The sequence below is a fragment of the Manis javanica genome, chromosome 1 (genome assembly GCF_040802235.1).
Source record: "Manis javanica isolate MJ-LG chromosome 1, MJ_LKY, whole genome shotgun sequence".
Lineage (NCBI taxonomy): Eukaryota > Metazoa > Chordata > Mammalia > Pholidota > Manidae > Manis > Manis javanica.
Window position 1 is genome coordinate 10,882,191 of NC_133156.1, and position 263,044 is coordinate 11,145,234.

Here is a 263,044-nt window from a genome sequence, read left to right on the forward strand (position 1 = left end):
CCCAGGCACCCGCTCACCAGTCCCGCCGCCCTGCCTCCCTAGCACCGGGGTCCCTGTCCCTTTTAGGCTTCCAAAAAGCACTCGCAAAAAAGAGAAAAAAAAAAAGGGGGGAAAAACGCGCGATTTCCTCTGTCCTCAAGTGCCGGTCTCAGGCACCCGCCCCCCGGTCCCGCAGGGAAAAACGCGGGATATTCTTTGTCCTCAGGCGCCGGTCCCAGGCACCTGCTCACCAGTCCTGCCACCCTGCCTCCCTAGCACCGGGGTCCCTGTCCCTTTAAGGCTTCCAAAAAGCGCTCGCCAAAAAGAGAAAAAAAAAAAAAAGGGGAAAAACGCGCGATTTCCTCCGTCCTCAAGCGCCGGTCTCAGGCACCCGCCCGCCGGTCCCGCAGGGAGAAACGCGGGATATTCTTTGTCCTCAGGCGCCGGTCCCAGGCACCTGCTCACCGGTCCCGCCACCCTGCCTCCCTAGCAACGGGGGCCCGTCCCTTTAAGGCTTCCAAAAAGCACTTGCCAAAAAAAACTGCTCAGGTTTCTTTCCACCCGCTGGGAGCCGGGGGGAGGGGCGCTCGGGTCCCGCCGGGCCGGGGCTTGTATCTTAACCCCTTCGCAAGGCGCTGGGTTCTTGCAGGTGTGGATGTGGTCTGGATGTTGTCCTGTGTCCTGTGGTCTCTATTTTAGGAAGATTTTTCTTTGGTATATTTTCATAGCTCTATGTGTTTTTGGGAGGAGATTTCCACTGCTCTACTCACGCCGCCATCCTGGCTCCGCCCCACAATTTAGTTTTAAATGGAGTTTGTTTCCAATTCATCTCCGTAGGGAGAAAAAGCCCACTGACAACGATGATAAGCAACAACTAAAATTTAGTTAGGACAAGTGTCATAGTGTACCTATGCAATTCTTTACATCTTGACTATAAATCCTCTGTTTCATTGTGGATATACGGTGAGTTGTGCTTCCATTTTTACTGATCTTTTAATCAAGATTTAAAAGTGCTCGGTGTCTTGCGTCTCAGAGAGTTTGGCATAGTTAGACTTTTAACAACGTCAGTCCAGACTCACAGACAACCAGTGAAAATAATTCCAAGTGGCAGATTAGACACCCCCAATCGCCACCATTTCACTTTAACTTTCGAAGTCCTTTAAAACATGTTTACATCTCATCCTCTATGTCTGCCCCACACAAAAGAAGAATTTTGTAAGGACTTGTATCGTATGTCCTGGTTGTAAATTGTGCCCTTTTTTCTCTATGCCTCTCTCAGCCTATAAAGTTGTGTTCCTAAAGAGGAGGGAGTTAACACTGGTATTCCCCCTATTCGGTCCTGAACAAAACCAGACGTTGCACTGCGGAAAAACAGCTGGACTGACACAGTTCAAAACGGCCACAGAAGCCAAAGAATAAAGGAAGACACTCAAGGCTCAGTAAATAGGAATTCTGTAGCTGAGGGGAATTAGAGCAGCAAGTGGAGCAGCCGGGGTGCAGAACTGCTGGAGGGGCTCGCTCTCACCCCAGGCATGCAGTGAGCACTTCCTGCAACTGGACGCCCTGGGTGCCTCACTTGCTGCACCCTCGTCCTGGCTCTGTTCTGGAAGAAACGTAAATTAAGTAAAGGCAATAAAATGCCTATGAACAGAAATTATTTCTGTATGTTTCTACAATTTTCCATACCACAAAGTAACTTTTCAATATTTCTTCGCCAGCAGCGTTGCCTGCCTGTAACGATAATGCAGAGAAATCCCATTTTTCCAGGGAATGAAGGTATCACAACCGTGTTGACTCAACGGGAGTATGGATAGAATGGTTTGTTGTACGTCCCAATTTCAGGGGGCACTGTGAGACAACACGTCCAGGCTGTGGTTTGGAAAATGCTGCAGCCTGAATATGCACTAAGTGTGTGTCCTTTGGCTTCATTATTAATTGCTCTCCACTAGTAGGAAAGTACATCAAATCAACAGAGACATAAGTAATATGCCCAGAATTTCAGAGGAGGATTGGGACCATACAGAGTGATTCAGTTCAACCACTGTTGCACAATAAGAGACCAGGTGGGACACAGGATACGTAACGCACCCAACTCAAATTCCTTCGTCATAACTGGAACAGCAACACGTCTCAATTCTCCCTCTTGGGCTTTTTCTACTATAATCAAGCCGACCCTCTCCTTGGACCCTAGACCATTTAAGATTCTTGTAAACAAAAGCAATAGTAGCAACAATGATAACAAAGACTTGCACCAGACCTGTTTAAGGCACCAGTATCTGTTGGCTCACACAGGGGTATCTCTGCCTTCAGGTGCAGCTGGATTTAAGGGCCCAAACAATGTCATCAGTTCCTGTTATCTCCAGCTCTGTTTGGCTTTGCTGTCAGTCTCTACGGATGAGCGAGAGAGCTGCCAGCTGGAAAAGTTCTTGCCTTTTTTTCAATAGGCCTTCCACAGCGGTAGGCGGAGTCTCGTTGGCTCTGGTCGGATCCAATACCGTCTTGGAAGTAGTGACCAGGACCAGAAGGAGGCACTCTTCCAGTCAGCCAGGCCTGAATCCCATGCCCACCCAGAGTACAGAGTCCACAGCACGTGAAAGACTGCCTGAGTGGCACTGGGACACTTTTCCTGAGAGATCGGGCAGCGGGTGGTACTTTCTGAGCGAGAAGTGCCCACGTGGCCTGAGGGCAGGTTTCCCTTCTACCCCACTGACATGATAAATTCATCCCCCTCCTCTCCTTCCAGCTCTGACTCTGGTGTCTCCGTCCAATAGCCGTTTTCTTTTGCATCGCTCATTTTAAATGTTACGAGGTAAACAGTGAAAAAGAATCGAATGGGCTTGACCCTGCTGGGTGTGGGCTTGTTTGGAACCCTGATCTTTTCCTCTTCCCGCCTCTGCCTTTGTGACTCTGCCCCATGCCTTGCCCACCCTGGCCTCACAGGTTCACGGATGAAGAATTTTGCCCTGGATGACCCACACCGTAGGTCTCTCACTGACTTAAATCATTTAGATGATGAGACTGGGACACTGAGTTGATATTTAGATGAGATTGTTAGAGCTGATGCTGAAATCGTTAAGCCCTTGGGGGATCTTGGGATGGGGTGAAGGTATTTTGCACCTGGAAGGACATGAATCTGGGGGAGGGCAGGCTGTTATGGATTGAATTGTGTCTTCCAGAAAGACATGTTGAAGCCCTAACTCTTGGTATCTGCGCACGTGGCCTTATTTGGAAACAGTCTTTGCAGATGTGATCAGGTTACAGGGAGGTCATACTGGGTTAGGGTTCGCCTAACCCCAATATGACCAGAGGCCTTATAAGGGGGAAATTCATACATGGACAGACACAGAGGCAGTAACAGAGATAGAGCTTGGCCTGATGCTTCCTCAAGCCACAGGGCATCTGGGCTCACTGAAAGCTAGAGGCAGCAAGGAGGGATTCTTTCTTCGGGGCTTTGGAGAGAGCCCGGCTCTGCCAATGCCTTGATTTCAGTTTCTGTGGCCTCCAGAGCTGAGAGAGTGAAGGTCTCTTGTTTGAAGCCCCACAGTTTGTGTTATTTCATTATTGGCAGCCCTTGGGGACTAGTACCGATTCTAGCCTGGCAATCGGTTTACTAAACGAACTATCTGTTGGATTGATGGCCATCAAAGCCTAAGTTAGAAAATGTGCAGACTGTCTGCAGCTCCTGGGACATGTCACCATCGCCAGCTTAAAACTTCCATTAGTCACTACGTGGAATATAAACATTTTCATTTTCCTTCTCCCTAATGTCCTCAGAAATTCAGATGTGAGAAAAATCATGATACGGCTCCTTCAAGCACTAAAATGATACCAAAACACTTCCCACACACAAAAAAAAACACACCCAAAGGATTCTTCAGATAACAGGAATGATGAAAAACATTACATACATTATAATAAACACTGCTAAGTATTATTTTAAACTGTATTCTTGGAGAGATGTAAGGCACATGGTATCAGTTTCAGGAGTAACTATGCTATTTCACCTTTTTGTGATTATTATAATGAGAGCGATTAAGAGAGCAGTCGTCTAATAGCGGCTTCACCAAGCTGATTGACAGATGAGAAGGCAGATGCACAAATGTGCCTCCGGCATCAGCTGCTGAACAAAAGGAAGCCTGTGAAGGTGGTGTCGTCATCCTCGTCGGCAAACAGGCCGTTAAACCTCTCCCCGCCCGCCGCCTGCAGCCACACCTCGTCCCCCAACTTCAGCTGCAGCACGATGCCCCCAGAGGCCTGGTCCTCCGAGCTCATGTACCCGTCCTTGGTGTGCAGTAGCTTTACCCCATTTTTGACCAAAGATACCCACACATTCCTGGAGAAAACAGTGATGTGGTAGGTGAAGTAATAGACCCCGGCAATGTGGCAAGTGAATTTCCCTGTGGCTACGTCAAAATGGTTGAATTCGTTATACAGGATTCTGTCAAATCTCACGGGTGCGTCTGAAGGAGGAAACTTGCTCAGCACCGTGAGCCCCACAGTGAAAGCACTTTTTGGCAAGACTGGCGTCTCGCCGATTTTCCCTTTTTCTCCTCGATCCCCTTTCCAGCCTCTCATTCCCCGGACACCCGGCTCACCCTGGGGCCCCCAGGGTCCCACTTCTCCCTTGGGACCAGGCTTTCCAATAGGGCCTGTGGGGCCAGGCAAACCCATTGGGCCCGAAGGTCCGATGCTGCCCTGCGGCCCTTCTGGACCAAGGGGCCCCACATCACCTTTATTCCCCTTTTGCCCTTGGAGGCCAGCCTCTCCTCGGAGGCCCTTCTCTCCCATGGGACCAACGACTCCCTTCGGCCCATGTTTCCCGGGGGGTCCTCTGGAGCCTGGGTCACCTTTGATGCCTTTGGCGTCAACTCTGCCATCTGCTCCTGCGAGAGAATGAAGGAGGAGATGGTCTGTGAAGCACTACCTTGTGACAAGCAACTGTGGTTTTTCTATTACTGGGCCTACAAATGAGATAAAGCGGTGTACATGCTCAGTATATGCTCAGGGTTTGAAAATTAATTCATGCCTGAATTGTTCACATACACACACATGAAAAACACCTTTTGACTCCTGTCTACTAAGTTAGTGCCAGGTTTCACACTAGGAAATACAAGTCTTTACCACCTGAGTCTACTCTTCGGCCACTGAACACTGCCAGTCCTGGACAGGACACATCTTTTAGAACAGGGATCTGCAAAAGGCAGATGAGCTCAGGCTACTTGGAGGGAACTGACACGCAGCCTCTACGACATGTGATGTTCCCTAAAAAGTCCTCACTGAAGTGAACACTATGCAACATAAAGCCTTCAGCTCTGCACGTAGGTGGCGCTTCCCTGTTCCTTCCACCCTGACTGGAGAGAGGTGGTAACAAGCACGGATTCTGGAGTTAAACACCAGGATTCTATCCTGTCTCCACCACTTATGCACAATGGAACATGAGGCCGGCTGGTTAGCCACCCACCCTCTGTTCCTCGTCTGTGAGGCTGGGCTAATAATGCTACCTCGTTATAGGCAGTGCACGTAGAACAGCGCAGCCCTAAGGGAACGTTATACGTGTTTGCCACTTCTGCTCCCCACAGTGACAGCTGCCAGAGTCCCCTGCCCTTCAAGGGCCACCCTCTCCCTGCAGCATTGCCAGATGCCCTGAACCAGAATTCAGTGTCTCTCCTCAAAGCTCATCCACTGAATCAGGCTTCAGCAGCCAGTGGCCATGGGCCAGACCCAGCCTCCCGCCTGTCTGCAGAGCCCACAAACTAAGAATGATTCACATTTTTACATGGTCACAGATAATATTCCCCAATACATGAAAGTTATATAAAAATCGAATTTCCGTTTTCATAAATAGAATTTTGCTGGAATACAGCCCCACTGATTCATGCAGCACCTGTGACTGCTTTTTGTTGCAATGACAGGTTGAGTAATAGAGGCAGAGACCATGTGAGCCTAATCTGGTCCTTTATAGGAAAAGTTTGCCCATCTCTGCACTGAACCGTGAGTTCTGGAAAGCAAGAACTGTGTCCCTTTACCACCGGGTCAGCCTCAGAGCCTGGTGAAGACTTGTCCTCGGTGAGCACTAAATAATTATGGTGAAATCACTGATAGTTCAGAATCAGAGCTTGATAAAATGGAACAATTTCTGACCCCGCTCTCCTTTCTCTCCATTCATTCCATCCTTCCCTGGACCACCAGGCTGTCCGGGTTCTCCTAGGTGGAAAAGAAGAAAATAGACAAGAGTTAAAATTCCATCTGTGATTTTCTTAGACGTTGGTCTCAGTCAGCAGTGTAGACTGCAGAGTCCTGGGGTGACCCCAGTGCTGACACACTCTGCTTAGAGCCATGCAGGGGAATGAGCAGCAGGGTGCTGAGCAGTGTGAAAGAAGGGAGTTAGGAAAGGAACTGGGTGGGCTCCCCACACCCAGCCCCAGGGAATGTGCGGGCAAAGGACACAATCCGTTTTCCTCGGGGTGCCGGATGTTGAAGCGCAGGGTGGCTTCCTCACGTCTCCTCTGCTGTCACTCTTGCGGAGAGAGGTGGAGGGTTTACTACAGAGGAGCCGGCAAGGGCGCAGTTCCCCCCAGACTCCGGCTTCCCCCACAACAGCAGACACCCTGTGCTGCAGCCCCATAGACCCTGCTGAGGGTGACAGGGGCAGGCCGGGCCAGGTTCCAGGTCCACAAAGGACTGACACGGGCAGACTTGTGTCAGCGATAATGCCTGGTTCCCGGGGATGCCAGGCAGGGCGGGGCGCCTGCGCCCCCAAGCAGATGCTGGTGCCGTGGGGCTTCTGAGCCCCAGCGACCCCTACGTTCACCTCCTCCTCTCCATCCCTCTCACCCCCCTCACTGTCCTGCTCCAGGGTATAAGCCTTCCTTCCCTTCCTTCTTTCTGGTTTCCTTGCTTAATTCTCAGCTCTCCATTCTCTACAACAGGGGACCCCAGACTTTCATGACCATGCACCTCTAAGTAGCCAAGGGAGCATATGCTCCGATCCGTGTTCATTTGTGTACTTACAAATAATGTGCAGGTGATGTTCTAAAAATGTGTTTTATATAAAACACACTCATGAATACATTTGAAGAGGGTAAGATAAAGATGAAGTTAATTTTTAGTATGAGAAATGTGGCTGAATATGCTTCTAAGAAACATGTTATATATAATATATATAAATTCTATACCAAACACATACGCTGTGAAGAAATACGTATAACTTGAAAGAACGGATACTAATGTGGAAGAAGGAGAGAGGATCAAAAGGAGGGAAAACAGAGAGATTTGGTGTTGGATATATGAGCATTTGTCTCTATTTTTTGTCTATCTTTTATGTCCTTTTGTGTATATAAATTATTTTATACTAAAACTTTTTATATTAAAATTTCATCTATTTGGAAATAAATCACACAAACACCGCGACTCTTGAGTCAGAGAGAAAGAAGGACACCAGAAGGTGAGACTCGATCACCTCATCCCACCCAGCTCGGCTGGCTGGAAGTGTGCTGAGCTGCAGAAACGCTGCCTGGGGACTGCAGCTAAGCATGCCCAGAGATTTGTAGAGACAGCTAGACTGTGACTCCGGGGGCCTGAGGCCATGACTCTTGCCCGACTCTCAGTGGGCAGAGTGTAAATCAGAAGCTCTGAAGCTGCGTGAATGATGAGCACAGAGGACGGCTGCCCTGGGGACGCCGCTGCTTCCTGCGTCTGGAGGGCAAAGGCTTTGAGTTTTGTGCAGACTGGGTGGGGGCCTCCAGAGCCAGGCCAGCTGCCAAGGAGAGCATTTGTGAAGAAATGGGAGGCATTCAGATGCAGCTGGACAATGACTGCATTGTCCACTCCAAGGAATGGTGCAGAAGCAGGTCCACCAAAAAGCCACAAAGAAACCTACAGGAAAAAAGCCAGCATCGGGCCATCTTCCTCAGAGGGCACCAAGGTCAGGTTTGAATGGTGCCAGCCAAGTGGTATCTTCTGCACCTCTTCTCCCTGCCCAGCCCTGTCTCTGGGCTGTCCTTGCACTGAGGAAGGAGAGTGGAAGAGAAAGGTGGAGGAAGTGTGAAGACACGTACACATCCTGTACACATGCACACACACTGTGGTCCCCAAGGTTGGGTAGAAGAATGGATTTCATTACGATTGAGGTTTTGCCATTCGCTTGAACTGGCCTTTTCACAACAGAAATGAGATAGGTCTAGTGCCTAAAAGGGACAGGGACGAACTGGTGATGCCATGAAGCAGATGCCATGAAGCAGACTTGTAGGGCGATGGTTGGAGAGAAATGACATTGCTGCTTCCTAGTGACCCTCTGCCTCAAGCACCTATCCAATAATCCTGCTAGGCCACCAAATGCCACGAGCAGAGAAACACCTAGAAACATCCAGACTTCCATTCATCTCAGGCAGACCTCCCACACTAAGTCATGTGTTCTAATACTTCTTTCTCCCAATCTTAATAAAGGCTTTTTAAACACCCATATCCCACAGTGTTTTTGGACAAACCATTAATTTTGGTCCATTCTGAAATTGCTGTGTATTATTTCAACCATTTTTAATACAACCAGAGGAATATCTACTCTTCTGATACGATTAAGTAGTCTCAAAAGAGGCTTCCGAAGGTTTATCCATCCTTAAGGCATGGGGCTGTTTTTATACTACTTAGTGTACTGCTGAAAAAAGTATGACAGTTAGTATTCATGTTCCACAGAGTCCTGATGCCTGATTAATTGGGGTGCTTTTTTCTATTAGTAACTGATATGTCCTGGTACAATTTACAGTTAGGATGAAGTTCATTTTAATGAATGCAAGTGTAAATTCATATTTACACTTTAAGACCCAAAGTCTTAATAAGGTTTTTGCTCTGCTATAGTCACGTGGTGCTTGAAGGCCTGCATTATCTGGCCCACCTTCAGTTCTCTGCTTCTTTGCAGTTTCTTAGGCACCCACCTGTTTGTGGTGGTTCCACATTATAATCTGAAAACTCCCCCAGCCAGGGCCCAGACACCTGCAACGTGCCAGAGCTCACTGAATATCTGAACACGTGAGGGCTCCCGGCCTGGTGTGCACACCGTGGGGCTCCCGTCCTTCCCACGGGACCCACTGCATGCCTCCCAGGACACGTGCCCATCTGCAGATGGACGAAGTGAGGCCACCCATGCCAATTCATATGTGAAATATTTTTAAAGCTCAATTTTATCTTTTAAAATATCAATAGAGGCTTTGATGTTTTCTTCCTGTGCCAGACAGACCAGGCTGCTCATGTCTTAGGTATGTGACCTTACAGTCAGACCAGGGTTCAAGAACCCTGTTCGAAAAGTAAGCCTCTCTAATTAAGCTGGTGTCACGGAAACCATGCACACATCCTGCCTTTTGCAAGATCTTCTTCCCGGGGGCTGGATCCTGTCCCCAAATCCCCAAGCCCTGGGGCAGGTCCCAACATACGGCATAGACACTTAGTCAGTCACTGCGTGGCCTCAGTTTATCACCCGTTTTTCTGTTCTCTGTTGCTCTGCATCATCTGCTCTACAACACGGCAAGTCGTCACCTCTCACCTGCGCTGTTGCTGAGTGCAACCAGGTCCTCCCACAGGCCCGTGTGCGGGGATCCATCATGCCTATCATCTGAAGCAGAAAGACCTGAACTCCTGACAAGGGTCCAGTATCAGAGATGCTGGCTGACAACCAGCCAGCCCCACTGGAGGAGGAAGCCCGTGAGGCCGGGGCTGCTGGGCCCCCGGCGCCTCGCTCTGAGCCTGGCATGGAGCAGGCTCTCAGTGTTTCCTGGGTATGGGTGGGTGAATGGAGGAGGGGTGAGCAGGTAGGTGATGACTGAGTGAGGAAGGCCAAAGGGGTGCACGGACAAAGGAAAGGGCAGCTGGAAGCCGCCGTGGGCGAGTACCTGCTTCCCCTTTGTCTCCCTTCGCTCCGTCTCGCCCATCTCTTCCAGGCAAACCGTTGTGACCAGGATTCCCAGGGATGCCAGAGTGCCCTTGCCTGCACGTGTCCTGGGACGCCACGCTCCCTGAGCAGACTCCCACAGCAAGCAGGAGCCACCAGGCCCTCATGGTGACGACAGAGCTGAACTGAAAAGGGGAACACACATTGGATGGAGAAGCCCTTGTTGCTGGGGCTGCAGGCACAGCCTGTGCCCTTGGCAGTGGGGAACGGACCCGCCCCTGGTCAGGCTTGGACAGAACGGCCGGGCCAGGCAAGGGCGGAAGCTGGTAGCGGGCAAAGCCACTCACAGTCGGAAGGAACACGTGTGATCGGGACACCGTCAATGGTGAGTGAGCAAGGGGAAAGCCGATTCCAAGCCAGGGGACATTTCACTGTGGGCAGAGCATTTGTTTGCAGCCAGAGAAGAGTAAGACTTCACTCACAGGACTGCTGTAAAAAACAAATTTGATTACAATTTTGCACGACGGTCCATTTTGAATAGTAAAACAAACAGAATGAGCATTTGATTCAGCGATCCCAGCTCTGGGTGTGCACGCAGAAGAACTGGAAGCGGGGACTCCAGGAGACACCTGGACACCCATGTTCACAGCATAACTACTCACAACAGCCAAAAGGTGGAAGCAACCCGCCTGTCCCGACACAGGAATGAGTGGACAAAATGTGGTATTATCCATACAGTGGAATATTATTAAGTCTTTAAAAGGAAGGAGATTGTGACACATGCTACGACCTAGAGGAAGCTTGAGAACAGTATGTTCAGTGAAATAAGCCAGACACAAAAGGAAAGATACTGTATATAATTCCATTCCTGTGGTCTATCTTGAAGAGGCAAATTTACCGAGACGGAATGTGGAGTGGCGGCCGCCAGGGGGCAGGGGAGGGACGGACGGGGAGTCGGTGGTTAGTTGGGACAGAGCTTCGGTTTGGGAAGATGATGCTGTGGAGACAGACAACGGAGAGAGCTGCACACAATGCGAATGTGCTTAGTGCCCCTGAGCTGGACACTTACAAGTGGTGAATGTGGTAAATTTTATGTTATGCATAGTTTACCATCATAAAAAATAAAATTAAACTTAGAAAAACAGTGTAGTGTGTTGCAAGTGGTCCTTCGATGACTGGCTGCACTCTTCGGGTTAAGGTTTTATTTTTACAGGAGGCCACTGGGAGAAAGGGCATGCAGTTGGAAAAGGGCACTTCCAGCGCCCCCCTCAAGTTATTGATTTGCTTTCTAACCTCATCAAGAGCCAAGACAACACTGGGGAGGAGGTGGGGGCAGGTCTGAAGGAGAGGAGTTAACTAGATAAAGCGTACTAGACAAAAAAACCTCCCAGGCACACCGGGCAGCAGTATGAAAACACACATCTGCAAGGAGCCCCATGGCCAGGCACATCCCCCCATGGTGGGGCACCCAGCCCCTCGCTTTCATGGCACCAGTCAGAGTATCAAGGGTATGTTCATTTACATGATTGTGTAACTAAAAATCTGGCTTCCCATCTAACTGTATTGTCCTCAGTATTGAACCTAGCCCTTAATATAAAGTCTGGAACGGCAGGTTGAATAAATGTGTTGAATGAAATGAATGTTACCACGGCAGATACCTCAGGACTTACAAAGAAATAATGACAGAAGGCTAGTGCACTTGCTCAGAATCCAGACCCTCACACAGGGCTGAAGGCCATGCACATCTGTGCGGCCCTTTGGAAACTTTGAGAGAAAAAAAGTCCATGTCTTTGACCCAGTAATCCCTAAAATTCTTAATAATGCAAAATTTGAGTGCCAGAGATAATAACCACAGCCTTACACGTAATAGGAAAAAAGTGTATACTACAGAATGTGCAATGATAAGTAGTTCAGTAAGCAAAATATTATGTAATTAGTAATTATGAAAGTCATGTAGAAACATGCAAGTGTAATTTTTTAAAAGTTGACTTAAATGCCATGCACATTATGACTGTACCTATGTAATTACATATGCATACAGCCAAAAACTAGAAGCAAATATATCCAAATAAGCATGGCTGCTTTAGAATGCTGGGGTCATGGGAGTGTTTCCATTTGAAAAGATGCTTTTTTACAGTGTCTATAAAGATATTTCTAGATACATGTATTTTTAAAACCAGCTGGATTCTGTCATCTATACAATTATATATCCATCTAATGGAGCCTCTAACACATCACAGGGTCCAGTCTGATGCAAACAGAATATTTTTGGAAAAGGAAATACAGATGTTTCCCTTTTAAGTCACAAACTTATGCCACTTCAGGAAATTGAGTTGAACTTTCCTAGAGCTGAATTCCGTAAGTAATGTACACCAGCCTCTTTTGTTTAACTCAGAAGTGGCTGGTAGTCGTCAAATCTAAACTGCAGAGATCACCTCTGTTAGGGGGGCTATGTTTTTCCTTTTCAAATATTTTCAAAATGTGTGCTACAATTATTCCAATACTAAAATGATCACAAAATCAGGAAGGTGTCAAATTGGAATAAACTCCGTAACTCTTTCCCTAGTTGTGCCCACTTCACATAGGCAGGGATTTTGTTCAGCTTGCTCATCCCTCATGCCCAGCATGTAGACAAGCTCCAAATGACTTTGAATAATTGAAAATGCTTTGCTTCCAAATAAGTGGTGAAAAGAGTTGTAGCATTATCTCTAATAAGGAAAGCTAGAAGAGGGACATGAGGAATTGGACAAGGAAAATACAAATTATATTAATATGTCATCTAAAAAAATGAATTACATGTGTGCTGCTCACAAACCCATAGGTTGGATCCTCAGGCACATGAGTTCAGCCACAGTTAATATGCTCAACTTTTAATTCCTATCTGGTGTTTCTCCAGAATGTACTAGAACTAGGACCCACATTCAGCTCCCATCCTTCCCAGCCACCCTCCCTTCCCCACTCCCTCTTCTCTTATCCGGATTGCTGCTCCCACCTGCACCTGTTCTCCTCCAGCACCTACACTGGGGATCACATATTAGGCACCAGCCTAGGTTATCATTTTTTGAAGATAGCAGCTGCATCTCTCCACTTTCTTGTTTTCAACATCACAGTAAAATACTTGTTGAATGATTGAATGAATGAAAGAAAAAGGAAAGGAGGGAAGGGAAAGGAAAGGAAAGGAAAAGAAGGAAAACGAAAAAGAAAAAGTATTATCCTAGTTCTCACTGTGTGCACATCACCCCACAGGAAGGTGACTGGGTATTAATCGAATCCTGTCAGTGCTTCTGGTGGAGAACCCTGGTTTCCCCAGCACCTCTTCTCACCTTCCTTCAGGGAACAGAAATTCTAGCTAGCATGTGGCTGCCCACAACAGACTACATTCCCCAGCCTCCCCTGCAGCCCAGCTACCACCATGAAACTAGAGTCTAGCCAGCAGGAAGGGAGCAAAAAGGATATGGGCATCTTGGGGACTGTGACCTTAAAGGGAAGGGGTGTGACCCTCTTCCTGTGACTGAGGTGTGCACGGTGGCTCACCACCGTGCACACCTACGTTAGACTCTCCAAGGGACTGCACTTGGGGGATAGAAAAATCCTGGTCTCTGGGGACTGCACAGACCAGCCCCGCCCTATCAGCCCAGTTCTGACATGAGGAAGAAACGCATGACTAACTTGCTTAACACACAGTTTGGGGTGTCTTGTACATACAGCTAAGCCTGTATCTTGATGAAGTCAGGACTTCTACTGTCAAAGATGTAGGCACACATCCAGTGAGGAAGGTTTATGGGCATCTATAATCAGTTAGCCCCATAGCAGAGCTGCTGAGAACTCACTGGGAATACAAACCAACAACATATTTAAAAGCCAACAGTAGTCACTGCCTTAGATAGATCAAAATAATCAATGTGAATGGATGTAGTCCTTCTGCTGAGTGTTGAGTTCAGCCGAACTGCTGGCATCTTGTAAAACTGACCTGCTGACATGGTTAGGGGCACCAGGACACAGTCTACAAATGACTTTGGAGACCCAAATAAAATATTTCTGGGTTGTCTCTCCTAAACTTAACTTATATTTCTCCTTCACTGTTGGATTTCTTCTGATTTTCTACAAGGACGTCATAACCAAGATGAATGGTTTCTGCACTTCAAGATTCTTAACTTCTCCCCACTATGATTTAATGAAGACCTGCCTGAGCCCAGCTGGGTAATCTTTACTGGGTGTCCAAATCCCCTCTGGGCCTCTGCTTCCCTGTGCATAGAGAGCAAGGGATGAACTGATCCCCGATATCCCTCCTAGATTTGAGTTTAAAAATCTAAAAATCTCAAAGCTTTTTTCATTGACTACATTTTCTTCCATGTGCTCTATACATTGTGCACTTTATGCATTTCTTCTTCAACATATGTTAAGGGCTTGTTTTTAAACTATGCAATGTAAATAAGTATAAAATAAATATAAAATATACACATTAACATTTGTGCAAAATGTGAGCTTCTCTAGAAATTTCTCTAGAAAGGTCTGCTCTTCCTGTGATTTATTCCAACCCTCCTCCCAACCTGTTTGCAGAATCCTGGCAGAAGAATCTCAAAATCTGCTTTTATCTCTTTAGTCCCTTGCTCAAAAGTGAATTTTGGAACTGGCTAACTCTTTTCCTACCCCAAACTCTATAGACATCTGCCTACTTTGCAAACAACTAAGCAGGATTATCACACATTGATAATAGAACAGTTTGTTGTAGACCTCAAAAGCCTTGAGTTGAGTTTAAAGGAATTGTTTCCTAATGCACTTACCTGAATCCCAGGGCTGCAGGCTGCACTCAGGTGCTGCGCAAACCAGGAATCAAGGGCGAACTAAATAAAATCGCACCTTCCTGCCACACAATTCCCTTGTGGATATATCAGCAAAACAGCAGGAAGGGGAGGGAACAGAGCAAAGCACAAGATGTGTCTTGGAAGAACTTCAAGAATGGCAGCAACACTGGAATCAGGTAGCATCTTCCACTTGTTCAGAAAACTTAGCTCCTTTTTTTCCCGTCCTTTTAAATAGTGAGAGAGATCAAGGTACACCTTGACGTGGAGCCTGGAGGAAGGAATCCCCACTGCGGGTTTCCTTCCTGGAAGTACCATCTGTGCCCTTTCCTCGCTCAGCCCCTCGGCGGACCTTGGGTCAGTTACGGGCCAACAGGACAAATCTGCAGGCGAACAGGTATTCGGACTCAGCCATTAGGACCGACATCACTAACTAGGATCTTTCAAACCTCTGTATGCTTCCTTTCATTGGGGCATTTGTGCACACGAAATCTAATGCCCATCTCTTCACGCACACACATGCCTACCTGCCACTGAGAAGAACATGGTGAGGCTACGTTTCCAATGCCATATCATCACTGATTTTTAAATTTTCCTGATCAGTGTCCATGAACACTGACTTCTAACTTAAAGATAGCCTCAAGAGGACAGGTGCGCCCAACACGGTGCCTCGCAGGCACCCAGCCCTGAGCAGATTGCAGAGGCCACTTGACAGTGGTGTACATGGGGCAATCCCATTTAAAAGAGGTACCTCCCCCACCCACTGCCTCAGTTTCCTCATCCATAGCAGGGCAGAGGCAAGGGTCAATAGTGTGCGAAAGTCAGGCTGGTTTCTCCCGGTTCTGACCTCCAGTCCTCCCTTCTTGGGACCCTGGCCCCCAGTGGCCGTCCATGCTGTCCCCACCGGGTTTACCAGCTGGCCCTTCCCCCTGCTTTGCCCGCCTCTCCCACCCAGCTCACCCCCACCCCAGGCTCTGCCCCCATTCCCTTCCTCCAGGCTGTCCTCCGTGGGGTTCCCAAGCCCGTCCTTTCCAGCTGCCCCCTGGCTCACTCCATCCTGCAGTCTGGCCTCCATTGCTCCTGAGGTGTGCAGTGCACTGCACTAATGACTGGACAGAGCTGCCCAGCACTCTCAACACTGAGTTCCCACCTGCTGCCCGCCACACTGTCCCAGGATGGTACTGGGCCCACCCGCCGCCCGTGGCAGACCCTGGGAACCGCCATCTCCTCTGGACACCCGGGTGCTGGCTCAGAATCCCACACACCAGCCTCGCTGTCCCCCTGGGCGCCGTCTCCCACATCGTCTCCCTGCCTTGCATTGCACCTGTCCTTTCCTCTGCCACCGCAGTGAGCTGATCTGGCAGCAGCTTTCCTGCCCTTAACTGCCTACAAGCCCACCCCCACCCTCAGGACCCTCCTTCCTGGGCCACCTCTTGCGGGACAGTCACCAGAGACGCTGGGTCTCCGAAGCCCTTTCGTAACGCCTGCACCCTGCTGTCGCACAATTCGCGTGGGGTCTTGATTACACACGTGTCTTCCCTCTCTGACCACGTGCTCCACGGTGTAGGGCAGGCGGTACATCTCTGGGGGGGCATCTGCACCACGGCTCTTCTGAGAAATCACACTGCTCTCCAGATTCACTCGGAACCATGTGTTGGCCGTGGAAGTTACCTTGTGAGAGGCAGACTTTTGGGTTCCTTGTGCTTTCACCCTCCTCCAGGCCCCTGAGATAAGCCCTCTCTTTCAGTCCAGGGTGCCAGATCAGCTTGAGAAGAAGGTGGATGTTAAGAGTAAACAAAAAATGAGGACTAGCTGCTTGGCAACCTTTATAGGAACTGACTACAGTCACAGCAAACAATGGGCTATTTACTTTTCTTCTGAGCTGTTAGAGAAGGAAATTCTTATCTACCCCACCCCCCAAGGATAAGTAAGCCAGCCTAGGGCCACCAGCAGATCTGAGTGGGGGGCCTGATTTCCTGGGGCCAGCTGCTGTGGAGTGACAGGTGTATGAAGGCATGTCCTATGTTCTGTTCATTTCCCTTCCACTGTGAGCAGCTAGAGCAGCTGCTACAAAAGAGGACTTCTCATCTCCAGTTTGGGTTTTATCTGTCTTAATCCAAGTGTTCCTGACATTTTCCAAGTCAAGCGGCACCTCTCAGTCCCCTCAGAGTCGTCTGTCTTTCTTTGTCCCACCAGCTAGCCAACCTAGCTAGAGGTTTGATCCAGCTCAGTGACGGATGAGTCTTTACTGAAAAGAAGTCTACTGCTGTCCAGCATTTATAGCAGGCAATGAGCTACGAATTCCATAAACCCTCCTAGGACTCATTCTCCATTAAAAAAAAAAAATCTATCTTACTTTACTATTCAAATGTATTCCTAAAACCAATTTGGCAAATTAATTTTAATATACAGATACAAAACAACAAATATAGATTCACATCATTTACAATAAATCATTCAAATAACATTGTAGATACTTTTTTTTTTTTTTTTTTTTTTTTACAAAAACTTCATTCAACAAAAATACACATCAGGTTCAAGTGGTCCTGTACAACACACTTCAGCTGTCAGCAGCTGGTTCATCAGTTTGGAAGCTGTCACTTGACATCTACAGATAACATTGTCTTGTTGCTGATCAGTTCAATTTAAAGGAAAAGGTCACCAAAAGCTTTGCAGAGGAGGTAAGTCAAGCACAATTGATACTAATATTTATAAAAAGGACCAATTATTAAAGTATAGAACCAGTTAAAGTATTTTCTAATTACAAATGTCAGTTCCCATGAAATAACTAATGGAAAGAATAAAGCTAACTGTTGTAGCTAAGTACATTTGCATCAGATATTTAAGCTTGTGGTTTTTGGTTTGTTTTGTTTCAAGATCAGATTTTGTTTTTCAAAATCTTTTGAACTCCACTTTCACTGCATCCATCCTGAGAACATCAGTCAAGTAAAATTTTAATAAGGGGAACAACTCGTAGGTTGAGCTTATTATAGGAAAAACTGTTTTTGCAGTTTGACGCAGCTGATCTGTGTCCGGCATATCCCTGGCCTGCAAGCCCCTGAAAGGACGTTTATCCACACCTGTTAGCACTGTGTGCTGAGGGACATAGCTGTTTTATCTTTTCCTCAACAAAATAGTACAGCAATTTTCTCCCTAACTCCAGGTATCAGGCTGTTTCTCTTGTGGTAGGTAACTTAAGTTGATTGGCATTGAGATCAACAATTTGGGCATGTGGAGATTTCCAATTGGTAAAATGCTGGGTGATCATGTCGTGGCTTTTACAAACGATTTCTGTTATGAAACAAACTGTGATACACGCACTTAGGCTTTGTGTCTAGACAACGGCAATGTTGTATGGAAGGGATTTTCTGGACAACAGGAAGTGTTGGGATTAGGTATAAAAAGGCCTAACGATATTCAGAAATAGTGTGGAGATGGGAGTGAAATGTTTTCAACGACAAAGTCAGATTTAGCAGGGGAAAAACTATGCAGATGGTTTATGCAAAACTACCTCAGGAAAGCTCTGGCAAATTGCTGTCACTCTTTTTCTAGCTTGCAGATCAAAGATAAAGTGTGCTGTGTCCCCAGGGTTTTATAAACATTCTATCTCATGACTGTTTAAATCTACTGCAAGGTCGTTGTAGAGTTTAGGTGTGATCAAAATTTAAAAGGTTGCTTTTGACTCCAGGCCATTTCAGCTGTTTTCAACAGAGCTGGCCAATTCTGAACCATGAACGATGAAGTAGGTGGGATTCATCAAAACGTTACGCCATCTCTGTCTTTCTCTATTTTTTGGTCCACCCATTATTATGCAATGTAGGGTTATAAAGAGAGAAAGCCAGATTCCCATTGAAATTCACACATAATCCATAGAGTTGGTTCTTTGTTCTTTTTCTTTCCAAGTGGAACATTTGACCTGAATCAAGAAGAAAGGTTGGCAAACTTAAAGTTAGAATACTTGAGTCAACTATTCTTTATAGAACTCAGGCCTTTGGCAATAAAACTCAAGCTAGACGTAGATATTTAAAGAAGTCAAAGGATATTCTATCCTTTTATAAATATTTAGCAGTTTTCAAGATACCCGAAAATCCAAGCAGGCTCCATTCAGGATGGGTGTCTCATCAAGTGGCCCACACACTGTACAGAGCTGATGGGGGCGGGGTGGGGGGGCAGCCCTGGACTCGGACGTGCCCCAGCGTCCGTGCTTCCTGCTTCTGTGAAGGAGCCCACAAGGGACAGGTGGGGACCAGAAGTTGGGACTCGGCCAGGAAGTACATCAGGACTGGTCACAGGAGGTAAAGCGCTTCTTCACTGCCCATCAGCAAGTATTAAACCAGGGAAGCCCTCTGAGTGCGGCTTTACTTGAATTTGAATGGATCCTCACTGAAAATGTAACATCAGCCAATGTTTCTCTTTTCTTCCCTAATTTTCTTATACTGTATTTTAAAAAAACCTCTTTAAACTTGCTGTATACACAAACAACTCTGTTTAGCACAGAGACCCCTGCAGTTATTGCTGAGGGGTCTAGGAAAGCATATTAAGTGTAGTTTTCAAAATATATAACTGTATTTTGTTAGTAAAAAAGTCAGTTATATAAATGCAACTAAAATGTAGATGTCTGTTCAAAAAGGAAACACGTACGCACACGCATGCACTTACACACACGTGGAGCCGCAGCACCTCCTGAGAAGCCTCCTCACAGAAGCAGCCTCCGTCCCCCACACACTGGGTCAAGGTTGACAGAAGCTGATGAGGGCTCTTGGCCACAGAGCAGTACAACCTCCCAGCAGCACTGCCTCTAAGTGAACATGTCGAGGTGGCAGAGCAGGGTCCCGAACAGTGAGAGTTCCTGACAACTTGTCACTTAAGGTCCACCTGACAGATACAGGCTCATGTCTCCTTGATATGCGATGTCACCTCCTTCGGGGCCAGGTCTGGGTACGGGGAAGGTGGAGGAGAATAGAGGCTTAGGTCACACCTCTGCCTGTGATATTACAGGTTAGTTCATTCCCAAGCGTGGGCCTGTTAGAACTTTCCAAGAGCAGCACACAAAGAGATTCTCAAATAGAAAACCACAGACTGTGTAATATACCACCACGCCTCCCGTGCACTAGGTGCATTTAAATAGCATCTCTCTCACAGATCCTGTCTTCTCCATACATATTTATCAAAATTCACACAAAGATGAGATTAGTATTTACAGATGTCAGCCCATGTAGCCTTTGTTAGAAAAGACAGAGTCTAGATGTTTTTTGTAAAGGTCTCTTTTATAAAGAATGAATCTTAGAAACCTGTTGACATGCTAATAGTGGCATGGTTAACACCCCTGGTTTGGGTTTATGCAACAGTCAGCTTCAAAGCCAGAGGAAGCTGAGCTGCTCTGACCCTCATGCCTTCCCAGCGGAATGGAATTATCATTGTAGTTGACCCAGTCAGGGCACCAGAAACAACCAATGGCGAGAGCACATCACTGTCTTTAAGAGTGCCTTTCAACTGGAGCAACTGCAGGTTTGTGTTACCATAAAATTAAAGAAAATGGGTTTTACACTGCAAATGGGTCTGAACAGACTTCCTCAGGACATGCGAGCAGTCATTATTTCTGCTCCTGGAGTCAGATGCCACACTCCGGCAGGGGAGCACCCGACTTGAGAAGCACAAACCCACCTGGTGGTGGGACTTTGCACTCCCTGCCTTGAAAGTAGCTGAATCTTCAGAATGCTCAAGTCACTCCCCAGGGTGCACTGCACAGGCGAGTGCACCTGCTTCCCCGGACCCTGGTGGTGGTGGTGGGGGATCCTTGCAGGAGGAAGCCTGTAGACCACGCGCTGACGGCAGTGTAAGGCCCCTGGCACCACGGCCCCCGCGTGTCAGCGAGAGGCAGCAGCGCCGGCCCACTGCTGTTCCCATCAAAGTCAAATGCAACAGCAGCCTTGAGTCCAGGCCTCCCTCGGGAACGGACACTCCCAGCTCCCCAGGCTTGTGCTGCGGTGCACTCAACGGCACTGCCTGCTGGGGTCACTCACTCGAGAGCATGTCACTGGCTCCCAAGCCTCAGCCACCACAGTGCAGGCCACAGAGGGCTCCGTGTGCCTTGGAGCTCGGCGCCATGACTTCCGGCCACTGTCCCAGGAGGCAGCTGGGTCCCTGAAGATATAAGGTGAGTCCAAATCCTGCTTTGGTTATTGACCTCTGTAAGAAGTTTTCAGCCCTGGGCCCAACATGCTTCTTTCCTTTGATTTAGTCACATGGAACAGAAACGGTTCTGCTCTCCGCAGCCAGGTCAGTGGGAGGGCGGCCGTGTGGTTTCACTTCTTGAAAGGTGTGAGCTTATTGAAAGTGTGCCAGAACAGCGAGGGCTTCCTCTTGGGCTCTGCCAGGGCAAAGACCTGCTGCTGTGGGACGCTGGTGGGCACAGTGATGTGGCGCTGGTGAAGGGGGTGGAAGCTCTGGGGCGGCGGGGCCGCGGGGCATCCGCTGTAGCCTGACTCGAGAGAGGAGGAGGAGACATGGATGGGGGTCAAGTTAACCGAAATGGAAAAATAGTGCCAAGACTCAGGAGTTCCCAGCTGCTTCTCAATTCATATTAACCAGAAGTACATCTAAGAGCTATGAACGCTTCTCATGTTCAGATCCGGCGTGTGGAGCCGAGCCTCGGATGACCTCTTTGAATCCCCCCAGAAACCCTCCAGGGAGGGTACCATTACCGCAGAGTGACCCCTAAGGAGACCGCAGCCCAGAGAGGCCGGGTAAACCAGCCCTGGTCACAAGGTAGCAGTGGCAGAAGATGGCAGGGATGCTACTTAGGATGAGCAGCAAGAAAAGGCTTCCAACGGCAGCGAGGAGCGCACACCGCCTCGGCCCCGGCCCGACCCTGCCACCTGCTGGCTGTGATTCCCGGGCCGGCTCCTTGACTTCTCCCTCTGAGCCTGGTCATCTACATGGCGGGTAACAGCACCGCCCAGCTGCTGGGAGGATTAGAATTAATAGTAACGTGCTTGGAAGAGTCCTCCAGACACCGATTCACTTTGATCAAGGTGTTTCATTAGAGCGGCACTTTAAATCTGTGCCGAGATAATCAAAAAGGCTCATGGACACCAGGCCCAAGGTCACGAGCTCACTGTGAAAGTGAGCATTGAGATGAGGAGGAGTGAGGGTTTGGAAGGGACCAGGACTCCGGTCAGAACGCAGCCTTGCCCTTGACGGGCCACAAGGCTTTCCTGCTCCTGCAGGGGCAGATGGAGGATGAGAAGGCAGCGCCTGGCCAGTGCCCGGCAGGTGAGTGCCCACAGACCTTAGTGTCCCTTCCTTTCCGTTCCTCAGGGGCCAGGGGCTGAGCCAGTGACTCTTGGAAGATACAGACAGAAACTAACGAACTAAAGAAACTGGTATTCACTACTGACCTGCCATGAAAAGGAGATGCATAAAAGAAAATGGATTTTCCTGCCTTCAAGATATTTTTAACGTAGTGGGGGAAAATAATGCATTTGGGGGAAGGAAGCAGGGGAACGCTCGGTGTGCTTTTGGTGATGAATTCTTTTGGGTCCACCAGCTAACGGCGCATCACAGTCCTGGGCTTAACACGTCCTCGGTGGTGCATTTTCAGTCAGAAAAATACTGAGTGGGAACTAATGTCATAGGATGAATACTTCTTAGAATAGAAAGTCAATCTGAATAAAGTTTCTAAGAATATCACACATATTTTTGGATTAAAAGTCATTATTTCATTCCCATTGGCCTAGATCCTTTGTTACCCACCCCGCGGAAAGTGTTTGGACATCAGGACCCTGGTGTGGGTGACCTTGGCACTGACATTTTTAAATAGCTGCCCAGGTAATTCTAACGGGCATGAAGGGCAGAGAACCCTGCTGTAAATAAATAAGCTAGTGGGTCTTCTTTTTACTCACCGCTTGACATCCTGAACTCTAGACCCCTTTTTCTACCTCACTGGAATGTAGCCTGTACTGAGTTCTGAGGAGCCATTCAGGACTGGAACTTCCTCGTCACGTGTCAAAGCAGCAAAAGGGGTTTGCTGGTCTGCCTCTGACCAGCCAGGTGGCCTGGTGGGTGACACCAGCACTTCCTCAGAAGGAGGAGCTGGAGAGGGGTGTGGGCAGGAGGAGAAGGGCTGGACGCTCTTTGGACCAATTCAAACCACATTTATACACTCATATTCAAATGTGAGCAAATACCAGAGCCGACTCAAAGGCAAATGCAGTCACTCTACACCGCCCATTAGTCGGCTCTATCATTTTGAGTTTCACCCATTCGTCTCTCCATCATTTGGAGTTGGTCATAGACTAACAACTTTGTGCATTTCTCCTGATTTTAATTACAAAACTGATCTGTATTGAGACAGACTTCTCCAAAACTTACCTTTTGACTTTCCATGTCCTGCTTTTTGGGCATTTAACATGGCAAGTTTCTTTTGATTTTCTGAAATTTCCATTCCTGGATTTTGAAACAAATGTGACATACAGTCAAAACAAGTGACGTTTGAGAATAACACTGCCCCACACCCACATTAGCTCTCAGGTATTCCCCATAACCCACAGCGAGGAACCCTAATCTTCAAGGAACTATGAGAGGCTGAAAAGGAGGAGTAGCAAGAATTGTCACTAGGGTGCTGGCACAGTTACCCTCCCGAGCAGGACACTGTGATAGAGAGTGAAATGGGTGCTGCTGGTAACGACATACAAACTACAGATGTTCCTATAGGGAAGGATGAGGCCCTGGGATGAGGGGACAAATCAAAGGGTTCCCAGGCTCAGCTCACCTTCCTGCTGTGGGTGAGCCTGAGGAATGGGCACTGGAGAGTGTGCCCCCACCAGAGACAGTGTGTGCCTTAACCCCCCTTACACCGTGAGGTCCTGCAGTGGCAAGGTCTGCATGCTGTGAGCCGCATGGAGACAGGTGGCAGGACACAGGACAAGCCATGGCCCGATGGGGACAGCAGAGGACCAAGCACTGAGTGCCGGGGTGACTCCCCACCCTCACAGAAGGAGACCCGCTTTGCCCTACAGCTGCTCCACTGCCTGGGGCCACGTACCAGGGCTCACCCTCCCCCTTCTCACCTTCTGCCACCAACGGGTCCTGTGGCCCCCTGGCTCTCCTGCCCTCGGCACAGCCCGGCCTCCTGCCCCATTCCCATGCTTGAACCCAGCCCAGTTCATGGCTGAGCTCCAGGATCCATGTGCACGAGGAGTTCCATGCACCTGGACACACAAGACATGCCTGGCAAGGGCCTGCCTGGTCCTGCTTTGTTCCACGCTCACCCACTGCCCAGACCCCAAGGCCCCAGGAGTGCCACACCAGCACCACCCATTCATTCACGCACCCTCCGAAGACCAGCGAGGGGGAAGCGCTGTGCTGCAGAGGTGTGAATCAGGCCGGGTGGCGGCTGAGGAGTGTTTAGAATGTCCCCTGTATTTCTCAGGGAAACTGAAACACTCCAACTTAAAAATGACTTCAGCGCCTGCGCCAGACACTGTTTTGCCTGCCAGTTCAGAGCGTTTCAGAGGGGATTTCTGCCCTGACTGACTGGTAAATCCCGTCCTACGCCAACACTGGACCCCATGAAACCTCCCGGAGCGGACCCATATCCGCCGCGAAGCATGGGGCAGGTGCCACACAGCCTGGGGGAGCGGGGACCACCCCCTCCGGTTTCATCCTCACTCCTCACAGCATTGGGTGGGCACGGGGAGGGCTGGGCCTCCTCCATGCAGCACCACGCGGCCTCCGAGCTCTGGGCTCCTATGAGGGCCATCTCCCACTCCACCCCGCCTTGAGGTCTGGGCTCCCGTGAGGGCCATCTCCCACTCCACCCCGCCTTTAAGGGGCCCTGTGGCATCCCGATTTCCACTCAATAGTTTGTGCTCAAAACTCAAATGCCTGGGAGGCTGCGACCTTGGGCTCGCACAGCACAAGTGCCATCTTCATAAATACTCGGCAGTTCCGGGGCCAGAGGGTCAGTCAACACCAGGAGGGGAGCAGGAACTGGGAGACCAGAGCGACGCTAAGCCTATGGGCTCCCGAGCTGCAGAACGGGACGCACAGCCCTGAGCACCCTGGGTGAGTGGGACAGGGCAATACGCAGGCAGAGGGGCTGGCTGTGAAAAGGACGGCGGCAGCAAGGCCCGTTTACAGTGCTTTCAAGGCACTGCTGAGAAGCCCCAAGGACCAGCTACTTCTCGTGGCCTGGGCGACAGTCACCTGAGTGTGTCTCAGTCTCGGGCTCACGCGGAGCTGCCGTGAGATGCTACTTGGCTGTGTTGTAAGAGTGCGTGAGTGCCTTAAGCCTCAATTTCCTTGTCTGTAGAACAGGTATAACAGCAGTGTCCCCATCGTGGGATTCAGTGGGACAATCTCTATAAATGTGTGGCAGAGCACCTGGCACTAAGGGCACACTGAGTACATGCTGTCTGCAGTAGCTGTACCTGTCATGGCCTGTCTGGTAGGCAAGTGCTTGAATGTGCAAAGCCCATCTCTTTACTTAACAGGGGGCTGCACCCCATGGGAGGGGCTGGGCAAGGGCCAAAGAGTAGGGGCAGCGGCCCCAGGTGCAGTACTGCTCACCCATTTCTTGGTCTTCCTGTACCCTTCGCCTCTCAGCCCCACACGCCTGCAGCCACCTCGCCTTGTCTTCCTGCTTTTTGGCACAAAACAGATGAACCTCGTCGGTGGTCCTGCTGACGAGCTTGAAGGCATTTTTCACGTGCAGGTTCCAGTCCTTGTCGCGCCCGTCCTCCAGGTCCCGGAGCTCCATGTCGTCCATGTCCATGCGGCCTCTGTAGTAGAGCATGTCCCGGCGCAGCAGGTCCTTCTTGCAGGACACGAGCTGGTGGTCAAACAGGAAGAACGTCCGCTGCTGGCTCCTGCCTTGCCTGGTGACTCTGGTCAGTTCCCCGGAATGGATCAGTTCTGAACTTCGGTCCAAAATATCCAGCCCCTGGAAGGATGGAAACACATCCTTAAGACCTTCCAATCCGGACTCCTTCAGACCTCAGGGCTACAGAGGAGGCCCTGACACAGACTCGTCCTTGGGCTTCCCCATCATGAAGCCCATTCACAGGTGCGAAGGGCCGTGGTGGCTGTTGAAACCTTGGGTTATTAGTCTCCTTGGGTGTCAAGTTTCTTTTCTTTATTCCCTACTCAATAGGAAAGTTATATTGTCTCTGTGTTACCTGAGGTATCTTCCTTATGAGGAAGGTCTGGTGAAAAGCGCGCTGGACTAATGGAATCTAGTCCATCTGACACGGCCGCTGGCTAAGACTGATCCTGGGAGGAGGAGGACACTGAGGCAGCTTTCTACCTACGTATGGGAACAAAGTCCTGTGGACCCTGGCTTTTGGGTCAGGTATGTGGCAGCTCTGGGAATAATAACTGGCTTAGGATCTTGGAACCAAAAGGCTAGAGAGCAAATTGCCAGCATGAAATTGGTACACTTCTGACAATAAATTATCCCCAAAATGTCAGAGTCCAAGAACAAAAAGAAAAACATACTTTTACAGTATTAGGTTGGGTCTAATCCAGTGTAACTTCACGGTATTCGGTAGCACGTTGGCCTCTGACTTCTAAGATTGTATTCCCCCTTTAATCCCAGCCAGACACAGTATTTGTTGGAGGCAAAAGACCTTGACTACAAAACAGTTCTTCTGTTTACCTGCCTAGAGCAATTCTGTGCCCTAGATTCTTCACTTACAAAATAAGACTTAGACTCGGTGATGTCTGAGGTCCCAACCTAGGCCCCTGACACAGAAGTATTTCTTCCTAGCTCTCACTGCTAAAACCGTCTCTAGTTAAAAATCTAATTTACCAATCCAAACTTTCTTAATCCTTTGGGATTAAGAGGAATTCTGACCAATTAATCTGATATAGGATGAATTTTGCTTGGTCTAAAAACAATCTGAACAGAGTCAGCTAATTGTTCTTAATAACAGCCACAGAGCATAGTGGTTACCGGCATGGACACTGAAGCCAGGCTGCTTGCTCATGATTGAATCTGGCCTGGCCACTCCCTAGCTGTGTGGTCTTGAGCAAGCTACTTAACCTCTCTCTGGGCTTCAGTTCCCCTATTTGTTAAATGAAGGTTAATAATAGTTCCTACTTCATGGGACTGTTGACAGGATTACATGAATTCATACATACAAATGGCTTGGACAGTGCCGGGCATAGGAGAAATGCAATACAGGTTCTAGCTCTTGTCACTGCTGGTTTTATATTTATGTTATTTATTCATAAACAAATTGTGCATAAATTTATTTGTTATATATATGTGTGTATATCTGGGATATTTCCTTCCCATCTTATATATGAAAATAGTAATCTCATTCAGATCATACCAATTCAAATGCAGGCAGTAGGACTCCGGGAGCCCACGCTCCTACCACAGTGGTATTTGCATTTTAATTGTTCTCTAGCTGCTCTCCCGGAGAAGATTCTAGCAGAAGAGACAGAGGAGAAGCAATAGATAAACTACAGACACTCTTCAGAGTTTATTTCTTGGTGGCGCTGAGGGGTAAAGTAGCTGACAGTCAGAGGCACCAATATGCCTAAAACACACACCATCAAAGCCAAGAATATAAAAGTATCAATCACAGGACACTAAGGGATGTTACCCAACTAGACAGCAGGTTGGGGAGGGCGTGAGCAGAGCTGGACAAAGCAGAAGGTGGGAGGGGTACCCCACTCACCTCCCAGCCTACGATGGACACCTGCCACCGTGCTATCTTGTCTATGCTCTCCAGCTTGCGTTTGCGCTCATTGATCAAACAGGCTACGTTCTTCATGGCTTCATATGCTGCCTTTATATTGTTGTAGTCACTGCAAAGCAGGGGGTTAATTGTAAAGATGTGACAGCCACTTGCAAACTGCTATTGGACAAAATAATACAAATCTCTGATTTGTAAACTGATTGTCTAGACAATGTGACATTTCAATAATAGCCACTGTTTCCTTTTTCTTCTTCCTCATGAATAGACTACAGTCTGCATAGGTTAAGGGAGCTGACCGAATGCAATCCATAATTCTTTGGAAAAAGGATGTTTTTATTCATTTCCCAGAAATCACAATGAATGAAAGTAAATGTCACAAGAGTAAGTTTTAGCCAGAGTGACAATGGATTATTTTCATTAAGAAAGGACAGTCTTTATTGTTGCTTTGGTTTTTGATATAGCCAGTTTCACTATATAAAATACTTTGATAATCACTAACCATTTTCAAGAGGAATTATTTTCTCGGAATCTTATGTTGATCAGGAAGGGGCTCAAGAGGCCGCAAGCCAAGGGAGGCTTTCCGTAGTGAGTTACCCAAGCGCTAACAGCAGATCCACCTCATCAACAGACCTTCATCTCTCACGCTTTCCACACGCTACAGTCATTTCAAATTAAAGTGTTCCCCCAGCAGGCTCTTATCCCAAGGTCTCTCAAACCACAGGTACCAGGAAAACCAACCACAGTTCTAATGTGCACACAGGCTGGAGCAGAGGCTGTCTGGTATTTGGGAAGTTTTATGGGACATCGAAACCAATCACCCAGCGAGGAACTGAATTTTTTACTTTCCAGCACTTTCCTGTGTCTGAGGAACAGACAGAGCCTTTGGGTCTCAGATGGACTGACTTAAGAGTCCTCCAGCCCAGCCAGGAACAGAGCCTTGGAAGCGGATTCTGTTGTCTATTTATGATACACAGTTAAATTCAGCTCCTGGGAGTCCCTGGGCATTTCGCCCACAGGCAGACCCTGCTGTCTTCAGACAGGCCTGTTCCCACACGGGAGCAGAGCACAGAGGAAGGACAAAATGATACAAGGGGCTGCCGAAATAATGGGAGCAAAGCCCCCCAGAGACGCCTCCAGCAATAATGAAAGTGTGCAAAGTAATCACACTTTTTTCTACAAGTTTTTCTGTACATTTCCAGAAAAGAAGCAGAGTGTGATAGTTTTTTTTTCCTAATTTATTTGTTTTACTAACAACAAGGAAATGGGCTTTTTTGTCATTTCCTTTAAAATGATTAAAGAAAAAAAATAGCCAAAAATCTGCAAATGCCTCCTAGTGAAAAAATGCCCTTCAAAGAGAAAAACTAACTGTTGGAGGATGACGGGCAGACTTCTGGCCACAGCTTTCCCATCAGGAAGGTACTACTTTGCTGGCCCGTGTCTTTTCAAGATGTATCTGCTTCATTTAATTCTCATATTATTTTCTGTGGTTTCCCACCATGATGTGTTTTTATTCTTTTTTTAAACATTTTCTTAAACTTGTGACTCTCTTGACTTCACTATTTTTCTTTCCACCCAACTTTTCAGCTTTCTGCAGCAGAAACAGAAATATTTACAGCTCTCTTTCTTCTTATCTATTTCCATGAACTCCTTTCTCTTACTCTTTAATCCCAGTTCTTTAAAAGTAACATGCATTGTCTAGGGTCTGTGGTTCAGTGACCTAGCTTTTCTCTTTCTATCTTCCAATCTAACTGTAGAAAGGTTCCTTTCTTCAAGCCCACAGGGGTCCAGTGGCAGAGAGAGCAAAGGAGTGACCCGTTTTCCACCTGACAGGGCCGGGCACCACCATGAATAATTTGACTGGTCTTGGGGCAACAGTTGTTAAAAACCCAAAATTGTTGTGGTTTGCTACAGCAATTTTGACTGGTGTAAATCCTTTCCTTCTCCCTCTTCAGGCCAGAGGCCTTCAAGGCTGTCCTTCCTTCCAGGGCTGCAGGGGCGGTGAGAGCTTTGGGCCACATGTGGGCGTCAGACACAGGGTCTGAGTCTCATGGGAACAGTCAGCTTTACCCCCAAACCCTCCCGTGGTCACGTCCTCACTGGCATTCCAGTTGTGGCCTGGTGAGAACATGAGCAACAAACCGAACACTGCTACCTAAAGCCACCTGGCAACTGGGTCTGGCTGTGCTGACATTTTCCCGCATCTTGGAAAACGGGCATGTCCGCTCAGATACCGGCTGGGTGGCATCTTACCAATCATCACAGGAAGATTACACATTAAACTGCACATGCAGGAAAATGATGAGGTGCCAGTAAGTAACAGATCGTTTTTTGGCTCCCCAGAACTTAGTTAGGCACAGAGTTAGCCCCAAAGGGAAGCGGAGCATTCAGCTAACCGTGACCAGAAAGAAGCCCTGTGCTCAAAGCGAGAGGGAAGGGGCGGAAAGGACTGCGGAGACCCAGCGGGCGCCAGGGCTGGTGGGCAAGGGCTTAGAAACCAACACGAAGAATCAACATTTGAAACCAACATAAGATTGTATTATTAATGATACTTTAATAAATAGTAAAAAAACAAAAAGAAAAAAGAAAGGGCTTAGAGCCCAACAAGGTCTCAGCAAGATGCCTCTTCCAAGTTGACCCCCCACACCCTTGAATTCCGGTCCCTTTACAGGCCAACTCCTGTGCATCCTCACCCCTTCTACGAAGCCTCTTCCTGCTGCACAACATGAGGGGCATTTGCCAGGACACAGTTTAAGGAGTCCAGGACAGGAGAGGAAGGAAAATATGTCTGTAACTGTACTCACAACCGTCTATTTCTTTCAACAATGTTTGAAATTAACTACTGAGTAGCTACAGGAGACTTATGATAAAATACACATCAATTATAAGGACTGATGATACAATAAAAATCCCATGTGCTCAGAACACTGTTTAAGAATTACCCTTATTGTTCATTATTGTGGGGAATGGATATTCCAGAGCCTCTTTCTTGACCCTATTTCAACACTCAACAACCTTAGCTAGTCTAGAAAATCTGAAAACTCCTTCCGTATAGGTAACTGGAAGTGTCAAGCCTGCCCCGTCAGCCCAGCTGTCACTGCTGCTCTGCAGAGCCCAGAGCACCTGCTGGAAGGACCCTGCAGGGTGGGCAGCGCTGGTGTTACTCCCGGCGTGCCCAGGAGGCCTGCGTGGCTCCTGCGGGCGGCTGTGCCCTCACCTGTGCTCCTGCGTGGTGTACTTGAGCAGCTCAGCCAGCTGCAGCGGGTATTTGCAGATCTTCTGCACCGGCGTGAGGAGGAAGCCGTCGATAGCGATGTCGATCATCTGCTGCAGCAGGCGGCAGGCCTCGAAGAAGTGTCTGTACCGGCCCTGCTTCATCAGGCTGGACAGCTCCGCGCAGGCGCCCGGGTGGTTGTTGCAGTACTCGGAGTAGATGGCGAAGCCCTCTTGCTGGCAAGGGGAGAGCACAGCTTCATCAGCGTAAGGCCAGGCCAAGGCACCTCCTAGCCCTACCTGAGTGGGCATTTCTGGGAGCAGGGAGGTACACCACAGCCCCAAGTGGTCCTGCACTGTTTCTCATGCCTGTGCAGTAAGCCTGTACTTCTCAGTGGGAAGGGGCCGTTTCCAGGGGGTGTCAGCTGTCCTGGCACTCAGCATCCTGGTCCCACTCCAGGCCCCCTGAGAGGGTGGGTCACAGGTACACGTGGCTTCCCAGGGCAGTGGTGCCCTCTGCTGTCACCCTCCTCACCCCTGCTCCCCTCTGAGAAAGAAGGAGGTGCTGTCCCCCATCTCTCCCTCCTGGGCCTCTTCATTGTCACTGATTAACTGGTTGACTATGATCAGGAGAGGGGACTCAAGTGCGCCCTCCTCCCCCTCACACCTCTCCTCCTTCACATGCTGCCACCCGGTGTCCACATGCACGGCACCCTACGGCCTCCGACGGAAGCCCTGCGCCACTTCCTTCCTCCCCGACAGTCCACTCCACAGCGACCGCCTCCCTGCCAGCTCTTTCCAGACACCCCGCTTCTCCTGGACCTGGCACTACACTCCCTTCCCCTCCCTGTGTCCTGGGCCGCCCCCACGGCCTCCACACCCCAGGGCCTCTGCTCCTCAGCCCACATATCCCTGAACATCCCCTCACCCTGAGCATCCCAGCCCCAAACCTCTCACCTCCCAAATGTTCCCTCACCCCCGACCCCAACCATATAAATCAGTCAACTTAATTTTTAAGTGACCTCTCCATTCTATAGGAAATTAATCTAACAAGAACAAAACTAAAAGGACTCCTCTTTGTAGTGAAGAAACGTTTCAAAATTATGTAACTGGGTATTATTAATAGAAGTAACAGGTGACATACATGTTGAAGAAAGCAGGGTCCTATTTCACTTAAATGTGGTTCCTCTTTATTGTACTGTTTCTCAAGGTCTTTTAGGAATTGTCTTTGGAATTTGTAAATATCTTCAATGTTTCCAAAAATGGTGGCTAGTTGTGCAACAGTGAACATTCCTGTGTGCTTGCGACACTGTCGGATATAGCCCTACAAAACAGAGAAGTAAACTTTGTTAAATTAATTGGGACACTCAGAGAAATTATTCATTTGAATTATACAGCTGTTTAGGTCTGAAGCCATGGTCTTGGAGTGGATTTTAGAGAAAATTATTTTATCCTTTGGGTCCCTGATGAAATTATCATAGTTCCCTGACTACCATGTGCCATTAATATTTTAAAAACATAAGGAAAGAGAAAAGGTATGTGTGGATGAATTTATAATTCAACAAACCTTATAAAGATTCTAGATTATACTCATGAAACAAGCTGCTTGGGTTCAGATACGAGAGCTCACAAATTGGCATAGTCACACTCTTTAAGGCAGTCACTCTCCCGTTCCTGATCCCATTTCACAGCCGAGAGCGCTTGTCAAATCCAGAATGCCACTGCTTGCTGAAGAGCCCAAGCAGATCTGCTCACTGTCATGGCCAAGAGCCAAGACCATCTTACCCAAGGACGCCACCATCACCTACTTCTGTGTACACATGGCATCAATCTGTAGGCCTTTAATCCAAGGCCTGTACTAACTGAAGCACTACTAATTCTCTGGTGTGCCCTGGCTGTACTGTGGCTCGGGTAGCAGTTAGTGCAGTAGGAAGGAGAAGCCATAAATACATGTAATAATTATCCCCAAATTAGCATTATGTAATCACACAGACTAAACTGACTACATGGTAAAATACACACTACTGACCACTTGGTATGAATTTTAACAGAAAGACTACAAAAAGGCTTAGAGCACAGGCTCTAAGGCAGACTGTCTGGTTTAAATCCCAACCACACACTATGTAACTTCTCTGTGCCTCAGTTTCCTCATCCATAAAGGGGGCTGGTAGGTGAGAGTGCTGTATGAGTTCCTCCAGGTAAAGGGATGGCACATAGTCAATGCTCAACAGTTATTAGCAATGAGTTTTATTTTCCTAAAATGACACTTTAAAGAAACCCCCATAACCATGTATTTATGCAGAACAGGACGGTTGGCACAAATAAGCTAAACACTGGTGTATCTTTGGCCAGTTAATCTAATCACAGAACTGGCAGCTGTCCCATTTCAGCAGGTCTCCAGGGCTGAACTTTCACGGCTGAACTGAGAGCGCAGAGATGAGCGTTCCCAGCCAGGCGGCCGGAACGATCAAGGGGCAAGAGCAGTTAGTGTGATGCGGACAGGATCCAGGAAATGAAAAATACCATGGAGGAAATACAAGTCACTGCCGAGCAGAACACCACGGCTGTGGACATCACCAAACAAAACCGATCTTTTTTTGGTCTACATCCTAATGACGAGCATCTGCCAGTGATCAGGTGCAGCCACATGGAGGACAGTGACAAACCTTTGATTCTTTGTAAAGTCAAGTGGGTTTTGCTTAAGGGGGGCTGCCTTCTCTGCAAGTCATTCAGTCGTGAGCTGAGCAGCTGCGTCCTGAGAGGATGGCTGCCTGGCACCCGGAGAGGAGGACTGACTATGACGGCAGGTCCGAGAGGCACCGGTGCTCCCCGAGGTAGAGGAGTATTTAATGAGGGAGTGAGGGGCGAGGAGGAGAGGGCCAAGAATAACATGCAAACCCGAGGGCCTGCCCGGAGACAGAAGGACACTGTGCGGGCGCGCCGTGCTGCCACACGACCGCCTCAGGGGGCCACAGGCCAGACGTCTTACCTCGCAGATGTCCTTGAGGTGCTTGATGTACACCCGCTCGGTGTTCATGATCTCCTGGATGACGTTAGCCCTCATCTGGCGCTTGCTCTCGGGGTGCGGGTGGCGGCTCCTGCCGGCGTCCTCCTGCTCCTCGTCCTGGGAGCTGCTGGAATTCTCTGACAGCTCTTCCTGGTTGACACGCAACTGCAGCCCACACACAAGCAGCGGGTGACTTGGGGGGACATGGCACCAGAACCAGGAAGGGCGCCGCCCCCACACCCCCTTCTCCTGACCAGCTGGGAAGGCGGCCTGGCCCTGGCCTGTCTCCACCTGCCTGGCTGCTCAAGCACAGCAGCAAAAGGCCCATCAACTAGTTCACATAAGTTGAAACTTTTCCTTCAACTGCAGCTAATTTCTAAAAGGTTTGATTAAAATGATATAAAGAGCGAGTCTGGACCTTAAACAATTCCACTGTTCCCCTGAAGACAGCTGTGAAAGTGCCACACACTTACTCTGACAAAGCTCGCGGGGAACCAGGCTTCCTTATCCTCATTCCGGCCCCACCACCAGTCCTTGTTAGAAGCTTCCAGCACCTGGATGACATCTCCTGCCTTGAAGCCCAGTTCCTGATCATCCATGGTCACGTGGTCCCACAGGGCTTCTGCACAGACCACGCTGCCATCGCTGATCAGCTGCAAAGGAGACACATGGAGTGCTTAGTGCAGAAACGAGGCAGGCAGAACAGCAAGCAAGATGCCGTGAGCTTTCTCAGGGTGGCACGGACATCTTCCAGCTCTCGTTGGAGTGGACAAAAGGTTTTCAGTCCAAACTTACTGTTTGATTGTTACACAAAGTAAACAGAGAAAAACATACGAGAGCAAACAAAATCAGGTGGGTATCTCCTACATGCTCTTAAAGGAAACTCCAAATCCACTGTTTTGGAAAAATGTAAAAATGACACACTTATCTGTACACCAGTTACCTAACCAATTTGAAAATCTGGAATATTCACCATGAAGTGGTTTCTGAATAGTCAAACTAGATGTCACAAAGCCAAGCCTCCAGCGGTTATGCACATACTTTACCACCAGACAGACCCTCACAGCCTCTGTCAGAACTTAACTCTTTACACTGTATTCACAATTTGAAAAAACTCTGTACCTAACTTTATAGTTTACTGCAATTAAAGAGAACACAGCATGCCTCTGGATTATTAGCAGTTAAGCTGAAAGAATAAAGAATGGCCAGAGGTCCCTGTCAGTTAGCCGAGGGGCAGATGACTGCACAGTCACCCTGTTCTAGAGGGGTGCCATCACATCCTATAGCAAAAGGGATGATACGGCCAGGATGCTGGTGGCATTGATGGGGATGGCAACTCACTGAGAAGTCATCTCCACATGCTCTGTTCAAGAACTCCAAAAGCTAAAAGTACTTTCTAAAAAGATTTCTGTAAAAATGGCTAAAGATGCAGTGGCAGAAAGAACACCAGTTTGTAGTGAGAAATAAGTAATTTCAGCTCTGCCATTTGTTAGCAAGTAATTTAGCCTCTTAGCCTCAGAGCGTTTATTAAAATATGGATAATCACTACCTCTTAGACTGGTTGTGAGACCTTGGTGAGATACATAAGGGAGTACAGTTCATAAAATGAAAAGCACCACTCAAAACACTAATGATTACTGCTCTTGTTACGTAGAGGGATGAGCTACAGTTATCTGGAAAATTCTACCACATACATTGTCCTTGAAAATGCCAGAAAATCATAGCATTTTTTTCTAATCAAAGAGTTCTAGGTTTTAGAACGTATTAGTAGGAAATCATCAGAGAGGAAAGTCTGAAGTGACATTGGACCCTGAAAATCGGGTACCCAACGTTTGCCATTGTTGCGTGGAGTCTTACCTCGTTGATGGCCAGCTGTTCCCCGCCTGGCTGCAGGTATCCGGGGCTGGCCTGGCACAGGGCTTCATAACTGCAGTCTTCCTCGCTGCCGTTGTCATCCACTAAGGCGGAAGACTCAATACCTCCATCTGAAGACACTGAAAAAAAAAAGAGGGAAGGGAGGGGGATGCAGCACAGTTTAAAAGAGTCAGGCAACAAAATTTTAAGTGACAGAATAAGAACATAGCCCTAAGGAAAAATTATCACTTGTATGTTATCCAGAATAAGAAATCACTAGAAAATTTCTACTGCTCTATTAAGCCAAAGGTGGTAGTTACGCTGATAACAGCTGGGGTCACGCACACCGGTGGGTGGGGAGGGGAACACTTCGGAGTACTGCCAACACTAACACAGTGTTATTTTGTGAATTAGGATAGTGAGTGAATTATGTGTGACTTAGGTGGAAAGTGGTGCTCTAAAGTGGACATAAAAAATATACATAACAGTGTTTCTAAGCAATGTGCTGCTAAGTTTGAAGAGGAAAAGAAAAATACCATTATTTTAAAAGCTGTATCTTTTACCCACAAGGCATTGGTAGTGCTATAATAAAAAGGTGCTGACAGCATCCTAAGTAAAAACAGGCAGCCATTCTTCCTAGTTGTCCATATACGAAAAGGCTGGAACTCACAACACCAGAATTTAACCAAAAAAAAAAAAAAAGAGATCTTTTAAGGATGGATGTAGCATTTGGGTTGATCTTGGCAATTCTTGGAACAGGAGGCTGCACTTACCGAGGCTTATCTGTCCCTGAGCAGAGGGAATTTTAATGAGAAACAGAACATTATTCCCTGTGAAGAAGACAGGGAAGGTTTCATAGAAGAGGTAGCTGGCTCTTCAAGATACTTGAGGACAAAATGTGGCTCAATTTGAAGAACAGGATACATGGACATCGGTACATCTAATGAGATGAGACTGGAAAAGTGAGGTGGGGGCATACTGCGCGGGCCTCAGGGGCTGGGATAAGCAATGAATGGCTCTTCTAGAGCTTTGAGTAAGGGGACAAGTTTTGACTGGAGGCTCCCTCCGGAAGGAGGACGGGTTTTAGAGTCACATGACCTGGTCTGAGTTCTAGTCCTACACACACGGGACCCTAGCCAAGCAACTTAATCTCTCTGAGCTTCACATCCTAATGCAAAAACAATGTTCCTTCCTTTTGTTGATAAAAGATAATGTGTGTCAAGTTCCCACAGCCCTGATTCAGAGTAAGAATAACTCACTGAAAGAGTTACTGTGGTGGTGGCAGTGAGCCTGGTGGCAGCTGGGCTGGACACTGGCTTTGCTCGGGCATGGAGTGGGCGGCCGGAGGGCAGCACAGGCCCAGGGCGCCCGGGAGGGGCGGCGGCTGGAGCGAGCGGCACTGAGGCGCTGCACCGGGGGACCGGCACGGGACCCAACTTTCCGGGCATTGGGCAAGCCAAGCTGATGCAGGTGCGACAAATATGACAAAGTCAAGGATGATTCAGAAAAACCTCAAGTTACCGGGGCAAATAACAAGAAAGGGAAGTCAGGGAAGCCAGGCTGCGGAAGGATGGTGGTGGCTCTGAGCCTGCAGAGCAGAGGGCTGTCCGCCCTTCCTTTGCTCAAGGACTTGGGAGGCTGAATTTCTACAAACTCTACCCTCAGGGGACAGGTCCACTTTTTAAGCTGAAGAACTTTTCTTTTTAAGTGAGTGAGATATTTTTGATTCTTTATTTTTGTACTAAGTCTTCAAAATCCGAGGTGCATTTCTGTTCACTGGTCATGCCAGGCCAGAGAGCAGGTGCTCCCCAGATGCACGTCCGGCCCCAGGCCAGCTCCATGCTCTGTGCACCAGGCCCTGTGCTGTTCCTGCTTCCCCAGCACTTGCGAACTTTTTTAAAGCAACACATTTTGTAAATAAAGTACAGAATCCTTACATTAAAACAGTAAAAACGACTGAAAAAGATTTGCGAGTTTAAAACTGAGTCTATAATAGGCAGAGTCAGGGCCACGGTCACGAGGAGCTCAAACCAGGGAAGGTGGGTGGTACTGGAGCATGTGGGGATGTGGCAGCAGAGGGCAGGCGCGCGTCACAGCCACCCGCCTTCCCCGGGAGCCCGTCCTCCCGGCCCGCGCTCCGGACAGAGCACTGATCAGCAGTGCCTGACAAGCTGGGTCTCCTCACGGACCCACACTTGGGATGTGCTTTCCTGCAGCCCGGGGTGCCCCTCTGCACCTGGGAACCCCCCAGCCAAGCCACTGCCATCATTCCTTCACGTCTACGACGGCACGGGCACGTGTAACCATAAGCTGTCTCTCGTGGCTTTGTCCAGCCAGGCTCACAGGAGGTGGGGGGCTCCCCATGCCTAGGATGGTGCACTGGACATGAGGACAGTGACCCTGGGATGAGCTGACAGCTCTGCAGGAAGGTCAGAAGGGCCCTGGTTCTGACCCCATGGTGCCCGGTACCCTCTCCCACCTCCCTTCTCCTCCCTGTTCCCACGGCCAGTCTCATTCAGGAAGGATCCCAGCCTGTGGAGGGAAAAGTGAAAGTCGCCTCAGGGAGGAAGGCAATGCAGCAGAGGAATGTTCTGGACCTGATGCAAAGTCAAGGAGCAGAAGAAAGTCTTCCAGGCCCTGGTGCTGCGTCTGAGGCCCCCACCTTGCTTTCCAACTCACCACAGAAGAGAGGTGGCACCTGGCCCAGGGCACCTGGGGCAGTCTGTGTAAGGGGAGTGCAGCAGGTGGGCAGCAGAGAACGAGCAGTGTGTGTGGGTGTCGTCACAGAGGGCAGCTGGCGACACTACATACCAGGACCCTCTCTCTGGGCGGAGGGGAGAAGGGCTTCCCTCTGGAGCGCAACGCCGGCAGCGCTTCTGTTGCCAAGTGCCAGGGGCAGGGGTGCGGTGGGGTGAGCGGGGAGCGGTCTGGAGAAAGTCAGGCAGCCGTGTCTGAGAAGAGTGCACGAGCCACTCTGAAAGCCTGGGTGATGCATGCTGACCTCTCCCCCCCGCGCCCTCAGAGTGCCTGCTGCAGAGAACAGGAGGTCCCCGGTGCGGCGCGCTTCCCTGGTCTGTGCTTTCGGAGGAGCAGAGAAGGTCTTACAGAAGCAAACACATTTTTCCTACTTGCATGAGTCTTTCCTAACTAGAAAGGAAATAGCACGAAAGCTGCAAATCTTCTCCAACCGGAGTCCTTAGGGCAGCTGCCCAGACCACCAGGCCCACTGGCGAGCGGCTGAAACCTTCTATTTTCAGTGTCCTGGGTGAGGGGGATACATACAACACACCTGGGCAAATGTCCCAGCTGCACTAACTTTCTTTGGTCTATAAGGGGCCCCGAAGAGGTAGGATTCTTCAAATTTCAGCAAACACGGACCTGCACAGCCTGGCACCAAGAGCATTTCTCCTTATCGCATTTCAGCCATGGTTGCTGAGCCAAAAGACATGATGCTCAGTAAAATAAAGATGCCTGGGCCGCCCACTCACAGCAAAACCCTGAAAATGACACTTCTCCCCTCAAAGACCCACTGAGTAATGTTTTCCCTGGGAGAATTCTTTACCATCTCATCTGGCTCTTGCTATGAAAATCAGTAAAGGGGGAAAAAAAAGCCAGTGGTGATAATGTACGAATCAACAATTTACAGGAATCTAGTGAGAAAAGGATTCCACTGAAAAAAACTGAACTTTTACAGGAGGCACTGGAATAAAGCTATCTGGAAATAGATATGGACTTCACATATTGAATGATCTTTGAGTTGCTCTCATAAAAACTTAGAAAAATAGCTCTAGTTGAGGTGCAACAGAGAAAGATTTCAATCGTGAATATTCGTATTTGCTGAGCACTGCAGAATCAAGGTGGTCCTCTGTGCTTGGGTCAGCCGACGCAGTCTTCCAGGGGGTCCTGAGGGGGCCAGGGGGCCTGGGTTGGGAGACATGCAATGTGTACACGGCAAAGCCTAAGGAATGTGGAGCAACACACCTGGGCAAATGTCCCAGCTGCACTAACTTTCTCTCTAGATGACCTTGGAGCAAGTCACCTGCCGTCTGCCAACCTTACTTTTCCCATCTGTAAAATGGGAGCAGGTTACATGTTTTATCTACTCAGAGGTTATTCTTTTTCTTTTGCTTCTCCCAACCTATGTCCAACTCATCAGCAGATCCTGACTCACCCTTCAGGATACGTCCATAATCTGGCCACTTCTCACGCCCCTGAACACTCAAGCCTCGGTCCCCTCAAGCTGGGTCACTCCGGCAGCCCCTCACTCATCTCCCTGCCCCTGCCACGCCCCTCTCCCAGCGATGATCATCACAGCAGCCAGAGGGACCCCTGAAGACCACCCTCCGCAAAGTAAACTCTCTGCATCTCCCACCCTCACTCGGCTCCGGTACTGAGGGTGTTTCCCACACCAGGCACCCCTGCCCTGGGCCAGAGGCTCCCTGTGCCTGACCGCCCCCACCCCTCCAAGCACACAAACCCTCAGCAGGTGCTTCCTGACCATCCCACTGCCAACGGCCCCCTCCTACCCCGCCCAGTCTTTCCTTATTTATTTTCCTCCATAGCATTTCTCACCATTCATCGATTTTGCTCATTGTCTTCTCTCTCCCAACTAAAATGTAAGCTACATAAAGGTAGTGATTTTGTCCACTTTGTTCTTAACTATATTCCTAGGACCCAGACCACTGCCTGGCACACACAGGTGCTCAGGAAGTATTGGATGGATGGATGGATGGATGGATGGATGGATGGATGGATGGACGGACGGATGGAAACACAGCACACAGACTAAGGGCAGGACTTTGGGGTCAGACACACCTGACTTCAAGTAACAGTGCTGCATGTATTTTTTTTTTTTAAGAGTCCTTGATCAAGTTACTTCCTCAATTTTTCACTTGTCGAATAATGGTAATACTCATCCTATGGATTGTTAATAAATTCTCAACAAGTAACTGTTATTAGTTTGCTGTGAGCCTCACGTGAAAGCAATGAAAACTGAGAAATGGTACCGAGGCACAGGGTGATGGTGGTGGGCACGTGCAATGAGCCAGGCGTGGTTTTCAGCCTTTTTGCCCAGACATCCCTCATGATAATGCTACATGGTGGAACTACTGGTTTTCCCAGTTCACAGATCAGCAAACCCCAGCTCCTACACCACACACTGCTGGGGGAAGCAGGGCCCTGTGCCAAGGTTGCCCCCCCTACCCACTGGGTGCCACTGTCCCCCCAGCACCACCTTCATTCTCAGTGGTAATGTGCCACCCATGCCCCAGGGCTCGTACATCCCACTCACTGCTCCTCCGCTCCTTTGGTGCACCTCTCCTCCCTGCTCCCACTCCCTGGTCCAAACTGGGCCTGCCAGGGCCTGGCTGGGCTTTCTGTCCTATCCTCGTCCCTTCATGACCTTAACTACTTTCATGATTTTCAAGTTCCTTTGAAGTTGATGACTCCCTGTGTTTTGGTTCTCTGATGTACATGCACCTTTTGGAGGTGGATTTTTCAACATCGAGGTCTGATGTCACGATGTGACGCTATACTTTGAGGCTGCACCTGTGCACAGCGCTGTTGTCTAGTAGTCCCCCCATTCACTGTCTATTCATACATGCTTCCCGTCCAAGACTGTAACTTTAGGGAAGGGCTGGAGTCTGTTTTTGTATCCCCAGTGCCTAGCACACCTGACATACAGAAGACACTCTGTGAACACTTTTCAATGGAACCGCAAATCACTGATTAGGAAACCAACGTTCCAAGACATTCAGCTCTTTGACTGGGCTGGGCCAGAAGCCAAAAGCACCCTCGGCGCCCCGACCCCTGCCACCATATTCTATGGGTTACTTCCAAGGGAAACTCTAAAACAGTGGTTTCATAATTTTCACAAGGAATTACATAGCAAGTATTTATTGCAGAATTACAATATTCTTCTGTAGCATTTCAAGGCCCTCTGCAATCTGACCCCACCCTACTTAAACAATCATATCTCCCATTGTGTGCCCAAACACTGGGCACCCCCTGCACCTTGGCCCAGACAACAAACCACCACGGGTGGCTGGGTCCCGTCCATGCAAAGCCTGCTGTCCACACTCTGCCTGGTCACTTCCTCCCCAGACGACTGCAGGGTCACTTCACTTCAGTGGCTGTGGAATCTTCAACTACAGATCAGTAATGGTGACTTTATTTAGGGGAACTTTGCATGATGTAGAACTACTATAAATTCTCAAACCGTACTTTAGCAAAATTGGAAGTGAATGTATTCTAATCATAAGAGAGTGAATTGGATTCCTTCTTTTCACAGTAACAACATACAACTGAAATCAACCATCCTCACCATTTGAGTGTGCAGCCCAGCGGCGTTAAGGACCTCCACCCTGGTGTCTGGCTCACCTCCCGAACTCCTTTCATCTTGCAAAACTGCAACTTCATGCCCATTAAACACGGATTCTCCCGCCTTCCTCCATTTCCTGGCAACCATCTTTCCACTTTTGGTTTCTATGAGTTTGACTCCTTTAGATACTTCACAGCAGTGGAATCATCTAGTATGTGTCCTTTTGTAACTGGCTTATTTCACCTAGTAATGTCCCTAAGGTTCATCTACATAGTTGCATGTATCAGTTTCCTTCCTTTTTTAAGAGGGAATAACATTCCATTGTATGGGTGGACCCTGTTTTCTTTATCCGTTCATCTGCTGGTGTCCATATGGACTGCCTCCACCTACTGGCAATTATGGACAATGATGCCAACATTGTATGAAAGATAATGCAATGAACATGGGTGTGCAAATCTCTGACGCCCTGTTGTGAATTGTGTGGGGCTGCCAGATCATGGGGTGGTTCTACTTTAACTTCTTGAGGAACTGCAGACTGTTTCTACATGGCTGCACACAATTCCAGGTTCTCACCAACAGTGCAGAGGATTCCAATTTCTCCACATCCTCATGAACTGTTATTATTTCTTTGGTTGAAAAAACAGGTGTGGAAAACGCTTTTGAAAAAATCCTTCAAATATGAGGCAAATACTGTTGCAAACTGAAATTGCTTTTAGAGCCTCAAATTCCTGGCTATAGCAATGCCAGGGCAGGTAAGGTGTGTTCTCTTCCCACAGTTCTTAAAGCTGTAAAGCTGTAGTCAAGCCCAGTGAGGACATCCTTTATCATCTCAAAGTACTGCATACTGACTCTAAGCACATGCCTCTGGCTGGGGATGATTCTTAGACAAAACCACATCTTTTCCATATGGTAAATATGTACAAATATGCTACATTTGTATAAAATGAGCTTGTAACTTTGTTTAATCGTCACAGAGGCTGTCATCCTGGGTCTCACGGATGTTGTACTGGACCACCTTCTCCCTGGGGTACCATCTGACCCCTAACCATCCCTGTCCTGTAGATAGCTGTACCTTAAGATTCAGCCTCTGAATTCTCCTTTCCTCCGAATCATGGCCTACTTCCTGGATGATCAACTCTCCTGGCTGCAGGTGCCATCTGAGGAAAAGTCCCTGTCCACATTTCCAGTCCTGGCCACAAGCAGCTTGAACAACAGCTGGACAGAACCACATATCCATGGATGATAGCCGTTTTTTAAGTCAGGGGAACTTGCTGCAAATACAATTAGAGATGATACAAGTTTTCTAAAAAGGTCAACAATCAACAGCTTTCACATTCCTCAGGAAAGTAGCAGACATTTTTCTGTCTGAACTTGATCTTACATTTATGAAGAGACCTGACAACTGCTTCTAAAGGTGAATTTTTATCACAGGAAGTATCAAACATCACCAACAATGGAAAACTGTTTTATAACATATGCTAAAGGATAAGGACTTCCTTTAGGAGTATGATTTACACACAAGAGAAAACAGGCCACAGCCCATGTCTCAGGACATGCAAGATGTCTGTTCCCCATCTGGCTTGTTTTTACACAATTAAGGGCTTAGGATCAGAGTGAAGGAATTTCAAAAGCACTGAAAGAGAAGTCCAAAGACTTTGGTTTGGGTCCCAGTAGCTCACCATAAAAAAGGCCCCGGGCTTTCTGCATCTCTGCTATCTCATCTGTAACTGAGAAAACTCCACCTCTCTGACCTGTCTCTCAGGGCTTGTGGGGAGGGAGAGTGGACAGAGTTTTGTCACAGGCTGACAGGTATCCAAGTGTTTTGTTAAATAAGGTAAGTAAGAACTAGCACAGTAGGCTTCTTCATCAGGCACTCGGCAAGCAGGCAGCATGGACGGTGGCTCTTTCCCTGGTGGGCCCAGGCAGCTGCCACTGGCACCTGAGGAGCAGCACGCCTCCCAGCCGCCGTAGCTCCTCTGCGGGGATTTCCCCCATGAAAACAGGAGTGACTGCAGGGAAACTCCCGCACTGAGAATCATCTGTTAAAAACATGCATTTTAAAAAACCTCTTGCTGATCACGCAGACTTCCTCAGGTTTGAGATAAGCCATTCTCGCTTCCCATCTTCAAAACGGAAATGGCAAACGCAGGTGGGCGGGCAAGCAGCTTGTGTTCAGAGCCCCGAGCAGCTTTCAAAGGGCCGCTGCTGAAACTGTGGGCCAAAACTCTCATCACCACAAGCAGCTCCCTAGCCACCAAGATACACAGGGGAACGGACCAGGTCACAGAGGGTTGACCTTCAAGGTCAAAACACGCTATACTACTTCCAGACCATTCCTCTTCAGTGGTTCCCAAACACACGGGGTTGATGGCATCCAATCACATGGGGAATGTTTATAAAAATAAAGAGTCCTGTCCTGTGCTGGACCACAGAACCACATTCTTGAGGGGCGTGGGGAGGAGAGGTGGGGATGTTTGCCAAGAATCTTCTTTCAAAAGTGATTCTGATGCCTGGCTACATTGGGAACTGTGGGAACTTAACACCAAGCTTACTTAACCCCCGGGCAGTTCTGTCCCAGGACATAGGAGCTCTGCAGCCTATCCAGGCAGCAAGCCACAGCTGGAGGGCACCAAGTTCTATCTCACTGGCTGGCAACTCGGTACTCACTGGTTAGCCACTTAAGACACGGAATGTCCCCAGCGTTCACCAGAAGAACAAAATCCTTCTGGCCATGCTGACCTCTCCGCCTGGAGCAACCCCCTCCCCCACCACACTGCCAATCAAATGCTGGCTCATCCTTCAAGGCAGCTTTCGCTCTGACTTCTGGGTGATGAGTCAGTTCCATGACTTTCTGGCTTCCCCCCTATTACTCCCTGACCCTCTGTGGTAATAATCTGCCTCTGAGGTTCTAGAAGCATGTTAGGGTTACCTCTTTTAAAATAGTGGTCAAACTTACACTGTTTTTATTTGTGAGCTGCTTAGCTGGTAATGTGCTTGGTTCCTGATATCTGCCCCCTCTCCTACACCAGCCATGACTTTTCTCAGGGGTAAGAAATTTGCTTATTAGTCAGTGTCAGCTGATAGAATTAAAGCATGAAACCTTTCATATCGAGAACTTTAAAATGTTACTGTCAGGAAAGTCACTATTATGCCTAAACTATGCTTTTAAACCATTTTCCATAAATAGTAGTTTTGAATCTTTGAAACGTACTGACAATAAGAAAATCAGAAAGGGTCCTAAGAAATGGACATGCTAACCTTCATTGGTAACCTTTTATAATGTCCTGTTGAAAATAACTGCACAGCGAACAGCTTTACATCTATGTTCAACTTAGGGCCGCTGTTGACCTCTGCTGCCCAGAACCACTGCATGAGTGAGTCACGCTGTAACTGAGCTGAGTTTACATCAAACCGCTGCGAGTGGACTTTGTTTCTACAAATGGTTTTATATGTTTTGTTTTAAACTATCTATGAATAATTTTCCCTCAATTTAGAGCCAAAACTTGCCCTAGAGTTGCATCATAAACAAGCTACCTCATTTAAAAAAAGGGTGTGCCCGTGTTCACCTGTAAAATGGGTATTCAGAGCCCTAAGACATGAGGGTCTGGGCCAGGAGCCCATGCACGCAAGGCCCTGGTCTCCCTTTCACTCTCTCCTAGGAGCACCATCGCTGCGGAGTCCTCAGCCTGCAGCCCCAGGTCCTCCTCCTGGAAGCTCGCCCTCTGTCCAGCTCCAGCTAGGGCCTGCAGTTTTTGGGTCTGGGTATCTCTGTGTCTCGCCACGAGCCTCATGTTTGAAAGTCAGCTTGTCCTTCCGAGTCTGTTTTCCCTTCTTAGTAAGCTGGGGCTCCTCATGGGGTTTCTGGCTCTGACCATGGCTCCCGGATCTGTCACACAGCCCCTGCCTGTGTGCCGGCTCTGGGCCCTCCCTCTGTGCGGCTGCTCCTATACGGATCTCTAGGCTGGGTCTCACCCCACCCCCACTTCCAGGTCCTGACAGCTACATCTCGGGTGGTTGCACAAGCCCTGAGCAAGCCTGTCTGGTTTCACCGCATCCCTGGAATAACTCGGTGTGTACCAGGCACTGAGCTAAACACTTAATATAAATCATATCATTCAAGCCTCATAAGCATCCCGGAATTATTACAGTCCATTTAGAGAGGAGGAAATTGTGGCTCAAAGATGTGAAGTAAATGCTCCCAAGTTGTAGGGCTGTCTGGCTCCAAAGTGATCCTGCCCATGCGCCTGCCCCTGGCCTGGCCTCAGCTCCCGCGGACAGGACCTTGGCCTGCTGGCTACCCACCCCAGGGCCCCCCTTCCCTGGCCTGCTCCCCAGAGAAGCAGCCTGAGCACTGCCAGGCTGTCACTCAGAGCCCAACAGCACCCCCCTCCCTCCGCCCCCTGCCCACTCAGGGCTCTCAAATAAAATAGAACCCATTTAGGAAGCTCTATATTTTATGCTGACATATCATTTAAAGTTGGTTAAATACTGTGTTTGCTGTCACTTCCGTTATATGTATGCTTACCAGAGCGGGTATGTGAAAGGTAGTCTTTGGAGCACTGAACCAGCAAATGTTTAGAGCAGGAAAAGAAAAGATTCCTACAGAATGGACCTTCCCAGTCAGACAGGCAGAGCTCCTTCTTCCTCCTTAGAGCCAGGCGCGTCAAAGGCCCAGAGCCACCTGTGATGCCAGGGCTGGAGCCGGCAGCCCCCGTGGCGCAAGGGGGAGCGGGGAGGAGCAGGGCCTCCAGCAGACCTTTCTGACATGCTTTGTCTCTTTAGCTCCATCCAGAGCATTCCACTGAGAGCCAGGGGCCGGGTCAGGCCTCCCTTGGCCTTCGCCCGAGTGTGGGAAGGACTGGGAACCATGCCTGCGGCGTGGAGGAATGCGGGAGGCAGGAGCAGCAGGCTTGCCCGGCTGGAGTGAACACAGACCCCCCCCCACGGGCGCTCAGGATGAGCAGGGCAGCTGGCCCCTCTCGGCCCCCGTCCGGACCCCCGAGGACCATGCCAGCCACCTGGGCCATCGTACACAGTTACTCAAGGCAACACGCAGAGTCACTTCTGGGCACATCTATGTTCTGAGGGCAACCTTTGTTTTTTTCCTGTATTTTCATTAGGGAAATGGAGTACGTGCTGGTCTTGTTTGTTTGTTTTTTTTTAATCAGCCAGACACAGAAGCCATAACCACATCCCTGTCTGCTCTCAGCCAGCACAGAAAACGAATCAAACCAAGGAGGAAGCACGAACTACACACAGCAGTGCTCAGGCGAGGCCCGGGTCCGCCTTCAGGCCGCCATCTGCCATTCCCGTTCCTGTCAGTTTGAGTTACTGGCATTGACTTAAGGCAAAAACAGAGACAAGACTTTTTAAAGCACCCTATTGTATCCATGTGTATCCATCAGCTAAAATTCTTTCTGTGAGTATTTTTTCTCTTACTCCCTTTTAAGAACACCTGGATTACAATCTGTGACTTCCTAGTGTGACAGTATCCCATTCCTTTCATTTAAAAAGGAACTAGTTTAGCTGACAATCTTGCAAAAATATTGAAAAGGATGAGATAAGAAGCCATACAACAACAGGAGACGGGCAATCTCACTTTTGAAGAGAGTAAACAGCTACTTTTCAAAAATCAATTCACAGCCTCCACACCCTAGATGAGCAAGAACAATTTTTATATATCCAAACAGTGACGCCTGTATAAAGGAATTTCATATAATAGAAGCAAAATCCAGCAAATCAAAGTCAGATCTATATAACTCACAGAGGGTCATTCATGCTTGATTCTTACTCTTTTCTATTTCATATGAACTGCTATGCCACAAACAAAACCAATCTCTGGTTTACTTTGTCCACAGATAAAAATCCCCAGGACAGAGGACCAGGACGAGTGAGCTTTCACACGCACACTTGCATCTGACAGGCAGCAGAGAAGAGCCAAGCACCGCAACTTGAAAGCGAAGAGCTGAATCAGTAACATTGCCATGAGATAAGAATTCATTCTCTGCACACATACCCATGTGAAGGCTTTCCAGACTCCAAAATCTTGCTATTTCCCCTCTAGCTACCATCCTTCTGTTTGAAAACCAGCCACATTCAGAGCAGGACTGGGCTGTGACTGAGCATCACGAAGATTCACACAGGCTCTGAGATACGGAAACTGCAGAAATTGCTTATTCACTGCTTTGACGCTGTGCACACTCCCGGCCAGAGCCGGCTTAGGAACTGACAGTTTGCTCTGTGCAGCTGGGGTTAGTGGCTCCAGACATCTCAGGGAAGTGTGGGAGGAAATTCAAAACCAAGGCAAAACCTACACACACCAAACCCAAGCACACAGCGAGCGCATCAGGTGTGGTCACGAGCCTTCAGTGGAGGTGGAATAAATGCATTTGCTGCCTTTATTACAGTCCCAAAGTCTGAGTTACACTTCCAGAGAGCTTTTAAAAAGTATCTTATTATATAGGAGGAAAAGTGGAGGTTGCTGACTTCAAAAATGTACTTGGGATTTCACACTATGGCATGATAAAAATGTACATTATGTTAGCTAAATTTATGAAGTGACTTTAAGAGTTTGAATATATATGTACATTTATACATACATACATTCTACTATGTTAAAGAAATAGGCATATCTTCTGCTATGTAAGTATATACCCTCTATAATGAAGAAAATCATTGCTTTTTTTTTAAAAGAGGGTTTCTCTGGATGACATATGGGTTACTTATTTCATCTGTGCTTTTTGTTATTTCCCAAATTATCTAGAATGAGCAAGTCTTTCTTTTATATTGTGAAATAACAATTGTTAACAAACACTGTGCTTCCTTCAATTTCTCCATGACAGGAAGACGTTGCGCCTTTTTAACTTTATGAACTCTTTAACTTTATGAAGTGGTGATCACAAGGTCAACCTCCATTAATTGATGGTTAAAAAATGATAGTGCCAAATTAGTAAATGCATGCTTTACAGTGATGGGCTTCAGAGTCAGACTGTCTGGGTTCAAAATCTGCTCTACTGTAACTCTAGGAAGGGAAGTTTCCAAGTCTCTAGGAAGCTCAGTTTCTGGCCCATGGAATGGGCATAATTGGGCACCAGTAATCCTCTAAGGGTTACTGAGAACATACTACAACCTGTTTAGAACAATATTGGCACTTTGTTAGGAATTAATAAACATTACAATCATGCTGCTGTTACTCCCTGAAACCCGAGGACCATAATAACATGCTAACTGCTCCCAGAGAATTCACAGCACGAATTCAATAGGCAACTGAATGATTTTTAACACCCATGGTGACTATGTGCTATACCGTAGGCTGTTCTTAACTTCAGTATTTGTGGCTCTTTCTGTTGACTTGGTGCACCTTAAATTCAACTGAAGAATGTTTTCTGGAAACTCGTGGCTTTAATAATCCACAACAAAGGTGAAATGCACGTACCCGAGCACAACATGCAGAAAATCACACTCACAAAACCAGATTTGCTTCAGATCTTTCCTTTGCAAGTATTTTTAAAAAATAATTTACAAGTCAGAACATTTTAAATAGATAGATCATTCAATAGGGACATATCTATTCTTAACAAAGGCAGTACTTAAAATATGGACTCAAAAGACTTGAAATTGTTTTTCAAAGCAGACTACTCCCTATTAGGTGAAGTCTCTTAGGTACCACAGGAAATACTAGTTGCACACATGGTCTATGTTAAAAGTTTGAAAACTACAGTATGCTGTATCTACCTCTTGGAAATCCACAGGATACGTCAGTAACCACAGTCTTGAGAAAGTCCAAATAATGACATCAGTGTAACCTTATTTAACAAAGAACTTCTGAACTTATTTGGCCTACAAAACTCTCCTTTCACCACAGCACACATTACTGCCCTCAGAGACGTGCGCTTGTCTTGCTGCCCAGTGTGGCTCCTGAACCAGCAGCAGTGGGGGGCTGGTTAGCCGCGAAGGTTCTCGGGCCTCACCCAGCTCTGTATGATCAGAACCTGCATTTCAACAAGATCTAAGGCGTTCAAACGCCCCTTCCGGTGTGAGAAGTGATGTTCCAGGCAATTCAAGCAGCCCTTTGCCCTGAGGCAGCATCTTGACCACTCGTGTGCTTTCCTTCAACAATTCAGATGTGAATGAAGTCCATGCAATGAACCAGGCAGACCTGGTTTAGTTACAATGAAGAAGTGAAATGCTGAATATTGGGATACAAAGCAGGGAAAAGGGGAATTAATTTCTGATGGTTGTCCTTTTTAACAAAGCTTAAACTCCAGCAAAAGACAAATAACACCCAGTGTTTTCTTCTTCCCTTTTTTTAAAATTTTGGTTAAAACTGCAAGTTTTCAAAAAGAAAGAGATCCTTTCTCCACGTTCCCTTAATACTGTTTTTGCCCACTTGCTTTTCATTGGCAGCTGGTTCAGAAGGTAGCTTCTGTTTTCCCAAGGACTTTTTCTAAATGTAGAGATGGGGTCAGGGCACTAGCTGAGATCCTTGGGATTTTAGGTCCTTAAATCAAAGGTATTCATGAAGGAAACTTACTTTATTGCACACTCAAAACAAAGATAAAAAGAAAAAAAGTAAATAAAAATTGCATTTAAATGAGGCATCTTCTCAAAGGACTTCAACCCAACAACCCTTCTAAGATATTTTGGAAGAAGCTACAGAGGAGGTTTGATTTTTGGCTTTAAAATATTTTTTTAGTGATGAGAGCCTGTATTTACCAGGTCAGTAAGAACACTGCAACAAACACCTTAAGCATAGTTGAGAGAAGTCTTAAACTCCACCCTATCCCACAACAAACACATTAACCTATTCTCATTGGGTAAGATACCACCTACACTACATGGTCAGGAAGGGAAGTTACAAACAGTGGTAACCGGCAACCCTGAAAAGATTAAGCAAAGATCAGTCCTATAGGGGAGTAGAGAAATCCAAATTATATGTTAATATCAAATATTTAGAAATCAGAGAAGATAAAAGTGGAAAACACATGAGATGTTATGATCATTTTTATACTATACAGTAAAATTAAAGTTATTTTTGGCAAAGTGGTGTAAGGCCCATATTTACATACATACATATGGAAAAGAAATGCCACAAAATGATTAGAGAGTTAAATTAGCAGTGATACCCTCAAACTAAAACCGGTGGTCACTGCTTTGCCTCTCCAGGACCATTTCTTGAGACTGAACAGGTTGTGGTTAAGGTTCCATGTAGGTCTGAATTTCCCACACCTTTTTTCTTGTATGACCACCTTCTGATTTTGTGTAAAAACCTGACTAGCACTGGTCACCCACTCAGCAACGAGTTCCCCAGCCACAGCTGCTTCATCAAAGCAGCAATCTCCCTACATGGTACAGAGATATCCTTAACCTAGGGATATCCTAGGAACTTGACATCCTCACTAGGACAGGACCCATTACAAAGGACTACAGAATAGGTACAGGAGGGTACCTGGCCCTGGAGGGTATTCTTTGGCATGGCACTCTTGTCAACTTTAGAAAAGTGGCTCAGGGATGGGTGCCACACCAGCCAAGAACCAAGGAAGGCCCTCCCCCTGGCTGGACAGAGCCGTGGTCCAAATTCCCATATGAGCAATGACTACCCAGAATCAAGCTAACATAGCAAAAGTTTTTGGAATACTCATTTCCTGGCCCCATTGCTGAGAGGGGGCTGCAATTCCTACAGCTGGGATGCAGGATTCCTTAATAGGAAGTAATTGCTGCATTTGCTATCAGTTATTCAGACCAAACGCTCCCTTCTCCATTAGCATAAATAATTGAGTATCCAGACTGATCCCTTTACTCTGAATGTATTAAAGACAACCATTATCATTAATGTACAGGTCACAGTATTCGACAGATACTCAACATTTAACCTAACATTTTCTAGCACACAGTGATGTCCAACTACAGACACTGTTTCAGTGTGCTACCTGCTCACGCATGCCCAACGGAGACGCAATGTAAGTCTTACTGAAACATCCTTCAGCAGCCAGACTCCTTACCACAGAAGGGCAGGAAGCAATCACACAGAGCACACAGGAAATGGAGCCCAAGCTGCAAGAACATGCTGGGTGAGAACTACCCACTGCACAACTGAAGACAGCGATGATGAAAAAGGGCCTCTTTTCATATCTTCAAAGCCATTGCCTTTCAACTTCAGGTAATGTAGAACTGAACACACAAAATGATGGAAATGTCTTCTCCATGGCTTGAACAAACCCTTCCATTTACCCTATTCCATACCCCAACCTCTCCAAAAATGGCTCCAAAGAGAGAGACACTATTCACAGGCACAGACTAGAATGCATACGCATTCAGAAACTAACATAAAATTGCCCTTTTAAAGATGGAGCATCCCTGCTTTTTCTGGCTTCTGTAAGCAACATGTTAGTTTTTTAATCCTTCCAAGCCTAGTACCTATTTCATCTGTTTCCTATATTTACCTGTTTGTGTTTGGACCCTTAAGACCAAGCATGTTTCAAACACGACAAGAGCAAAATAGGTACTGGATGAATTTTTATTTTTTCTTTCTTTTAATAAAGGGCTATTATTAGGGTGTGGTCTTACAACAGACAGGTAGACTTCTGTGCTTATTAGTGAAGTGACTGTGTGCTTGTGATGGAAAAACACAACACCTGGGAGATAGTGGAAAAAAAGCAATCTGGATTTCCAAGTGAATCTGAGCTGGTTTGAACACCAGCTCCACCACCTATGACATCCATCCTGCTTAGCTGAGTAAGGAAAAGTAGCCGAATTATTTGTAAGCCTTGCACTCCTCTTCTGCAAGATCAGTAACATCTACACATTACAGGCACTTGGTAGTGCTTGCTACATATTTAGATCTCTTGCTTTCCTTCCTCTGACTTGTAATATTTTTCCTTCTAACACCCTATCTTAGTATTAGATACGTATTTTGAAAATTTTTTTACTTTTGAATTCTAGTAGCATAGAAAGATTTGAACAAATAAAATTTTGGAACTGAGAATGTTTTTACATGTTCGATGATAAATTCAAGAGTCTGCTGGGAAGATAGTAAAAATTTTATTATGTTTTTCTGAGACAGGGACTAGGACAATTTTGTTCCTTTTATGAAATCTTCATTACACGCAATAATGAGGCATGAAATACCACTGAGATAATCTCTAAGAGCTGCAGGCACTGCACCAATGTCTCCATTTGCAAGTATACGGCACCCTTTCCTAGTTTCTAAATTCCTCTGGCTGCTGAATCCATACTGTCTCACAGCACGCTCAGAAGGGAGTGATCTTAATGCATAGTGTTAGCAGGCAGGAAGAGATTTCCACTGCAAGTACTTGTCTAAAGAAACGGAATCACCTTGTTTCACAAATAAATACAACCACTTCCCAGTGTCCTGGTATTAGAGCAGAGCAGGATGGGGAAGGAAGATGGAGTCCAGACCAGACACGTGGCATCCACACTTAACAAGACAAGCTTTATGTTGCCAATACTTCAACCAGCTTTCCCGAGAACTCTGCTCTCCATCACTCTCAGTAAGTGCTAAACAAGTAAGGTCTGACCTCCTCTTTTTTCTCTGATTCATTACCGTTTAAAAGGAAACTTTTAAACGGCAGACATGGGGGACTCTCTTGTCCCCTCCTGGCGTGAGCTGGGAGCTCTGTCCTCTTGATTTATCTAAATAAAAGCCTCTCACTTACTCTCCTACCTTGAGTGTTTGTGAAGTTCATTCTTTGATTCCACGAGCAAGAACCCCAGCATAATTTTGGGGGGCTCGTCCCGGATAATTTCAGAGATGGAAGCATCCTCTTCAAGTTTAAAGCCAGACATGCCTCTGGCATGCATTCTGAAGAACTGGGAACAATTTGATCCCCAAACCCTTAAAAAGAAGTGCCTTATCTTCTTCTGCACACAAGCCTGGCCTCAATACAAACTCTCTGATGGAGAGAGAAGTATACAATAGAATAAGGTTATGCAGCTAAATTTATTTTGCCACAAGGAAGGAAAATGGTCAAAAGTCCTGTGGACTACTACAATATAAAACTGTTTTTCTAAATCCTTTTATTAGAAATCTATTCTACTTATTTGGTTCATAATTATCCTCAAAAACTGGGAGTTTTTTAAACTAGACTCTCTGAGACAGAAATTTATCTTCTGCAATACAGCCTGGTTCAAATCTTTCAAAAGAAAAAACGCTTAAAGAGAAGCCTGGCTTTGTCATATTTAGTGAAGGTTTTGTAAATAATTTAACATGGTTGTTAAGAATGAGTGAACTGAATAAGTGTAGTGACTGAACTTCTTCTTGGCTGCAAGGATGTTGGGTAAGAACATCCCACACCCTGCAAACTTTCCAAGCCTCCAACATCGATGGACTAGGAAGGAGTGTTTTTCATTGGTATGATCACCTAGCCTCCATTTTTATACCATCTCTTGGTTTAGAAGATGTAATTTGGCATATCAAATCCTTAACCAATTTTACTGAAAAGGCCTTTTTACTAAAGTAAAACTAATGCGCCAAGCAATTACACAAAATAGAACGACACTAGAAATCTTAACAGCAGCACAGGCGGAACCTGTGCCATAATTAAAGTTTGAGTATTGTGTGAACATTCCAAATTATTCACAAAATGTCTCTGATACACTCCAGGACCTCAGAAAGCAAGTCCAAGCTCTGTCAGGCCCAGAAGTCCCATGGACTACTACACTATGAAGCTGGGTTTCTAAATCCTTTTGGTGGAAATGTATTTATTCTACTTACCGGGCTAATCATTCTCATATTAATATTTGGCCCATTTACTTAACCTAATAACATGATTTATTCTATTTTGCCTAGAAGCCATAAAACTGCAAATGGTGATAGAAATGGAACCCAAGGTGGAAGTGCCCATCTCCCGAGGCCCTCCCAACTGACCAGTGATGGGGACCTAACTGCACCCTTTACTGGGCCCTTTCTCAGCAGGAAGCAGCCACAGTGGTGGTTGACCTCCCCCCCTAGCAGCAGCTAAGGTCTTCATCTGTAGAGGGGGGAGTGAGACAGGGGCTGTGGGCTTAGACAGAGCAGGTGAGGGCCTCTGGAAAAAACAAAGCAAGATAATCCACTGTGAGATTTGCTTTGGCTGCTGGGGGGCCCTATTTTTCTGACTTTACCCAGGTGCTGCTTTTCTTCCTCCAGCCCTAGTGAAGTGATTTGCAACCTGGGCAATTAACAAGCAAGCCCAAAACAACTAGTAAAAACAGGAAGGATCCCATCTTGAAAATAAGATTGCATTTTGAAACCCAATTAGTTAAAAAGTAAGTTTCTTAACATACTCCTTAACAAACAGACAATAACTCAGTCCACCTTGGGAGTAAAAGAGTCTTGAGTGATATGCTTCCAGACCAGGAAGCTGCTATTCTGGGAGAAAATCAGAGCAGTCAGTTTGTTGTAAATAACCAGGAAGACTAATTAGAAACTTAATGTCTCTTCAAAGATAAACATTTTGGGACCACTTAGCAGGTGTACATCCCCCGCCCTTTGTCTCTCAACTGCTTATAAAACTCCTAGACAAACCACCCAGGGCTCCCCTCCCTGTGTGAGCCCCGAGCTCTGCCCTCTTACTTTATCTCTAAATAAAAGCCTCTCACTTGCTCTCCTACAAAAGATAAAACGAAAGGCAGACAGGGCAAGAGATAATCCAAACAGTAAGAGATACAACAAAACGGTTTTACAAAGTAGTTAAAATAATTTCAAGGTATCACACCTCAACACCTACTATTGTTTTTCTTTGTTTCCCTTTAACAAGAATTTATTGGAGTCTCTGGGTAATACTCTAGAAAATTCTTAAGAGAATGCCTAGAATTTTAGGTCGAGAGAATCAGCTGGGTCTCTTGTTTCTAATAACCTAAGGATATGCGTTTTAAATTTAACCTACATTTGGATAACAAACAGAATATTGGTCCATATAGACTACTGGTGTTGCAGGGTTTTACTCATAAGATGAAGTGACCTGTCTGAGGTGAAACTGCTGGTTAGTGCAGTTAAACAAGGAACTCAGAACTCTGGCTGCAAACACACCTCACTGCTCACTACTACTCCGGTCCCGTGTGTAGTGAGCACTTCCCTTTAGTTCTGTGTAGTAACGATGGCTAATATCCACTGCATGCTGTGAACCAGGTCGTTCTCAAACAGCCATGAGATGGTGAACGTTAACGCGACCCCTAACTGGCCTTTGAAATTACTAAGGTTTAAAGATAGTGTCAGTGTCCCAGTACTGTTTTTCCCTCTACATTAATCAACCTTAAATCTGCGTGGGAAACCTTTACGAGCTAAAGGCAGGTGAGGCAGGGGGCCATTTCAGTCTGAGCTATGCCGGGCCACATGGTGGCCCCTACTCCCGTGAGTCCGGGGTGGGGTTCAGGGTGCACAGCCCGGGGCCACAGACAGCACAGCGCTGGCTTCGGGCAGGCAGGGCCCCTGAGGGCTCCAAAGACGCTGCGCACCGTTTCTGCTGGGCCTTCTGCGTTGTCACCGATTCAGCACCCCCTGTGTTCCTGTGGGTTCAACGTGGCCGCTGCCCCAGCCCGCAGCCCTCACTGCCGCTGCGAGGACCAGCGCCCTCCTTGGCACGGGGAAGGCCTAGGCAGGCAGGCCTAGGACACCGGGGAGCCGCCACCCCTCTGCGCTGCTGGCAGACGGTTATCACAATTACGGCAGGGCAGTAAAGGCCAGTGGGCCCACCCCCGATGTCAACCGAGCTTACAATGAGCTGCCTTTCACCTCCTGGGGCCTGGGAACAGCTCCGGACAAGCCTCCCCACGTGGATCTGATCTGTGTAGCCGCAGGGCAGCACAGTGGCGGGGGCCCAGGACGTCACTGAGTGGGAAACGCTGCTGCCATCCCGCTTTCTATAATTCGGGAACGTTTCTCCTAGAGTCCTCAACTTTAATCCTCCTCAAAAGGCAAAAGAGGCAATGCAGTATGTTGGATTTCTTATCATCAAGTAATTTATTTTGTAAGTTTCTAAATTATCTTATTCCCCACCCTTATTTCTGACTTTGTATTCTAGAGGTAGGCTCTGGTAAATCAATTACCAGTTGGAGAGCTGTCTGTGATGTCTTTTATTAGCTTTCTTATTCTTAGCCAAACCAGGAATTTTTAAAACCTCAGAGTAGGTTTTCAAAATAGGTCCTCCCTCCACCAATCACTGGTCAGCTCTGATGTGCTTCACAGACAGGCTAGCCAGTTACAATTTGGGTCATTCTGTCCTTTATAGACCATGTTGTTGTTTATGTATATCAGGCCTTTAAGAGACTGGATTTTTTATTGTTTCCTAATGAAAAAGAGGTAGATTGGTAGTTACGATTTAGAGTTTTAAAACCCCGTTGTTAGCAACTTAAATTATACTGTTCCTCTGAAGACAGAGATTCTTGCCTAGGTCATGGGAGGGCTAGACCAGCTCAATTTGATTCTCTTTCCTAGCTTGCAAAAAGTGATTATATTCTTATGAAATCAAGGTATAAAAACATGAAAAACATCAAGTGAAGCAATAACTGAAATAACTTAGATTTTTTTTAAAGCCATAAAAAGTCTAATCAAGTCAATCATCATGTTTGTATCTTCTCAGAGAACTTTTCTCCACTTTCTCCATTTTTTATGTTTAGTTATTACTGTACCTAATCCTGTTATTTTTCTTGGTCTGCCATTATACAAAATACTCGAATACAGTACTTATTGGTTAACTGAAAGGTTTTTTTAAAAATGTAACAAATACACTTTATAAAAATGTCATACCAAAATCTACTGACTTCAGTTGGGCTTTAGTCCTTTGCTTGTGAACCACAAAGATTCCACTCAAGTGTAATAGCTCAGGAAACACGATGTTCTCCTTTCTGAGAGACAATCAAGATAACGCTTCGTTTATATCACAGGAGCAAACCAATCTGAACTCCATGGGGGGGACGGGTTGAAAAAGGACAAATAGAGACACGAGAATAAGAATTTTGAAAAGCAACTAGGAATTCAGTATGAGAAAATCAGGAGCATCTGTCCAAAATAGACTAGGAATTAAGCATGGGAAAATCAGGCTGTGATGATGTAATTTGCTTCGGATGTAAGAGAAGAGCCTCATAAATGAAGAAAGGAAACGGCAGTAAAGACAATCCCCTAAGATAAAGTTATCACAGTGCAGGCACGCTAGCTAAGACCTAGAGAAAAAGAATGGCCCTCGATACCATCACCAATAAATCAACAGGGTCTTTACAGGCAGGCTAGCATGGATTTCATAAAGGCACTTAGAAGGGCCACAGTGATTCATGACCTGCAGTCTGTTATTTCACTATCACACCCACGCAGTCATAAGCATTACTGCGGACTGCTCCACGTGACCTTTCTTTCCAGACTGTACGGGCTAGTACGCAAAGGCCAGTGCTCTAAATAAAGTACCAGAGAAGTAGCAAGGGGCTAGAAATGGGTGCAGCACAGCGCTGCACCAGATCTGAAACGGGAGAGCTCGCTTTCACTTACAAGGAGTAGGTCTTCATTACGCAAAAGAAATTAAATCACTGTGTTCAAATTTCTACATTTTGAGAAAAATTTAGTCATGGGTATTTCTTGATGTGGAGATTTCGAGAACACCTGACCAGGGAGGAGGAAACCCATTTTATTTTTAAAAGCCTTTATTACAGAAAAAACAAATACAAAAGAGAAATTATATGATGAACCCATGATTGTCAATGTTACCAGTTTTTCCTATTTCACAGTAACTTTTAAGAGTAATCTCACATATTTTTTCCTGCACAAAACAGTTTAGTTTGTACTCATGGCAAAGAATGCCTTTAATGTAACTACACTGTCATTATTCTAACAAAATTAACAATTCCTTCAATGAATACTCACTCAGTCCACGTGAAAATTTCTCCACTTATCTCAAAATGATATTTGTAGAGCTGATTTGTTGGTATCAGAATCCAAACAAGATTCACACATTGCATTTACCAAACATAATTTAGATTAAACCAAATGTATCCATTTGAGTGGCATCTACCTGAGATTTTGCATTCAACACGTGGCTCATGAAGCTGGGCGTTCCTGCAGCACTGGGACAGGAGGGAAACCTGGACCGAGCCCTGGCCCACTCCTAAGGTGGTGGTGAGACCAGCTCCCGGTCTGAAGAAAGGAAGGAATACAAACAGCAGGCGCTAGAAGTGCTGGAGCTGGGCCAGACGGACTCACCCTCCCCGGGGCTGTAGCTCCTAAACCAGATGACGGCCCTTGTAAGCAATGCACTCCCACTTTCCCGTGGCAAGGGAAGTTGCTGAGAGAAGTTCTGGGCACTGAAGTCCAAGACCTTCATGGAGGCAGGACACATCACAGGAAAAGCAGGCACAGTGTGTGCTAGGCCACAGGGCTGGCTCGGTCACTGAGATGGTCTGACCCACATGACTTCAGGTTGTGCTTAACTTATCACAGGGTCCCTAGGAACAAAACTGATAACTCCACCGAGGTATTACTTGATATGTGTAGTAGGAAATCTCCAAACATGGTGAGCAGAGGCCTGACTTGCACCACCACAACAGAGAATCAAGGGCCATCCATCGCTCAGCTCCCGGATCTAAGCTGGTTCCCAGATCCAGGGCCTCTTTATGAAACACAAGCCATAAACTTGGGGAAGGTGTCCCACTAGTGCAGTTCTATGTTCTAGCCTTCCGCAACGGGATCTTCCACCATTTACTTGGTAACTGTGTGTCCAGGAAGGGAAATCCCCCAGCAGTAACATCTGAGCAACACTCTCCCTTCTCCTTTGAAAGGAGAGATCACCTCAGCAGGGATTTAGATTCTGTGGTTCATGGTTAGGAGTCAATGGCCTGGCTGATGGCTTGGAGGAATTTGGAAAGAATAAAGTAGGTAACAGACTGGTTTGGGGAAGGAGTATAATTAGGTCTATCAGAATACAGCCAAAGCATTAAAAAATGCCTATCTTATGTGAATGCCCAGTCGTATCCCATGTGAATCCTATTGCAAAAGAGGTTGTTTAATAATCGTGTGGACATTATGTCCCACTCTGTAAATATTAATCTTTGTTCCTAGTCATCTTGATGCTTACTCAGTGGATAAAAAAGAAAGAAAGACGTGGCCAGGGTGGCAGAAATGGATGCCAGGCCTGGCCTGAACCACAGGGTCCCCCTCAACAAAGTTAATGACAGGGTTCCTTGAAGGAACCAGACAGCTACTTGTGGAGAGTTGATTACAATGGACCCTTTTCATAATAGAGGGGTAGCTGATTTGTCCTTACTGGAAAAGACACTTATTCTAGATCTGGAATTGTTTTCCTTACCTGTCAGGCCTCTGCTGGAATCTCTTGAAGGCTTCATATGCTGTTAGAACATCTCACACAACACTGCTTCCACCTAAGGACACCCCAGTGACAAAACTTTGGTGACAGGCCAGTGCCCAGGAGTGTCACTAGCTTCATACAGTTTGTCACCGTCCAGAGCATGGGATCATACCAAACAGAGTAATCGTGTGATGGAAACAAAGTCATGGCAGCAGCTTAGGAACAGGTCCTGAGGGTGCAATGCTGTCCTGGGTGCAGTGTGCGTACTGACAGACTAAGACGGTGAAGTTTGCTCATAGCCAGAACAGATGGTTTCGGAAACAAAGGGTAAACATAGGGGTGGCTTCTTATGATGACTTAATGACAGATTTGCAAAATACTTTCTTCCTATCCAGTAACTCTGCTGTCCAAACTGAATTTATTCACCCCAAGAAAAGTATTTCCACCAGAAGTCACAGCCCTGGCCCCACTGAATTAAAACCATGACTAGCCACTTTAGCTTCCTTGTGTGCTAGGAAAATGAGCACCCGAGGATGAATGTCCCTTGTGGTCACTGCCACCATTGTTTCTCCACTGGACCTTGTGCAATAACCTTCAAATCAGCCTTCCTTCTTCTGCCTTTTCTCCCCCAAACTGTCCTGCTTCTCTAAGGCATAAGTCAGAGCACGTCATTTCCCAGCTGGCAGCTCCTTCCCCCGTTTGCTAAGGGTAAAACAACCCAGACTCCTTGCTGAGGTGGCCATGCCCTTCCTGTCTAGCCACAGCCCGCACCCTGGGCTGCAGCGCCCTCTCTCCGCCCTTGCCCCTGGGCGCCAGTCCTCTGGCTCCACTGCACCCAGACACAGCAAGTTTCTGCCCAGTGCTGGGCACCTGACATTCCTTCCCCTGGGACAGGACCTCACCTCCCTCTGATCTTCACCTCCTGCTCATCTATCAAGTCTCGACTCCAGCGTCACCTCCGTAGGGAGAGCAGGTCACCCCTGCTATGCTGTTCCTACTCACTCTCCATATTACCCCCGTGAATCTTCTCCAGAGAATCATTACTGCACTGCCTGAGACAATCCTACCTGTTGACTCACTGAATCTGTGTAAGTGGCAGAATGTAAGCTTTCTGCGATGCTTTCTTCTCTGCTGTATTCCAGATGGTAAAAATAGTACCTGCCTCATAATTGATGCTCCACACATTTTTGTAGATTGGTTTTTGAGTAACTAAGCAAGGGGAATCAAGGACATTAGGGCATCTCTAAGCAGGCAGGACCACTCACAGCTCACAGCTCAGAAACCTGCAGAGTTAAGGTTTGGACCAGCTCAGCTAGTAAAGTCACTACCAGGCAAGATGCTGTTTGGGGGCGAGGGGTGCATGCATGGCAACTAGATGAGCCGAGACAAAAACAGCACATACGGGCTTGTGACCAGTGGCAGAGAAAAGCAGCATTCTTCTGTGGTGTCACATAGGCACACATAGTACTTATTTTTATTTCTTTCTCTCCCCCACCTCCTTCCACTATGATAAGGGTGTGTTGCTTAAATCCCCCTCTGGGTATCAGAACTGAAAAGGCACTGCAGTGGAGCCAGAGAAGGAAGCACGTCACTCAGAGGCCCTAGGCTGGAAGATGCTGCCAGTGACTGATGAGCCTCTCGCTTGCCTCCCTCTGGAGAAGGAGCGAGAGGGTTTTTAATTACACATGGAATAGGTGCATCATGTTAGAATGATGCTCCTTTAAAAACGTGTACTTCCTACTCTGCTTAATTTTTCTCCACAGTACTACCTGCTGTGCTCTGGAGACACTCACTGATTTATTATCCCCTCACTGGAACGTACGTGGTTTAAGGGGCTGCGTTTGGTTCGCTGCTGTCACCTGGCACATGGCCGGCACTCAGCGGTCTGAGTACATGAATGAATGAACAGATGGAGGAACTGTCCAGAATCTATTTCTATTTCTGACTCCACTTGGATTTCCTTTGATGGAATGACTTCCCTTCCACTGTGTTCGGCCCATTTGCTACCTGCTAATATGGAAGGCAAGGGGTCTCAGGGGAAACCGAGTCCTCATTCCTGTTCCAGTGTCACCTAAGCTTCGAGAGCCAAATCCCTTACCTGAGAGCTTTGATTCCCAAGTGAGTGGCTGAAGGAGGGGAGCCTCCCATGGGTGGAGGCTCTGTGCTGTCCTGGGACAAGCCCTCTGTGGCTCCTCCCATGTGGTCCCTCGGGCCCAGGAACACCCCTGACCACCGTCCATGTCCCAGACTGGCTCCCCAGTCAGTGCACCAACTCTGGGAATACTCGGTCCCTTCAATCACTTCTCTTTTCGCTTAAGCTAGTCTGAGTTAGTTTTTGTTGCTTCAAAATACTGGTTAGAAAAGAAATCATCTACATTCCTACCACCCTGTCCAAGCTATTTTTATTTTTGCACCTTGTTAAATCTTTGACCACATGTGCACATGTTGCATATGGCTACAATGATGGTATATATTATGAGTTGAACTGTGTGTCCCCCAAAAAGGTGCGGAAATCCTACCCCCAAGTACCAGCAAATAAGACCTTATTTGGAATAAAGGTCTTAATACATGACCAAATTAAGATGAGATCATTATTGTGGGACCTAATTCCTCATGACACGGAGATGCCATGTAAAGGTGCAGGCTGGGACGGGTACCCACTAAGACACAAGGTCCCTGAGGATACCAGAAGCTCGGAGAGAGGCCAGCAGGGCCTGCACAGGCCTGCACAGCCCTCAAAAGGAACCGACCCCGCCAACACTTGATCTGACTTTCAACCCCCTGAACCGAGATAATAAATGTCTGTTGTTTCAGCCACCCAGTTTGTGATACTTTGTTACAGCCGCCTTGGCAAATTAATCCAATATACATATGATTTTATTTCCTTTTTATTTTTTTCTCACTTTAGAATTACAGCAGCCATTTCTCATGTTTGTTACATGGTTTTCGTTATTATATTTACTTTTTTGAAGTAGTGGCCCATATGACACTCCAACTCACTACTGCACTGTAACTGGACACTCACACTGCTTCAGCCACTGTGCCATCACAGGTAATGCTGTAAAGGACATCCTGTGAGTGTAGCTTTGCTCTCCTTTGGGTAACTTTCTCAAAATACATCCCCAGCAGGCAAGGACTGGACTGGAGAGAATGAACGTGAGAGCCGGGCCCAGCTGTTCTGCAGAAGGGTGACTGTGAAGGTACTTTGTCACCAAGGGTACAGAGGGAAGGAGTTTTGAATTCTGATGGAAAGAATGCTGACACAGGGTAAAGGGAAGGAAGGCAATTCTAGGCATGGGGCCAAAGGGAGTAGAGCATGGGGATTGGGATGGAGGGCTGGAGGGACGGAGGGACGGAGGGACGGAGGGCTGGAGAGACAGAGGGACAGAGGGCTGGAGGGACAGAGGGACAGAGGGCTGGAGGGACAGAGGGTCAGAGGGCTGGAGGGACAGAGGGCTGGAGGGACAGAGGGACAGAGGGCTGGAGGGACAGAGGGACAGAGGGCTGGAGGGCTGGGGGGCTGGAGGGACAGAGGGACGGAGGGCTGGAGGGACAGAGGGATAGAGTGCTGGAGGGCTGGGGGGCTGGAGGGACGGAGGGATGGAGGGCTGGAGGGACAGAGGGACAAAGCGCTGGAGGGCGGGGGGGCTGGAGGGACAGAGGGACGGAGGGCTGGAGGGCTGGAGAGACAGAGGCACAAAGCGCTGGAGGGCTGGGGGGCTGGAGGGATGGAGGGACGGAGGGCTGGAGGGACAGAGGGACAGAGCGTTCGAAGGCTGGGGGGCTGGAGGGACGGAGGGATGGAGGGACGGAATGCTGGAGGGATTGGGATGGAGGGACAGAGGGATGGAGGGATGGAGAGACAGAGGGCTGGAGGGACAGAGGGTCGGAGGGCTGGAGGGACAGAGGCTGGAGGGACAGAGGGACAGAGGGACAGAGTGCAAGCCCTGGCAAGAGAAGAGAGAGACACAGATGGAGGTTAGCCTGGGCTTGCAGAAAACCTGTAAACTTGTTAAGGAACTGGAACTTATTTCAGTAATTATGATGAAGTTTTCAGGGAAAGTAACAAAGAGTTGAACATGAGCGGCAACTCTGACCAGTGCCTGGAAGCCTGGCCAGAGGAAGGGACGGGCAGCTGTGAGGGTGACAGGTACAGGGTGAAGGAGCCTGAGCAGCAGGGCGGCCCTGCAGAGGAGACTCCGCGGGTGAGGGGGACAGTGACTCCAGGGTGTCCTGTCTGTGCCTCCGAGATGATGACAGGCATGAAGGGCTGCCAACGCCCCCTACCTCTGGCTGCCACCTGATTTCCCTCTCCCTTGCCCTCCTCTCTGATGAAAGTCTAAGCTTGACCCCTCCTGACGTAAGTGACAGGAGTGGGGGTGGCAACACCCCCTCACTACTGCAGCTCTCTGGCCTCTCACTGCCACGTCTGGCCCCCCTCAGGATGCTCTCCAGCACAATCTCTGTGACAGAATCCATTAGTGACCTTGCCACCTCTGATCCCCAGCCATCACCCTCTTCAGCCTGCCTCTGAGCACCTCCGGTGGCCCGCAGGCACACCTCCTGGCCTCCTCCTCCTCCCCAGCCCTCCTCGGCTCCTCTGCTCCCCCTGAGATTTAATTCTCTCCAAATGACATCCCCCACCACCTCCAAGTCCCCTGAATGAAAGACGCTATGTAAATCTCAGCCCCCGCCATCACCAGGAGACCGTGACCCCATGGCCAGGGAGGGGCGGTGCTGGAACTGGGCTGGGGCCTCCCAAGCCCAGCTCACCACTCTCTGCTCCCCACATGACATCCACTTTTAAAAGATGGTAAACCCAGCTCTTCAAGCGGTCATCGTTACTCATCTGCTGTTTCTTTAAAAAGTCAGTATAGTTCAATGGTTAAAGGTGGGCCTTCGTATTGAAAATTCTGTTTGAAGATTCAAATCCCATTTCTGCCCCTCCCTGGGTGACTTAGGGCAGTTTACCTACTTACCTGGGTTTTCTTATCTTTAAAATGAAGCTAATAATAGTACTCACCACGGCATGTAAGATGAAATGAGTGAATCTCCCTTAGCACCAGGACAACAGCTGAGTCGTGGTAAGTGCTCGGTATCAGCTCTTACTGTTCTCGCCCAGCCCACGCTGGCCTGCCATTGTCCAGCCCACTGACTGGCACTGACATGACCACACGTGTAGGGGAAGATTTTGAGGAACTTAAAAATCATCCCCCAAACATGGGGTATTAATGCAAACCAACAGGTATTTACTGGGTAAGTGCTATGATAGCATACTAACTAATAAAAGCTTTTCTTTGGTAGTCACAACAGTATTGCTGCAATTCAAGCACCCAGAAAGAGCTTTGAAAAGGTTAAGGCAGATCCGTGGGACCCCTTCTGAGTCGGATCTGCACTTGCAGACCCTCAGGTACACAGATAGGCAAGAGACGCAAACTGCTCAAACCAGAGTCACTGTGAAGGCACAGGGCACCCACCCCAAACAGCTGACAACCACCCAACGCCTGCAGGAGCAGCTCCTGCGACAGGCCTTCCAACCACCAGGCCCTGCTCCAGGGACAGGCGGAGAGGCGTGCAGGCCGCCGGCCCCAAGTGTAACCGCACAGACCACGGATTCCATGCCAGTTTCAGAAAGGGGAGACCCCCTGCAGGCCGGGCCTGTCCACTCACCATTGGACGCTCTCATCTGCCGCCGGCGCCCCACACGGTCCAGCCCAATGGGGGTGCTCCGGGAGAATGTGAACGGCCGGAACCGGGCCGAGACTGCTCTGTAGGGCGGCACCTGGTGAGCTGGCACGGGAGGCCTGGCTGCCGGCTACAAAAGGAAAGCAAAAGGCTGTGAGAAGTTGCCAGGAAGTGGCAGCCCCTGCGAGCAACTCACACCATAACTGAGAGAACCTGGTTGGCATTTACTCCTCGAGGCCACTCAGAAATGTGAAATGGTTTCTCCAAATCATGTCAAAAGCTTCAGGCTGCACTGAGGCTCAACTGCAATTAGTTATTCTACTTTAAAAATCCGTATGAACCCAATGGCCTTTACCTCAGAGCAGCACATTTCATCTTACTTGTCAGTAACATGCCGATAGGTAACACTCAGGAAAAGGCAAAGGTCTAAGAAGAGGAAAAGCAGTTTAGGAAGTGGCGGTTTTCTCACACAGATGCAGGGTCAGGAGGTTAAGAAGATGTGTTCCCAGCAGCAGCCCGCAGAAGCAAAGGCGGCGGCGAAGCCCAAGGCCGACGGAGGCCAGGTGGGTCATGCTTCCCTCAGATTTCCTCAGTATTTTCCTCCCGATTCCCTCAGCGGGCTTATGATACAGAGAATTAGCTTACTACGCTACACTTGATGCTCTAAAGGGAAGTAACGACTAAGTCTTTAGTTTTCCCTATACTGTGTTTCAAGTTAGAACAGATGAGTTTGTTTTAGCTGAGAACTATTTCCCAGCACACAGAGGATCTGAACAACAGAAGTTTGCAATACTCTTCAACTTAATTTTTCACCTTAAGAATTCAATTCAACAAAAGGTTTTTGAGTGCTCCCTACAGACGAGGCATTTGTGTTGGACTTTCCAGAGAGAACGTAATAAAATCCGATACCGATGCAGAATTTCCCTTTTCAGAGAATTTTATGGGTGATTTATGATATCAGCTAGCAAGTTTAAAAAATGAAATTGGGCACTTACTCATATACTGTTAAATGAACCTTTAGACCTTGGCTGGGGTATTAGTCTCACCAAATAATATTAACTCCTCCTGGACACTTTAAATGTGTAAAATGTTTTGTATCCTCCAAGTTCTCTTTGGGTAACTTGATAAAATTTGTTGAATTACTAACCCATACTAAGGGAATAATAGGATTTTCATCTATTGTCAAAGCAGCTGCAAAGCTGGAACTAGAATGTAAAGCAAAAATGGTAAAAATAATTATTTCCTTATCTCCTAAAAAAATCGATTGCTTCTTTGTTTTCTTATCTTTACATTTTAACAATAGACAACACTTTCTCTTTCAAGAATTTCTTCTTTCAGGAAACTCACTAAATATGCATTGCTACTTTCCTGTCATTAAAATCTCAGGTGATTTGGAACAGTAAACTAGTTTCACGTATTATTTAAGATCCAAGGAAACAGAAGATTAGTAAACGGCATCCCAGTGTCAGATGGTTAGTTTAAATTCATGCATGTTTTCAAAGTCAGGAAGAAAGGTGGGGAGCAGCTACCCCATCCTGGAGGCATAGAGAAGAAAGGAAAGCGACGTCCTGTTTGGTTTGCAGCGGGACAACAAAGGCCAGGAAGCCGGAGGAGGGCCCTGCTGCCTTTGGCGGGAGCACACCAGATCTTACTTGGGTTAGAAGATTCTCTATGTCCTCTGGTTGGCTGTTCCCATAGAGGCTAACCCCGCCTATCACAGAGATGGGGCGTCTTCTCCGGCCTCCTCTGGGGCAGCCCACGGCAGGGTTCTGGTTTGAAGGGTCCGTGGAGGCCATGACTGGCTGGTGGTCACCATCCGCAATGTCCTCTTTCTGGGGATCTACCGCAATTGAGTCTTCAGGAATAGACAAACTTCGGCTAGCCAGCTGGCCATAGTCAGACAGTGGTCGCGGCCGGGACCTGCTCCCAGTGCCCCATCTCCTGCAGGTGATCCTCTGAGCCTCTGTCCTTTCTTCATCTTGCGATGCGCTCCGCCTCCAGGATTCCTCAGTAACAACCTTTTCAAATGCGAACAAGTTAGGTGAGGGCCAATATCCAGGAAGGTATTGAAAAAGAGGAGCGATACATTCCCTCCCAACCTCCTCTGCGGTGCCTCAAGGCTTATTTGCTGGTTTATTATTTTTTTAAGTTGTTTGTGTAACAGAAGGGCATAATGTAATGTGGGTTAAAATAAGCAAATCTATCTTTAATTGGAGGCTGAACTGAAACCATAATTTAGTTACGTTTGGTAATCAGTGATGAGCTATAGTAAAAGACATTTAGAAAACCAGCACAACTGTGAGCTCATAAAAAGAACCTGGTGTCAACCCAAATATACATAACAATAGCACTGGGGAGATACAGGTCAGCTAGAAGTGAATGTGTAATTCTATACTTTGTTACTCCAAGGTATTTTTTTCAATAATGTTTAAAAATAGAAGGTGCTTTGTAGATTCACAGAACCCAAGAATGGACTGTTACCAAAGGGAAAGGGACTGGGGAGGATGGGTGGGAAGGGAGGGATAATGAAGCAGGTGTTGGGAGGGGGGCGGGACACAGGGAAGTCAGTATAGCAGAGAAGACAAGTAGTGACTCTATAGCATCTTACTACGCTGATGGACAGTGACTAATGGGGTATGTGGGGGAGACTTGTGATGGGAAAGTCTAGTAAACATAATGTTCCTCATGTAATTGTAGATTAATGATACCAAAATTGAAAAATTAAGAAAAAAAAAAGAAGGTGCTTTTAGAAGATTAATCTGGGCTGTTGGAGCCTGACAGTCAATGACTCACGTGTGATGGGGAGAGCACTGAACTGGGAGTCACGAAAACGAGACCAGGCTGTTAACTAGCCGTGAGCTTGGACAACTAAGCTTTTAGGATCTCAGACTAGACAGTCCCACAGCTGGACAGCCTATGATCCGAAATTAGGCAATACTTTATAATTTTTCAAATGACTTTATGAGAGGCAATTCAATGCACTAGGGGGGAAAAAAGGCTAAGAGGTCCTCCGTAAGTCCTGCCGGGTCACCAGCCAGCTTTGTATCCTCAGGCAAATAACTAAACTTCTGCAGATTTGGTTCTGCAGTTGTTCTCTGGGAAATAATGGGTCCTTGTGAGGATGAAAAGCTGTGATAATGCTAAGTAAGATAGCCCTTATCAGCCATTGCTCATTATTGCTCTTAAAAAACAGCGCTATAAAATAACAATCCCCAGGGTCAGGTCTGCCTAGAGATAACCTCTATCTCAGCACACCCCTCAAAGTCTGGGCTCAGAGGGGGCGATGCAGAGTTCTACGGAAAGAAGCAAAGAGAACGGTTTACCGAAAGTATGCGGCAGGCACCAGTGAGCCCTTCAGTTCTTCCATACCTGTACATCATTTTCAAATGAAGTAAAAACAGAAACGGGCACAGGAAGAGCACCAGAATAGCCAGAGAAGTCATGTGACTGCAGGGCAGGCCCCCCCCTTGGTCAGGAGACAGAACTGACAGCTAGCCCCACGTCCTGCCTCTTGCTAATCAGGGGTAACAGGCCTGAAAGGCAGCCTCCGCCATATCCAGTCTGGTGTGCCTAAGCATTCCCTAAGATCCTATACTATAAAAAACGTGATGAAGAGCGAAGGAAGCAGGAAGGGACTTAAAGATATTCTACTCCACCCCATCATGTTTCAAATTAGAAAAACTGAGACCTAGGGAAGTGAAGGGACTTCCCAGGCACAGAGCCAATGAGTAGCAACAGAAGACACTGAAATGTGGGCCTCCTAATATCCGTTCCCACCACACGACAAAATTTTCCCACTTTACCAAGTTACTTCTGCTCAAAAGAAAATGGGTCCGAGGAGTCACCACTTACCTTGCTGTCGACTGACTCTTACTGCCTGGAATGCTATCTGCAGTTCAAGTCACCACTGAAGGGATCTAGAATATACTGCTCTGGCATAAAAACTGTTTTGAGCTGAAGATTTTTTAAGAATAGGGTTTTTTCCTGAACTTCCTTATCTGCCTGAAAGTGGAGCCTCCCATAAAGAACTGTGTCTTAAATCCCTCTCCTTGGGATGGGGTTTTCTTTCTTCCAACCAGGGAAGACTGGCTCTTTTCAGTGAGAAAAGCCCCCACCTACACAGATATTGTCACAAAACTACCCTGTCCCCCATCTGTTCTTCTTCAGGCCCATTTATCCTTCCTAAAAGTCACTTGCTCTTTCTAAGTGCCCTTCTCCACCGCTGTTTCCCCTATGGAGATGGGATATAAGCCCCTCATTCTAACTTCTTTCTCAAGCTTTTTTTATGTGAACTGTTTCTCTTGCTAACCTGTCTTTTGAAGTTTAATTCGTACACCCCCAAACCTGAGAGGATGGCAGAAGTTTTTCCTCTCTGACAGCACCATGGGAAAATATGAGAGAAATCACGGAAAAGTCAGTATTATATTTTGCACTACATGTGAAAAACAGGTTATTCTGGACAGCTTAACGAAATCACTAAATTGGGTGGCACAATTTAGGCACACAGTGAGAATAAACCCATTTATCCTATCACCCTGTGATTAAAAAGACTCAGTGTGGCAGAAAAACAGAAGTACTACATAATTATGGGCAAAATTACAAAATTACAATAGTCTAACTGGTCACAAATCTATGTGCAGTTTTTGTTTTGCTTTAAACTTATGCAACACGCAGCCTGCCTCACTGAGGCCTCACTGATGACAAGAAGAAAATAAGGAAATGGGTTAGGAAAAAAGAACATGTAACAAATCCTTAGTTGTTCAGGTGACAAATCCTTCAGAGGCCAAAACATGCCAGGAAGTGATGGAGGCTGGGTGAAGGCAGGTGTGTGCAAAGCAGAAAATGAGAGGGCAGGGGCCGGGAGGACAATCCCGTTAGCACAGCATGCTCCAAGTGTCCCCGCTGCTCCCACACAGGGGCACCATAAGAAACAACTCTATTGCTATTTGCAGGATTCAAACAGTCTTGGTGAAGATATAAAAGGAGAAAATACCCGCCTCTAACTGGCACAAATGTTCTAGGAATTGCAAAATTAGTTAACAGAATAATATATAAAATGGTAATATCCATTTTACTCCTTGCAAAAGGTCAGAGGGAGAGAAGGATAGGGGGGTAAAGTCCCTCAGATTTAAGCTTGCAGTCAAACAGTGGCCTCAGCCAGAGGAGACTTGTATTCCTTGTAAAAATAAAACAAACCTGAATTTTGGTGCATATTCTATAGCTGAATCTTCTTTTACCAAAGTTTTCACACTTCTGAAATACCACCTCAGCTAATACCCAGGGAAAGAGGTTTGACCATGACGATACCTGGAACTCCAAACACCCAGCACCCACAAACACTCTCCAACAGGTCACGACCTACCCCGGACTCTGCAACAAGCAGTGGTGGCCCACAGACACACTGTCGGAACAAGCACTTGGCCACATCCGTGCTGAAATTTTTTTTCTGGCCTTTAAAACAAGACAAGGGCACAAGCAGCTGTGTCAGAGCTCTGCCTAGACCAGCTTCTCACAATCCAGCAGTCGGAGCTTCAGATCAAGCCAGGGCTCTCTCGGCTTGAATGGCCAATTCACACCCAAGTCATAAACTTCTGTAAACAAACTGTTCACTGGAGTGGCTGTCTTTTTAACTCTTGACTCTCAGGATACTTTTAAAGTATGTTCCTCACTCAAGGATCCGACATTTTTTCTACCTATACAAGATTGCTTACCTTCCTTCATTAAAGTAAAAAGCCAAGACAGACCTTATTGCCTCCAGTTAGACAAGACATTTCAAAACATTTTCTGAAACCACAGTGAATGTAAATCATTAACTTGAGGAGAAGTGACTCGCACAAAACACCCTGACACATATATCCACTCTGAAGCCTGGTCTAATGCAAGTACACAGGGTTTTTACAGACAATGATACTGAAATCCTTACCCCCAGTACCCGTGAATGTGGTCTTATTTGGAAATAGTCTTTGTAGATGTAATTTAATTAAGATGAAGTCATACTAGACTGGGAAGTGAAGGGGTGAGGAGGCTCTAATCCAATGGCTGGTGTCCTTGAAGAAGAAGAAATTCGGACACAAGGACAGAAGGAAACAAAGTCATGTGAGGACAGACGTAGAGTTCGGAGTGATGCACCTATAAACCAAGGCACCCCAAGAATTGCCGGCAACCACAGAGGCAGAAGAGGCCAGAACACGTTCTCCCCAGGGCCTTAGAGGGAGCACGGAGATTTCAGACTTCCGGCGCCTACAATAAGAATATATGGCTGTTGTTTTGAGTCACCCAGTTAGTGGTAATTTGTTAGAATAGCCATAGGAAACTAATAAAGCATGGTAATTCAGAAGAAAATATTACAGGCGAGGAAATTAAGATGCTTTATGAAGACTGAAAGAAAAAAAAAACTAAAGCAAAGAAACTTTACTGTAGGAGAGCCAAAAAGAATTCTCAAGATGTGCACTAATACAATAAGCAGGCTTCCTGTGTTTTCCCAGGTTATCGGGGTTCTGAACCACAGGGAGTTCAGGTGCAGTCACAGAGCTGGAGGTGAGAAGGGGAAACATCCTGGCGATTAGTGTGTAGTGGTCTGTACTAATGATAGCAATGGAAGCTATGATTTTTGAATGCCTACAACATGCCAGAGCTCTACCAGGCATGTTACCTTAATCTACACAACCACCCCAAGACATAGGTAGCTATTTGCCACATTTTACTGATTAAGACACTGAGGCTACAATAAATAAAATCTTGCTCTGGTTAATAAAGCCAAGGAGGGGAGGGGTCCATTTTACAACCCAGTCTATCTGATTTCAAAATCTGTCTTTTCTGCTCTGCAGCCCTGCACCCTGAGCACATACTTTTATAGAAGGAAAACAGAACTTTGAGGTTTTCCTGCCCTTAGCTATAGAGCTGCTTGGAGGGAGGGGGGAGACAATGGGAGTTATGAGAAGCTCTGATAATGGTGCCCTGGGCAATCTGGGGAAAGCTATAGACCCTTCTCAGAATCATAATTTTAAATGTAGAAAATAAGATAGGAAAGATTATAAAGTCAGCTGATTTGCAATTATCAAAAAGTAAAAAGAATTGTGATATAATAATACATGTAACACATGAATGAAAGACTAGTGATAGGTCTAAAACCTGCCAAGTACTGACAAGGATTAGAGGTTTTAAATTATCAAAAAAAATTGTTGTATGATGAGAAAAAGATCTGTGATTTCTATTGGTGACAATATCACAGGTGTTGATAAAATTGCTCTGGCTCGATGTCTACATTCATAATTGACGGAAATGCTCCATTTTAGGAACAGGCTAGTACAAGTCCCCACTCCTTGATTTCTGCCACTAGTGTCCTTGGATGAACTGAGATTAAAACATCCCATCTTAGATAATATTACTTAAGAGTAACATATAACACCAGCCTTGTGCTCCAGAAAACATGCAATCGTAGGCCTTACATATTATAAAATCAAAATACTGGTATCTCACTATTTCGAGCAATGCATCATTACCTAAGTTCCCTTACATGAAAATTAAGGTCATACTCAAAAAGCCTCTACATAGTCCTTCTTTTTTAAGCATGGTAGTTGGGTTACAGAGTGCTGGGAACTGGACAGTTTGTACATATGTGTCCTAGGATTTTAAGCGAGGGAGGTGTTAGGAAAGAGTATAGAACCTAAATGTGATTTATTCCCACTAGGATGTTTAAACATTTTAACAGTAAAGTATTAACAAAGGGCCACGTGGTGGAAGCTGCTCAGGCTGAGAGTGGGGGTGGGGAAATTGATAAGGGCCTGGCTCTACCTGTTTGAGTTTTTTAAACCTACCAGTAAGACTAAGACATGTAAAGGAAAGATATAACGGGCTTAGGTGACATCCGGGGAAGACTGTGAACCCTGTAGTACTCAGCCAATGAGGAACCAGGGGAGGGACTGGCGCACTAGGAGATTAAATTATTGGCGCCAAACTCCCCGGGTGTGCCTGCCCACCAGACACCCGATCTTGCAAGACCTTCATTAAAGCCTCGCTCCGCTGTTCTCTTTGTCTCCGTGTCCACTTACTGAATTTGGACCAGTGAGTGTGTTTCTCACAGGAGGGAACTCAAAAGATCCCAGATCAACTACTATATTTTGAGGCACTGAAAGGAAGAAGAAAGAGATCTTTACATATTTAGCTAAAAGTTGGAGCCCTAATGACATTTTTTCTGTTACTTTTAACACTAAAGGGATGTCTTACACTTAGAAATCTTACACTTTTATCAACTTGCTTTAGTATTTATCTAAAATTATATTTTCAGGTAAGTAAAAAGACATGATTACACCCATATAGATGAGAAGCTAGCTATAGAGAAGGCAGTAGATTTAATGCAAGAAAGAAGGAATGAGTGTGTTCAGGCACCACATTTATTGCCATCTTTGTGAGGCCAGCACTAGACATGACACCACCCTTTGTAGCTGTGGTAAGAAAAACACAAGATGAAAACCTTTAGTAGCAACTTCAAAAGTACTAGGCCTTGTGATTTTGCTCCACGAAAGTCTGCATGCCCATCCCCTTCACAGGGCCTCACTTCCGGTGGTGCCCGGTGCATGCGCCTCTCCTGTTTCTCCCGGCTATTTGCTGGTCCTCACTCTCCAGTGGATGCGTAGGTGCAGTTTTTCCTGGACGTTCCCCCCACCCCCAACATCCTACATCTCTCTTTTCTTGTTGTCTGTTCTGTTCCCTTCTCTCTCCTCATTGCCCAGAACTTTTCTCTTAAACTGATCACAGATGGAACTCAACCAGAGTTGGTTTTGTTTCATTTACTGAATCATACTTGGTTTCTTGTCTGTAATTATAACAAGTACGTGGAATAGTCTCTCTGGCTCCAAAGCGGCCTTTTCTTTTACAGACCGTATGCTGTGTTTGCGTGTGGTAGGGTTACTCCAGTATAAAGCGAGGCTACCAGAAATGGCCTTCCTATTACCCAGGTTTTCCAGTTCTCCCCCTAACTCCTTCCAGGGGTTCGTGTATCTTTTCCTACCACACTTAGGCTGATTAAGGAGTAAACAATGTGGTGGGTGTGGGCCTGGAAGACAATAATCAATGATTTATGATTTAACTGTTTTAAAAGAGTTTTCTGTAACTCTTGATGCTCGTCTCCATGCTGTGACTGCTTTGACATTGTGCCAAGGTTTCTGAGAGCGTAATGTTCCGTGAGACTGGAGGCTGTCCAGCAGCAAGTTATGGTTAGTTATCCATTATGTATTAAGTCACCCCTTAGATCAATGTTGTGTACAATTCTTTGATCAATAAATATGAGGGGTGTCCTCTCAGCACCACTCTTGCGCTGTTACGCCTCAAGTGCCCTGGCTGGTCCTTCGAGGTCTTCGATATCTCATCGCATCTCCTCCCTTATCTGCGGGTCAGAAGCAGCAGGGGGACCGACAAGTGGCGCCTGAACAGGGACCCTGAAACTCAGAGCGGGGAAGCTCTGAATATCATTGGTCCAGTAAGACTCCCAGGAAAGCCTACGTAGGAACAGGGTTGAGACATCAGGGACACTATAATGGGCCAAAACGAATCTAAAGCTGTTAAATGGGAGGAACATTTAAAACTACTCCGTGCCCTCCTAAAAACATGAGGAGTGAGAACTTCTAAAAGGGATTTTGCTCAACTTCATAAATATCCTAGGAAACACTGTTATTGGTTGCCGCCACAGGGGACCCTTAAACAGGCTGATTGGAATAATGTTATGAGAGACTTTAGAAAGGCTCACAGACGGGGGACGTTATTCCTGTGCCTGTCTGGTCTTTATGTAATCTGATTACAACCTCTACAGACTCCCCCGCTTTCTGACACTAAATCAGACACACACGACCGAGAGAGAGAAGGGCTGCGCGGCGTGGTGAAATCAAGTGAACGCTCCTCGTCTCCACATTCGCTTGACTCCTCTTCATCCTCTTCTTCTTCAGAAAGTGATGATGAGCGTCCTGTTTGTCTCTCTCATCATAAAAACTCCTCAGCCCCTGTCCCTGTTGCGTCTGCTTTGGCTGCAGGAATATGCGAAGCCCAGAGAGAGGGTGATATAGATGCTTATTTGACACCCTTAGTGGCACTGGTGAACTTAACTCCTTTTGGGCCAGTGAGGATCCTGACTTTCCACAAGGTGGAGTCAGAGCACTTTACACACCTATTCCTTATAAAACATTAAAGGGTTTTAAAAAAGCCATCTCTACTTCCGGCACTAATTCGCCGTTATATTGCGGGTCTCTTGAGGGGGTTGGCAGAACAAGAAAGGATGCTTCCTCATGACTGGGATTTATTGGCTTGTACCTGTTTAGACTCTTCTGAGTTTTTAAAATTCAAAACGTGGTGATATGAGGAAGCAAAAGTACAAGCTTTGCGAAATCAGCATCCAGTCCTCCAATCGTTTTAACTGCTGAACAGCTGGCAGGACAAGATCGGCTGCAGTTAGAAAGGCAAGCTGGGTACGAGGACACAGCGGTAACACACGTACGTCTGTGTGTTCCCTGAAAGCTTGGGAAAAAATACAGTCGGCTGGAAAGCCCGCCTTACCATTCAGTAAACTTAAACAGGGACTCAATGAACTGTATGTTGATTTTGTTGCGAGGCTGCAAGATAACTTAAGACGAACAGTAGTACATCCAGATTTAAGAGAAATGTTGCAAATGTTAGCCTATGATAATGCAAATACAGAGTGCCGAAGAGTTCTTAGAACTTTCAAAGCTGCGGGAGCTAGAATGGAGGATTATATCAAGGCTTTTGCCGATGCAGGTTCCCCTACATACCAAGCAAATTTACTAGCAACCACTATGAAGGGAAAATTAAGGGGAAATTCAAAAAATTTGAAATGTTTTGGTAGTGGCAAACAAGGGCAAATGAAAGAGGCCTGCAGATCGCAAAAAAGGACAAAGGAGCCAAATTTAAAAAATAAAAATAAACCGCCGTCTGTTTGCCCAAAATGTAAAAAAAGGGTCTAATGAATGTTGTTCAAAATTTGATAATGATGATAATCCTATCAATGGGTCTCAGCCTTCAATCCTTCAACCGCGCCAACCTCTGCGGCCCTAGAAAAGACTGGAGGCATCTTCTCCAGTTAAAAAGAACATGGCATGATTTAAGCAGCAAGAAAAGAAGTGCTGCTGTAGATCTTGCCTCTTTCTCAATCTGTATTATTTACACCCATCACAAGGAGTCCACTTACTTAGTACAGGAATTTTTGGCCCTTTACCACCCAATTCTGCAGGATTACTTTTAGGTCGCAGTAGTTGGACACTAAAAGGATTAATAGTTAAGACCTGGGGTTATTGATCAGGATTATATGGGTGAGATTAAAATAATGGTATCATCTGACAAAGAATTATATATATACCTCAAGGAGAAAGAATTGCTCAGTTACTTTTACTTCCCTATCTCCCAGCTTCAACAACACCTTATGGAAGGGGACAAGGTGGATTTGGAAGTACAAATAAACAAATATGGCTTGATACAAAAATCATATTTGACAGACCTCAATGCAAAATCTGTATTCAAGGCAAGTCCTTCACAGGATTGCTAGACACAGGAGCTGATGTATCTGTAATTGCCCTTAAACACTGGCCAAAAAATTGGCCCAAACAAGAGAAGCATATTCAAGTTTCAGGCATTGGTACAGCCTCTCAAGTATGGCAAAGTTCAGCTACCTTACATTGTCTAGGCGCTGAAAAACAACTGGCTTTATTGAAACCTTTAATTGTTCATGTAGCAATTAATCTCTGGGGACAAGACTTGATGCAACAATGGCACACTACACTGTCTTTCGATGAACCTTTATCAGTTCAATCTTTTTCTTAGGGGCCATTGATACATGGCTGCCAGCTCCTATACCACTACAGTGAACCACTCAGATGCCTGTTTGGGTGGATCAATGGCCCCTCAGTAAAGAAAAACTGGCAGCTTTACACACATTAGTTCAAGAACAGCATAGATTGGAATTCTCCATGAGTCCGTGGAATTCTCCTGTATTTGTTGTAAAAAAGAAATCAGGAAATTTGGGACTATTACATGACTTAAGACAAATTAATGCAGTTCTTAGACCTATGGGACCTTTACAACAAGGTCTCCCTTCTCTGGCTATGAATCCAAAAGACTGGAACATGGCTATCCATTGATCTTAAAGATTGTTTTTTTTTTTTTACAATTCCTTTAGCCATAGCAGACAGGGAAAAGTTTGCTGCCCCTTCCTTAAACTTGTAGGCCCCTTGAGAAAGATTCCAGTGGAAAGTACTTCCTCAAGGAATGTTAAACAGCCCTACAATTTGTCAAAATTATCTGCATAGAGCTCTTCAGCCTATATGTGAAAAATGGCCCTCAGCTTATATCATTCATTATATGGATGATACTCTCATAGCCCTACCTAAACATCTGTCTCTTACTATTATTCTCAATAAGACCAAAGCTGAATTAAAACAATGGGGCTTAACTATTTACAATAGCCAAGATATGGAAGCAACCTAAATGTCCATCAGTAGATGAATGGATAAAGACAATGTGGTACATATACACAATGGAATATTACTCAGCCATAAGAAAAAAACAGATCCTACCATTCGCAACAACATGGATGAAGCTAGAGGGTATTATGCTCAGTGAAATAAGTCAGGTGGAGAAAGACAAGTACCAAATGATTTCACTCATATGGGGAGTATAAGAACAAAGGAAAACTGAAGGAACAAAACAGCAGCAGAATCACAGAACCCAAGAATGGACTAACAATTACCAAAGGGAAAGGGACTGGGAAGGATGGGTGGGAAGGGAGGGATAAGGGTGGAAAAAAAGAAAGAGGGCATTACGATTAGCATGTATAGTGTGTGTGGGGCACGGGGAGGGCTGCGCAACACAGAGAAGACAAGTAGTGATTTTACAGCATCTTACTACGCAGATGGACAGTGACTGTGAAGGGGCATGTGGGGGGGACTCGGTGAAGGGGGGAGCCTAGTAAACATAATGTTCTTCATGTAATTGTAGATTAATGATACCAAAAAAAACAAAAACAAAAACAATGGGGTTTACAAATAGCCCCTGATAAAATACAAATACAATACCCAATGAATTAAACAGGGAATAAAATTTAAGAAAATTCAACAATCCCTCAGAAAATTCAGATAAAGAGAGATAATCTTAAAACTTTAAATGATTTTCAAAAGCTTTTAGGAGATATTAATTGGATCCGACCATTATTAGGTATTCCTACTTATAAATTACAACATCTTTTCAACATCTTAAAAGGACCCCCAGATCTTAATAGTCCTAGAGACTTAACCTCAAAGGCTGAGGAAGAACTCAAGTGGATAGAACAACACATTCAAAAGGCTCAATTATCAAAAATTGACTTACACAAACCCTTACTTTTATTAGTTTACTTTACTCTCCATTCTCCCACAGGAGTGTTCTATCAATGTGATGGTTGGTTAGAATGGATATTTTTGCAGTATCAAACTAAACCCTCCTTACAACCTAACATTGACAAAGTAGCCTCCATTATCCTTAAAGGATGACAGAGACTAAGATAGATGATTGGCCAAGATCCTCACTCCATTATTCTTCCATTACCTAAACAAAATATCATACAAGTATTTCAAGAAAATACTCATTGGCAAATTGCACTTTCTGATCTTTTAGAAAATATTGACTGTCATTACGCTAAGAATAAATTATTTTCCTTTTTTCAGCACCATCAATGGATCCTTCCTCAGAAAACTTCTCCTAACCCATTATTAGATGCTGTTAACCTGTTTTACAGACGGTACAAAATCTTTTTAAGCAGCCTATACAACTTGTTCTGGTTTATCAAAAACTTTTCACGTCTTTCCCTTTTGCACAACAAAATGAGTTATATGCTATATTGCAAGCCCTGCAAGATTTTCCAGGTCCTCTCAATATTGTTACTGACTCTGCTTATGCTGCTTTTTCCATTCCTTTATTAGAAACTGTGACGTTGGGCACCATACAATCTCCTATTAACACTTTATTTTCTCAATTACAGGTGTGTATCTGTCAGCGTCTACCCCAGTTCTTTATCACTCATATACGATCACATTCTAATCTACTCGGTCCTTTATCATACTATAATGATAAAGTAGATAAACTTGTCTCTTTAGTTAATTACTCACCAGCTCAACGCTATCACCTGACTCATGCTCCCTCCTTTACTTTACAAAAGGGTTTTTCTCTTTCTGTCTCTGAAGCTCAAAATATCCTGAACTCTTGTCCAACCTGTTCTCAAATTAATTCTTCTACCTTACAAACTGGAACCGTTCCCAGAGGAACACATCCTAACGCCCTATGGCAAATGGATGTTACTATTGTTCCCAAATTTGGAACTCTCAAACATGTTCATGTTTCCATAGATACGTATTCTTCTGCTTCATGGGCCACAGTTTTGACAGGAGAACGATCTCATCATGTTATCACTCATCTTTTACAAGCGTTTGCAGTACCAGATGTTCCAGCCACCATAAAACCTGACAACGCTCCAGTCTACCTCTCCACTATGCTGGAAAAACTTTTTCAGCTATACAATATTACTCATAAAACAGGTATTCCTTATAATTCTACAGGTCAAGCTTTAATTGAACGTCGTCATCTTAAACATTACTTATTAAAACAAAAAGGGGGATTACTCCCCGATATGATAAAATTAACTGCAAATCAATGATTAATGCATGCTTTACATATTCTCAATTTTGATCTCTTAAAACGTGACGGATGATCAGCTATGGAAATGCATTTTTCTGACAATATTTCTTTTTCCAAAACAACAGCAGTTCCTGTATGGTGGTCTCCAGTAGGTTCTTCACAATGGTATAAAGGTCATATTAAAGTGTGGGGCAAAGGGTTTGTTTGTGTCATTACAGAGAATCAACACCTGATTTGGCTACCCAGAAAAAGAATTAAGTTACGATATGAAGAACTCCCAATATCAGCACCTTCAGAGAAGCCCACTCCAAGAGATAATCATCAACAGACCTCACCAACAGTCTGTACAGAGCTCCCGGACAGTTGAGACCCACCGGATAATGAGATTTTTATTCTTGTTTCCGGCAATGGTATTTTTACATACACACACTGCACAGCTTGCACTATTACAGCTAGTGTGAGCAGTCCTCCATATTTAGACCGAGGAGTAGTCCTTCGTTGTATATCCACCTGTTCTACTCCTATAGGTCCTGTAGTATGGAAAAAGAATGGCGAAGAAACATATCGACAAAAGTCTGGAGGAAGACTTGGATGGTATAATGCTACTGATCTATCTAGAAAGGAAAATAATCGGTATGATATTTATAAAAGTTTTGACTCGAGAAGATATTGGAAATTATACCTGTGAGAAATTTCAAAAAGGATCTCCTGACATATTATATAAGAGTAGTTATGTGTATTTAAACATATCACTTGTTCCAGAACATAAGTTCTCCTCACCTAACCTGTGGCTGCAACTTGCAAGCCAAGGATTAAATAAACCATCTTTTTTTGTAGCAGGAGATTCTTCCATTAGTGGATTGTTAACAAAGAATTTAATAGGAATAGGACTTCCTCCCCCAGTGTTTACCAACATATCAGGTATAAACATTACCCATTCTCCTAGAACTCTTGTGTGTGATATTCAGTTAAATTTACCTGGTAGTACTACTATAATCACTGATTGTACATGTATTAATTGTACTCATACACCTTCTTATTGTAACTCCACTATTCATGTAAAATGGCCATATGGATATAGACTTCCAAATGGTTGGGTGTTTCTGTGCAATATAAGACCTATCAAGCTTTTTCTTCACATTACCAAGGTGTTTGTGGCGTAAGACATATTCTTCCTGCTCTCATAGATCACCCTGGATATAAGCATAGAAGATCTCTTCGAGCCTTACTGTCTGGCTGTGATGACAACTTGAAGTTGTTAAATCCTGCTGCTGTTGCAGTCACTGCTGCATTCCTTCTGCCAGTCCCCGGACTTGCTACTGGGATGCAAAACGAGATATCCAAGCTGGCCTGTAGACAACAAATCTGAGTGCTTCTATATTGTCTAAAATTAACCAAAAACTAGGAGAAGTACGAGTTGCCGTACTTCAAAATTGTGCTATTATAGACTATCTATTGTTAAAAGAACATATGGGATGTGAACAGTTTCCAAGAATGTGTTGTTTTAATTTGTCTGATTTTTCTCAAACTATTCAAAATCAATTAGATGACATTCATTATGTCATGGATAAGTTTTCACAAAAGCCTGGGTTGCTTAATTGGTTTTCTTGGTTCCATTGGATATGGCCTTTTGTTGCTATGTGTATGTATCCCTGTCCTGCTAACCTGTGTGCATAATTCAATTGTTGATTTACTGAAGCCAATACACGCTTATGCTACTTTCCAAGAGATAACAGCTAAAAAGTGATAATTTCTTATCTGATTTACCTCTTCCTCATATGCAAGTTTGTTTTCTACAGAAGCTCATATATGACACTAAATCTCTGTATATTTTAAACACAGGCTGGGTTTATGAGCATGAAGGATGTGTCTACATGCTGACAACAAATTATATTTTTGCCTCCCTTTCAGTTCTCTATCATTTCCCTGTACGGCCCCGGAAGATGGCTGGTTAGCCAGGGTCGGGTCAGATTCCTCACGGGAGGAACAACCTAAGACAGGCACAGTCGCAGGGGACCATCAGGTGGGAAAATGGGGGCCAACTGAGGTGAGGCTTAGAACCTCACCCCCCAACTACATGAGGCCATCTGTCACCTGGACACCTCACTGTGTTCACCCAGCCGCTGCTGTTTTACATGCCTGCTAGAGTAATAATCTGTTTTCAAAAAGAAAGGAGGAAATGTGGGCCTGGAAGGCAATAATCAACGATGACTTATGATTTAACTGTTTTAACTGGGTTTTCTGTAACTCTTGATGTATGTACAAAAAGAAGTAATAACTGAGTTTTCTGTAACTCTTGATGCTCGTCTCTGTGACGCGACTGCTTTGACACTGTGCCAAGGTTTTGGGGTTAGTTATCCATTATGTATTAAGTCACCCCTTAGATCACTGTCATGTACAATTCTTTGATAATAAACATGAGAAGTGCCCTCTCAGCACCACTCTTGCACTGTTAAGCCTCAAGTCCCCAAGCTGGTCCTTCCAGGTCTTCGATATCTCATTGAGTCTCCTCCCTTATCTGCGGGTCAGAAGCATGGGGGGACCGACAGTGGGAGGGACTTCTGAAATTGTCCAAGCAAGCAGGAGAGGAGAGGGTTAGCCTCTGACCTAACTCTGAAACAAGTAAATGGCCAAACACCCTCCACTTAACAACCACCCCAAAACTGTGCATGGTTAGGCTGGCTCAGCTCTAACTTTCAAGGTTTCCTATAGCTCGTGGACCATCTCAGGAAGGGACAGGCACCGTTGTTAACTTGTCCCTCTCCTTCTCAGGCCCCAGGTTTGGATTTAGACTGGGTGTGGAGAAGCCCGAGGAAAGTAGAGCTTTCCTCTACAGGAAACAGACAGGAAAGTAGAAACAGTTTTCTGGGTCATTCCTTCCTCGGGCAAAAGTAAATATTAACAATAGGTTACCTTCTTTCTAATGTGCTGTGTCTTTGATTTAAAATGTAAGGACCTTTAGTGTCTGCTGGAATTCTGACAGCAATGAAACCCATATGACTAACTGAAAACAACTGTTCTGATCATTATGAAATGGGATTACATGCACATCAGTCATTTTGACATAATTGTTAAAAAGTACAAAAAAGATGAAAAAAAAAAACTATTGTAACCTGGAAAGCTGTGGTTTTGTCCCTTGGGTTCAGGTAACAGGCCATTTGCTAAAGATATTTGATGAAATACATAATGCTCTTTATAAGTGAATTAGTAATAAATAAATAAATATTGCTTCTTATCTCCTTGGAAGAAAAAAGCAGAGTATAGTGGTGATATTAGACACTTAAATTATCTTTGTAACTGTGTATAAAGTATGTAAAATTGATGATAAATAAAAGCTTAAAACATTTTAGTGAGCCTATGGCCTTAGTAACTTGCTACACAGGCAGAATAGGTGATTTATTAAAAATGCAAATATTCAAGTTCAGGGACAACAGAATTTAATACTATTAAGCCCAGCTGCATGGGAATAAAAAGATCATTAACTATGAAAAATTTAAACACTACTGAAGAAAGCAGCCCAACTCAGCTCATCCTCCCTTTATTTAAAATAAAGAAAACTTCATGACTGTGGTAACCCCTTCCTGACCCTTCTTACCACACCCCATTGTCTCCCTTCCAACAGGGCAGGGCTCACCCCCCGAGAACCCATATCTGTGGCTGATGGGGTTTCCTCCTCTAGCCTTCATAATCATCATTCCAGGGAGTTCCGTTTTCTGGGCTTAACTTAAAAACCCAGACCACCCCACCATCTCAAAACCAACAGCAACACAATGCTGAGTTTGACACTCAGGTAGAAAAAAAATAGTAGAATTGTAGGTGTTTATTTTATGCCTGGGCTCATTAAGAGTAAAGGGAGTTTAAAACCATCATATTATAAAATAAGTGTTCATAATGATTCCATCTTGAAACATATTTTATGTCCGAATCACATGCTGAAAAATACAGAGCTCTACTCAAACTTTTATCGGCTAACTAAAAAGCATGACTTTATAAAAAAAAGAACTTACTTCCTTCTTGAAATTATTGATTGAAGACAACTAAATACTTGGAAAACCACATGTTAGTTCTGAGTATGTCAGAAACCCATTATTTTTTTAAACCCTTTTGAACATCAGAGGTTTTTTTCTTAATGCTGTTTTGGCTTTCATTGCACAGAGAGGGTAAAAGGAACCAGGAAGGAGAGGGGAAAGCAGAATGGGGGCAGGGGAAGAGGTCCCAGCTTATTCTCTCGCAGAAGATGGAGAAAGGTGTCTGTATTCACATCACCAGTCATTCCAAATCATGGATGACAGCACACAAATTCTCAAATCAACAGCCTTACGGGCCTTTAGAACCATGAAAACAAAGGGTTCCTGGATAAGAATGCAGAATAGCATCTTCAGGAATCATCTCTCCATAAACCGCCTTTTTCTCTTAGGTAAGGACATGCAATACCCAGTCACCCACACCAGGTATTCTGAATTCCTCCCTGGTCCTCCCGAGCCACAGCTGCCCAGTCACCCCAGGATGCCAGTTACTCAGTCTCAGGAGGAATCTATTCCATCTGCTCCGACAGTCCTCCAACCTTCTGCCGTCCCCAGTCCACTCTCTACCCTACTACCAGAACACACACCAGACCAGGGCCAGCCATTACCTAGAACAAATCTGGGGCCACTCAAAGTCTTGTCCAAAATGTCTTTCCAGCTCTGTCTCCAGACGCAATTATTCTCCAGCCACACCAAACAACCCACCATTTGTCAAATATTTACCTTAAGCAATTGTAAATGACCTAAACGCTGTTCCTCTAGTATATCTTTTAGCCCTGTGTCAACTTATAAAATGTATACTTCCAGATTCAGTTGAAATTCACTTCCTAAACTTCATAAACTCCCCTGGGCTCTGAGTTCTTTGCTCCTTTTGGGGTCTCTACTAAAGCCACTACAATATTTGCATAGCATTTATTTATTTATCTGAATATTGTTTGAAAGCAGCTACTTGCATTTTTCCCAAACTATCCAATACTGTGGTAATGCCTTCAGAGTCTACGCTAGAACCTGAGAAATGGGCAATTTAAAATGCTTCATGAATGTGTAAAGGGCTGAATGGGTAAGTTAGAGGATACATAAATGAATAAATAAACGGACAGTTGTGGATGGAAAGGAAGCTGTCTACAGATACCTGCATTCACATAAAATTTTACAAAAATGAACTTACTTTGTTATTGCTTAGTTATTATAATTAAGTATTTCAAAATCAATAACCATGTTTTAGGGCAGGAACTCAACCCTGCCAGTCCTGTCTCCCTCAAAACCTACTTAAGTTCTGGGCCACCCCACAAACAGACTGCAGTTCCCTCTCCCACTTTATCACCAACCCTGCTCCTGGTTTCCTAGTCTCCGATGTGTGAGCACCAAGGTAAGGGAATCCTTCCCAACAAGCAAGTTTCCGCAGGTGGCAAGAGAATGTAAGAGGAAAGATTTAAGACTGAAAAAGTCTGTGTTCTATGTTTTATAGTCTGAGGTTGAAGCACTACTATACTGGGAGGAGAGAGTAGCTTAGGATGAGAAGCAAAGGCAGGGGATGGCGAGGGCATGGTGAGCACAGAGGAGTCACAGACGATCACCACTTCACTCCGATTCTGCCTTCCAGCAACACTCATTTGAGGATAAAGAGATCGTACCACCCCTTCCATTAAACTTGGAAGGGTCCACGAGGAACCCACGGAGGTAAACACCGACCCGCTCTCCCCCATGAACACCTCCACTAGGAGTCACTCAGGTGGTCTGTATAGGCCAGCTTCGATATCTCGTTTTGCATCCCAGTAGCAAGTCCGGGGACAAATACACTATAATGTTGGTTCACAGCATTTTCATTTAAGAATTTCATATCCTATAGAAAGCTTAACACGTGATGCATTAATGATACTGTATATCACTTATATTTTATTATAAGTGGTTATTATGGTAATTTCTATAAATCTAGGCTCTTACTCGGGTACAGATACGTAATTCCATCTCCCTCTCCCTGCCTTGGTTTTCATGGGAATATCCTATTTGATGACATTTCACAAGAGAGGAACTGGTCTAGAAATAATCCACTGCAAAGTTCAAGAATTACATGATTACATGTATATTATATTTTCATCAGAGATTTCGCATTTTTAGAAATAATTTTAGAAGTGGCTTTTTTAATTTTATAAAGTTCCACAGCCTGTCAAATGTTGAGCACCCATTTAGAAATACTTTGAAATTTTCCACTGCAAAAGAAGTATTTTATGTAATGATGAGCATAAACCTTTTCAGAGCAGATAGAAATTTCTTTAAAAAACACTGAGTTAGACACTTACCAACTTTACATTTCCCTGTATGGCCCCAGAAGATGACTGGTTAGCCAGAGACGGGTAAGATTCCTCAAGGGAGGAACAACCTAAGACAGGCACAGTCGCAGGGGGGCCATCAGGTGAGAATTTGGGGATCAACAGAGGTGAGGCTCAGAACCTCACCCCCCCTGCTTTGAGAGAAATCTTCTGCATCCGTGGATGTCTTGCTGCCCTTGTCTAGCCTGGATTAATACTTAGTCCATAGGCACACACCTGATCATCTGATCATCTACATTTGCCTTCTTACAGCACTAAACTATGTTTTCTACCTTTATCTTGCATCTACCTACCACTTCAGCATTTTATTAAAAATAAAAATAATAATAATAATAGGAGAAATGTGGGATCAACATATAAATCAAGTACAAAAATCAAATGAATATTCATATTTGACCTGATGGTTTATAGGTCATATTGCATGATCAAAACCGAAAGTTTCTGTGATGAATGCCCTTGTACTGTTCACCATGTAAGAATTTATTCACTCTGTAAGAATTCGTTCACCATGTAAGAACTTGTTCGTTATGCTTCAGAAGATTGGAGACTGACGAGAATTAGGCTTGAGATGGATTAATGATTGTACATTGAGCATTGACCCCCCTATACTGAATTTTATTGTTGTTAACAACCATTTGATCAATAAATATGAGAGATGCCCTCTCAAAAAAAAAAAAAAAAAAAAACACTGAGTTAGAAAATGTTCACTCCATTGTTAAAGTGAAATGCTACTTTTACATTTGGACTCATGACCTACATTTTATGATTTAATAATATTTATGTAAGAAATATTCTCTTTAGGAATTCTTCTGCAAAAAACGAAGATCAACAAAAACACCACAGGAGAAACTAAACATAAGCTAGCACAAAGACAACTAATAGAAAGCACATTAATTCTCTTCACCACACACGAAAAAGCACCCCATGGGAGACACATTATCTGTGAAACGAATGTCTCCTGCCCCCGGGTTGTTACTTAGGGAGTAATATAAAACACTGACAGTAAAGATGTCCACGCAATAAAATGCTAACTTCCTGGGAAGAATATTTTTTAAAAGCACAAACTGTACCATATTTTCAGGTGATCTTTCCAACTCTAATTGTAATTTTTGTGTTGGGCTTCTTTGTCAGAGAAAATTGAGAAGCCACTGGAGTGTGAAACTTAACATTATCTGTAGCATAAAACAGTGGGCTGCTCAATGAATGGAGGTGAGATAATTGAATGTCCACATGCAAAAAAAGTGAGCCTAGACCTTTACCTCACATTATACACAAAAATCAACTAAATATATGAAGCACATACCTAACAGTAAGAGCTGAAACTATGACACCTCCAGAAGATGAGATAGGAGAAAATCTTTGTGACGGGGCTAAGACATCTTAGATCAAATACCAAAAGCACAACCCCTACAAGACAAAACTGGTAAATGGATTCTTATCAAAACTAGAAATTCTCTTCAAAAGACACCATTAACAAAATAAAAAGACAACCCAGAGACTGTGAGAAAATATTTGCAAGTCATGTATTTGATAAAGGACTTATACCCAGCATAAATATAGAAATCATACTGCTCAATAAGACAGAAAATGCAGTAGAATTATAAGCAAAAGATGTGGAAAAAAACACTTCACCAGGTAAGATAAATGAATGGTTAATAAGCACAGGAAAAGATGCTCAACATCATGAGTCATTAGGGAAATGCTCATTAACAGCAAGAGGGGCCAGCATCGCACACCCGCCGCTGGGGCCGCACCCAGAGCACACGAGCTGCAGAGCAGCTGGGATGTTCAGAGCTTCTCGCAATGCGAGGGACTCTCGCTGCTGGTGGGAACCTACTGCAACCGTTCAGTTTCTCAAGTGGTTAAACATACAATTACCAAATGACCCAGAGAAATTCAACTCCTAGTCATCTACCCACGAGAAGGGAAACATATGTCCACAAGAGAGACTCGGCCATAAATGTTCACAGGAGCATTATTCATAATAGCCCTAACGTGGAAACCACTCAAACTTTTACCAACTGACGAATGGATAAACAAAATACTGGAGATCCACACAGCTGAATTTCTCAACCATAAAAAGGAATGAAGTACTGATACATGCTACAACATGGATGAGCCTTGAAAAGAACATGTTACATGGAAGAAGCTGAACACAAAAGACCACAAATGACATGATCCTATGTCTATGAAATATCCAGAAACGTATAATCTATAGACACGAGAGCAGAGAAGGTACTGGGGATAGAAGAGGAAATGGCTGTCAAAGGGTATGACGTTTCTTTCAGGGTGATGGCAATGTTTTACTATTAGATAGTGGTGATGGTTGCACACTGCCTTAAGTTTACTAAAAATTATCTAATTGCTCAAAAAGAAAGTACTGAGCATGAAAACACAGCATGCAAAAAAGAGAGGGCAAAGAGCATGGGGTAACTTTTTTTGGGTGATGGAAATATTCTATAACTTGACCTGTGGTGGTGGCCGCACAACTGTACATTTTCTCAAAATCATCAAACTGCTCTACTTAGAATTGGTAAATTTTATGTTACACAAATTACACCTCAATGAAACTTCTTAAGTCTCAGGCAGACTTTCTCAGGTCACATTTACTTCTGTATATGCAACCTCATCTTTCTAGTTCTACGAATGGCTCGGTGAAATAGCTGTGCATGATTTCTACCCTCCAGGAGAACTCGTAAATCTCCCAGGTAGCTATTTGAGTAGCCCAAAGAGTAACATCTAAGTAATCTAGAAAGACTCTAAATTATGTCATGTATTTGTATCTCTGATTAAATCATACCAGAAACTTGGAGCTATCATTATGTATGAAGTATCCATAAGTGTCATAAAACTCCACATTTCGTAGTTCACAAAAAATGTCTGAATTTAGCCCCTGCTCACCTACTGGGTTACTCCAGTACTAGAAGCTGGAGGGAGGCTTTATTTTAGTGACATTGTACCTTGTGCAGCCACAAATATCTCCTTGTTTCTTCTTTAAGGCAGGAACAAAAATGTAGGTAGTGGTTCTGAGATGGGGGCCAGTGGGGTAGTGGGCAAGCTAAAGTAACAAGTGTCAGAGCCTGGAGGGCACCATGAGTGAGTGGTGTGCCACGGCAGGTTGAATCCCTACATGGCAACAACAATCTGTATTTTACAGAACTAAAACCCTCCCCGTCAAAAACTCAAATCATTTCAACCTTTTATAAGACTGTGTGGTACAATGGCTTCCATTGATTTTGAAGGTATAAATCCCTGAGGGATATTCGTAAATGACATATATGATAAGGGGTTGACATCCAAATTATATAAAGAGCTCATGCACCTCAACAAAAAAAAGAAAATAAGCCAATTAAAAAAATAGGCAGAGGAGCTGAACAGACACTTCTCCAAAGAAGAAATTCAGATGGCCAACAGGCACATGAAAAGATGCTCCACATCGCTAATCATCAGAGAAATGCAAATTAAAACCACAATGAGATATCACCTCATACCAGTTAGGATGGCTAACATCCAAAAGACAAACAACAAATGTTGGTGAGGTTGTGGAGAAAGGGGAACCCTCCTACACTGCTGGTGGGAATGTAAACTAGTTCAACCATTGTGGAAAGCAGTATGGAGGTTTCTCAAAAAACTCCATAGAAATACCATTTGACCCAGGAATTCTACTTCTAGGAATTTACCCTAAGAATGCAGCAGCCCAGTTTGAAAAAGACAGATGCACCCCTATGTGTATCACAGCAGTATTTACAATAGCCAAGATATGGAAGCAACCTAAATGTCCATCAGTAGATGAATGGATAAAGAAGATGTGGTACATATACAGAATGGAATATTATTCAGCCATAAGAAGAAAACAAATCCTACCATTTGCAACAACGTGGATGGAGCTAGAGGATATTATGCTCAGTGAAATAAGCCAGGCAGAGAAAGACAAGTACCAAATGATTTCACTCATCTGTGGAGCATAAGAACAAAGCAAAAACTGAAGGAACTAAACAGCAGCAGACTCACAGAACCCAAGAATGGACTAAGAGTTACCAAAGGGAAAGGAACTGGGGAAGTTGGGTGGGAAGGGAGGGATAAGGGAGAAAAAGGGGTATTACAATTAGCATACATAATGTAGTGGGGGGCGAGAGGGAATACAGGGAAGGCAGTATAGCACAAAGACAAGTAGTGATTCTATAGCATCTTACTAGGCTAATGGACAGTGACTGTAATGGGGTATGTAGTGGGGACTTGATAATAGGGGGAGTCTAGTAACTATAACATTGCTCATGTAATTGTACATTAATAATAGCAAAAACAAAAAAATCCCTGAGGGAAGAAAAATATAAAATCCTAAAACATTTGAGCGTTCAAGTAAACAGAGGCTCACAAAAGAAAGGATTTCCCACAATGTGCCACCATGGTAGCAGGACAGTTGGGACAATAACCTAATTGAGCTCCAGTCCATTGCTTCTCTGGCTTCTTTGATTACTGATCCCCACCTAGAGTTCCCTCCCAATCATTTTCTCATCTATGACCCCTCTCTTCCCCAAAACATTCAAATGCTAATTGAAAATACAAAGTACAAAATCGTTTTGGAATCCATCCTTTCCTCCCCATTTCCATGGCCTCAGCACAGATCTCATCGTTTCTGGACTGAGGAGCACTGTGTTTCCCCAGGGCCACCCCCACCCCAATCCTCTCTGGTCCCGGGTTACACACCTCTCTGGCTTCCTACTGCCTGCAGGCTAAAGTCCAAGCACGGCCCTTCCCTGTATCTCCAATCCTGTCTCCCACTTCCCCACCCAACCGCCCTGTGCACATGAGCAACACACGGTACCCAGCACCACAGACCAGGCTGCGCTGGACCCCGACAGGCAAGGCTCCCGGCTGAGTACTGAGTACGCTGCGTGCACCACCTCATCCAGTCTTCACAACGAGATGCGGTGGGTAGGGCCACTTGCTATCCCCGATCACAGGGGAGGAAAATGAAGCCTAGAAGCCACTCTGGGGGGCCGTCCCCTAGGTCAGCAGCGCCTGCCCTGCTCCCACGCTCCCTGTCGCCTGGAGCCCAGCAGCTACTACAGCACCCTGCATACCCCGCGGTCTCCTTCCAGCTCCGCCCCGGTTGTCCTTCCCTGGTTAGGCCGCTCTTCACCCCAAGTGATAACTCAGTCTCTGGTGTCCCCGTGACACTTCATACATTCCTCATTAGAAAGGTACCACACTACATCACGTTCCAACCAACCAATTAGAGTGTGAACCCTCGAAAATAACAGATTTTTTAAAAACTCTTTTCCCTCTAACCATATATAGCAGGTAGGTAGTAAACCAAGAACAGGTGTGTCAGTATTCACTGTGCGCGGTTGCCTCCCCTCCTGTTCTTGCATATTTGACTCCCACCCCACGTTTCAAAGCCTAATGACAGCTTTCCCTCTGGTCACTTTTCTTTCCAATCCTCTTCCTAACCAGTGGTGGACTCACTTCTCCAAAACACAGCTCTGAGCCTGGCTCTTCTCTGCTCAAAAATATCCCTGCCCCCTTGGTGCTTTCCAAGCAGTGCATAGGTTCTTTACTCCGGAACTGACATGACCATGACCTGGCCTTGGTGATTTCACCTTAACTTGGGTCATTCCCCTACAGCAAACCAAATGATGCCACTTTCTGTTCTCTCAAAGCACATAACGTTCTGTACGCCTCACCCCCGAAATGCTCCACCCGCCTCTTCAAAACTACCTGAACAAATCTCACCTTCTTCAAACGGATTCAGTCACCCTTAGGAAACCGTCCTTGATTGGGCACATGGCGAGAACTACAGCTCTTCTGAATCCCACGGCATAGTGCTTTTACCTCTTTTGTGGGCTTTAATCTGCTCTGCATAGTTGTCCTATGATTTAGATACTTAGCTCATTCATAATCTCCTTGACATCATCACTATTCCTTACAGAACTGTACCTAACCTGAGTGTCTCATACCTGGCAGTGCCCAATAAATTTGGTTTGGCATATTTTTTATTAATATAAAAATGGTAGGTTATACTCAAAAATGGTAGGTTTATGTTTTTTTTTAAATTAATGTGAAGTCAAATTGTTTGAATAACCTCGCTATCTTCCATTAAGACTCTAACACTGTGGCACGTCAAAAAACAGTTTTGGAAAAATACTGATGTTAACTGGCCTCCGTCTTTTAAGAAGTCAGATCAAAGGGTGGAAAAATCACCTATGTGGATAGTAATCACACAGTGACAGCCAGTGTCAAACACGGGGCTAAGCATTTAATGTGCATCATTTCCTCGATTCTTACAAACCGCCAAGGTGAATTAAGCTATTTAACACCCTGTGCTTGAGAAGGCCCAGGCCCAGGGAAGGTCAGCAGTTTGCACAGAGGGAGGTATCTTTTGAATGGCAGAGACACGATCCCAACCAAGCTAGAAACATTTACAGAAAGACTGAAGTTCCCTGTAAAGCAGTTTCAATGGATGCTCACCAATCATCTACGGCATATTTCAACATTATCACAAACTACTGAATCCATACTGCACAACTGGGGACAGGTCCCTTTCCTAGTGACCTGATTCAGCCACAGGAGATTTCGGAGGAGCCACAGACTTAGCAGGAAGACCAGCAGTAACACTCTAAATTCTGCACCTTTACAGGGGAACAGGCAGTACTACCCACAAGTATAAATACTAAACTGCATTTTTAAACCAAGGAACATTTTTAGGACGCATTCACTTTTAGAGTGGTATGTTCCAAATAAATGATTCTAAGAAAACTATTCTCCCTTACTGAAAATTGCATTACTTAAATGTAATATACAGACTTCAATAATAACCACAGCTTAAACTAGCTTTAAACATAAGTACAGCCATACTGTCAATGAATTCAATAAAAAATAATGTGCTGCACATTCCTACAGAATAAATACTAAAATTTAACTTTGAGTAATGCTATTTAAGACAAACTGCTTTTAACCCAGGAAGGGTGGAATTCCTGCATTTTACAAGGTGTTTTTTGTTTGTTTCATCTTGTTTGTATTTTGTTTCTAAATGTCAGAATAAAAGAAGATTAACTGTCAGTAACAACGAGGATCACCAATATACAAAATGCAAATTGGGCAAAAGCATCATTATATTTTTATCTTTTTGACATTTAAAAGTACAAGAAGAAGCTTGATTTGCTACACAAGAATTCTGAGGAAAGAAAGGCTACCTAAAAATGTGATAAACAGGAGGTAAGAATGTGATAAGTAACTGAAGGGGGGAAAATTAATGAGAATGTTTGATATCTTGATTTGGGTGGTGGTTATGTGAGTGTATACACGTCATAATGCATCAAGCTACACATTAAGATTTGTGCATTTTATTATATGTTCCTTAATAAAAAAAATTTAAAACAATAAACTGATCATCCAAAAAAAACCCAAAAAACTGGAAAACCGCCTTGAAGCAAATTTGCAGGATTATCTAGCAGTGTCCACTTTTAGTAACTTGTGTCCTGCTCTCTATTTTTGGTGACATCTGGTGGGCAGAAATTAAATTACACCTTAAAGTTATATCTTATATAATACGTAAATCAATTATATATTAAAATTGTATAATTACATTAGAGTGTGCAAACATACACGTAAAACTTTATAATCGTCAAAAATCTCTCTCAGAAGCTACTAAGAAACTAACTCTATGTTCACTTAATATGCACTCAGGAATAAAATACTTTAATGATTATTTTTGTTAAACAGAAAATAGTAACCCCACCTTTAACATAAAGAACCTGCTAGACCTATGCAAATCCTTTTTTGGGGTTTGGAATGGGGGTTTCAAACCATCAATGGGGCAGATCGTGGGGCTTGGTGGGAGGAATTGTGGCTTCCTCTCACCATCTGGGAGGAGTGGAGCCCAGACTGGTTCAGGCATTGGCCAATTACATAAAGCAGAGCTAGCAGAAACTGAAGCTCCTTCCCAAGGCGGGCAACTAGTCCTGCACCCTTACAACTGTTCCACAGGCTTCTTGGGAAGAGCCAATGAGTGAATTGTCATGAAGACACAAAACCTCCGGAAGACTACTGGCCCTGAGGTCTCCATACAGTCGTAGGGCCACAAAATCAAGGCAGCCTCACTTTCCTGACTCACTTCAGGTTGATTTAGATCTGAAAGTGATCTGCAATAGGATTTACTTTCTAGGTCTCTCTGAAAAGTGAAGGTAAAAAATGGACGGTCCAGGGGGTGTCATGGTTTCTGAGTTCCCAAGGGCTGCTGTGTAATCACTCATCTGCAGGCATCAAGTCAAACTGAGGTCCTCTCCAGGATCAATGGAAAGGAACAGTTGACTAGGGAATTATTTTCTATGGTTAAGTACCAATTTATACCTGCAAAATAGTGTAGGAATGTATATGAAGAATAACTTGCAATATATACACATGGGTGCATTCCCTTCTATTTCTTCTTTTTTTAATTTTTTATTAAGGTATGATTGATATACACTCTTATGAAGGTTTCACATGAGAAAACCAGGTGGTTACTACATTTACCCACATTATCAAGTCCCCACCCATACCCCAATGCAGTCACTGTCCATCAGTGCAGCAAGATGCCACAGATCCACTATGTGCCTTCTCTGTGCTACACTGTTCTCCCTGTGATCCCCCACACCATGTGTACTAAATACAATGCCCCTCAGTCCCCTTCTCCCTCCCTTTTCACCTGCCCTCCCACACCCCTCCCCTTTGGTAACCTCTAGTTCATTTGTGGAGTCTCTGAGTCTGCCATTTTGTTCCTTCAGTTTTGCTTCATTGTTATACTCCACAAATGAGGGAAATCATTTCGCATTTGTCTTTCTCTGCCTGGCTTATTTCACTGAGCATAATGTCCTCCAGGTCCATCCATGTTGCAAATGGTAGGATTTGTTTCTTTCTTATGGCTGAATAGTATTCCTTTGTGTATATGTACCACATCTTCTTTATCCATTCATCTACTGATGGACACTTAGGTTGCTTCCATATCTTGGCTATTGTAAAAAGTGCTGCGATAAACATAGGGGTGCATCTGTCTTTTTGAATCTGAGAACTTGCATTCTTTGGATAAACTCCAAGGAGTGGGATTCCCAGGGCAGAAGGTATTTCTATTTTTAGTTTTTTGAGGAACCTCCATATTGCTTTCCACAATGGTTGAACTAGCTTACATTCCCACCAGCATGTAGAAGGGTTCCCCTTTCTCCACATCCTCACCACCATTTGTTGTTCTTAGTCTTTTTGATGCTGGCCATCCTTCCTGGTGTGAGGTGCTATCTCATTGTGGTTTTAATTTGCATTTCTCTGATGATTAGTGATGTGGAGCATCTTTTCATGTGTCTGTTGGCCATCTGGATTTCTTCTTTGGAGAACTGTCTCTTCCTATCCTCTGCCCATTTGTTAATCGGGTTATTTGCTTTTTGGGTGTTGAGGTGTGTAAGTTCTTTATATATTTTGGATGTTAACCCCTTGTCAGATATGTAATTTATGAATATTATTCTCCCATACTGAAGGATGCCTTTTTGTTCTGTTGATGGTGTCCTTTGCTGTACAAAAACTTTTTAGTTTGATGTAGTGTCATGAGTTTATTTTTGGTTTTGTTTCCCTTTCTTGAAGAGATGGGTTCAGGAAGAAGTTGCTCATGCTTATATTCAGGAAATGTTTGCCTATGTTGTCTTCTAAGAGTTTTACGGTTTCATGACTTACATTCAAGTCTTTAATCCATTTCGAATTCACTTTTGTGTATGGTGTTATACAATAATCCAGTTTCATTCTCTTGCATGTAGCTGTCCAGTTTTGCCAACACCAGCTGTTGAAGAGGCTGTCATTTCCCCATTGTATGTCCATGGCTCCTTTATCATATATTAATTGACCATATATGGTTGGGTTTATATCAGAGCTCTCTAGTCTGTTCCATTGGTCTATGCATCTGTTCTTGTGCCAGTACCAAATTGTCTTGATTACTGTGGCTTTGTAGTAGAGCTTGAAGTTGGGGAGGGTCATGCTCCAAGCTTTATTCTTCCTTCTCAGAATTGCTTTGGCTATTCAGGGTCTTTTGTCGTTCTGTATGAATTTTAGGATGATTTTCTCTAGTTTGTTGAAGAATGCTGTTGGTATTTTCATAGGAACTGCATTGAATCTATAGATTGCTTTAGGCAGGATGGTCATTTTCACAATATTAATTCTTCCTATCCATGAGCACGGGATATATTTCCTTTTATTGGTATCTTCTTTAATTTCTCTCATGAGTGTCTTGTAGTTTTCAAAGTTAGGTCTTTTCACTTTCTTGGTTAGGTTTATTCCTAGGTATTTTATTCTTTTTGATGTAATTGTGAATGGAATTATTTCCTGATTTGTCTCTTGCTAGTTTATTGTTAGTGTCTAGGAATGCAACAGATTTCTGTGTATTAATTTTGTATCGTACAACTTTGCTGAATTCAGATATTAGATCTAGTAGTTTTTGAGTGGATTCTTTAGGGTTTTTTTAAGTACAATATCATGTAATCTACAAACAGGGACAGTTTGACTTCTTCCTTGCCAATCTGGATGCCTTTTGTTTCTTTGTGTTGTCTGATTGCCATGGCTAGGACCTCCAGCACTATGCTGAATAGAAGTGGGGAAAGTGAGCATCCTTGTCTTGTTCCTGATCTTAAAGGAAAAGCTTTCAGCTTCTTGCTGTTAAGTATAATGATGGCTGTGGGTTTGTCATATATGGCCTTTATTATGTTGAGGTACTTGCCCTCTGTACCCATTTTGTTGAGAGTTTTTATCAGGAATGGATGTTGAATTTTGTCAAATGCTTTTTCAGCATCTATGGAGATGATCACGTGGTTTTTGTCCTTTTTGTTGATGTGGTGGATGATGTTGATGGATTTTTGAATGTTGTAACATCCTTGCATCCCTGGCATAAATCCTACTTGATCATGGTGGATGATCTTTTTGATGTATTTTTTAATTTGGTTTGCTAATATTTTGTTGAGTATTTTTGCATCTATGTTCATCAGGGATATTGGTCTGTAATTTTCTTTTTGTGTGGTGTCTTTCCTGGTTTTGGTATTAGAGTTACGCTGGCCTCATACAATGAGTTTGGAAGTATTCCCTCCTCTTCTATTTTTTGGAAAACTTTAAGGAGAATGGGTATTATATCTTCACTAAATGTTTGATAAAATTCAGCGGTGAAGCCATCTGGTCCAGGGGTTTTGTTCTTAGGTAGTTTTTTGATTACCAGTTCAATTTCGTTGCTGATAATTGGTCTGTTTAGATTTTCTGTTTCTTCCTTGGTCAGCCTTGGAAGGTTGTATTTTTCTAGAAAGTTGTTCATTTCTGCTAGGTTATCCAGTCTGTTAGCATATAATTTTTCATAGTATTCTCTAATAATTCTTTGTATTTCTGTGGTATCCGTAGTGATTTTTCCTTTCTCATTTCTGATTCTGTTTATGTGTGTAGACTCTCTTCTTTTCTTGATAAGTCTGGCTAGGGGTTTATCTATTTTGTTTATTTTCTTGAAGGACCAGCTCTTGCTTTCATTGATTCTATCTATTGTTTTATTCTTCTCAATTTTATTTATTTCTGCTCTAATCTTTATTATGCCCCTCCTTCTACTGACTTTGGGCCTCAATTGTTCTTCTTTTTCTAGTTTCATTAATTGTGAGTTTAGACTGCTTATATGGGATTGTTCTTCTTTCTTGAGGTAGGCCTGTATTGCAATATACTTACCTCCTAGCACAGCCTTTGTGTCCCACAGATTTTATGGTGTTGAATTGTCATTTGTCTCCATATATTTCTTGATCTGTTTTTATTTGGTCATTGATCCATTGGTTATTTAGGAGCATGTTGTGAAGCCTCCGTGTGTTTGTGGGATTTTTCATTTTCTTTGCATAATTTATTTCTAGTTTCATACCTTTGTGGTCTGAGAAACTGGTTGGGACAATTTCAATCTTTTTGAATTACTGAGGCTCTTTTTGTGACCTAGTATATGATCTATTCTTGAAAACGTTCCATGTGTACTTGAGAAGAATGTGTATTCTGTTGCTTTTGGGTGTAGAGTTCTGCAGATGTCTGTTAGGTCCATCTCTTCTAATGTGTTGTTCAGGGCCTCTCTACTTGTCTTCTGTCTGGTGGATCTGTCCTTCAGAGTGAGTGCAGTGTTGAAGTCTCCTAGAATGAATGCATTGCATTCTATTTCCCCTTTTAATTCTGTTAGTATTTGTTTCACATATGTGGGTGCTCCTGTGTTGGGAGCATAGATATTTATAATGGTTATATGTTCTTGTTGGATTGACCCCTTTATCATTATGTAATATCCTTCTTTGTCTCTTGTGACTTTCTTTGTTTTGAAGTCTATTTTGTCTGATACAAGTACTGCAGCTCCTGCTTTTTTCTCTCTGCTAGTTGCATGAAATATCTTTTTCTATCCCTTCACTTTTAGTCTGTGTATGTCTTTGGGTTTAAAGTGAGTCTCTTATCGGCAGCATACAGATGGGTCTTGTTTTTTATCCATTCAGTGACTCTATGTCTTTTGATTGGTGCATTCAGTCCATTTACATTTAGGGTGATTATCAATAGGTATGTACTTATTGCCATTGCAGGCTTTAGATTCATGGTTACCAAAGGTTCAAGGTTAACTTCCTTACTAAGAGTCTAACTTATCTCATTTAATATGCTATTACAAACACAATCTAAGGGTACTTTTCTTTTTCTCCTCCTTTTTCTTCCTCCTCCATTCTTTATATATTAGGTATCATATTCTGTACTCTTTGTCTATCCCTTGATTGACTGTGGGGTTAGTTAATTTAATTTTGCATTTGCTTAGTAATTAGCTGTTCTACTTTCTTTACTGTGGTTTTATTACCTCTGGTGACAGCTATTAAACCCTAGGAACACTTCTACCTATAGCAGTCCCTCCAAAATAGACTGTAGAGATGGTTTATGGGAGGTCAATTCTCTCAGCTTTTGCTTATCTGGAATTTGTTTAATCCGTCCTTCAAATTTAAATGATAATCTTGCTGGGTAAAGTAATCTTGGTTCCAGGCCCTTCTGCTTCATTGCATTAAATATATCATGCCATCCCTTCTGGCCTGTAAGGTTTCTGCTGAGAAATCTGATGATAGCCTGATGGGCTTTCCTTTGTATGTGATCTTATTTCTCTCTCTGGCTGCTTTTAACAGTCTGTCCTTATCCTTGATCTTTGCCAATTTAATTACTATATGTCTTGGTGTTGTCTTCCTTGGGTCCCTTGCACTGGGAGATCTGTGGATCTCCATGGCCTGAGAGACTATCTCCTTCCCCAGATTGGGGAAGTTTTCAGCAATTACCTCCTAAAAGACACTTTCTATCCCTTTCTCTCTCTTCTTCTTCTGGTATCCCTATAATGTGAATATTGTTCCATTTGGATTGGTGACACAGTTCTCTCAATATTCTTTCATTCTTAGAGATCCTTTTTTTCTCTCTGTGCCTCAGCTTCTTTGTATTCCTCTTCTCTAGTTTCTATTTCATTTATCATCTTCTCCACTGTATCCAGTCTGCTTTTAATACCCTCCATCGTGCTCTTCAATGATTGGATCTCCGACCTGAATTCATTCCTGAGTTCTTGGATATCTTCCTGTACCTCCATAAGCATGTTGATGATTTTTATTTTGAACTCCCTTTCAGGAAGAGTCATAAGGTCCATGTCATTTAAATCTTTCTCTAGAGTTATATTAATTTTACTCTCGACCAGGTTTCTTTCACATTTCGTATTTGTATATGGTGCCCTCTAGTGTCCAGAAGCTCTACTCTTTGGAGCTGTTCAGCCCCTGAAGCAATGTCAAGGGTTGCAGGGGAGTCGGTATTGGTGCCTGGAGAGAGGAAAGAGCTGTTTCCTGCTTCCCAGCTGCTGTGCCTGTCTCCACTGCCTGAACCAGTGGGCCAAGCACACAGGTATAAGCTTTTGTCCCAGAGCAGCCGGATATGGATCCCTGCTTTCCAAAAGCGGCTGGGATCTCAGTCTCTCCAGGTATTCTGCCTGTCTTAGATGGCCAACCCCATAATCACACAAGTATCATGAAAGCACCATGAAATGTAGGTTTGTGTTCCCAGAGCAGATCTCCAGAGTTAGGTATTCAGCAGTCCCAGGCCTCCAGTCCCTCCCTGCTCAGTTTCTCTTTCTCCCGCTGGTGAGCTGGGGTGGGGGAAGGGCTTGGGTCCTGCCGGGCCACAGCTTTGGTATGTTACCCTGTTCCACGAGGTCTACTCTTTTCTCTGGGTGTATGCTGTCTGGCACAGTCCTCTTTCCTATTGCTCTCTCAGGATTTGTTGTATTAATTATATTTTCATATTATATGTGGTTTTAGGAGGAAACCTCTGTCTCACCTCTCATGCTGCCATCTTTAATTCCACCTCCCTCCTCTTTCTGCTATGTACAGTCATATTACTGAATGTCTTTATAAAGTGAAAACTATACAATGAGGTAAACTAGTCTGGGTGCTTGAAAGGGTATGAGAACATTGCTCTTGTAGTCTTGTAGTTATTAGCTGATTCAATTCATGAAATGGTTGTGTTCTACTCTAAAAATAGGCCCAATAACCATCATAAACACTTCTTTGAACTGCCATCACTCAGGGGTTGACAGGTATCAAACTGTACGTTTCTAACTCATCCTGAGAAATACATCAGATCAGAACATGTAATGGTCTCTTAACATAAAGAATTTCATTTGTATGTACTCTGTTGGAAAGGTTGAAAAAACAGTTGAAAAACAATTCGAATTACAGAGAGAGCTATGGGTAATAAATAACATTTCAGAAATCAAAATTTCTGAGAACCCCTATTACCTGCATGGAGTGGAAGAGGGGTTTTTATTGACTCTCCCGCACCCCTTGCCCCGAATTTAGCATATGGTTGGAGCTCAATAAATAGCTTTCAATAAGTGGTGTGCTAAGTGCCACCTCAAGGAATTTCACCCATTCCTTAGCAATTCACTTCAAAAGAGATAAAGATGACTTCTGCCCTTGGTAAGCAGAAACTTGAGGAGAGTAACTGAAGGCAGCACAATCCGCATGTGGCGCCGGGTCCTGTGGCAACAGATGGAGAAGGAGCAGATGCTGAGGGAAACCCCTGTGCACCCGGCCATGTCCAGGGGAGACAAGCACCATCCAGCGGCAAGTTACTCGCAAGAGGCCCCCGCTCTGCACTTACCTCCTGCCTCTTTTCTTCTGGACCTGAAACCCCACAGGGGCTCTGCTGAGGGTGGCTGCTGGCTCCGCTGTCCTCACCACCTTCGCCACAGGTGGCTTGCTCTGAATCCTGCAGGGACACAGGCCCCTGCCCCCTCCGAGCAAGACCCTCTGCCCTTTCCTCACTGTCCCCTGAACACAGGGACTGTGCACTGAGACGGCTCCCAGCGCCTGGGCTCTGGGGGCCGGAAGGCTTCGGTGTGGTGGGCCTCAGGGGAGTGGAGGGTTGCTCCAGGTCAAATGAGAACTGGCTCCCAGGGGGTGCTGCACCCCAGGCTTTGCTCGACACTTGGCAGGCAATCGGGCCCGATACGGCGCTGCTGGCGCACAGACAGGTGCTTGCCGCCGCCCCGGAGCTGCTACCTTCCAGGGGCACAAGGGCTGCTTCCACGGCTGCCCGGGACACTGGCAGCAGGGCAGCCCCGAGGCCCGGGGACCCCGCGCACCTGCTTCGCACGCGATCCAGCTCAGCGCCCGAGGACGCCCGGCGCGAGTAGTCATCGTGCAGCAGGCTGTGCAGCTGCAGCCGCCTGCCCACCTCGGGCGACCCACCACAGGTGCGCTCTCCCCCCTGGGCCAGGTCGGTGGCACTGCCCAGGAGCCTCCGGACTCGGCCCAAGCCCTTGGCCTGGAGCGGGCTCCTCCAGCGCCGCGGCCTCCGTGTGGGCCCACTGAGCCTCTCCGCGTCAGCCACCGAGCTGCTGGACGTCCTGCGCAGTGCCAGCCTCGCCTGCGTACCCCTGGGCTCCAGGGGGTCCAAGGCGGCCTTGCGTGGGAAGGGGCCTCTGCTTAGGAGGCTCAGGGTGTCGGTGCTCCTGCTCCTCCCAAGGGTGCTGCTGCTGCTCTCAGGCTCCATCACCAGAAGCCCACACCCCGGGGGACCCCGGCAGCCCGGGCACAGCTCCTGGCCGCGGCCCTGCAGGCTGAGGCGGCCCGGGCCGTAGGCGCGGCGGAGGCTGCGGGAGCGGTGCGTGCTCCTCTGGAAGGCATCATCTGCATCCTCGGGGTCCGAGCAGTCAGATGTGGCCCCTGGCCCCGGCCCGTGTATGGCGCCATTCGGGGCAGTCCTGCCCAGGTTGGGCTCTGAGGCATCTCCCTTGGATGCACCTGCTGCCGCTCGGTTCTGAATTCCCTGAAGGACTGAAGACTTCAATTTTTTAAAAGATCCCATTTTCCGAAAGGAGGCGAGGGCGTTCCACGTGGAGGTCTGTCCCACCACGACCCCGGAGCGCGGCCTCTCAGGGAGGGCGCCTGTCCTCTTCCTGCTCACTGAGAAGAGGCGAAGGAGCTTGGCGGGGCTGAGCCTGGCGTCCGGCGCTTGCACCTCGGGGCCGTGACTGCCGCTGCACCCCCCATTCTGGCACGCTGGGTAGGTCACCATTTTGGGGTCTTTCGGATCTGAGACTGAACAGGAAATTGCAGCAAGTCGCCCATGCCCATTCTGGGCTGTTGTCATGTTCTCTGGGCCGGGAACCCGTGGCCACAGGGCAGTGTGGTTCAAACCCACAGGTGCACCTGTGTCCAGTGGCCCCGGGTGCAGACCTGCATCTCCTGGGAGGCTGCTGGCCTGGCGTTCCCACCTGCTGTGCACATCAGGCTCCTCAGCTGTGTCCACCGCCTGCAGTGGAAAACAAAGCAGGGGTTAGCCATTTTCCCCCACAGAAGAGCCTCTGTAAGCAGAGGCTAGTTATTGTTTACTAATTGCTTACAAAAAAAACCACAAATCTCCCCATGACAGGGCTGATCAAAGAAAACTATTTCAAATTAAGTTACAATTTTACCTTGTTTTCCAATTCATTTCACATTAAAGGGAAGAATGCAAATACATTCTTTTAAAAAAATACTCATGGGGGAGGTGGAGCCAAGATGGCAGTGTGAGTAGAGCAGTGGAAATCTCCTCCCAAAAACATATATTTTTGAAAATACAACAAATACAACTATTCCAAAAAGAGAGACCAGAAGACACAGGACAACAGCCAGACTATATCACATCCACACCTACAAGAACCCAGCGCCTCGCGAAGGGGGTAAGATTCACATCCACACCTGCGAGAACCCAGCACCTTGCAAAGGGGGTAAGATACAAGCCGTGGCCCGGCGGGACCCGAGTGACCCTCACCCCAGCTCCTGGCAGGAGGAGAGGAGTCAGAGGGAGAGGGGTCCCAGGACTGCTGAACACCCAGCCCTAGCCACCCGCACTGGAGCGCAGACACACAGTCCATGGGGTGCTGGGTACTGGGGAAACGGGACAGAAAAACCTGTGAGTGGGTACCCACAGCCAGTGCTGCTGGGACAAAGAAAAGCGAGTGCTTTTTGAAAGTCTTAAAGGGACAGGGACCCCACAACTGGACAGAGGCATCCCAGGACACTTAGCCCAGCAGCTGGGAATCCCAGGGAACTCCGGGCGCCCCAACCCCCTGGGCGGCAATGCAGCTCCGAGGCCCCTCATGGAGATAAACAGCCTCTGGCCCAATTCCCCTCCTGCGCGACTCCGCCATAGAGGCAGTGGCCACGCCCACAGCAACCAAGCATGGAGCTTCCTTCACAGCGGCCAGGCAAGAATCAGACACTCCATCTGCACGCAGCTGCCCAGCACAGGTCACTAGAAGTCACTGTTGTCCCAGGAGAGGAAGGCCACAAACTAGCAAGAAGGAACATTCTCCCAGCCAACACACGCATCAGCTCCCCGCAACTACCTCTATCACAATGAAAAGGCAGAAGAACTTGATACAGACGATTTTAACCCAGACAGTCTCCCCTTAAGAGGAATCTGGGAGATAGACCTAAACAATCTTCCTGAAAAAGAATTTAAAAGTAAGGTCATAACCATGCTGATGGACTTGCAAACAAATATGCAAGAGCTAAGGAAAGAGAATATAGAAATAAAACAATCTCTAGAAGGATTTAAAATCAGAATGGATGAGATGTAAGAGGCCATTGATGGATTAGAAACCAGAGAACAGGAACACATAGAAGCCTACGCAGAGAGAGATAAAAGGATCTCCAGGATTGAAACAACATTAAAAAAACTGTGTGACCAATCCAAATGGAACAATATCCACATTATAGGGGTACCAAAAGGAGAGAGAAAAAGGGATAGAAAGTGTATTTGAAGAAATAATTGCTGAAAACTTCCCCAAACTGGGGGAGAAATGGTCACTCAGACCACAGAAATACACAGAACCCCCAACAGAAGGGACCCAAAGAGGACAACACCAAGACACATAATAATTAGAATAGCAAAGCTCAAGGACAAGGACAGAATTTTAAAGGCAGCCAGAGAGAAGAAAAAGGTCACCTACAAAGGAAAACCCATCAGGCTATCATCAGACTTCTCAAAAGAAACCTTACAGGCCAGAAGGGAATGGCATGAGATATTTAATGCAATGAAACAGAAGGGCCTTGAACCAAGAATACTATATCCAGCACGATTATCATTTAAATATGAAGGAGGGATTAAACAATTCCCAGACAAGCAAAAGTTGAGGGAATTTGCCTCCCACAAACCACCTCTACAGGGTATTTTAGAGGGACTGCTCTAGATGGGAGCACTCTTAAGGCTAAATAGATGTCACCAGAGAAAATAAAATCACAGCAAAGAAAGCAGACTAACCAAATACTAACTAAAGGCTAAAAATAAAATCAACTACTCACAAAGCAGTCAAAGAAAACACAGAAGAGCACAGAATAAAACACCCAACATATAAAGAATGGAGGAGGAGGAATAAAAAGGGAGAGAAATAAAGAATCATCAGACAGTGTTTATAATAGCTCAATAAGCAAGTTAAGTTAGACAGGAAGATATTAAAGAAGCTAACCTTGAACCTTTCGTAGCCATGAATCTAAAGCCTGTAATGGCAATAAGTACATATCTTTCAATAATCACCCTAAATGTAAATGGACTGAATGCACCAATCAAAAGACACAGAGTAAAAGAATGGATAAAAAAACAAGACCCATCTATGCTGCTTACAAGGGACTCACCTCAAACCCAAAGACATGCATAGGCTAAAAGTCAAGGGTTGGAAGAAGATATTTCATGCAAACAACAAGGAGAAAAAAGCAGGTGTTGCAGTACTAGTATCAGACAAAATAGACTTCAAAACAAAGAAAGTAACAAGAGATAAAGAAGGACATTACATAATGATTAGGGTGTCAGTCCAAAAGAGGATAAATCCATTATAAATATATATGCACCCAACACAAGAGCACCAGCGTCTGTGAAACAAATACTAACAGAACTAAAGGAGGAAATAGAATGCGATGCACTCATTTTAGGAGACTTCAACACACCACTCACTCCAAAGGATAGATCCACCGGTCAGAAAATGAGTAAGGACACAGAGGCACTGAACAACACACTAGAACAGAAGGACCTAATAGACATCTATAGAACTCTATACCCAAAAGCAACAGGATACACATTCTTCTCAAGTGCACATGGAACATTCTCCAGAATAGACCACACAATAGACCACAAAAAGAGCCTCAGTAAATTCCAAAAGACTGAAATCCTACCAACCAACTTTTCAGACTACAAAGGTATAAAACTAGAAATAAATTGTACAAAGTAAGCAAAAAGGCTCACAAACACATGGAGGCTTAACAACATGCTCCTAAATAATCAATGTATCAATGACCAAATTAAAATAGAGATCCAACAATATATGGAAAACAAATGACAACAACAACCCAAAGCCCCACTTCGGTGGGACACAGCAAAAGCAGTCTTAAGAGCAAAGTATATAGCAATCCAGGCATATTTAAAGAAGGAAGAACAATCCCAAATGAATAGTCTAACATCACAATTATCAAAATTGGAGAAAGAACAAATGAGGCATAAAGTCAGCAGAAAGAGGGACATCATAAAGATCAGAGAATAAATAAATAAAATTGAGAAGAATAAAAAAATAGAAAAAAAATCAATGAAACCAAGGGTTGGTTCTTTGAGAAAATAAACAAAATAGATAAGCCTCTAGCCAGACTTATTAAGAGAAAAAGAGAATCAACACACATCAACAGAATCAGAAACGAGAAAGGAAACCTCACGACGGACGCCACAGAAAGACAAAGAATTATTAGAGAATACTATGAAAACCTGTATGCTAACAAGCTGGAAAACCTAAAAGAAATGGACAACTTTCTAGAAAAATACAACCTTCCAAGACTAACCAAGGAAGAAACACAAAATTCAAACAAACTAATAACCAACAAAGAAATTGAATCAGTAATTAAAAAACTACCCAAGAACAAAACCCCCTGGACCAGATGGATTTACCTCAGAATTTTATCAGACATACAGAGAACACATAATACCCATTCTTCTTAAAGTTCTCCAAAAAACAGAAGAGGAGGGAATATTCCCAAACTCATTCTATGAAGCCAACATCACCCTAATACCAAAACCAGGCAAAGACCCCATCAAAAAAGAAAATTACAGACCAATATCCCTGATGAACGTAGATGCAAAAATACTCAACAAAATATTAGCAAACCGAATTCAAAAATACATCAAAAGGATCATACACCACGACCAAGTGGGATTCATCCCAGGGATGCAAGCATGGTACAACATTAGAAAATCCATCAACATCATCCACCACATAAATAAAAAGAACAAAACCACATGATCATCTCAATAGATGCTGAAAAAGCATTCGACAAAATTCAACATCCATTCATGATAAAAACTCTCAACAAAATGGGCATAGAGGGCAAGTACCTCAACATAATAAAGGCCATATATGACAAACCCACAGCCAACATCATACTGAAAGGCAAGAAGCTGAAAGCTTTTCCTCTGAGAGCGGGAATAAGATAGGGATGCCCACTCTCCCCACTATTATTCAATATAGTACTGAAGGTCCTAGCCATGGCAATGAGACAAAACAAAGAAATACAAGGAATCCAGATTGGTAAAGAAGAAGTTAAACTGTCACTATTTGCAGATGACATGATACTGTACATAAAAAACCCTAAAGAATCCACTCAAAAACTATTAGATCTAATGTCGGAATTCAGCAAAGTTGCAGGATACAAAATTAACACACAGAAATCCGTGGCTTTCCTATACACTAACAATGAGCTAATAGAGAAATCAGGAAAACAATTCCATTCACAAAAGCATCAAAAAGAATAAAATACCTAGGAATAAACCTAACCAAGGAAGTGAAAGATCTATACCCTGAAAACTACAAGACACTCTTAAGAGAAATTAAAGAGGACACTAACAAATGGAAACTCATCCCATGCTCCTGGCTAGGAAGAATTAATATCATCAAACTGGCCATCCTGCCCAAAGCAATATACAGATTCGATGCAATCCCTATCAAATTACCAACAGCATTCTTCAACGAACAGGAACAAATAGTTCTAAAATTCATATGGAACCACCAAAGACCCCGAATAGCCAAAGCAATCCTGAGAAGGAAGAATAAAGTAGGGGGGATCTCACTCCCCAACTTCAAGCTCTACTACAAAGCCACAGTAATCAAGACAATTTGGTACTGGCACAAGAACAGAGCCACAGACCAGTAGAACAGAATAGAGACTCCAAACATTAACCCAAACATATATGGTCAATTAATATTCAATAAAGGAGCCATGGACACACAATGCGGGAATGACAGTCTCTTCAACAGATGGTGCTGGCAAAACTGGACAGCTACATGTAAGAGAATGAAACTGGATCACTGTCTAACCCCATACACAAAAGTAAATTTGAAATGGGTCAAAGACCTGAATATAAGTCATGAAACCATAAAACTCTAAGAAAAAAACATAGGCAAAAATCTCTTGGACATAAACATGAGCAACTTCTTCATGAACATATCTCCCCAGGCAAGGGAAACAAAAGCAAAAATGAACAAGTGGGACTATATCAAGCTGAAAAGCTTCTGTACAGCAAAAGACACCATCAACAGAACAAAAAGGTATCCTACAGTATGGGAGAATATATTCATGAATGACAGATCCAATAAAGGGCTGACATCCAAAATATATAAAGAGCTCACACAGCTCAACAAACAAAAAAGCAAATAATCCAACTGAAAAATGGGCAGAGGAGCTTAACAGACAGTTCTCCAAAGAAGAAATTCAGATGGCCAACAGACACATAGAAAGATGAAAAGATGCTCCACATCGCTAATCATCAGAGAAATGCAAATTAAAACCACAATGAGATATCACCTCACACCAGGAAGGACTGTCACCATCCAAAAGACAAACAACAACAAATGTTGGCGAGGTTGTGGAGAAAGGGGAACCCTCCTACACTGCTGGTGGGAATGTAAACTAGTTCAACCATTGTGGAAAGCAGTATGGAGGTTCCTCAAAATGCTCAAAATAGAAATACCATTTGACCCAGGAATTCCACTTTTAGGAATTTACTCTAAGAATGCAGAAGCCCAGTTTGAAAAAGACAGATGCACCCATATGTTTATCGCAGCACTATTTACAATAGCCAAGAAATGGAAGCAACCTAAATGTCCATCAGTAGATGAATGGATAAAGAAGATGTGGTACATATACACATGGAATATTATTCAGCCATAAGAAGAAAACAAATCCTACCATTTACAACAACATGGATGGAGCTAGAGGGTATTATGCTCAGTGAAATTAGCCAGGTGTAGAGACAACTATCAAATGATTTCACTCATATGTGGAGTATAAGAACAAAGAAAAACTTAAGGAACAAAACAGCGGCAGAATCACAGAATCCACGAATGGACTAACAGTTACCAAAGGGAAAGAGACTGGGGAGGATGGGTGGGAAGGGAGGGATAAGGGCGGGGAAAATGAAAGGGGGCATTATGATTAGCATGTGTAATGTGGGGGGATGCACGGGGGAGCACTGTGCAACACAGAAGACAAGTAGGGATTCTGCAGCATCTTAGTGCACTGATGGACAGTGACTGTAATGGGGTTTGTGGGGGGAATTTGGTGAAGGGGGGAGCCTAGTAAACATAATGTTCTTCATGTAATTGTAGATTAATGATACTAAAATAAACAAAAAAAAATACTCTTGGGTTGTACATTCAATATGACAGTAAATTCTTGAATCCATTGAAACTTTAGGCTACACTTTTGGGAAAACTGCTGGAATACAAAAGCCAAGACATCATTCAAGACTCTGTCTTCTGTTTCTCTGAAACAGAAATTTTAATAAGCAAAAAAAAAAAAAACTTTTTCAAAATGTGTCACAGTGAAATGCCAGCCTACACTAAGTTAACACAGCTCACACCGAGTGCTTAGTGTGTGAGGACTAGTTAGTGCACGACAGTGCAACGGGCTGTGATGCAGACCAAGATGCCCTTGGCTGCCTCTCATCTACAGAATAGCCCAAAACTCTACTGAGACAGCTGCCAAGTGCTACAGGGACACATGAACCGGAGCGACCCAGCTGAGGTCACATGATGCTGGGCTTCCTGAAGGAGATGGCATTAGTGAGCAGCCTCTACCAACAGGTTCTAACTGGCCAGGGAAGAGAGATGAGGGTAGTTCTGAAACACCAGAAATGCAGATAGAAAACCTCAAACCAACAGTACACCTTCCTCTGTCCCCAGGCCCTGAGGCCCGCCCCCTACCTGTGTCCGTGCTCTCTCCCCCAAGGGAAAATGCTGCTGTCCTTTGCTGATCAAGCCAAGGCCTGCTTAGCCTTCCAGGGCCAGCAGAAACGTCACAGCCCCCTGTTCTCAAAAAGCAATTAATGATGGAAGGAAGGATTATGATAATAACTGTAAAAGGCTGCCATGTATTAAATGCTGACTATATGCCAGGTCCCTGTATGAAGTGCCTTAAAAAGCAGTGAGCACTCATACAAACCTACACAGTCAACAGAATCATTTCCATTCTAGAGATAATCAAATGCATGCTTGGGCAGGTGAGGTAACTCATTTCGGGGTTCTGCAGCTGCCCCCAAAATTGATGCTCTTTTCTACTGCTTCAGACCAACAGAGGCAGAGCTGGGGTGTGAACCCCAGGCATCTGACTCCAAGCTCAGTGCCTCATGACATAACCCTGACTAAGTCAAATCCTAGAAGTCCTTACAACGCCAGTCAAGGCCATTGTTCCAAAGAGAATATATAAAAGCAGAAGAGAAGGAGATAGTTATATGAAGACCTTGAGTCCCAATTTAGCTAAACCCTCTCAAGAGGAGAAGAAAATCCAGCCATGCAAAGAGGTCTCATCTGATTCCACTCTCCAAATTCTCTTTTGGGTTCATTTTTATTTGCCTGTACATCATGCCCACTGAGGAAGGATTCCCAGAAAGGGCTGATTCCATTTGGGATGAGGAAGGCTACACAGACGCAGACCCTGGAGCCTTTCTGATGTCCGGTCACCCCATTCCATTAGCCAGAAGACTTATGAAGCCACGCCCTTTACTGTTTAATGTTCTAATAGGGAAATTAGGTGACCTGAGAGCTGAGTTGCAGCTGAATGAGCCATATAAGCAGAATTGTCCTAGCACTAAGGCTGGATGTGACGTGTATAACAAGTTGCAAAATGAATCCAACATTCAGAATCACCTGTCCACCCTCACCTGCTCTGGGAGGGACGGGATGGTGGTGGTTCCAGCTTCTCCCCATCTTCAACTGAAGCAGATAGTTTATGTAAACTGCCAAGTCCACTCACAGGCAATGAATGACCGCACATTACACAATAATAATTGTCTTGTTATGACTTGCACTGGATACAGAAGAGCGGACGTGATTCCTACACTGTAATCTGACTGGACAGACAATTTATTGACACCACAACTAGAGGGCACTATGACCTTTTGTAACCAAGATGAAACCACGGTCAGCTGAGCCTCAGGGCTGAGGGGGTGCAGGTAAGTGCTTGACCAGGCCCAGGTTCTAAACTCAGTATTGTCACATGAATCTTGAATAAAGTCATTTCAGTAATGTGTGCTTCAGTGCCATCTATAAAATAAGAGGTGTCAGCATGTGTATATACACATCAACCAACAGAAACAATCGTGAATCCCTGTTGGGTACAAGGATCTGTACGGGCCCTAGGATAAATCCAACACAGTGGCAGAATGGCCCATGCTAGATGGGAAACTGGCATGAGCAAAGAAGAGTCAGGGACGCAAGAATGATTGGGAGGCAGTAAATTAGGTTGACCCACTGTCCCAGGTGGTACGGGGGCGAGGTATTTTCTGGGATGTGGGACGCTCAGGGCTGACTCCTGTAAAATTCCTGGTAGACTGGGATGACTGGGTCACCCTACATTAAGTAGAGCAATATAGTTGGACAGATAGCTCGATACAATGAGGCAGCAGAAATTAAGGTGAAAACAGGTTCAGAAAAGCCTGAATCCCTTAGTCTAACACTTTGAGAATACCTGCAGGTGTCACCATCTTTGGGAATCCCTTCCCTATCCCCCTAAAATGAATTAGACCCCTTACTCTGTGGGTACAGTCATGTTACCAAATTGCTTAGCCAAAACATATTGTAATGATAGGTTATATGGCTGCCTTCAGAACAAGAGTGAACTCTGAGAGTAAGAACTGTGTATTTTGCACACTTAGATTACTTATCTTGATATAACATTTATCAATATCTGTACCAGGGTAACAATTCATCATTATATATCCCCATATTTTTCCAAAGTGAAGATGTTCAAATTTTTACAACACTAAAAAGTCTGTTTACTTAAAACATAAATTTAAGTTTTAGGACCTAGATCTAGTAAAATACATGCAGATCTGAGTTTCTAAATGGAGCAATATGCTTTTAAAAAGACCAGTGACTTACTAATTCGTTCACACAGCTGAACAACATGATTGTTGTGTGCTGTTTGGAATGAAACTAAAAATTGCGGAAAAAGCTTTTCCTGGAATTTCCAAGTAACATACCAAGTTGCACTATTTAGAACTAATACTTTGACCTCTATTAACTAACAAGGGTTGTGATTCAATCAGTGGTTTTGTAGCCAGTCTTGTAAATTGTGGGAGCTCTGCCAGAGATATTTATGAACAGAACTACAAGAAAGAACTTTAGATGGGAATATTGTGAAATCCATTGTCTACAAGCTGGATTCTGGGGTGTATGAACTTTAGAACATTTCTTTGCATTCATAATGAGAACTCTGTGCAAACAAGTATGACCAGTAATTTTTAAATAAGAACTTGTACTTGAATTTGAAATTCAGGAATATATACCAGGTTAAATATACAAGCAAGGAGGTTTTTGTAATACATTTTATTAAGTTATGGAAAATGTGACACTGCAAGAAAACAGACTGAAATCTGAAATGCTAAAGGAGTGAAAGTATGGATCATTAAAATCACAGCACGGTACAATACTGCCTTAGGGAACATCTAACCCCTAACTGTGAAGATTAAGACACTGGGACCCAGCGGGTCTGAGAGACTTACTCTGTCAAGCTACATGGGTAAAAGCACAAAAGGCTGGGAATGAAAGGGACCAGGTTCCAGCCCCAGCACTGTGACATACTGGCCAAAACCTGGGGCTTGCCCTAAACCTCTTCCTTGCCCGCCCTATCTACTGGCCACCAAGTCTGAGATCCCAGTGCCTAGGCAGGCAATCCCTGTTCAGTGTGGATGTTACAGCCTTGTATTTCATCTGTGCTAGCCTCCTAACGAGTCTCCTGTCCTTTGGTCTGACTCACCTCTAACCCAGCCTCAGTGCCCTTCCCAAAGTGCAAATGGAGTCATGTCATTTCATCGAGTGTCACTGGCTGCCTCTGGACCCAGGGACAACGTTGAGCCTCGGCCTAGGATACAATACCGAGTAGCCCAGCTACACGGACCATGCGCAGTGAGCCTTTCCTATGCTGCGGTGCTTTAGGGTAGTTCCTTGTTTGTACTCAGTCTTTCTGCAGGCATTTTTGTTTCTCTGTATTGTCGGGAACCACAGTTCCAGGGTCCCCTGACTAATGGCTTTTGGCCAGGTTGGCCAGTGGGGAGCACTAGTGGGAGGTGATGCCTGTGGGCACTTCTCCGTGTGGGCTGCTGCAGGGGCATTTCCAGCAACTGCTGCGTCTCCTTTTTGGCTCCAGCTCCTGCCAGGCAGCATTCCCCTCCTAGGGGCAAGCTCCTGCCAGGTGGTGCAGTGCCTGGGCTCACATACACCACCTCTTTATGCCTCCAGCCTACGGAAGCATCTTCCTGCTATTGTTCACTGTTTGCTGTCATCTCTTTTGTGTCTCAGCTGTGTAGAAATAACCCCTACATTAGATTTCTTTGGTTGAAGTACCTAGAGAGGTTTCCCTTTGCCTGTTTGATAAATGTGGGCTTTGCCTAACTTCATTCATTCAAATCAACTTTTCCCTAGAGAAACTCTTTCCTTCCTATCCAGTTCAGATGCCCCTTTTCTGGGAGCTGTCCTGTGCACTGCTCTATGTCAGTACTCCCCATCCAGCTCTGTAATTCTAGTTTCTCTGCTTTCTCTACTAAACTCTGAAAAGGTTGAAAAGTTTCTTGAAGGCAGAAGCCAGGTCTCATTAAACTGTATTCTCCACACTCACTCACTCACTCACCAGAAGAATAATGATAATACCACCTCCTTTGCATGCTTTCAGTGTGTCAATATAACATTTGGGGCCAGAATATTCTTAGTTGTGAACTTAGCTGTCTTATGCATTGTCAATGATGGTTAGCAGCATCCCCAGCCATTACCTTAAAATAATGCTGTAACTCTGTGCATGAACATGCCGTCAAGTAGTTTCAGAGTGGTTTCTTGGAAACTCTTGAAATGTATCATTTTCAATTGTAAACAGTGTTCTATTTATTCTTTGATGGTACTGGTAATTTTTTTAATGGCAATATTATTAGCAGCCACAGTTTCCTGTGGTAGAAAGCTCAACTTAATGACTGTGTATGCCCATTATTTTAATAGTTGTATCTAATTTTGTAGATGCATTTTCACACATTCAAGAAAAAGAAAATGTAATACCATAGGAATGTAAATAATGACATGTTCATAGATACATTCAATGATCACTTTTTAACTTACAGATATTTCACTTTAATAGGTAATTAATTTACCATCTATTGTTCATCCCAATAGCTTTCCCAGACCTTGCTAAAATCAAAACACTGACTAGAAGCTAGAAATTCTAGCATTTAATGAACAGGCTATATTCTAAAGGGTTACTTATGGGCAATTTATTACCCTACAGACTCTGTCCATCAAATTATATTGAACCAATAATATAGCTACTATGGAATTTAACTGTTATTTACAATATCTCCACAGGAAGATGAATCTCAGATTCAACTGTAGATTCCAATTCCAAGGATAAAGTTCCTCTCCTCACTCCCTAGACTTCTTACAAGACACCCTCTGGCTCCTTCCCAACCCCATGTGTACATATCAAAGAAGAATGTCTCTCAGGCATGGACCCATTATCCTTGGGGTCTCTTCTATTGAAGAATGGGAGAGGGTGCTTCAAAAAGCCTGTTTCACTTAAATATCCAATCATATAAGTGCTTAAAGACTGAAAGTATATATAAAAAATTTAACTGTAGATGAGACTGATCACTGTTATCTTCAGGAAGGTATCCATTTCATACAAGGGCGTGACATCTTGGCTTGCCTTATCCGGGTTACTAGGCTTAAACCATGTTCCTGTGGGTGCGAACAGGGTTTCTCACTGAAGATGGATGCCCACCTTGTCAATTCTGTGGGGCAGTGGGGGTGGAGAAAATCAGGACTTGCAAAGGCAGGCCTCAGACCAAAAAGAGGAAGATCTTCCTCTGGTCTCTGACATTGGGGGTCAGGCAGGCCTACCAGATACGCTAGGCCAGGCCCAGGGCTGTCTGTGCGCAGCCGACGGGATCCCTGACACCCAACCTCCCTGTTGTGACCCCAACACTCAGCGGAGTGCCAGCCTTGGAGCCTACCCTCCCCCACTCCCACTCTCACCTCAAGGCTGATGGGGCCTGGGGACACCGCAGGGGGGCCACTGCCAAGCCAAGGTCTGAGGACGGCTTGCTCGACACCCCACACCTCATCTCCTGCCCACCATTTTTCTCATGGTGGCTGCGGTTGCAGACGAACCACCAAGGTCCGCAGCTAAGACTCCCTAAGGCCTGCAACCAGTGCCAAAACTGCCGTCACCACGGAAACCCCCAGCCCTGCGTTCACTATTCAGAGTGAAGAAAGCCTTCCAGACAGATGGCCCAAATCCTGCAGCTGAAGGTCACTGGAGCAAAAAACAATGTTTCTGCCTGCTAGGGACAGATTTTGCAGAAGCTGAGCCATGCGTCACTGGGCACTCAGTCTAAGACACCACTCTTCCACTCGGTGCGGGAAAAAACCCTCAAAGGATCAACACAGTGCTTGGTAAAACATAGTAACTGCTTATAAGAGGAGGTATCTGTGTTGCATTTTCCCTGCTTTTATTTTACTACTCAAGTTTTGTCTTGTCCTTTGCATATATGGTGTTTGTAAGCACAGAACCTCAATTTACAACACTGCATTTTGGGAAAACAAGGTCAGCTTTTGATGCAGTTTCCGTCCAGAAGCCACTCAAGTCTCACTTTAGGGGCTGTTGTAGCAGCCCGTCCTGCCATCGCTGAGGAAAGAGGTCCAGAAAATGCCTTTTCCCTGCTGCTTCACTACACAACCCACATCCTCACAGCCACTTTTCATATTAAAGCAGTTGCTGAAATGCCTCATCTTGTCTCATCTAAGTTGTCGTCTTGTAACCAAACTGACATTTGGATACTGTTTCCCTGCCAGCGCTTCAGCGCTCTGGCAGGCACCCTGCTTCAGGAGGCACACTGGAGGGCAGCAGGGATGGTGCCGCCAGTGGGCAAAGCCAGTGGCGACCAGGCTCATGTTCCTACACAGAGCTCGTCCCCTAACTCACACCTCCACCCGGGGACCGTACAGCCCGGCCCGGCAGGAGCTGATCTGTGGCCACTTTGTCAGAGGAGGAGGCCGTTATCACGAGCAGCCATCATTTATGCCGCTGAGGCAAGAAGAAGGGATCCCGAGGACTCCAGACATCATGCTCGACATAAAGACAACTTCCCACTGCTGAGGAGGCAGCCACGTGCTCACGTGCCCTCGCGGCTCAGAAAGGCAAACCAGCCGGATGGGAATGGGGAGGAAAACCGGCCTGGGGCCCGCGGAGCAGAAACCTGCGGGGGGAGTATGGTGAAGAAAATGTCCCCCGCTTCTCAGGCTTTCCCTGTCAGTGCCCAGTTCTCTGCACATATTGGTCCTTCAGAAAGGGGCTCGCTGGTAATTAGGAGGACACTTCGAAAGCTCTGGGATTTTACTGTTCTTTCTGTGTGTGAAAAATAATTGTGGGCCGCAGCTTCCATGCATCACCAGACCTGCTCCATCACCGGCTGGCTTATTTGTTCAGGGCACGTGCTACGAGGAACAGCAGCTCTCGGGGCACCAGCAACCAGTGACACCAAATCCACAGATACAGCCGCTAGTGGCGGCTGTCACGCAGCTTCCTCACCCACTACCTTCTGAGGGGCAGTGGGCCGAAGAGGCGGGCCAGGCCAAGCAGCTTCATCCCTGAGGACTTCAACCCTCCACACACACCCCCGGAGCGGTTTCCTTTCCTCCCGTTTTCCCAGTGGTGCCCGGCAAGGCTGACCTGGGTGCCCCCGCAGCCCGTCCCCTCACCCAGAGCTCCAGCACCCTGCCCGTCGGGGGGACCTGGCCAGCGCTGTGGCCACTTGGTTCTCCCCTCAGCCTCACTCCCTGACGGGATAGTTCTGGCTCTCACAAGCCAGAAGCTTCTAGAAGACTAGAGGAATGCGGCAGGAGCGTGTGTCACTCAGGAAAACCCTGGCTGCCATCTCAGTGATGTGGCTCCTTTGACACAGAGCTTAATGATGTTTTAAATACATTAGATGCCCGGTGAGGACTTCAATGAAGCGATACTAATGGTCTGTCTTTTGTGAAAAGTTTAAAACCACTTTCGTTCAAGTGCAAAAAAAAAAAAAAAAACCTAAAATAACAAAGACTTAACTATCCTGACCCTTAAAAAAGAAAAGTTGAATAGTGTGCACAAATGGGACGGGCTGCCTTCTGTGAGTCCCCAGCAGTGACGGGAGGAAGCAGACTTGCCTTCTGAGAGAGCCGTGGCGAAGCACCCAGCGATGCCCCGACGAGCCCGGGGAGTGTCCCTCTGGGGAGGACCAGGCCTCAGCGCGGAGCCGCGGAAGGCAGGGCAGGCAGAGGAGCTGAATGCTGGGCTGAGGGATTCTGGGCGCGGGTCCTCTGCCTCCTTTTACTGGCTTTGGGAACCTGGGCGAGGCACAAGCCATCCCTGACCTCAGATTCCTCTCTGTGGTCCTAACATTTCTTCAGGAGTATTTCATCAGGTCGTGATGGAAGTTAATGCATCGTAAACAGAATACTCTCACTGAAATACTAATTATGCTCATAGCTGATGCCTTCCTTTGTAAAACATAAATTCTATAGTCAATAGGTTAATATAAAAAGGCTAATAAGTGGAATTCTAAATCAAAAAAGAAGTAAAATATTCTGTTGCAAATTCAATGGAATGAAGCCTGTTACATATGCATCTGAACTTAGCCTGTGCAGCCCATGGGGGTGCAGAAAAGGCACCCACACACACAGGTCACTGCTCCGCGATTCACAAAGGAAAGCATCCTCCACCCTACAGCCATCCTGCCAGTTCCAAGGTCATTGCCAGATGGAAATGGGAGGACCAGGAAAGGAATATCTAAATGGGAATGTGGGGGAACATGGCTGCTTTTCCCAAGGAATGCCTCTGAAGCCAAATATATACTAAATGCCATTATTTTATTTTTAAATTAGCTCTAGTTTCTCTCCTTAAATATGGACAGTATATGCCTTAGAACTCTTTTCAACCTGACTGCAAGATATAAATAAACCTGACTCCTTTTCAACCTGCCTGTGAGATGTCGCAAAGTTTTGACAATTAGTTTCCTAAACGTCAGTTTAGAAGTCCACTGTTCAGAATTCAAAACATTTTCCTACAAGTTCTTCCTATTCTCTGCCCAATTCCTCTTAATTCATTATGGAAATAAACGTTACCAATAAAAAGTAATATGGTTGCTGTATTTAATTGAAATTATTAGTATATTAAATTAAAATGGTGATAGTAATTAATAAAGGGATGAGCCTGATTTCTTTGGCTTAGGTGCTCATATGGTAGAGGAAGTGGAAAAAGGGGAAGAAGAAGGGGTTTGCCTGTTCCAGGTATGAGAAGACCCTCGGCAATAAGTGGGTACAGCTGCTTTTGCCTTTGGCACCCTCTGGCCTTCCTCTCTCCCCACTCATCCTCTCTGAGCTGCTCTCAGCCTCCCTCCTCCACAATGTTCATGATGCAAGAGGGTACCTTCGCCTCTGGGCCCCGTTCTTCCAATTTCTCAGTCCAAGGAAACGGACTGATGCTGTGGAGACCGGGCAAAGCCACACAGGACAGCGCACAGGAGAAAACTGGCCGTCGCTTCCTCTGCTATGACTCGTTACCGCCCTGAGCTCAGGCCTGCTACGGAGCCAGCAACTCAAACCAATCTGCCAGTCACGCCATTTACATTCATGGCATCTCTATACCTCCCGAGCTCAGCTCGTTTGGCTGCTGTTTTCTCAATGGCCCTGAGTTCAGGGCGCAGGGACAGGAGTGGCACACCAAGCAGTTACCTTTAAGGAAGCAAGGTTTCTGAGTCTAAGCCTGTCCAACCACAAAACAAAGCCTTTCACTTTTTCAAGATCTGGCAAAGTAGCTGCTCAAGCATGTGCTTCAATGTGGCCAATTTAACTGTATTTGAATTTCATTTTAAAAACAACCCTGCTTCACACCTCCCCCGCGAAACAAAACCTGCCACGGTCTGCTGGTTCGTTTCTCTCCCAATTATTATTTCAGAGCCGTAATGACATGCAATCAACTCCACAGGTCCCTGTAGTGCTACCTAGACCAACCGCTCTGATGCAAGAGTCTGGTGGCTTGGCCCAAACCGCTGCCGCAGCTGCCTCTGGGGTGGTTACAGAAGCAGCTCGGGGCCATGTGCAGGTAAGGACAGCCACTAAGTCAACTAAGACTGGCAGCATTTGGATGGTTGCAAATGAGAAACATTGATTTAAATGATTCAAAAACTCAATTTAAATGAAGTTCCTGTGGTTTGTTTTGAAACTTCATCTTTTAGCAAGCAACAATCTCATGGAGGGCACCATTCATTCACCCAACAAATGCTTCCTCAGACCCTCGCCTCTGACTGGGAAGGCACCAGGGGTGGAGTGGGGAGCAGCAGGTGCCGACTCAGCCACCGTGGGCCTTTGGCCACAGGGGAGAGACATATAGTCAGTCAAGCAATTGTAGTGACGTCTGCACTGTCAGGACACAGGGACCAGCCTCCTCAGGCACTGACAATAATGCTGGGACCTGAGAGACGATGGAAGGTGGAGGTCCCGAGCTGGCTGGAGGACGGGACAGAGAGAGGCCAGGGCCTCATAGGCCGTGTTAAGGATTTGAGGGGGCCATGAGACCCTCAGCAGCAGGTGACCTATGCAGATGCAAAGGCAGCAAGACCAGAGGCAGGGAAGCACTGATGAGGGGGCAGAGCCACGGGGTGAGACAGGGTGGCCTGGACTCACACGGAGGCTGTGATGGGGCAGTGGTGGAGATGGGGCCGACATGGCACCGACCGGGTGTGTGGGGTGAGGAGGGGGGAGGGGGAGGGAGGAGACGGGTGTGACTCCGGGTCACAGGATGCGTTCACCAAACTCTGAGGCCTGGAGGGGAGCAGAATGGGAAGGAAGGACCGGAGCTCCACCTCAAGTATGCTGGCTTTGCACGGCGCGTCTGGAGATGTCCAGAGGCGGCTTCAGATTCCCCTGGGCCAGGAGTCAGCAAGGGAGGTGCAGGCCCAAGACGCAGATCCAAGCTCCTGCTGTCCCCGGGGATGGTGGCTGACGCTAGAGGCAGTGGGCTATGTGGAGGCCTGAGAAGCACCCCTGGGTGACAGTGAGATGGGTGGCCTAGAAAGGAAACTGACAAGGAAATCACCAAACAGGATGGATTTAGTATTTCGACTGGGGATTCATGCCTTTCACATCCATTATTCAGGTGAGTTTTTAGAACTGCAGGGACTCAGATGCTGACATCACCTCAGGACAAAGGCCCTTGTTTTACTTTATTGAATAACCTTTGCCAATAACTATCTTTTCATCTTTAATTCCCTCACCCTACACCTTAAGTATAACAATCTAGTTTCAACAAAAGCATTGATCATTTAAAATTAAAAACTGAAAGACGTTACATAGGTCTTGTATCTCTGCACCCCTGGGGCAGCTGAATGTGTACCTGGGACTTAGTGGAGGGACAGAAATGGGTCCATTTTCAAGTTGATTTCCTAAGATCAGCTTGATTCTGCCTATAGTTCTTGACCACTTTACACTGGCAGTTAGCGACATTTCTCATCATATCACTGTTACAATGTTATGCATGTTACATGTGTTACAGTCCACACACACGTACTGAGAGCCCAGCCATTCTGCGGGAGGCCCAAGAAGTCATCAACAAGGGCCTGTACTTCAGGAGATTATAATCTTGTCCAGGGAACAGCAAAAACATAATTACAGATTCCTATTTTCTAGGAACTTTGTGTTTTTCACATAATTTTGTAAAACTATAGGTTAAAAAAACCCACCTATTTCCAATATTCAACAATGGAGCAAATATCCATCTGTTGGGACGTTCATCAAATGGAATGTCAACCCCGAGCAGCATACCGAAGCAGCCAACGCTTTCTCTTCTTTTCTCTCTACGTTTACAAACATCCTTTTTCAGACAGCCATATTAAAACTATGTAAGAAATGGAATTGTTAGGCACTTTTGGCTAAGGGGCACTGTGTGAGATACCAGGACTCATGACCTGAGACAGCCTGGGCTCCTCTGGAGTGGAGGGTTAAACCTATTTGCAGGTAAACATCAATTTGGAAAGTGCTTTGGTCCCACCAGACCTCCCAGGACTGACTGACTAGGAGCAGCTCACACAGAAGGGCCAGTGTGACACTCCCGCCAGGACGGGAGGCAAGATGGCTAAGAACTCAGCCTCTATTGATATTCCTGCCTGGAATTCTAGCAGCACTGGGGAGACTATGAAATTACACTCCTTAGCTTCACTCTTCCTTGGGCACATTCTGTATTTGACTCCTCAACAGAACAATCTGGAACTGGAATCACTGTGCCTGTAACCAACAGGAACGTGGAGCACAGGTCCTCATCCTGATTTTGCGGCTGAGCCTCCTACCCCAGGTGACGTCTGGACTAAAGCTGCCTCCTCCCTAGATCCCTCTCTATTTGGGACCACCAGGTCCTTGGTTCTAAACACACTCAGCAATCCTGCACCTCACCTGATGTTCACTGCCTCTGTCCAGCTTGCTGACAGAGGAATTCCAGTCTCAAAATTGTTGGCAGCCAATAAGTACAAGGCTTGTCCTTTCCCAGCTGGAGGCTCTTCACCACCAGCTCCCCATCAGGCAATGCTGCTCGACCTTCTCTAAATGACTCCTTCTATAACATATACAGACAGACAAAGTCTCTATGACAGGTATTCTCAACACTCATAACCACCTCTAGCATCACACCCATTTCACAGATGCAAAATCTGAGTGTGGGCACGAAGATCACATGAGAAAAAGTGATGGAGCCAGCATGCACACCAGGTTTCCTGGCCACGGCACCCGAGTTCTTAACTGACTGCAACTGCCTCTCCCTGGTGGCCTGGCAGAGCCAGTTCACACCTTGGGGACAGGTTAAGGTGGCAGGTCATTGAAAGCAGGAAATTTAAAGTTCCATGATTTATCTTTACAGTCATGCAAATTTCCCATTCAGTTCATAAGGCTTGTTTTCATAAAAACCAGTGCTTTCCACCTCACACCCATGAAGGATGGTTATTATCCAAAATACAGAAAACAGCAGGTGCTGGTGAAAATTGGGAGAAAAAGGAATCCCTGTGCATTGTGTGGGGATGTGAAATGGTGCAGCTGCTCAGGACAACAGTGTACAGTTCCTCAAAAAGGTAAACATAGCTTTACCATAGGATCCAGCAATTCCACTCCCAGAGATATGCCCAAAGGAGCTGAAAACAGGGTCTGAGAGAGAGATTTGTATACCCATGTCCACAGCAGCATTATTCACAATAGTCAAAAGGTCGAAGCAACGCAGATGACCTTCGACAGATGAATGAAGAAACAAAATGTGGTATGCACATACAATGGACTATTATTCAGCCTTAAAAAGGAAGGAGATTCTGTAATTTGCTACAACATGGAGGAGCCTTTAAGATTTCATGCTGGGAGAAATAAGTCAGCCACAAAAGGTCAAATACTGTACGATTCCAAACATACAAAATACTAGAACAGTCCAATTCACAGAGACAGAAAGTAGAATGGCTGTTGTCAGGGGCTTGGGGGCTGGGGAAGGACTGGGGAGTTAGTCTTGAATGGGGAGAGTCCCAATTTAGGAAGATGGAGAAGTTCTGCAGAGGGAGGTGATGACTGCACAACAGTATGATTATGCACTTAATGCCACTAAATTGTAACCCTAAAAATGGTTAAAATGTTGAATGATATATCTTTTTTACTACATTTTTTAAAAGCTCTGGCAAAAAAAAAAAACCAACACACTGCTTTTAAATCTACCAATTACTAAAATTTTTCCAAATATATTTGATTCCAGAAGATTCACAATTATCCTATGATTTCAAGTATTCCTGAGCACAAAATTTCCCAAGATCTTTCATGTGTACATGAAACAGTGAGAGGGACCCTGGAGGATTTTGGTGAGGATGAAATAACATTATTTGTGTGAGCTACAGTGTCTGATAGCTAATAGGTGCCCTGGTTAGCACCCGGATGTTATTCCACACAAAGCCTTCTGTGACCTGCCTCCTGCCACCGTCACCTACAAGATTCAGTTTAGGAAATGAAATTTCCCTGATGGCTTCCTCAAAGTGAGAAGTCCTGTGCTACCTTGATGTTGTGCCAGATTGCATCTAACACACACCCACTAAATAAAGTGATGAGTGTGTATGACCGCTGCCCCCTGACAAGGCCTATCTTAGTCATCCTTAGCCATGGCATATATATAGCACATGTCCAGTACCTAAGAGCAGCTCAATAAATATTTGATGAGACATTCAGGGCTTGTCTGTAACATCAGGTCCATTGTCTACAGAGTAAACATATCCATCTGGGAGAGATTATCAAATTCTTTTATGAACTACCGATACATTCTCATACCAAAAACGTCTTTCCAGCTTCTTTTCCAATGTATCTACCAAGAAAAAAGAGAAATGAGGCTGAGAATTGGAGGGCCCATGGGATTTAAGTCACAGCAAACACCATATTCCAATTCTAGTGTTCAGGACTCGGCCCTGGAACGAAGGGAGGCCCCACGTTACTGCAGCCCGCTCAGTACACACATGGGACTGTCCGGCTACGTGTAACGTACACAGACCTGCCTGCCATGTCTAATCCTCAGAAGCAGTGCTTAAGGAAACAATGCAAAGGGCCACAGGAATTCTGTCCCTTTTCTTGAGGTGACATCTGAGCCAGTCACCAAACAGACTGCATGAAATAAAGCTGGTTTCTCTGAGGCTTCCTTGTGTGGAATGCTGAGAAAGAGACATGGCAAATGCTGAGGTGCTATATTATTGCTATTTCTTCCGGTTAAGCGATGACTCCCCAGGCACTAATTTACATCTATATAGAATGGTTCTCTATGCACCGGGGGTTTGGAAAGCAGCAATTTCAAGTATCAGTTCCTCAGAAACCTTCACACAGTAAAAATCAGAGCACAAATCTCAGAGCTATGTATTACTTCCTAAGCTTAGGTTTTACTATTTCCCTGTCAACTACTCTACCACCAAACTGGGCAAGCACGCTCAATGCTTCAGCTTTATGTCATTCTTTATTTCACAAAATAAGTGGTGTGCACAACATTATTCCAATCTGTGAAGGCTCTGCTACTTTGCCGAGTGAAAATTTTTCTCAAATAGTAAGAAATGTAAAAAGACGTGGGGAACAAATGGAGGAACCTCAGGAGAGAGTTGTCCCTGTCTCCTGCCTCTGTCTCCTGAGCAGACACAGTGCCTCTATTACTCATTATTTAGCAGGATTCTTTTCCTACTTCCTTTAGATATTAAACCTCAATTTTAATTTTCTTCCTTCCCCAATTTGCACTCACAGGAGGATTCTCATATTTTACTTCAAAGTACAACAGATGCTAAAAAAAGGAACTTATATCTTTGACTGAGGCCTATGCTGGGGTCCACAGCTGTGCTGGCTGGATGCCCCCACCCAGCACTGGGGTCCATGGCTGTGGGGCTGCCAGCCCTGCCCAGTTCTGGTCCAGATGAGCAAGCACTCAAACAGACATCTGTCTCCCCAGGCTACTCTCAACAATGTGCTGTTCTCTGTGGGACCAAATGCCCTTCATGATCAGAGGTAAAATATTTACTGCTGCAGTGCCACCTATTTAGTGTGGCTGCACAGTTTCACGGTCAAAAGTGGGTGTGGGGGGCCCAGTCACAGGAGGATCTAAGTCTTCAACACAATATTATTAATGGCCTTCTGAAATTAAATCCCAGGAGAACTAAAACACCACAAAATGATATCCTTAACTTATTCTCTTTTAAAAGCAAGAATAAACTCAGATGTATCAAAGAATACAGGACTCAAGTGTTATAGAGTTACTTATTTTAGTTGTATAAAAACAAATATTGCTACAACAGAAATAGACCTCAAACACTAAGCAGAGCCTGAAAAGGCTAACAGCCACAAAGGCCACATGCTGACCGACCCAGCGCACACTGAGAGGTCCTGGGCGGGCATGTCTGCAGAGACTGAGAGTACATAGTGGTTGCCGGGCCACTGGAGGAAACAGGCGGTGACGTAAGTATAAATGGCCATGAGGTTTCTTTTTGGGATGATTAGGTGGCAGTTGTGGCTGCAAGCTCTGAAAATTCACAAAAAGAAGAAGGGCTTGGGATACTGCAGTCCTCTTGGGTGGGGGCCGAGGGGGCAGAGAGGGGAGACATGCGTTGCCACATGAGCCTCAATTTTAAAGCCAGATTAAAGTTTGATCATTACATGAAATTGAGCATTGTAACTGCAGAATTGAAGAGTTCAGTTTTTCAACCTGAAGTGACTGAGACTGTCATGATCCATATGTGAGTACAAGAGTCATGAGACCGGCTTGGGTTCTCATGGAGAGCAGGGGGCAAGCCAATCACAGAGCTGACTGAAGGGGACACAGGGGACAAAAAACAGAAATTCCTCTCTTTGCATACATTATGCTTATTCAACCAGACAGTTAGATAAAGAACATAAGGTTTAAGGATATATTTGTATATGGAAAACCAATAAAGAGAAGTTAGTAAGTGATAATCCCAAAATTCAGAATAATGGTCCTCTTGGGAAGGGTTGGCAGGGCTTGAGGACAAAGGGGGACGTTCACAGGTGTTTTTATGTAGGTGGCATTTTATATTTCAGGCTGGGTAGTGCATATATATTATCTGTTCATGTTTGAAATTACACGTTATAAATATTGTTTGTATACATGACTTAATAAAACAGTTTTTGAAAAGATAGACAAGTATTAGAAAGCCAGGTCGGAAAAATACTAATATAAATAACATATAATGGGGTTAAGGAGGATTACTAATCATTTAGCATCAGACAGACCTGTGTTCAAACTCCTGCCACACCACGCAGCAGCCATATAGCCTTGAGCAAGTGACATAACTACTCCGGGCTGCAGTTCCCACATCTGAAAAAAGGAGGAATAACAATAGTTCTCCAACACGTAGTTACATTAAATAGGAAAATGCCTTCTGAAGAGGTCAGTAGGAGTCTAGCAAAGGGAATATAACGGCTCTCATTTCTCGATCATTGACCTTGCGCCAGGAGCCATGGGAAGGACCTTATAGGCACCATCACACTGCAGTATCTCAAGGTCATATTAGTAATCAGGGAAAGAGATGGGGTTTGAACCTGCAGGCAGTCTGATTCCATCACTAGGCTCTTCACCACCATGTTGCTCTTTCTCTCTGATAAACATATATTATTATTAATGGTGCTGTTTATCATAAATACTCATTGCTAAAGTTTAAAAAATTAGGTTAAAAATGACCTATATATGGCTAAGATGGGAAATGCTTGACACAAAAGCAATTCACTTAGAAAAGAACCCAAAGATATAGTTGACCAGATGGCCAAAGGTGATCTGACAATACCACACATCTACCAGGAATTCCAATACACTCTTGGTCACCACAAATGACGGAGCATGGCTCAGATCAAAAAGGCAGTCTTTCCCACTGCTCCCTGGAGCCCATGTACTGAACTGTTCATCTGGACTAATGTACTCAGTTCTAGGCACCACATCCTGAAAAACAAAAACCACAAACTGCAGATCAGTTTGGACCATGGTCTGCTACCCACACCCTTTCACAAACGGTAGAAGCATTCTGGGATACTCAGCTTGAAAAAGACAGCTTTTAGGGAAGACATCACAGTGATTTTGTGGAAGAAGGAGCACAGATTTATTCTGATGTGCACCCTCTGGGAGAATCAGTGCATAGAAAGCATGGAGTTGTTTTTCATTCTGGGACAGAGAATTCATGAACAGTCAAAGAAAGAGAACATGCCTTCTAGCAAGGTTCCTGCTTTCCACCTGAGGTGGGGGTTCAGTGGCTGAGGCCATAGACTGGTGTGGGGGCTGGACTTATAACCTCTGAGGTTTCCTCCACTTTTATGGTTTTATGACCCTGCAAATACGTAATAAGTATCCTAAAAATATAATGCTTACACAAAAGAGCAGAAAATCCTTTAGGAAGGGGCACTACCTATCTCATATGCCCTCTAGTTATTACTTGGCAACTAGCTGTCCCTGGTACACTTCTAACTTTGCTGAGCTACAGAAACTTCCTTTCTTTCCATGTCCTAATGGTCATGTGTGGGACAGGCCAACACAATACCAGGGCTCTGCAGAGCAAGGACAAAGACACTCTGAGACAGAACTCACGTACTTACTTGCTTAACCATATGCCCAATTCTAGATTCCAAACAACAGTTATTTAGGAACCTGATGTGAACTGCCACAAGGATGAGAAAGAATGACAGCTCTCCTGCAATCCCAAACCAAACTTATCGGGTTGGTGGGAGACTCCTGCGGGTTTTCTTAACTGAGTCTAAAGGCTTTAATGGCAAAGGGTTTCAGAGACCTCCACACTTGTTTTTCTGTTTCGAGAACATCCAGCAAAGCAACCTGTACCTGAAATAGGCCTGCTGCTTTATTATAAAGCGACTTTCTATGAGTCTATGTCTATATGGGGGTCGGGGAGGCAGTGAGGATCGGATATTTTAGTAGAGTCAGTTTAGAAATACAAAATAGGGTAACAGGAGAGGAAAGGTAGGAAGGTCGATTGGAAGAGCGGTGGCTCTGCCTGTAAGAAACCAGGTATCTGTTACTAGGGGGCTTGAGCCCAGGATAAATATCTGCCCCCAGGAGACCCCACAGATACTCAGATACAGGGGATGCAGTGGAAAGTCCAAAACATCCTAGTGATTGGGGTGGTATTAATGGCACCTCTCTAAACTTTGTATACTTTTAAAATATTAAGCAGAAATGGAAATAACACAAGAATGACCACCTTTCAATATCACACCAGAGCAGGTCTAACAGGTTCACCGGGAGATTATGTCATTCTCTAGGAGAACGTACCTTATTCAGACCTGCTATTTACTACTGATTAGATAAATTACAGGTTCATTTGTAGATTATTTTCATCCAGTAGAGATGCAAATAACTTCTGCCTGGCAGAAAAGAGAACCACAAAGGTTACACTTTTACTGCCTTGTAGGACATTAACCAGTTTAGTCTCTAGCTTAGCAAACATGTCAGCCTGCCTTCCTGACAGAGATCAATCTCTGCTCCTCGATGCTTCGTGAGCCATGTGCAACATGCTGCTGGTTTCTTTGTTAATGAGCTAAATAAACCTTTGACAGATGCTCGCAACATATCTACAGAAGAGTCATGTTTTAACTTTTTCAAAACTGTACTTTGATCTATTTAATCTACAGCCAATCACCATTGTGCTACCCATTTACTCTTTTCATCTTTATCATTTCTTTCCATGGAGCTGAAGCTATGTCCCAATTTCTGTCACTATTATTTTACACTCTTAACTATTTTCCCAAAGGAGTATTTATAGATGCTGTAGCAGTTATGGGGGTCTTGGAGAGTAGAATTAAAGACATATGTGTCTTCCTCTAAATCTGAGCCCTTTGTAAAGACAGCAAAATAATAAAAATAGAAACAACAAAAAGCTTTACCACAAAGTTATGATTTCTAAATAATGAAGTCCTACTTCTCCAATATATCTGATCACTACACACCCACCCCAGCAGCTGGCCGCTCATTCCAAATGCAACTCCTTTTTCTCTCAGACTGGTTCTCCTTTTCCGGTCAATCCAATATTCTTGTCTTATTTAGAAATCATGCCTATTATTTTCTCATGAAAAATACTCTACTAATCCACCAATTTCTTCAGAAAGTAAATAATATTTAATGAATACGTGCCAGACATTGGAACAGACTACTCATGTGTAGGAACAAACAGGCAAAGAAGAAACCAGAATTATTTTGAAAAGGAACTTCAATCTTCACTTGACTTTCTAAAAACATTATAACCCATAACAATGATTCTCAAAAGCCTTGTTTCCCCTTCTCTATTCTTCTACCTTCTAAGTGCTATCTCTTCTATCCTTTTGTTTTCCTCAATATTGTTACCATCAGTTTTGTATTATATTTATTAATTGCAATTATTATATGGATATACTCGGCTTCTGTAGCTTTTAAATCCGTTCTCTCTGTTCTACTCATTCTCCACATTCCATATCAATTACCTACAAACGTGGAAAATATCGGGGACAGTCTACCTACTTTTGTCTCTGCTCTATGTGCAATTTCAATGACTTTCATCTCACATGTGAGGTCACTGAGTCCTGGAGACTTACAGAGACGTCCAGAGCCATATTGTACAAAGCCTGAGTAGAACACGGACAGAATAACAGACTCTGACCTCTTCTCTTCCACACTACATTGCCTCTCGAAACTGATCAGTTCTAGAGATTTCCAGCATGAATTTAACAATGTGCAACCCCTCAGTGGGAAGAAAAGTGATGCTTATAATGGGGAAGTATTTGACCCAAGTCACAAAACAAGTGTAAGAACTGGGACATAAACTCAGGTCCTTCTAGCTGTAAATTTGTTATCTTCAGCGATTTATTCACCACTATTTATAAATCCCTTTCACAGCATCCTTGCCTCTTTTTCATTTTCCTTGTACTTTATTTCTTGTATCACATCTTGGTGCTGTTTCAAGCACCCTGTAAGGATGGATCTTAAAGAGAATGGATAACATCTTTGTATTATTTATATCCCCAGGGCAGGGATTCACAAACACTTATTAAATGAATAGATGGTGTGAAAACATAGTAAAAATCTATTCCACATAAATTGGAAGACTTTGGTGTGCTGGGAAAAGGTGCAGCTATTTTTATCTGATGCTGTGTAATTTAGGACTTCATATTAAAATAAGTATTAGTTATTATGTGAATATTAGAAGACAGAATATAAACTCATGTGATGTTAAAGATTGCAGTGTGATGTTTCAAAGTAACGTTCACTTTGAACAGGCCTCTCTCTGCTAAGCCTTCAACCCTTTGGGAGTGTACCTTCCTACTCACCATAATTACGAGTACTTTGTTGTAAACACCAGCCAAGTACTGACCGTGACCCTCCTCACTCACATTTGAGTAATATAGGAAACTTGAAAAAACTACTGTAGATGCCCTAAGATGTTTTTAAAACTATGCACTCAGTCACTTTCCTTGAATTTCTTGGCACCAAAGAATTACTCTCAAGTGCAAACAAAGGCACTGAAATTAAGTCACAGTTTCCCTATCCAGTGGCTGTCCAGAGAACACAGAACATGCCTCATTAGCAATATTTTCATACATGAAGACACAAAATTCACAAATTATCTTAGTACCCAAGAATATATTTCCAATCCTACCCAGGGCTATTTGCCATTAATCCAAAACCTCACTTAAGCTATAACTTCAGCCTTTTCTCCCTTAAAGCTTTCTAGCCAACTTGTTAACAGGGGTTAATATGTACCTACATTAACCAAATGAACTTCTCCCATGTTCTCTTCACCCTCCTGCCTGAGAGAAGTGAAACTAGATATTATTAAAGGGAAGCCAACAAATCAGTTACTTGGAAAACAGAAAGAGAGAAACCAAAATCCTGGAAAACCCACCTTATAGAGATACTCAGTGCCTGAATAATTAGGAATTTGCTCTAATGCTGTATTATTCCAGACAACATGTGTGGACAAGGATGTGGAGCAATCAGAACCCTCTCATGTGGCTGGTACAGATGTAAATGGTGCAGCTTAGGAAACAATTTGTCATCTCCTCAAAATATTAAATATGTTATCATATTTAATCATTAATATTTAATCATATCCCGTCATTTCGTTCTAGGTACATACCCAAGAGAATCAAAAACATATGTTTGCACAAAAACTTGTACATGAATGTTTATAGCACTATTATTCTTAATAAGTCAAAAAAATGAAAGTAAACTAAATATCCATCAAGTGCTGAAGGGCTAAATAAATACAATACACCCATCGATCTGAATGATTTGGCCACAGAAAGGAACTACTGATACATGCTGCACATGGGTGAACCTTGAAAATATTATCATAAGTGACAGCAGTCACAACAGCCACATATTACATGCTACCTTTCACATGAATGTCACGAACGGGCAAATCCACAGAGAGGGAAAGTCGACTACTGTTTGCCAGAGGCTGGGGGAGGGAAAATGGGAAACTTTGAAAAAGTTGTTATTGTCCACTTGCCATGAATTTAGTCATAATTCATCCTTACAAGATGCACTGTTTTGCCTCCTGCTCCAGTATAAAGACATTTTGCAACTGTCCTTCAAATAAGAAAAGCATTGTGAGCTGCTGATATAGGTACAGATGAAATCATTGATTAATGCCCTGAGGGTGGGGTCAAGATTCCACACACCTTTAAACAGGCAGAATTTTTAACAGGGAACAAATGATTCAGCCAGAGAATAAACAGCAGTGTTAGAAGAGGAAATCCTTGTCCTTCCAACCAAATGCAGCACACCAAGTCAGTTCGTGGGAAACACTGACTATGCAGTGATTAGCAGGACTACAGTTCTAAAACTGTTAGCAGTTAGGATATAAAATAATCATCTTTTAAAGTCATTGAGGGGGAGAGGTTGGATGAGGAGTCAGGAATCCATTTCCACGATCCATGAATCGTGCGCATGCCCACAGGAACCAACGGCAGCAAGTGCCTAGAGCACCCCACCTGCCTCCCAGCCGTGCCTCTCGTCTTTCACAGGACTGGCACTCTCTGCCAGTGGCTCTTAATGTTTCCAACAATGCCCTCCTGCAAAGAGCCTGGGACCTCTCCTCTCCAGTCCCCACCCTGCTCTTGCAGGTCACAAAGAGAAGAGAAATCTCAAAGTGATTTTAACTGCACTGGACTTCTCTTTTCCATCCTTTTTAAAAAAACATACGTTTTGAATGATGCAAAGTAGATGTACACTTAAATCCTTTTATATACCGGCACTCATCTGACACGTGTGCATTTCAGCTCACTCTATGGATACTGCAGTCTCCCCGTCTAGAACCTCTGTTCTGTGAACCCCTCCCTGTGTGCAGGTGAAGCGGCTGCAGCTCAAGTAACTGTCAGGCAGCAAAGATTAATGAGGGGCCAGCAAGGACTCTGCTGTTGAAATACAGATGCAAAGATGGGCAGGTGGCCTGGAACATGAACAGCTGACAGTGTAAGTCTCCTCTATAAATTCTTCTGAATTGCTGCTTCTCTTTTTTATGTTTCTACCATCCTCAGAACCTCCTAGATTTATCTCAACATATTTTAATTCTCTGATTACTCATCTCACTGCGCACCAGCTGGAAACTATGAGGGACAAGACCACATATACTTGTTCACTGTAGCTTCATCGCCCAGCTCAGGGTCTGACACGCAGTGGTGTGCTGAGCGAGTGAAGCTAATCTGGCTTCTGCCTCCCTAAGTCCTTGAAACTGCTCTTGCTATTTTTGCCAACGCCGGCTCAGTGCCAAACTGGGTGCACCCTTCTCAGAGAGAACCGATCTTCCCTGTGGCCTCAGACACTGTAACTATTGGTGCTTCTCCAGGTTTCTGAGATGCCACTGTTCCCAGAGACTTCTTGTTCCTGTTTCGGTCTTCTCTGCTCACTCCCACGGTTCCAAGTGCAGCTTGCTTTTCCAGATACTTGGGCCTGGACAGCCCATCACGTAACTTCTCAGCTCCTGCTGACACTCTACCACCAGGAGCATCTTCAGCAGGATGCACCGCTCACACTCAAATTCAACCAAAGCCAAGTCCTCCTCCTGACAGTCCCCCAACACAAACACAATCTCACTCACTCTTCTGTCGCACTGCCTCGGTTCTCCCGGGTCAGCCCTGCAGCCTTAACAACACTGGACTTCTCCATCTCTTTCCCACATTCCTACCTGATTTCCACCTGACTCCCCAGGTCTCTGGATTCACACGCTCAGGTCCTCTTCCTCCGCCACCCCCGGATCTGAGGGCTATATTACTTCCCACCAAGATCTGTTATCAGTTTCCCATTTTGCTACCATCCAATCCATTCAATGCCCAGGTGCCGAGCAGTTTCCTGAAGTGCATCCCCAGTTACAGTCAACAACCTATTCAAGTTTCAAGGTCTCCTGTCACTTCCAGGATTAAAGTCGGTCTCAGGCTGGCCTTAGAGTTCCCATCATTCATACACACTCTTATTTTCAACTGTTTCCAGAAACCGTAAGGAACTCCTGTGACATGCAAGGCTCAGTGCTTAGTGCTTGACAACAGCAGGAAGAATAATGAATCATTTCCTCCCGTGTTACCCCCATACAGATGCTCTAGGCCTCTGTCAGCCGGGACTACCTTCCGGTCTCTGAAATGCCTTCTGCTCCCTTGCCTCTGTGTACCCTATTCAGCCACGTGGGAGGCCTTCAAGATCTGCCCCACGTGACACCCGGTCTACAGCCAAATCTCCCCTTGCTTCTCCACGACCCTGGCCCCGATCACACCCTGGAGGGCAAAGGCAAGCTTTGGAACCTGTGGCAGGTACACAGTCCCTAGGGGACCCAGTCCCGGGGAGAGGACAGCCGTGCTATTGATCCTTCTCTAGGTTTGGTTTTGTTCCACACCCAAGAGCCCGCCACATCCAATACACACTAGCAGCCAGAACTTCGGGTCCCGACTCAAAAGAAACACAGGTGTTCACGAGGTATTTGGAGTCAGGAGGGACAGTGAGAGGTGGGGCTGTGGGAGGGCTGGAGGTGAGGAGCAGGGGTGGGACATTGACATCCTGAGGAACAGTTAGAGTGAGGAGGAGACAGCAGAGCTGGCATGACCGGAAGGATGGAAGCCAACTAGGAGAGCGGGCGGCGCAGGCTCCAAGGAGACAGAAATTAACCACAGGGCTGCAGGGAATCAGGAAGCACCAAAAAAAGGCCGGTGACCTAAAAATTAAGAGACCGCTGTTTCATCAGAATGTACGTTCATTACTTGGATGACGCACACCCAATGACATCCAACGAAAGGCTTTGGGAATAAAGGCACAGTGAGGAAGGGGCGCTGTGCCCCAAGCTCCTGACAGACTTCTGCAAGAGGGGGGCAAAGACTGTGTGCTGACGAAGCCAGCTGAGAAGTGGAGACTGCTGGGACTACTCAGGATAGCAGTCACCCACCAACGGAGACCTGTAAACGACGTCACCAAACCCCAGGAACGACTCATACACACCTGTGCGGCAGCGATGACTCTGAAACAGTAGTAGTCTGGTTTGCCTACGGTATTCCCCTTTCTTCAGACAGTGAAGGAAATAATGGCCTCTGAAGCCTGGAAGTGCATGACCAGTGACAGCACAGGTGACACTCTGAAAAAAGTAGGTTCCTGCCAAAAGTGTCATAACATAGAACGTGGCGTTTGCTGAAAGAGCCTCCTCAAGGAAAGGGATTAATAAAAAGCTCCCTGCTGACTCTGCTGTTTGCATAAGCCCACACCTACACATGTGACCCACACTAAGGTTCTTCTCACTCCACAAGCATATTAAGTGTGCCTTTGTGGAAATGTAACTGCTTTCTTGATAAATTAGTCTATTTCCTGAGGATATATAAAAGCCAAACGCACTACCTCCTATCCTATCTTTTGGTATTGCTTTCTTTTTCTCTCAATTTGATTTTTTTTCAATAGTCTGTCGCCCATTTCAACGAGTTGCCCTGTGGAGCACTTCTCTCTAAAACCTGTATTTCCCATGCAGAAAACATATGTGCCTGCTGCATTCCTTTGCTTGGCTTTTGCTTCCTGAAATTTCAGGCTGAGAGAATTCCTAAAAGTTAAATTCTCTCTAGCTATTGGACTGACCACAGCAGCATGACTTAGAATGTGATGACAACCTAGAATCGTTTACACTGGCATCTTAAGTCCCAGCACGTGGCTAAAGTTCTACTTGTGCTCAGTTCTGGGACCCTGGGGTATTGTGCTGTCATCAGTTTTGCAGGGCTGGTGGTCCTGGTCCCTGTCTCGCGGCCTGTTCTGTTCGGAAGACTACCATCAGCTCCGGCAACCACATGACATGGGGCTTGGCATACACTGGATATACCATAACTTCCGTCCTCAGTCACACTATTAGTTTCTAATGGCTGGTGTGGCATCTATAATTTCCATGGGCTTACTCCATACCTTCTTAATGTCCCTGTAATTAACTCCACATCATGTGAGCAGGTAGAGGAAGAATGACTTCTCCACTCCCACAGGTAAATTGTAACATCTACATTTCTCCATTGGGTGGTGGTGATTGGTAATTTTATGTGCCACAGATCAGATATGTATATAGATACGTATGTACACACACATACATGTTATTGGTTCTGTTTCTCTGGAGCTTTATTATACCCAGGCTAGTAGAAACCTTCAACGGGATGCATCATATGATCTTTAAATGTCATGTCTCTTATGTTAAAACCGATGATTTGCTTAAGGTTTCTGAAATGAGACCATATTAAAGGACTAGATATACAGCACTGTCAACACTCGTGATGTCAAAAATTATAGAAGGCTATTAATGGACTTAAAATTAAAGGAGTAATTATTTCCAGAGGTAATATAAGTCATAACTTAATTTAGCCCTTTCAAATCCAGAGCCTTAATTCTCTGCACTGGTTTATTTCTCACTGAATGGATCTCCAGGTAGCTTTAGAATAAATTATAGCCTTGAATCAGGAAAATCTAAATGGGCCCCTAAAAGTTATGCTCATGGCAGCACATTGACAATAAATAAAGTCCCTTGTGAAAAAAAATCTTTCATAAAGCAAGCAGTAAAATTTTACTGAGTGTCTATCACTGGGTGGGAAACCATTATAAACAAAAGCATTCATTGTACAGTCTTTTGTAACACAAATTAGCATCTACTCAGCATCACAAACACATGTCACAGTGAGGTGCACCAGTCTCCATCATTAGGAAAGGCTTCTATTAAGTTACATATGGGTGGAAGGGAAGATTGCCCAAATCAGTCATGAATATAATTATACTGTAGATGCCCTGGTAAAGCAAACCACAGTGGTACACGAATGCGCTTCAAAAGACGATTCCCAGGGCCTGGCCTGAAAGGCATTCGCTCTGTCCTGAGGAACAACTAATACACCATCTCAAATTCTGTAATAGTAAAGCAAAGGTCACTTTGAGTAGACTCCACCACCTGACCTCAAACACGGAACAATAAACAATGGATTTTCTTCCTTTACCTCTGCTCTTCATTAAGGTAACTAAAGAATTATTTCACTTAAAAACAACAGACTGGCCCCATCCTACCTTTCCAAGTCTTTAAAAGGCCACTGAAGAGGTCACACCACAGTAGGCATGATTTTATTTTAGGGTCAGTTGCTCAGCAGGAGCCCTCAGACCATGAAATCACCAGAGCTCTGACCTCTGAGCTGCAGAGAAGACAAAAGCCCACCCGTGTGATTTGTAATTCACGCTGTTGCCCGGCACTAAGTTAATATATAACAACAATTACACATCAGAGGGAAAAAACCAGCAAGTTAAATATACACTCTAGAAACTCTAAAACTGGCAACAAGAAAGTGGTAATCTCTGCAATGTGGTTGGCATAGTTGTATGTTTTCCCCCCATTTTCCCACATCCATGAGGACACTGCTTGTGCCTCAGTGGTTCACGGACTGATGATGGCTGGGCCCACCTCTGATCTGCTGACAGGTTCAGGTTCTGCTGAGCTGAGTGGTTTGGGCTTCAGCAGAAAGGCAGTCTGACTACTTGGGTTTAGCTGGAACCAAAACTCTTTCCCAGAGAATTTTCCACATGAAATTTCAACATCCAAATGTATTTATCATCTATTTATCAAAATAAGTCATTCTCAGTAAGCACTAATACCAGTCACCTATTCAAAATCAGTCATTCAACATGGCTGTCAATGTGAGCCCCAGAGCAGGAAGCCACAGAGCTGTAGCCTCTCCCCACCGGGCACTCGCTCTGTGTCTCCTTTCACAACAGTCCTATGGCGGAAATTAGCTTTTCTGGGTGACTTGACACCCAGAATCTCACTGAGCTTCAGTCTCCCTTATACAGTGGGAGTAATAATGTCTGCTCGATGTGTTACATGTAGGAAGTGAACCAATATATAAAAAATCTGAGTAGCAGCACCATTTCAGAAGAAGCTGACAGGATTAATTTTTTTAAATCACACTGAGCAAAATCAAGATGAGAATGAACGCTCCAAGTTTCTAACCTCAGTGTGGAGAGGAAGGCGTCCGCTCTCTGCCCCTCAGTGCAGATGCGCTGACAGGTCAATGTCATGTGAGCCAATGGAAAACATTCTAGGTAATGAAAGCCTCGATCGACTAGAGCTCTACGAAAATTTTCCACACAACAGGAGTTCCAGCTTTGGGACATTGCGCTTTTTTGTTACCAAGTTTAAGGTGTGATGCTGCCCTGGTCAAGGGTTTCCGGTTCTGCTGTCAATCTTGGGTTTGGTCTGATGGCAGTTTTCCACATGCAAGTAGTGAGGAATTAATTACATCTGCCCTGAAGGGAATTTGTATTCATTATACTTGACTTACATTTCAAAAATACGTGTTCAATATATGGGATTTTTGTATTGGAAACATTGAGCTCTAAGCAATCTCAATATGCCAATGAAAGAAAACTAGATGAAAACATTTAAATTCAGCATGAAAGATAATACCAAGAGGGTACTGGAAATACTAATAATAACTTTAAAAAAAGGGCTTTAATCTTACTACTCTGAAGTCATACATGTACGTAGAAATATTTCTGTACCTTTTCTGGCAATGAATAAGGAGTACATGTGAGTAGGTGTCTTTCTTCAGAAGCCTCACACTTTCTATTCACAAATGCAACAATAACAATAACGGTGCCTGCTGTGTGCCACTATCCTCTGCAAGGGCAGTGCCACTACAGGGAACAATGCCACGACAGTCAGGGCAGTGGCTCCTGTGGGTTTTATGGGGTTTGGTTAATGGGTTAGGCTTTGTTTAACAGGCCTGACTGATGAAGTAGAACAACACAGTGCACTTTCTACTGCTGATGAAATCTGCACAACTAACTATATTGAACCCTATTAGAAACACACAAAATTGTCAGAAATTAAGGTTTTAAAAAACTGAAAGATAAGCTTAAGTTAGGACAAATACATAACTATAAAAGTATAGCATGGTGACCTTACTGATTTCACCTTTAAACCAACAGTGGTGAAAAGAACCCTTTCCACCTCTAAGACTCTCATCCTATCTAGAAATAGCTTTGCATCTCACCCAGCCAGCCTCCTTCTCAATGCGGGGTTCTTCCTACAGAAAAATGCCTGAAGAGTTTTCTACAAGTAGTTTAATAATTTCAATGAAACTTTTCACTCAAACACTTTTTAAGTGCCAGACACCATACAAGGGGTTGATGATGAAGGATGTAAAGAACACAACTACTTAACATTCATCACTTACTAAATGCCAGTTCCTGTACTAAGTGCTTCTCATTGAGTATCTCTGAATCCTTGAAAGGACTCTCAGAAGCAGGTACTCATGCCTGTGATGCCAGGGCTCTTGTTCACCGTCAAAGAATGATGTAAGGAACACAACTACTTAACATTCATCACTTACTAAATGCCATTTCCTGTACGAAGTGCTTCTCATTGAGTATCTCTGAATCCTTGAAAGGACTCTCAGAAGCAGGTACTCATCCCTGTGATGCCAGGGCTCTTGTTCACAGAGTCAAAGAATGAACTTCGCAAACACTCAAGGTAGGAGAGCAAGGCAGAGGCTTTCATTTAGAGATAAAGTGAGAGGACAGAGCTCCGGGCTCAGGCCAGGAGGGGACAAGAGGGGCCTGGGGTGGTGCAGTCTAGGGGTTTGATAGGCGGTTGAAAGACAAAGGACTAGGGATGTACACCTGCTAAGTGGCCCCAAGATGTTATCTCTGCAGAGGTATTAAGTTTCTTATTGATCTCCCTGGTTATTTACAATAAATTTTACTGCTCTGATTTCCTCCCAGGATAGCAGCTTCCTAGTCTGGGAGCATATCACTCAAGACTGCCTGCTTTTCTCCCAAGGTGGGCTGAGTTATTGTCTGTCTGTTAAAGAGTAAAGAAACTTACTTTTTAACTAATTGGGTTTTAAAAATGCAATCTTATTTTCAAGATGGAATCCTTCCTGTTTTTACTACATTGTTTTGGGCTTGCTTGTTAATTGCCCAGGTTGCAAATCAGTTGACTAGGGCTGGAGGAAGAAAAGCAGCACCTGGGTAAAGTCAGAAAAATAAGCCAGGCCCCCCAGCAGCCAAAGCAAATCTCACAATGGATTATGTTGCTTTGTTTTTTCCGGAGGCCCTCACTCTACCCTGTCTAAGCCCACAGTCCCTGTCTCACCTGTGTGACAGAGGAGGTACTGAAAGATACATGGCTAGTGAGCACCTGAACTTAACTCCAGGCTGAGTTTGTAGCCCTTGATTTTAGGCACTTCCTCAAGTGTTTATGGTGAGGAAAAATCAGTCTTTAATAATAGCTCCCAAAAGACATTCCAAAGAATTAATAGAAAAAAAGAATACTCTTTTGTCAAAGAATTTAATAAGGAAAATTTTAGCTGATCAGCCATTAAACAAAATGTAAGACTTTTAACCCAATCATCTATTATATCAAATAAATATCAGAATATGGTTAATGCTAAATATTAAATATAAATATTAAAATGTGGTTAATATCAGACTCATTCTTTAAAAGCTTAAGCCATAAGTCATTATTTATTAAGTGACTATTAGCACAAAGTATTAGACTAAATAATTTGTATATTTCATTTTAATCTTCACATGGTTATATATTTTTATGTTATATATGAGAGAACAGATGGACAGTAAGCCTCAGAGTCCAGTATTTACAGTGAAGAGCCAGACCTGGAACCCAGAAATACCCTCCTAAATTCTCTTTTAACTACACTTAGGTTTATGTTAGAAAAAATGTGCAAAGTCATGTGAGAATGTGTATACAGATACATAATGCACATAAATTTATATATACACATGCACTCATAAATACTAGGAAATCCTGAAAACGATTATTTTTCAGAGCTTTGAAATCTATGCAATTGGATAAAATGTTCCACTTTCACTTGTTGCAATGTGCTAGCTACTTCGGGACAATGTGTGAAGTTGAAAAGCCAGTCACTGACCTCAAGAAATTCCTAGTCAGTGGAGTAGACAAAAAGGAGTAGACGTGAAATGCTGGAGATTACAACAGCCTAGTGCATCGTGAGTGTGCTGGTGGACTTTCAGCATTAACAACAGAAGCTCAGGAAGGAAACCAACATCAAAGGCAGGCATAATCAGAGAAAGCATGCTTCATGGAGTAGTTGGGACTCAACAATATAAAAGATGAAAGATGAAAAGAAAGGTTTTAAAAGATTTAAGTGATTTTTTGGTCCTTTCTTTTAGGAATAAAAAAATAAATAATGGAAATAATTCTTCACAAAATCTTCCCCAAATAACAGGATAGGAGGGAATACTACCAAACTGATTTCATGAAGTCCACATTACCTGACAACAAAACCAAAGAGAGAGACATTACAGGAGTAGAAAACCACAGACCAGCATCTCTTACAAATACAGATACAAAGCTCCTAAACAAAATACCAGCAAACCAAATTCAGCAACATATAGAAATGATTTACACTGTGACCAAGTGGAATTAATCCCAAAAATTCAAGGTTGGTTTAATATCCAAGTCATTTACTATAATACATCATATGAAAAAGGGACAAAAAAAATGACCAACTCAACAGATACAGAAAAAGCATTTGAAAAATTAAACTCCCCTTCATGATAAAAGCACTCAACAAATCAGGAGTGGAAGGGAACTCACTCAACCTGATTGTGTGTATCAGCAGAATGCCCAGAGCTAATATCATCATGCTCAATGGTCAAAGACGGGATGCTCTCCCTACCATTATCAAATGGCTGCTGTCGCCACTTCTGTGCAGCATTGTTCTCGCCAGGGCGGTTAGGCAAGAACTTGACATAAAAGGCATCCAGATTGGCAAGGAAGCAGTAAAACTGTCTTTTCAGATGACATGATCTTTTATGTACAAAGTCCTAAGGATGACACTAGAAAACTATTGGACTAATGAACAATTTCAGGAAGGTTGCAACATTAAAGATAAATATGGAAAAAGTCAATTGCTTTTCTATACATTTGCAGTGAGCAATCCAAAAAGGAAATTAAGAAAATAATTCCATTACAATAACATGAGAAAAATAAAATATTAGGAATAAATTTAACAAAAGAAGTGTAAGACTTACATTCTGAAAACTATAAAACACTGTTCAAAGAAATTAAGATCTTAATAAATGGGTTCATGGAATGGAAACTTACTGTTAAAAGAACATGACCCTCCAAAATATTCTGAAGATTCAATGCAGTTTCTATCAAAATCCCAATTGACTACTTTGCATAAATTGGCATGCTGATTCTAAAATTCATATTTAAATTCATATAGCCAATATAATCTTGAAAGAGAACAAATTTAGAGAACTTACACTTTGCCATTTAATTTAATATAATAGATAATTATTTTAAAATTAATATAATTATTGAAAGAAGAGAGGGGATGTGAACTCAACAGTCCAATCAGGTTTATTGCTGAACCTGAGAGCATCCTCTCTGTCCTGGCCAGCAGAACAAAGGAAAGAGAGTCTCTAACAGGTCAAGAGAATTTTTTATGGCGAGGGTTTTTGGCGGACTCTTTAAGGGGAGGGGTCAGGGGAAAGGTGGGCTTTGTGGCTTGCTGACGTGTCCTCTGGAGAATGCTTGTAGCCTGGGTAAGATGACACCTAGGTTTCTCCGAGATGGTGGGTGGGCTTATCTGAAAGTTGGTACTCAGGTCCGGATTCTATCATTCCCGGCTCTAAAAGGGTACAGCAGGACAGGTTGCTGTTCTTTTCGTGGCTACTTCCTGCTGTGAGGGGGCAATGAAGGGGGTTTTCTGATATTTTGAAGCAGAAAAGCCATTTGGAGGCGTTCTTGAGTAGTTGCCTGGGAGATGGCTGCCATTCGATTCTGTAAAAATCTTTGAAATCGGTCACTTAAGCAGGGGAGGAAAAGCAGGAGGAGGGTGATAAAGGCGAATGGGGCCCCAAGGGGTAGAAGGTGAGAGCTGTAGAGGCTGACCTGTACTCCAGCCCGGGAAAGAAGGGTTAGAGCCCCGTGGCTAAGAAGGTCAGAGAGGCTGTGAGAGTTGTGTACTTATAGGGGCTGATGGAGGGCAATTTCTGGGCTTCGAGGATAAGGAGCACAGGTGACGCCAGGACCTGTTAAGCAGAGAGACCAGCCTTTTATTGCAGGGTCGAGTTGTTTGGACAGATAGGCAACAGGCTGGAAGGAGTCCCCAGATGATTAGGCGAGTAGTCCTAACGCTTGTCCGTTTTTGCTGGTTAAGAGAATTAAAGTTTGTTAGGGTTAGGTAGAGTCAAAGCAGGTGCCTTGAGGAGTGCTTGCTTAAGGGCCCAAAAAGAAGCAGGAATTAAGTCTCTGGCACCCTTTCTTGGGGATCCCGTGGAAGGCCTCATAAAGGGGTTTTGCAATGAGTGAGAAAGTTTGGATCAAGTCTAAAATAGCTAAGAAACCTGAGAAAGGAAAGATCTCGCTTTGTGGTCTGGAAGGAGAGATTATTGATAGGTTGTGTTCGGAGGTGGGTATGCAGCGAGTGGTAGGGGTGAGGTCAAGACCAAGGTGAATGACCTTTTGCTGTACCAGTTGAGCTTTGCGTTCTGAGACACAGTATTGCCTTTTCCCCAGGATACAGAATCATTTTTTGAGGGGCTGCAAAGCAAGAGGTCATTGACATACTGGGGCAAGTGGCTAGGGGCAAGGTTGAGAGTTTGGAGGTCCTTTTGTAGTGCTTGGCCAAAGAAGTGGGGACGTATCAGCTAAGACTGCCTGCCCTGCCTTAAGACAGGCTGTTGAGCAATTGTCTGGCTACCAGAGAATATGCTAGGAATCTTACTCTTAACTCTCTGCTTTTTAAAATGGAATTTTAGCCTTAAGATGGTGTTCCTCCTGTTCTTACTATACTGTTTATATCTCAGCATTCTTCATCATAGGTGGGAAAAGTTAATCATGATGCTTGTCCGTGTCTCTGCCCCACCTCATTCACCCCGCAAGGAATGTGGACCCTTGAAATCCTTCAAGGAAAAGTGGGTGTCGGTCACTCTACTGTAACTGTGTCCTGCTAAGTAGGGACGTTGTTCCTGCCTGTGGGTCCAGCAGTTCCTTGCTGTGTCAGGGAGAGGAAGGGTCATGGAGCCGTGGGAGCAGAGGCAGACATGGACAAGGGCACATAAAAGGAGGGGGCAACTAAGGTGCGGGGTTGCTGATGTGCGTCTTCATCAGCATTAGGATGGACTGGAATCCTCGTCTGAGCAACATCTGGAGTTGGATTTTTTGTTCTGGAGGAAACAAACTTGACAAGGAGATTAAGATTGAATGGTTGAATATAAGGACTAGGAACAGTAAAACTAACTGAAATGATGGGAGAAAACTGAGGCATTTGGAGTCATAGCCAGATACTCTGAGGAAACTAGAATCCAGGATCTAGTCTATTTTGTAATGACCAGTATTAGAATCTAATAGTGATAAGGTTGCACTACGGAAACACAATTCTTCTTTCTCTCTAATATCACCCTCCTTTTTATTAATATAAAATAAGTTTAGCTTTAAAACAGTTGGCCTGATGATTTACGTAAGTGCAGCAAGAACAGCCACTGATCACACAGGATCTTTTAAATGTGCTTTGCTGGAACTTTTTATAAGGAATTTCAGATTGAGCTTTTAAAGGCCCCTCAAGGCCAGGAAACCAAGTCAGACTTGCCATCAGGTTTTGCTGGGAGTACCCGTAGATTTGGGTGAATTCTTCTGTTCTCGAGGTCTCCAAGATACTTTGAGGTTCCTGCACCTGCCAGGAAGTGACCTTCCTTACTCACATGGTAAGGCTGCTGGGACCCTGTAAGCAAGGTCCCAGGCCAGGTCTTCCAAGGGGCTTTGTTGGCTCCATAAAGTCAATGTTAGTTCCTTAAAGCTGTCTGTTCATATCTGAGTTTATGCACGTGTCTCTCAGGTATGACATTCCAGTCAAAGCCTTGGTAATATAACCATTGTTTTCAATTGGTCCTGCTACAAGGAGAGCAGATTCTTATTGAACTTGTGCAAATCAACATACTGCCATAAAATATAAAAATACTCACTGAGAGTTTTTAAATTCTGGAGGGGTCAGGTAGAAAGAGAAAGATAAATGTTTCAATTCTGCTTTAAAGGTGTAATTTACTGAACAATTGTAAACTAGCTTAAGAGGAAAAGGTTGAAACACACACTTCTTTTTCTGAGAGTAGCAATATTTGAAACAAAATTAAAATCACTTTCCTCAGTTTACTTAATTTCATGTAACTAATTTTTGCTCTGTTTGAATCTAGTTCTTTACTAGTTCAGGAGTAAAACAGTAACTATAAATGACAAAAGACTTAGAAATGACAATGGTTAAAGATGTGATGAGAGCTTTAAGACCATATAAGGATGTTTGGGTATTTCTGTAACATCAACATAGCTTTTAGCTCTTTTAATATTAAAATCTCATTTTCTTAAGTACTTAGACAACTCATTGAAACCTTAAGCATGAGAAATCATACTGATACAATTAGAAAAACCCTTCACAATTTTTCAATATTAAGAGCAGACTTATGGTTCAAGAAAAATTTGTCCTTTTAACAGAAAACAAAATCCTAATTTTGCTGTGTGCTTCATACCAAGACTCATTTGCTTTAATCTCACATAGCATGACCATATCAAATTCTTCCACAAACTTTCTACAACTTTCCTTTTACATACAGTGTTCTCCCTCTTTAAATAAACAGCTATACTGTTTTGTTGCCCTTGTCTAGCTTGGATTAATACCTAGTCTATAGGCACAGACCTGATCATCTACATTTGCCCTCTTACAGCACTAAACTATGTTTTCTAACTTTATCTTGCATCTACCTACCACTTCAGCATTTTATTAAAAATAATAATAATAATAATAATAATAATAATAATAATAATGGAGAAATGTGGGATTCACATATAAATCAAGTATAAAAATCAAATGAATAATCATATCTGACTTGATTGTTTATAGTTCATGATGCGTGATCAAAACCGAAAGTTTCTGTGATATGACTGCCCTTGCATTGTTCACCATGTAAGAACTTAGTCACTATGTAGAACTTGTTCACCATGTAAGAACTTGTTCATTATGCTTCAGAAGACTGGAGACCATTGAGAATTAGGGTTGGGGTTGATTAATGATTGTGCATTGAGTCCCCTACACAGAATTTTGTTGTTAACAACCATTTGATCAATAAATATGAGAGATGCCCTCTCAAAAATAAAATAAAATAAAAAATAAACAGCTATACTTTAGAACAGTTACCTTTTACCCTCAATAAAATTAATTTCCATTCCTTACACCTTCTCTTACCAAAACACAGATCTTTTGTATCATGCAGAGATGTTTTCTTTATTACTTCAAGTAGTTTTAATTAGAACTTAAAACCATTAGGAACTTTAATTTGTAGTGGACATTGAGAAGTAAGCTACTGTAAACTGTTACACAGGCATTCTTTAGATTGGCAAATTTATGAACATATTTCATAATTTCCAGAAATGTGCTTTACAGCACAATCCCTCAATAAGCACAGAATATGTTTACTAATAAACCCTAATCTGTTTTTAGCCTTTCCATAACAAGGAAGCCCAAAGAACTGTAATATTGATTTATAACTACAAATCTTTTTTTCTACATAATTTAAGAGGCTAATGCATTTAAAAGAATTGTTAGTTTATATTTTGGGGCACACAATGTATAACACTGTATAAACTACCCAAAAAGGGTAGGGACAGATCTGTAAAGGAGAAGAGTTTTTGATGTTTATTAGAGTTAAGATGGTACAAATTCAAATTAGTGTTGTAACTTCAGTACGTTAAATGTAATCCCCATGAAAATAGCTATAGACTACACACAAAAGGAAATGAGAAAGGAATTTAAACAATTCACTACAAAAAAATCAACTAAATACAAAAGAAGTAATGCAGGAAATGGGGGACAAAAAAAGCTATAAGGCACATGGAAACCAAGTAGCACAGGGACAGATGTAAATTCTTCCTTATCAGTGGTTATTTTAAATGTAAATAGATTAAACTCTCTAATCAAAAGACAGATTGGCAGAATGGATAAAAACACATGGATCCAACTATATGCTGTCTACAGGAGACTCCTTGAGATCTAAAAACACAAACAAATGGAAAAGTGAAAAGATGGAAACCGATATTCCATGCAAATGGTAACCAAAAGGGAGCAGGGGTGTCCATACCAATATCAAAGTAGACTTGAAATCAAAAAAGGTTACAAGAGGCAAAGAAGGACATTACATATTACTAAAAGGTTCAATGCAGCAAGAAGATATAATAACCATTATGAAAATTTACACACTTCATCAAAACATATGAAGCAAAAACAGACCAAATTGAAGGGGAAGTACACAGTTCTGCAATGATAGTTGGAGACTTCAATACCCCACTCACAACAATAGACAGAACAACCAGACAAATGGTTAAATAAGGAAATAGAGGACTTAACACAACAAGCCAACTAGATCTAACAGCACGTATGAACACTCTACCCAACAATAAATACACATTCTTCTCAAGTGCATGCAGGACATCTTCCAGGATAGACCATAGGTTAGGCCACAGAGTAAGTCTTAATAGATTTAACAAGACAGCCAGCCATCATACAAAGCATCTTCTCTGAACACAACCAGATGAACTTAGAACTTATTCAGCAACTCCGCTTACATACCCAAAAGAACTGAAGGCAGGGTTTCAAAGAGACCCTTGAATAACCAGATTCGTAGCAGCGTTACTCAGAACAGCCAAAAGGTGAAATAAATCCAAGTGCCCATCAACAGGAGAATGGATAAAGAAAATGTGATGTATATATACACACATACACACAATATCATTATTCAGTCTTAAAAAAGAAGGAAATGTTGACATATGATACAACATGGATGAACCTTGAGGACATTATACTAAGTGAAATAAACCAGTCACAAAATGATAAAACCTGTATGACTCAACTTACATATGAAGTACTTAGAATAGCCAAAAATCATTAAGATATTTCTGTATAATGTGTAATGGGTGCTAGGCGCTGAGGGCAGGGGAGAATGGACTTATTGTTTAATGGGGTCAAAGTTCCAATTTTACAAGGTGAAAAGAATTATGGAGTGGATGGTGGTGATGGCTGTGCAACAATATGAATATACTTAATACTATTGAACTGTACATTTTCAAATGGTTAAGATGGACAATTTTGATATTGAGTTTTACAACAATTTTCAAAAATACAAACATTGGTGAGGAAGTAGGGAAACTGGAACCCTCACATGTTGCTGGGTGGAATGTAAAACGGCGGGTCACTTTGGGAAAAGGTTAGACACAGAGTTACTATGTATGTGCACACAATGAAATATTATTTAGCAATAAAGAGATGAAATACTGATACAGGCTACAACAAGAACAAACCTTGTAATGTTATGTTGAGTGAAGAAGCTAGACACAAAGGGCCACATATTGTATGATTCCATTTATGAGCTGTCTTGAAAAGGCAAATCTAAAGTGACAGGGCTGGGAGCTTGGGGGGAAACGAGTGACTGCTAATGGGTACAAGGGTTTCTTTTTGGGTGCAAATGTTCTAAAATTGACTATAGTGATTGGAACGACTGAATATACTAAAAAAACACTGAGATTTGCACTTTAAATGGTTAACTGTATGGTTTGTCAGTTATATTTCACTAAGGCTGTTTAAAAAAAAGAAAGAAATGAGGCTAGCTGCTTGGCTGTGTTGTCAGTTCATTCTTAGTCTAGACAGAAGGTGGTAAGAGGCAGGAATGGTGCAGTATAAACTGCTGCGTTATGATCTCAGCTCAACCATTAGACACAATGTGCCCTCTTGGGTCATGAAACTTAGTAATCTTCAGTTTGTGCATGTTTCTCATATGGGTAATAAAACCTTCCTAGCAACACATGGCACACAGTAAGCTCATTTATTATGCACTTGTTATTAGCAGTACTCTTAATAACTGTATAAAGTAATGCTATAATTGTATAGTTTAAAAAAGCTCTTGCCATCTGAAGACAAATTCATGTTCCTAAGAAGTATCAAAATGACCTTGATTCATGGCAGCTGTACCATAAAGCAGCTTTACAGGTTGAATTTCATAATATGCATGCTGATACAGGGAGTTTTTTAAAAACAATTAATTTCAATATTTAAGAAAAGATGTTTTGCTTAAAAATACAGATTTCTGGATTCTCTTAGAAAATCAGCAAGTTTGCTAACACTGAGTCAAATTCTTCTGTGGACTCCATAGGCAGAACCTCTGCAGCCTCCACCCAAACTGCATGACACCTCTGTTACCTGCCCGGCTCCAGAGGACATAAGCATGTGCAATATCTGGGCTGTCACAGACTAGAGATACAAAGATAAATTGCCCATAGCACTCAATCTTCCAGAGCTCACAGGCTGGCAGGAGACGACAAAAAGAGACACAGAAAACAGACAGGGTAATTTATTGTCAGCTAGATTTATTTTAGAGAGGGACACAATAAAGGTTCAAAGAAGTTATCTCCTGTATCTAAGGTAAACCATATCAGTCAGATTCACTGATACATGTCAGAATTATTATAAAAGTATTTGATCAATTTCTTTCAAATACCTATAAGAACTAAATTAAGTTAAAATTAATGGTGAATCAGGGAAATAAAGTAGTATTCATGCCAGCATGCTTTGATTAAGGAATAATAAAGTTGAATAGACAGTACCATTTTCAACCTCTAGTTTATACTAGAAGAAAGGAGGAGGCTCGGTAACAAAATGATACAAAGTAAAGCAGGAGTTTGTTATTTATTAACAATTAATAGGTTATCAACCAATCATCTATCACTTACTTAGATATAGGGAGCTTGTTTAGAGAATTCCCCAGCTCTATTTCACAGAAAACACAGTAATTAAACCAAAGAGCCCCAAGGTGAGAGCAAGAGGCTAAGCACTATTTCTAGGAACTGCGCCAGGTTCTTGTGTGCTTAGTCTGTCCTTGGACTGGCCTGACCCCATTAATCAGCAAATGCCTTTCTGGGAAAATAACATGTTTTCATGATCTGAAAACAGATATTAAAGGGAAACTATGATGTCATGGGGAGAAATAGCAAATACTATGATATATTTAGCTGTATTTTCTCATTTTTGTTGTTACATAAAAAGTAATAGACCAAGGTCTTTGTGGCCCTTCTGTAATTGTACCTGGTTAAACAGGTTAAACTAATGATGTGTTTACAAAACGACGTGAAGAAACTTCAGTATTGATACCGATACCAGATCTGTTTGCATTTAAATTCAATGTGACTTACGTAGAAAAAAGCTGTGTGATTGAAAAGATGATGCAAACAGCTATTTTTCCAGAATACAGGGAAGATTATATTTTTTAAAAATAAAACATAAAAATGGATGTCAAGTTTAAGAAATTTATACATGGCTTCTATCTTTAGAAGAATCAGACTTATTAAAGAAGCACACTGGGGCCTGAGCAAACCCAGACCCCCTCCCCAACCTCAGCACCTGGCACACAGAAGGAGACATGCAAGAAATGCCAGGTTTTTAATTCAAAGTGACTAAATAACCATGTAATAAAGCATACTTTCCCTGCAAAATATTTTTAATATTATTTTTCAAATGTAAGTTGCAGTATCTGAAACTAAAACAGTCTTTAAAGTTGACTTTACTCTTACGTTTTTTACTAATCAGTCTTATAGAAGCCACTGGGATGTCTAGATTTTCTTTTGTGGGAGAATAAAAAATACAAGTCCATGTTTCTCTAGTTTAATTTTCTATCCTCAGAAACCAGCACCTTGTCTGGAGTAGAGGAACTACTCAACAAATATTTTAGAATAGACTGATATTCGAGCTTTTATATCCATTTCTCTACTCTGGATCTAACTAAAATAATGATTGAACATACAAACAGTAAGTTAGTTAAAACATAAATACTACTCAACAAGAAGTAGACAACCTGGAGGAGTATCTAATTCCTCCAGTCACGGCTGGCAGCTTTAGCTGTCTGTTTTGAGATCAAGCTTGGTTTTATTCAGACATTCTAACTCTAAAACAATAGTGCAATGAAATGGCCTTCCAGTACCTACATTTTCAATAGAGAATATAAACTCTACTCTCTCCTTGGATAGTTGTCAAAGTTGTCCTAAATTGGCAATATTGATTTTTAATCTCCTTATTTTTGCCAGACAGTATGACTTTAAGTTCCCTGCTGTACATAATCCTGATGCCCCCATCTCTTATCAGAAAAAAGAAAAAAGGAAAAAAAAACACAAGCACCCACTACCAGTGTCACTACAACAATTACTCCTTTTCAGGAATAACATCATCAACTGACAGGATGAGACAGTTACAGCACACTCCACCCTACAACAGCAGGACATACTCCTTTCAACTGCACATGGAACAGAACATTATCAGGATAGACAATATCCAGGCAATAAAACATACCTCACAAAATGTAAAAGGACTTCCATAATGGAATAAACTAGACACCAACAGCAGAAAGATAGGAAAGTTGCCAAACACTTAGAAACTAAAAACACTTCTAAATAACCTATAAGTCAAAGAGGAAGTCTAAAGGGAAACTTTAAAAATATATTTAAGTGAATAAAAATAAAAATGCAACATACTGACATTTGTAGGACACAGCAAAAGCAATACTCTGAGGGAAATTTATAGCATAAAATGAATACATGAGAAAAGAGCAACTTTTCAAATCAGTAATCTAAGCTCCCACCTCAAAAAACCTGGAGAAAGAGCAAAATAAACCCAAAGCAAGCAGAAGGAAGAAAGTAAAGATAAGACCAGATCATCAGAAACTGAAAATAGAAAAATGAAGAAAATCAGTTAAACAGACAGGTTCCTTTAAAAGATTTAATAAAGTGTACAAACTTATAACAAAACTGACAAAGAAAAAAGATGCAAGACACAATATACAACATAATAAAAAAGATATCACTACAGATCCTATAGGTATCAGAAGGATAAAGGAATACTATGAACATATATTTTGCAACTCAGACAAAATGGACCACTTGCTCAAAAAACACAGAACTACCCACCACTCAGACAACATGAAATAGATACCCATTAAGGAAATTCAATTTATAATTTTGGAACTACAAAAAAGAAATCTTAAGGCCTAGATGGTGGTCTCACTGAAGAATTCAACCGAATGTTTACAAAAAAATGAAAATTAGTTTTGGAAAAAAGATGGCAGAGTAAGAGGGCAAGGTGGAAACCTCCTCCCACACACACACCAAGGAAGCACTGCAGCAAATACAACCAACCCTGAAAACGACCTGAAGACTGCAAAACAGACCACCCACCCCTGGGGAAGAGAAGACCACACAGAGAAAGGTAGTGGCAGAGTTGCACTCAAGCGGGACCCAAGCCCTTCGCCCATCCCAGACCACAGGCAGGAGGAAGAGGAAGGAAGTAGGAAGGAGGTAGACACTCAGGAACTCTGTACATCTGACCCTGGAGATACGCTCTAGGAATGTGAGTCCACAATGCATTGGGTTCTAGTGCTTAGCAGGGGATAGTTGGAACACTCTGGGAGGCTGAGACTCCAGCCCTTGTAGAGGACAGGCACACTGTACTGGTCCTGCTGAGACCCAAAACGAGGTGGCAGTTTGAAAGATTTGCCAGTAGCAGATGGGTCCAGAGGCACAAGTGTTGGATGGAGCTCTCTCCAAAGGGAAAAGGGCAGGCGGATGACATTTCCCAAGCCCTCCCTTGGTTCAACAGGTTGGGCATTCTCAGGAACTTCAGATGCTCCATACCCCTTGCTGGCGTCACAGCCTCAAGGCTCTTCCCTGCGTACCACCAGTGCACCAGCCCTCCCGGCCCAACAGCATCAGAATTTGCTACCTGGCAGGCAAAGGGAGGCTTTCCCAGCTTTCCTCAGCCCTGTCTCAGCCCAATTAGAGAGGTGCCTGCAAAAGCCATCTCCAAGCACTCCATGCTCCTCCTGGGCAGGCCAGCCCAGTGCCACACACCTAGCAGCTGCCAGGGCACACCCACACAAGTCACCACCACCAATGCGCAATCCCGTGCCCTGCCACCATGGGACTCCCTGCTCCATGTGCCTGCCCCAGAGCCTTACGACGGCCCCACCTACCCTGTTAACCCAGTAGCCCAACCATCACTGCAGGGCAGGCAAAGGGCGGCCCTGCCCACAATGATCCCAGCAGAAGCCACTGCTCTGATCACACAGGGCTGGGTGAGGGAAACTCCCAGCTGCAGAGGACTGAGGGAGAGGACTAAGGGAGACCACTGCTGGAAGGCAAAGAGAAAGGCAGCCCTGCCCACTGCCCACCAAGGGCAACCACGGCTCCACCTCACAGGAGAACCCGGCATTGGACAGAAAGAATCTTGAGCTTCTTGGCACCACAGGATACCTTCTTCATAAAGATATTATTCTCTTAGGCCAGGAAGCACAGCGGATCCATCTAATAGAAAGGAAGAAAGACAGAAACCCTGACAAGATGTGGAGGCAGAGGAATATACTCCAAACAAAACTACAGGATAAGACACCAGAAAGAGGGATAATGAAATGGAGATGACCAATTTCTTCATAAAGATTTCAAAGTAATAGTCATAAATATGCTCACTGATGTGCAGAAAAGTAGTGAAGATTTCACAGAAGACTTCAACAAGGAGATACAAGAGCTGAAAAAAGAGACACTCAGAGCTGAAGAATACAATAACTGGAATGAAATATACAATGGAAGGAATGAATACATCACTGCAAGTAGAGGAGACAATCAATGAGATAGAAATTAGAGAACAGAAACACAATGAAGCTGAGGAACAGAGATGAAAGAATCTCTAGGAATGAAGAATGAGAAGAGAGCTATGTGACAACTCCAAAAGAAACAATATTTACATGATAGATGTGCCAGGAGAAGAGAGGGACAAAGGGATAGAAAGTCTCTCTGAGGAAATAACTGTTGAAAACTTCCCCAATCTGAGGAAGGAAACACACACTCAGGTCATGAAAGCACAGAGAGCCCCCAAAAAATGAAAGCCCAGGAAGACAACACCAAGACATATAATTATTACAATGACAAAGATTAAGGACAAGGAGAGAGTATTGAAAGCAGCCAGAGAAAGAAAAAAGATTACTTATAAGGGAGACCCCATCAGGCTATCAGCAGACTTGTCAGCAGAAATTATACAGGCCAGAAGGGAGTGGCATGAAATATTTCATGTTTTGAAACAGAAGGACATTCAACCAAGAATTCTCTACCCAGTAAGATCATTCAAATTTGAAGGCTGAAGGAATTTATAATCACTAAACCAGCATCACAGGATATGTTAAAGGAACTTATATAGATGGTAATATTCCTAAGCCAACTAGTTTTCACCAGTGAAAATAAACCCCCTGTGAAAGTAGTAGACCAATTACTTACCAAGCCAGTACAAAATTAAAACAAAACAAAAATAGTAAAACCAACTATACACAAAATCAGTCAAGGGATACACAGAAGTGCAGATTATGACATCTAATACAAAAAGTGTGGAAGAGGAAGAAAAAAGAAGTACTTTTAGATTGTCTTTGAAATAGAGCAATCATCAACAATACAGGTGGTTATGCAGTTAGGAAGCTATCCTTTAACTTCATGGTAACCACAAACCTAAAGCCTATAATACACAAAAAATGTAAAAAGTAATCCAATCACAACACTAAAAAAACCATCAAATAATAATAGAAGAGTGTAAGAGAGGAAGAAAGGAACAGAGAGGAACCATAAAAACAACCAGAAAACAATAAAATGGCAATCAAGTACATACCTATCAATAATTATCTTAAATGCAAATGGACTGAATGAACCAATCAAAAGACATACAGTGACAGAATGAATAAGGAAACAAGACCTATCTATATGCGATCTACAAAAGACTCATTTCAGAGCCAAAGACATACACAGCCTGAAAGTGAAGGGATGGAAAAAGATACTTCATGCAAATAACAGGGAGAAAAAAAGTAGGAGTAGCAGTATTTATATCAGACAAAACAGACTTCAAAACAAAGAAAGTAACAAGAAACAAAAAAGGATATTACATAGTGATAAAGGTGTCAGTACAACAAGAGGCTATAGCCATTATTAGTATCTATGTTCCCAGCACAGGAACACTTAAATATATAAAATAAATACTAATAGAATTAAAGGGGTAAATAGACCACAACTTACTCAGTTTAGGAGAATTTAACATACCATTCATATCAATAGACAGTTCAACCAGACAGAAAATAAATAAGGAAACAGAGGCACTGAACACCATATTAGATCCTATGTGCTTATCAAATATCTACAAAACATCCACCCAAAAGCATCAGGATACACATTTTTCTCAAGTGTACCTGGAACATTCTCCAGAATAGATAACATGCAAGACCCCAAAAGAAACTCAATAAATTCAAAAAGATTGAGATTTTATCAAGCAACGTCTCAGACCACAGTGGTATGAAACTAGAAATAAATTTCATGAAGAAAACAAAAAAAATGCACAAGCTCATGGAGGCTAAACAACATGCTTCTAAATAATCAATGGATCAATAAACAAAACAAGCAATCAAGCAATACGTGGAAACAAATGAAAACAAAAATGCAACAGTCCAAAATCTGTGGGATGCTGCAAAAGCTGTTCTAAGAGGGACATACACAGCAATATAGACCTACCTCAAGAAACAAGAACAATGACAAAAAGTCTAAATTCACAATTAAAGAAACTAGAAAATGAAGAACAAATGATATAGAAGTTAGTAGGAGGAACATAAAAAAGATAAGAGCAGACATAAATAAAATAGAGAAGAATAAAACAATAGAAAAAAAATCAATGAAACCAGGAGCTGGTTCTTTGAGAAAGTAAACAAAAAAGACAACCCCCTGCTCAGACTCATCAATAAAAAAAAGAAAACACAAACAAAATCAGAAATGAAAAAGGAATAGTCACAATGGATACCACAGAAATACAAAGAATTCTTAGGGAATTCTATGAAAAATTATATGCCAATAAATTGGACAACCGAGAAGAACTGGACAACTTCCTGGAAAAATACAACCTTCCAAGACTGACCCAGGAAGAAACAGAAAACCTGAACAAACCAATTCCCAGCAATGAAATTGAATTGGTAATAGAAAAATTCCCAAAAAACAGAAGTCCAGCACCAGATGGCTTCCCAGCCAAATTCTACCATTTAAAGAAGAGTTAATACCCATCCTTCTTAAAGTATCCCAAGAAGTAGAAGAGGAATACTTCCAAACTCATTCTATGAAGCCAGCATCCCTCTAATACCAAAACCAAACAAAGACACTACAAAAAAAATTTGTAGACCAATAACCCAGACAAACATAGATGGAAAAATCCTCAACAAAATATCAGCAAACCAAAACCAAAAATATATCAAAAGGATCATCCACCATGACCAGCTGGGACTTTTCCAGGCATGCAAGGATTGTATATAATATTCATAAATCAATCAGCATCATACATCAACAAAAAGAAGGATAAAAACCACATGATCATCTCAATAGATGCTGAAAAAGCATTTGACACAATTCAAGATCCATTCATGACAAAAATTCTCAACAAAATGGGTATAGAAGGCAAGTACACCAACATAATAAAGGTCATGTATGACAAACTCATAGCTAACATCATACTCAATGGCAAAAAGCTAAAAGCTTTTCCTCTAAGATCAGGAACAAAACAAGGATGTCCACTCTCACCCCTTTTATTCAACATAGTACTGGAAGTCCTAGCCATGGCCATCAGACAACACAAAGAGATAAAAGTCTTCCAAGTTGGGAAGATAGAAGTTAAACTGTCATTATTTGCAGATGACACATCATTATACATAGAAAACCCTAAAAATTCCACCAAAAAACCACTAGAATAACAATTAAGTAAAGTTGCAGGACACAAAATTAATACACAGAAATCTGTCTAATTCCTATATAGACACAACAAATTAGCAGAAAGAGAAATCAGGAAAATTCCATTTATAATTGCATCAAAAAGAATAAAATACCTCAGAATAAACCTAACCAAGGAAGTGAAAGACCTACACTCCAAAAATTATGAGAGAAATTAAAGAAGAAACCAATAAATGGAGATACATCCTGTGCTCATGGATAAGAATATTCTCAAAATGGCCATCCTACCCAAAGCAATTTACAGATTCAATTCAATCCCCATCAAAATACCAATGGCATTTTTCAATGAAACAGAACAAATCCTAAAATATGGAACCACAAAAGACCCTGATAGCAAAAGCAATCCTGAGAAAGAAGAAAGAGGGGGCTATTATGCTCCTTGACTTTAAGCTAGACTACAAAGCTACTGTAATCAAAACAGCATGGTACTAGTGAAAGAACAGACCCATAGATTAATGGAACAGAACAGACAGCCTAGGTATAAACTTATGTATATATAGTCAATTAATACATGGACATTAAGTCAATTAAGACAAAGGATATGAATATACAATGGGGAAAAAACATCATTTTCAGTAACTGGTGTTGGGAATACTGGACAGCTACATGCAAGACAATGAAACTGCATTACTGCCTAACTCCACACACAAAAGTAAATTTGAAATTGATCAAAGACCTGAGTGTAAGACATGAAACCACAAAACTCAGAAGAAAACTTGGGCAAACAATCTCTTGAACATAAGCATGAGCAATTTTTTCCTGGACACATCTGAGTAGAATACCATTCAACCCAGTAATTCCATTTCTAGGAATTTACCCAAAGAAAACAAAATCCCTGATTTGGAAAGATATATGCACCCCTGCTTATCACCACATTATTTACAATAGCCAAGATATGAAAGCAATCTAAGTGTCCATCAACAGATGAATGGATAAAGAAGATGTAGTACATATACACCACAATGGATTTTTATTCACCCATAAAAAAAGAAATCCTGCCATTTGCAGCAACATAGATGGACCTAGAGGGTATTATGCTCAGTGAAATAATCAGGCAGAGGAAGACAAATACTGTATGATTTCACTTATTTGTAGAATATAAAAATGAAGCAAAACCAAATGAATAAAACAGCAGTAGACTCATAGACCCTTAAAAGTGACTGGTGGTTACCATTGGGGAGGGGTTGGGGTTGATGGATAGTGGGGATAAAGGGATAAAAAATTCTCAATTGTAATCAAAGTTGTTTACAGAGATAGTAGTGCAGCATGGAGAATAGAGCCAATGATCCTGTAATATCTTCCTATGTTGACAGACACTAACTGCAATAGTGGGGGTGACAATTTCATAATATGGGTAACTGCTGAACCACTGTGCTGTATACCTGAAACCAACATAAGATTGTGTAACAATTCAAAAATGACATATCCAATAAGGGGTTGACATCCAAAATATATAAATAGCTCATGTGCCTCAACAAACAAAAAGCAAATAATCCAATTAAAAAAGCTGAATAGACACTTCTCCAAAGAAGAAATTCAGATGGCCAACAGGAACATGAAAAGATGCTCCACATCGCTCACCATCAGAGAAATGCAAATTAAAACGAAATGAGATATCACTTCACACCAGTAAGGATCGCCACCATCCAAAAAGACAAACAACAACAAATGTTAGCAAGGATGTGGAGAAAAGGGAACCCTCCTACACTGCTGTTGGGAATGTAAATTAGTTCAACCATTGTGGAAAGCAGTATGGAGGTTCCTCAAAAAACTCAAAATAGAAATACCATTTGACCCAGGAATTCCACTCCTAGGAAATGACCCTAAGAATGCAGGAGCCCAGTTTGAAAAAGACATATGTTTAGTGCAGCACTATTTACAATAACCAAGAAATGGAAGCAACCTAAGTGTCCATCAGTAGATGAATGGATAAAGAAGATGTGGTACATATACACAATGGAATATTATTTAGACATAAGAAGAAAACAAAGCCTAGCTTTTGCAACAACATGGAGGGAGCTACAGGGTATTATGCTCAGTGAAATAAGCCAGGCGGAGAAAGACAAGTACCAAATGATCTCACTCATCTGTGGAGTATAAGAACAAAGCAAAAACTGAAGGAACAAAACAGCAGCAGAATCACAGAACCCAAGAATGGACTAACAGTTACCAAAGGGAAAGGGACTGGGGACGATGGGTGGGAAGGGAGGGATAAGGGGGAAAGAGGCATTACAATTAGCACACATAATGTAGGGGTGGCAGGGAGGCAGTAGAGCACAGAGAAGACAAGTAGTGACTCTACAGCATCTTACTACACTGATGGACAGTAACTGTAATAGGGAATGTGGTGGGGACTTGATAATTGGCGGGATCTAGTAACCACAATGTTGCTCATGTAATTGTATATTACTGATACCAAAAAAAAAGATTGTATATCAATGATACTGTAATAAAAAAAAGAATAAACATCAATTCTACACTATTTTTTACAGAAATGTAAGAGGAGGGACTAGTTCTCCATTTATTTTATGAAGCTAATTTTATCCTGATACCAAAACCAGATAAAGATAGTACCCCCACAAAAAAAAAAAACTACAGACCAGTATCACTCATGAATATAGACACAGAATGCTTACCAAAATAAAATAGAGCTCAGCAAAATATAAATATAATTATGTACTTGACCAAGTGGTATTTATTCCATGTGGGTTTATTTGCGGGATTAAGACTGGTTCAATATTTAGAAATTAATCAATATAATCCACCATATTAACAGGCTAAAGTAAAAAAAGTCACATGATACTTTCAATTGATACAGAGAAGAAAATTTGATAAAGTTCAACACCTATTCATTATAAAAAGAAAAGAACTCTCAAAAATAGGAATAGAGGTAAACTTACTCAACGTGATAAAGAGCATCTACCAAAAAACTACCGTTAACATTATACTTAATGGCAGAAGGCAGGATGTTTTACCCTATAATCATAAACAAAATGTAAAGATGTTTGCTCTTACCATTCTTATTCAGCACAGTGCTAGCAGTTATAGCCAGCACAATAAGGCAAGAAAAGGAAATAATAGGCATACAGATTGGAAAGGAAGACATTAAACCATCCCTATTTTCAGATAACATGACTGTCTACACAGAAAATCCCAAGGAATCTACCAAACAAAACTCCTACAACTAACAAGTGAGCTCTACAGGGTTGCAGAATACAAGCTAAACATACAAAAAAAATCCATTCTATTTCTACGTAGACTAGAAATAAACACATGGTCATTAAAATTAAAAATACAATACCATTTCCAATTGATCAAAAGATACTTAGGTATAAGTCTAAGAAAAAATGAACAGGAATTTTATACTGAAAACTACAGAATGCTGATGAATGGAATGGAGAGACATGCTGTGTCTCAGCATGAAAGACTGCTGATGGGAAGACTCAACGTAGTAAAGACATCAATTCTCCCTGAATTCCAGCAAGACTTTTGTAAATATGAGATTATTCTAAAGTGTATATAGAAAGGGAAAGGGGATAGGCTAGTGAAGATAATTTTGAAAAATAATAATTAAGTGGGGGTAATCAGTCCACCCAATTTTAATACTCATAGCTACAGTAATCAAGGCTGTTATTAGCTGACATATAGATACATAGCTCAATGGGACAGAAAAACTCAAACAGACCTACACAAATATGCCAAACTGATTTTTTTATACAGATGCAAAAGTAACTGAATGGAAGAGGGATAGCCTTTTCAATAAAAAGGTATTTGAGCAATTAAACATCCACAGGCAAACAATGCCACAAAGAGCCATGATCTAAATCTCACATTTTATAAAAAGAACTCAAATAGATCATGGACTTACATGTAAAACAATAAAGCTTTAAAAAAATGTAAAAGAAAAGTTTTGATATCTAGGGCTAGGCAAAAAGTTCTTAGACTTGACACCAAATGCATCATCCACAAAAGGAAAGATCAATAAATCAAACCTTATCAAAATTAAAAACTTTGTTCTGCAAAAGACCCTGTTAAGAGGCTAAAAAAGGCAAGCTACAGAGTCAGACAATATATATGCAAGACACATGACTAAGCAAGGACTAGTATCTTCAGAGAATGATGCTGAGAGAGAAGAGCAATCCAACTCACTCTACAATCCCAATTTTATAACATTTTTGAAATGACAAAATCATATAAAGTACAAATTAGTGGTCGCTATAGGTAAAGGAGGCATATGGGCAGGAGGGAAGTGGGTGTGGCTCTAAATGGGCAACATGAGGGATGCTTGTGGTGCGGGAAATGTTCTGTATCTTCACTGGGTCGATGTCAATATGCTGGTGTGATGTACTATATCATATAAATATCATTCATGTGAATCTACAATGATCTCAAAATTTAATTTAAAAAAATCAGTAAGAATTTTTAACTCATGAGCACAATCATATATTGTCTTAACTCTCAAATCCCCACTCTCTTCTACCAATTCTTGCCTCTTCTGTGCCAGATGTTGACTTTTATGAACATTATTCCAACTAATGCAAACAACCTTTGCACCATTGCTATGTCTTCCATACAACCAATCACCAGGATTTGGGTAAGCCTTTAAACTCAAGAGTTCAAAATTATTTCAGAGACCTCTTCTTAAATATCCAAACCTCACAACTCACCTAGACAAGTTCAGGAGGAGGGCCTAGAACCAATGCCAGGGCTCTGACTGCCCGCGTAGACTACCCAGCAGCAGCAAGCCGGTGTGGTCCCTCCCTGTTAGGCCACTTCCTCTGAAACCACCTATCCAACCCTTGGAAGATCTCCACTGTTACCTGCATCACACTTGGAGAGAAGTAGGACGCACTGACGCTGTAAGACCACACCTGAGACACATCAGAGGCACAGAGCCTTCTCAGCACCAACTCTCCTTGTCCGTCCTCCGTACCAAAGCAGCGGGTCCCATCAGATCTGCCCTGCAGGTTCTGAGATGAAGGGCACTACTTCACCATCTTCCTTCACCTCTTGCTAAATGGAAGCACTGAACACGAGGCAGTGGTGGGCAATGCTTCCAGAGTGCCTCTGATGCCCAACAGCCACTTCCCTGGGAATCTGAAACCACCCAGAGCTCCTGGTGAGCAGTTGGGGAGTGGATCCTGACATGGATCTGAATTTCTCACTCTTCTGAGGTGAAAGCTGTGGGATCCTGCCAATGGGGAAATAAATTTCCAAGTAAAAATCCATGAGAAATGTGTTCCAAGTGAATTCTTTCTGAATCCTGCAGTGAGGAGTTTGTACAAGGAAAAGAAAGATTCTGAAACCAGGCATGTGTAATAAATGGTCACTGCATGATCCAGTTCTCCTTCAAACAGTCACATAAAAGAACACTCCTCTGTTTGGAAGAAATGGTAGTACAGACATTATGTTTTTGAGAATTTTGTTTTTTAAAAACTCCTCTCTCAACAATACTAAAGTGCTTCCTAGGTTTTTTCAGTTGACCTGGAAGAACAACACAGAGAAGGTGGCTGCCCAGGTCACCATGACAAGGGACAGGAACCCTCCTGCTGAACCAATCTCCTGTCACACGTTCTGCTTATCCCAGATTGATCTGCACAGATTCATGCTACCTTCATCTCAGAGGAAAAGTGTTCCCAGTGACATAAAGTCTTGTTAAAAATCCCCAACCTGAGAAAAACAGGTGCTCTGTGCAGAGAATAAGACTGGGCTTCTACAGAGACAACTTTCCAGGGAGGTCTAGAAAACAGTACTGTCCAGCTGGCAAGGGGTGCATTTCCTGCTTCCTTGAGAGATTCCTCATCCCAGCAGGAAAGAAAAACTAAAAGATCAGTGGTGTGTGTGCACAAAAAATTAAAAAGGGTATTAAACTTCTACAGCAGGAAACTAACAAAATGTAATCATCTATTTGAACAATTCAAATTCAGTAGTCCAGCATGTACTGAAACTTAATGAGCCACTTTGCTTTAGAGTAATTGTTACACGGGGTTTGATTTAATCAATCTCAGCAGGCTTGAAGTCAATGTGATAAACTTTCTTCAGATGTGCTAGAATGAAAATGCTAAGTGACTATGCTACTGAATCTGACGTATGCAGTAGTATAATCTGCTTCGACCTATCCACCTGAAAACATTGACCGTGTAACGTTAGATCATTCCTGCCTCTCGCTGCTGCTTGAAGACTTCTGGGGCGGTACCCGTTTGGCATGAGGGATCAGATTAGAAATAAAGATCAGAAAAGCAGAAAGAGTTCATGCTTCCTCCTACGAGATTACTTCTATATCAGAAGGAAGGGGGATAGCATTCTCTGAGCCCTATTGAGTATCTTTCCTAATTTTGACTGTAGCCATGAGACGCACAGATGACCTGCCAGCAGCAGGCGGAGGCATGCACTGCCTGTGTTATTGCTGAGACTCGACATTGCAAGTGTGCGCCCAGGATCAGTGCCTCACACTCACGGGATCCGCGTCTGTGTTTACAAATGGTCCCCACTCTCAGTGAGCGCTACACATGAGCCATGGTGCCTTGTGAGAGCACCAGACTCTCTGCCAGGTACATGGGCCTTCACAGATCAGAGTCTGGAGATGGGTCTGGCAGCACTAAGCAGAGCTGTTTGACGGATGCCATTGGTGAGGGCAACAGTCCCACATAGGGAAAGAAGTCAGTCTTCTGACACATCTTGCAATGCCTCGTCATGAGTAAACTAAATGTTCAAAAGAAGCGGCCAATTCCCTTATTCAGAATTTGTTTCCTGTTTCATTTACTTAATGAGGCCAGGAGTCTAAAGGGTGGACTTAGAGGGGAGCACTCTGTGATTAGTGGTACATCCTACACCACACTGGTACAACAGATCATCATCCTGGTACCATCACTTACACCAACACACACACACACCTATGGATCACAGCCTTTATAAGACAGGTGTTATGCAAAAATTTTTCCCAGTTCATAAACTGTTCTTTTCATTTTCTTAATGGTGGAAGCACAAAAAGCTATTCATTTTGATGAACTCGAACATCAATTTTTTCTCTTATGGTGCATTTTTTAATTTTGGTGTCATATCTAGGCAATGTCTGCACAATATTAGGCAATACAAAATAAATATTACTAAGTCTCTCTCTCTTACACACACACACACACACACACACACACAACCACAGATCGCACCCAAGCCCTGGAGCTGGGACTGACAGAATAGACTGCCTAGCCCTTTTCTGGTAAGTGCAGGACCAGACCATCCTGGCAGAGGGGCCCGAGGACACAGACACACCAATGCCACGGGCTGAGCCTGACTCCAGAGAACCAGGAGGCTCATCAGTAAGATGAGCCAAGCGACCTACTCTGGGGAGTTCTGACTCTTTCCAGAAAAGTCAAAGGCAGAAACAGTAGAAAGTAGGTCTCTCCGACCTTAAAACATAGCACTTTAAAGAATATTTTGTTTACTTTTCCTAGTGTATTTCTGGATTATTTGTTAACCTCACATTTTTTTAATTAAAATGTATTTTGAACTTTTCATTTTATATATATAATCCTTTTGAATGTAACAGAAGCTGTAGATATTAATATGTCCCCTTCTTCTTTACTGTTTCAGCTGAGGGATTGGGGGATGTTATTTCAGAAGGATCCGTGGAACATTTAAGCAAGGGCACTTCCTCTGAAGGCCTGCATTTCTACAGCCTATTCAGTCAGTGGGGAACGCGGGTGATGATGGTTAGACCACAAAGGGGACTAGTCTTCACCATAAGACTGAGCTACTGTGTGCTGGCTGGACAGAAGTTTCCCCAGTGGGAGATTTCCACTTAGTAATTGGGCGGTAGAACAAATACAGTGACTCAATTATCTCCATTTGCAACACACATTTAAATGTACCAGGCCAGCCTCACAGTAAACAGCAGTTATTTGCCTGCCCTGCACAGCAAAACAAAAGAAAAAACAGAAAGGGAACAAATCATAAACTCAAGATACGAATTCGCCTATTTCTTTCTTTAATTAATTTGGCTGAAATTAGAAAGCCACAGGACTTAAATTGTACCACAGATTTCATCCTGAAGGTACTAACTGTGGATCACTCACTCGAGTCCCCTGGTCCTGGGCACACTAGGTTCTAATAATGCATCAGGATATTTTAGTGTAACTGTTGCACGGGGGTTTGGTTTGATTAATCTCAGCAGGGTTCACAGAAGGCCCACGAAGTCAACATGAAAAATGTCCTTCAGATGTTCTATTATTAAAAGTTGAGTAATTATGTCACCAAAAGAGGAATAAAGATGGCTGCAGTTTCAGGGTAAAAACCAAAAGAAACACTTCCCACAAGCTGACAGAAACGTGTGTCTCTCTCCACAGTGGGAAAAGAAGGGATGAAATTGCCAGCTGAGTGTCCGGTGCCAAAGCCGATCTCATCAATAGCCGCTCAATTAAAAACAACAATGAGAAGGTTGAATGAGTATGTGCAACAGGACAGGGAATGCGAAAAAGATTATACTGTGCATTCTTTCAAATATGATTAGAAATACATAACTCATAATACAGTGACATCGAGACCCTAGAAGACAGATCAGGTGCCAAAGAGAGACGGAGTCGAGAGATGCATATGTTTAAAAACTCAGGTATTTAGGTACAAATGGCATATTAGATCAGGTACAGAACCCTAGGGTGCCCGACTCCCATTTCCATTCCCATTCACATTGTAAAGCATTGCTGCTTCATGATTTTAGAATCTGGTTATATTCCAAAACCTCAAGTTTTTCTGCATGGGGGTAGGGAATGGTGCCCAGTGCTGGGCAGGCCAGCCTGGGGGTCCTGTGGGCTCTGTTCACAGCAGGCCACCTGGATCCTTGCAGAAAGGATGCCCACAGCATTTATGAGGAGGGGAGGTCCACTGCTCCGGGGCTGGTTCCTCTCCCACCCCTCAGAACAAAACACAGGACCACAGGAGATCTCCAGGCCAACGCACTTTCAGCATTCAGCAAGTACTCAACAAACAACTGAACCGCCTCAGAGCCAGCGCTGAGTATACACTAAGCACTCAGTATGTGCCAGGCACTCTTCTGTGCACTTTGCAAGAATGCATTCATCTCATCCCCCAACATGCATGACAATGGTTCCCAAACGTTTCAGCCCATGGGAAGCTCCTAAAAATCCCAACATCCAGGTCACACCCAAGACCAATCACAATATTTGGGAGTGGGAGTATGCATCAATTCCATTTAAAGACCCCCCAGTAATTCCACTGCGCAACAAAGCCTCAGACCCTTACCTGAGAGATGGGCACCATTACCATCTACATTTTTCAGATATGGGAACTGAGACACAGAGAGGTTAATGCTTTGCCAAGGCCACACAGCTGGCAAGCAGCCGAGTTGGGATCTGAACCCAGTTTATCTGACTGCTGACAAACACCAAGACACCTCCCTATAAAGTCATAGAAAGAAATTTCTGGATGCAATGAATTGAAGCAGGGTGGCAACTGAAATCATGAAGGAGGTACACTGGACATGAAGAACAAGCCATGCGGGTGGCTGTTCACTTGAGGGAAATCTTCCAAAATCCAACCAGGCCAAAACACAGGTGCAGTTCTTGGAAAAGATCAGCGTACAGCCACGAACAGCGACTGTGGAGGACCTCGGGAAGCACGTGTCCCGGAACAAAGGTTCTCACACCTCACAGTGGGTGAACATCACCTGGAAGGCCTGTTACGGTAGAGACTGCTGGGCCCACCCCAGAATTTCTAATTTAGTAGGTCCAGGAGAAAGCCTTAGAATTTGCTTCTCTAACAAATTCCCCCAGTGATGCTCACACAAAACCAGCACCCTCGGCACCCCACAGTGGTCACGAGTGACAAGCGGAAGCAGCAGCCACATGGGATGGTTTGAGGGGCCCTGGAGTCACAGAGCTCGTCTGTCTCCCCGGAGGGTCTCCCCAGAGCCTGCAATGCCTCTGCCAGCTCCTTCCCATCACTCTGCTCACTCCTATCACCATCCAGCCCAGGCTGCAGCTATCTCCTCCTCCAGGAAGCCTTCCTGGACCCTGTGCCTCTCCTATACTCCCCTTACTGATCACAACACCCGCTATGAGTTTCATGACCTTCCTTCCCCATGCCTACCTCTCCCAGTGGACAAAAATGGGAGCCTCCTAGAGGACAGGGGCTGTTTCTATTACTCCTTCAACCTTCAGCATCTATCACTAGGCCTAGCTCAGAAAAGGTACAAAACCAGTGTGCACATTTGGGCACTCCATCCCACCAGGAAGGATGGGCATGGGACAAATTTCTGAGCAGAAGTTTTCCTTTCAGCCATAAGAGAACGTCCCAACACACAAACTGTATGTGTTTCAAAGTACATGTGTAAATTGTTTTAGGATTCAGGTCTTATTTATCTGTCTGTATATTATAAATATTATGGGCTGACCTCAGAACCTTATGTAAAGTGACTGAATGACAATTTTACCACTCAAGTACAAGACTGCTCAATATCCCTATTATTCAGAACAACAATTCCTAAGAAAGACTATACTGTGAGCAGAGTTCCAATACCAGGAACACTCTCATTCCTGGCCTCCGGCCCCCTCTGCTGAAAGCCAGTAAAATCTCGGACTCACCGTCCCCTCGCACCTGCCCTCAGTGTTGAGTAAAGGTCCCAGCTGCCCACTTTTCAGCAGACTGTTTCCTGCCAGTGACACTGTCCAGTTTGGTCGTTTCAGACCTGTGTTCTCTGTTCCACCAAGGATAGCCTGCCAGTCTCAGGAAACAAGCTCCATCATGATGGGAATGGGGGCTGAGCGGAAAGGCTGAGCCCTTCCTCTCCCACGTCAGCCGGGAGCATCCTCTTAGCGCTCCCCGACCTGGCTGAACCCAGAGAGAGAGGATGGGGAGTTCCAGCCCAGACCCAGCAGGCCAGAGCAGGAGACATGTTGAGTCAGGCACGTGGTCCCTGAACTTACAATGCTGAGCTCTCCTTTCTTCCACAATGGCACAAGCTGGTCCTGCTGCAGGGCAACAGGCAGAGGTTATTTCTGACCCAGAACTCAGGTCCCTTAAGGTCCTGGCTAGAAGAGGCGACAGTCCTGGGTCTAGGACATGTGAGCATCATGAGCACAGGACGGGGTGCTGCCCACGTCCATGGATGCTGACGCCCGTGTATCAGAGAGACACACCATCTCTTCCTGGTGCCGCCACTGCCACAGCTCTGGTGTTCTCTCAGGGCCAGCGAGAAGGCACCATTCCCTCTGAGGTCTGGCCCTGGAGCTTCTGTGAGGCCCCATGCTCAAGCGCCCTGCCCATGCTCCCCTGTATCACCTCAGTTTAGCAAGCAGGAACCATCATCCAGTTTGCAGAAGGTTCCACATCGGGACACTGACGTCCAGGCATGTTGCAGGCTGCAGAGGAGCCAGCCACGTGGAAGCGTGCGTGTGCCTCTCGAAGCCAGGCAGGCCTGGGTTCATCTTTCAGTCTTGTCACTCACTACAGGGCTTTGGCCACAACAACACTGTTGCATTTCATTTTTTCAGCTGTGCAGGGGGGCAGTAAAACCTAACCTGTTCTTCAGTTAGAACGAACCTCATGGGCACCACAGAACACAGACAACAATTTCAGCAAATGTTTCCTCAGGTCTCCCAAGGATGGTACAGAACCACTCACCTCATCCTAGAAACTAATCACATACACCATATACCCGAGGGCATTAGGGCTTAATTCTGTAAAGAAAGGCTGATGTGGAATGAGCTGGGCATCATGGATAAACAGTACCCTCAGGTCCTCTGAGGGTTCCTGGAGAAAGGGATTAAACAGATGGGAAGGACAGAGCTGGGAATCAGGAGGGCGCGGGTGAGAGTCCAGTCCGAGAGAAGAGGGTGGGCCCAGCAGAACCAACATAGAAGCAGCAAGTAACCTGACATGCTCTCCCCCTTCTCTGTCTTATTTGAGATGCAGAGGGGAAGAAAATCCTGTGAGCACTCTGTACATAATGCAAGTCTCCCTACAAATGGAAAATACAATTAAACATTCCGGTTACTGATTTTCAAATTGCCATGTATTATATGATTTGCCTCTAGAAAGCAATGTACATTTGCTGTTCCTTCCAGGTGTTTTGGAAATAACAAAACAGTTTCTAAACCATTTGAATATATATATGTACTTCTGTGATTTTATGATCCCCTTTATGCCATTACATAACTCAAAAGCAAGCATTTTTTCAATATTTAGCTTTCAGACCAAGTAGTAATAATAAAACCACTGACTATTTCCATTCTAAATGAATCTGAAAGGAAAGGGAAAGAAGGCTCAATGCTCTCGGCAGCCTGCAGGGAGGTCAACCCACCAAAGCCACAGGGCCGGGCACCGAGAGCCCTGGGCCAGGAGCGGGCAGATCCGAGATCAAGGCCAGCTCTGCTGTTTCGCTGCTTTCCCTTGAACACGTCATTTCATTTCTCTGGGCCACAGTTTCCTCATTTGTCCAGTGTAAGGGCCTTCCATCTAACAAAAGTGTAAAACTTTACTTACACTCTGTTTTAGTATCTACAAAAGTAGAAATACTTGCCTCCAACTTTCAGGAAGATAAAGACTAACAAGGAAACACTTGAAAGAGGCTTTAAGATTATATAATAAAATAGAAAGAAAAAAAAAAAGACTCAGAAAACACAGGCTGTCGGGGACACTAGAGGTCTGGCCAGCTAGGGTGAAACTGGATTCTCCGTGCACAGCAGATGGCTGGCAGTGGTCTTTTGGGTGAAGCTTGCTGCTAAGCCTTCCAGGAGCTAAGACCAGAAGTTTCTTTCAGTAAAGCAGGTTGGAAGTGAGCTTGAAATTGACAGGCAGCCCAGGTGGTGTTCCCAGTCTTTCTTAGGGACACTGGACATTAGATTTTCCCCATAAACTGTTCTTCAGGTATAGATATTATACCCTCAACTGGTATAAACTGCAGACTAAATAAAATGCGTTAATAATGACTTCATTCCCAAAGCCAAATCCCAGCCCATGTCTGAGTTCAAAATTCCCCTGGCATGGAGGCTCAGCCGCCTGGTGAGAAGGCTCTACAACCACGAGCAGTTGGGCCTGTGACTTAACTTCTCTGAGCCTCCCTTTTCTCATCTGTAAACGGGATAGTAATAGTATCTACATTACATAGATACGAGGAAGAGCAATGAATCATTACTGCATGCAAATCCCTCGGAGAAGAGCACATACTAAGTGTCTGATACATGCTACCTAATGCTCACATTAAAATCAATATTAACATAACTCAAGAACTATGTTTATTTCACATATTACTTCAGTAAGAAAACAGCAACAGGAGCAGGTGGGGAGGCCCTGAAGTCCGGAGCACTCCTGGGGAAATGCAGCTGCTCACTGCCTCACCCTGACACTGTCCAACATTCCGAAATACACGCACCTGCACGGGAATGGAGGGCTGATTGGTACTGAGGAAGAGGAACCTCGGGATGGCGACGGGGTGGGAAATTCACAACCAAAGGCCGTGAAACAAGGTGTGCTGAGAAGGCGGCTGCAGGCGGCGGCTGGGAAGAGCACCTGCAGGGAGGAGGCAGGTAAGAGGCCAGAGGGCTCTGGCGGGAGGAACTGGAGGAAGAAGGAAGTCCCACACCCACAAAGCATATAAATGAAAAGGCGGGTAAACCACAGGGGGAAAGGAAGACGGCGGACGGGAGAATCAAAGCAGGTAATGAAAATTAGACTACTGGATAATACGAAATAGTAACAAGAAACTCTAAAGGATGGGCTGGCGGCAGAGAACAAGGCTCAGCAGCACATGGAGAGGTGCACAAATAACAGCAGCCGGAGAGAATACAGGAAGGACGTTGGGAAGATGTGGGACTGAACCGAAAAGCAGTTATTTGTTAGGAAAGGTGAAAAAATAAAATGGAGTGAAAATTTCTGTGTCTCTTGGCAAAGGAGAGCCACGAACTGGGAGCAGCGGAGGGGCGATTAGGGAAGGGAAACACCAATTGAGCAGAAGAGGCGGCGGGGGGCAAGAGAAACTTGGGAGGAGAGCGCGGGTGGGACGAATCTGCACAGGCTTGGTGGCGAGCGCTAAATGAATTCAAGTAGTTCTATTCACACACTTACTATCCAAGGCTGGGCAGCAAGTAACCAAGAATTTTACTAGCTTTGGTTTGCTTTGTTTTCAGCACTTGGACGAGGCGAAACTCCCCGCAGTCAGACGGACCGCCCGCCAGCACAGGTCGCCTGAGGTCCCTCTGACGTGGGCAGCAGAGCGGGTTTGCACCTTCCTAGGGCTGGTGCGCCAACTCCTCACCGCGGCAACCAGATGGAAGCAAACCAACTCGAGCAACTCGCTCCAATTCAGAGACTACAGACCCCACATCCGCCAGTCTTTCTCGGGCAGTGAAGACCCAGCTGGGACCTGGGGGGAAACTCGCTTTGGAAGCTAGTTCTCCAACCGCACTCGCCGTTGCAGGGAAGCTGGGCCAGTGCTGGCCGCCCCCGGCTCCCGCACCTTATCCGCCTCGGGCGCGGCAGGCAGCGGGCCCGGCGGCCGCGAGCGCGGGGTAAGGTTTCTGGGTAATCCCTGGCCCCGCGGGGCTGGAGGCGGCCTTTCCCGAGAGCGCCGCCCGCACACCCGCCCCGGCGGCAGCGAGTCCCACTGCGGGCCACCAACAGGTGCGCAGCCGCGCGGCTGGAGACCCGGCAGGAGAAGGGGGTAGCGCGACCGCGGGCCACGGAGCCGTCGCTCGAGGCGTCTTCCGCTCCCGGCGGCCTCGACTACCCGCCCCGCGCCCCCGACGCAGCCTCACCTCGCGCGGTCCGCACTCGCCAGAGCCGCAAGGCCGGCGGATCCAAGACGTTCCTGCGACACACGGCCGGTCCCGGTCGCGCGGGCTCCGAGCACGCCAGGCTGTCGCAGGAGCCTCCGCTCGGGGGCGCGGTCTCTGGGCCGGCGGCCGGCACACGGCGCGCGGGAGAAAGCGCGGCGCTCGATCGCCGCCCGCGCCGCCGCCGCCGCCGCCACCGCCTCCCGGCCCCCCAAGCCACGCCCCCGCCGGGCTCTACCTCCAATCGGACCACGCCCCTGTCCGCCTACCTCCCCAGGCCACGCCCCGCGCGGCTGCCCGCCGTTCCACCCTCCCACCCCTCCCAGCGATTCCCAACTCCCACCCTTCCCCCATGGGAAGACGGCCACGCCCCCGGCCCGTAGCCCTTCCCCATCCCCCCACCTCTTTTTGCCTTCGACCTCACAGCCCAGCACCTCCTCCTACCACCACCCTCAGCCGCATCCCCCTGAACCCGGCTCTCCCCAGACCCCTTCAATCCCCTGCTGCGCCCTGGGCAGGAGGAGACGCCGCGTCTCCGGGGCAACCGCCCTGGCCCCGCCTCTGCCCCGGGGGGCGGTGGGGGTTCGCTCTAGGCTGAGGCACCGTGGATGCGCTTTTTCGCGCAAAGGTAACAAACACGAAGTGAAGATTTTTAAACCTCCTTGTTTCCCCAAGGCCCAGGTCAAGTCTTAGGTGTACTGTTCCGGTGAACGCACTGAAATATCACCTTTCCTATGTGGCTCAAGGCCTAATCATGAATTCACATGAAAACCAGAGGCGAAGCAAACCCTTCAGCGCCTCGATCTAGGCCTGAAATATATGACCTTGTTTGCATGCGACTAATGCAATTCATAAAGTAAGAGTATTCTTTTTAAAAGTGTCGTTTTTAGATGATTCCTTTGAGTGGTTATTATGTGCCAGCATTGTTATAAACGTGGTACTTTTATACTCAAAGAACAATTACCACTATTTTTAAACTAAAGAACATAGAAAAGTATTAAATTACTCAATGAAAAGTCAAATTAATTTTAAATATGCTTTTTAAATAGTGAAAAAAATATCCTGTATAATACTCAAAAGGCGATACAGGCCATTATACTTGTCAAAACCCACAGAAAATGCATCACAAAGAGTTAATCCTAATGTAAATTCATTCATCATGATGTATCAATATTGGCCCATCCGTTGTACCCAAAGGGCCACACTGATGTAAAATGTCAGTAAGAGGAGAAACTGGGAGGGGGGCAGTTCGAGGGAATAGATGGGAACTTGTTTTCGACTCAATTCTTCTGCAAACCTAAAACTACTCCAAAAAACAGTCTATTAATTAAAGCACACACCCCAAAATAATAATGGTAATTATCTCTGGGTGGTGGAAATATGAGCAAATTTTTGTTTCATTGTTTGAATCTTTATTGAAATTCCTCACATGTTTGACAATGGGTATACGTTTTTAGAGCAGAAAAATATACTATATAAATAAACCATGGAAAATTTTAGACATAGTGTGAGAGGCTAATATCACATATTCCATTTTATTCTACTCTATATCACTTAAAGGAAATCTGCATGGAGCTCCCATAAACACTAAAATAAAACTTATTTCAGTATTGTTTTAAAGAGTATCAAGGACAAAACTGAGAGGTTTTCCTTATCTCTTGAGAATTAGCACAAATCTGAGGAGAAAATTTTGATTTTTCATTTTAAGAAATTTGTGTCTGAAAGAATCATTTCTGCCTGCTTGCAGACCATTATTAATGTTTACATGCAATACCTTTTCTGGTGAAGAAGAACACTATACCGGAAACTACGTCCTTAGGGAAAAGAGGCCTGGCCTTTAGATAAATGAATTTCTGTAGAGTTGTAAAGACCCGGCCTAGCGGCATCTTCTTCCGTGTTACAGGTGACCTGGACGTGCCCTTTGTCTTTTTGAGTTTTTTCCTTTCAGCAAAAAGTAAAAGCTGCCTCACTGGACTGGTTGGAAAATATCAATTTTTTCCCCATATAAACCTCCTGGTATCTTAGCACAGACAGGTGCTTAACAATTATTAGTTCCTGTCCTTTAAAAAATATTTTTTCAGGGTTTTAGTGGAAATTCTGAGCTCCTGAGATGAAATATATTTCTGGTTTTACATTAATACCCTATTGAAACAAGGCAGGATGGTTCAAGAGAAAAATAATTGTTCTTACGTGGAGGGACTGGGGCTAAATCCAGCATATTGCTAGTTGTATGCATCAAATGGATACATCACCAAACTTCTCTGCATCTCAGTTTTCTAATCTGTTTGTTCAGTGAAAGATTTGGGCCAGTGACCTCTAAGTTTCCTTCAGCTTCCTTCATTCCAGGGAGACTCTCAGTGTGACTTCTGAATGAAAAGGCCTTAATCTCCTATAGTGACCTCTCGCTGTTCACAGGACCAGCCATCATTCATGGCCCTTCAAACAAAGCTGCTATCTGCATTCTACCTTCCCGACAAATGGGAACCTCCAAAGGTTTGTTTGAACTTTTTCCCTCTGTGATCTGCTGGTAGTCAACTCTGATTAGTAGCTTAAACTCTAGTAGCAGCCAATCCAAAGCTTTCACCAAAAATTCACTGCAATGCCCCTGGTGCTTCCTGCAGGGTAGTGTCTGGAGATAGAAATTTCCATCCTCACCAAGTCTAAAGTGCACCTCTTTTTTGCCTAATATCTCCAAAACTCTAATATGTCTTTCTATTTATATTTTTTGAGCATTTAATATGCTATGTCCTGCACATTCATTGTCTCTTTAAAACCTCAAAGCAGCCCTGAAGTACCAGTACCAGTCTTGTTTTATAGATGGGGAAAACAAAGTTCAGAGAGGTTGAATGAAGTGCCTAAGGTCACACAGCCAGTAAATGATAGAACCAGGATTTGATTTCATGTTCTTGCCTTTAAACACTATGAAGAAAGCAGTACTGTGAGTTGCTCCAGGGTTCTGACAAAACATTGTTGTCTTCAGTCGGCTGTAAGTTCCACCCCTCAGGGGTTTCTCAGGGGAAGCAACAAGGAAGGAAAGGATAAGGACTGAATGCTTGTGTGCCCCCCCAGTTCATATGTTGAAGCCCCAACCCCCAATGGATGTTTCAGGAGGTGGGACCTTTGGAAGTTGAGTGGATTTAGATAAAGTCATGAGGGTGGGGCCCCACCATAGGATTAGAGCCCTTGTAAGAAGGGACCAGAGTGCTTGCACGCATGCTCTCTCTCTCTCTCCCATGAGAAGACACATCAAGAAGGTGGCCATCTGCAAGCCAGGAAGTGACCTCACCAGCCCCCAGATCTGCTGGCACCTGGGCCTTGGACTTCCCAGCCTCCAGAGCTGTGGGAAATGAATTTCTATTGTTTCAGCCAACTGGTCTGTGGTATTTGTCATGGCAGCCCGGGTGACTCAGGCAGAAAGGAAACTCCTTTCTCCTCATTATAGATGTTTTCCTCTGAGGAGGGTCCACAGAGTCACCCCCCTAGCCTCGGGCCCCACCTCCAGTGCCAAAGTAGGTGTCACCTAACTGGTGGGGGAAATCCGGTGCTCCACCTACCTTGACAGTACAGACCTAACTATTTAGTAATGCAATAGTAATTTCTTAAAAGCACAGAGGCACTCTTTTTCTAGCCTCTCCACTCAGACTACAGAAGGATGCCATCTGGGGTCAGTGTCTCTGCCTCAGAGCCAGACTGTCACCTGGCTGGAGTGACTGAGGTCCCCACCCGGCTGGGGGAGCAGGCAGGGCACTCAAAGTATTAGCAGGAACTGTCCACACAGATCTAAAGTCACACTTGCCAACTGACTTTGTCAGTACTGGCACTGACATTTTTATTGTCATTTGTGGGTCTCCATCCTCCTGTTTCTTAATTGGTTGTGAAGGTGGGAAGGGGAGAGAGAGGAACCAGCTGCCCCACAACTACCCCTGAAACAAAAGGGAAGACCTCTATGTAGGCTCCCTCGGTAGAGACAGGAGCCTCTTCCCCACCACCCTCTGGTTTCAGGAAAATGGCTTAACCTGGCTCTGACTTTGTCCTTATCTATGACATACTGTGGTGAAGATTAAGTGTGATAGTGTACGGAGAGTCCTAGCACAGAGCCTGGTGCATGGTAAAATGCTCCGTAAAAGGTGGCTGTCATTACTGATCAGAATGGATCAGAAGCATTTGCTGTCTTATTCTATAGTTTATCAGAACAGACATCTTGCCAATTTAAGGCTTCTAGGTGGAAAGAATAATTCTTGGTATTTGTCAAACTATTTTGGCACATAAGTTCTATTCAGCGGAGGGCAGGAGTGTCCCATTAATTTAGGCAGAAAGAGAAAAGACGTTTCCTTGCTCTTTGCCCAGGAACAGGGCACCGAGGCCGAGAGGCTGAGGGAGCATGGGGAGCATGGACCAGGAGCCAGCCCCCCGCGGCGTCCGCAGTGCCCGCCCTGTGTGCTCAGAGGGGTGCCTTCACACGTGGACCTGGAGGCCTTGAGAAAGAGAAGAGGGTGAGCAGTAGGAGGGTCGCTGTCAATAGAGGTGAGGATACCAGCACCCCGATCTGAGAGTGCGCACTGGCTGGACCGAAGGGGCCTTTCAGAGCCCTTGCCTACACGCTGGCTCTCTCTTTGCCGGCTCAAGCAACTCCTGGAATCCTGTCACCTTTATTAAATTGCCATGATTGATACCCTCTCTCTTACCGCTTTTTGTTCTGTCGCTCTGACCCCTTCATCATGTCACACGACGCCCTTAATCCTCTATGCGATGTGACCTCCGCCCTCAGTGATGGAGCACTGGCTTCAGAGACAAGCAGGTCTGCCACAGAGTCCCCCTTTCCCCTTTCCCTACCTGGGTGGCCTTGGCTAAGCTCTTCTTAACCTTAGTTCCTGCATCCATAATAGAGAACGAAGAATACCTGCTCTGTTGCAGTGGGGATTTAACAGCATCCTCTCTGGGAAGACTTGAGAAGAGAGTATGCGATACACATGGCTGCTAGCAGCACACACGGGCAAACCCAGGGCTGCCTGGCGACCCCCAGTGTCTTCTTCAAGGCTCACCTCAAGTTCCCTTCTTCTTTGGAGCCTCCCTGACTTCCCTGGTAGGGTTCATTATGTCATATTTGGTGACACCCTAAGACCTCAGATACATTTTTGTTTTAGCACTGACCAGAGGGAACAGGAGCTCCTTGAGGACAGTGAATATGTATTTCTTAAATGAATAGACCTTATTTTTTTTAGAGCAGTTTTTGGTTTACAGAGAAATGAATCCAGAAAGTACAGTGTCCCCAAAGACCCCCTTTCTCCCCACCAACAGTCTCCCTTATTAACATCTTGCATCATCAGTGTGATATATTTGTTAAAATTGATAAACCAACATTGACACATTTCCTTCACCTTTCTTATTACACATTCTGTGGGTTTTGACATTTCAGACATCATATATCCACCACCAGGTCATGTGCAGAACAGCTTCACTGCCCTGAAAAACCCCGACTCTCCGCCTGTCCATCCGTCGCTCCCCGCTAACCATGGCAACCACTGGTCTGCCATCACCATAGTTTTGCATCATCCAGCAGGTCACATAATGACTCGGGGAGCCTGCAGCCTTCGGTAGCATTAATTACTTCAATGTTGGATGTGCTTTGTCCTAAGAATTATTTCATTCTAAGACTTCAGACACACATTGGTTTTAGTTCTGATCAAAGAGATTGTGGTCTCCTTAAGGACATTAGTATTTTTTCTTTTACTTTCTTTATTTACTTTGGGATCGCCCACAGCACTGAGTACATAGTAGGTACCAGGTATTCAATAAAATGATGGTAGTAATAATAACAATAAGTCATTAGTTACTATATGCTTAAAGGTATATTATAAACTTAAAGAGTGAAGTTAAAAAAAAAAACAGTTCCTAAAATCAGGGTGCTGACAGTCTAGGCAGGCTGCCAGTTCTTTTCGGCTGATTTTTTTAAGTCCTGCTAAAACAATCATTCTTTTCAACTCCAAAATTCTAAGCAAACTCCTAATAAGCATCATAGCCCACAACTATAATTTGAGATGAATCGTGTGGCCACTTTTGAATTTCAACTCTGACCACTCATCCATTTTAAAACCCAAATTAATTCTATTTTTCCCCCACCAACTTCAAAAGTGCAGGAGAACAGATAGGAGAGATCAAAATGATTCACTGTTTACTTATAAGTAGCCTTTGAATAATGAGAAACAGGTTAAAAGAGACAGTTATATTATCATAAATCTTAAAAGAGGGTTATTTCACAGATCAGAATATTAATGAGAATATTAATATTAATATAATATTAGTTCACGGAAAACCTCTAGACTTGGGCAGTGAGAGAGGATGAATAAATAGATGTGCTGGGAAAATTAGCTATCATAATATAATCATGTTCTTTTAGGTTTGAGAAAATAGTGGTAAGGTATACACTAACCAAAGTTAAGTAAACTTAGTCCTTAGACAGAAACTCAAGGATTCCGGCACCTTCTTGGACTTACTGAATTGTTTCAGACATACAGACTGCTCCCTGAACATTTTTAAGAATTAAACTACAAGTAATGTAATGGAAATAGCTTATCATCATTATGACAGCTACCATTCTTTGAATCAGAGTACACTTTGGGTTTTACCTACATCCTTTCATTCACTCTTCAGAATGACAGCAACAGTTTTGGTGTCAGACATTGCTGAATTTCAATCCCACCCCTGCCACTGAGTAGTTAAGTGACTTAGAGCAAGCTACTTTATATCTCTTAGCCTCAAGTATTTAAAAAACTTAGATACTGTGCAATACATAAATCACACATGTACAGCTGGATGGGTGTGTGTGTGTGTGTGTGTGTGTTGGACAGATCCTCAGATGACCCACAGTGATATCCACCTCTAGGTGTTTGTGTCTGCATGTAAGTCACACTCCCTGAGTGCAGACAGAATCTGTGATTTCACCTATCCAATAGATATGGCAAAGTAGATAGAACATCACTCCCACAATTATGTTATATAAAGACCCCATCATAACAGACCGGAGGTAGAGACTCATTATTTAATGAAGTAAGTGGCCATGCTGGAGAAGCCCACACAGCAAGGAACTGTGAGCGTCCTCTAGGGCCTGGAGGCAGCTTCTAGCCAACAGGCATCAAAAAACTGGGGCTGTCAATCATATAGCCATAAGGAAATAAGTTCTGCCAACAGCCTGAAGGAGCCTGGGAGCAAGTTCTTCCCCACTCAAGCTTCCAGATCAGAACATAGCTCAGCCCACATCTTGATTGCAACTCAGAGGCAAGGATCCAGCTAAGCTGTACCCAGACTCTTGATCCATGGAAACTGAGAGAAAATACGTATGTGTTGTTTTAACACACTAAGTATGTGGTTATTTGTTTTCACATCACAAAAAATCAACACAATATTAATGTAACCACCAGACTGATAAAAAATGTAGAACATTTCTAACACCTCAGAAGTTGCCCTTCTGTCTCCTCCTAGTTAGCAATGCCCACCACCCCAAGAGTAAAGATTATTCTAACTGTATCATCTTAATTAGTTGTTTGTTTTTGAGCTTCATCTCACTGGAACTATGCCATATGTATTCTTTAGTGTCTGATTTATTTTACTTAATTTTACACCCGTGAGATTCATACATGTTCTGTGCAACAGTAGTTTATTCTTTTCCATGGCTGCATAGGATTACACTGTTGGTATCATGTCCTAATCTAGTGTTGATGGACAATTAACTTTTTTCTACTAGGGGTTATTATGATTCCATGAACATTCCTGAACATGGTTTTAGTAGGAAAAAAACACACACTTCTTTTGAGTATATACCCAGGAGTAATACTGGGTGGTAGAGTTTGCCTATGTTCACCTTTATTTAGTACTGCCAGACATTTTTTCAAAATGGTTGTTTCGGTTTACATTCCCATAAGTGACTTAAAACAGAGTTCCAGATGGTCCGCCACCCTCGTTAACACTTGGCATTGTCTTGACCTCAGTTTTCTCTCAGAAAAATAGGGGTACTAGTAGTACACACCACTCAGAGCTGTGACCATCAAGTGAAAACATATACAAAGGTCCTCATAAAATTGTACTTGTTTGGTAAATGGTACATGTTTATTTCCATTTTGCTTGCCAGATCATGCAGACAGAATGGCTGCGCTGGGATTCAAACCCCAAGAGATGAAGTTCAAACTCCATCCTCTTTCCACCACACCCTTAACCAGGCCACTTCCTAGTCATTTTTAATGGGCATCAATCTCCACAAATATTTCAAGGTTTTCTCTTCTTTCAGAAACTGTTCTCTTGTGTAGATAGAGGAAACATGTGCTCTTTCTACAACTCAACAATGTGGAGGGCATTTATGATTTCTTTTATAGAAAATTTGTACACTTCATTGCAATTTATGCTGAAACATTCTCTCTGCCAAACCTTCTGTTGAAAGTGGCCTTGGCTGCCCTTGCTGATGTCTTCACCTAAAGAGCTTAGTTTATTCTTAGTTACTCCTAAATTGTCAACTTCTTTGTTTTTCTGCCATGTTCTAAGAGATATTTAGGATTTCTATTTGTTCTATTATTTAGTCCTTGTCAGCAAGACAAAAAAGAGTCCTAGTCACAGAAAAGGCAATGAAAGAAACAGGAGCATGTGTACTGGTGGCAGCAAGGCTGAGATGTACCAAGTGAAGGCAGGCAACACGGGCCATGCAGCCCAGAGACAGGAGAGCAGATGGACGCCATGACTCACACATCAGAGGTCCCAGGATCACACAAGGGCCTGTTTGGGAATCCCAAAGACACCCATGGGCTGGTCTAGCATTAAGGCTCATGTGTTTGGAATGCACTGGAGTGTTATAATGTTGATTTGATGTTTGTGGAGGAAAAAATTCAGATGAAATAAACCCAGATTGAGGAACCATCTAGAGAGAATACCCTCATCTCAACTCAGAGAACATAGGCCTGCGCACAGATGTCATAACAAGTTTGTATCAGATACATATTTAGTACTTTCTGTTTTGCACACTTAACTCTATACATTCAGCTACACTGTGCTTGAAAATATGTAAAAGAGATGAAAAGGGCAGTCATAATTTAGAATGTAAAAGTGATAAAGAAAAGAGAATCACTATTCAGCCCTGAACACAAGGGTGAGAGGGAAAACCATTTAAATGAGTCAATTCCCCTGGGACAGGGTCTTGCTCAGGTGGCCATCTAATACAAGCTCAATGAATAAACACCTTGCACTGCACAGTCAGGAAACACTACAGTGATTCGTCATGTGAACCTACAACAGTGAGGTGATAAATGGGGCAGAGATGTGACGTCCTCCTCTGCCCCTTTTCCTGTGGCTTCTCCCTTTTGTCCCACCCTCTTTACCCTCCCGGGCAGACAGTCGGTTTAGCCATCCTCGTATGCCAGCCTTCCAAACAAACAGGGATTATTTCCCTTTCTCCAGTACTTTCTCATTGTAACATGAAGCTACTGGAGATTTTATTTATGTAATAACACTGACATTTTATGTTCTATGTTATTGTATAATTGAAAAACCAAAAAGATGCTTTTTTTCTCTACTGTTTTAATATTTTCATATGATGGAAAGCCCAAGAACTGAACTTCGGCAATTGTTTGGGCCTAACTATCCTGAGGATGAGACTGGTATCACTTTAATAGGCCCTCAGGATTACAAGGGTTAGCCTAAATCCTGGACTCCCGGGTGGGAGTCTGAGCCCCTTATTTTCTCAGTGCCAATTAATTTTACCAAGCGGTCAGATATAACATTCCAGCCCTCATTTTACTCCTCTGTTTGCAGACTGGGTTTACATTCCAGCAAGGCTGGTCGCCATTGCTGAATCACAACGCCCCTTTCTGGGGCACGCAGACGAGAGCCTTTCTTTACTGGTAGCAACACTCATGGAAACCATGCTCAATAAACAAGCCCCTCTACCAAAATTGACAGCGCCTCCAGTGACCTTCCTGCCTACTCCGCTCTTCCCTGGCCTCCCCAAGCTTTCCTGCTCTCTGCACACCACTCAATGCTAGACAGAACTCTGTGTTCACATTTCTGCTTATCCAATTTATCTGGCCAGTCAAGCCTTGTGTGTGATGTAAACAGCTGGAAGCACAAGAGAGCAGCTGAGCCAACTGCTTACAGAGCTTCTCAGTTCTCCAGCCAAGCTCAGCTTCTGCTCCATCCTATCACAAAGTATGGCATTTGAAGTCCTGTGCTGTGCGGACAGGGGTTTGAATTAGGTGCCCCACGTCAGGGCTTCCTCCAGAGCGCTGGCAGGCAGGTCACTGAGGAGAAGGCTGGGCTTGGTTACATTTCTGAGGTTGCCAAGGTGATTACGTAGGACAGCAGACAGTTGCACCTTAGCTTATTTTCTTTCAACTCAATGGGCATTTCTGCTATAATGTGATATATACATGTATTTCTAAACAAACTACACGCACTCCTCTTGTTCTGTAAAATTGGGCACAGAGACAGCAGGGTTCATGGGAGAAACAGGGCTGAGGCAGACCACTTAAACCCTCCAGCTTTATACCGAGTCCTCATGAAATAGTAATAATTCAAGTAAAAGAGTTACATAGTGAAAAGGCATGTTAGATTCCTAGTGAAGAAATACCACAGAAAATATAAGACTTCATCTTTAAAAGTGGGGAGTTGAACAGATATTTGCACAACCACGTTCATAGTGGCATTATTCACACTAGCCAGGAGGTGGAAGCAACCCGAACGTCCACTGATGGATAAATGAATAAACAAAGTGTGGTCTATCCATACAATGGAATATTGTTCAGCCTTAAAAAGGAAGGAAATTCTGGCACATACTATGACATGGATGAGCCTTGAGGACATCATGTGAAGTGAAATAAGCCAGTCACAAAAGGACAAACAGAGTATGATTCCACTGGTATGTGGCATAGTAGTGAAAATCATGGAGATGTGGCAGAATGGTAGATGCCAGAGGGAGGGGACGGGGGGAGTTAGTGTTTAGGGTGACTTTCTGTTTTGCAAGACAAAAAGAGTCCTGGAGATGGATGGTGGTGATGGCTGCGCAGCAATGTGAATGTACTTAACACCACTCAAAAATGGTTAAGATGATACATTTATGTTCTGAGTATTTTACCACAATTTAAAAAAGGAGTGGGTAGCTTCATGGAAGGGGGTTAAGGGTTGATGCTGATGAGTTATGAGGACAAGGGCAAAACGCACACAGAGTAAGAGTACAGAGCCGCAGAGCATGGACGGAGGCCCAGGAACAGCCGGTGGCTGTGGCTACGCTCTGCTGCCGTATCAGAGGCACCAGGAGTTACTCAGTGGAGTCGTCATTCCACCTCCTTCTACCTTCCTGTCTTCCGTTGTGTCTAAATCCTAGAAAGTCTACATGCCAAGCATCACCCCCACCCCACCCCATGCCAGTTAGCCAGACTAGTTTTCTTGAAACACAGGTTTTATTATATGTGGAAAAACATTCCACTCTTAGTGTTAAAAACATCATCTTATCTCTCAGATATCACCTTCCAGCCAATGCATGCTCTGTGAAAGTAATAAACTCACCCAAAGGCCTATTGGGAAAAAAATCCATTGCTATAGGTCAAGAATTACCAAAATGGTGCCTTCCTTTTATTTCCATATGGAATGCAAAGCTTTTTCTAGGAAGAAATGATTTTATTTTTGAATAAAGTCTCTTATAGGAGGAACTTGCACAAGTGTTCAAAATTAGAAGAAGGGAATAAACAAATGTCAGCCCCCTGTGGGCTGGGATCTTCTATGTGCAGAACATAATCATGACACTTTACAAATACCTATGGGCGAGTAAGAAAATGATTGGCAATTTAAAAAAAATTTTTCTGTTTACCTCCTGTGATGATATCATCTGAAAGAACATTTGAGAGGCTATTTATAGCCTTCATTTCTCTATATTAGCTATCACACTGGCTGATCTTTGATGTCTTATTAAGTATAGGTAGATAAGACTATAGACTCCTTAGTTATGTATCTCCTTAGCATCAATTTTAGTCATCAATTCCTATCTTTAAAAATGTTGCGTTTGCTGTAGACTCGCCCACGTGGAAGCCACTTCCAATTGCTCACAGGGATGCTCGGGAGCATGAAGACAGGATTGAACTGGCTGAACTGGATGATGAATGGTGGCAAGTTTAAAGAGCCTGATGATCCATGTGCAAAGGCACCACTTTGCCACTGAGACTCACACGCAGTTGGCTGTAACCCCTTGCAATCATTTTGGAATTAAGCCAGGCTTTGTGAATGGGAACAGATACCCAAAGTCTGTTACGTGACGCTCCCTCTCTCCTAGATGGAATGTAGGTAGGTGCCCCCTAATACACCATTTCCCCAAGGGTCACCCTCCTGTCCAATCAGCCCAGATTCCCAAATCCATTTTCTTCCTAGCCTCCCCAGCCTCTCCAGATGCCAACATCAGGGAAAACTGGGTGAAGGATATATTGGAACTCTTCTATTTATTTATTGTTTGTTTGTTTGTTTGTTTCAAGAGTTTGGCTTTATTTCATTCCACATATAAGTGAGGTCACATAGCATTTGTCTTTCTCTGCCTGGTTTATCTCACTTAGCGTAAACCCCTCAAGGTTCATCCTGTTGCTGCAAATGGAAGAATTTCCTTCTTTTAGTGGCTGAAAAATATTCCACCATATATATATCCCATGTCTTCTCCACTCATTCATGGATGGACACTTAAGTTGTTTTCATATCTTGGCCATTGTTCATAATGCTGCCCTGAGCATGGGGGTGAAGTGAGGGAGATGGTTTTTGAGTCTCCTTTGGACTGAATGCCTATGATCTTTACTCACTTTAAGAGTAATTCTTTGCTTTTTTTTTTGGTATCATTAATCTACAAGTACATGAGCAACATTATGGTTGCTAGACTCCCCCTGTCATCAAGTCCCCACCATTCTATTTATTTTTATAACATTTTTGCAAGTCTAAAATAATTTTAATGTAAAAACTAAAAAACCTTTCCCTACAAATGATTAACACTGCCCCAAATTGCCTTAAGGTTGGGACTATAAAATGTAATTGGGAAAAACTTGCTGGATTGTTCCTGGTAAAAAGTGAAAAAATGGGAAAAAACATTGCCTGGTCTTCTTTTTATAGTCACACAAGCTGGAACATCCATAATAGTATTTCCGTCACGTTGAGCTCATTCGTGGAAACACTGTTGTCAAGGTGCTGCTTCTACAGGGTTCATTCAGGAGGCCTGGGCTGGGTGGGTATACAGCTATGTGAAGACCTCACACCCCATTTGCCAGCCCAAGTTAAGTGGCAGTTTTGAAGAAAAGGAAAATACCAGGCGTGCTCAAAGTGGTGGTAAGTCTGCTCTAAAACAGCACATTATTGCCCTTGAAGTGCATGAGTTAGAGAAAAAAATAAAACACTTGACAGTGTTCACTTAATGATCTATCAGGATCTATTTTTCTTGTCCACCTCTAGCTTCAGAGTTAGGGATATAAAAGGCACCAACTTCTATACATTGCCTTATTTCTTACTTAATAAGCGCCCATTAAATACCTCCTATATAGAAGGCACTAGGGCTGCAAGGGTAAACAGGATTCAGAGCATTCCCTCAGGAAGCATTCCTGCTCTAACAGACAGTCTCCTAATTAACTGTGTGATATTGAGAAGCTCTATAATAGAGGAACATGCCAAGTATTTTTGGAGCTAAGAGAGAGAAGGATTAGCTCAGCTGGAGAAGTTAAGTAAGGCTTTGAAGGATAAGCAGGAGTTTGATAGGTATAGAAGGGCTTGTGAAACCTCAGGACATGTTCAAGAAGTTGTATAGGGAAACAGGAAGGGGTGGAAGATCTAAAGGCATCACCAGGACTCAACGTTAGAAGGTGACCCTCACTAGAATTCCTCAGAGCTCCTTCCTGGTAAATTCATTTTTAAAAATTGATTCTCACAAACAACTCTCCAAGATTATCTTAAACAGATAAACTTGACTGGTACTAATGTTAAAAATGTGGCAGAGATTCATCAGAAAAGTGAACCTTGGTGCTCATCAGTAAAAAAACCACCCATCTCATTACATTATCAATCTTGGCTTTTTCACTTCAGTGATTTGCAGAGATTCACAAACACTATCTAGCTTAATTTTTGCCCCAAAGGTTTAGTAAACTATAGAGAGTTGTTTCAGAAGAACCTACACACAAACAGAAATGCACATAAGTGGCACTTTTGAACAAGACCATTTGACCTGCACAGAGAGAGGCTGCCTCTTGATCCAAAGAATTTGGCCTCTGCATCTGACCCTATTTGTTTTGGGTTCTGGACTCTCTTACCCCACATCCCACCAAATCTCTGGTTCATAAAGGTCTTTGAAGATGAAAACTCCATAGCTGAATCACTAGTTTCACTTCCATCAATGAGCCTTTTATATTTCAAAAATATCCTCTTCCTGTAGGGAGAACAGACTGTGGATTGATTATCTGAGCATCTCAGCATCTTCCAAGCCCTTTTCCAAATCCAACATTGTATTCCAGGTTAACAGTGGTTTAAATATAAACTAACTTGAACCTAAGCTACTAGGTTTGTGTTTACTAACCATAAGATTGAAGAACTGTTTACCCCTACGAAATATGCATGAGAAAAGTACAAATGGATTGAATTTTTTATGGCATTTGCCGCCATAGGTGATTAGAATTGGAAAGGACCTTAAAGGTGGTCTATATCCTGCAAGTTACAGACTTTGGAATAAGAATAAATGTGCCAATTAAGCAAACTGTTCTAAGTCACAAAGGTAGGCTGAGCCAGAGCCAGGAAACCCCCCAGAGCACCTGACTTTTTGTAGAAGGTTGCTGGGGCTTATTTTTATAGTTTGGTGGTTGGCAACCAGTATTCTGAAATCTTAGCAACTAATGTGTATGTTTAACAAATTCAAAGAGCTTAAAATTTGGAAAACATGGCTTTCTGCAGTACCTGATGTAACAGATGGTAATAAACCTACACAGATTTTCCTCTGAGATCCTATCAGTCACCTGCCAGGATTTGGTTCCTTGCCCACCAGAAAAACCTCCTGGTTATATTTTCTTCTTAAGTACTGTGGGTTGAAAGGTGTCCCCCCAGCCCAATAGGTTGGAAATCTATTTCAATGTAACCCCTGGGAATGTGACCTGATTTGAAAATAGGGTCCTTATAGATGTAGTCAAATTAAGATGAGGTCAAACCCTCCTACACTGCTGGTGGGAATGTAAATTAGTTCAACCATTGTGGAAAGCAGTGTGGAGGTTCCTCAAAACACTCAAAATAGAAATACTATTTGACCCAGGAATTCCACTTCTAGGAATTTACCCTAAGAATGCAGCAGCCCAGTTTGAAAAAGACATATGCAAAAAGACAAAGACATATGCACCCCCATGTTTATCGCAGCACTATTTACAATAGCCAAGAAATGGAAGCAACCTAACTGTCCATCAGTAGATGAATGGATAAAGAAGAGGTGGTACATATACACAATGGAATATTACTCAGCCATAAGAAGAAAACAAATCCTACCATTTACAACAACATGGATGGAGCTAGAAGGTATTATGCTCAGTGAAATAAGTCAGGCAGAGAAAGACAAGTATCAAATGATTTCACTCATCTGTGGAGTATAAGAACAAAGCAAAAACTGAAGGAACAAAACAGCAGCAGAATCACAGAACCCAAGAATGGACTAACAGTTACCAAAGGGAAAGGGACTGGGGAGGATGGGTGGGAAAGGAGGGATAAGGGGGAAAAAGGGGCATTACAGTTAGCACGTATAATGTAGAGGAGAGGGACACGGGGAAGGCAGTATAACACAGAGAAGACAAGTAGTGAATCTATAGCATCTTACTACACTGATGGACAGTGACTGTAATGGGGTATGTGGGGGGGACTCGATAATGGGGGGAGTCCAGTAACCATAATGTTGTTCATGCAATTGTGCATTAATGATAGCAAAAAAAAAAAAGATGAGGTCAGAGAGGATTTGGGTGGACCCTAATCTGATGGACATTGTTATCAGAAAAAGGAAATTCAGACACAGAAACACATAGGAGAATGCCAGGTGAAGACGGAAGCCGAGACTGGAGTGATGCATCTATGACCCAAGGATCGCTGACAACCAGCAGAGGCTGTGGGAGACAAGGAAGGTCACTCCCCTCCCGGAGTGAGCATGGCTCTGCTGATACTTTACTCAGGCTTCTAGCCTCTGAAACTTAAAGAATACATGCTTTACAGTACACAGCTTATGGTAATTTGTTATGCCATCCTTTGGAAATCAACTTAAGTAGGTTATGAAATAAGATGCTAAAATCCACTAGCACCCCAATAGATAAAAGAGACAAAAATACACTGTGTGACCAAAAAAAAAAAATCCCACAAAGAACTACAACTATTAAACGAGAGAAAAAATATATTCAACTTTGCTATTTATAAAGAAATGCACATTAAAACACCAGTGTGGTAGTTCTTTTATCCACATAGCAAAATTCAACATCATGTCAATAGCCAATGCAGACCCACTTGCGGGGAAACTGATAACACTAAAATATTATTCGAGGATGTATAGAATTGGGACAAGCCTGCCAGGAAACAGTTTGTCAATACTTACTCAGAAATACTTTCACAATCACCTCTGGGCATCTGACTATGTCCATCTGATTAGATTTAAGAAACAGAGTAAAATTTCAAGAACACATAGTGATGGGCAGTCAGACACATCGCTGAGTATTGGGTGTTATAAAATATAACAGTTTTGTGACTTGCTTCTCTGACCTTCCAGGATCTGGAGACCCACTCTTGATGAGGCTCATAAAGCTCTCAAACAAAAGTCTGAGAGCACGAGTACTTCTTGGTAATCCTTAACAGTACTTCTTGTAATAATATATAATAGTATTAATTACATTAATATTAAAATATATAATATCATTAATTACAATATTATTAATAACATTTCTTGATAGTACTAAGCTGAATTTAAAGAGGTCTTAATTCAAAATCCTACTCCAGTCTTAAAAAATCATAATACACAGCACATTATACAATCTTTCTGCTAAAAAAAATTTTCTCTGTTGTAGCATTAATTTCTCACAGAAATCGCTAAGGCAAGTTCTGTTTCCCCAGTTTTACTGAAGAGGAAACTGAGGCTCAGAAAAGTAAGTAGCTTGAAGGAGGCCTGTGGGCTAATCCGTGCCAACCCAGGACTAGAGCCCACGTCTCCGCCCTTCAGTTCAGTGGCATCCACTCCACCACGACACTGGGTGCAATGACCTTTACAAAGTCAGGGGACACTTAGAAGTCCAGTTACAGCTGAGGAAACTGAAGCCCAAGGAGGTGAAATGGTTTTGCCAAGTTAACGCAGCAATTACAAGGCAGGCAGACTTGGCCCTGTGCCACACGGCTACGTCTTTGATAACTAACGGAACAGATTTACTCCAATTTCCACCAACTACACAGATGTCTTGCACTCAAATCCATTCAGAGTTCCTTAAACAGATATTTCTCACGGGCCTGCTGTGGGTCAGCCTTGTGCTAAGGGCTTTCTGTCCAAGCCCAGTAGGCCTGGAGGTCAATATTGATGGACACTGTGGTCCCCAAAGCCAAGCCCATCAATTTGGCTTTGGAAGTTTTAGAGTCAAAATTTATCTGATGAATTTGCATAGTTATTTTGCCCATGATTGTTTATTTAAAAGTATGGAATTTTTGTGGCCTGGCAGTGAAAAAACATTCAGAACCTCAGACAAATAATTTCCTGTTAATAATCTGCTTAGGAAAACTTCTCTCCCACACACCAGCCCAACTGAGCTTAATGTTCTCTGAACAGCCTCTGAGGCTGACTGCTGTTTAAAGGCAACCAAGAACTTCTAATTTGGCTCAGGGAAGTGAACACATTGTTTTTGGGAAATCAAAAGATTTATCTAAAAAGAGGTAGCCCTACCCCCATATTTTTTTTGAATTGTGCTAGATTTGCAGACTTTCGGTGAGACTAATAAGCTTGCCTCAAGTCAGACCCATGAATCACTCCAGAAAGTCCTAAGCTTGCAGTATTTACTCTCAGCAAATACCGTTAGCATTTCATTGTTCCCTTTATCCTGCAGTAGTAATTCTAAGGATTATCAAAAAGCTCCTGGTTGGGAAAAATGAGCTCCAACTAAAATTACTGTTAAAGTGTGAAAGTATAGCCCATGATAGAATTTTCAATCTGGAGTGATGCCCTTTTGTAAAAGGAATTAAATTCCTGATTTAGGAAACTATTTTAACCTTGAACACACTGACTTTATAAGAAACACAGCCTTCAAACCTCCAGTAAAAATATACGTTCACTTAAAACTGATGGGCTGTCTCCTACCCAATTATTGCAAATCTGAGGGAAAAACAGGAGAGAAGGGTAAGTACCTTTTTTCTCTTTTGGCTGATGAGTGGATTATATGCTCGCACTGCCGTAACAATGCACCACAGACTGTGTGAAACAGCAGACATTTACCGTCTCACCGGTCTGGAGGCTGAAAGCCTGATATCAGGGCATCAGCAGGGTTGGTCCCTCCTGAGGGCCGTGAGCGAAGTGTGTGCTCCAGGCCTCTCTCCTTGGCCTGGAGACGGCAGTTGTTTTGTATCTCTTTACATTGTCTTCCTGCTGTATGTTTCTGCCTCTGTGTGCAAATTTCCCCTTTCTTTAAGGACCCCATCATGTCAGACTAGGGTCCACCCTAATGACCTCATCATAACTAATTAATCTGCAGTGACCCTATTTCTAAATAAGGTCACATTCTGAGGTCCTGGGGGCTACAGTTGCAACCTATGAAGTTTTAGGGGGGACACAATTCAACCCACAACAATGAGTAAAGCTATCTGGAGGCCCATGAAACTATTGAACTGAGGCTTTATACTCTGTGGGCTCAGGAGGCAATGGCTGGGTGGTGACTCCAACTAGGAGATGCAGGGTTTCTCCTCTAGGGTGGAGGGAAATACCGCAGGGCTCCACAGGAGCATTGCTGCAAGCAAGCAGGTGGCCCTGATGACATGACATACACTTTGCACAGAACATTACCTTTCACCAAGAGTGTACCTTTCATCTATATCATCTCAGTGAAACCTTAACTAGCAAATGAGGGAGAAGCCTTCTCTTCTGGATGTGAAAGTTGGGACCCAAGACGTCTTGGCGTGAACAAGTACCAGGGCCAAGGCTCTGACCCACAGGGTCCAACATCCATCCCCACATGCAGGGCTTCCTTCTCCAGCTCGCCAGCTGACGTTTCCTGCAGACCTCAATGGACGGTTTCAGCTCGAAATACAATATCACATTTCACTTCTCAACTGTGGGTGAATATTTGAGCAACTTACCTGCCCCCTCTTGCTCTAGCTGTACTGGCAGCATGAGGCCGCACGCTTTGCACACTCATGACCATCGTGCTGCAGAACACTGTCTCTCGGCAAGAGAAGACCCTTCACAGTGTGGCTGGCCCCGCTGAGGTTCGCGCATATGAGACGGTGTGCTTGCTCTTCCGGGGAAAGGTCTCTTTTGTTTCATTTCAGCAGCTTCTCTTAGAGGTCAGAGCTTCTTAAGCCAGGGAAAGCCTCTGGTCTCGGGATGCTACAGCCGGGGTCTCTGCTGTTACTGCCTTGCTGCTCCCCCAACCCAAGCTCTCTAGTCTCCTCTTTCCTGGCAGCATTTCCTAATGAGACCCCAGAGACGTGCTGCTCTGGTATCGATTCAACCTCTGGGCTTAACCAGGGCATAACCAGCCCCCTGAGCCACAACAGATCCCCGGCAATCCCAGAACGGAACTACTAACTGGGAAAGCAGCCAGACACTTGGATATCCATGGCTTGGGAAGGTCCCTGAGACCAACATAACTCCATCAGGTATGATCGGCCCTGAATAAAGGCCAAGGCGTCCTCACATAGAGGAGGGAAGTTCATCGGGCCTAAGGCCACAACCAGTCACAGCTCTTGAAGTTCTCTTGACTCATTTCTCCTGGCAGGGTCCCATCCAGGTGCTATTCTGCCTCTCTTTTCTCCCTTTGGACCATTTGCTAGCTCTTCCTACCCACTCCCAACGTCCTGCCAGCAACTATACACTCCATGTGCCCAGGAAGGTATGTGGAATCAGCCTGACACCAGCTTCTGAAGCCAGCTGTCTCCCAGACCAGGACAACTAAGAAGCTCTCGTGAAACACCAGGCAACATGCTGTCTGTCTGCTCCAAGCCTGGGCTGTAACCTCCCCTGGAAGCCCCAGCCATACTAAGTGCTGTTCTAGTGCCTTTGGCCCTGACCCAACCACTTGTCCTGTTCCGGTGCTCCTGAGGACCAGAGCTCTCCTTTCTCTTGCTGTTTCTCTTTGCGTGGCGCTGGAACTATTGCCTGCCCTGTGCCCCAGTTCCGAGGGCAGGGCCAGTGTCCTGTGCCAGCTATCTGCTAATGTGTCTGGAGCTCTCTGCAAGGCCTCCCCACCTACCCACCTGTCGAGGAACCTTAGGACACCTTTAGGCCTGCCAACCACCTGTTGCTTGTCTCTGGCTATTGTTCATACCTGTACAACCTGCTTCTCTTCCCTCCCCTCCAGTATATCCAGCACCTGTCCCACCTCAGTAGGAGTATCTAGTTCCCCTGCCTTCCCAGTGCTCAGAGCCCACTGAAATTAACCCTTCTGGAGCCGGGGGTGCCAGGGCACTGACACTTACATACGATATTGCAGACATACAGAAATATCTCTATTTCCTATAATTGATCTCAAATGTCCCAAGAGCTGCTATTACTACTTAGAAGTAGAAAAGCATAGTTATTGTGGTTTTAGATAGTCTCTCTCAGGCCAACCCTGTCTCATTGAGTAAATACTCAGTTTTTTGAGTTTCTCTTTCCCTGTAAAGAATCAGGGCCTATGGCAAGGTTCGAGGGGCGGGGGTGGTTGGTCTCTATACTATAATTTGTTTCACATGGGCCTCACAGTCTCATTCCCCATGGTCTCCCGGAACCCGTGCCTCTTGGTTACATCTGCTACCAGACCCAGCTGTTCACTGGTCATCACTGATGCCAGCTCCCTCCCTCCCCAGTTACAGCATCCATGCATGCTATGGTCCTCTAGTCCCAACACAGAGTCCCTTATGGTCCTGCCAGCTCTTAGTGCCCCACCATCCACCTGCTTCCGTGTGGTAGGAGGAATTTCTGTCTGCTCCAACATGCCGTTTACAGGCCATGGGGGCATGTATGTGACATGAGGGATGTCAACACCCATTACGTCCACCCTATTCAGCCGTACAGATGAGAATGGGATGCAGCCCCCTCTGCCGTTTGGATCCCTTCCGACCTCTTTGGAGTTTCTAAATACCCGCTCCTCACACTGAGGTGAAACAGTCACCCTCCTAGCACCTGGGCTATGGTTCAAGAGGAGGCAGACAGACCGGGTGCTGGGACCTCCTGGAGCTGGAAGTGTTCTTAGGCTCAAATAGGTGGGCAAGTGAGCTCAGGTGAGCCAGCACCTACTGCTGGACTGGAGATTAGAGGCCAGAATCCTGGGTGGCAGAGACTCCAGTGCTTGGCTATTGACCAAAACGGGGATGCAGGTACAGGAATCATTTGATAAAGCTGGGGTCTGGTGTGAATCCTGGGCCTCAGGACATAGACAGAAGGCCTGTTCCTGGAACTGAGGCCGAGAAATAGGGTCAGAGAGCAAAGAGCGTGATCTGGGCCCAGACACACTGTCCTTAGATCTCATCATCAAAATCAAGCTACCATAGGCCCAGCCATGAGCCTATCTTTCATCCAACAGTATGCCTTTCATCTAAAACAGTTTTGTAAACTGTGAATCGATGTGCAAGTGTCAACCACATTATCTACCTTCTGGCCTATCTACTTTCTCTGCTCTCTGTGAGATACCAATTCCCCCTTATCAGACTGTAGTTCTAGGGCATCATTTGCTTTATGTCACCCTTTCCTGCTCAAGAAGCTGCAGGGTTTCTCCACTGTCTCAGCTCAGTCCACACGCCTCAACCTGCTATTAACCACTTCCTCCTCTGCCTCCTGCCTGCCTCATTTCTCAGGCCCTCAGCTAAGTCTAACGTCTAATCCTGCTTCTGACAGTAGCAAGTACTGATTTCTGCCTCATCTTTTCAAACAAAGCAAAGCTATTAGTGCCTCCTTTGTGATAGGCACATAATCATGACCCAGAAAATAAAAATAAATGAATTCTGACCCTGACTTCTAAGAAGTTTCCCTTAATGGGAATCCCTTGAGGCTTCCTTCCTTATACTTTGAATTCCAAATGCCACATTTTCTTAATGTCTTCTCCTAAGCCCGGTCTTGGCCAATTAACCCCTTTCTGTACTTTCTTAGTAAAGGTGATAATAACACTTTGTGTTTCTATGTAACTTTTTTATGCTTTCAAAATATTTTCAAATAACTTTTGATCTTCAACACAGCCTGTGAGATGTCAAGATAGTATTTTACCCCCAGTGTCATGGTAGGAAATGAGGCTCTGAAGCATTGGGCAATTTGCCTGAGGTTTCACACCAACAAATAAGGACCAGGGCCAGGACTGGAGTTGAGGCCTCTTGCTCTCTGTCTGGTGTTCTTGCTTTATAGTACTCCAACAATCAGGATTGCGTTAGCCATCCGTGTGGAACTGAAAACTGGACATAATGGCTTAAGTAAATAGAGATTTATTTTCTTCCTATTACAGGAAATCTGGAGATAAGCCATCTGGGGCTGACATGGCAGCCCGTAATGCAATCAGGTTACAGGTTCTTTCTATATTTCTGTTCTGTCACACTTAGCGTGTGGTTTTTATCCTCCTAGTGGTAAGATAATTCCCACCTCTAAGCACTAGCTCTGTGTTCCAGGACAAAGGGCAGAAATCAACACGGTATATGTCAATTACTTTTCCTTTAAGAAGCTTCCTAGAAGTCCCACCCAGTGAGGCCCCTTGCATGTTATTGTCTGACCTGTATCACCTGAGCAACTTAGCTGCAGCGGAGGTTGGGAGGCTGGTATATTAAACAGGGCACATTTCCACTGGACAAAATCTGAGCTGTTATAAGGGATGGTGGCTGTGTTTGCTGTCCTGCCTGTCTAGTCTGCCTTCCCCTGCCTTCCCTGGTTTTATGTGGCCAGAGAGTAGTCCTGTCTCATCACTTCCTTGTCCTCTCTCAGCCTGGTTCCCCACTCCCAAAAGTGTTATGATATCCCAAGGGAGCCAGGCCCCACATTTGGTGCTTGTTTCTCAGCCAAACTTCTGTTTCCTCATAGAAGTGTAGAGCAACGATCTATTAAAGTAAGCAATATGACTGTAGGAAATCTATGTTCATCTTGGATTTTCTGTTATAGTTCCCATTTAAAACACATGGTCCTATTGTTCTCATAAACAATTGGAATGTCTTGTAAATTGCAACATTTCAGCATTCTAACTTTATCTCCTGGATAGCTGGAAGTAGCACAAGAATCCCTTCATCTGACATGTCTTGATCTTTTTTTCCAGGCCCCAGGGATGCAAAGGTGAAAAGACCACTGCCTTCAGGTGCCTGAACGAGGAGACAGTCCAGTATCTGGATGAGGTAAACAGAAATGGTTCTGTGAGTTAATCCATGCCTCCTAGGGCCATAGAGAGGAGGGACGCTGGTGGCTGCAGATGTCCAAGAACCATTACAGGAAGAGGACTATTTGATCAGACAAGGTATGCCCAGAGCACCATATGAATTCTTCTCTTTTCTGTTGTAAACAAATGCATGGGAACTTAAAAGCTCAAATAAACTCGTCTCTTCAAAGGAGCCACTAAGTGGACTTTAATAATGCAGCCTTTATTTAAAGCATCCGTTGGCAAATGCAATCTGTTCATTGCGATTCCTTTTCTGGAATATTTTCAAGCTTATATAAAAATCTTCTGAATTTCCTCACTAAAAAATCTTTGTCCTTTAGGAGAGGTTTTACTTGGAACATAAGGGAACCCGTATGGAGACAAATATGTGAGTCAGGATGAAGCAGGCAGCAAGGTAAGAGCTCGGCTCATTGAGCCGTAGCTCAGACAGCTTTCTTCTGGGGAGTTCACCTGCCAAGACACCCACTCCTTAGATTACATATGTAAAGCTGATAGAGAAAAAAGTAAAGAATTTAAAAAACAGTCAGAATCGGAACAGGCCTTTATTTAGGCCCAGGACAAATAGTGTGTTTACAGGGTCTGTTGATTGCTGTCTTCTCAGTCATAGGGTTAAGTGGTCACTTCTTCACACGTGCTCAGTGTTTGATCCTGAAAACTGCTAAACCTTCAGCATGCTGTCAGCACAAAGAGCTATTCATTTATCTGCTTAGGAAACGTAGAGATGGAATGATTAATACAATAAAACTGGCCTCTTCTGATCTGTCTGATAAACATTCTGCTGTTGTGAGACTCAGTAATGAGTTGAAAGGCAGACAATAAATCAAAAAAGTTATTTTTCCTCCCGTGTGCTTCTAGAATTCTCATCAACTCTACTTTTGCCCTTATCTCTGAACTTTTCCCATTTTCCCTCTTCTCTGTTCATGTTTTCTCTCCTCCCTGCTGTATTCTGCAGCGGTGGTTTGACTCGTATTTGCTGAGCAGTCTTCCTTTTAATCCAGTTATAGGTAGCCATGCATATTGGCCCATACTGGATTCCAGCAGGATTTTTCCTTTGACTCCCTAAGGTCTGGGCTTTGCTCACTTAGTCACTGGTGCCATTAGCCTGTTTGTGCAAAGCTGCCCTCTATTGCATCAGCCAGCAGCTCTGCAGTGTGGACTCCTGGGTACTAACGGGGCCTTGCTATTTCCCCAGTACGGTCCTCTCACACGGGTGCTGGGTGCACATGGAGCATGGTGCAAACACCTCCGGCACTGACAGGCCCTAAAACCGGGCATGAGGTCAGCCTGAGGGTTCTCTGCCAGCGCAGGGCAGAAAGAAAACATCCTGAAGTCAGGGTGGGGTGGGGCACCTCCAGGCCACCTCCCCAACTCTTAGTAAGTCCCTAAAATGCTGGGGAGGTGGAGGGAGTGCCCAGTGACTTTGTGCATCAGGAAAAGACAACAGATCATGAGGACACAACAGCAAACACTGGCTGGGATTCCAGGATCCTCCAGGGTCCTGCCCTTCTGGCCCAGTGTCATGGGGTTTCTAATCCTCAGCTCCTGTCCCAGGGCTATTGTGTGGGCTGCCGTCCTGAGGACAGGGAGGATGTGGACAGCCCAGGGCCACTCACCCAGCAGGAGCCGGGTGGTGGGGCTCAGTTCCTAGAGGACGCTGGCAAAAGTCCGTATGTATCCACGAGCCTTGGGCGCTCTGAGCATATAAAGCAGCCATAGCCAGATCCTTGCGGGGACCAGAAGCCACTAGCTCTTCCTTTCGTCCCGACACGGAGCGCCCTCCGTCTCATCCAATTCAAGCAATGGGCAGGGGAATCTGACAGGCGTTGGTCAGCAGAACAAACCCAGTCCTTTTGAATTCCAGGCTTAGGCCTGCAGCAAACTCCAGATCTTTAGTGCCCCACCACTCCCAGCTCCTGAAGGTGGAGGCCCCTAAGAACCTTAGGCTTTCACTTCCCGTCACACCCTTAGAGTTCTCCAGCCAGCCTCAATCTGTCTTTTTAGCAGTTTTTTTTCCTTCTTTTATCCTGAAACACAGAAGATCAGCCATGGGATTTTAAGGATTAAAGTCAGGTCAATTCGTGTTCCCACCCTCCCAAACAAGACAGATTTCTCCCTTAATTCTTTGATCACTGGATGTTCCTCTGACCCCCTGTGTTCTGGCCTGGGCTGTGGAGATGGACCCTGCGCCCAAACCCAGGCAGTTTCTTCTCAGCTGGCACCACCTGGACTTTGAATTTAAGGCCCACATTGCAGAAGTCACTACATTTAAAATAAATGGTCATTAGAGGGTCTCAGCAGATTGATGGCTTGGAGCCTCAGGGTGACAGCACAAGAGAAGGCTTGTAATTTCCCCGGTGAGGGCTTATCACGGCGTTTCCCGTAGTCAGATCCGATGGATGTTTTGCTAAAAGTTTACCGTAATTATTGTTATCCTAATTTATACCCCCAATAATTTGATTTTGGATAGCAGAAAAAGTAAAAGCTTTTAGTTCACTTGTTTTCTCACTGGGTTTTAAAGATCAGTATGTAGTAAAATGTCTTGTATTGGAAATGTGGACACAAAATTATTCCAGAAAAAAGATAAACTAAAAGCTAACCCTACTGGTTATTTAATAACTTTACTCGTTCATTACCAGGAAGTAAGCAGGTTCATAGAAAGCAGGACATTTTAATGCTTAAATCCTCAAATATATTTTCTGTTTTTCTCCACTCTCAGAAATCTGTTTCCAAAACAAGACTGTCTAACTATATCAGTGGGGAGCTAAGCATGCAGATTTCTGGGCCTGGGGACCTCTGGTTTCCACAGCATTCCTGGCAGGGAGGAGCATGCTAATTGGCAGGAAGCTGCTTGGGGCCAGAGTAACATCTGCCTGCGGGCCTCCCCGAGTGCTGCACCCCACTACCGAATTAGCTCCCAGCTTTACCCTTCAAACAGTTAACCAGAAGCCAGAAAAATCTGACCAGGCATTGCGGCTGGAATGAATTAAATGTAATGCTTTAGAACATTTTGAAATCTTTACAGAGCAAGTTAGGCGAGGTCCCAGGGAACAGGACAGTTAGAGATCATTTCTGAGGATAGCAGGCCACTGATGTCATTTCTTCTCATATGTACCTGTGTACTCACCCCACAGAGCACAGAGAAATGTCTGAATGGCCTCCTAGGGGTCCAATTCTAAGGGCAAGTGTACCAGGCCAGAACAGACCACTCCCATGCTTCCTGTGAAGGGCGCTTTACTTTGCCAGCACTCCGGGACCCTAGAGTTTATGCCTGATGTGTTAGAGGTTCCATCCATCCAGTCTCCCCCTATAAGCAAAAAGCGCCCCTATAACTTCAAAGAACACTGATGACACCAGACAGCATGCAGCAGGGGTTGGCCCTCCATTTACCAGGCAATTTACAGTCATGTATTTGTAAGTGCTGATAGTTAATTACACTGTCATTTTGCCAAAAGGGGAGGAAGAAGTATTTGGATACACTCAATTTAGGAGAAGTATCTTCATCTGTGATATGCAATTTAAATCATTCTCTTTCAATATACTTTGCCTTAACATCACATTAAATCCAAATGTTACGCGTGCTCACAAGTCAGTATTTTATGCCCTTTCCAGAACTTGATTGCTGTTCTGCAAACACTGATTGGCACGTACTATGCGTACCGAGATTGCCTAATGCTTAGCAGGGAGCCAAAGATGTCTGCTCTCAGGAAACTTTCAAGTTAATGGCCTTGAAAGGATCTAAACTGAACTCGAAGGGACTTAACCACAATAGCTCCTATTTCTTGAGCTCCTCCTCTGCTGGATATCCCTGTTTCCCTCCTGGGCTCACCCTACAGTTTACCCTTCACCTTCTCTGCAGTGCCGTGTGCCCTGAGGCTGCCCTATATGGACCACATCCGGGGCTCCTGTGCCTTGGGCTTCTGGTTGGGTCTGCACAAGGGGTGGCGGGGTGGGGGAGGGGGGAGCACAGCCCAGCTGGAAGGCAGGAGGGAAGGGGGAAATGCAGCCAGCCTGGCCGCACTGCCGGCTGGCTGCCCTTGACTGCAGGTCACGGTGCCTCCAAGGCAGCTCTGCCTGCCTCCCGGTTCTAGCACGCCCTCTCCGGTCCTTCCTTAGGCCTGGAGATGCGCCCCACTGTTACCAGCCCGGGAGGGCCGCTGCCCTGTGGCCTCCCTGCATCTTTGTAAATAACTCCTTTATGAAACATTCTTCAAGTCACCGCCTTTCCCGACAGGGCTGACTGGCATTTCTACCATGGCCTTGGTATTATTTAATTAAATCCTCGAACAACATGATGAGGTAAGAATTATTAACTTCATTTTACAGAGTATACGAGGTCAGGGGAATTTCCCCAAGACCACTAGTTAGATCACGATCGTGCTGGAATTCCGGCCCAGTTCTGTTCGGCTTCACCTCACAGCCTCTGGTCCTCCTATTATAACAGAGAGAGAAAGAGAAGCTTTGTGGTACAATTAATAAAGAGCTGCCTAGCTAATCATGAAAATAATAGTGGTTATTTTTTGGTCTCTCCCCTGTTCCCATCCAGGGGAGACGCCAGGCTGAATGCTGAACATCACTGGCTTTAGGAGAACGAATCTAGTCTAACATGTACTGAGGAGTAATCTGTCAGCCAGCTGTTCAGTGCATGGCGTAATGAGACCAAGATCTGCCTCCCAGGTCCTCCATTTCTAGTTAATTGAATGCTGTGACAGCCTGTTTGCTAGGCCTTAGGCTGCACCCTCCTCCAGAGGCCGCTCCCCCAGCCTAAACCAGTCCACACAGCAGCCAAGGCCTGACCGGCCCTGACCCCAAGGGCTCACCAGGGAGGCCGCCCCACACTCCCATGGCCTCACCAGGGAGGCCGCCCCACACCCCCATGGCTCACCAGGGAGGCCGCCCCCACACCCCCATGGCCTCATCAGGGAGGCCCCCCCACACCCCCATGGCCTCACCAGGGAGGCCGCCCCCACACCCCCATGGCTCATCAGGGAGGCCCTCCCACACCCCCATGGCCTCACCACGGAGGCCGCCCCACACCCCCATGGCTCACCAGGGAGGCCCTCCCACACCCCCATGGCCTCACCACGGAGGCCGCCCCACACCCCCATGGCTCACCAGGGAGGCCGCCCCCACACCCCCATGGCCTCATCAGGGAGGCTGCCCCCACACCCCCATGGCTCACCAGGGAGGCCCCCCCCACCCCCATGGCCTCACCAGGGAGGCCGCCCTCAGCCCAGAGCGCAGAGAAGGGAGCGGTTTGCAGCAGTCATACAGTGGACTTTGGGCAGAGGGAAGATGCTCTCCTGTCATCCTAGGCTGGGCGGAGGGTGGGCTCCAGTCTCTCGCTGCCTAAGAGAGGGTGCCTGGCTCACCTGCTCCCTCCTGGCTGCTCCCGGAGCCACAGGCCTGGCCTGAGGCAGAGCTGAAGACTGGGCTCCCTTTCATCTCCTTTTTCATCCTGTATTTATCTGGTCAATTAATTGACCAGATGTTTACTGAGCATCTGTTATTTCGAAGAAGAGTGCTGGGCTTCCCGAGTCCTTCTGTGGCCTCCTGGCACCTGCTCCTTGGCTGCCCAAGGCACTTCTGCCCTCTTCCTTGTTCCTCACCCCCAGAGTGACCTCTCTGTACCGTCCTACTCTCTAGGAAGAAAAACTCTCTCTTGAACCTTGAAGATCTTAGCCAAGTAGAAGGAAGAAATTCCTTGGTTATTAATTCAAAGGGTGGACCGACAACTCTTCTTAACCCTCTCTTGGTCCTTAAAGCAACTGGATCTCTGATTGGTGAATATCACAAAGTGTGGGAGCAAAGTTAGGTTGCTCCACGTGGCCCCCCGCAAGGGATTATTTGCATTCTCTGTCTATGCTAAAGGAGAGACAGAGGAGAAGCCTGCAGAGGCCCCACCCTCTGCTCACTTGAACATGCACCAGCTTGTTAGACGGCAGGCAGATCTTCCTCTCGCCCTGGTCTCCCCACCACCCCTTCCCTAGACCCCGAGGCTCCAGATGTCCCTTACGACTTTCTTTTCCCAGTGCAATGAGGACTTTCATTAGGAAAGAGAGGAAGCTTCCCTACCCTGAATCAAGGGTCCTCGCACCCCATTTCTGCTTGGAAGTAGCTCCCTTGCCTGGAGCCCACAGGCTCCTGCAGAAGAATCCAGCAAAGCCCAGCTCCAAAGTCAATGGCTCTGCAGCCTCCTCTGCGTGGGGTACAAGCTTCGCTGTGGAAGAGCAGAAACCAAGAAACCTTTTGGAGGACACAGGACAACACAGAGGGGGAGAGGAAAAGGGGGGAGCTGTGGAGCCATCTGGGGACAAAGGATGGAGGACATACCTTATCACTGCATTCTCTAAGACTCCCCTCTGCCTCCACTCCCACCTGCCCTGTGAAGGAGTTCCCATTCCTTTCAGACCCTGATGCCAGCAGGGACTCTCACAAATCTGGGGTGGGGGGGCAGGTTGGGATGGAAAACAAAAACCTGGTGATATTCCAGCAACATCTGGACCGTGAACATTTGGACACGTCTGTATAGAACTTTAGAAACTAAAGACATGGGCCAAGCATTGATTATATAAAAATACATATAAAAAAAGACAAAAATTGGAGTAATCTCCCTCTTATTTGTTATAGGGGCCAAAAGTAGGATCTCCATAATATAAAGCAACTAAATGAAACTTGAAAATTTCCCTCAGATTGTTTATTTTGATTTTGAAGAGGCTGGATGTCCAATATTCAGTTAGACTTGTTTGATGACTTCTGAACAAAGGCACTTCGAGGACTGTCATTTCGCCCAATCTGTAGGAGGACCCTGTCCAAGAGGATCCGCCTTCGGCTGAGATTCGGAATTCCACTCTGCCCCGAGAAGACGAGGCCTGCACCCCACCCACCCGGGCACTCTGGCACTGCCGCACGCGGGGTTGCAGAGCTAGACTGCATCCCGAGCGCGGTTTGCACAGCCTGCCCCCCTGGGAGTCTGCAACTTAGTGGAAGAATTGTGGTCGTGGTCCCCCTAATCTTACACATGGGGAGTGAAAGCAACTCTACCGCAGTGCAGAGAGCACCCAAACAAAAACAAAATTTCAGAACCCCAAACAAATTTTTAAAAACCAGAAATCAGTTATTATCAGCTGCTTTCTCTCTAAGAACTCAAAGAACTGCTGTCTATGATGAATTTATATGTTATTTGATCCTTAGAAGACTCAGCCCCAAGTGGGTGTGCTCGGCACAGGGTTAAAGGAGGCTGGTTATACTCGAGAAATCCCACAAATCCCGCTGCTTCATGTGTGCCACTGGTGGGAACCCAAGGCCCGCCTCCCAAAACCCGCAGGCCGGGGCCAGGGCGGCGGCACAGGGGTCCACCGCAGGAGCTGCTGAGCCTTCCTTTCCCATGGCCAGTTTGCCCAGGTTATCACAAAAACCTGAAACAGGAAATCTGTTAAGGAATTAACAATGGTTATCTTTGGGTGGAGAAGTTTTAAGTGACTTATTTTCTGCTTTAAACATTCCTGTGTATTCCCCAGCGGGCCTTCATTGCTTTTGTAATTTAAAAAAATAAAAAAATAAAAACAAGCAAGCACAAGGCAGCAACGACTCCCTTTTTACCCTTTGTTATCTTTCATTTTCTGCCCTGGGAAGCTGCCTGCAATCAGCGTCATCCACTCTTTCATGACAGTAAAGGGCCTGGGCTCACGTCTGCGGAACTCAGTGCTTCTCTCTCAGTAGAATTTGGTCCCATTTTTTCTATTTAACTGTGAGTACCCGGTAGGCAAAGATTTCAAAACCACTGGGCAGCCCCTCCAGCTCTGAAACATGCACTTAAGACTTTTTTTTTAAGCTGATACTTTGATTTTTATTTTAAACATTTATAGTAAGAACGGCAATAAGCATTTATGCGGTATTGACTTTATGCCAGAATCTATCTAAACACTTGATAAGCATCAACATTTGATCCTCATGGCATCCTAGACCCTGGGCATTGCTTCCTTCATACGTGAGAAAACTGAGGTGCAGGGCAGTGTAGAATTTGCCAGACACACAGTGAGTGAGTGGCAACGCCAGGGTTTGTATCCAGACAATCTGACTCCAAAGACCAGCTCTACATGTAGAAAGTATAGATAACTTACTTTCTCCTGCTGGTCCTGCTGCTATGCCTGGGGAGGTGGGGGTGGGGGAGAAGGCAAAGAAGGGCCACTTAAGCCATAAATCTCCCCAGGGGCTAACCTACAGGACAAAAGTGAGTGACCCAGGCAGCTGGCCCAGAATGTCTTATGTACAAAGACAAGAAGAGTTTTGCATTGTGCAATGCTTCCTCGCACTCACACACTAATTTCCTGATAATCATTAACTAGGAAAATAAGCGGTAGTCGTAGAATTTTGACTTTTACAGAGGAGGAAACCAAATCCCAAGAGTTTTGGGGTAGGGAGTGAAGAGACCTGGAGTTCCACATTGCCTTAGGGCCAGACACAGATCACGGGAGGTTGGGGCTGATCCATTTCCCACTAAAGACAGCTGGAATAAACAAATCAAGGGAACAACGGCCATTTGGTGATTGTTTCCCGTTGCTGTGTTGTGGGGTGCGGGGGAGAGCAATAGCAAACAGACTGAAAGCTGCCTGGAGAACGGCAGCATTGATCCCTAACGGTGACATCAGTGGCCTTTCACATCACGGTATTTTCTCGAAGCATTCTCAGAACTATGCAGACTGACCAGGGAGCATCATTTAGTTTATCTGCCCTGCAGGGTCTCCAGTTGTCTGGGGCTTTGTTGAATCTCCTTCCCTGGCTTTGACCAGTTGGTGGTAGATCAGCTCTGAGTAGACTGTTAGTAGTGAAGGCAGGTGGTAAGACTGCCACAGCGACAAGGTTGGATTCTTAGCTAATTAGAAGACTCAGACTGGGAAACCTTGTAAAGGGGCTCTGCTTTTCTCAGTGCCATCGGCTGCCTTTGAGGACCCTTGTTAAGTGACAGCTGCGCACACCAAGAGAAGTTTACCACAGATGTTCACCTCTTTTGGGGCAAACCGAGTCTTTTGAAGAGGCCCTGATAAATGCCCGGTGAAGGTGGTTTCCTAGATGTCTGGCTTCATGGGAAATTGTCTAGCAGCTCCTGAGAAAAAAAAACAGTGTTTGCAAAGGCAAGTTTGGTCAATATTCTTTTTCTCCCTCAATATCACTTTGAAAACTCTTCTGTTGAATTTGTATAGGATTTTCTGCTTTTAAAATATTCCCAGATTTATCCTTGCCGAGGATTGGAGAAGAACTTGAAAACAATCACAAAAAAGAGAACAATTGCCCAGAGATCTTAGTTTTTCAACTCAAGCCCCAAAACATCTTTTCTGGCCCCACTCTGTACCGGCCATGAGACTGTGGGCTAGTTAATTAACCTCTCTGAGGCTCCATTGTTCTCTCTGTAAAATGGAAATATAAATTAGTATCTCCCTGATAGTTCTGAGAATTAGATAAAAGGATCCCTGTAAGTTCTCACCACTGGGACTAGCATATGGTAAGGACAAATAAAACTTAGTTCCTCTTACTGTTATCATCAGTTATTGAGAGGTAATTATGTGCTGGGCACTTTGCCAGGGACTAGAGGTGGGTAAGACTATACGGTGTTTCCTCCCCTCAGGAAACAGTCTAACACAGTGGTTCTCAACACCGGGCCCCCAAAGTAGCAGCACCAGCCTCGACAGGGAGGCAGGGACTCCCCGCCACACCCCAGACCTAGTGCCTCTGAGCCTCGGGACACTACCCAGCCGTCTGCAGGTTATAAGCCCCTGGTGACTGGTGCTGGCTCTGATGGATGAATAGGAAACATCTGCTGTGTGTTCTGTAATGATTCTAAGTTTCAATGAATTTAGTTTCATGTGCTTAGAAATCCTTTAGTTCCTGAATATACCATGTATGAATAATCCACATGTGCCAAGAGCTGCCCATAGACAATTTTGTATCTACCATAAACATAGAAGTAGTTTTGCACACCCGGCATTTCTCCAACTCTCTGCATTTTCCTGCTGGAAATTAGAAAGACTATATCGATTCATTAGGGAGAAGTAGGCCGTGGTGGGTAAGAAGTGGGGGTGATAGGGAGTGAGGACGGTCGGGCATGGAAAAACCTGCAGCGTGGGATTACAGAGCACCTTACTGCAGCACCCGGCTGCTCAGAAGTCTGACAGGTGTTGGGAGTCTATACGCTAGGGGCAGGTTTGGGTTTGCGTGTTCTTTAGGATTCCCTTGTGATGTCAGGTCTTTTGTTTTTGTCCTTTAGCATTTTGATAATCGATTTATAATTTGTAGTCAGTTGTAACCAACTGAAGTGATAGCCGTGGAAGCAGATTAGTATCAGAACTCCTTTAGGACCACTACATTAGTCAACTCTTTCTAAGACAACTTTTTGCATCTGAAACAGTAAATTTTACAATGCGAGTTTGCAAGTGAGAGTTTTTTTGAGGAACACAATTATAATACTGAAGCAGAATAAAATATGCATTGCTAGTACTTTTAAAGAATGTGAACAAGAAGTGTCTCTTTACATAATGGCATTCCACCTCCAAACTGGATCTCTGTGGCCCAATGTAAGTGAATGAAATAAACAAAACTCAGGCTGCTGCAGCCATTGCACAATAATGGGTAGACATTGTCCAGATCACCTCATCAGTAGCATTCCAGAAACACATCAAGGAAGAGAACCCAGAGGTACCTCACAGACAGTATCCGTCCTGCTTTTTAGGGGACCTGTCCCTGGGCACCCAGGCTTCCTGGAAGTGAGACTTCCTTGTCTGCACATCATCACAGTAAGCAGGCCCTCCTGGCAAGAGGAGTCTATCAGAAGGAACTATGAGGCAGTGGAATTCTAGAAAGTGTTCAAGGATGTCTGAACCATGTAGAGGAGGCTTTGGTGACAGAACAGTAGAAACAGTGTAAGAGTACATGCATGGGTAAGAATTTGCAACAAGTGCAGCAAAGGTCGAATACCCCGACTTTAGACATGGGAAACCCTGCTCAGGGAGGCTGAGTCCCCAGTCCACTGAGGTAGGGGACAGAGGAAGACTTCAGATCATGATTAAGAAAACACAGAATAGTATTGAGAGGCTGCAGCAACTAAAAGAGTATGGTAATAAAACAGAGACAATTAGGTCCATGCAAGAAGCAGAGAAACCAAAACAGGCCCCTGTTTATGTGATAAGTTAGTGTATGACAAGGTGGCATTAGAACGTCCTAGTTAGAAACTGGTAGAAGAACAAACAGCATGTTAGATCTATAATGAGATGTTTGTGTTTAACTGATCAGAACATTTAGTTCATTTATTCAACAAACATTGATGTCTCTTTTGGTGCCGGTGCTACACTAGGCACAGAAGTTGAAAAGATGAGTAAGGCACAGTGTCCTGGGGCTCTGGCTGGAGACAACACACGGCCGTGGTTAATCAGCATGCAGCGGGCAAGGGCTGTGAGGTATGAAGTGCTGTGGAAGCCACAGGAGCGGAGCAGCAAACTGACCTACCAGGGTCGGGAGAAATTTTTATTGGAGGTTGAAAATGCTTAGGCCAAAGCATACCGCTCTGTGGGCAGTGTCAGAGGAGGGACTGACCTGTCCTCACTGGTGTCCTGACATGAATGGGGTCACAGGTCTGCAAGAAGGCATGGTGGGGAGGAATGCAGAGGTAGGAATGCTACTCCCTTAAAAGAGAGTGTCCGGCAGGCCAAGGAGAGAAGCGTAACCAACCACATGAAACGCTGTTGCTAAGTAAAGATGAGGCCTGAGAAATAGCACCTACAAGGCTTCAAGAACAATAACCCTTAAGTAATTCAAAATGATCTAGAGAATGGAAGAAGTGAGAATGTCCCTCAACTAATTGGATAAATCTAGTGTAACCTTAATAGCAGTTTCGAACAAGGACAGTATAAGTGATAAAATCATGAATCAGTCTAGATCATGAACACGGAAGCAAAATAGCCAAAATAAACCAGCAAACATCTCGAAAATATATTTTTTAAAAGCTGTCATGCAATAGCCAAGATAGGGAAGCAACCTAAGTGTCCAACAGTAGATGAATGGATAAGAAGCTGTAGTACATATATACAATGGAATATTATTCAGCCATAAAAAGAAAAGAAATCCTGCCATTTGCAACAACATGGATGGAGCTAGAGGGTATTATGTGCAGTGAAATATGCCAGGTGGAGAAAAACAAGTGACAAATGATTTCACTTATTTGTGGAGTATAAAAACAAAGCAAAGCAGTAGGGACAAAACAGCAGCAGACTCACAGACACTGAGAAGTGACTAGTGGTCACCAGGAGGGAGGGGAGTGGGCAGGGGGAGGGGGAGGGGGACTGTCGAATGCTGTGATGTACATTTGATAATTAAAAAATTATAAAATAAAGATGCCATCATGACCAAATAAAAATTGCAATAATGGCTTCACATTAGAAAGTTCCTAAGCAATTTCTCTCTTAGGATATAAAAAAAAAAAAAAGAAAGCTTGGTTCATGACATGCAGCAAAAATATTTGATTCAGTGCAACATCTAGTTCACCCTAAAACTGTCAACATATCAGGAACACAAGCAATATCTACTAATCTTACATAGGCCATCTATTAAAAATGTAGTGCAAATACTGAATTTAAAGATAAAGCATCAGGAGCTTTCCCTGTAAAGAACATAGAGGCCAAAGATACCTGCTATTGCGGTTCTACTCAAAATGGTAGTAAGTGGTCAAGCCAGCAGAATATGAGGAAGAGAAAAAAGAGACACAAAGATTGAAAGGAAGAGAAAGCTATCATTACTCACAGAAAATGATCATCTAAATTAAATATGACAAAAAATAGGGTTCATAAACTATTAAGTCTAGTAAGAGGGCTCTGCAAGGTTGCTGGCTACAAAATCAATTTACCAAAGCCATAGCCTTTCCATGTATTAGTGACAAGAAGTGCAGGTCGCTAAGAAATCCCATTCACAATATTTATGGGTACCTAGAAACAATTCTAACAAAAGATAGGCTAAATATTTTATAGAAAATGTTAAGACTTTATTGAAATTAAAGAAGATATTTTCGAATTGGTGAGACTGACGGTGTTACTGGCTAGGACAACTCACTATCATACAGATGACAATTTTCTCTCAAATAATCTGAAATTAGAGCAATTGCAACCCAAAGTCCAGCAGGATACTCTGAGAACATTGACAAGCTCTTAAAATTCATGTAGAAAATATAATTTTGAAAGAGAATTTTGAAAGAGAAGTGAATCTGACCTGTCTTATTTGAAATGAAGACTTACTGTAAAGCTGAGTAATTAAAACAGCTTGGTAATAGAAACAGAGTCAATCAGACCAATGGAATAGAGAACCCCAAGTGGACCCATGTTTATATGATAAGTTAGTATATGACAAGGTGGCCCTGGAAAGTAAAAGAACTAATGGACCGTATCAGTAGCTCATTGTGCTGGGAAAATTAGCTACTACACAGGGAAAATTCTACCCCCGTCTCACAGCAAAAACAAAAATAATTCTAGCCAAAGGAAAACAATTAACAAAACTGAAACTTAAAAACTTTTAGAAGAAAGCGGAATATATATGACAGTGGGGTAGAGTTAGGGCTTTTTTTTTTAAGTAGGCAGGCAAAACAATACAGGAAAGAGTGATAAATCTGATTGCATAAAAAATATGGAAGCAATAAAAGCCCCCACGTATGGATGGATTCCAGGGGACAAAATCCATGTTCCAGAGACAGAATAATGGGTATCTGAATTAATACACTAGTGATAGAGGCAGAAAGGATAGAAAACATTACAGTTTATTTTGTCAGAATTAGAAATGCTTTTTCCCTAGTCTCTTATTATTTTTATTGATAAAGGAGTCAAGAATATGTTACATTCACAAACATATTTCAATTTCAGACAATACAAACATATTTCAGTCTTTAGCAAAGGTCCCAAAGCCTTGGTGTTAGTTTACCCAATTTTTCACCCCCCAACCTGAAGTTGGTTACTGATGGGGAAAATTTACCCCTCCTCTGTGTAATCTGCTTTATGGGCTATAAAATTGTCATTCTTTTATCATAGGTTAAATATTTATCCCCCAAATAGCTTTCAAGTACCTCACCAGCCAGGACATGTTTCCTTTCTATCTCTCCAGGAGCAAGCACAGTGCTTGGCACACTGTGGGAGCTCAACAAAACCTTGAGACATGAATAATAAATGTTCACATACCCCCCAAACCCTGCTTTTCCATCCCCTCCCCCCCACCATCACTTCCCCAGGATGTGAGCGGAGTTTAGGCCCAGATCAGGGGCTAACAAGTCTTCAGAGGTGATGGAAATTCAAGGGAAGCAACTGGTCTCCAGAGCAGCTCAGAAGGGTCAAGGGGTTTGGAGCTGACCTGTGGGCTTCTTTCAGTATAAAGTGAGTTTGGATCGAGTCGTACCAATCCTGGCCCTAAAATGCAGTCCACTCCTCAGGTTTGTTCTCACTTTCTCTTACTCCCTGTAGGATCCACAGGACAAAGGGGAATGAGGTCTGATTTAGACCTGTCTTCCTCTCTTCCTTTTCCCTCCTTGAAGCAATGCTCTCGAGGCTGGCAGGACTGAGCGGCTTCCAGGAGAGGCAGCTCTGTCCTCAGGAGCACCCGGCCTCACCGGCTCCACGGACTCCTCCCCACCTCTGCCGTGGGTGGCCAGGAAAGGTAAAGAAACCAAGTGCTGTTATTCCCCCCAGCGCTGGAATTATAGTTAATAATAAAGTCTGCAACAATTAAAATGAGATGGCATTTTTGCCTGCTGAATTTGCAAGTTTAAAAGTATAATAGCATCCAGGGTTGGAAGAAAATTAATACTAGCATAGGAAAAAGGGAGTAAAATAATAATACACATTTTCTGTAAGGCAATTTGGCAATGTGTATCAAAAGCCATAAAAATGTGCAACCCTTTGCCTCAGTGATTTCATTTCTAGAAATGTATTTGCAGGAAATAGTCTGTGATGTGCACAGATCCTACTAACAAAAGTATTCATTGCAGGTTAATTTACTAGAGTAAAATTTACAAACAACCTAAATGCCCAGTAATGAGGGGCTGGTTAAGTGAATTACAGTCTATCAATATAATGGAATACGATGCACACATTAAAAAAAATAATGATGTAGGTAATACTTCAAAACATAGGGCTAAGTGGGGGAAAAAAAGAGACTAATACCAAAAGAGTAAGGGCAGTAAGAGCTTTTTTTTTTTTAAATTCCCACGGGCTTTAGCTTATACTGGAGTGGGTGGGGACTGTTATCAGTGGAGAGATTTTAAACATTTTTGGAAGACAAAGCAAAAGCAAGTGTGTTTGTGAAAATGAGTGGAGTAAACTTAGCAGCCCAGAACACTCCCAGCAGGCTGCTGGGGAGGCGCGGGGGCTCCGGTTTTTCTGGCAAAACCCCAGGGAAGCTCTGGGCTTGGACTTCAAAAGTCAGAAGCCAAGGGTCTGGGCACTAGGACCGCGCGGAAAGCCTGTCTAGGGAAGCGCGCGGACTCCCCAGCCCAGCCCGACCTGCGAGTATCCGGGCGCCTGCTCCCCCGACTCCCAGTGCCCAGCCTGATGGTCCTTCTACAGGGAGTTCTGCCCAGGGAGAAGCGCCGCTCGCGGGGTGCGGGACTCTGCACACTATCCCCCAAGCAAGTCTGTAGAGCCCGCAGGCCCTGCCGCTCACCGCGGGGGAGTCCCAGGCAGCTCCCCGTTGGGGAGCGAGGCCTACAGGTGGGGAGGAGCTTCACCCCTCCCCCCCAACCCCGAGCCCTCGGAGTGAGGAACCGAGGCCCATATTCTGATAGGTGAACGGGTTGCACGTTACAGAGGGGTCACGTCCAGTGTTGAAGGAATGAGAATGAGAGGCTGCAGTCTAGGTGCCAAGGCGCCACGGGAGCTAAGAGGAGACCCTTAGGCGGGGATCTTGCACACCGGGAGAATTCTGGCCCAGGGCAGCACAGGTGGGCGCCCTCCATGCCAGGGACTCAGAAGGTATCTCTCCAACTGGTTACTGATACATCAGTAGTGAACAGCACCAGCTTCGTACTTAGACTTACGGGAGTCACAACCGAAAGGTCTAAAACCTAAAATCAGACATGATTACGAAAGGTTGCTTGTTCTCTACACCGATTTTTTTTGTTTACCGTTTACATGTATAGCTTCAGTAAAATTATAAAAATTAAGGGAAGAAAGCATATACAGAGGTAGCGTTGTGCTTTTCTATTTCCCAGGTGCAATTCAGGGAAACACGGCTATAAAAATGCTCGAGTCCACGTTGAGCAGCTACCTTTGGCAAGAGGATGATTTTTCTCTGACTTTCCATAAACACAGAACTGACACCACTGACTTATTTTTCATTAAGGTGTCATTGATATACAGTCTTATGAAGGTTTCACATGAGCAATGTTGTCTGACACCACTTATTTTTAACATTTTCCAAGAACCAGCTTATTTAAATCAAGAGCTAGTGAGTTTGCTTCGAATGTTGTTCCTTATTAGGGCCCCGGGGTTGTTGTTTTTTATTTTTAAGTTAGGCAAGCACTCTTCCTGGCTTCTGGGGACCACACAGTGTGGTTCTGACTACAAACGCTCCCCTCTCTCTGGACACAGCTTTCGTCGCTCCTCCGTGTACAGGGCATTTTCAGCAGCATTACCGGGGTAGCTGGGACTGAATGGAGAGCCGGGGCCTCACAACTTTTTGCGTGAAAGGGAGATTTCAAAAGGGCACTAAAGCACCCAGACATTTTGTAATCATCTCGTGTTTCACTCTCCTTGACTTGATACATCTGTTTCCATTTCTAGTGTTTCCTTCCCCTGATATACTTGTAAAAGCTTTATTTATTCCCTTCACTATTCTAGCAAGCAAGAATTCCTCCCCACCCCCACACCCATTTTTTTCTGCCTTTATCTTCCCTTCACTTTTGTGCTTAATCTGAAGGTTCCCAGAAATATAGTTTTCAGAGAGGAAATGAAACTAAAATCCTATCAGTAAATTCCTCAAATGTTCAGAAGCACATGGTTAACTTTTAAATTCATGTTCCCCATTTGTTCAGATGCATCTGATCTCCTTTATCTGGAATCTCTAATGAATTCAGGAACAAGATTTTTCTTTTGTTGTGTCTTTCTCTACAAGATCACCTATTATCCCCATTTCTTTTAGCAGATCCTTGGTTTTATACCTGCAATGTGGCATCTCTGTAAAGTGGACGTGGCCCTCACCCTGAACTTGTTTGTGAGGTTTGCTCTGGAGCAAGAGCCAACTGTGGGCCCCGGCACCAGGGGATTCCGCCTTGGAAACAACTGTTGGATTGTTGGTGCTCAGGCCCCGTGAAACCCAAGCAGCTACTGTTCTGTGAGAGCCACTAGCTCACCGACTGCTCGGTGATCCAAGGGGCTGGGTCGCTGCTGCACAGCGGCTCAGCCAAAGGGAGAGGCCAGACAGGAAACCCAGCAATCCGTCATGACTCCCACCAACACCAGGGGTGGGACAGTTTACATTTTCAAATGCAAGGAAAAGCTGAGGGTGGAGAAAACATCATGCTTGGTTTCCAGCAAATGAGAGACAGAAGCTGGGGAAGGTTTTTATTAATTCATATTAACCACAAACTGGGTGGCTTACCCAACAATTCATTCTCTCACAGTTCTGGAGGCTAGAAACCCAAGATCAAGGGCTCAGCAGGGCTGGTTTCTTCTGAGGCCTCTCTCTGTGGGGCATAGATGGCCGCCTTCTTGTGGTACCTAAGACCACGCGTCTTTACACGGTCCTCCCTCTGTGTGTGTCTGTGTCCTAATCTCTTCTTTTAAGGACACAAATTATATTGGATCAGGGTCCATCCTAATGGTATCATTTAACTTAATCGTCTCTTTAAAGGCCCTGTCTCCAAACACAGTCCCTTTCTGAGGCACTGGGGGTTGGATTTCAACACGTGACTTTTAGGGGACACACATGGCCTATAATAGAGAACTTCCACATTCCTTACATTTCTAGCCTTCTGTCCATTTCTATCCTCTGCAGGCTTATTTTTAGCTCATATTTCACATACCACCCTTTCTACCCTTTGCTTTTCCCATTCCAACATGTGCTTACTGAGTTTCCATAATGCTCCCTGACACTGTGCTTGGTGCTGGGGGTCCCAGGATGACTCCTGCCCCTGAAAAGAAAGTGACATGTTAAGCAAACTGCCACAGGGCAGTAAGGACTGTAACAGACGTGTGAGTAAGGCTTTGTGGGCGTTCAGAAGGCCAAGAGGCTCCTGCCTAGGGGCCAATCTGAGCAGAGATGACAAAAGCTATCGAAACGAAGGATACATCAGGACAAGAAAAGGAGAGAACATCATTGTAGAAAAGAGGAACAAAAGTAAAAGTACAGAAGCACGAAAAGGTGTGGCACAGTCTCTGGTTGTAAGCTGGGAGCCAGTGATGGGGAATGAACAGGACTCAATCTGGAGATGTACGTTGGAGCCAGGCTAAGAAATGAGGGCTGTAGCCAGAGGAAGCCAATTGATATTTTAAAATATTAAATATAGTTAAATCTAGACTTCTGAACACCTATGTGCAAAGCACCTTGCTTATGGTTTTTAGATCATCCTCACTTAATTTTGCCTTGCCGACCAGACTCTGGGCTCCTCGATGGCAGGACTGCTCTCTGATGGGCTTTACTTGCCTCCCATACGGCCCTACCATTGCCACTGTGAGTAAATAAATGAGCAGACGGAAAGGAACCCTTTTCTTTCTAAGAAAATATTGCTTCTATATCTGTTATCCATGAAGATAAAGATACTAGTATATGTAGACATAGATCAAACACTTCCTCTTACATTGTTTATTTAAGGGGAAGTTTTGTAAGGACTGGTGGATTTATGTCTGCTTTAAGAATTTTTCAAGTCAAGACCTATTTCAAAGTCAGGTAGGCTAACCCACTTCCTTGTTTTAAAGGCTGATGGGGCCAAGATCCCGTTAGGGGATCCCTTGCACATGAAGTGACATCAGCCGATCCTTGTTGTCAAACATCAAACACTCTTTCCTTAAAAAGGTCCCATTTGATCTTTATAGGATTCAACATAAGAAAATTGTTCACCCTCTGGTGACCTTCCCTTACTGGGCTTTTCTCAGCTTTTACATCTACAATGGACATTCTCAAATCTGTTATACATATAGCTATCTAATAGTTTCATAGAAGTAATTTCCATTATAAACCATTAGAAGCATGCTATTCGTATCTCCCCATCACCCTCAGTGCCTGGCATACAGAAAATAATGATGGCTATCACAGTGTATGTGCCAAATACTTCATGTATAATTAAACTCATTTAATCCTTAAAATAATCCACCAGGTAAATTCTTTATTTTAAAGTTGTAAAAACCAATGCAAAAATTGTTCAAGCAGCTTACCCAAAGAGCCACGACTGGTAATCGGCAGGTAGGATTTGAGCTTTAGAGTCTGAGGTCTTAATCACTGTTACACTGCTAGCTAAGAAGTGTTCATAAATATTGGTTTATTAATCAGTATATCATCTGAGCCCATAGACTGTTGGTAGGACCGGAATCCTCACTCAGTTCAGCTGCTGGATAAGAAGGCAGCAAAGTGCTGAGCTCCCGGGACAGTGCCTGGCAGTGCCTCCTGCCGCCCCACGCGCACGGTGCTGTCCTTCCAGCACAGCTGTACAAGGCCAGCAGGCCTGTGTGTGTGTGGCTGGCGGATGCAAGGGAACAGACAAGGCTGTGCTTTCTTCTCCTGATGCATCAGCAGCTACATAGCCAAAAGGCTTTTGTTGTGATAAATACCGCTCAAAGAGAATATAAAATAAGCATGGTGATTATAATTAAGTTCTAAATTTTTTCTAAAATTATGAAGGATAATCGTTAATAATAATAGCTGCTACTTATTGAACCCTTGATATATGGCAAGCATTGGGCCAAGTGCTTTATTGCGTGTCTCATTTAATCCTCCCAGAAATGCTAAGCATTAGGACCCCATCTCCAGCTTAGAAACAGGAAAGTGGGGCTGAGTAGTTGCACACAGCAGGGCCCTAATCTTCCCCCCTTTTCCTCTCTCCCCTCTCTCCCTTCCCTCCCCACCTCTCCCTTTCTCCCTCCTCTTTGCCCCTCCCATTTGGACCCTGTCTATCTGTTTTTCTCTCCTATAAATTGAACTATAAGTGACACACAGTCAAACAACAGCACCTTTTTCTCATTGCTAATTTTGTTTGGAATAAACTAACGTGGTTATATATTTTCTTTTAGATCCTTATCTCTTAGAGATACACAATAAAGTGTTTACAGTGAAACAGTAAGATGTCTAACTTAAAATAATCCAGCAAAAATAAAGAATACAAATTTTAAATGAGGGTACAGATAAAACAAACATAAACATAAAGGGACACATTTTTGTAGCTCCCCACATCTCAGTGGGGACACTTCCAGCACCTGAAGGAGCCCGGCTCTTTGCGTCTACCTTTACTACCCCATGGAAATGCCTTAAAGACTCAGTGAATTCACCTGAAAGCAAGATCTTCTAGGGCTAAAGATTCTTCTGGAGTGTCAGATGTTATCAGCAAAGATTTTTGTAAGTGAAATCAGAAAAGTTGTTAACACAATCAGGTTATATTTAATTTGGACATCAGCAGCTAATTTAAATGTAAATTCAATTTACCAAAAGTGATTTGTTTGAAATCCTCTATAGGAAAACAAACATTTCATAAAGCACGTTGCCCCCAATCCCAACCCAGTCTGTGCTTTGATGGGACCCATGCCAGAGCCCTTCCTCCAGTCCTACTTGCTCAAGGTTGTGTGTGCAGGTGACCTGGGAGGGCACAGGGAAGAGGACTGTCACACGGCTCCTCCCACTATTAGTCTTGTGCTTTTTGTGTTGTAAACATAGGACATAAGTGTTTCTCAAAAGCTGTTGCAACTTTTTTTAATGCCTTATGCCTTTCTGAAAGTGTTAAGTACAGTAAGTGTATGGATGCCCTTTTTCGGGAAAACTGAATTTTTATATTCTATCGAATTAGGTTAATCATATCTGATTGTATCAAACCTGGTTATACTGCAAAACAAAGATTCTTTAAGTGAGTGGCTGGTCATTACATAAGGGAGGTGGCGAGGTTATGTTGCAGAAGAAAAATATTGGTAGCAGGTCTGCTGATGCAGACGGTAGCTGAGAGGCAAGTCCGCTTCCAGTGTGCTGTTCTTAACATAGCAGGATTATTTAAGGCCCATGAAATTAGAAAGGCTGGAGGAAACTAAGTAATCACTGAAATGTGCTGAAATCAGCCCTCCTTAGAGTCACCCCCACTCGGCTAATCACCAGAAGGGACATACTGGACATAGGGCAGCATGAAGGGGCAGGCGCCACCACCCCTGGTTTTGCCCACAGGAGCAGGAACGGCAGCTCCGCGGCTGCGCTGCAGCTGTGAGGGGGGGAGAATTCCTGTAGTGGGGCCCGGACGCTTGGGCGGCTTCTCCACGGGAGACCTTATCTCACGCCTCCTCTTCCCCTCCGTCCCTTCCCCCGACACGGGACAGCTCGGTCCCATGTGGAGAACGGATGAGCTTGTTTCTCTGAGGTGTGCACCATAGGATGTCTCTGCGGACGACATGATCGCATGTACAGAAAACCCTAAAAACTCCACCAAAACTAATTTTATTAGTTTATTAGAACTAATAAATAAAGTCAGTTGTTATAAAGTAAACAAAACCAACAATTGTGTTTCTTTACACTAGCAATGAATTATCTGAAAAAAGCAATGAAAACAATGCCATTCATACTAGTATCAAAAACAATCAAATACCTAGGAATAAATTTAACCAAGGAGGTGAAAGAGCTGTACCCTGAGAATCATAACACATGGATGAAAGAAACTGAGAATGACACAAATAAGCAGAAAGATATCCCATATTTATGAATCAGAATAATCAATATTGTTAAAATGTCCATACTACCCAAAGTCATCTACAGATTCAACACAATCGCCATCAAAATTCCAATGACATATTTTACAGAAATAGAAAAGACAATCCAAAAATCAGTATAGAATCACAAAAGACTCTGAATAGCCAAAGAAATCTTGTGAAAAATAACCAAAGCTGGTGGCATCATGCTTTCTGATTGCAAACTATATTACAAAACCATAGTAATCAAAATCGTTATGGTTCTAGCATAAGCATAAACACATAGACCAGTGGAACAGAATGAAGAGCCCAGAAATAAACCCTGTACATACAGTCAACTAATACTGGGCTAGGCAGCCAGGACTGCTCATTGAGGAAAAGACAGTGTCTTTGAAAAATGGTGCTGGAAAACTGGATATCCACAGGCAAAAGAAGAAAACTGGACTTCTAGCTTGTACCACTCGCAGAAGTTAACCTGAACTGGGATGAAGATTCAAATGTAAGACTTCAAGCCATAAAACTTCTAGAAGAAGAAATAGAGAAAAAGCTCCTTGACATTGGTCTTGACAGCTATTTTCTGGATGTGACACCAAAAGCACAAGCAATAAAAGCAAAAATTAACCAGTGGGACTATGTTGAACTGAAAAGCCTCTGCACAGCAAAAGTAATGATCAGCAACATGAGAAAGCAACTTGCAGAATGGGAGAAAATATTTGCAAACCATACATCTGATAAGGGGTTAATATCCACGATATATAAGGAACTTACATCACTCAATAGGAAAAAATCTTATTAAAAAATGAGCAAAGGACTGGAATAGGTAGTTTTCCAAAGAAGATATACAAATGATCAATTGATATATGAAAAAATGTTCAACATCACTAATCATAAGGGCAGTGGAAATCAAACAATAGATGTCATCTCACAGCTATTAGGATGGCTATCATAAAAAAGATGATAGGTAACAAATGCTGGTGAAGATGTGGGGAAAATGAAGCCCTTGCACACTCTTGGTAGGAATGTAAAATGGTGCAGCCACTATGGAAAACAGTGGGAATCCCTCAAAAAATTAAAAATATAGAATTTCCATATGATCCAGCAATCCCACTTCTGAGTATATATCCTAAGGAATAAAAAAATAGGATTTCACAGAGATAGATCTGCTCACATATACATGGCAACATTATTCACAGTAACCAAGAGGTGGAAGCAATCTGTCTATCAGCAGATGACTAGACCAACAAAATGTGGTATATGCATACAATGGAATATGATTCTGCCTTATAAGAGCAGGAAATCCATTTATGCTACGCATGGATGTTACCTTCAGGCCGTTATAGTAAGTGGAATAAGCCAGTCACAGAGAGGCAAATATGGTATAATTCCACTTCTGTGAGGTATCTAGTCACTTATAGAAACCAAAAGTGGAATATAGTGTCAGGGGCTGGGGGGGAAATGGAGGAGAATGGGGGTTGTTCAATGGTTATAGAGGTTCAGGTTCACAAGATGAAAACATGCTTGGGATCTGTTCCATAACCACGGTAAAAAAACCAAAACTGATTATAGAGCAGTACTAAACAGGGGTAAAGGAACAAGAAAATCTAAGTGTTATGGTAAATAAACAAACCATGGGTTAGCATTAAAACATCCATTAGCATAAAAACAGAGTTTAGCACTTGTAGTATCTCAAGTTGAGAATAAACTGCTTATCAGATGTAGAGAATGTTTAAGGCATGTCTGTATGATGAAAGGGTATGAATAAAGCAAAACTACTTTTTTCTTTGTTCTCTACTACTATCACACATACTTCTTCACTTCTGGCTACTGAATGTGCAGATGTTTTCCCAGATGGACCAGTTTTCCAACACCAGCTGGTGCCCAACAACTCAATTCAGTTCTGACACTATGTACCTGGAATTAGCAGAGACCCTACAGATCCAGGGTCTGTCCCATAAGACCACATCCCCTAACTTTAGATGCCAATGGCAAGTCCAGGTTGTTGCCATGCTTCTGACCAATTGTAGATAAATTGGAGGTTCCTGCAACCCCCTCCTCAGGTTTAAAATTTGCTAGAATGACATGCAGAACTCAGGGAAATAGTTTACTCACTAGATTACCAGTTGTATTTGTTTGTTTTAGAAAAGGATCAGAAATAGATGGAAGAGATGCATGGGGCAAGTATGTGGCAAGGGGCATGGAGTTTCTATGTCCTCACTGGGCATGGCCCCTGCCCCCCTCCCAGCACCTGCACCAACCTGGAAGGTCTCCAAACCCCATACTTCAGGTTTTTATGGAGGCTTCATTAACTAGGCACAACTGATTAAATCAATGACCATTGGTGATTGACTCAACCTCCAGCCCCATTCTCCCCCCTCTGGGTGGTCAAGGTGTGGGGCTGAAGGTTCTAACCCTCTAATCACGCCTTTGATTTCCTAGCAACCAGCCCCATCCTGTGCTACCTGGAGCTCGCAGCCCCCAGTCATCTCACTGGCATACAAAAAGTCACGTAGCACTTTGGAGATTTCAAGGGTTTTAGGAGCAGTGTGCCAGGAAAGGAGGGTGGGCAGAGACCTAGTGTACATTTATTATTATGTCACCGTGTTATACCACAAGAGCGTTTTTGGAAAATATCTGTGTGTGTGAGTGTGAGCAGAGAGAGGGGAGGGGAGAAAGAAGGGAATAGATGAGAAAAGGCAGGGAGAGAGTGGAGAAGAGAGAAGAGAAAAGCAAAGGGATTCATCAGTGAGCACAAGTATGTTGGCTAATAATGGTGGGTCTTGGTATTTTTCAAGATTTTATAATAGGCATGTAACTTGTCAGCCCTTCCAAAAGGCTCTCAAAACTAAGTATTACATCAAATTAACTCCTCAGGAAAATAGGACACTCTGGGTTGGAAGCCACTGTCATTGTGGGGCGCCAGCCACAGGAGCTGCAAACGGAAAGGCCACTGAAAGGAGCGGAGGCTCTAAGGGTCACACCTGACCTGCTGTGGTTCCACCTGGGTCCCCAAATTCACGCGCAGGTCCCTCTGAGAGGGGGACTCCGCTAGGGGGGTCATATTTCTCACTAATAATGCAGTGAAACTGCCAGTCCTACAAAATAGATGTTGTCTCTTGTCAAGGCTGTAAAATCCAATGGAAATTTGTATCAAAGTAATGCATGAATGGCTGGTTGAAGTCACTATCGAACATCTGATCAAAGTCAAGAGTTCATGGGGAAAACGCTGAGAGACTGGGATGAGGCGAGCGGTGGGATGACCTTACCCTACAAAGGTACAAAGGTCAAAATCCTGAGCAGCACAGAGGTAAGGACTCAGGTAAAAACAGAATCTGCCCTCATCTGGATATAGATTTTTGAAGAGAAACAAAACTGGGGGATTAGAAAATCAAAATTCTAGGCTCAGTGTTGCACCAGATTTGTTCTGTGCTTTTTGACAAGTAGTTCCATGTTGCCCTGGGACCCAGGTCTCATAAGAGAATATCAAGAGGCTTGACTAGAAGCAATCAGCTTCACATGTCTTCTGGCAGAACATTTTATCGTTAGAAGACAAAGAAATGTAAAAAGTGGCATGCTCTGTTGGAAATAGTTGAGAGGGAGAGGGGGCTGAGAACAAGGTCTCAGCAAACACATTTCAAGACACGTGAGCTGCAGAAAAGTGAATCTGTCTGAAACGCAAACGCACATGCTGACAGCAGGAGAAAGCGGAAAGTTATTTTTTTCTCTCAGAGAGCTGGCTGGTACCCTACAGTGAACAGAGTGCAACCTCCTTAAATGTTAATGGGGAATATATATGTCACTTAGTAAAAAGGTTGGGTAAGGAAATTGAGGGATCATAAATCACAGGAAATTATCTTGTCAGAGGCATAGTGCTCTGATGAGGTGTTCCTAGGTTTCTTTTTTTCTTTAAACTTTTAAATTATAAAATAGAACACAGATAGAGAAAGCCATAAGAAATATGGCTTAATGAATTATTGTAAGGCAAACACTTGTAATCAGCACTCAACTCAACAAATTGAACTTTGCTGACCACGCCGGGTGCCGTCCCTGGGCCCTGTGTCAGTCACAGCCCTACCACCGTCCGCAACCATTATCCTGATTTTTATAGTAATCGTTTATTTGCATTTCTTTGTAGCTTTTTCATCCAAATGTCCATTTACAGACACCATAGTTTCATCTTGACAGTTTGAAATTCCTTTGAATCAGCAAGTTTCTCCTTATCCCTTTATTCTCTTATAATGTATTTGTTAAAAAACCTGGGTCATTTGACCCAGAGAATTCTCTTGATCTGTCTGGTTTCCATTCTTTGAGGCTGGCCATTGTTGATGCTGCCTGTCTTGGTCTATTCAATGAAACATTCTGCAATGAAGGAAAGGTTCAGTATCTGCACGTCCATTCTGGAAGCCACTAGCACATGTGGCATTGAAAACCTGAATTGTGGTTCCTGTGCCAGAGTAACTAAAATTTAAATTTTATTTAATTTTACTTAATTGGAATTTTAAATAGCCAGATGCAGTTAGTGACTACTCTACTGGACAGCCTGGGATATTCACATTTCACTGGGCTTTGCAAAATGGTGCTATTTTAATACCACATTTTTTTGCTCATTTTTAAAATTAAAATAATTGTATAAAGCAATGCTTATCCTCACTGATTGTACCAAGTGGCACAGTATGTAGAGAGATAAAGCAAGATAAATGCAATTTTTCTCTACTATTACAGATTTTAAGATAACGAATTGGTTTCCCATCATCCTCTATAGGTGATGACTCAGTTTTTAAAAAATATCATTGTGAACTCATGGATTTAAATATATTTCATGAGTTTCAATCAACTACAATTAATATTTGTTTTAAAATTCAAATTGTTCCCTCTTTGTTCCCCAGGAACTTCTTCACACCGGCTCAGAGTCCTGTTGATATGGCCATAGGAGTCTTTGATAGCCTTGGGGCTACCTGCAATGACACAACGTTCCAGGCCCATCTTTTTACATTTCTAAACTCACACCTGGAACTAGCTGTTCTTCCAAGAAGCTCCAATTTCTTTAAGAGCGAAAAGATATTTCAAGACCTGTGTGGATCTAAGGATATTCATTGTTACCGGGTTGGTCATTATTTCTATGCCACATCAGTAAAAAGGAATTAGCAAATGTTTTATTTTTAAAAGATAAACTATCTCATGAGTTCATACTGTTACTTCCAATAAAAATTTAGGACTACATGGTTTTGTTTTGTTTTGTCTTTTAAACTTAATTTCCTCTGCATTACATTTGTGCTTTCTTTCTTTCATACCAAGAATCCCATTTTTCAAGGACCACAGAGAAGAATTAGAATATCCAGGATTACTCATTTACCTGACTCACATTATATACACAACAGTTTCAGAATAACAATACTGATAGTCCCATAGATTTAGGGCCAAATGATTTTTCAACAAAAGTCAATCCAATGTGTGATGATGAAGTCTTTTCAACAAATGATGCTGGGAAAACTGGATATTCACATGCAAAAGAATGAAGTTGGTCTTCTACCTCATTCGATCACAAAAATTAACTCAAAATTGATCTTAGACCTAAATGTATAAGCTAAAACTATAAAATTTTTAGAAGAAAACATGTAAATCTTTGTAACCTTGGATTAGATCATGGATTTTTAGATATGACACCTAAAGTATAAGCAACAAAAGACAAAAATAGGTAAGCTGGATTCCATGAAAATTAAAAACTTTATGCTTCAAATGGCACATCAAGAAATTCAGAGGATAGCCGGGAGAGAATACTTGCAAATTATATATCTGCTAAGAGACTAGTAACCAGAATACGTAAAAAGTCTTGCAACTCCTTACAACTTATAACAGAATGACAAAACCAAATTTTAAAATGTGCAAAGTATTTGAATAGCAATTTCCCCCAAAATATATACAAATGGCCAAAAAGCATGTGAAAAGATGCTCAACAACATTACTGCAAATGCTGTAACCAGGGCATTAGGAAAATGCAATTCAAGACCACTGCCAGGTACCATTTCACACCCACTAAGATGGCTATAATAAAAATGACAAACAAGTTTTCTCAAGGATGGTATGAGGAATCCTCCACATACCATCACAACCTCCTACATGCACAACTGCTTTGCAAAACAGTTTAGAGTTACCATATCACCGAGAAATTCTACCCCTAGTTATACACCCAATAGAACTGAAACAGATGTCTACCCCAAAACCTGTACACAAATGTTATCACGGCATCACTAATTGCCAAAAAGTGGAAACAATCCAAATATCCATCAACTGATGTGTGGATAAACAAAATGTGATATAGCCATACAATGAATATTATTCAGCCATGAAAGGGAACAAAGTACTGATTCATGCTGTGTGATGGATGAACTTGAAAAACGTTGTTATAAGTGAAAGACACCAGTCACAAAAGGCCACACATTGCATGAATTCATGTATATAAAATGTCAAGAATGGACAAATTCATAGAGACAGAAATTACATTAATGATTGCCAGGGACCAGGGTAAGGGGGACATGAAGTGACTGGTAATAGGCACGGAGTTTCCATTTTGGTGATAAAGATGTCATGAAATCACATTGTGGGGATGGCTGCACAGTCTGTGAATATACTCAACCCACTGAATCGTGAGCTTTAAAAAGTTAGGGTATGTGAATCATATATCAACTAAAAAAATATGAATCTTAACCAAGACCAAACCAATAGAATTACGGAAGCAATTACAAACTAATTTTGTGTGTGACCTCCCCATTCTTTCTCCATTTTTTCTTTACTTTAGTTCTCCCAGTGACTGTATGTCCATTACTGCTCTTGCTGGTCCCTTCCTCAATGTGATTCGAGTTGTTTTGATTTTCTGGAGCTTCTTTTCTGGTGCGTTCCTCAGGATCAACATTTTTTGGGTTTTTATGTCAGTGACAGCTTGTCTGTGCCCTGTATACTCAAATGTCAGTCTTGTTCCATATAAAACTCTCACTTCACATTTTCTCGCCTTTGAGATCTTCAACACACGATTCTCTTCTCTTCAGACATGAAGTGTTGATTTTGAAAACTCTGATAATTTAATTGTCTTTCTCTCATAAATCCTTGCTAGATGCTCACAATATTTTTTATTTAAAGTCCAATACATTTACTAAATATGCTTTGGTGTTAACCATTCTGGGTAATATACTCAGGCATGTGGTCTCTGTCGCAGTGTAAAATTTTTTTAATTTCAGGAAATTTTTCTTTAGTTTTTTAGAATTACCTTTGTTCTCTTCTATGACTTTTTTCCTAAAGGATTTCCAATATTTGGAAGCTGGCTTTCTTTGCGTGTTTTGAAATATTTCTCATTTTCTCTGAAACCATTTTTTAAAATCATTCCCCTCATCTTTTAAAAACATTAAAAAATGTCTTCCTTCTCACATTCTTTTTCTCTTAAACTATAATCAGTTTTGTTTATTGACTCTCATGTTCCTTCTATCTGGTTCTTTGTTTCTGAAATGACTTTTCCTGTTTTGAAATATTTTGAATTTTGAATGACTTTCTGTTTTGTTACGTCTGAGGTTTTCCATTTGATTTGCATTCTCTCATGAATGCAAATCACTAAAAAAAATTTTTTAGATTGCTTTGAAATGAAAGCTCCCTTTAGGATTTATTCTGTGAATATATCTTTCTGGGGTGTTTTAATTTTTTCCTGTAGTAACTTTGTAGGGGACTTGTATTTGATACGTTTCTATTACCTATTTTCATTGAAATTAGTTTTCCTGCTCTTTCAGGAAGAGGCATTTTCAAAACAGCTCGTCTAACTCCCTACAGCACCCCTCTTTTTCCTACGCAGTGTTTAAAAAGCATGGTGGTCTGTTCTAAGCCGTCCTGACTCTGTCCACTCCCCTCTTTTACCTGGATCCTCTCTCCATCTCTGCAGTCCCCGTCAGGTGCAGTTTGGGCCCCACTCTCAGAGGTTCCTCCCTTGGGTGGCGCCCCGACGTGCCCTCTGACTGGGACACCGTCCTCTCGTTTTCAGCCACTGTTTGTTGAACTGGTCCCCTGCCTTCTGCTGCACACCTGTTGGCTACCCTGGGGGCCTCCTCTCCTCAGGCCAGTCAGGTGACCTGAGAGTCCCTCTCCTTCCTCCTGCACAGACCCTGAGACGCTGCGGCTCTTGTTTCTGTTGGTGGTTCACTTCTCTTGCTGGAGGTCATGTACATATTTGGTACTTAGTTTTGTTGTGACTGTGGTGCATGGGTTTTTGGTTTGTTTGTTTTTTTAAATCTGTTTGATTTATCTGTTTTTATGTTGGGATTCAGAGAGATTTATAAGCTGAGCTTCTGTGGCTACCATTTTCCCAGAACTTTTGAGTTGGGTAAAGGCATCATCAGGCATATACCCAAAACTGAGCTCTTGCACTTTTCTCCAAATTTGATTGTCTTCCAGTCTTCCCAGAAACCTTGGCCCTGGAGTTAGCAGACCAGGTTCTGAATTTCCCGAGTCACATGTAGCTATGTGATCTTGGGAAAGTTATTTAATTCCTCACTTGTAAGCACCTACCCCCACAGGATTATTGAGAGGATTAAATGGATAACATAAAGCGTTTAGCATAAAGCTTGGAATAAGGCAAACTGTCAGTCTATGCAAGCTACAAATGCCTCCTCCATGCTCCCAACTCATGTCACAAACCTTGCCATTGCCCTCCATGCACTTACCCACCGGGAAGGCCTGTCAATTCTGTTTCCATGTCACTTCACTCTGCGGGCGCCATTTCCACTTGCACTGCTTGGACCACTGCAGTAGCCTCTAACTAGGCTCTCTGTTTCTCCCTTTGCCCCCTGCAATGCATTCCACATAGGCAACCTGAGTGAACTTAGGAAAATTAACATCTGACTATGTCACACTCTTGGTTAAACCCTCAAAGGATCTCTTTACAGCTAGGACAGAATTCAGAGTCTTGCACAGCCTCCAAGTCACAGCATGACCTGACCCCCCATATTCCTCTGGCTCTCTACCTTTTTCTGTGTTCTGGCCACACTGGCATTCACCAAGCCACCTCCTCTGCAGGGTGTAGACCCCGATGTTGCCTCTGTGTGGACTGCTCTTCTCCATCTCTTCTTATCTCCCACTCACCCATAATCTATCAGTTAAAACACCACTTCACCATGGGGTCCTTCTAGAGCTCAGTGTAAAGATGGGACAGTTTCACTGGGAAGATAACCAGAGAGCCCAGTTTTTGTGTAGGGGAAAAAAATATGCCCCTCACACCTCTCCAAAGTGAGTTCTCCTTGTTACTTTCTATTGTAACTTTTTCCTTTATAGCACTAATCATAATGTTACATATTTATCTACTTAATGCCTATATCCTCCCCACGGCCCTAAGTCCTAGGAGAGCATGAGCTGCATCTGTCTTGTTCTTGTATTCCAGTGCTCAGTGCTTGGTACTCAGTAGGTTCACAACAAAAAGTCATTGAATAAAAGTAGCATAGCCTGACTCAGTGACATAGGAGAGTGACGTAAGAGCTCTGAGAGGTAAGAGAGTCATCGGGCTAAGATGGGAATAACCCAAATGGGTTTTCAGAGGCAGGTATAGTTACATGATATGTTTTTTCTGGAATAAAGAGCCCTGGATTTATCCCTGATATCTAGGCTCTTGTTGACAATACATGGTTGACATAAAGGGGGTCTGAGAGATGCAGTGTTGTGGGTCTGGGACCCATAGAAAAAAACCATTTCAAAGATGGAAATGAGAATTGTTACAATTGGACCCATCAAGAGCACTTCTCTGGGATGGGAAGACCCATCTGAGGAAGTATACCTGGGAAAGCTGACCGAGCGAGTCACAGTTGTATGTAGGAAAGGAAAGTATGTTTCAAGTCCACTATTTTAAGCTTTGTATTCCTAGAGGAGTTTGTGGATTCATTCAGTAGCCAGTATAATGTTATTGATTATCTAAGGTGGGTTTAACAAAATTAATTGTAATGAAACACATCAGATTGATCATCTAACCATTTTTAAGCATACAGTTCAGTACATGCACATTGCCAGGCAGCCATCGACACCAAGCATCTCCAGAACCCTTTCCGTCTTGCAACACTGAAACTCTGTCCCCATTAAACAACAAATCTCCCTATTTCTCCCTCTCCCCCAGCCCTGGAAACCACATTCTACTTCCTGTCTCTATGAATGCCACCACTTGAGACACCTGCTGTAGGTGGACTCGAGCAGTTTTTGTCCTTTCATGACTGGCTTATTTCTGTTAGCATAATTGTTTCAAGGTTTAATGTTGTAGCATAGGACAGGGTTTATTTCCTTTCTGAGGCTGAACAATATCCCATTGTACGTTCATACCACATTTTGTTTATCCATCCGTCCATCACTGGACATTTAGCTTACTCCCACATTTCAGTGAATAACACTGCTATGAACATGGGTATACAGGTATCTCTTCAAGACCCTGCATTTTCATTCTTTTGGGTATATACCCAGAAGTGGGATTGCTGGATCATATGGTAATTCTATTGTTATAGTTTTGAGTAACCTTCATTCTGTTTCCTACAGTAACTGCACTATTTTACATTCCCACCAACAGTGCACAAAGGTTCCAATTTTACCCTATCTTTGCCAACACTTGTTTATCTTCTGTTATTTTTTTGACAATTGTAATATCCATGGGATAGTAAGCCGATTTTTGTGTAATGAGTTTGAAAAGGCTATTGCAAATGTGAATTTTATTTACTCTGAAATCTTCTAAGCATACTGAAAGCATAGAGACTACAATAGCCAATATGTAGTCAGGTGGCATGATTTTGCTGTGTCCCACTTTATTCTTTCACCCTGCTGCATGCTGGCATTTTGAGATTATCTTGTGGTGGGAGAAATTTTAAGTTATCTAATTCTTCCCCAGATGGACATATATTTTCATAACTATCTTAGAAAGCAGAAATATTTACTGCGTACTAAATGCAGCAGTGGATAACTGGCCTAAACCTGTTCTAACGCCAAGTTTCCCCACCAGATTGCCACAAGCTCCTGAAGTCCTCGTTATCATACTACCTAGAGGTTCTGCGATTGAAGAGCTGCAACAAACACACTAGTGTTTGGGGAAAGGTTGGAATAGCGGTTGGACAGACCCAAAGATGCCCTGTCAAAACTGTGCATGCTCTTCTCTAAAAGCACACAGCCAAGGTCTGTTCCAGAACTGTCTGTGCACCTGGGTGGCTGGCCTGTGCTGACATACACTGTTTATATCTGTACCCCAAGGAGTGGACCTGCACCACAATAGCAGCCTTTTGGGGGTGGGGAAGAGGCCTGAAATGCAGAATCTGAGTGCAGTTAAGGCCATATCAGGTCCCCCGGCCTCTGCTAAGGTTTGCACATACACTTCATCAGGAGCGAGAATTCCTAAATGCCGTGAGCACGTCCCATACATGCACTGCAAGCACATTATCCCTGGGTCCTGGAGATCATGGTGTGGAGATGGTTTATGACCCTAAGGGGAGGCCAGACCTTTGAGGGCTTGAGGACCCCAGGGCATGGGGACTGAGTGACCTGCTAAGATAATAATACAGCTCTTCTTTTAAAAATTCCTCAAGAAATTTGCTGTAACTGCTTTTTTGTGTTTTTACATTCCTATTAAAATCTCAGTGCAGACAATAAATCTGTTAATTTTTTAGTATTTTACTTTAAAGTCAATGTTTCTTTAGCCTTCATTTAGCCACACGACATGCTTCTGCAATATAAACGGTTATGCATTCTGATCTGTCCGTGTCTAACAAGCATTAGAAACATTTACTGAAGGGCCAGCTCCCTTCAGTATGTTTAATTCTGAGTTCTTGATGCTTTTCATTTCAAACCTAGAACTACCCAACTGCAGACACATGTGGGTACCGTGGGTGTGGTGTGTGTCTGGGAACGCAGAGTAGAGAGTTGTTAAGGGTCAAAGGCAAGGAGAAGTGCTGTGTCAGAGAAACTTAAGCACGTTTGTTGTAATGTCCTGAAAAACCTGAATTGTCAAATGCATGATGACGAAAGCATCGCTACACATGTAAGTCACCAGCAATGAGAGACAAACTGTACTAATTCCCATCTAAACTCACTTGAGTTGTGATTTTCATGTCAGGTTTACACGCTGAGTTGTGTGTTGTGACCCAAAGGGTCTCCACATGGACCTGCTTCTAGGTTGGTTATGTGAAGTAGATTACCTTTTCTGCAAATTTCCAGTGCTAAATTTGCTAAATTTGCTAAATTTGCTGAGGGTGAAGGATGATGCAGGTGCGGGAGGCTTAGATGCCGTGGCTGAGCTCAGGCCATCTGTGGGTAACAGACGCACTGACCCATTCTTAGTCACTTGTCCTTTTAAGTATCGGTACAGACAGAAATGTTCCCAGCCCTAGCTCTAGGGGATTCTAGAACTGCTCTTAACTTTTGCCAAGAGGCAAGCACAGAAACAAATAAAGTTGCTTTTTTTTCTAGTTTGGGATGACAAATGAACAAAAAAAGAGCTAAAAAACTGGGGAGAAATGAACATTTTTAGAGGGAAGACCAGCCAAGAGTTATGAAGATAGTTCAGGGCAGCCCAAGTGGGAGCAGTACGAAGAAGATACCCAGCCAAGCAGTCTTACAGGGTTAGCAGGGAGAGAAGTACTTTGTATTCCGTTTGTGCTAGAAGCTAGCTCTGTTTTTAACACTTGTGCTAACTGGGATCTGAAGTTGCTTCTAAGTAAAAAATAGGAGTTCCATGAAGTTCTTTGTTGGTATTTCTCAAACTTTTCAATTCTGGTAGATGACTTAAAATTCAAACCCCAAGTCCTATATTTCAGTTTATTAGGGCAGGGAAAGACTGGGGAAGCTGCGTTTTTACAAGCATCCTGGCTGATTCATGCAATCCTATGCCCCTGCCTTGAGAAACAGAGTGCAAAGTATTATGACCATAGCCTGGTTCTTTTCTCCAGGTATGTGACATGCATTTTAATGTTAGAACCTTGACTCTTGGTTCTTAAGGCAGCCAGGCGTTTCTTAAAACTTTTCTAGCATTACAAAAAATTCAAAATATTCCAAACACACCTGTCTTGCCAATGGGTTTCAGCCCCAGGCAAGTTCACTATGGATTCAGCTAGACTGAGGAATGACAATGGAACATTCTTGGGGTGAAAGAGTTTATTACCCGGCTTGTTCTCCCAGCAATAGGTTGAGCACTAGAATTACATCTGCATCCGACAGTCTGCAGACCTGTAACCCTCCTTCATCTCCGCCTCTACGCAGAGCCCTGGGCAGAGCTCCTGATATACAGTGAGGCAGTCAGGAACAGCTTATTGCCTATGGGTGTGGGAGCAGTAGCCTAGTGGTAGGCCAGTTACGTTATCAAGCGGTTCAGGGGCAGGTGAGGATCCTGGCCATAGGAACTTCCATTTTCCCCACACACCTATCTTGCAGCTTCCTTACAGACACCAAGCCAAAGCTCCTGCTTTTCCCATGTGACATTGCCTCTTCTCATAGTTGTTTCATTAAGCAGAAATCGGACAAGTCAATTGGATTTCAAAGGAATCTTTGGTGTCCTTGCTGGCTATTCTTTGGGATGTATCGGAAATACGTCTCAAATGTGCATTTGGCTTGGGACCATTTAGTAGACTGTGTCTTCTGAAGGTCCATTTCAATTTTCAGGAAGTCATTTTTGGATAAAGTGAAGGTTCCTATGGCCCTGGTCAGCTAGCTCACTACACACTCGTGGGAAATACGTTGCTATTGGCTATATAAAGAGTTCCGCCCAGTGCTCTGGGTGACACGGTGGCATGGCCACATGGCTGCAGGGCTGCAGGTCTGCAGGACAGCAGAGACTGAAGTGGTGGCAGTGCTGAGGACAGAGACTGAGACGGCCGTGCGGGCAGAGAGGCCCAGAGGCAGAGACCAGCTTGCCGCATGCAGACTCACTCTGAGGGGATGGGATTCTAGAGATTGACCTGCCACAGTGGGAATAAAGTTGGGTATAAACCCTTTCACCCCAAAAACATTCCATTGTTATTTTTCATTCTCACTGAATTCATAGTGAACTTGCCTGGGGCTGAAACCCATTAGCAAGACATCATTCTACCTTAAGAAAACCTAAATCACTAACTACAAGGTGTCTTTTAAAATTGGCAAATTGCTATAGAGTATTTGTGTGGCTAATGACACAAATGCTGATGAATGGAAAGTGAATTTCAGCATTTTCTGATTTTTATTCAATTCAGGAAGGATAAACAATTGAACGAACCCAAAGATGTTTATTATAACTTTTTATAAAATATATTTGAAACCAGGCTCAGCCACAAAGAGAAACAGCAGATTCCCACTGACCTTTCTCGGTGGAGTTGACCATTTAACCCTATGAAATACAGGGCCTCTTTATTAGGGTCAGGTGGGAAAATGGATGGATTGTTTATTGCTTTAGAAAATAATACAAGTAAAATGTGACCTTGCCAATAAAATGCAATCACTCTCATTGTTTTACCAGAATGCTCTGGAAAAATAAGATTAATTATCCCAGCTGCTATTGTGTTCTCAGATTTTATTTGAAAGGAAATGGTCATCTTCACTATTAATGAGAAGATACCAAACATTTAAAAATTTGACTTAATGTTGGTGCTTCAGGCTTATTACTCAGCCATCTTTTAGTTCTTACTAGCTTTCTCAGTAAGTCCACACAGCAGAGCTTATAGAGTGTGACAGCTCCATATGAAAATACCCAAATACGATTACTAAAATAGTTGCCTTCTTCATAAACTACAACTTAAAATATGTACAAAAATTAAGCTGCCAGGCATGGTGGTTTGAAGGGGAATAACTAGGATATCCATATAACATTGTTTTCAAGAGTCAGAGGCCAACAGAAAATACTCTGTAGTGTAGAGTTTTTCTGCATAATGCTATACGTAGTTCATTTCTAATAGACCCTAAGGTTGGACTTCCTAATTATTAATTACCTTTGAATAATCGTATGTTTAAATTATTCTTCTCATAAGCTTCCTCACTCCTACTGCCCATGTTATTTCATTATCACCACTGTTTTTAAAATTTTGCCTCTCATTGAGTCATCAACTTTGAAAATGCAAACCATTATTTTTTCTTATCATTCAGGTGATATCGACTGGAATCATTCAGTAACTATATGCAACACTAAGGATGCAATAAAAGCCTACTTGAGAGTGAAAAATAAGTCAAATAAATATCTAATGCTTTTAACTGACCCAGAGGAACTAAGTATCCTCTTCCTGAAACTGCCTCCTTTGGAGGACTGCTAGGATGCCTAAAAAATATCATATGACTATGATTTCCTAGTTGAGTTAAGAAGGAGTCTAAAAAACTCTTTAAAAATGGCAGTATTGGAGGAGCACTTCCAGAACAGAGGAGTAAGGACTTATAAAACCCTCCATAAAGAAATATGAGAAACTGTCTGAATTGGTCAAAAACAGCTTTTCCAGAGTTCTGTAAACTAATCAAAGGATTGCAACAATTAATGGGGTATTCATTCAAGAAATTCAATGGAGTTCCAGTAAGAACAGTGAGATTGGTGGCATTTCAACTTGTCTGTTCCCACCCGCCCCTCTCCAGCTCTACTGCAGCTTTGGGAACCAACAGCCCTATATCTCAGTAAGTGTGAAAACTAGCAACCTAGCAGCCACAAGAGAGACAGAATAAGTCTGAGCTTCCCCAAAGCCACCCCCAGAAACTTGCTTTTTAACCTGTCCAGAAGCTCCCTGGAAAGCAACATTCTCAGGATTTGTCTTTCTTTGACCTTATTCAGAGCAAGTTCTGTGCAAACAGCTGTATCCCTAGGGCATTTGTCAAACACAGTCAATGGCAATTGTTCAATAAGACAGATGCTTGTGGTGGTGATGGCAGTTGAGGTTAACAGGAAGTGGAACAAAAATCTTAAAAAGAAATGCTGGGAAATGAGATATCTATAGGTGGCTTCGTAAAGTTGTAATGCACTACGGAGAATCTAGAAAGCCACATGCATGTGCAGGGCTGTGTGTACGCCCAGGTAAGATCTTAAAAGGCTTAATCTCTCACCTTTGGCTGACATTGAGACTATGTAGAGGCAGAAAGTGAAGGCTGAGTCAGAGGTGTAAGCAGTCTCCTGGAACTTTGAAGGCATTCCCCAGTACACAGAGAGAACTTATAAAGGCTGGGGGACTTGTTTCTTTAATGCATTTAAGAAAATCTTCCTCCAATCATTAGTAACCATTAAGCTAACTGAGCAGTGACTTCAGTAGCTAAAAATGACCAAAAATGCATACTCTATAAAAGTTAGTCCAGGAAAGTCAGTAAACAAAAAGCAGAAAAACCAGCAACAATAATACAAATCCTAGTGAAAAAGAAATCTGAACATTTAATCTTTAGAACATCCAGTTTTCATCAATAAATTGTGAATCATGAAAAGAAATAGGGAAGTACTGTCCAGAAGTAGGAAAAAAAAGGAATTAATATAAACTGTCCTGGAGGAGGAGGCCCACTGTTGGATTTACTGAACAAGGACTTTAAGTCTTTTACAAATATGTTCAAATCACTAAAGCAAACAACATCTAAAGTATTAAAAGAAAGTAAGAGCATGATGTTTCACTAAATAGAGAATATCAGTAATTAGAAATTTTTTTAAAAGAACCAAATAGAAATTCTGGGTTGAAAAGTGCAGACTCAAATGAAAAATGCACTAGAAGGGCCTTGATAGCAGATTTGAACTGGCAGAAGAAAGAATCAAAGACTTCGTAGACTGATCAATGGAGATTATTCAGTTTGGTGACCAGAAGGAGAAAAGAATGACGAGAAATAAACAGTGTGTCAGAGATCTTGTGACCCCATCTCGTGTAAAAATGTACACATAAAGGCAGTCCCATAAAACAGCAGAGTGAGACCAAGGGCAGAAAGGGTATTCAGAGAAAAAAGGACCAAAAGCTTTTCTAATTTGATTTTTAAAACCATTAATTTACACATCCATGCTTAATAAACCCCAAGGAGGATAAACGCAAAGGTATCTCTATCTAGACACATCACAGTCAAACAGTTGAAAGACTGGATCTTGAAAACGTCAAGACAAAGGCAGCTTATTATGTACGATGGATCCTGAATAAAATTAACAGCTGACTTCTCATCAGAAATCTGGGAACCAGAAGACAAGGGCATGACATATTCAAACTGCTGAAAGAAAAAGACAATTAACCAAGAATGGGATAGCCAACAAAAAATCCTTAAAAAAACACAGAATAAGCAAAGATAATCCCAGATAAATAAACACTGGGATGACTTGCCATTAGCATACCTGCACTACCAAAAAAGTAAAAGAAGTCATTCAGGCTGAAATGAAAAGACACCAGACAGTAACTTAACTCCACACAGAGAAATACAAAGCGCCCGTAAATAGAACTACAGAGGTAAGTATGAAAGACAGGATAGATATATTTTTGTTTTTAAGTATTTTATTTTCCTAATTTAAAAGACAACTGCCTAAGGCAATAATTATAAAACTATGTGAATGGGATCATAATGTAGTTGTAAGACATAAAAATTGTAAGACAGTAACAGAAGGAGAGAGGTGAGCAGAGCTAAAACGGAGCACAGGTTTGCATACTATTAAAATTAAGTTGATATGAATCCAAACTAGATTGGGTTAAGATTTGAATTATGATCACCAGTGAAAACACTAAGAAAATAACTTCTACTAAATGTAAAATAAAAACAACAATGGAATTAAAATGGCATACTAGAGAATATCTATTTAATGCACACTAATGCAATAAAGAAGGAATAAAAGGACAAATCAGACAGAAGACACTTAGAAAACCAGCAGCAAGATGGGAGGTATAAATCCAGCATCACTGGTGATTATGTTAACTATAAACACACTTCAATCAAATTGGCAGGACGGATTTAAAAAACAAAGAAAAAATCTGATCCAACAATATGTTGTCTATAAGACACATACTTTAGATCTGAGATACAGACAAATGTGGATTTACGGAAAACAAAAGGATGAAAAAAGATCTCTTGTAGAAAAACAGTCCCCAAAAGAGAGCTGAAGGGGGTGTAGTCATATGAGACAGACTAATCCTGATGACAATTGTTGCTAGAGATTTAAAAATGATATTCAAAAATGATAAAAGGGTCAAACTATATTAGGTCTCAAATCAATAACATAACCTTCCACTTTAGAAAATCAGAAAAAGCTACACCTTCAGCAAGCAGAGTGAAAAAAAATGATAAAGATTAGAATGGAATTAAATGAAATAAAGAATAGAAAAACAATAGAGAAAATCAACAAAACCAAAAATCAGTTCTTTGAAAGACCAACAAAACTGGTAAAATTTAGCCAGGCTGACCAAGAAAAACTAAAAAAAACTTAATTTACTATGTTGGGGAAGGAGAGAGGGGACATCCTGTGAACCTTACAGAAATAAAAAGGATGAGAAGGGCATACTGTGAACAATCTGACACCAACAAATTAGATAACCTAGACAAATTCTTAGAAAGACAAAAACTACCAAAACTGATTCAAGAAGAAATAGAAAATCTTCTTAGATATTAGGCAAGTAATGAAATTGAGTTAGTAACCAAAAGTTTCCCACAAAGAAAATCCCAAACCTAGGTGGCTTCACTGATGATTGTTACCAGGTGTTCAATGAAACATTAACATCAATTCATTACAAAATCTTCCAGATAGCAGAAGAGAAGAGAACACTTCCTATCTTATTTTCCTTATTTTCTGAGGCCTATATTACATGGCTATCAATAAGACTAAAAAAGACATCACAAGACTAAAAAAATTACAAACCAATATCACTTATGAATATAAATGCTACAAAATAAACAAAATACTAGCAAGCCAAATTCAGCAACATATGAAAAGGATTATACATCACAACCGGATAGGATTCATCCTGGGAATGCAAGGTTATTTTAATATGCCAAAATCAATTAATGCAATATTTTAAAAAGTCATTAGACTGAAGGACAAAAACCATACAGTTTTCTCAGTAGACACAAAACACAACTGACAAAATGCAACACCATTTAATTATAAAATCACACAAACAAACTAGGAATAGAAGGGAACGTCCCAATCTGAAAAGCCCACAGCTAACATCATACTTATTGGTGAGGAACTGAATGCTTTCCTCTGGCATCAGGAGTAAGACAAGGATGTCGGCTTTTGCCACTTTTCCTAAGGGCTAGACTGGAATTCTAGCCAGGAAAAACAAGCAAGGAAAAGAAATAAGACATCCAGATTGGAAAGGAAGAAAAAAAAATCTATTTGCACATGACATGATCTTATATGTTGAAAATGGTGAGGAATTACAAAAACCTATTAGTTAACAAGTTCAGCAATTTTGCAGCATATAAAAATATACAAAAACCAATCCTATTTCTAGACACTAGCAATGAACAATCTAAAAATAAATTTAAGAAAACAGTTTCTTTATGATAACTTCAAAGAGAACAAATACTTAGAAATAAATTTAATAAATAAATTTTTAACAAAAGAGGTTCAAGTCTTGCACACTGAAAACTACAAAACATTACTGAAAGAAATTAAAGAAGACCTAAATAAATGGAAAGACAACCCATGCTTATGGATCAGAAGATTTAATAATGTCACGATGGCAACCTTTCAAACTGAGGTACAGATTCATTGTAATCTCTATCAAAATCTCAACTGTCTTTTTCAGACAGTGAGTGACAGGCTGATCCTAAAGTTAACATGGACATTCAGAGACCTAGACAGCCAAAAAACAAATCTTGGAGTAGAAGAACAAAGTCGGAGTTCTCACATTTCCCAATTTCAAAACTTCCTACAAAGTTACCGGCAGCAAGCCAGTGTGGTCCCGCATGAGTGTAGACTGCAGGTCAATGGAATAGGCCTGGGATTCCAGAGACAAACCCTTACATTTATGGTCAACTGAGTTTTGACAAGGGTGCCAAGATGATTCAATGAAGAAATAGTAGTCTTTTCATCAAATGGTGCTGGAACAACTGTATAACCCTGTGTGAAAGAACTGACACCCTACCTCACACCATGTACAACAATGAACTCAAGAAGGCATCACACACAGCCAAGGAAACCATGGACAGAATGAAAAGGCAAACTACCAAGTAGGAGGAAATACTTGCAAATCATGTAACTGATAAGGGGCTCATGTCCAAACTATATGAAGAACTCAAACAACTGAAAAGCAAAAACACCCAGTCTCATGAAAAAAATGGACAGAGGATCTAAATAGACATTTTTCCAAAGAAGATATACAAATGGCCAACAGGTACCTTTCAACATCACTAATCATCAGGGAAATGCAGATCAAAACCACAGTGGATATCACTCACACCTGCCAGATGGCTACTATTAAAAATATAAGAAGTAACAAGTGTGGGCAAAAGGCAAACACAATATGATCCCATCTGGAAATTAAAAAACAAACCCCCAACCCCAAACTCATGGGTACGATGAACAGACTGGCGATTGCCAGAGGCAGGGGTGGGGATGGCTGAAACACGTAGAGGGGGTAAAAAACTACAAACTTCCAGTTATAATATAAATAAGTCTTGGGGATGTAATGTACAGCATGGTTGCTAAGAGAGTAAATCTTAAAAAGTTCTCATCACAAGAAAAAAAATTACACCTGTGTTGTGGTTGATATTTGTTAGACTTACTGGGGTGATCATTTTGAATACATGTAAATACCAAATCATGTTGTACACCTGAAATAACATGATGTTACATGTCAATTATATCTCAATTTTTAAAAAATGGATCACAGAGTTTGCAGGACACTGGCCCTACCCTCTGACCCTTGATACAGAAGCCTTCCCTGAGAATCTAGAAGCTTCTTTTAAATGATTCCCCTAACATAAGGCCCTTTGTTCCTAATGATCATAGCTTTCCCATCCTCCAAATTTTCAGATGCAAGCAGGCTTCCTGATATAGACAGGTACACAGCTGCACCTAAGGCCCTAGTGCAGGTTGCAGACAAGAAAATTAACTGTATTTTAAATATTAAGAATGAGTAGATTATTGCCCAAGGACATCTGCCTCATTAACTTCTACTGTTTCAACTATTTCCAAAGTCGGACAAATAGAAGTGCCCACCTTAGACGCTTCCCACATGAGAACAGAGGTGGTCTGCACACAGCACTGTGGTTGTGGGATCCTCAGTAAACTGCCTGAAAGTCCTGGACTGAAATGTCTTTGCTGTTGCTTTTCTGAGTAATAAAAACATTTTATTGCAATATAGTTGACATACAATATTATGTATGTCATTGGTTTTAGGTGTTTAATATAGTGATTTGACAATAATATACGTCACTAAATGTTCACTATGATAGGTATAGTCAACATACAAAGATATTACAATATTATTGATTACATTTCCTAAGCTGTACTTTCATCCATGTGACAAATTGATTTTATACTTGTAAGTTTGTACCTCTTTATCCCCTTTACGTATTTTGTCCACGCCCCCTCCCCCATGGCAACCACCAAGTCTGTTCTCTCTGTTTATGAGTCTATTTCTGTTTTGTTTGTTCATTTGTTTTGTTTTTTAGATTCTACATGTAAGCAAAGTAATATATTTGTCTTTGACTTATTTCACTTTGTACAATACCTTCTAGAACATCTGTGTTGTTGTAAAAGGCAAGATTTCATTCTTTCTTATGGCTGAGTATTATTCCATTGTATACATGTACCACCTCTTCTTTATCCATTGTACTGAAAAATCTTGAATCTCAAGCTGATTTGCTCCTTCACCTCCTTTGCTAGCGCTCCCCACTGCCTGCCACAGACCTCAGTTCTATCTAAAGACAAGCAGATTCGGTCAGAGGCTAAATTAACCAATGCGGAGACAAGGAATTTACTGCTCAGAGACACAGCTAGCAAGCCAGGGTCCAGAGAGGAAGGGGTGGGGCAGTGCAGGACGCGGGCCACACTTTACATCCGTGCTAAATTGGGTGGGATCTCTGAGTCAATCAGGTGTGGCCCCGTTCCTGGTCTCGGGGGAGAGCTCGGGGCACAGCCCCCTGAACGCCAGCGCCCTAGCCTCGGGTTTCCAGTAGGAAAACAACCACCCCTGGACAAAGACGAGGACCTTTAGGAGCACGCCCGCCACGTGATACCATGCGGAATGGGCCAGCTGGCACGCAGGCTTTAGATCACGTCTAACATCTATTGCTGTCAGAAGCAAGAAAAGCCAGGAGACCCTTCAACTCACCGCCTTGTTCATTGTTGAGTCGTGCCGAGGACCCAAGCCGAGAATCTGGACTCCGGTGTCCTCTGGGCCCTGGGCAGGTGACCGCACTGCTCGGACCACCAGCTCCGTCCAGCTGCACTGCGCCAGTGACCTCGCTACTCTGTGCCTCGGAGTGGCGCCGGCTCTCCGGGCCCCCGACCCACACTGCCTCCGACAGGCCTCCCCGGCTGCCCCACGCTCCTCTGCCGCCCGGCCTGCGCACGCAGGGACCAGCCTGCTCCCCACACTTGCCTTGCTTCCCAGCCATCCCGCACCGCCTTCCCTTCCTCTGCGTGCTCCGCTGCCACTGTCTTTTCCATCGCTCCGACTCCAGCCTGCTTTCCACCCGCAGGCCTTCACGCACGCTGGTCCTCTGCTCAGAACTCGCCCCCGTCTCACACCTTGGGTCTTGGCAGCACATGCCTCCCCAGAGGAGCCTCCCTGCCTGCCCATCCACACCTCCAGCCCTTCCCAATAAAGACACTCCCCTCCTTCCTTCCCAGTACAAATGACAACTGAGTGTCAATCATATTTTATTTTTGGGTCCCCTTTCTAGATTGGGAGGTGCACGAGGGCAGGGCTCCTGCAGTCTGGTTCATTTTCACCCCAAAAGCCCAGCATGGAGCCGTGTTATTCAGGCCCTTGAAGATGGCACGATGGATTTTGCACTTTGTAGCGAGGGAAATGGAAGTTTGTTGCCCAGCAATGGCACGATCAGATTTGTATTTTGAAATGCTCTCCCCGCCTGACTGCTGTACAGTGACGTGGAAAGGGGCAGTGAGGGCACGGGGCATCAGGGGAGGCTTTGGGGGCCATCCAGGCAAGAGGGGAGGTGAGTCTGACTGGGGCACTGCTGAAACGGAATGCGCAGGCCCACGTGCAGTGCGGAGAGTCAGCCGGACGTGGACGCTGATTGGAGGGGGTGGAAGGGAGGAGACGTCCAGGTCGGGCCTCAGGTAGTGACAGGAGTCACTGACGGGGGGCAGCACGAGCTCCAGGTCATGGGGAGACAGGCTCACTGTAGACCGTCGAGTCTGAGGTGTTTCTGGAACAGGCAGGTGGAGATGTCAAGTAAGTGGTGGGATATGCAGATCTGGTGACTGGGTCAGATGCGGGCTGGAGCCCAAAGTAGACGCTCCGTCAACACCAAACACCGTTCACAAAGCAGGCAGGCAGCAGACCCGGCAGGAATACAGCAAGGCGGCCACTGGGCATGGGTTTATGGTGGGAAACAGAGGCAAGTCCAGTCGGGGCTGTACACATACATACAACTGGGTAGGAATCCGACCCATCTCATAAGAATTAGAACTGCCCTGTTTAGAAAGAAATACAGAATGTCCAGTTAAATTTGAATTTCAGATAAAAAATAAATACTCTTTGAAGTACATCCCCAATATTGCATGAGCCATACTTATGTTAAAAATTATTTGGCTTTCTGATGATTTGTGGTTATTTCATAAAAGGTACATTTATATTATACAAATTTGACTGTAACACTAAAATTATTGCCCTGGCCTGAGGGGTTCTGTAAGTACGCTTATGTGGGAAACCCACCAGGTCTGGAGCCCAGAGACCTGCCTTTGGGTCCGAACTCTCCCCCCACCTGACTACACACAGCCAGCCAAGCCAGGCTCCCCGCGCCCTTGGAGTTCAGGGCAGTGAGAATGGAAACACCACCGCCTGCTCTTCTCTCCCCAGGGAGCTGCTGCGGAACCAGGCCTGTAATGCACGTGGGCCTCCCATGCAGCCATGAACGCCCTCTGGGTGAACCGGGGTAATTGTTACCACCCGGTTACTAAGCTGTTACTTCAAGAACAGCACACTGTTTCAGGGGAGTCGGTGTGATTTAATAAATACTGAGCCAGGATATCAAAACATAACGTGAAATATAAAGTGAGACGAACAAGGGTGGCGTTAGAGGCGCTTCATGGGCACCACAGTTCCCCCGCCTCCGGATGGCCTCACCTGTGAAGAGGCCCCGTGGACTGTCCTGAGGCAGCTTCCGAAACCATCCGTGCAGATTTCCCACCCTCATCCATATCTACTCAGGTTTCTGTTTGGCAGAACCTAGCAAGTAGCCCATGATAACATCCTGACTAGGGACGGGTATCATTTCCTCTCCTTTTCACTCTTCCTTGTATACAGCGAGGAACTCAGGAGCCCTCGCTGTGTTCTGCCCACTGCCACCTTGTCCACGCGCTCCTCGGCAGACCCAGCAAGCAGTGCGGGAGAACTGCAGAGCCCAGCCAAGTGGGGGCGGGGGGCACGGCACTTGGTGAGGCAGACCCTGGACGCCACTGTATCACCACAGCATGTCATTTGGAGGTAAGAACTTCAGGGCTGTGATTTTTTTCTATTCCATTTTCAGAAGAAAAAGTTGATGTTAGAAAAGTAGATTTATTATATTCTTTTAGAAATAAAACTGAGAGCAGTCAGATTCATAGAGATACAACTAGAATGGTGGTTGCAGGTGCTCCAGGGCTTGGGGGCAGGAGTGGGGAGTTGTCTTTTTTGTGGGACAGAGTTTCAGTTTTGGAAGCTGAAAAAGTTCTGGATGTGGGTTGCACAACACATGAATATACTAAACTCTACTGAACTGTATGCTTCAAAGGTTAAGATGGTAAATTTTATGCTGTGTGTATTTTACCATGACCAGAAATAAAAATAACTTTAAAAACTCAACAATAAGAAAATGAACAATTTGGTTGAAAAATGAGGAAAATCTCTGAACGGACACCTCACCACAGAGGACATACAGATGGCAAGTATAAGAATGAAAAGATGCTCCACATCATATGTCTTTAGGAACTGCAAATTAAAACATTAATGAGATACTACTACACACCTTTTAGAATGACTAAAATCCAAAACACTGACAACACCAAATGCTGACAAGGAGGTGGAGCAACTCTCCCTTGTTTCTGCTAAGAATGCAAAATGGCACAGCCGTTTTGGAAGACAGTTTGCAGTTTGGCAGTTTCTTACAAAACTAAGTATACTCTTACTCTGCCATCTGGCAGTCACACTCCTTGGTATTTACGCAAAGGAGCTGAAAACATGTTCACACAAAAACATGCTGGATGATTATAGCAGCTGTTTTCATAATTGCCAGAACTTGGGAACAACCAAGATGTCCTTTAGTAGGTGAATGGGTCAACAAGTGTGGTACATCCAGCAATGGAATAGTATTCAGCAAAAAAAAGAAGAAGAAACAAGCTGACAAGCAATGAAAAGACATGGAGGAAACTAAAATACATATTACTAAGTGAAAGAAGACAATCTGAAAAGACTACAAACTGTATGATTCCAGCCATATGACATTCTGGAATAAGGCAAAACTATGGAGATGGTAAAAAATTACTGGTTGACATGAGGTGGTGGGGAGAGGGATGAATAAGCTCTGAATCTCTTACTTCCAAATGACCTACAACAGAGATGAAGATGAGAGGAATTTTTTTTCCACTCATAAATACAAAATTTTATTTGCACTTCATTAGAAAGACCACAATACTTTTCATACCACAACACTCAAAAGACACACTGAGTTATTCAAATATATAATTACTTATATACTTTGACTAAAAACAGTGCAGTTTAATAAAACATATACCAAAGACAGAGTTCACAAATTCATTATCAGACCAAAAAAAAAAAAAACCCACAGTCTGGGCTTGATAGGAATAAACTTTTAAGGGACAGAATTTTATCATTACAAAGGTGTAGGATGATTAGGCAAATAAATACATGTATGTTCTTTGATAAAGTAAAACATATCTCTTTAAAATTCCTTTAATCTGGGTTTGTTTAGGACAGCAGCAGTATTTTAAAAAATCTTCTATAGTTTCAAAAACACTCTTTCTTTATTGAATCTTTGTAGTTTTAAAAGTATAGGGTATGTCTATTAGGAAACCATGAGAGAGATTCTGTGGCCTCAGAACCAAGTCAAATGCTTCCCTCTAACTAGTAATATTCTACCATTACATAATGTTAGTAAATAGCCTTCAATGACAGTAATTACGGAGCTTTGCTTTGTGGAAGAAACACCCTAATACTTCAGAGACGCTACACTAGGGGAAATGTCTTACAAATAAAGAAAAACACTTAAGATAGCTCTCCCCCCCCAAAAAAATCTTTAGTTTTAAGGATTTTCTTTAAAATGGCGAGCAGAACACCACATTCTTTATTAGTATCTTCTGTCCTCATGATATAATTAAGGACAATTATTATTTATTTCAAGAAACATTATACCTTTCATTTCTCCCGCTCTTCATATTAGAAATATTTTGTCTTCCAGTGTGTGCACACGAGACACTGGGATCATGAGGGAAATATAATAATTTGGAGGAAAATAAGTAATTTGTAACCAAAACTTACCCAGGAATGCATATTTGCATATTTACAAGTCAGTGTATAGCTGTGACTTGGATTACAAAGTGCGAAATGAAGTTGTCAAAATGATTGTGGTGCAGAACGGAACGTCTTCCCCTTTCCAGGCTCCGTTTCCACTTTGTCTCCGATGTAGCCAGTCAGCAGCGTCGGACGTGCGGTCTCGGTGGAGGCAGTTCTGGAGGAACCCCAGGCTCTGATTGTAACGAGAAGATGCTATTGGGCAGCTCACGCCTTCAAATATCCAGAGGCACCTTTTTCAGAAGGTCATCAACAAGTTTCAGAAATACCTCGTCCGCGTTGAAATCATCCTCGGCGCTCACTTCGCAGAACCGCATCCCAGTTACTTTCTGTGCAAACTCTCCACCTTGTCAGTTTCACCGTCCAACTCATTTCCAACTAAGAGAAGTTTTGCATCTTCTGAAGCACACTTATCAGTCACCCTCACCCACTCTTGGCACATCATCAAACATCTCCTTCTTTGTAACATGATGGACTAATATGACGCCCTTTGCACTTCCCTAATAGGCTGAGGTCATGCTTCCGAATCTCTCCTGACCTGCTCCGCCCCAGATTTGTAACCTGATTTTTTTTCCTCTCAGCTCTACAGTTTTGAGTTTCAAATCAACACCCACGGAGGTGTCGGCGAAGCACTCCACGCGGCGGGTCCTGCGCACGCCGCGGGAGCCGATGACGAAGGCCTGCAGCTTGCAGTTTGCCGGCCTGGGGGGTCCGCTTCCTCCCGCGTGCGGGGCCGCCGACAGCGCCGGGGAGCCCGGGTCCGCGCGCGCATGCGCCCCTCTCCCGGCTCCGCCGCGCGCCCCCTTGGCTTCCGCCGCTCTCCGGCCTTCGGTCCCGGGCCCGGCGTCCAGCAGCGCGAACGGCACTGGCGGCCTGCGGCATCCGCGCTGCAGCTGCGGCCCCCTGCACCCGTGTCCACGCCGCTGCCTCCGGGAGGGGAGGCCCCGCAGAGGAGTTTTAGGGCAGCGAAACTGTTCTAACCGTACTTGGAAAGTGGAGACGCGTTATTTTACATTCGTCCAAAGCTATAGATAGTGCGACACCAGGAGTGACCCCTAATGTCGACTTTAGAACAGGGAAGTGCAAAGGGCGTCATATTAGTCCATCATGTCACAAACAAGAAGATGTTTGATGATGTGCCAGAATGGGTGAGGGTGACTGATAAGTGTGCTTCAGAAGATGCAACACTTCTCTTAGTTGGAAATAAGTTGGACGGTAAAACTGACAAGGTGATCGAGATGCGTCAGTGTAGGTTTATCGGTTGTAACAAATGTCCCACTCTGCTAGGGGGTATAGATAATGGAGAAAGGGATTATATGAGAAATCTCTATGCTTTCAATTGTTTTCCCTGTGAGCTTGAGAAACGCTCTAAAGACTAAAGTCTGTAAAAAAAAATAGCACAATTAGCTACCTGCTAAATAGGACAGTTGTCTAGGTTGTTGGTCCACCAATCAATATTTGTTACCAATCAAAATGTGTCAGTTAGAGAAAAGAAGCATAAATGTTCCAGAGTCATATGCTTAGTTTCATATACATTCTTATCTGCCAGGAAGAAAAATGAGATTGGAGCTCCACACAGGAGCACGGAGTATGAACAGAGAACAGAACTTGAATCAGCTGCTGGGTTAGGTGCTCACCCCAGTTTAGACACTCAGTAGTCACAGGACCTGGGATAAATTCCATAAGGCTCTGAGCCTCAGGTCCTCTTCTATAAGATGAAAAGAACACATACCTCAAGAATTGTTTTGAGGACCCAGTGCCACATAGGCAGCATTTAACACAAGATGGTGCCTGGTTTCCTGGGATCTTACTCAGCACGAGCCTCCATATGACAATCCGTCACCACTTAAATCAATTAGGATCACAAGGCCAGAAATGTGTGATCCCAGGTACCTGAATCTCAGGCACACGCTGGAAGATGAATCACAGTTCTCCAGGCATTATAAATTATTAGTAAAGCAGTTGGACAAAGGGGCCTCCACACTGGGCTGGATCACCTGAGGGTCTGCACGCCAGTCAGCAACCAGCATTACGCATGCGGGAGCCCGACAGCTGGCCCCAGTGGGTCCTTGTCAGTTGGCTTTCACTGCAGCTGGGTCACCGGCAGCAGCTCCTAGGGGTGGAGAAGGAGCACAGGAGCTCCCAGAATGCCAGGCACGGTGAGAGACAGCCAAGTGGGGACTCAGAGAGCTTCCCAGGTGCCCAGAGGCCTCCCCACCCCCACCCCTGGAGAAGGGGCTGGGTGAGGAGGGTGATGACAGCAGGGGTGTCCTGGCCAGTTCCCCCTTCTCTCCTCCAGGGCCTCGTTTTGTCCTGCTCTTCCCTAACTTTGAAACTGAATCATCCACTTCATATCGTCCACATTCAGTGGGCCTTTCTAAAACCCATACATTTTTAATCTGAACAGGATCCTGAAACCTTCAAGGTCTCATGAAGATCTCAATAAAGTAAACTTCTAAGGCCCTGAAGGCCATCCATGACTGTGGGTCACAGGCTGTGTCCTCCTGGTGTCCTTGATGAGAGAAGAGCAGACTGCTTGAGTCGCCAGGTGTGCGTCTGGATGCTGCCCCCGGGTGGGGTGCCATGGCCCTTCAGTTGGCTATGGCTGCCTCACTTGGCAGGCCTGCGGGACAGGGAACAAAGCTCCCATGCAGGACTCGTGGGATTCATGCCATCACTGTGGGGACCCAGGGCTCCTGCCTGCAGGTCCCCCCCCTTTACTCCAGACCCACTGAGGCACACGGGCTGGCTGCGTCACGGCCTCCACTTGAGACCCTTGGAGCATCAGTGCGGTGCTGGGAGGCAAAGCTTTTCTGGGCATCAGAGTTAAGACAACGTCACTCTACTGTGTTCATGCGAGGCAGCCCATTATAGCAACTACATCTACTTGTCCATTTTACATTTTACCTTTATTGAAAAGGTAAAGAGAATGTCTGGGCCATGGGGAAATCAGACTCACTTGTCAGCTCAGATCAGAGACTAGAATACTTTATTGCACAGGAGGCTTCACTTCCTTCCTGCCTGGAGCCGCTCCTCCAACAGCACTTCACACCCTCCCTGGAGGAGCCCATTTACTTTTCGGCTTGCTTCAGTCTTCGGACCCACTAGCTGAAACTTTCCATTTGGTGTCTACCATGAGAAGGTCTTCAGGAGAACTCAAAATTCCACCTTCTTTCCTCTGAACCATTTCTTCCAGGACTGCTCCCAGCCACTGGCCTGAAACCTTGAACTCATCCTTACAAGGGTCACATTCCTCTGCCTCCTTCTCCGAACTGCTTCTAGGCAGTCACCAAGTCCTGCTGAATGAGTCATTAAGCTAGTCCCTTGAATATGTCCCTTCTTTTGTTTTTACTATAAACCAGACCGGGATCCTTTTATATAGTCAAGCTAGGACAACTGCGATCATTTCCAATTAATAGCCTGTGATATTGTGATTTATTATATATATATATATACACACACACACATAATAAGTAATATGTGTTTTAGTCTTCATCTGTGTCCACGGTTCCCATGAACACAAGCAGCACATAATTCCCCAAACCCTGTAATTTCCTAAGTGATAAGAGCAATGGGTGCTTCAATTGTTACACTTGGTCTTTTGTCCATAGTTCCTGAAATAATTCCTGAGCAGTAAACATGAGAGAAGTGTGTATTGTTATTCATAATAAACCCTTTCAATCTGACTGTATGTTAAGGAGGCAATTTCTGGAAAGCCTCCAGATAACCACAGGAGGGGACTCAGTTGCCAGGGGAACCAGCCAATGATGAGAAAGTTGGAACTTTCAGTCCCCCTTCCCCACATCTAAGGAGGGGAGAGGGGATGGAGGTTGAGTTAATAACCAATGGCCAAGGATGTAGCCAATCATGCCTACATAACGAAGCCTCCGTGGAAACCCTAACTGAAGGGGTTCAGCAAGCTTCCAGGTTGGTGAGTGTGAGGAAGTGCAGGGAGCGCAGCAAGTCAGGGAAGGCGTGGAAGCCCCACACCCTTCCTCAGTGCATATGAATTGTGTTTCTGGCAGTTTCTGAGTTGTGTACTTTTATAATAAACTGGTAACCTGTAAGTAAATGGTTTTTCCGAGTTTTGTGAGCTGTTCTAGCAGATTACTGAACCCGAGCATGGGGTTGTGGGAATCTCTGATTTACAGCCACTTGCTCAGAAACACAAGTGACAACCTGGACTTGGGATCAGCATCTGAGGTTGGGGGGAGGGGTGGTCTTGTGGGACTCAGCCGTCAACCCATGGGACCTGATGCTATCGCCAGGTAGGCAGTGTCAGGCTGAGTTAAACTGCAGGACAGCCTGCTGGTGCTGGAGAATTGCATGGTGTGGGACACCTGCCCCCAGTATCTGGGATCAGAAGGGAAGTAGTGGCTGGTAGAGAAGGGACACAGTTTTTTCGTTTCCTAGCTCTTATTCTGTTTTCCTATTTTAATTCAGCTGTGATATGGCAGTTGGACGACTATTTCCATAACCTGATACAATGGACTCCCCTGTTAAAAATCTTTAGTGACTTCCTTTGCACAAGTTGCCAGATAAAAGCAAACAGGATGTCCAGATAAGTTAAAAAAACAAATCTTAGTTTGTGTCCTAAATACCACATAGGACATAGTCATATTTTGAAGTGTTATTTGTTGTTTACTTGAAATTCAAATTTAACGGGGCATCGGATTTGATTTACCAACTGACAGCCCCACCCCTTGCCTGCATAATGGAAATCAAACACACTCAGGTGGCATTTTAAGCTTTCTGCCATCTGACCTTTTCCTCCCGCCTTCTCCCACTATCCTCCCCGACCAGACCTTGGCAATGCTACGCCTCCAGCCCAGACTTCCTCTGCACTCTCTTCACTTGTTTAAATCTGACCTCCCTTTCGACTCCCTTCGTTCTGTGAAACCTCTCCTGGCCCTTTGGAGAACTAACAAGTCTGTGTGTTCACTACCTGCCTCTGATCTGGTTAAGATGCTTTGCGATACAAACAGCGCCCTGGCACTCAGTAACACTGAGAGCTGAGAAAGGCCTGGGGCCCTAACTGGCACTCCGCTCCTCACGCGGGCGGGGGCGAGGAGGCAAACATTCCCAGGGGCAGGCCACAGCCGCTCTGCCAGCGCTGCGCAAGGAGCCAGCCCACGTGGAAGTGAATAAAAGCTCATGGGAGCAAGTCCTACACGAGACACATTACTGCCCTCGGGAGCCGTCCCCCTGGGTCAGGGTCCCCTGGGAGGCTGCCTTCCTGCAGCTGTCCCAGGAGGCTACCTTCCCAGACGTGGCAGTCTCCTCTGCATGTTTTCAAGTCCTTCAGCTGCTGCTCACTGGCAAGCAGACACGGACCCCGATCCCACACTCTGACTTAGGGTCTCCACTGGCAACACCACAACAAATGCACTGTGTCCCCTTGACCTGAACCCCATGCTCCTGGGGACACAGGTGAGACTGAGTTAGACGTTTAGCACCATACTCCTCCCCAGGTACTATAGTTCATTTGTGATTCCATAAAATCCCCAAATCTTTTTCTCTTAAACTGTTGTCAAGCTAAAGCCTGGGCTCGTGCCAGAGAAAGCCTCTCTGACCTCTCCTTGAGTTTTCTAATGGAAGTAAGTGCTGTTACATGTCTCTGATTTTTGGTCACCATTCAAAACCACCTGGAACCTGATGCTAACAACTTAGGCTGGCCGTCATTCCCATCTGTGCTCTCTGAAAATCTGATAAGCATGTTGGCTGAGCCCCATGGTATCTACTGAACATCCCGCAGATGGGCCCTGGGTAGTCCTCCAAACTTCATCTCCAGCTGAATAAACGAATAGTATATTCTGCCCGTGAGGGAACCGAGACAGTGACGTTTCCCTGACATTTTGAAAGGAAGGCCAGGCAGTGCTCAGAGGGCTGGGATGAGTCAGGATGCAGAGAGTCAGTGCACAGGGATTGCCAGCCGGCCCTCGCCTGCACACGTTCAGATGCCAAGAGCAAACTAGTCAGGCTCCCTTCCCTGGGCACTCTACCAATCTGAGGCGGCACTGCCAGCAACGCCTCCATCTCGTGAGCTTGGCCCCAGCAAACCCCCTTGTTCCCTGCAGAAGCAGAATTGCATGCGCAGCCCCTTTCCCCTCCCTAGCAAATGCCTCCTCTTATTGTAGCCTGGGCACCAGGGTTGCCTAGCCCCCATTTCCACCCACATCTTACCCATGAATTTATATTCTGCTCCTTTCTTCTCTCATCCAGCATGTTGCTAAGTTACAGAAGATAATTAGGAACAGGTTTGGGAGCTCATTACAATTCCAGTCACGGGGCACGGTCTCTCGCTCCCCCTTTCTAAGGAACAGGAGGAAAATGCTGGTTAAACTAAATCAAGAAAAACCTTTAGTTTTTCAGAGCAGGCAACACAGGTGAGGGGCATGGTGTGCTGGGCTCTTGCAAACTGCACGAATGAATACACCTTGTAGGAATCGGTGAAATACTTACTGGATGCCTGCTCTGTTTCAGGGAGACAGTCAGAAACCTGCACCTCCAGACAGTGATCGTTCATGCCCAGTGACAACGGAGGGAGATGCCAGGAAATGAGCAGTTAAAATGTTACAACTGAAGCAGCGCATGGATTCAGTCTGATCGCCATTTGGCTGAACACACTATTCCAAACCAGGAAGTGCAGCCTTTCTGTCTGAAAATGACCTCTTTGGATTTCCCAAGCAAGCCTTGCAGGACAGATCAAAAGAAGGCCAAGTTTTAATCCAACCTGATGAATGTTATAAAATGAGTTCCCCTGACACCTGTAATGTTCTTCTCTGGGCATGTGATGAAGGACAGACTCAGAAATTTAGGGAAACCTAACACAACTCCAGCCACCTGCAGGCCGAGAGAGTTCAGCATGCTCCTTCTGAGATAGGAGGCCCTGGTCACTGCTGGATGACCGCCTGTCCTCTCGGCTATGCTGCTTTGACCCCACAAGCTTGCTGGCGATTCTTATCTGGGTTTTCTTTCACGAAGGAGGCAGAACTGGGCAATGTGTTAGTGCCGAGAGCTGATGCACTACATTTATTTCTGTCCTGTGGCCCTGGGAGCTCTCCATTTGCTTGTGCAGAACTTACTATGTCCCCAAATTATTAACTGATCCCTTCCCTTCTCCCCTTAGCGTTAAGCACCTCAAGGCTGGAGAGGGTGGCTCATTTTAGTGTCGCCTCCATAACACTTTTTTATTAAGCAGATGAGTTTTCACCTTCAAGTGGAAGCTCTGATTTCCAGTCCACCTTAGAAGGACTGGGCTGTTCCAGCCATTAAACATTGAAATTTCTATTCTAAGCCCTGAGAAAAAACTGTACAGAAGCACCATTCTAATAAATTAAGAGGTCTCCAGAGAAGACAGAGCTTCCATACTGAGACTTAGAGGTTTTTGTTTTCATGGTCATACTTATGTGGGAATGTGGATAAAATGCAAGTTCCTGTGGCCAGGATTCTCACCTGGCCCTGGTTGGCTAGCTCACTACAAATGTGTGGGCAATACATTGCTATTGACTCTATATAAAGAGCTCTGCCCAGTGGTCTGGGTGACATGGTGGCCTGGATGCAAGGCTGCAGGAAAGCAGAGCAGAGGCTGGAGTGGTGGCAGCGCCGAGGACAGAGGCCCAGAGGCAGAGCCCGGCTTGCTGTGTGCAGACTTGCTCTGAGTGAATGGGATTTTAGTGATTAACCTGCCACCATGGAAATAAAGTTGGGTATAACCTTTTCACCCCAAGAACATTCTACTGTCATTTCTTTGCTCACATTGAATCCATAGTGAACTTGCCCGGGGCTGAAATCCATCGGCAAGACAGGGAATAATGCAAATATCTCATTTTTATTTCAGCTGTAGTTGCATATAAGAACTCCCACAGCTCTCACAGCACCCACAGGTGTGGAAAACTCTGCAAAGGGCTACTCACTCATCTCGACTCAAGTTCTGGACCAATGTCACACCCCCTCCCATCACAGCCAGCTATGCTACTTCAATGAAATGAACCCAGCCTATTTGTATTCACAGATGTACTTTCAAATCACAGAGTTTAGTACCAGTGACAGATGTCATCTCAAATCCTGCCTCTGTCACAGGAGAGCCATGTGCCAGTGGGTGAGGTACAAACTTTCTGAATCAGAATCAGTATCCTCACCTGCCAGCAAGATGCTGATACATGCTGTGCAGAAATGTTCAGTGCTTTGGGTCCTGCACTGGCATAGAGCTTGGCAGGTAGCAGATGTTCAAATAAATGGCAGTGGATGTTATTACTGTTATTGTTTAGATCCCAGCCTGATAATTATGAGCAGAGTGGAAGGCTGCTGTGAGCACAAACGTGGTGGCCTGCTGTGAGTGATATCACAGAACTTGAGGGAATTCGGGGAGCACTGGACTTGTGCCCCACAAATCCCACTCCTGTGAACAGACTTCCAGGGTACCGGCCTCAAAGAACAGGCCCCAGTGATTGATTGCAGCATCCCTGGTGGAGGTGGAACCTGGAAGCTTAACTCAGGGGCCGGATGAGGGCACTGCTGTCTGCATCTGAAAGAAGATGGTGAAGCAGACAGGCTGGAGGTACCGTTAGAAACATCCACTGGTCTTCAAAACATAGTGTGCCATTTTTTAAAATTAAGAAACAGGATGAGATCTACAGCACGACTGCTGTAAATTTTAAACACATACATGCAGCAACATTATTTTTCAAAGGTCCACACAGATCCAAGGATGTGTGCCCAATGTACCAGAGTGGGTGCTTACAGTGGGGAGAGCAGTTAATGGGAGTGGAAACTGAAATAAAACCAGAGAAGAGACAAGCCTGTGCAGAGTATTGGTGAGCCTGGTATGACTAATGCCCCCCTTCACTTGTGTCCGCCTCTCTACTGTGTGACTTGGATAGACTTACTTGAAACAAGTCAGAATATCGTGTCAATCCATCCAATGACAAGGACAAAACAGAGTTCTCTAAGAGCAATGCTAATGTTTTAACTCATCTTTATATCCACAATACTTAGCACAGCACCTAGAATATGAGAAGCAGAAAATACGCTTAAGTGAATGAATAAAGCACACTCGTGTTCATATCAGTGATACCCTAATAAAAAAAAACATACTGATTTTCATGGAGAACTTCCCCTCCTCTACTTACTGGAGCTGATAGAATCCTTGGAATGACCAAAGGATTTCTGGGAACTTACTACGAGTTTCTAGGAGATGGAGATGAGAGAAAAGAGGTAGTTTGGAGCTGGTTTTCCAGCCCCTCAAGAAGGTGGGTCGAATCTTTGGAAGGAGACAGGCTCACACAAGTGAACAGTGAAGGAACAATCCACAAGAGCACATAGTCAAGGGCAAGAGTAACAAGCGCTTTGGACTTTGAACTCAGGACCCAAGAAGGTGAGACTGGCCTCCACTGTGTTCCAGGGAAGGTGCTGGATGGAGCACAGAGCAGAATAACTGATACGCTGTGACATCAAGGTTGTGGGCCAAATCCCAGACCTAACTGCAAATTAAAGGGGGAATCACTTTCTGAAACCATACACACGTGTCAAAGCGAATGGATTCCAGAGTCTGATGGGCTTGAATTCCCAACTGCAAAGGTGGGCACAGTGACCCTGGTTTTCCCTTCCTACCCCACTCTGTATTCGTAGGGCAAGAATGTGCCCTTGCAGCATTTCATTAATTCTGAAGCGGTGAGGCATGCATGGTGGCAAGTGACTGGGGTCCGGCAGCATGTCCAATCCTGAGAAATCATTGGCACCTAATTAATCTCATCACAGTCCATTCATTCCATAGCAGGAGACTTTCCAGTTTGCCGAGATGTCCCAATTGTTTGTTTATAGCAATAAAACTTACGGGAGAGTGCTTTAAGAATCCTATTCCAGATACTTTTATTTTTAACATACAGACAGTTAAAGAAGATGATTGTTGTGTGGCACAGATGAACTTTAGCGTCAAAAAGGTTTTGGATTTAGATTGGCCTGTTTTAGATAAGGAATCCAAGAAGGAGGATTTTCAGAATTCTCACTGTTCTCCTTCAGTTTGGTGTTATTGAAGATTTTAATATGAAACAACTTCTCATTTCTGGGGTCATTTTTGTTGGGAGACATTGGTGATTACAGATCAATCCCCAAGCAGCAAAAGTTGTCAGACCTTAACTTGAAAGTCCTAGCTCTTTAGACTAGTCCTAGCCTTTAGTCCTAGCCCCTCTGTCAAATCAGGACTTCCCCAGAACCAGAATCATTAGCTGCACATTCCACCTGGTTTCCAGGCAGGATGATCAGCTAAACCTCCTAGCTAGGCTCCCTGAAAGTAGTCTGCAACCACGTCATCAAAGAAAGTTCAGCTGGAGTCTTTCAGAAGGAAAATCCCAGACTAGGAACCCTCTACTCCTCTCCATCTCTGCTTCTCTCTCATTCATTCTGCATTGTGAAGCCAGAGTGGTATTTTCTGAGGAACCTGGACCACATCATGCCCTCCCCAACCTGGCCTCTGTTTAAAACCCTTCAACAGTTTCCAGTGTTCTCAGTATAAAGGTAAAACCCTACCATGCCTTACAAGGACCTAGATGGCCTAGTTCCTGTTTGTATCTACAGTCTCATTTCAGACCACATGGTTTTTGCTGGGGCCACACTGGTCCACGCATCACACTTTCTTGTACCTCAGGACCTTTGCACGGAATGTCCTCAGGCTATGGATGCTCTCGCTCTCCTCCTCCAAGGCCTCCTACTCAACTTTGAGTTCTCAAGTAAACATCACTTCCTCTAAGAACCCCTCCCTGATTCTCAGGTGAGATCAAATTCATAACAGGCTTCCAGCATTCTACACCCCCTTTTCAGCTGTGCTTTTATGTTCATTGGGGAATGATTTGCCTGGTGTCCCCATTGGACTGTAAACATCAAGAGGGCAGAGTCTGCAACCACCTTGAAAATGTGTCCACAGTGTCCAGAACAATAAGTAAGGACACAGGGATATTTATTTAGTAACTGCCCAAATGGATAGATAAATGAAGGAGCAAACCAAGGCTGAAACCCGCTCACGCAGTTGGGACTGTGGATGTGGGGCAGAGGAGGGCAGGCTGTGTGCTGATCTCAGCATTGCAGGCTTAGTGACATGACTTTATAGACCAGGGCCACAACTATTTCCTGAGCTCACCTGCTGGAAGGTGGAGATCTGGACCGACAATAACAGCAAACAGCAGTGATTTACTTCCTGAGACCACTGTCTGCTGGACACTGCTGGAGCTTCATGTGTGGTTTTCCTAGAGATTGAGAGACAGCAGCCTTGAAGTCTTCACACTGGTTAGATCCATCACTTACTAAAAGTGTTTCTTTAAGCAAATTACTGAAGTGCTAGGTGACTTCCTTATCTCATTTGTGAAGTAGGGTAATAATAGCACTTATCTCAGTTACTGTGAGGTTTGAATGAATTAACACATACAAGCCCTTACAATGGCATTATGGCATATAGTAAACACTAAAAATATCACAACTATTATTATCATCCTCATTTCCAACATAAGAAAACTGGCGTTCAAAGTATTTGAATTCCACAGCTAATCAATGGTCGAATTAGAACTCGAAGTGGGCTGTGTCTGTTTCCAAAGTCTTTCCTCTCTTGACCCTGTTCTGTTCCAGAGTTGGGCAGCGCCGAGCCTCTAGGCAGAAGGTCATTGTTATTTGCAAAGAAGCCAGACTAGGACAGCTGTGGGGTGAGCACGGGCACCAAGCAGAGTCCAGGAGGGCAGCCAGCCGGCTCTGCACGTGGTTTTGGCCAAGTAAAATCTAAGTCTTAGGAGGAGCAGATCAGGGGCCAGGTGATAGGTTCAGGAATCCCCATGAAAATTCACAGCAGCGGGGACCAGTTGGCCAAGTTAGCGCGGGAGGAGCAAGAAGGCTGGTGATGCTACATCCGGTCTTAGAGGTCCTCGGATCAAGGGTGGAATTATTCCCAAAGCCTGGGGTCGAACTAGCCTGCAGGAGGCAGGAATGAGGGACCGGCCCAGGGAACAGAGCCATAGGGCCTGGAGCGGCCAGTGGCCAGGGCAGGCAAGGAGCCATTGACTGAGGCTTCAAGTCGGGGGAGCAGGGGGTGAGGGGGCCAGACAGCAGCAGGATGAATGTGATCCTGAGACCCAGTACTGGAGCTGGGCATGCATTTTCCCGCAGAAACATCTTTACGCCTGCGTTGGGGTCTGCAGCAGCATTTGAAGGACCACAGTATAGTACATCCTGGGTCTCCCAGGACAAACCCAATTCCAATACTCTGTTCTTTTATTTTGGCAAGAACATGTGTGCTTGTCAAATCCTGGGCCCCAATTTGGGGTTCAGAAAATATGGCCTCTGTAACAATAGCTCAGCTCTATTATGATTGACACCAGCTCTTGTGGACTGGAACTGGGATCTAATGTCCATTTCTATTTCCTGTGGAAAGTTGATTCCAAGTTCCAGAGAACTTTTGAAAGGGAACCCATTCATAGGCTGGGCCCAGTGCACCGGGTGGCAATCTCTGTGTGCTGTTATTAAGTCCAACTATAATGATACTGTGCTCTTCCTCTGCATTATTCCACTTTCTGTTCATCCACAAGAGCTGGTATTTTAACAAAAAACAGTAATAGTTAAAATTGTGGCTTGAGAAGGAACCCAGGGTCCCCTCAACAACATATGAATTAAAGGGAAGTCCGTCATTTTCTAACTGAAACCTAGTCATTCTTAAGAACATGGTGAGGTTAATGGGGGTGGAGGGGGTCTTCCTGCCATGTGGCATGAGTCCGCCTTCCAGGCCAGCAACCAGGAGCGCTGGGGGAATCATGTCTGCACCTTAGGAGACCCTCACTTGACCTCTGCTCTCTTGGCCTGCCTTCTGCCTTCTTTTCTGGAGGAAAGCAACTTCCTTTTGATTGTGACCTTCTAGATTTTTCTGTCTTCCCGGGAACAGAGCCCTTCCTTCTCCCTCACCTCCATCTCACCATACTACCCACTGCTTAGTTCCTGCCAAACCACGGATACCTGAAGCCACGAGAACCCACGCGGCCTTAAGTTGTAACATCCAGATTCTGCTGGTTTGTTTATATTCATGTTTTCCCCATTAACAAAGAGCTTTGTTTCACTTTTTGTACAAACACCATAAAAACAAGAATAAACAAACAAAACAAGACAATCCATAAATATTTCTATCCTTTGGAACATTTACTTTCCTTTTCTGTTCCCTGGCCCTTTCCCTGGCTGCACACGTCCCTCATCACTGATTTTTCTGGTATTTCCTCTATCACTTAGCAAGGGAGCAGCGCCCAGTGGAGGCTATCACGTGGTGTACCAAGATAACTCGCTCTTTTCCCATAAGAAGTTCCTTCGGCAAAATGTGTAATCAGTATGGACATTGTATTTCACCCAATTTTAATGAGAAAAATTGAATAGATTATTTCTCAGTGGAATGTGCTCTTATTCCATGGGGCAGGCAGCTGGATAGCTGTGTTCTTTGCCAGTTGCATAAGGACACTAAGAGTAGAATGTTTCTATCCTAGAAGTGACATAAAATGGTTTTCAATTGGCAATATCTGAATTGGATTCCCTGCCCTGGGTTACAGAGGCTAAATCCCAATTTCTAATATATTGGGGTCCTAATTTCCCACCTCACTACATTTCTTGTTTACCTACTACAGTTGTTCTACACTCCACATTTGTGGTAGGTCTTAATGACTAAACCATGTAAAATGCTATGTTTCTGTTCTTTTATTTGAGAATCTCTGAGAACTTTCCAGTCAAGAATGGACATCAATGGCAGTTATCTTAAGGAATTCCAAAGTCAACATTTTCTTTATTTCGCTGGTGGAAAAACATATTTACATGGGAGAGAAAAAGAAAATGGTCAGCTAAGTTTGAGCAGCACATTTTAAAGATATTGAAGGAACAAAAGGTCTTACAGAAAATAGAATGTTTTCTGCCACATTATTCCCTGTTTTAGGTATTTCTTTTTTTCTCTTTCAGATGATTTTTGATCCTATCTTTTCCTTTTTTGCAAAAATTCTTTCTTCTATAGAAATGTCTTGTGTACAGGGAGAGGAATATTAATAAAGGGAGTTAGAAAAGTGGCAAATGATTTTGAGGACCTTGTTTTCCTTTCCGTCCAGCAGTGGTACCAGGAGATGCAGAATGTCCCTGTGAGCTGCAGCAAGATGAAGAGAACTTCCTGTCCAGGTAATCTTTTGAACTCCTGATTGGGAGGGCAAAATGAAAAACTCATTCATTTGAACTCCAGCTGAAATTACAGACAACCTTCAAGTTTCTTTGAACTAAATACTTAACTTTTACAAAGCTGAATAAGCAACTTTGTCATAACTTTTTCCAATTCCATAAAGTAGAAACAATGCCAGCGTTATAGCTAATCTAATCAGCAAACATAGCTAGAAGGTATCAGAATATCACAGGGTCATTAGAAATAAGAGTATTTTAGCAGTTCTACTTAATTCTTGAGGTTATTAAACCCTGAGCTCAATGGAAAGATTTTCCCTTTATTAACCTTTTCTTTATTTTTAGTTTTATTACCATAAGATTCTAAGTTGTCCAGGCTTATTTATTTTTGCATTGATTCACTGTTTCAGTCAACAACTGTTTATCAAGTGTACCAATTGCTAGTCAGAGTTCTAGGCACTGGGATGTGACAGTATGAAACCAGTACAGGCCTGAGCTTCCAGTGGGGGACTGGTGATAAAAAGTAAAGGAACACCACAATGTTAGAAGTAAGAAGGGCTATGTGGATTTAAAACAGGTACTGTGAGAAAGAATGGGTGGTCAAGAAAGGCCTTTCTGAGGACAGACATTTAAACTGAGATGTAAATGGCAAGAAGGAACCAGCTATCAAAGGTCAGAGGGTAGCCATTCCCAGCTACAGGAACAGCATAAACAAAGTACCCATAATCCCCCAAGGAAGTGACCCAGGTCCAAAGGCAGCACATTTAGAGGCAGCACTGGGGAGTGTTTAGCCAACAGCCAGACTGGAGCATTTGAATCTCGGTTCTACCACCAGGATTTAAGTAAGTAGGAGCATGTTCCCTAACTTTTAGAAGGGTTTTGTTCCACGTTGGTAAAATATCGATAATAGTTCCCAATTCATAGGGTTGTTACAAAGTTTAAAGAAGTTAACATATGTTCGAATAATGCTTGGTACACAGTATCACACTTTATAAGGATAGTCCTTAGCACAGCAAGTGCTAAGTATATACACTTATGCTCGTAACAACACTATTCACAATGGCTAAGAGATGGAAGCAAGGAACCCAGGTGTCCACTGAGCAGTAAATGGATAAAGTGTGGTCTATGTATGCACTGGAGTATTATTTAACCTTAAAAAGGAAGGAAATCCTGTCACATGCTACAACACGGATAAACCTTGAGGACATCATGCTAGGGGAAATAATCCAGTCACAAATAGACAAATATTGTATGATTTCACTTATATGAGTATTTAGAGTATTTAAGTTCAGAGAGAAAGAGGGTCACATGGTAGCTGCCAGGGACTGGGGAGAGGGGGAATGGGAAGTTAATGTTTAACTGGTACAAAGTTTCAGTTTGGGAAGAGGAGAAAGTTCTGGAAATGATGGATATACGAAACAGTACTGAACCATATACTTGAAAATGGGTAAGGTGGTAAATGTTATGCTATGTGTATTTTACCATAATTTTTTTAAGTGCTAAATGTAAAGGTTAATGCAAATTCAGATAACAGTAGAGACAGTAGCCCCTATACAGTAGCAAAGGTTGTGGGGACATGAGAAGCTGTGCATTTCCATGAGTTTCCATTCACACCATAGTCTATGTAATTGGTGCGCCAGAGGTGCTGGGCCCACAGCCTGCCTGGGTGCTCATGGCCACCCCACATGTAATTTTCATTCAAGACTATTCTTCCTTCCCACACCTCCCTGATGCGTTAGTCAAGATTCTTGCTTCAACTAACAGAAACTGGGAGGAGAAGAGTTCGTTTAAAGAATTTAATACGGGCTTGAGAACTAGTGTGAAGGCCAAACTTCTAGGAAAAGACCCCCAAATCATGCTGCCAGTTGGGGCTGATGAGAAAACCATGCCACTGATGCTATGAAGCCCTAAATGCTGCCACTTACGCATAAGTAGCAATAACTGCTCTGCCATCAACACCCAGAACGCTTGTGTGTGCAGACAGACTGTACCCCTCTAAGAACACATGCCTCTGCTGCCACTTGCACCAGCAAGGGTAAGTTCTGTGTGGGACCTCCTGGTTCAAATTTCTAACTTGTGTATTGAAATCTCACGCAGTGAACCCGACTGATGGATATACATCCCCTGCCTGCGCCCTAGGCTGGCAAAGTGAGTGTTCTGGTTTCTCTCGTGGGGTACTGGGGTTCATAACGCTGGGAACTTTACAGAGCAGCAAAGATGAAAAATACAAGGCAGCCAGGATCTTAACAGATGCCCACTACGGTCCACCCCCTAGACTTCCAACATCAGCATATGCTCTTCTTCCACACTTACACTTCACAGCCACAGCAGCAACTAGAAAGAAAAGCTCCCACCACTGTCTTGGATAGAAAAGCTTGACATTATCCGAATATCAATGATCCCTAAACAAATCTTTAAGCTTAAGGAAATAGGAACTAAGGGATTTGATGCTGGGTGGGTTCAGTTTGAAATGCTAAAGGGCAAGTCAGATCTATAATTCAAGAGATGATCTGGTTTGGGCAAACGTGTTGAGGAGTCATCTGTGCATTAGGTTTAGCGTTGGATGAGATCATCAAGGGTGAAACTGTGGGCAACCCGTAAGAGAGGCGGTAAGAGAACAGGAGCCAATGACACATGCCAAGGGGAAGGTCAGGAGAAGAGCGAGGAGCAGAGCGATGCCCATGGACAGCATTTCCAGAGTGGCCACGAGCATTGCAGGCACAGAAGGGAACAGAGGCTGAGAAAGAAGAGTCTGCAGGCCCTGGTGACATGCAGAACACAATGTCAACCACACGCTGGGAGCGGAGGCCAGAATTCAGTGGACTGAGCTGTGCACAAGTGGGAGGTGCAGAAGGGGAGGCAGCAGCCCACACACCCCTGCCATGAGGCTTGTCTGTAAAGGGCAGGGGCGGGATGTGGCCGATGCCCTATGGAACAGGGTGGCTGATGTTCAGCTCCCACATGAGCACACTCTGGGGAGATCAAGCTCTCCGGGGTTCAGTCTGAACATTCATCATCTACGGGCCTGGTTCATACATAAGCTTGGTTTTCCATTTATTTTTCTGCAAAGGCCCCATTGAGTTTATCCAGGCATCAAGTTTCTAAAGGCCGTTTCTGTTCACAATAGTTCTGCAAATGGGTACTTAAATAAGAGACGTGGTTTTGGCAATGATTTGGGGGCTCTTAAAAATAAATTTGCAGCAGTAACTCTAGATGTGTTTGTTTTGTTTTTCGAGGGTTTGTTGCAAGTCGTTTCTTTTGATTCTAAGAAAACGTTTATCCCTGGCAGAGAACTTTTTTTCTCACATATTTGTGTGTTCAATTTTATAGTTTCTCCAATTCACTCTTACTAAATACTTGATAGGATATGTGCACTTCTATTTTCTATTAAAAACCTGAGAAGTGCATATGAGCTGCATTATTAATATACCAAGTACGTGTTACATATTTAATTATACCAGCAAAACCAGCAACAGCATGCTGCAACCAGCTGTGAACCCTCATTTGGCCAAGTCCTCCAGCTACTGGAGCGCTCAGGGACAGCTGTGAGAAACTGCACAGAAAGAGAGTTCTCTTACTCAAAAGTTCTTCACTCTTACTCAAGATTTCTCTTACTTAAAAAGTCTTGCAATGTTAAAACTTTTGCCAACATATAAAACAGAGATTACAGGCTTCCAGAAAGATAGCAAAGTGGATGACAATGCCAAGAACCTCCTCCTCACTGAATGCTGTTACGTAGGGAAAAACAACAATATTTAGCAACAACAGTGGCGGTAATGAACATTAAATCTGACCTGACAGTGCAGAGCGGGCCTGTTCGAAGGCACAGTGCAAGGATCACAGGGAACAGGCTCCAGATCACAGAGGGCAGAGCCCGTCTCTGAGTGCCGGGTTTCCCCAGTTCCTCCCTAGAGAGGTGATGGAGCATACGGGACAAGGCACTTAATCGCTAAGCCTCAGCCTCCTGGTCTGTGATTTATGGGTAATCAGACCTACTTCATAGGTTTCTTAGGAGGACTAAGACAGCAATGCCCGTAAAGACTTACTCCAAGACCTTGTGCCAATAATGGCATTATTATTATTCATTTATTCTTATTACTTAGTTACATGCACTGAAGTTGTTCACAGAGGGCTGAGCTCCAGCTAGCTTCTGCATCAGTTCTGACAATGTCTGGACTCCTGTCCTTTGACCTTGCCACCCTCCAATCCAATGTGTCGAAAATGAGTTCTAGGTTCCCATGAGTCTCCTGGTATGCAGATTTCTCTTCTATAAAAGAATGATGCCATCATGCCATTAGTTTTCTGAGCCCCTCTAGTTCCCCTGATTATACTAAAGCCCTTCTCTGATCCATAAGTGTATTAGAATTTTCCAGAGAAACACAACCAGTAGGATGTACATAGAGATAGATGCAAAGAGAATATATAAAGGAATTGGCTCCCAGAATTATGGAAACTGCCAAGTCCCAAGATCTACAGAGTGGGTTGTTGGCAAGCAGGAAAGCTGATGATTTAGTTCCCATCTGTGTCCAAAGGCCTGAGAAGCAGGCAAGGCAATGACGTAGTTCCAACTGGAAGGCTGACCAGGGTGAGAGCCAGGAAGAGCTAACATTTCAGTTTGAGTCTCAAGGCAGAAAAAGGGCTAATGGCCCAATTCGAAGGCCGTTAGGCAGGAAGGATTCTCCCTTACTTGGGAAGGTCAGCCCTTTTGTTCTACTCAGGCCTTCAGCTGCTTGGTTGAGGCCCACCCACATTAGGAAGAGCAATATGCTCTTCTCTACCAATTGAAATATTAATCTCATTCAGAAGAATCCTCACAGACACACCCAGAATAATGTTTGGCCAAACACCTGGGCATCGTCTGGATCAATCAAGTTGACACAAAATTTATCACCACAATAAGCATATAGTCCCAAGGTTCAGGCCTAGGCTAATCAGTAAAATTCCACTGGTCTAGTGTAAACATATGACCAACCACTAGTGAACCAGACCAGAGAAGTCATATGTGTGGACTTCTGGGAAAGGACACCCTTTCTCTTTCTTTTAATGGGATACCTAGAATGGCAGCTAGCTGTTCACTATCCTGAGAGAAGCCAGTGTAAGGAAGAGAGAACAGGCCAGCAGAATCCCAAGGAATGCTACAGGCCTGATCAAGCCATAAATGATGTCTGATCACCTTGAGACATTGCAGTTACCTAAGCAGAAT

The 263,044-nt window shown here is 44.2% G+C and overlaps 3 protein-coding genes and 1 pseudogene across 16 annotated transcripts; 1 reads left to right on the top strand and 3 right to left on the bottom strand.

Annotated features, from left to right (window-relative positions):
• Positions 1–873: 873 nt before the first annotated feature.
• On the bottom strand, positions 874–16,930 carry C1QTNF9 (C1q and TNF related 9). 4 transcript variants are annotated; one of them, XM_017641275.3, is made up of 5 exons: positions 16,333–16,930; positions 10,207–10,348; positions 9,861–10,044; positions 6,121–6,183; positions 874–4,862 (listed from the first exon to the last, which is right to left on the bottom strand). In XM_017641275.3, the coding sequence occupies exons 3-5, from the start codon at positions 10,024–10,026 to the stop codon at positions 4,093–4,095; spliced, it is 999 nt and encodes a 332-aa protein (XP_017496764.3). In that variant the 5' UTR covers positions 10,027–10,044; positions 10,207–10,348; positions 16,333–16,930; the 3' UTR covers positions 874–4,092. The 4 variants fall into 4 exon arrangements, with proteins under 4 accessions (XP_017496764.3, XP_017496766.3, XP_017496765.3 ...); XM_017641277.3 differs by lacking the exon at positions 16,333–16,930 and adding an exon at positions 14,644–15,405 and having other exon boundaries at positions 10,207–10,345; XM_017641276.3 differs by lacking the exon at positions 16,333–16,930 and adding an exon at positions 14,644–15,405.
• Positions 16,931–17,047: 117 nt separating this feature from the next.
• Positions 17,048–171,689, bottom strand: SPATA13 (spermatogenesis associated 13). 11 transcript variants are annotated; one of them, XR_005054903.2, is made up of 13 exons: positions 101,924–103,579; positions 67,386–67,751; positions 65,719–65,863; positions 35,446–35,582; positions 34,062–34,241; positions 33,571–33,753; positions 31,726–31,905; positions 30,586–30,818; positions 27,351–27,480; positions 25,234–25,606; positions 23,035–23,109; positions 19,321–21,142; positions 17,048–18,577 (listed from the first exon to the last, which is right to left on the bottom strand). XR_005054903.2 is itself a non-coding variant. In XM_036994702.2 (13 exons), the coding sequence occupies exons 2-13, from the start codon at positions 103,415–103,417 to the stop codon at positions 20,967–20,969; spliced, it is 3,672 nt and encodes a 1,223-aa protein (XP_036850597.2). In that variant the 5' UTR covers positions 103,418–103,579; positions 171,556–171,689; the 3' UTR covers positions 17,048–20,966. The 11 variants fall into 11 exon arrangements, 10 of the variants coding, with proteins under 10 accessions (XP_036850597.2, XP_036850596.2, XP_036850599.2 ...); XM_036994702.2 differs by adding an exon at positions 171,556–171,689 and having other exon boundaries at positions 17,048–21,142; XM_036994701.2 differs by having other exon boundaries at positions 17,048–21,146.
• On the top strand, positions 169,786–176,240 carry LOC140850734 (uncharacterized). Its single transcript, XM_073242262.1, has 7 exons — positions 169,786–169,804; positions 170,125–170,324; positions 170,929–171,131; positions 171,219–171,309; positions 171,466–172,201; positions 173,989–174,066; positions 175,921–176,240. Exons 1-7 carry the CDS (start codon positions 169,786–169,788, stop codon positions 176,121–176,123), a joined length of 1,530 nt encoding a protein of 509 aa, XP_073098363.1. The 3' UTR covers positions 176,124–176,240.
• A 63,545-nt stretch (positions 176,241–239,785) lies between these two features.
• LOC118967705 (ras-related protein Rab-12 pseudogene) lies at positions 239,786–244,667 on the bottom strand (annotated as a pseudogene).
• Positions 244,668–263,044: the final 18,377 nt, after the last annotated feature.

Bases quoted from the DNA above. Each gene is read 5' to 3' on its own strand.
- C1QTNF9 (XM_017641275.3), bottom strand. From the start codon at position 10,026: ATGAGGGCCTGGTGGCTCCTGCTTGCTGTGGGAGTCTGCTCAGGGAGC. The intron at 6,184-9,860 runs GTACTCGCCCAC...TTTTCCACCTAG, and splicing joins GGGAGACAAAGGGGAAGCAG to GAGAACCCGGACAGCCTGGT. The intron at 4,863-6,120 runs GTCAGAAATTGT...ATTCTCTCGCAG, and splicing joins TGGAGAGAAAGGAGAGCGGG to GAGCAGATGGCAGAGTTGAC.
- SPATA13 (XM_036994702.2), bottom strand. From the start codon at position 103,417: ATGACAACAGCCCAGAATGGGCATGGGCGACTTGCTGCAATTTCCTGT. The intron at 30,819-31,725 runs GTATGTCACCTG...TCCCCTTGCCAG, and splicing joins GACCCTGCTTTCTTCAACAT to CAAGAGGGCTTCGCCATCTA. The intron at 23,110-25,233 runs GTGAGCAGTACT...TTCAAAATCCAG, and splicing joins ACAGGAAGACCAAGAAATGG to GAATGGAAATTTCAGAAAAT.
- LOC140850734 (XM_073242262.1), top strand. The intron at 170,325-170,928 runs GCAGGTAAGAGG...CTTTGTTTTCAG, and splicing joins AGAGCACCTGCAGGGAGGAG to CACTTGGACGAGGCGAAACT. The intron at 172,202-173,988 runs GTAACAAACACG...CGCTGTTCACAG, and splicing joins ATGCGCTTTTTCGCGCAAAG to GACCAGCCATCATTCATGGC.